This window comes from Acartia tonsa, chromosome 2 (assembly GCF_053477335.1).
Source record: "Acartia tonsa isolate MP-2025a chromosome 2, ASM5347733v1, whole genome shotgun sequence".
Taxonomy (NCBI): Eukaryota; Metazoa; Arthropoda; class Copepoda; order Calanoida; family Acartiidae; genus Acartia; species Acartia tonsa.
The window spans coordinates 24,766,281-24,985,054 of NC_137261.1; the positions used below are offsets into that span (position 1 = coordinate 24,766,281).

The 218,774-nt window shown below is 33.3% G+C and overlaps 10 protein-coding genes and 2 long non-coding RNA genes across 17 annotated transcripts; 9 read left to right on the forward strand and 3 right to left on the reverse strand.

Moving 5' to 3' along the window:
* Positions 1-4,475: 4,475 nt before the first annotated feature.
* On the reverse strand, positions 4,476-72,849 carry LOC145307326 (uncharacterized). The gene is made up of 5 exons (XM_080149708.1): positions 72,710-72,849; positions 32,401-32,504; positions 15,669-15,738; positions 14,691-14,782; positions 4,476-4,794 (listed from the first exon to the last, which is right to left on the reverse strand). Exons 2-5 carry the CDS (start codon positions 32,502-32,504, stop codon positions 4,713-4,715), a joined length of 348 nt encoding a protein of 115 aa, XP_080005834.1. The 5' UTR covers positions 72,710-72,849; the 3' UTR covers positions 4,476-4,712.
* Positions 41,917-43,902, reverse strand: LOC145307272 (uncharacterized). Of its 2 annotated transcripts, XR_013875379.1 has the most exons (4): positions 43,222-43,902; positions 42,756-42,823; positions 42,459-42,526; positions 41,917-42,027 (listed from the first exon to the last, which is right to left on the reverse strand). It is a non-coding gene; the product is annotated as an uncharacterized LOC145307272 (long non-coding RNA). The 2 variants fall into 2 exon arrangements; XR_013875376.1 differs by having other exon boundaries at positions 42,756-43,902.
* Positions 43,927-46,455, forward strand: LOC145307284 (uncharacterized). 2 transcript variants are annotated; one of them, XM_080149655.1, is made up of 3 exons: positions 43,927-44,550; positions 44,901-45,227; positions 45,482-46,455. In XM_080149655.1, exons 1-2 carry the CDS (start codon positions 44,396-44,398, stop codon positions 45,205-45,207), a joined length of 462 nt encoding a protein of 153 aa, XP_080005781.1. In that variant the 5' UTR covers positions 43,927-44,395; the 3' UTR covers positions 45,208-45,227; positions 45,482-46,455. The 2 variants fall into 2 exon arrangements, with proteins under 2 accessions (XP_080005781.1, XP_080005776.1); XM_080149650.1 differs by having other exon boundaries at positions 44,901-46,455.
* Positions 46,306-51,703, forward strand: LOC145312480 (uncharacterized). Its single transcript, XM_080151738.1, has 10 exons — positions 46,306-46,333; positions 46,873-46,988; positions 47,253-47,427; positions 48,030-48,333; positions 48,667-48,822; positions 49,243-49,760; positions 50,039-50,205; positions 50,434-50,750; positions 50,976-51,199; positions 51,414-51,703. The coding sequence occupies exons 1-10, from the start codon at positions 46,306-46,308 to the stop codon at positions 51,554-51,556; spliced, it is 2,148 nt and encodes a 715-aa protein (XP_080007864.1). The 3' UTR covers positions 51,557-51,703.
* Positions 51,760-54,539, forward strand: LOC145307310 (uncharacterized). 2 transcript variants are annotated; one of them, XM_080149688.1, is made up of 3 exons: positions 51,760-52,560; positions 52,872-53,069; positions 53,480-54,539. In XM_080149688.1, exons 2-3 carry the CDS (start codon positions 52,899-52,901, stop codon positions 54,104-54,106), a joined length of 798 nt encoding a protein of 265 aa, XP_080005814.1. In that variant the 5' UTR covers positions 51,760-52,560; positions 52,872-52,898; the 3' UTR covers positions 54,107-54,539. The 2 variants fall into 2 exon arrangements, with proteins under 2 accessions (XP_080005814.1, XP_080005803.1); XM_080149677.1 differs by having other exon boundaries at positions 51,760-53,069; positions 53,480-54,538.
* On the forward strand, positions 54,651-57,693 carry LOC145307301 (uncharacterized). The gene is made up of 3 exons (XM_080149665.1): positions 54,651-56,103; positions 56,436-56,522; positions 57,005-57,693. Exons 1-3 carry the CDS (start codon positions 54,864-54,866, stop codon positions 57,367-57,369), a joined length of 1,692 nt encoding a protein of 563 aa, XP_080005791.1. The 5' UTR covers positions 54,651-54,863; the 3' UTR covers positions 57,370-57,693.
* On the forward strand, positions 58,496-60,998 carry LOC145307315 (uncharacterized). Its single transcript, XM_080149700.1, has 4 exons — positions 58,496-59,583; positions 59,809-59,940; positions 60,445-60,555; positions 60,751-60,998. The coding sequence occupies exons 1-4, from the start codon at positions 59,501-59,503 to the stop codon at positions 60,833-60,835; spliced, it is 411 nt and encodes a 136-aa protein (XP_080005826.1). The 5' UTR covers positions 58,496-59,500; the 3' UTR covers positions 60,836-60,998.
* Positions 62,941-65,196, forward strand: LOC145312757 (uncharacterized). Its single transcript, XM_080152002.1, has 3 exons — positions 62,941-63,263; positions 63,496-63,563; positions 63,909-65,196. The coding sequence occupies exons 1-3, from the start codon at positions 63,247-63,249 to the stop codon at positions 64,154-64,156; spliced, it is 333 nt and encodes a 110-aa protein (XP_080008128.1). The 5' UTR covers positions 62,941-63,246; the 3' UTR covers positions 64,157-65,196.
* Positions 72,850-91,182: 18,333 nt separating the features above from the next.
* Positions 91,183-120,940, forward strand: LOC145312758 (uncharacterized). The gene is made up of 8 exons (XM_080152003.1): positions 91,183-91,256; positions 94,221-94,321; positions 100,909-101,018; positions 112,327-112,370; positions 115,263-115,366; positions 115,552-115,625; positions 119,504-119,610; positions 120,091-120,940. The coding sequence occupies exons 1-8, from the start codon at positions 91,220-91,222 to the stop codon at positions 120,150-120,152; spliced, it is 639 nt and encodes a 212-aa protein (XP_080008129.1). The 5' UTR covers positions 91,183-91,219; the 3' UTR covers positions 120,153-120,940.
* A 10,546-nt stretch (positions 120,941-131,486) lies between these two features.
* On the forward strand, positions 131,487-160,305 carry LOC145312481 (uncharacterized). The gene is made up of 14 exons (XM_080151739.1): positions 131,487-132,174; positions 133,030-133,129; positions 133,758-133,908; positions 134,261-134,358; positions 135,712-135,792; positions 136,364-136,420; positions 136,670-136,763; positions 137,673-137,773; positions 156,475-156,604; positions 157,070-157,115; positions 157,526-157,604; positions 157,917-158,030; positions 158,639-158,731; positions 159,072-160,305. The coding sequence occupies exons 1-14, from the start codon at positions 131,620-131,622 to the stop codon at positions 159,311-159,313; spliced, it is 1,941 nt and encodes a 646-aa protein (XP_080007865.1). The 5' UTR covers positions 131,487-131,619; the 3' UTR covers positions 159,314-160,305.
* LOC145312759 (uncharacterized) lies at positions 151,019-151,754 on the reverse strand. Its single transcript, XR_013877108.1, has 2 exons — positions 151,602-151,754; positions 151,019-151,362 (listed from the first exon to the last, which is right to left on the reverse strand). It is a non-coding gene; the product is annotated as an uncharacterized LOC145312759 (long non-coding RNA).
* Positions 160,306-178,981: 18,676 nt separating the features above from the next.
* On the forward strand, positions 178,982-211,693 carry LOC145307378 (uncharacterized). Of its 3 annotated transcripts, XM_080149796.1 has the most exons (16): positions 178,982-179,285; positions 179,469-179,559; positions 181,731-182,141; positions 183,169-183,379; positions 188,172-188,270; positions 190,471-190,529; positions 191,136-191,224; positions 194,255-194,402; positions 200,326-200,404; positions 201,377-203,173; positions 203,518-203,607; positions 203,756-203,835; positions 204,046-204,142; positions 204,559-204,613; positions 205,035-205,190; positions 210,186-211,693. In XM_080149796.1, exons 3-15 carry the CDS (start codon positions 181,881-181,883, stop codon positions 205,174-205,176), a joined length of 3,207 nt encoding a protein of 1,068 aa, XP_080005922.1. In that variant the 5' UTR covers positions 178,982-179,285; positions 179,469-179,559; positions 181,731-181,880; the 3' UTR covers positions 205,177-205,190; positions 210,186-211,693. The 3 variants fall into 3 exon arrangements, with proteins under 3 accessions (XP_080005922.1, XP_080005934.1, XP_080005930.1); XM_080149808.1 differs by lacking the exons at positions 178,982-179,285; positions 179,469-179,559; positions 181,731-182,141; positions 183,169-183,379; positions 188,172-188,270 and adding an exon at positions 188,443-188,474; XM_080149804.1 differs by lacking the exons at positions 178,982-179,285; positions 179,469-179,559; positions 181,731-182,141; positions 183,169-183,379; positions 188,172-188,270 and adding an exon at positions 188,745-188,780.
* The last annotated feature ends 7,081 nt before the right edge of the window (positions 211,694-218,774 follow it).

Below are 218,774 nucleotides of genomic sequence, written 5' to 3' on the forward strand. Positions count from 1 at the left end.
TTAAATTAAAAGAACAGATGGGACAAGGGTTAACTGTATGTTCACATATTGGGGTCCCTGTGCCGACTTTCAAATTGGTCTTTATCAGCCAACAGCGTCAGAAATATTAACGCAGCCAAGTTGCTACAAAAGAGTAGAAAGCAATTTGATAGCAGACGAAGTTTGTTCCCACCACTGGAACCAGGTAATTGCCTGGTTTATATATTTTTATTATAAATTTATTTAGCTTCTTCTAAATGTTATCATACTTGTTTTCAATTTATTTGAAATATAAGGGAAGTGGTAGTTTCTGTGCTTGGTAGGTACTTTGAGGAATAGCCCCGGTAAGGTCAATAAAATAAATAAAGAACGTTATTATAAAAAGTTTGATGATATTGGGAGAAGATGGTAGAAGGATATTCCAGAAGTTTTGACACAAAAAGAACTAATTTCAATGTCTGTGCTTTTATCAGAATATTTATTCTAAATAACAGTTTTAGCAGTTAATTTTTTTTCCAGTATGGTTTCAAAACCGATTAATATCCGGTTCAAATCCACACTTAAAAATCATCTATTGTTTCGTATTATATCCAGTTTTCAATGAATATAAAAATATAATAATATTAAAACCATTAATTAATTTTATAATTGGGGTCATCTCAAAAAACGCCTATCTCGAAAACGCCTATCTCAAAAAACGCCTATCTCAAAAAACGCCCATCTAAGAAAACCCCTATCTCAAAAAACGACTTTTTCATAAAATGCCCACTACATTTTTAAAAATAAAGCCTAATTTATTAATAGTATTCAAAAGAATAATACAATACTTGTCATTCATGATCTCTTATTTAAAACACAAATAAATAGTTACCAAATCAACCATTTTATAAACTCATTGAAGGAAAGAGTTTAATTATTGAAGCTCATTTAAAAGTACATCATTTTTTTAATCTGGTCAGAATAAGAAGGAATATAGGGATAAGACATTAAAATAACCTCACCCTATTTTTTCCTCAAAATTCATCAACTATGGAAAGTAGAATCTAAAAAAAATGTTAAATTGCTTTATATTTATAATAATTAGGTATTCTAAACTATTTTTTTTTATTTAGGAACAGCTATCTAATTCTGATAAGTTTAAAGCTTATCATACTCAAAAAATATTTTGTATATTATTTGTGTATTTTAATAATTATATAACATGAATTTAAATTTCTTTCAAGCATAATAAAATCTAGAACATGATTTTGTGTTTTCCAAACTATTTATCCCTTCCTTACACCCTACCCAAATTTCACCACCCCGTTTTGAAATTTACCCAACCAAAATTCCACAACATCTTTATAATTATCTCTTAACAAATTTACTAGGTTTAGTCATATTTACAACATTTCAACCTGATATTCTGTTAATTCAAGATATTAGGTCAAATAATAAAGAAAATAAATATAATTGTACATTATTTTATCCGCAGAAAGCTGTTTATAATGCGATGCGATAATAGTTATTTCTTGCATTATAAACGGCTTTCCGCGGATATAGAATGTACAGTTATAAGATTAAAACTCTTTTTTAGTCCCTAGGTGCCAAAGGAATACGAGAAAAAACTATTAAGCGTTAAATTTTTCATTGTATCACTTATATACCTAAAAATCTTATATGATGATAATATATTTTGTGATATTAGTTTTATGTTTGCGATTTTGATTTGGCTAAATTTACATTGATCTATTGATCTACCATGTGTATGTTAGCTTTTATATCTCCTTCTCCTTGTGCCTGATTTTACATTTAAACACAATTGATGTATTTGAATTTGCTGTTGCAAGACTTATCACACACAAATAATAATATTACTGGTAGAAAAATCGATAGAAAATGTTAGTTTTATAGGAAAATAGACGTAATATGGGAAAATTTTAATTAGAAGAATTTTCCTAATGTTTTCCTATTTTCTTTCCAAGATTATTCTCCCTATCTAATGAAATGAAGCCTCAAACTTTTCTAATAAATATGGAATTGTTCTTTATTAATAACAAGGACCCTATTATCCAAAAGGAAACTAATGAACACATAAATGGAAATGGTTTCATAATTTCAAATTCAAACCAATATTATGTATATACTTTAGGTGAATATTGTATTATTTACACAACTATTCTACAATTAATTAAGTATCGTTGCTACTCACCTTACATCTAGGGACTCTTTATTCGAAGGAATATGAATGGGCAGAAAAATAGTCTAGATCTATCTCAGAACCTATATATCGGTTCAGAGGTTTGCGAGAACCTTCGCTACAGACGAACAAAGATTACTATTTCAAATTTTAGGATAAAAAGTTTTCATAAGGTCTCGGAAGCCTCTGTAAGTCTCAAGGAAATCATTTTTATAATTTTCAAAATAAGTTAGTAGTACAACCTGACCCAAAGTAACTAAACGGTTTTAGATTTAAGGCTTTGTCGAGGCTGATGCGCGGCTTCCGAGCTTCAGTTTTTAATATGACGAAATATCCACAGCTGGCTTTAAAAATAGTGGAAATCACTTGGTTGCGATTTTTCTTTAGATTTGTATGAAATATTAAGTTGTTATGATAGAATAGTCCAACAGAATGCAGAATATTTTATGCTTGAAAACACAAGTGTTTATACTCAGATATCTAGCGACAGAGATATATAGTCTAAAAATTAAATAGTAGTAAAATTCGCACTCATATAATTTAATCTAAAAGAAAGGAAATTAAAGATAATCTTTACTGAAAACTCATTCAGCAGTATTTAGATTTTCCAAATAAATTGAAATGTTTTTAATCTTCAGAAAATTTTTCAATTTCTGAGTATATTGATCTGTAAAGAAAACAACAATATTATGAATATTCTTCAAATATTATTCATAATAAATCATCAATATCTTAAATTTTAACAAAATATAAAAATTCAAATTATTTTTACATTAAAATTTTCATACATGTAATTTTATTCTCACAAAATATTATCGATATTTCTTAAATTCATTATTCATAATTTTTAAGAATAGTTTTATGCATTATTTTTGACAACGTATATACCAAACATTAAACTAATTATAAAAAAATATAAATGGACTTCCGAAAAAAAATAAAGTATTTAGCAGTGTCATAAAAAACAATAAACAATTAAATTAATTCACCTACTATAATTAAATCTAGGAATCGATATAGCACCTCAAATTATTCAATCCCTAATAATTTCAATATTCCTGTCTATCTTGAATAGGAGCCGAAAAACGTTACGGACTGACTGACCGACCGACAGACCGAAAAAGTGAATTATAGAGTAGCATCGTTACTAAACGGATATTTAAAATATTTAAATATAGATATAGGGAGAAATATAAATAGAAAGATAGATATGTTGCAAGATAGGAAAATTTGTGCCAAGCCTAGTGCTTTGGCCTTGAAAGCAGTTATTCTGATTTCTGATGATATCAAACAATATCTGATATATCAATATGTTTGTATGCTACACACATCTACAATTTAGAATCAACATTTTAATTCTTTGTAGATACTCCTTTTGATAGTTAAGTTAAATATGACAGTGATTAACAAATTCACTTATTTTCATATTGTTTTAAGTGCATTTTTACTGCAACTTTATAAGGAGCCAAACTACTCGAATTAATCGTCAGATTTGCGCTGAATTTTAATTGTCTAGATGTACATTTTCTACTCTATTTTCAGTCCAAATTACCTACGTACGTAGAAATAAATTGATTTGCAATTATAAATCATAAAATTTTAGATTTTTGCATGGATTGAACTAAAGTTGTATTCCAATTACCCATGAAAACATTCTATACCTACGATAACTAAACTTATAAATTAATAATTCAACCTGTAGAAATGATAATTTTGACTATCAGCATTGAGGTTGTACACTAATTTATCTTCCTTTGTCTTATTCCTAAAGATTCCTGGATTTTTTAAAGAACCTGGAAAAGTTTGCTTATTAATTCATCAAACGCCTGCCTAAAGTCAAACTAACAATAATTAAGGATATAGGCTTCAAGATGCACTTGAATTTCTTGACATAAATATTCTAAAAAATCAAAACATAAAATAGGAGAATTGAAATACTGTTAGATGATTGGATTTATCTTCTAATTTTGATTAACTTACTGGTAGTCGAAAATTATTTAAATGATTAATGGCCAAGGCATTGTCCATTTGATTCAATTTTTTTACACACAACACATCCATCTCTAATCTTGCTTTAAGTAGTTTTAAAAATCACGTTAAGAAACTGCATTCAATGTCAAAATGTTAAAAATGAGGTGAAAAATACTTAATTGTAAATTGTCAAATATTTTTGTTGCTGGTAATTTTCTTTATTTCACCAGTTTACCCGAAACTTAAAAATATATAATGTTTTGGATAAAAAATTATAGTTAATTAAATAGTTATAGATACAGTTTCAGAGAAACTACCCAATGCTGTTTTAAAACCAAGACAAAAATCATTTTAATAATTTATTTCGTAATCGTAAATGTTCGTTAGTATTAAATATATTGATGTTTTAACAATAAATAGATTTTTAGTAAACTATTAAGAATGGAAATTTCATAGAAATTATTGTTTAAATTTTTGAAAGTATTTTTTTATTTAAAATAAATAGACTTGAACAAAATTGTTGCAACATTATTCTCTAAAATTACAATAGGTGTTAATAATTAAAAATATAAATAGAAAGATATTAGACTCGTTTAAAATCTGTAAAGAAGCAAAGACGACCTACAGGATCTGAGTAGTACATTCCTCCTGCACCCTTGCAAGACCTGAAAAAAAGGAATCATTTTTAATAAGCTAAAATATCTTTTCTTAGTGACCGTGATTGACCTTCTGTCTACTTTTCTGTTTTCACTTTTAACCTTCTCATACCAGATTTAATTTTTATCTCGATAAATACAAAAAGTAACATGCTGTTTGTATGTTTGTGTGTACTAAAATATATCGCTAACCACTTGGTCTATATTGCTGCCCTATATAGCGAAGCCTCTCATATGTAATAAGATTGTTTTCAGTAATTATAAGATTGGGGTTACCAACCACCCCAAGAAAAAATCAATAAGAATACTCTTACAAAAAGATTTTTTCTGTTTAAAACCTAAATACATATAAGGCGTTTTGTGAATATTACCACCTCTTCAAAACATCCCAAGAAGCAACTGTGGGTGAAGCCGCTAATAAATTTGTAAACAAATATTTCTCTACAAAATCTCAAACTAAACGAATATTGTTGCTATTTTTTCACTGAAGCTACTTTTCCCATATTGTGGAAAATATTATCAATGCTAAATATTTTGCTACTAAAATTTGTATTTGATATTAAAAAAAGAAGTAAAAAATCTTATATATTTTGTACATTATTTGTTTACAATGAATATTTGATGAAATATGTTGTATTTATTTATTTAGTAAATTAATTTTCAAGAAAAAAACAAGAAGGCCTGACAATTATTAGCATTTTTGTTATTGTTTTCAAGATAAAAAGAAAATTAGTGAAAAGCATTGTTGACAGTATTATTTGTTAAAGATTATTTTTAGAATAGGATTAGGTTTACTATTTGCCAAATAGGATAACTCATACAATACCAGGAATAGGTTTACTTGCTTTGAATTTAATTTTACTCTAATGTTGATTTTATAGAAACTTGTATGCAGATACGTAGATGAAAAGTCATATGGTGACATGCAGGGATCTAGAGGGATAAGACAATGGCCGATAGATTGATGTGCATCCGGAATAATAATACACAAAATTACCCCTTCTGTAGAATACAATTAGTGGTTGAAACGTTTGGGCACTCAACTTAATGAACCAACCAATTAAAATTCAAAGAAAGTTTCCAAAGTTATGAAGGCAACGAATAAGAAATCCTCATTGTAAAACTTTGGGGACTAGTGTAATAAGCAGTCCAATGTCTCCTCCATCCTTAGGTGACGTGTTATATGAGTGTATGAACTGCTAATAATATAGGTATATAATTTATAAGGCTCTATTGCTTATTCATTCATCCGTGAAAAACACAAACGTCAGTAAAAAAGGAGTTGAAATGAAAACAATTAGCGCTAAAGATAACATTTGCTTTCTATAAATGTTTAAAGACATCTGTAAAGGCATAAACAAAATTTGATGAGCTTTTCTTTAAAAAGAACAGTGACATTTTGTTGCTTTAGTAGCTGAGCAACATTAAGGATGAACAAAACTCAATAAAAAATAATAGAGTAAATACTAATAGTATAGAAAGTTTGATATATTTAAGCAATAAGTCAAAAGAAAATTTTACTGCAGCTTATTTGTGAGTTAATATGTTGGTTTATGTTTGTGAGTTTACTGGGTTCTGTTTGGAAAAATAAAAAAATCTTCTCAAAAACAGTATCCTACCAATCATTGAATGTAGGATGACGGACCAGACCTTGTCAAAGAGTAGCTCAGCTACTAAATAATGAGTTTCTATTTTTAAATTCTTTATCAATTGTTGTTTCAGTTTGACATATAATGTAACTTCTATACACAAATTATAAAGGAGTAGCAACTTATCTATAATACAAAGTAGCTTGATGTCTGTCCGTCTGTCCCTTAAGATCTCGGTAACCACTGAACCGATCGAATTCTACTCTTCAGGGTATATACCTGGCTCTGTGGTGGTTTTAACCCCCACAAAAATAAAAAAATCCCCCCCCCCCAATTTTTTTTAATTAGGTATTTAAAATTAGTAGTGGAGTGGGAGCTTCTCCACAGGTACTTAATTTTTTTTAATTATTTAAAATTAGTGATGGAGTGGGGGCATCTCTAGAGGTACTTAATTTTTTTTCATTAATTACCTCTTAGGGCAAAGCCCCTTGAGGCTAAGGGCGAAGCCGCTAGTAGATTATTTTTCTCTATCGTCTAAAAATATGACTAAAATAATCTTACTTAAGTAGCCAATATTGGCATATTACTGAAACGCTGCATTTTGTGTAATAATTAATTCGGCATTATGAACAACCATAAGCCGCATTTAAGCCTCAGGAAAAATTTAAAAAGCAGGTGGAAGTCTAAACCTGGCCAAAATAAGGCAATCTTTCTTTTCCAAAAAAAATAGAAGTGTCCAAACCGGTTTAAATTTAAGGATTAATCGCGGCTGTCGCGCGGCTGCCAAGCCCTGTGAACAACATTCACTGTTTCTACTTGGTACCAACATATACTTGCTCTTATTTATACTGAGCAGTTTGGGCCTACTAAACTTTTAGAGCATCTTTGCAACTTAACAAGGATGACAACATCCATAAAAGCGAAGCACTGAAACGGTAGGACAAACGGACATTAACACTATAGTGTCAGAACTGAATAATCAGAAATTAAATGTATAAGAGTCGAAGCAAAATTGTAAGTAAATTTGTTAAAAAACTGCTTAATACAGGATAATGTGTAAGGACATACTTACAATTTTAGGACTTGATTATAGAGTTGCTTCGCTTATAACATTATACTTTGTTGTCCCAGGAATCAATCAGATGATTAGATCACATAAAAAATTGTTGTTAAAAAAGTAAAAAAAATCGACATGTTTAAAATGGACGTACGGACACTCTTGTAATGATTATAGAGTTGCTACGCCTTCTGAATCGTACCTAACTACTAAAGAAATCACCATGCAAAGTTTGAAATCGATAGGACAATTCTAACATGCCTAAATGAACGGAAAAAGCTATCCGTTTGTGACGGACGGACGGACCGACCATAATTATAGAAAAGCTTTGCTTTTAAAAATAATGTAAGTTTAGCAATATTTGAAGTGAAAAGAAATTGAAAATTCAGCATTATCTTTAGCATTATTTAAAATACATTTTTCAAAAGTTTTTATCTGAATATAAAATAATTTTTGTCGGAAAATAATCATTATTTATATTAAATTTTTTTTTCCTGTCAATAGAAGATATAAAAAAATGTAAAACGCTGTTTATTCTGTTAGAAAGGGTATAGTCCATTTTGTTGCAACGCCTCTTAAAGGGCGTTTCGTCGTATTTTCACATTAGCCTTTCTTCCATTTCTAGACCCTGCGGGGCCAATTACTTAACCCAAAATTAGCACATTTTTTCGGATAAATATTCCATTCCTTCTTTATTTTTAGTTAGGTCCTAGGAGAAAAAAAACAGGACATTTATTTGGAAGAGTAAAAATGCACTTTACATAAAGCAAACGATGCTTGAAATTTAAATATTTTTATGCAGTGATAATACTTGAAAAGTCTTGTTTAGTGGTCTGTTGGTCCATAATTTACTTTTAACTTACCAATAGGCGTCACACAAATATTACATCTACAAGGATGACAACATCCATAAAAGAGAAGCTCTGAAACGTTAGGACAAACGAACATAAACACTAGTAGAGTGTCAGAACTGAGTAAGCAGAATATTAAGTCTAAACCAAATTGTAAGTAAATTTGTTGGAAAACTTTCTTTTACAGAATACTGTTTGAGGACATGTGTTTGGAACATTCCTCATTGTAGGAAAGAATACCATGATAATTTCTATAACATTATAGTCTTTGTTCTACAAATTTGTCCTTTTTGCCAGCAAACACTATGTATAGTAAGATTAGCTTCTTGTGGACTTAATTTTTAAATACACTAACATTCATATTTGCAATTTTAAACAAGGATGAAAACATCAATTGTAATAGTCAATTTTAACATTTTATCAGTTAGGTACATTGAAGGTTTGAATTTTTGCAGTCTGACAAAACCTATTGACCGAGTATGCATTTTTTTCGCATAAGATGAAATATTATGATCTAACTTCTGAAAAAATTAGATAGGGCGTTTTGAGAAATACATTGAAATTAAAAAAAAGTTTTTAAGGTGTCAAACAGAAAATAGGATAGGTAAAGCAAAACAATAAAAATTTTGACATATGATTCTACCCGCGAGAAATGAATTTTGACACTAACAAATCATATAGAAACAGGGGTTTAAAGAGATAAGTTTTCGACAAATACTGATTTAATTAATATTTAAGTTTTGTTTGCCCGACCCTTCGGCTTCTCGGGGATAACAAAACTGGTTTTAATCATATAATTTTTCATTAATCTTTCTTTATAATACGACCCGATAAATAACTGTTCGGGCACTTTATCCCTTGTCATAATTTGAAAATGTAAAATTAAATATTTTGTCGAAAAATGAGAAAATGAACATTTTAACAACATTAAACTAACATTAACCATACATAATATTAAAATTAAAAATTTACAATTCAGTAGCAACGTTTTACGTCAATTAACAGGTACGCCTCCAGAGGCCTCTAGTGGCCCTTGAAGGGAGAGGGGAGGGGGAGGTCGACCCACTCCACTTTAAATTTTAGTTTTAATAGAAAGTAAAACCTTTTTCCAGGGAGTCATTTTTTCTAGAGTCGATTTTTCTTTGGAATGTGCACATTTGGTGGTACTCAACACACAAAAAACCTTACCCCTGTAAGTCGGTATTTTCTGAACGAAGCCATCCATCTTTACATTCGTCAATTATTGAAAATGGGTTTTGATGTATAAGAATTATGCAATATATGCAACTTTTCTTAATATGCCTTAAGAATTTTTAGATGTATTATTGCTGAAATAAATTCAAGTATCAAATTGTTCTTACGTCTGCATCATTGCCTGGATCTCTGACTGTCTGTTTGTTTGTTTGTTTGTCTGTATAATATAAACCGCCGCCTAGCGGAGTTTTTGGTAAACAGCTGATCTTACCATATATTGAAAAGAAAACATTTTATGTGCCCCTTAGGCCTCTAGGGGCATAGCCGCTGGTATAGTAAATAATACACTAATTGTTTTTACCCCATTTCTATTTAACATTCCGTACATGAGAAAACAGAAAATTTGAATTACCTTTATAAATTTGACCTTAAAATCTTTACAGATATGCATTTGTTTTGGGGAAATTCTATACAAAATGGATGGGGATAAATTATATGAAAAACAGAAGTCTGTTATTTTTCATGCTTTCTTAATTAAGACAGATCTTTTAAAGATTTAAAAAGATTATAAATTAATATATATTAATCTATCTGGGGAGGTGGATAGGAGCATTGAACGCCCTACTCCTATTATCTCAACTTCTGATAGGGTTAGAGGTCTAAAAATCGGTGTGTAGATTCCTTTTGTGGTTAACATAGTTATGGTAATTTTTTGCTTCCTTCAACAATTTAATTGAGCAAACTTTGTTTAATTCCTTTTTGCTTCAAAATTTTATTTCTTAATGGAAGAATCAACGGACCAACCAAAAATATCACTTTTAGAGTTGATACACACAGATCTTCTAATTTCTTATGCAACCACTCATTTCAACTACAATCGTTTATATTACTTTGTTTGTTTGAATGCATATTCCACTCAAATATATATTTAAATGAAATTTGTGTAAATTTTAGCAGCTTTTAAATACCCAAATATTTACCCTTCTATTACTGTCTTTAGCCCTGAAATAAAATTAAAGGTTAAAAACTTGTTTGCTTTGGGAAAAGAAGATTATACTTTCGCTTTCCTTTACTAAACTGGCCCTATACTACCTTATTTATTACGCCACTTTTTTCAAATTTTACTCATTCCTTTAGTAAATACTAGCGGTTACGCCCCCTAAAGGCCTCTAGTGGCACTTTAAATATTTTTTAAAAAAATAATACGATACCTATCTATGTTGCTTTCAAGTCTCTAAGATACCTTGCTATGTTGCACTCAAGTCTCTATAGGTAAAATGAAATTTCGAATTTTTGGTTATTTCGCTTGGAAGAACACAGTAATAGTGTCTGACTGATTATGAAGTAACAAAAAAAATAGCCAATGAGAGGCCACTATAAATTTTACCATTGCTCAATAACGGCCTCTCATGGGCAAATTTTTTTTGTTACGTCATAATCAGTCAGACACTATTACTGTGTTCCGCTTGGAAGGGTGTTGGTTTCCTCCCCCAAAATAGTTATGAACCTTCGTCGGACCTATGAGAAGCTACCCTGTTAAGGAGAACCCGATCTGTTCAGCGGTTACCGAGATCCTTCGGTACAAACAAACAGACACACAGACAAACACATATCCTGTTATAAGGACTTTAGAAATAAAAACCCACATACATTAAATTAACTAAGCGACGTCTTTAAATGAATTTTTATAATGTTTAAGACAAAATAGTTTATCTTCTTGTGCAATATTTCCCACTTAATTCGACTTGTTTGTTGTTTTGGAAAAATAGTTTTTTTTACAGGTAAAATTTGTGAAAAGGAAAAAAGTTTTGTAATTATGTCAAAACAAATGCATGTAAAATTTTAAATTACACAGTACAACACAAAATGAACAAGATCGGTTGTGTTCAAATTAAACGAAGCTGTACTGAATAATATGAAGAAAAAAAATATCGGTGTCTTCACATAAGGTACCTTGTTGAGCACCGAAAACCCGGCCCTCTTACTTTTAAAATAAATTGAAAATAAGGAAGTAGGGTGTTTTTATTTGTTTTTTTATTACTTTAGGTCATTCAGGTTAAGTTAGGTTATATTTGGTACTTGGTAGCCTCGCAGGGTTAGGGCCCTCAGCAGGACCTAGGCATGGAAAAAACAACCCTCGCCCTTTTTTTATTTATCTCGAAATAAGATGCACAAAAGGGCTCTTTGTGTGAAAGGACCAAATTGTTTTAGAATCTTTTTTTTCGTTGATTTAACCATCAGAGCTAATTACATTTGAAACAAACATACATGGACATAAGAGGGCTTCCTGGGGGTTATTATTACAAAAGGTAAGGCTATAGACGTTTTTAGAAAACCCAGCAGGGCTAAAAAAATACTCTATCAAATTACCTGTAATATATTTCTTAGACAGATATAATTTATTTTGTTTACAAATTTTCCAAATAAGACAGAAGAATTTTCTTTATCAGATTAGGGAAATAATTACAAGAGAAGATATGTCTGAGGAAATGTATTCTGATAAACAATATTTTAAACAAAGTCGACAAAGATTAAGGAGTAAATTGAAAACAACTAAATGATATTATCTTGAGAAAACTTGTTTTAATAACATTTTCTTTGTTGCATGATTTTGTGGTTCGAATATTTTGGCATTGTTGAAAACTAATGAAGTTTTTCAAATTTATCATTAAGCTTTGCCCTGTGAATGGTAATGATTGTGCCTGTTATAGAATCAATGGTTACATTTTTAAGCACCGGAGGAGTTAAAAACTAACTAGCAAATGCATTAAAAAATACACTTAAACTGTAATTGATACAAGATGTTTATCCGAATATTAGTCTCTGTCCAAGTAGGACGCAATATGTCTGATGCTATTTCAAGGTATACAAAGCTATTTTTAATTAAGTATGAAACTAATACAAGGAAAATTATGTTTATAAATTGCACAGAAGCAATTTTAAAAAGTAACCAGCAAACCCCTAAAAGTTTGTTTTAAAAATTAAAAAAGGTAACCCCATAAGAATAACTCTCATTGTAGTTTTTTTTTGTTCGGAGGGGGAGGGCCCCGGGTGGGGATTTCGGGTGCAAATAAGATTAAAAGCATCTTAATTTTAAATATGCAAAAAGGTAAAATATTAAATTTCCTAACCAAACAAAGAGTGACGAAGTTTCAGGCAGATAGACTGTAATTATAAAGTAGATTCGCTAGCTAATAAGGAAAATACTCGGTGATATAGACAAATGTTTCTTAATGGTTGATTTAAAACCTAGATATTTTAATAGAGAGCATGACAACGCGATTTTTCAATTTAGTTAAGCCAAATAATGAAGTAATATAATTTTATTTGTAAAGAATAACCTTAATTTCATATTGTAAAATTCAGGGAGGAGGTGACATTGGGCTGTTTATCACACTAGTCCACACAGTTTTATAATGGCGTTGTCATATTTATTGGCTTGACAACTTTAATGACTACTCTACAGAAGGGGTCATTTTGTATATAGTCATTGGGGATATACATTAATTTATCGGCCAATGTCTTATCTCTTGAGATCCCTGGTAAAATCATAATTTTAAACTTTTAAACTTTACAGGTTGAAATGACAGAAATACTTACAAAGTTTGGAAGCGTTAGGACAAACAAACATTAACACGTCTAGAGCGTAGTGTAACATGTGATCGGACGGACCTATTCTAATTAAAGAAAAGCTTCGCTTTTAAAAATGTAAAACATTACACATTTTTCACACGGAAATAGTATATTGGATAGTTATGAAATATGAATTTGATAGACAATTTGAATATTGTAAAAAGCTCATGAATACGTAATTCAACGCAAAGGGCGTGTTACAGGGGAGTGTGGGGGGTGTAAATTTAACACCCCTTGCCACAAATTATAGGAGTACAAAATCCCCTGACAGAAACCCTCCAAATTATGTCAGTAAGGGGCGTACAAAAATTGTTATGTGCTTTGCGCACCCTTTTGCTTAATCCTAGCCACGCACAAAATTGAACAAACTATATTCTATTCTTAAGAAAAGTTATTTTTCGCATATTTTGTTTCAATTGAGAAATTTATTTTGGAACGTTTTTTTCCAATAACAAATCCAAATAATACATGCAGGAAAATATAATTATTTACAACGTTTTTTTGCTTTTTAAAATTCGTTAGTAAAAATGTTTTTTTTCAAAAGGAATTTTAATCTGATCCATTTCAGCTTAATCAAATCCAGTTTTGAGCCATACTGAATTTCTTCTGGAGTGAACCATGTACGGTATTATTTTATAGAAGTTTCAAGAAAACGTTAATATGATTAATCCCATTCTTGTTTGACCGGTCTTTTGGACCCTAGGAGATAACAAATAAGGATTCCATTACCAAAGAACTATGATACAAGGTACTTTTTTTGATAAAGGAATAAAATATTTGCAAAAATAACTTCTTGTTTTAGTTTTATATGTATGATAAAAATGCATATTAAATTGGAAAATCATTTATATTATTATCGGGCCTATCTCAAACTGCAAAACACTATGTAAGTATGCTTGATTTTTTTATAATTTCACTTAATTTGTAAATAACTCTCCGTTTGTCTGTATGTTTATAGGAACGACTGTAGGAACGACTGTTCAGGCTTAGCTTAATTACAAAGCACACTTTTATCTATACGTATTTTTAAAAACGAGGTTTTTCTATAATTAGGGTCGGTCCGTCTGTCCATCCGTCAGTCCGTAACCGTTAGCTCTTTTCATTAGTTTAGGCATGTTAGAATCGTCCATCGATTTTAAACTTTGCATGGTGATTCCTACAGTAGTTAGGTAGGATTTAGAAAGTGTAGCAACTCTATAATCGCTACCAAAATGTCTGCAAGTCCATTTTTAACATGTTGATTTTTAACCTTTTTAACAGCAATTTTTTATGTGTTAAAATTATTCAATTGATCAGATTTTTGGCATACTGATTCCTAGGAGAACAAAGTACATTGTTATAAGCGAAGCATCCCTATAATCAAGTCCTAAAAAGTTAAGTATGTCCTTAAATATTATCCTGTACTTAAGCAGTTTTTCAACAAATTTACCTAAAATTTTGTTACGACTTTTATACATTTATAATCTGATTATTTAGTTCTGAAACTCTACAAAAGTGTTTGTTCGTTTTTCATTCCTACTGATTTTAGAGCTTCGCTTTTATGGATATTGTCATCCTTGTTTTCTAATATTTTAACTTTACCTGGTTCCAACTGGAGATTTGTAGAAAGAAGTTTTAATCACTTTATCATCGAGAACACTTTTAGCCCTCTGTCTGTCAATATCACGGCGGACCTGACAATTTTATATTTAGTTGGGTAGTTGAATATTGTTTGTCTCACTTAAAAGGTATTAGATATTTCAATACATTCTTTCAAACATGTAAAATATCATCTAAAATGATATAATTTTTTATTTAACCAATTTGGCTTATTTCTCTTTTTGGGTATTGTCAGTTTCGTGACATCCCCTCTTAAGGGGCGTTTTGTCGTATTTTCACAGAAGCTTTTCTCCTGTGTGAGGCTAATTGTCTAACCCTGAAAGGCAATCATTAACATTTTCCAAACCTAAATTAAAATCGAAAGCTACTGTGAAAATACGACGATACGCCATTCATGAGGCGATGCCACGAAACTGACAAAACCCCTCTTTTCTAATGGTGATTTCTTTACAAATAAAAATTGCAAATTAACAGACTTAAAATGAACAGCTTTTCTTTTGAAAACAAATTTCATAGTTCAAAGAATTTGTTATTAAAAGTTCTATTACTTCTCAATAATGCTTATATTTACTTTTTTAAGAGAGAAAAAATCGGTTCAACCTTTAAACTGCATGTTTAATATAAACAATAAACATGTTTGTCTAGAAATCAAAGAATTTAAATAATTTTTAGGGTCAAAGGAAAAATATTTTTATATTCTACTAAAAATTTAATTGTGAAACAACTTTTGTTAAGGAAAAAGAGCGTTAAAGCATATAAGGTAAGAAAATAGAAAATTTTTAAACTCGCATAAGTTTTCATTTTAGATGAAATAGTTATAAACTCTACCTGGACATATGAAAAGCCGCATTGTAAAGGAGAACCACTTTGGTTTAGCGGCTAGCAAGATCCTTCGGTGATACAAACAAATATCCATCCTGTTACTTTATATAAGGATTATGAATATGAATGGATAATAACCTGTGATAATTCTGTGCTGAGCTCTTTGTAACCCTTGATGTTCTTGCTTAATTCTCTGCTTACACTTAGCCTAGAAAAAGAAATTTCGGTATTATCCTCATAGAAATTTTTTTCTTCAATTTTTTAAATTTGAGTACCCCCCCCCCACCCCTCGACAGCGAACTATGAACTCTGGCCGCAGCGCTCGGCTCCCTAGCCTGACTAGCCGCAGCGCTCGGCCTTCTTGCCTGCCTAGCCGCAGCGCTCGACCCCCTTGCCTGCCTAGCCGCAGCGCTCGGCTCCCTAGCCTAAAACCTAACCTAAAATAGTTGTTGTCGTTGTTGGGGGGGGGGGGGGGGTGGGAGGGGCTTACTCAAATTTTCAAAATTGAAAAAAAAATTTCGAAGAGGATAACGCCGATATTTCTTGATTAACTAAATATTAAAAGATATAATTAAGCATAACCGATTTTCTTTTGCTTTACAGAAAATTTTTATTGACTTTTGTATTTAGGTAATTTAAGAATGTTATTAAGTGTCCTATGGACTTCGACCTTTGCATTATGGTTCCTGTAACAGTTAGGTACGATCAAGAAAGCGATAATTTTATCTTATTCTGATTTTGGAATTTTGATTCCTAGAACAACAAGGTAAAATATAAACTAAAAATGCAAGTACGTCCTTGTGTGGTAAGCCGAAGCGTTTCAGCTCACCGGTTGCGAGTTCAAATCCAACGAGCGAAGGCGATGGCAGGCAAGTGTGGCTCCCAGTTGTTGTCATCTCTATCCAGGAACTGCCGCATGCCTGTGTTGAGCGTCCGATGGAACCTCTCCACCCGGTTGGACTGCGGGTTGTAGGGCGGTGGATGTGTCAGGCCAATCTCAAGCTTGGAGGCCAGTTCCTTGAATACCTGGCCAGTGAACTCCATCCCATTGTCAGAGTGGATCTTCAGGGGACATCCGAACGTGGCCAGGTGGCGGTGCAGTAGGGTTTCAGCCACCGTGAGAGTGCGCTTGTTGGGGATGGCGTAGAGGCTGTCAAACCGGCTGAACCCATCCTGACAGGTGAGGATGTAGCGGTTCCCGGCTGGCGTCTCTGGTAGGGGCCCCACCAGGTCAATGAACAGGACTTGCTGTGGATACCCCTGTCGGGAGGGCACGTGTATTCCTAACTTCAGCCTCTCCTTGATGACCTTCTGTACACACTCAGGGCAAGTCTGAACCATCAGGCGGATGTCACAGGACAGGTTGGGCCACCAGAAATGCATGGCGACGTGGGCAATAGTGGCGTCCATCCCAAAGTGCCCAGCCATGGGGGCTCCATGGGCCAGGAAAAACGCGTCCTGCTGGAGGGCCGAAGGCAGCAGGTATCTTGTCCTCTCCCCTGTCAGGGTCTGGTCGGTGGTGGTGAGGCAGTCATGCTCGTTGAGTCCCTGGGCTGCGAAGCGGCTGGCATACTGCTGCTCGTTCCGGTCCTTGCCTCGTAGCTCAGCCTTGGTTGGGGCCTTTCCGTCAGCCACCCACTGGCGGACACGGAGCAGGAGGGGATCCTGGGTCTGTGCTTCTAAGACTCGGGCCGGATCCAGCCGTGCTGCGGAGGGTCTGCCAGCTGCGGGCTCCCCTAGCTGGCAAAGGGTGTGGAGGTATTCAGCCTGTTCTGCTAATTCTTCGGCGGTGGCTGTCGGCATATTATCATCCTCCCGGCGGCTGAGGGCGTCAGCATTGGTGTTCTGGGTGCCAGGACGATGGCAGACAGTGAAATCTAGGGCCGCTAGCTCCTCCTGCCAGCGGGCCACCATCCCTGTGGATGTGTTCAGTGACTTCATCTGTAGCAAGGCTGAGGAATCAGTGTTGATCTGGAAACTACGGTAGGACAAGATGCCGTGAAATTTCCGAATTCCATACATGATGGCGGCCATCTCTCCCTTCCAGGACGGGTAGCGAGTCTCGGGGTTGGTTGTCTTGCGCCCCACGGCGGCAATGAGCCTCTCCTTGCCGTCCTGGCATTGGCTGAGTATGGCAGAGATGGCACGGCTGCTGAAGTCTGTGGTGAGCTGGAACACGGCTGGTAAGTCAAACCTGGGTGGCGCTCGGATGGGGGCTTGGCGAAACTTGTCCTTGAGCTGTACCAGCTGGGCTTCCATCTCGGCTGTCCAGGTCAGTGTCTTGGCCGTTTTCTGCCGATTCATCTCGTAGGTGAGGTTGGCATACTCGGGGATGAACAAGCGGTAGTAGCCAAAGAACCCCAGGAGCGCCAGCAGGTCCTTGGGGGTGATGGGGGCCGGCCAGTCAAGGATGCGGTCAATATAATCCTCTTGCATGGCTATCCCCTCACGGCTGAGTGTGTGGCCCAGATAGTCGGGCTTTACCAGCTCCCCAGCCACGGGGAGGCCGGCGTTCAGCAGGAGAGGCATCTCCCCCTCATTTACCACCAGCACTCGGAACACGCTGGCGGAGCCAGGCCTGTGCGCATACAGGCCTTCTGGTATGACAAGATACTCCCCAAACCTCTGTTCTGGGGCAGATAGCTGGATGGCATCCTTGGTGCGGTGTCCCACTAGCTCAACAGGGACAGCCATGACACCGCGGCCAGGCAAGACCACCCTCTTGGCCGTACGGAGTTGGGGTGGTTGGCCATTGGTTGGAGTGACAGCACTTAGCCTGTAAGTGGCTGGCACTGGGTCAGCTTCGGCTCCGGGAGCCACCGGCCGCGATTTGACGGGCTCGGCGCCGGGAGGGGCTGAGGTGTCAGAGCCATGCGTGGCTCCGAGGGCGCTCGGCCACAATTTGACGGGCTTGGCGCTAGGAGAGGCCGGGTTGCCGGGGCCAGCCTTGGCTCCGTGGGCGTTCGGCCGCGACTTGACGGGCTCGGTGCCGGGAGAGGCTGAGGCATCGGAGCCATGCGTGGCTCCGAGGGCGTCCGGCCATGACTTGACGGGCACGGCGCCGGGAGAGGCTGATTCCTGGGGGCTGGGCGCTGCTCCGAGTGCATCAGACCGCGACTTGACGGGCCTGGGCTTGGACTTGGCCGGTTGGAGGTAGAGGGGGCCAGGTGGACACGGCTGGCCGTTGATAAAGGTGTCGGCGGAGAAGATAGGCTCTGGAGGGCTGGAAATCTCGGGAAACGTCGTTGGCAGGCTCTCCAGAGGCACCTTGGGTACTGGGGGCAATCCCATGGCTAGCAGGTTGGTCCCCCTGTGGGCGTTCAGCGTAGCATCCACCCAGTGCGTGCCTTTCTTGACTACACGCGGCTGCTCTGGCAGTGGGCCTGGCAGAGGCCCCTCGTAACTCAACTCTCTCTCGGCTGTCTCCCGGTCTATGGGGACGCCACGGAGTGGGATAAACTCCCCACGCACCCACAAGCAGGGGGGTTGCATGTCGAAACAGAGCCTAGTTCCGAACTCCTTGAGAAAGTACCCTCCTAGGTTCAGAGGGTGTGAGAGATTCCGTACCACAGTCACGTGGTACAGATGGAGTATAAGAGTGTGTGAGACTGCCATATATAATTCATATAATTTTCCAATTACCTGAAGGGGTTGCCCTTCCTCATTAGCAGTCAGGATTTGGGTGTTGTCTGGAACCAACATCCGCTGCACGCCCATTGCGTGCATGAGGTGTTCAGAAATGACAGCAGACCCTGGTACACGGTTGCCAGAATCTACCATGGCATCAACCTGTACGTGCTGGGCAGGGTCAGGAGTAGGGAACCTCACCCTGATGTGGCAGGGGAAGTGGAGGTCCTGCCCTTGAGACAAGGGGGCCTCCCGCTCGGCTGGGGTCGGCAGAAACTTCGGCGGTGGCCGAACCGCAGCTATGGTAGTATCGCTTACCATGGTGTGTGTAGACCGCTGGTGGTGGCTTATACTGTAGCTTCGAATCACTAGAGCTTATCAATTATCACTGGGTCAACAATTTTATATTTCTTTTTATCACTTGGTTGACATTTATAAACACTTATGTGTAGTTATCACTAGGAGCTCTAGGTGTGATTCTGGAAGCAATGGCAGCAGGGAATGTCCGTCCTGCAAGGGTCGATGGATGGCAGCGGCAGGGAATGTCCCGTCCTGCAGCGCCGCTGGTTCGAATCCCGAAAGATGGCGGCAGGGAATGGCCCTTCCTGCAGCGCCTCAGGTTCGAATCCTGGGAGGTAACGGCAGGGAATGTCCCGTCCTGCCGTGCCTTTGGCTCAAATTCTGCTATCCGTCGCAGTGGTAGGCCTTACTTGTGTGCTGAAGCTTCGCAGCCACACATTGCCTTCTCAGGGAGACCAGCACTTAGCTGTCCGTCTCGTAGGTTTGGCCTGGGTGTCCTGGGGCTTGTCCCAGCTACACTTGCCAATTTAGACTCAGTTCTGTAGCCGTCTGAGCTAAATTATCCGATTACCGTGGCTGCGCACCTAGCGCTACTCCTACACGGTACGGAAAAACGCCTTAAACTGGCGCTTTTAGCAGGCTAAATCTGCTTGCCGTAGGCCAGAGGCCTACATAATGCGTTCAAAATGATGGAAAATCGACCTAAAAGGCCGTCTCGCGGGTCAGTTGGCTTCTCAGTTGGCAGCTGACTGTCCCCTTACTTGCAAAAGGGTCCAATCAGAGGTAGAATTGGCTAGTTTCTGCAGGGCTCGATTGAAACACGCTGACACCAAGTTGTGGTAAGCCGAAGCGTTTCAGCTCACCGGTTGCGAGTTCGAATCCAACGAGCCCCTAGCCTTGAAGTATTCTACCAAAACAAACTAGCAGGATTTACTCATACAGAAATTATATTTAACTGAATACATTTACAATGGGTGGTTACTATATATATACAAAATAGATTATAACAATAAGTTAGGTTTGAAGGGGGTGTGGGAGACAAGGGCGTAGCCCGCGGCGGCAGACATCTGTGGGGTAAGCTGTAGTAAAAGGGAAGGCACCATCTCCCGGTTGTATAGTTGCCTGAGGGGCGCGGGGTTGCTAAGTGTCCGTGCCCCTCCCCTATTTAGCCAGTCCAATCTGACCGCTGCGCGACGGGGTCATCTGCGGTCATGAGGTGAATGGTGATATAATAGGATTAGTGCAGAAGGCTTGACTTGATAAGCCACTGCGTAGCAACTCTGTAAACTACCCGTCCGTCTGCTGCCGTATTACCACACTTGAACAGTATCCTGTTTATGTAATTTAAGTTCTGGCATTCTAAAAGTGTTTATGTTCGTTTGTCATGCCGTCTAATTTTAGAGCTTTGCTTTTATGGATTTTGTCATCCTTGTTAGAGAGATTCGTAAGGTATTCGAATCTTCTTTATATCAGTTTTTTAATGACCAAGTCATACAAAAGAATTGTCTAAAGAGTAGAAAAATTTTTAAGAACCTTTTTTTTAATGATTTCCTTAAAGGACGCCTGCAAGAAATAACACGCTTTAACTGCTGAAAGACTGCCACAAGAAGACCCAATACCCCAAATTTAAAGCCTTCAGCTTCAATAACAAAAAAGTTCTAGGCATTTCAAAATAACATTTTATGTACAATGGATTTTTTGAAAGATTTCCAATGCTCATAAAAGAAAAAACAATATTAAATTACGTTGCCTAGACACAAAATTATAACTTTATCTTTGTCATAAACTTAGATTGCCTGTAACGGATTACATTTTTACAATAAAAACACCACATTTCATAGTCAAAATCTATGAAAAAAATTCGATTTAAATTGCATTTTTAAACGAAAATCATAGCGGAAACAAAGGGGTAAACTAATACAAGCTTTGCTGTGATTGGATGTTAAGCTGATTCAGCCTTCTGATTGGCTACAGTACATTCGGTACAACGCAAGTAAAACTTAATTTTTTTTAATGATTTTGACTATAAAAATGGGTATTTTTATTGTAAAAATATAATTAGTTACTGGAAACCTAAATTTATGACAAAAATAAGCTTATAATTTTGTTTCTAGGCCACGTAGTTTAATTTCAAAGTTTTCAACATGAGCATTGCAATTCTTTCAAAATTTTCATTGTACATAAAATGTCATTTTAAAATGCTTAGAACTTTTTTGTTATAGAAGCAGAAGGCTTCAAATTTGGGGTATTTGGTCTACTTGTGGCAGTCTTTCTGTCTGGCTGTTCGTCTGTCTGGCTGTCCGTCAGTCTGTCCGTCCGTCCGTCCGTCCCTTAAGATCTCGGTAACTATTGAACCGATCGGATTCTACTCTTCAGGGAATATACCTACTGGTCTTGTGGTGGTTTAAGGCTATTTTCTTGGGGGGTGGGACACCCCCAACCCCCCCAAAAACAAAAAATCCCCCCCATTTTTTTATATTTTTTGCAGGGGATTTCCTTCGTCCTTTTATGTATTTCGCCCAATTTTTTTTTATCACCGTTAGTTTTCAAATAAGGTAATAAAAATTCATGAATTGACTATTTAAGTACGAACAACATTGATATTTTAATCTAGACATCTAACAATTAAAAATTTAAATACTTTGAAATTAAATCTAGACATCTGGCTAATAAAGTGTGTTACCTTTTTTTATGTTTTATTATTATTTGGCCACAACTTGGTCAAAAATGCTCACAAATCAGACCTTTTTAGACCAAAGATGCTCAAATGGTTCCTTTACAAGCCCAATCACTTAGTTTTAAGATATCTTTATATTTTAAGGAAAATTTATGAAAATACTAAAAAACAGCAAATTTGGGTGTTACCTTTTATATGCACAGATACCATAAAATCAACAGAAAAAAATACTTATTTTTACTTTTCTGTCATTTTTAAAGTTTGATTCTGTTAAATTGGCTATTCTTGAAGGGATTTATGCATTGAAATATACTGAAACATAATATTGGACAGAAATTAATGTATTTTAAAGAAAGAAAATTTGGAAAATTAAAAATTTGACCTCTATCACTTTTGAGGACAGCTGCGAACCTACAGTTGAGAGGATGTACTTAAATACTTGTTGGCAATAATAATTAGCCCAAAAAGTAAAAAAAAAATTTTTTTAATATGGCAAAAAAATGATAATCTAAATCTTAATTTTGGGGATGATGATCTTAAAGACGATCTTGCTGTTGGTGATGATGACCCAGATGGTATCCAAATACATGAGCATTATGACAACTTATCTATTAAACTATGGTCCGATTTTTGTATTTGTAGCATTCTCCAATCAAGAGAAATCCCAAAACATACAATCATGGTTTTTAAATTCTCCAATTCATAAGGAAAATATAGTAGTTTTTAAAAGATGGTTATATTTCTTGTTACAATTTTTAATTGGAGGCTGCTACAAATACAAAAATTGGACCATAGTTCAATAGATGAGTTGTCATAATGCTCATGTACTTGGATACGATCTGGGTCATCATCACCACCAGTAAGAGCGTCCTTCAGATCATCATCCCCAAAATTAAGATTTAGATTATCATTTTTTTACCATATTAAAAAACTTTTTGTTTTACTTTTTGGGCTAATTATTATTGCTAACAAGTATTAAATTATATCCTGTCAACTGGAGGTTGGCAGCTGTCCTCAAAAGTGATAGAGGTAGAATTTCTTATTTTTAAAATTTTCTTTCTTTGAAATACATTAATTTCTGACCAATATTATGTTTCAGTATATTTCAATGCATAAATCCCTTCAAGAATAGCCAATTTAACAGAATCAAACTTTAAAAATGACAGAAAAGTAAAAATAAGTATTTTTTTCTGTTGATTTTATGGTATCTGTGCATATAAAAGGTAACACCCAAATTTGCTGTTTTTTAGTATTTTCATAAATTTTTCTTGAAATATAAAGATATCTTGAAACTGATTGATTGGGCTTGTAAAGGAACCATTTGAGTATTTTTGGTCGAAAAAGGTCTGATTTGTGAACATTTTTGACCAAGTTGTGGCCAAATAATAATAAAACATAAAATAAAGTAACACACTTTATGTATCTGAGATAAACTAAATTTTTCTAATAATCAAATAGATTTAAGCTGACGAGAAGAATAAACAAGGATGACAACGTTCATTAAAGCGGGGTTCCAAATCCGACGTAAGGACAAACGAACAATAACACTTGATAAACGAGATATGAAAATATAAGTATAAAACAAAAAATGTACATACATATATAAATTTGTAGCAAAATCGCTTAATTACAAGAATAAGATATTGTTTAAGTACATGCTCATATTTTTATTTAGTTGAATATGATAATTTATAAAATACAAAAATAGGATTCTTACACTTTCCAAACTGTAACTAACTGTTACGGGAATTATCATGCAAAGTTTTAAATCGTTGGACAATTCTAACGCGCCTACATTGATGTTAGGAGCTATCCGATATGTATGGCTGTACGGACGGATCAACTCTAGTTCTAGAAAAGCTTCACTTTGGTAAATTATATGAAAGTGTAACCCTTTTATTCTACATATAATTTTTCTTCACAATTAGCTTTTAAATAGTTTAATCATTTTTAAAATTATTTTATTTTTAAGAAACCTCGTCTTTAGCCGAAGCCTATAAATTTCCAACAGACATAAACTTTTTTACAATTGTTACTATTAAGCAAAATAGGAATTTTAATTTGCCCTGATTTCTATCTTCTTTTTCTTTTTGTTAAAATACATTTCTAAAATACAAGACAGTCTGTCCCACAATAATTTGCAGCCATTTAAAGTTTTATATATATCGATGACTTAAACCTTAATTAGACATTACAAGTTTTTTCTTACTTATTAATATATTCAATAATCAATATATTATTAATTAGATGTTGCACCAGATTTTTATGTACTCAAATTGACGACAAATTTTCCCTCACGTTTATTCTAGACCTTAGAGATTGCATAACTTTAATCGTGTATAGTCCCTTTCGTGGCAACGCCCCTTCAGGGGCGATTCGTCGTATTTTCGAAATGGCTTTTAGTTATTTTAGGTTAGGTTATATTGGGTTAAGTGATTGTCCCACAGGGTTAGGCAATTGGCCCCGCAGGGGCTAGAAATAAGAGAAAAGCTACTCTGAAAATACGAAGAAACGCCCCTTAAAGGGCGTTGCCACGAAAGGGACTATAACCCTTTAATCATATCATTGACGCCTTCCTATGTATTACCGTCAACCTTGTATTTTATGTGAATACTTTTCAAGGAAATTCTGGGTTTATTTGGGCCGAGGAATGTTTTTGTAAAAACAAAATTTACTCAAATATTTGATATTTAGGGCCAAATTTTTGCTAATATAGGAAATAATTCTCAATTGTTGTGTCTAAACTTAATTTTGTACACTTGAGAGGCTGATCTTCGATTTTCTTGTTGGAATTGTTCTTTAGATTTTCAACTTTGAATGATAATTTCTTTTAAAAACTTAGTTAAAATTTAGAAAGCGTAACAACTCTATAATCAATACTAGAAGGTCAGTACTTTCATGTTAAATATATTGATTTTGATTTTTTTTCTATATAATATTTTATACGATGTGATCATCCTAGTCACCTTAATATTGGAATATGGATTTTTAAATAAGTAAAGAGTTTTAAGCGAAGCATCTCTATAATTCAATATTAAGAATGTCCATATTAAACATATTTTAAAAAAATAGATTTATTAGTTTTGTTCAAACCTCTAAACAATGTTGAATATCAAATGCGTTATTATTCTATATTTCTTAATGTTTGTTTGTCTTACTGTTGTTAAACTTCGCATTTATGGATGTTTTCATCCTTATTTATCATTTTCTTCATTTAATAGTGCCTGTCTGTTAGAAACGAATAGGTCTTATATTAAAGTTTGCCAAAATGATTTACAAATCTAAGCCAAATAAATAAAGCCAAAATTTTCTTGATATCAAGAACTGAAGATGAAAATTCTATGTAAAGTGCCTATGCATTCACTCAAGCGCCGCTCTAATTTAGGTCTAAATTTTTGCTAATATTTAAGTAATGTTGTTGATCGATATATGAATATTTGCACGGTAACAAGAATTTTTTAAAATAATGTAATATATTAAAAGTACCCTGACCATTTTTTGGTGCAAATATTTGAAGTTCACTTAATTTTCTATAATGTCTTAGGATAGAGTTGTATAGAGTTGTATTTATCATTAGTTCTAAAGTAAACTTTTCGAAACCGATCAATAACCGCTGGATTAGCACCGGTTTTCAGTCATACTGAAAAATCATGTTTAGCATCGTATTTTTGACAATTTTCCACGAATATGAAAATATAAACAATAAAATTTTTAGCAGTCCCTCGGGGCTAGCTTGTTTTAATCTTATAATTTTTCATTTTAATACAATAACTATTAGAGTTTATTTGGCAAAAATATTTTTTTTTACAAATATTGTTTGACTCTAAGAATTAAATCTTAAAAGCGTAGCTGCTCCAAAACTAATACTTTTTATTATAGAAATATTGTTATTTGTTGCTTATCTACATGCACACATTTATAATAATCACTTTTAACCATTCTTCAACATTAAAATAATAGTTATTTCTCGCATCGTTTATAAACAACTTTCCTCGGATAAAATGTAAAATTATAAGATTAAAACAAGTTTTTTTAGCCCCGAGATGCCGAAGGCACAGGCTAAAAAAACTGGTTTCAATCTTATGATTTTATGTATATTTTTATATTCGTAGAAAACTGGATACAATGCGATGCTAGACATAGTTTTTTTTCGTATTATTGAGAACCGGTTCTAATCCACCGGTTTGGATGAATACAAGAAATACTTATATTAAATCCTTAAAGAATATTAAACTTTTTATAAAACACTTAAAAAGGAAAAAAATCTAAACGAAACATAAAAAGAATTGATTTTATCTATTTTTACATGATAGAAGGAATGAATGACATACTTTCAATTTTTCTGCACTGCACACAGATTAGGCAGCAGTCAAGAAGATTCCTTTTATTTACCAATGGACACCCTTAACCACAATTTTGAAGATGATTAAAATCCCTCCACAGATTATGACCTCATACGATATAATAACTTATGAGAGGCCAGCACAAATTTTACCATGCATTGGTCAATTACAGTGTATACTGGCCTATCAATGGCTATTCTATCGTATGACGTCATAATCTGTGGATGGACTTTAATCATCTTCCACTTTTTTTCGTCGGAATGTACTTAATTTGAATTTTAACCCAAACAACGTAATAAGTAAATGGAAGGAAAGCTTTGGCATTTAGGACTTCTACACAAAAATGGTACATTCAAAAGATTGGTTGTCTGTAGGCTTATTTGCTACATGATCGTATGTTTAATTCAGCACGTTCTAATATAGGTAGACTATAATAAAACATTCTGATTTACTAGTCCTCTGTGGGCTATGGTTATCATCTTGATTTGATTACTCTTTGCTTATAGGTAAAACTAATTCAAATCTATACAAGCCCCATAGAAGTTAAGGCCTGTCAAATTAGAGCTCACAGGGCCTTTCAATGTATTTTTTAAAAGAAAAATGATAGGTAGGGTGGGGGACGGGGGTTGATATTACGTCGTCTCGCCACTTGACTAATTTTATCTTGATTCAATAAATGTGACAGATTTTTACATTTTTGGATAGAAAGTAGGATAAACTTTAACATTTGTATTTTTTATACATTTAAGTAATAGTGTGGATGATAACTTTTATAAAAGCGTAGCATAATAGATTTTGAGGAAATGATAAGATTGTCATGAAAAATATTAAAATAATCTAAATATAAATAAATAAACGAATTGAAAGTTCTTTATTATGAGATATCTATTTTTTTTATATCCTATTATATAAAGTAGTAAGGTTTTTTGTCTGAAGCTTAAGATTTTAAAGAACACTGAACTGATTAACTTCTTATTTTAAGAAGCTCAACATTGGTCCTGGGATGGTTTAAGGCTATTTTAATGCCCTTACCTACCCATTTTAATACATAGCCCTTAAATGATAGGGGCGCAAGCGCTAGTATTATTATTAAGTACAACAATAGCATTCCGAAAAAAAGACCCCCATCCTTCCCCTTAAAAAATCTCTTGGTATGAATTAATAATGTTTATTTTTGATTTAGGGTAAAAGACGTTCAAGTAGTGAAGGGGAGGGGGTGCTGAGTACCACCAATGCCCCAGAACAACAAAATAATTAGAAATAAAGTAAGAAAATTCATTCATTTAAACAAATTACATAATTTTGAAGTTAATTTTTTTACTAAAAAGATTATAAAAAGCAACAGAAAAAGAGCTTAAAGCCGATAGAACAATGATATCATGACTTATTTAAGTAGTTTAATGTAGTAAAATAACAAAAAGAAGCGCCAAGAAAAATGAATCATTATGTGCCACCCAAATATTTAATACACGTCAATAGGTGAAAAAATTTAGCTAGACGTAACAACGCTAAAAAAAAAGTATAGGATTAAATTGGAAACAGTTTCAAGTCATGTTTGCTACATGGAAAAAGTTATACAATTTTAAACAATAATTTATAAACTTTTCCATAAGTTGTGATATTTTTATGTTATTATATTAAATAAATTATGTTCGTTTGTCCGTTAAGATCTAAATAACCGTTGGACTAATTGAGATTTGGGATGTCTCTAAGCGATATTATTGTCTTCCTTCCACTAGATGATTGGGGCGCCGCCGCTAATAAACTATAAATTATTGAGAAATAAAGGATAGAATGATTTATCTTGTGTCAACCCTATGGTCAAATGACTAGATGTATTTTCTTGCAGAGCTTAGAATAGATATTACTATAAAAATTTACTTGAAAGTAGTAGTATTTGCAGAGTAAGAGGGGACCATGGGCTGTCTATTCACTAATCCTCAAAGTTTTTATAATAACATTTTCTTATTCGTTGACTTAACAACTTTGGAACTTTTCTGAATTTTGATTGGTTGATTTATCAAGTTGAGTATTCAAACATTTCAACCACTAATTTTAATCTACAGAAGTGGTAATTTTGTGCATCATTGGGGATGTGCAACAATTTATCTGCCATTGTCTCAACAAAGAAAAAAAACACCATTTTCAGAGAATTGAGAGATTGAAGGTAAACCTTTCCATAATAAAGAGTTGCATAGTCAAATATAAAATATGTTCATGGTTATACTGAGATATCTCGATATCTTTTGTATAAGGCTTATCTGAACCAATTTAGCCTTTTATCAATACTTGTCCTATTTCTTTTTTGGTGCATTTTCTACTATTTAACATTTTTACACATATTTCAAAAGAGTTTTAGCAGACAGTATTGATAGATAGATTAATAGTACTAAAGTGATAGATAGATAACACAATTCCTAGTAATTTTTGCTTAGTAACAAAGCAATCCAAAAAGTATCCGTTTTCTCTTTTTAAAGAGGATATGTGTTAATATGCTTTAATATGACTAAACAGATTGGATTGCGCTTTACCTAATCTTGTGCATGTTTTATGCTATTTTCAGGCAGTGTTAGTCGACCAAACACTCTTCTCTCAATCCTACCTTTGAGATGTTTTCTTTATAAATAGACTGTTTGCACGAATTTAAAAATGATGTAGATATTTAATGTTAATGTGTAGGTTTTTGCAGGGAGGGAAACGACATTCGGCTGTTTATTATTCTAGTCCCCAAAGTTTTAACGTTTTCTTATTCGTTGGCTCAATAACTTTGGGGACTCTTTATGAATTTTGATTGGTTTCTTTATTAAGTTAAGTGTTCGAACGTTTTAACCACTTATTGTAATCTTTAGAAGGGGTAATTTTGTGTAATATCATTATGGATGTAAATCTATTTATCAGTAATTGTGTTATGTAGTAGTAGTAGTAGTAGCCAATTCATCTCATCCGTGATCATCAGGTTCTGGTTCAGGTTCAGTTGGAAGTCCAAGAAATCTGGCACACGCAGTTGGGTCTGTCCAAAGGAAGGTGGGATTTAGTTGCGTGGGTTTGGTTGGGCATTTAAATAGATGTTCTGTTGTGTGTTTAGATCTGTTGCAGTCTGGGCAGATATTCGAAAATTGATCTGGTTTAATTTTAGCTTTGTAAGTATTAAGAAAGATGCTGTATCCAGATCTGAGTTGGGATAAAGTGCTTCGTGTTGATCTTGGTAATGACTTTTCAGCGGCATTTATTTCAGGGGGGGCACGGCCAAGGACTTTATTGACATTTCTTGAGTTTATGGTGTCTCTGACTGAGTTTGTATGTATGGTTTTTAGATGTTTTTTATATTCTTGTTCAGAGATAGGTCGTTCTGGTACAAGTCTTTTAATTTCTCGTCCAAATCTGTATTTTAGTGTTTTTTCATGATTCTCGATGGAAGTCTGCTGTCAAGATTAATTGGTGTTGGATGGTCAGATTTTTGAGTTGCCAAAAGAAATTGTTTTGATAACATATTGCAGTGGTCATGAACGGGCATTATTTTTGCTTCAGCATGGAGATAGTCTTCACTCGTAATTCTATGGCAACCCAGGGCTGATCTTAGAGCATTATTCTGAGCTGTTTGAAGTTTATCCCAGTGCAGTGTGAATCTGCCAGGTTAGGTGTCCAGATTGGGCAGCAATAGTTTATTTGAGATTGTCCTATTGCTTTGTATGTGTCTAATAGAATCTTTTTATCTTTTCCTCATGTGGAACCTGAAAGTGCCTTTAATATGTTGTTCTTTTGAATCAGCTTGGTCTTAAGATTATCTGTGTGATGGCTAAAGTTAAAAAGACAGTCAAAAGTTATTCCAAGGAACTTAGGTTTTGATTATGTGGGAACAGGCTCATTATTGATCTTGATGGGAAGTTGAGTCCTGACTTCGCCTGGGGCTGTGGTAAAGAGGGTTGCTGATGATTTGGCTGGCGAGATAAAAACATTTCTTTTCTTGAACCATTCATTCAGAGTATTAAGATAGGTGTTAAGTTCCTTACAGATAGGTTCAATATGAGGGCCAGAATTTAGTACATTAGAATCATTTGCATAACTAACAAGCTTTATTGTACCTGGTGGTGCTGGCATCTTAGACATATATAGATTAAATAAGATAGGTGAAAGAACCCCCCCTTGTGGTACCCCTTGTTTCATCTTTCTGTAGCTTGACTTTACACCTCTAAATTCTACATATGTACTGCGACCTCTGATGTATGCACATAAAAATCTTTTTATGTGATCATTAAGCTGTAGATCTTCGATGTCTTTGAGTAGCTGGGTATGGTCGACACTAATTTAGATTCCTGAGGTTTTCGCATTTTTTTTTAATTCGTTCCCTTAAATTTCATATAGAAGCAATATTTTATTTTACAAAAATCTATACAACGCAAAAATATTGTTTATGAAATTAAATTAAAATTCAAAGAATGTAATTCATTTTTTTAACAATAAAAAATCGCAAATTTGTTTTATCAAAAGGTATTGTTAAATTGATAAAGGGATGTTTAAATTTTTCTATTCTAATATAATATTATATAACAAACAAAATGAGGAAAATATTTTCTCGTATTCATTCGAATCCGGTGGATAGGAACCGGTTCTCATCCATACGAAAAAACTATGTCTAGCATCGTATTATATCCAGTTTTCTACGAATATAGAAATGTACAATCATAAGATTTTTTTAGCCTGTGCCTTCGGCATCTCGGGGCTAAAAAAATAGTTTTAATCTTATAATTGTACATTCTATATCCGCGGAAAGCCGTTTATAATACGATGAAAGAAATAACTATTCTCTAAACGAGAATGATTGCTTTAATAAATTAGAAGCTGCAGTTTATAAATTCATATTAATGTTGTATAATGTCAAAGTATCACTTGTTTTGATAGGTTGGTTAATTAAGTAGGCGTTTAAATGTTTTAACAACTAATTGTAATCTACAGAAGGAGTAATTTTGTTAATCATCATTTTATCGGCCATTGTCTTATCCCTTTAGATCCTTGGTTTAAACTTATATTGCACAGCCTTGGAAAGCATGAGAAAAACAGCACATTTAAATCAAGTTCATATACTTTGCCACTGAAAATTTTAAACTAGTTAGTTCTTTTAATCCTTATACTAAAGTAACAGGATGTTTGTCTGTGTGTCTGTACAGGATCTCGCTAACCGCTGAACTGATCGGGTTCTCCTTAACAGGATAGATTCTCCCTGGAAGATTTATAACTATTTAAGGGGGGGGTACCACCACCCTCCCAAGAGAAATCACAAAAAAATCGAAAAAATTGAAATATTCCCGCCGCATAGTGTCGCTGCGTAGAGACATGAATTTAACAGCTGATTGACCATAGACAAATTATTTCTCAATTTAGATATTTAAAAAAAGAGGCCTCTAGAGGCGTAGCCGCCAGTGCTTTATAATAAAGTAATACTAAAAGAAGACGAGATTCGTTAGTACAAAAATAGACTAGAGATAAAAAAAATCAGAAATCCATAATTTTGAAGTCAATGTATGTAACCCTTTATCTTACTAGTTTAGGTCAGCTCTTGCGACAACAGACATATAATTAAGCTGAAAGTGTTTGACATTTTAAAATTGATTTCTGCATCACATATTCAGTTTTCCTTAACAAACTGCAAACTAGCTAATGCGCCCCAAGCATCTAGGTGCTCTGAATTCAAAGAAGTAGGAATGGAGCAAAAAGTACCCTAAAAATTGACTTAAAACTTAAGCTCTAGATGGTAACTAGACTAAGTGTCTAAATAAATCAGCCTTGTGATGTCATAAAAATGAGTGATTTTCTTTCCCACTTCTCCTCTAATCTCCCTCATTTTTATGACGTCACATGGCTAATTTTTTAGACACTTTGTCCAGCTACTCCAGATGTTTTAGAGATCTTATAGTAAATGTGTTACCTTTGTCCGGGCTCAAAAGGTCTGGTCTCAACAAATCCATGCCTGTGATACTTCATGGCTGTCAGAGAACAGTTGGGCACCCAAGTAAATCCAGAAAATGACATCTAAACAAAAATATAGATTATTCCATTACATTTAATTATTTTATTTGATTTTTCAAAGTATTAGAACTATGAAGTTATGCTTTTCATGACTTTTATGGCTATTAAACCTAAATAGATTTAGCTATTACAATTTATAGGCTATGGGCACAATAGCTAGTTACTTGAAATACAGTTTGTAAAGCTCATAGAATAATTAAAAGCCTTTTTGACCCTTAACTTTATTTAATTACTATTACTGCTGCAAAGATTTTTGAAAATTCAAAGTAGGTGTAGCGTGAGGTAAGAAAATTGTGAGTTTCGTCGTTTTACCCTTTCTCCACACCCCTTTAGGCTTTATGAAAAAGTGAAAAAAAAGTACTGTAGTATTGTTTTTTTTCTATTTTATTTATATGTACATAAATCTATTTTAGTCTGTTTAGCTTATTATAAATTCATGAAGCTCAAACTTTCAACACAGACACAAGAACAAATATTTTGGAATACAAGATTTAAGAAAATGGGAAAATTCAGTTTATTTGCAGTGATCTAAAGGGATGAGAAAATGGCCAATTACTTAATGTAAATACCCAATCATTATAGACAAAATTACCCCTTCTATGGATTTCAATTAGTACTTGAAACGTGTTGACATTCAAGTTAATGAACCAACCAATTGAAATTCAATAATAGTGCCAAAAGTTGCTAAGCCAACGAATAGAAAATGGCATTAAAAAACTTTGGAGACTACTGTCTTAAACCAATTTTCCCTCCCTCCCTGGTTTATATCTCTGTCTGTTTGTCTCAAAATTTGTAAATAGCCAACCCATAGTTTGATTCAGTTATACTTCTTTAGAATCTTTATATAGGTCAAAGTTAGAGGGCACAAAAATGGATGCTGTGGGCTAAGCAACTTGTCACAATTAAAGCTGTATATCAATTTCAGAATTAAGGAAATATACTAATTAAACAAATCGACGCATTTTTCTAGCTCAAGTAACTTAGAAGTCAAATTTACTGAAATATTTGACCAAGTTTTTTTTTATTTTGTTAGAGATTCATACTGTATAGGTAATATGTTTTAAAGACTTGCTTTTAGGAATGTTGTTATCATTTTTCTTCAGATTTGGTTTCTAAGTGATTCTTGAAAATATTATGCATTCCATATTTAGTATTTTACTTAAAACATGTATTTTAATATTTAAACTATTTTGAAAGGTTTCTGTACACTTTAAGAGGATGTATCTTGCTCTATGAAAATTTCATAAAGATAAAAATCTAACATTAGACTGATAAAAAATCTTTCCCTAAATTTTATATAATAATTTTGCTATTGGTATATTGTCAACTAGCGGCTTCGCCCCTAGATGTGGTGGTGAATTGAATTTGCCCCCCCCCCCCAGTTTTAGTGTCAAAAAGAAGTACAACCCCCCATATTTTTTTTCTTGGGAAGGGGGGGGGGTTACACCCTAAAAATAGGTATAAACCTTCCAGGGAACTATGAGAAGCTACCCTGTAAAGGAAAAACATATCGGTTAAGTGGTTAGGGAGATCCTTTGGTACAAAAAAACACCTTGTTACTTTATTATAAGGATGATGGCGGTAAGAAAGGCGTGTAGATTATTTTAACCTCCATTTTCCCGATGTTTACAAGAATATGTACTTTGAAATGAGCACAGCTCTATTTGATTTCTATAAATTTTAATTCTAAACATTCTAAATAATTCAATAGCAGAATATTATGTATTGAAGAAAATGCAATCACAACAAAAGTATTTGTGTGTGTATGTGTGTGTGTAAGTGTGTGTGTGTATGTGTGTGTGTGTGTGTGTGTAGGTGTGGGTGTGAGGGAATGTGTGCTAGTGAAAAGAGTTTTAAATGACTGCCTAAATTTAAGATTTGTTCACACTCAACTTTATTTAGTAGGGGCTGTAATGGTAACTCCTTTATTTTTAAAATCAGCAGTTGTCGAGTAATTTGCTTCTAAAGAACTATTGAAAGGCTATTTATTAGGGTTGGGCCGGATATCCGGTGTGGCCGGATATCCGGCCATCTTCAATATCCGGCCGGAAACCGGATATTAAAACTATCCTGCCGGATATCCGGCTCTATAATTTTTTATACTTTAAACCAAAAATCTCTGCTTTTTAAAATCTTAAATGGCTATAATTTTCTTATTATTGAAGCTAGAAGAACATTTTTTATGAATAAGTTTAACTTTATGTAAATTTATATAAGATTTCTGAAGAAATTTTTTTTTACTACTTTAATATCTGGTAATTTGGCCGGTTATCCGGCCGGATATCCGGTAATTTGGCCAGATAACCGGATAATTGCCGGATATTCGGCGTTGGCCGGATATCCGGCGTTTGAAATCAGCCGGATATCCGGTATCCGGTATCCGGCCAAAAAAGTATCCGGCCCAACCCTACAGTATTTATTATTTCATATATTGCTGATGATTGATGTTTAGCCGCTATTCGCAATGGAAATGAACAAAAGCATATGCCTTCGCCCTTCGACTGCCTCTTAAAATGTAGGAAACATACATGAATTCATAAAAAAAGTATACAATTTTCTTAATCTATTAATATTTTTTAGAAAACAACTCCCCACTTTGCTCTGATTTAATTGTTTGATAAAATTCTTCCAATCGTAAGTGAAGCAACTAAGTGTTTTCTGAAAGCATAAAATGTTCTTTTAGGCTGAGTAAAAACAAGAACATGAGATTCCCACAGGATTAAGGTCTTGCAGTGTTAAAGATATTAAAAGGGTCTATAGATACGTTTTTAAAACAAATGTAAGACATAAAATTCATGTACATCAACAATGATGATAAACATGATTACCCCTTCTGTATCTTAAAATTATTGATTGGAAAGTTTGGACACAACTAGTTTGGAACTAACCTATATAATTAGAAAATAGTGCTCAAAGTTTTTAATCCAACGACTAAGATAGTGTTATTATAGAAGTTTAGGTGCCAGTTTAATTTACAGTCCAATGTCCTCTCAATCATTGAGGAAGAAGGTGGGGGGTTCACTGTTTAGAAATAGGGCGTTTACCAATTGTTTGTATTGTTGATGTATTGACATTATTTCCTATTCTAACATCAGGAAACCTTTCAATACCTGACACTTTACTCTGGTCCCAGCTACAAACCTGCACAGATGGATGCAAGTACATACATTCAATCAACCAATACACACTCACACACACACACATACTCATACAATACACACACACACACACACACACACACAAGCAAAGTTAATAAGAGTGTAAATATTAAATAAATGGAGTTCAATTTAAATCAAAATAATATACAAGCCTTTGTTTTAAACAACTGTCAAACACATCTTGGAAATACAACACTATGAAGGGTTTTACTTTTTTTTATAAACTAGCGGCTACGCCCCTAGAAGCCTCTAGGGGCAGTTAAGGTAGGAGGGGAAAAAGTCGACCTCATCCCATTTTAAATTTGAGTTTCAAAAGAGTAAAAAAATATTATTTTTTGGAGAGGGGGGTTAAGAAATCCTCCCAAAAACCTTCCCAGAATCTTCAATGTAAAGGAAAACAATATTGGTTCAGCGGTTAGCGAGATCCTTCGGGACAAACAAAAAACGCTTACTACTTAATATAATGGCTGTAGTAAAAATGAAACATAGATAATTGATCAGCTTAATCAGCATTTTCCTTGTTGTGATAAGAATGAGCACTGGTAGTTTAAACAAACTAATGAAGATTTAAAAGAACTTTCATAACTTATGAATGAGAAAACCTGCTCATAAAAGTCTGTGTAATATTTACAGGCAAGTGCTCCTCACTCCACAATATTTTACTCAGTTGACAAATCTGATGACTTAATTTTTTTATCGACAAACAAATAAATGTCTTGTGATGAAAAGCGTAATAAAATACCTAAGAGACACACAATCAAATATGCTACGCATTTCAAAATAAATGTAATGTAATGCTCAATATGTTTTTTATAAGTTGCAAGATCTAAACGGAGGAATGAAAATCTTTACTACTTGGTATAATAGAATATTAGTTTATGGTTTCGTTTTGACTTATTAAGTTTAAATCTATTCTAAAGAAATTGCTTATAAATAAAAAAATCATTATGGTATTATAAAACCTTTAGCTTTAACTATTTACGTTTAACAGTACATCCAACATTATTTGATAATCCTAAAATCTATATATAAAACCGTATCTAAATATCATTCAACAAATTATGACAAACAAACTTACATGTTAGGCTTGTAGAAAATCGGTTTATTTTTTAAATTAGCAACAGTGAAAGTGAAACGCATTTGTTCAATATTTATAATCGAACAAATTACAAAGAATCCGAAACTGCACAAAATAACAAAGACAATTTTTCCATATGTTCAAAGATCACAATCCATAAAATATATGTAGGATTAATATAAGGTAGACAAAAACTCTCAATAAATCTTTGAAATAAACCTAAAATAATTTTTAACGACAAAAAAATCGAGTTATATTATAGCAATATAATTTGTGCACCAGTGTGGTTTAAGTGTGAAATCGAGAAAAGAGTAGAGGGGTGGTAGGGGTGGGCCTGGGGGGATAGAAAAGTGTGTGTGTTTGTACTTAGGTTATCAGAATCGGCTTACCAAATGTATTTTCTGCTTATAGACTCGACAATCATGAAGTGACTGTCTCACGTCCGTACTCTAGCTATAGAGTAGCCGCGCTACTAAAAAACTCACATAAGAATCAAGTTTTTCTTGTCACCGCATAAAAAGAACAGAATTTAGAATTTTAAATGCATAACTTCTATATAATTAACACCTTGCTATATAACTCAATAATTGATAGAAATCTCTTGTTGCATATGACTTGATTTTTAATGTCTTTTTTTAAAGAAAATATACAAATAATCTATGATTATTTAAATATACATAAAAACATGAAAAAAGCTTCTCTATAACCTAACAAAGGCAAATTTTAATTGACGTTTTATTATTAATGTATCTTAGACTATATCAAAGCATTTGATTACATATGTAATGAATTGTTGTTTACCTCTATACTTCACTGTCTTTTTAATTCAGAATTGTAATTTTTAATATTTAATAAATCTTTAATCCTATACATCTAAAAATTAGCTTTTTTTATAATATCAGGTAAAAAATGTTGTTTTGTCACGTTCTAATAAAAAATCTTTGAATGTCTTTTTTCCTTGTTTTCCTTAAAAGTTTTGCCTGAAAGCATTTGCAGATTTGACAGCGATGAGAGAGACAATTAAAATGTAGATAAAGGAACAAAAAAAGATAATGAAAAAGAAAATAACATATAAAAATCAGGGAAAGGTATTAGGTAACAAAGAATGTTGTATTGGCACTTTCCCTCAAAGAACCTTGTCGATCATTTAACTCAACTCTCCTTATTTATGAAATTTTGTTTGTTTGTTATTTTAGGTCAGGTAATGATGAGCTATATTGTAGCCCCGCCGGATTAGGACACAATAGGATTAGGGCTTCTGTAGGGGTTAGGCAAATAGTCATAGGAAAAAAACCTCCCACTCATATTTAAATTTGATAAATAAGATAAGGTATTCAGAGCTTGAGGGAAAGCTTCAAATTACATATTTATTTAAAATTTGTTTCCTCTCTATTGAAAAGGATTATAGCATTAAGAACATTTAGTTGCAAGAAAAAATAAATAGTAACTTATCGCATCGTATTATAAACAGCTTTCCACGGATATAGAAATGTACAATTATAAGATCAAAACCAGTTATTAATTGGATTCGAAGCCATACTGGAAAAAAAAAACATTAATTTATATGTGTTATTTCTATTTGTAAAAATGTACATAAAAGAAGTAGATAAGACTTAAAAGCATAAACACGGTGTTAAAGAATTCTAGAGAGAGAAAGGAAGGATAAGAATGGTTGTTAGAATCTTTTTTTATCAAGTGTGTTACCAAGAATCCACACATATTCAATCATAAAATAACGGAAGCTAATAATACACCCCTGTGGATTTCATAAATCTTACTTGACCTAACCTAACTTTAGGCAACAATCCTTATAAAAAAAGGATCTTTTATGTGTGTCTTTGAGTGTATACCGAAGGATCCCGCTAACAACTAAACCGATATGGTTTTCCTTTTTCCTCATAGCTCCTGATAAAGTTTATAGATATTTTGAGGAAGGGAATTACCATCCTCCCAAGAGAAATCACAATAAAACAAACAAAAAAATATTTTTCGATGAAAAATAAATTTTTGGTGAGCAGCTGATCTTAACATTGTTTGAAAAGAAAACATTGTCGTGGCCCTAGGGGCCTCTAGACCTAGGGGCGTAGCCTCTAGTAAATAGCAAAGTTATGGAGTAGGAAAGAGGATATTAGTGGTTCACTAGAAAGCTAATGTATTATTCCTTATGGTTGAGTAAGATTACATTGTCACAGTGAGAGAGGCGCGTCAAAATATTTTAAATTTAAGGAAAACATTTACATTACATTTTGGGTTAAATTCACACATGTACTCTTCAACTCAAATCCTATTAGAATATGTAACCCAGGTTCTACGAAATACCAGAAAAAAAACTCGTTTTACCAGAAAAGTGGTAAAGCTGGTCAACCTGGTATAATATACCAGTTTCGTGGTAAATTTTACCAGCAAAAATTTTAGCCAAAAAATTAGTCAAATTTTACCATTTTTTTTGTAAAATTTGACGAAACAAAAAAACCCGTTTTTTGTGTTTTAAATAAAAAACAGCTCTTCATAATCAGTTGTAGTACTTTAAAATAATGACTTTTATACAATGAAGCCTAAATTTAAATTTTTTTTTTTTTTTTCAATTTTACCACTTTTGGAAGTTTTACCAAAAATGTGGTCAATTTTACAACTCTATTTTTCAGGTTAAGTCCGAATTTTCGGACTTAGACAAAAAAACACAATTTGGTCAATTTTTACCAAAAAGTTGGTAAAATTTGACAAGGTATTTTTTTAGGCTAAGTCCAGATTTTTGGACTTTGCCAAAAAAAATGAACTTGGTAAAATTTGACCAACTTTTTGGTAAAAATTGACAAGGTAAATTTTTAGGCTAAGTCCAAATTTTTGGACTTTGCCAAAAAAAAAAACTTGGTAAAATTTGACCAACTTTTTGGTAAAAATTGACAAGGTAAATTTTTAGGCTAAGTCCAAATTTTTGGACTTTGCCAAAAAAAAAAACTTGGTAAAATTTGACCAACTTTTTGGTAAAAATTGACAAGGTAAATTTTTAGGCTAAGTCCAGATTTTTGGACTCTGCCAAAAAAAAAAACTTGGTAAAATTTGACCAACTTTTTGGTAAAAATTGACAAGGTAAATTTTTTGGCTAAGTCCAGATTTTTCCAAACAAACATCCTTCTACTTAATGATAAACATCGCAAATAAAATATAATGAGGAAATATTCAGACCTAATACTTTCCAAACAAAGCATCCTTTTACTCAGCACTATTTGCTTTCGTTATATGGAATATGAAATTAATAAAATATGATGATAATGATTTTATTTAGAATTTATTTCATATTATAACATAACAGGTCATATAGATATTATCCAGGTCAATACTGAAACTACAAAAGATTGGCATCCAAGATAACAACAGTCTACTACTGATGCCTAAATGTCGATTGATAACAGTGCCACCTGGAGAGGTAAATTGTAATGCTGCTTTTATGGAGATTAATGTACTGAAGAACAATCAGGCAAGTCTCCTACCTGGAGGTACTCTGACTATTTGGCTGGAAGTTATAAAACCTGGACCTGAAAGTGCAGTATCCTGTCTCTCTGGTGACCTGGAGAATTGTTTTGAGGATCCAGAGTTTACTGATTGTTTGATAGAAACTAGTACCTCCAAATTAAAAGTGCACAAGTTTATACTTGCCTCAAGATCTCCAGTATTTAAGGTAGGTTTTTCCATTCTTACTTGTTAATTAAATTCTTGTCAATATTTTTAGGTAAATTTTTAGGCTAAGTCCAGATTTTTCCAAACAAACATCCTTCTACTTAATGATAAAAATCGCAAATAAAATATAATGATGATAATGATTTTATTTAGAATTTATTTCATATTATAACATAACAGGTCATATAGATATTATCCAGGTCAATACTGAAACTACAAAACTTACTAGTATCGTTTCTGTAAATAACATTTTTTAGAATTTTAGCTTGTGGAATGTTTGGAGCTCTCGAGTAGAACTTAATTAATAAACACCGATTGGGCGGATTGTAATCAATACGCTTTATATGTTAAAGTCAATATTTTTTAGAATTTTAGCTGTGGAATGTTAGGTGTCAACATTGTCGTCATAATAAACACTGATTGTAATCAATACGCTTTATTTAAGTTAATTTTAACTGACTAACAGAATATTCTCTGTTCAACATTGATCGTCATAATAAAACTTATTAGTATCGTTCTGTAAATTATTTGTTAATTTTAACTGACTAACATATTTTAACATATTTTCTCGGTTCAACATTGTCGTTATAATAAATAATGAAATTTTTTGTATAATCTGTGACTGTTACATGTTGAGATGGAACTCTCGTTGTTCTCCATGGAACTGCAAAGCTCCACGTACTTCAAAACTGGTTCAACTCCAAAATCCTGAAAAAGAATATTCATTTTTAAATTAAGCAATTAAAGGATTAACAAATCAAAAAGGCCTTACAAAAAGGAAAGTTAACGGTTTTGGGAAAATTTCATGGAGAAAGTAGATACAGCTTGTGTATGTGCCTGCTTATTAGAGAAAGTTTAATTCAGTTATCAATACATAACCAGACTGAGAGAAACTAAGAATGTCTTATAACGGGAATTTGGAGTTATGGTATGAATTAAATAGTCGTATGTTAGTACTAAGAGAGAGTCTAGAGATTAGAGCCAGAACTGACAATGTCGAGATCCAGAGGGAGGTTTGTAAGAGGTTATATCAACATGGATGGATTACTACACATCTTAATCGCTGCCGTCCTTCCCCTCTGCTGCCCGCCGCTGCCCAGGCTGCCGAACTGGCAGCTGTTCTTCACGAAGTAAACATGCACGAGGATGAATGTAATGCTGTTTAGATTTTAATAATATCCTGAATGTACTGTTTCAATAATATAAAGTAGTAAAATCTAATTTTAAATAGCTACCTATCTAGTACATTATTTTTATGTATTAACTTTTGTCTAACCAGTTTAATATCTATCTAATAAATTTAATAATAGCTTAATTGTTAATATAATTTAGTATACAGTTTCATAAAGGTAGTTCGATGTGTGTCTGTGTATATTAACTTCATATTTGTTATGCTTGTATACATGGAAACTACCTTTTGGGGCCGAGGTGTTGCCGTAGTTGCGTGTAGGATTATTCCAACTATCTTTTATTACAAATAATTAAACACTTACTTTTAACAGATGAATTTCTGATGGCAACAGCTTCATGTTGGTGCTTAAGAAATGTTCCACGGTCGAATTGCGGTCAGCTTATAATCAGAGAATACACCCAGCTGTGTGCGAAGCTAAACCTGAAAAAGAATATTAATTGAAATATAATTTATATATATTTTTAATATTATTTTACATAAAACACATCTTATAATATCTTTCTATTAAGGGTATAAAACTTCGTTACGCTTAAAACAATCATAAACCTTAAAGGGCGAATATAGGTTGGATATAATATGAGCTTATTTCAAAGGTGCTATTATATAAATTATAATAAATAATTTAAAGATAATGACATATCTAATTGTATTAGTCTGTTTACAGCTTATAAAACCTGTCTAACTCAAGATAATATTATGTAATTAGTGTGGTTCCCTAAGAACTCAAACACTCTACCGGTATCACACAAGGCTTCGTAGCAAGGTTGAATTAAAAAGGTTTCGTTAAAGGATAGTCTTAATAACATGGCCTAAAATATCCATGTTCTTATTAAAATTATTTTAACACTTACTTCTATGTAAACCATTCACTAATTGCAGCGCCCATATATTTTCTCACGAATCTGATTCCTGGTTAAGTCTGAAAAACAATATTAATTGAAATATAATTTGTTAATATTTCTATTATTATTTATATATATTAATAGTAGAATACTTTAAATATTAAGAATAGGATAAAAAGTCGTTCTTATATCATATATCAAAAAGGTTTAAAAAATTATAAAACAAACAGTTTATCGAAGTAGCTTAAAACCATGCGTAAGGTCCTAAATTATATTGATTTTTTTATTACATTATTTAAAACTTACTACTAAGTGAGCCCTTCTTTAATTGCAGCGCCCAAATAGTTATTTCTGATGAATCAGTGTTGCTGAACCTGAAAAACAATATTCAATTTAAATATAATTTATTAATATTTCTTACATTCATATATATTAAACCCGGATTATTTAATATTAAGAATAGGATAAAAAGTGTTTCTTAGATCAAATCAAAAAGGTTTAAAAAAGGCTTAAAACAATTATCCTATTATATATATTAATATTGTTCTCTTTTACAACGAAGCTTTTTATTTATTTTAATCTATAGCTGAAACTCAAATTAAAAATAGGATGAGGCCTCGACTTTTCTCTTCCTACTTTAAGTGCCCCTAGAGGCTTCTAAGGGGCATAGCCGCTAGTAAAACTTAAACCGTTAATCGAAGGCAGCCTAAAACCGTACGCTCAAGGTCCTATATTATTAATGTTTTTATATTAAAATTATTTAAACACTTACTTTTACGCAAACCACTCTTTGATTGCAGGGTCCATATACTAACAGCCAAGACTGAAGGTGGACACGTACTTTTTTAAACATCTGACTATCATCTCTTTGATTGCAGGGTCCATATATCAACACTAACAGCCAAGACTGGTAGACAAGTACTTTTTTAAACTTCTGAATATATAGCTCTCTAGGAGTTCTTAACTGACATTCATATAAATCTTGTGACATGGACCATCTCCTGTCAATCATACTTGGATATAACACGTATTTTCTCTAAGAGACTTGAACTATAACACTCATTGTTTACAATAGTTTTCAATCGGTATAGCGGCATTCATGCACATGCTCTGTACAGGTATACAACTTTATATTGAAAAATATTTCTTTTATATCCATTGCAATATATTTTTTTATATTTTATCGATGATATTTCATTTAAGTCATTGCCAAAAATATATTACATTCACATTAAAAAAAATTTACATTTATTTAACTTTCGTAACCCTGTTTTCAGATGATAAAATCAACGTGCTGGACAAAGTTGCCAAACTTTAAAAAACACCTTATGTATATAATATCATTTTAATATTTTACCGGTTAATTAATTAAAACTGCATAACTTATATAATTCATGAAATGTTATTATTCGTTGCAATTTTACGATTAAAAATATAACTGTCTTGCAAAGTGTTTTGCCACCTATACAATCTGTATGTTGGCAACCGTAACTTTCCATCGGCGCAATAATTCAACTGGACTATATGACTACGGTGCATTTTTGTATTTTAGTAATCATTTTTAGTGAAATTACAGTGAATTAAGACGTTAATATGTATCATTCTGTTTTATAATTCAAATTTTATCATTAATTATTGAAAATTCTTTCTAAAATATTCTTCGTATTCGTTTTTTCTCCCATTTTTGGGACTCTTTTTAGCTTACGTAATATACAGGACTTTTTTAAATGTAAAATTAATAAATATATGTCTTGCACCGTAGTATAAACGGATTGTCGCAAATATAGGAGTACAATTATAAGAATGAAACTACTTTTTTGGCCCAGAGGTGCCGGAGGCACTGGCTAAAAATAACTGTTTTTAATCTTATGCTTTTAGATTTTTATATTCGTAGAAAACCATGCATATAATACGATATGCTAGTTACCTAGTTTTTTGGCGTATGAATGAGAACACCTGTTCCTATCCACCGGATTCGAATGAATACGAGCTATTTTTATTTTGTAATTTTTTATTTCTTAAATATTCTACCTTTTCAGATAGTTCTGAATAACAGGCTATTCAAGTTAATCACCTGGGTACGCGTACATCATAATAACAGGTATGGGTGTATATTAGCTGTATAAGATTTATTTTTTTTCTCCTGCTACAAAATTTGTTCTAAATAAATAGGGGGGGGGGGGGGAAGTTTTGACACATTTGCGTAAACAGGGAGTATAGGCTTTATCTTTGGACTGAGAGTATAGGTTATTAGGGATAAAATCATTCTTATATGATGAATTTTCCCAAGTTTTAATATTTTTTGGATAGGCCTCCAGGTTCCGGAGCTCCAGGCCTTCTCCCCCCCCCCCCTTGTTTAAGGACAAATAAAATACCGGAAAGTTAAAAAACATTAATCACACCCCTCCCAAAAATAAACAAGACAAACAAAATAATCATTCCTCAAATTAGGATGGATCCATACCAATACCACGAGCTGCATGACAGATGGGACGCCCTCATGGTTAGGATGTTGAGACTCTTCTCCAAGCTAAATATTCGAGTTCAAGAAGAATCATGTGGCATTGATGACGCTGTTGAAATAGTAAAACTCTTATACCATCACGGTTGGGTAGAGACACACTTAAAGAAGATTGAACCTATGCCCGAGAATCTCTACGAGAACGAGAGACCCCGCCTGGATGATACCGAGAGACGTGTCATTGACCATGAAGCCGACTGTGCACCTTTCCTCACCAACGTCAGCCCTTTTTTCTAAATAAAACCCAGAGTAACAAGGTAAAAACTACGAAATTATTGCAGGGGTGTATATTCTGCTCCGGGGGGGGGGGGGGAGGGGAGGGGGAAAAAAGAAATAAGTGGATCAATGATGGAAGTTGCTTCAAATCACATGCTCTTGTTCATGGCTAGTTGTCTTTTGTAGCAGGGGAAAAAATTGTTTTTAACCAAAAAATGTTTCAGAATTCTTTGAGTTTCTTCATTAAAAAACGCTTTAGTTTTCTCATTTTTAATTCAATGTTCTTTCCTTTCAGGGAAGAGAAAGGAGAAGCTAGGAGAAGCCGAGCTCGCCGCCGGCGATTTCATCCAGCCTCCGGATATCCATGCTGAAAGCGAATTTTAATTGTAATTTGTGGCGTTATCCTCTTAGAAAATTTTGTTTGTATTATTTAACTCCCCATCCCCCCCCCCCCCCCCCAAACTAAATTGCTGGGTTAGGTTAGGCTAGGTTAAGTTATACGGCTAGGTAGAGGCCAGGGGCCGTTTTTCTAGGGGGGGGGGGTATTTCCTAAGAGGATAACATCAATTTGTTCTTTCAGAACATTTACGTTAACCTCTCTTTGATTGCAGCGCCCATATATTTTATAATTAAGTACCCATGGTGACAGTGATCGAGCCCCACTGGTCGTGCAGATATATAATTTCCTGCATATAAACATTAATAAACATTATTTACCCCTAAAGCCGACGATTACGTATGCACGTGTACAGTTTTTTAAGCTTCTGGCTATAGCTCTCTAGGAGATCTTAATTGATATGTTTTATTTTTGTTTTTGTTTTTTGATATTTTTGTTATGTTGTTTTTTATTATTTATTATTATTTATTTTATAGCAAATTAACAAATTTTCTGGGTTCAACATTGTTGTTATAATAAAACTCCATGCAACTGCAGAATTCTGCAAAAGTCACGACCAGTGGGGCTCGATTATATATGCGTTCGTCGGCTTTTCAGGGAAGGCAGGAAATTTATATAGGTATTATCCAGGTCAGGACTGGAACAAACAAAATTTTATGTATATATTGTATATAGTTATTTTTTTCAAAGTAAAAAAATGTCAGACCAACGCTGGATGACGTATGTATAATTGGATCACAATTTTGATAGGTAAGTTTAATTAATTTTATAGACAATCAAAGAATAAATAAGGGTATTTTCTTGTTTGTAACTCTAACTCTTTATTTTGTGAGTTCCTTTGACATTTAATTTTGGTTTCAAAAAGTGTCACTCCCCCCCCCCCCCTTTTTTACTTTCTCCTTCTTTCGTTATATGTAAACAAGTAATAACCTTATTATTATAACCAGGGGTGTATATTCTGCACAAGATTTATTTTTTTTCCCCTGCTACAAATTTTTTTATTTTTTTTCCCCCCTAGATTTTTCTGAAAAAGTAAGGGGGGAAATAGAAAAATATTTAAAGAACTCTATACTTCATTTATTTTATCCCTCCTACCACACATTTCTTTAGTTTTTTTTCACCAAGGAGGGGGGGGGGGGGAAATGGAAAAAATGTTTTCAGTTTTCTTAATTTTTACATTTTTTTTTCCTCCAACCACTTATTTTTTATTTCCACCCCCCCCCCCCCCTGAGCAGGGGATCCCATGCAGAATATACATCCCTGATTATAACATATACTTCTTATTTCAGGAGTTACCTATACACCCCTGTTAGACGTTATTGCAATGGGAGACAATTTGATTGGTACACTCTCTAAAGCTCTACTGAAGCGTATAAGAAGTGGAGATAAGACGAAAAATGTACAGGTGACTTTTTACAACTAATTATTTCTACATATTTAAGATGAGACCTTACTTTTCATTACTGTACTTAAAGTATAATCTATGCTCGACTTTAATTTCTATTTTTCACTTGCAGTCAGCGCACTATAAACATGCTTGCTCTTACACCAGTATAGTCATATTTACTGTAATCAATTGACACGTGTAGCTTGCCCAAATAACGATCCATAACAACTCCCCTATATTATTTTAAATAAGTAATTCACTAATTATGTAATCTTTTTCCAGTTGCAGCATAAACTGAGGTCCATAAGAAAACTCTTCTGTAATGCAACGAGAGCCAGAAGTAAATACTGGCGCAAGAAACATCAACAAAGTGAAGACAGTCAGCCATTACTAGAAGAAGAACAGCAGGAGGATTTGATGGATGTGGAATATGAGAACCAAACTGCATCGTCAAAAGGTAACCTACAATATCTGTAATATAAAGTAGAACGATGTCGGTCTGTCTGTTTGTTGTTTGTTTGTCCAAATTCCCACAAACATTGTCTCCCAATTTTTGTTTTTTATTTTCCTTTCAATCTAAATTTCAAACAATTGGTTTGATCAAACGTTAGTTAAGTTTGTCTCAAGATATCCTTGTTCCAGGGGTGTATATTCTACATGGGATCCCTTAACCTAACCCACCTTCACCCACTCTCTACATTTATCTACTTTTTCTGGAATTTTTAATTTTTTAACTTTCTAATTTGACTAGTTTTTCTTTACGGCATTATCCTTATACTAAAGTAACAGGATGTCTGTGTGTCTGTTCAAAAGGATCTTGCTAACCGCTGAACCGATTGGGTTCTCCTTTACAGGGTACCTTCACATAGGTCCCGGGAAGGATTATAACTATAAAACACCATGTTTAACATCGTATTTTTTTAGGTAAAGTTTGTACAGGCTGCAATACCAACTTCACAAAGGAAACCGAAAGTATATGTTATCAATGCTACGCAAACCAAGTTTTGGAGCGATTAAATAACAATCCTGAAGAAACAAACTACATTAATATTGTTGTAGACAATATTAACAACAATAATACCAACGATAATAATGATGCAGACAATGACAGCATTCAAGATGCCGAGGACTGGGAACACGTCGAATTGTTTGATATACCTGAAGATGATTTTGACCCAGATGATGACGATGACCCTGATGACGAACCTGATGGCGAACCTGATGGCGATCATGACGGGGATCCCTTCAAACATCTTACAGAACTTGAGAAAGAAATTGTTAATGATTTCAGAAGCGTTTGTGTTCTAGACAACCCCATCTCTCACAACAAAGTTAGAATCATCCTGGCAATTCTGAAACGCTCGTGTATTTTCAAATTTCCGTCATATAATACATTATTCAAACCCAAATACAAAGTTGAAATCAAAGAAAACAAATATAATCCTACAAATGCTCCTGGTTCACTGATTGAGTGCAGGTATGTTTATATACGATTTAGAAAGCGTAGCATTTCTATAATCATTACCAGAATTTCCGTACGTCCATTTTAAACATGTCGATTTTTCTCCTTTTTTAACAACAAACTTTCAAGTGTTCTAATTATCAGTTTGATCATTCTTTGGTATATTGCTTCCTGCGACAACTTGAGAACAATATTATAAGCTATTATTAGTTAAAAATATATTTCTTTTTCCAGATTCCCTACCTATGAGATCCTCCAAGACGCCATCACAGACTTTAAACGGTTGAATGGACAACAGGCCGTTGATGATCATATAACTTTTGACATCTCGGGCGACGGAGTGAAAGCAGCTCAGGGATCTCATATCTCCTATTATACTGTCTGGATTAGGTAAGTAATTAATATATTGTGGATTTGAAAGGGTTGGGTTGGGATAAAGTTCTTTTCATATACAGCATGACCCTCGAAAAAATATTTTTTAGGATTGGCACCCTATATTTCAAAGGATATCAAAATATTTGTTTTACATCAATTGACAGCCCAGATTTTTAAAGCAAAAGTTTAGGAAACCATTCAATAAAGAAATAAGAAAGAAAACTAAGTTTACAATTGATACTTTTTTCTATTGCATACATATATAAAAATCTGTCTTACTGTATACCAGGACTTAATTAATACCATAAGTAAACCTAGTTTTTACCACTTTTACGGTAAAATTTTACCAGCCTTTACGTTTTATAAATCAGTAACTACAATTTTAAGTCTAAGGTATTAAATGCTATTATTATTAATTCTTCTTTATTATTTCAGGTTATTCTTCAACAAGGATTTCAGTGTTATATTGCCAGTCAGCATATTTGAGAAGACGAGGAGGCGTCCCTACAGTTACAACTTTCTGGATAATGTTACCCGATTCATCAACAAACTAATTCAAGAAGGATTACCTGGACATACCTTTCAATGTAGAACCATCATCCACGATGCCGTTGCGAGAGCCGATGTATTCGGCATTCTTGGCCATGGATCAAAAAATGGATGCCCACACTGTGACCTTCCAGGGATGGCTTTTTCACAGACTTATCTCCGTCAAAAGAACTTGGTATTGTTCGAATCAATGAATGTATTTTACCCCAGTGACAGTCAAAATATGGGTACGCCGAGGTCTGACGAGAAATTCCGCAAGTTAGAGGAAAATAATCAGAACATGAAAACCAGTTTTTCTGAGCTTGACCCGAGCTTGGATTTAATACAAGATACCCCCAGTGATCCGATGCACGCGTTGCACCTGGGCTATGTAAAGAAAGTGATGACGTACCTGAAGAAAGGACGTAATAGTTATCCAGAATTGGAAGAAGAAGACTTAGTTCAAATGGAGAGAATTACAGGGATGTACTGCATTTGACTAAAGAAATGACGCGTAAAATAGGTGTTTTCTTCGCGCATTTCTCGGCACTGCGATAAAATTCTGCATTTTTAGATTTATGTCTATTACACATTATTTGTACGCCTTGTTATGCCGCTTAAAAGAGTGTTAGTTTGAAAAGTTTAAAGAACTTAAATTTTGAAAATTTTCTCCTTATCACCCATATTTTACCATGAACTGCAGTAACTCCAATTATAGATGAAATCAACGATCAATTGAAGCTTGTTGGCGATTTTGATCGCGTTCCCCGTACGTCCATCATGCGCCTGACAGAGAAGAAGCTAGCCCTCAATTTGAAAAGTTCTGAATTCAAAGTACTGGGCTTTTACCATATGATATTTTATGCAGAGGTAGGTTTTTACCATATTATAATCTTTTTAGAATTTAAAGCTTATTTCAGTTTCATTATATTGTATAGCAATAACATTCTTTTTAAATTTGCGCACGTGTGCTATATTATATATATATTTCTATTGAGGAGGGTGGACTTCCAATAAGTATATAGGGCGAAGCCCCTAGAGGCTAGGGGCGAAAGAGCTAGTTTTCCCTTAAATTATTACAATGTTTTTTGTTTCCAGTTGGCAAATCTTAAAGATGAACAACGTCTGATATGCAAGTTTTTATTCCACATATTGCGCTGTCTCGAAGAGCATATAACAACTGAACGTGTGGCTGAGCTCAAGACCATGATAATGGTCCTGAACTCAAAATTGGCGGAGATGTACGGCGAATCGTGCTTGAGTTACAATACTCACATGCTTTACCATATGCCGGAACATGTCCGCCGATTTGGACCATCCATGGCGTTCAGTTGTTATGCTTTCGAAAGTGCCAATCATGTGATTGCAACTTACATCCGAGGATATAATTTTGGCCTTAAAGAGGTTTCAAACAGGTAATACTATTTTTTTTTAGTTGAGTTCCTTTGACTTTTAGTTTTGGTTTCAAGAAGTGTCACTTCTCCCCCCCCCCCACTCTTTACAAATTTTAATGTAATTTTTAAAAATGTAACATAACTTTCTTTCCGTGTATTGCTGATCAAACACTTAAGCTATAACGATTTCACCAGCAACATACCTTTCCGTTTAACAGCCATTAATGACATAAATGACATATTTAGATTGTTGATATTTCACACAGTGAAACCGTACATAAATGAAAAGCTGGCTGTCAGGGGAAAAAGGAATGCCAACAAACGAAAGTTCGAAAGAAATCAATTCTATACAGACTGCCAAGACCTCTACTTTGTCCCAGACTGCCGTCGTGATAAAACAGTATGGTTGGTCCACAAAGTGAGGACATTTTTTCCGGCATACACCTTTCCTGAAGATTCCAGAAGAATAGGTAGGGGTGTATATTTTGCACATGATTAATTGTTGTATAGAAATATTTCATGAACTATACATTTCATCTAATTCCTTTTTAACCTACCACAATTTATTTGTAATTCTCTTATCATGCCAGGAGGAGAGTGTGGTAAAGGGGGGAGGGGGGGTCTAGGAAATATGAATTAAGTTTTATGGTTTTAAACACTGAAAATATACACCCCTGGTATTAGGAGTAGGCAAGACTGACGATCCCGAAGACTATAGCCATCCTCCAACACAACTAGCCTCCAACCTACTGAAGTACAGAGTAGCACATATCTCCGTACACCTGTTGCATCAAGATGTCTCCATCGTAATTCCTATCGGAATTTAATTTTGTACATTGAAAGCAGAGAAAGGGGGGGGGGGGGAAATGACACTTTTTGAAACCAAAACTAAAAGTTCCATATTGTACCCTTATAAAACAACTGCCATGCAAAATGACAGATCTGTAACTGTTTCTTTAGTTCAGTTCCTTTGACTTTTAGTTTTGGTTTCAAAAAGTGTCACTTCCCCCCCCCCCCCCCCCCTTTTGTTATAATATGTATGTAAAATGTTGTAAAATTCAACTGAAGGCCCTTCCCTCTTTATTTGGAATTTATGTGAAATGTACTTTAAAATATTTTTTTCATTAAAATTATTTTTTATAGCTAATTTTAAAAAAGGCATTTCAACTAAATTTAGCAAAACCCTACCTTTTTGGCCATCGATGGGTATGAAGTTAAAGTGTTATAAGTCTAGTCTGTAATTTGAAAGAGTACATGTTTGCAATTTAATTTAATTTTACATAAAATTTTAATTTCTGTCTACACATTTCAGATTTAAAACTATGCAAATTGCCCATGCCAACGACCTGGATCCAACAGCGTAATTTCGACTGGCAATTGATCAAGCTAGATCCCAAAATGACGAGGACTGGAAAGAGTGCTAGTTCTGTAAAGGTAAAAATTATATTTAAGGCCTAATTTACTATTGTACAAATTGCTGCTACCCTTCGCTCAAAAAACTTATAAATTCGCATGTTACCGGATCGAAAGGAAAACCTTATCGGTTCATGCTTAACAGACCACAAAAGATTATTGACCAAGTATAATTATTTATTAATTTTCCACAGTGTGTTTAACATTTGATATTAGTAATTAAAATTCTAGGGGCGTAGCCACTGCTATCTAATATCTTTTTATGCATTGTAAATACAACAATTATTTCTTGTTTTAGAACAACAAGCCTACTGGAGGTGGCAAACCTAATGGTGCCAGAGGTGGAAGTGCCAAAGCTCCAAGTGCCAAAACTGGAAGCAACAAATCTACTGGAGGTGGCAAAGGTACAACAGCAAAGGTAGGGTTTTAAGTTTTATTGTTATCGGTTTTTGGTTTGTTGGTGTTTTGTTGTTAAACTAAACTTACTAACATGATGTCTGTTTGTGGGTTTGTACCAACAAATCTCGTTAACCGTTGAACAAATTGGGTCCCTCTAACCATATAACTTAACCTAGCCTAACCTAACACAGTCATTTTGTCGGGAGAGGGGGGGGGGGGAGGGTAAAGTTTTAAAAAATAGAAGAAAAAAATTAGGATAATGCCGGTGTTGTTTAAAACTATAATCCTCGGTAAGTAATGCTTTACAATAATTATCTATATTATTTTTAGAACACAACTAGAACCACAACATCTCCAATGAGGCCAATAAATATTACCCCACCTCCATCTCCACGGGCACGGCACCACTCCGCGAGTCAACGGACCGCGAGAGTTGTAGTTCCTCCTGCAACATCATCACGATCCCAGTCCCAGTCATCACGACCCCAGGGATCATCTGGCCCTTCTGGTGAGATGGAAGAAAGCGAGGTATTATTTTTATTTCATTTTGTCATCCAGAGGATACAAATTACAATTATTTAGGATATATATCGACTTAGCCTGGAAAAAATAACTTGTAAGATTTGACTAAATTTTTGGTAAACATTGACCAATAAAAATTTACCTTGTAAATTTTTACAAACAAGTTGGTCAAATTTTACCAAGTTGATTTTTTGGTCAAAGTCCAAAAATCTGGACTTAGCCTAAAAATTTACCTTGTCAATTTTTACCAAAAAGTTGGTCAAATTTTACCAAGTTTTTTTGTTTGTCAAAGTCCAAAAATGATGGAAGATGCTTAGGATCACTTGCTCTTGTTTGTGGATAGTCTTCTTTTCTACCACGTAGTTTTTAAAATACCAAGACTTGAAAATATGTGGTTTAATATGTTTCATTTTAAGGATTTGTTCACCGGGGCCGTTATGAACCAAATTCAGAACCAATTTCAGCAGCTACGTACTTTCTTGACCTCACAAATGAAAAATCAACTAGAGCCCATTAATGCGTCCATCAGAAACTTGGTAAACAAAACGTCCACAAACCATGAGTTAGTGAAGAATGAAATCAAAGACCTGCAAGACAGTGTATCAAGAGATATGGCTGAAAATACTAAAACCCTGAAAACAGAAATGAAGAAAACCGGCCAAATTGTGGAAACCTTGGTGACTGATCTAAGAAGACTGACCAATGTGGATGAGCTTGATGAGGAGGAGGCGAATAAAGGGCCTAGTGAGAATCAGGATGTTGTCGTGGACCAGATTTTCTCACCAGATTTTTACAGAGAAAGAATAAAGAACCATGACCCCTTGGAAAAAGATGGTTATATGAGAAGAGAAGAAATTATCTTTTTCATCCAAAATTTCGAAGACTCACGGAAAGTGGATATAGGCTGGCAAACCTTACTGAAAGTATGCCGAGACATCATAACCTTCACGTATGTCGTGTTCGAGCAGTTCACCTTTGACGCCCGCATCACAGCTGCCTTTTGGACTGCTCCGGAAGTTATTGATGACGAAACTGGTAAGTAAATATTATTTTGTAAATTTGACATGATGAGAAAACGTTTAAAACAGGGAGAAGGGAGGTGGGGGCAAGGGAAATAAACCGAATAAAAGGGGCATTCCTATTCTTGCTAGCAGGTGACCATGTACAATAATCTTTTTATATATATATTTTATTTGTGAAAATAAATCTTGTGCAGAATATACACCCCTGGTACAATAATAAACATGTACCTATGCAGAGTTAATTGAAAATTTCATTATTATTTCAGTGGAACGTTTCTTGGATCATTGTAAGTTAGTGCTTAACGAGACGTACCTACATGAAGCTATCCCACCAAATTTGTGGAGAACAGGAACCTATGTGTCTTCAAGCGACCTTTTTCTAGTGAGGAACCACATACAAGCTTGTAGGTAATTCAATTATTTATCGCATCTATTCCGCGTCTATTAAATGTGAAAGTGGTAGTTTTACAAAATGCATTTCAATGTTCTTCAGTTAAAAAAGTAGTTTCACGAAATGTTAACTGCATATTGTATTCTTGTTAAATTGTTAAACTACATTTCTATGGCATATGTTTCAAAGAATTTCAATTTTGTACCATGTATTTTTTTATGTGGCAAGACTTTTAGTTCATCTTTTCTTGATATATGTTATATGTTATATATTGAGACTGTTTTGATATAAACCCTTTTTTTATCTAGGTTCTTGCGCAATTTCGAACACACTTTTAAAGAGGACGCGACTGGTTTTTGTGAAAATAAGAAGAGGGCCGAAGATTATATGCTTGCTAATGAGGATCCTGTCTGCTGGAGGCTATTTCGAGGGCTGGTAACGCGAAAACAAGAACGCGCATTGTCAACCCCAAACTACACGTATGAACAGGTTTTTGAAATCAAGCCAAGGAAGGAGACAAGCAATAAGAAAGGCAAGAAAGACAAGAAAGACAAGAAAGACAAGAAAGACAAGAAGGAAAAGGCACAGAAACGATCAGCCTTACAGATGTGTGAATTTTATCTGGCCCCTGCAGAGATACAAAGAATTAAGCGGCGTATTAAACCGAAGACAATCACAACTTCAACACCAGGTGTTACAGCCGAAGACAAGAAATTTTACCACATGTTAGGTGCCCACTCAATGGGTTGCTTACCCCACGAAGTTCAAGGAAAGAACCCGATTTACTTGAGAATAAACAATGACAGGTCGAGAAATTCATTTCAGATCAAAAATTATGCAGACATGGCAAAGAACCCCAAGCAATTTTTCAAGACAGTCCATAGTAATAAGAAGGTTATACAAAGAGCTGTAATGTATTATTCGTACGCCACAACCAATTTGAAACCAGAAATGAGTGAAGAACAGACAAAGATTCACAATGCCAGTGAGAAAGCAACTAGAATTTCAAGAAATAGAAAGATGAATGCTGCTGATGAATCCACTGCTGATGATTGCACTGCTGATGATTCCACTGCTGATGATTCCACTGCTGATGATTCCACTGCTGATGTATCCACTGATGGTGAAGACAATGCTGTTGAAGACAATGAAGCTGAAGGCAATGCTGTTGAAGAAAATGGTATGGAAAACATTGCTGATGAAGAAAGCAACAATGGTGAGGAGCTTGTAATTGATGACGGAGGCGACGACGTTGAAATGAATTCAAATGATGATCAGATTGGGAATGACTTACGCATACCACCCGCGGAGAATCCAGCAGTAACTCCAGAACCAGTAAAGCACCCAGTAAAGCCACGTAGGTTATATGAAGATCCAATTGTCAACAGCCAGTCCAATAATAAACCCAAAGTAAATGTATTTAAAAACATCACAAGCTCCAAAAGGAAGAAGCATGGAAAGGGCTCGAAAAAGTCGAAGAAGATAATTATTTCTGAAACAGACGATGAGGGCCAAAATGTGGGAAATCTTGATGATACAGTCCCAATGCAAGATGATGAACAACCACCAAACTTTCCACCACTGCAAAGACAGAAAGAATTTTATGGACGAAATAATTCAATCACAGGTACATATTTGTTGAACATTAATTATTATTTATAAGTTTTATCTTTCCTCGTATTGTGTATATACTGCACAAGATTTTTTTTCCTCTGCTACTAATTTTTTTTAAATTTTTCTTCCCCCCCCCCCCTAGTTTTTTTTCACCAAGTAGGGGGAAAATTGAAAAATATTTAAAGAACTCTATGATTTATTTATTCTATCCCTCCTACAACACATTTCCTTTTAAAATTTTTTTTTCAACCAAGTAGGGGGGGTGGGGGGGTGGAAAAAATGTTTTCAGTACTTGCTTTTTGTTTGGAAACGTATAAAATTAATGTATAAATTAATTATTTACAGGCAACAGTAACGAGAGACAGGTGACTGGAAAGGCAACAAGTGTCGTGGAGGAAAGCAGCAGTGATGAGAATGATGAGGATGCCGAAGGTATTGTTATTTATAGTTTGAAAAACGTAGGAACTGTATCACCTAAATTTAAGTTTATTAATATTTTAGTTGAGAAGTAGTCTTAGATAAAAACCCTGTGGATTAATTTTGTTTTAAGGGAAACTTCGTACAGGCCCTGACAGGGTTTTAGGCTAAAATTTGTATGGGCGCAGCCGCTATCTATAATACTAAGTAGCTTAATGTCTGTCCGGCCGTCAGAAGCTTAAGATCTCAGTAACCACTGAATCGATCGAGGTTACGGTAAAATTTTACCACCTTTTAAATCGTATAGGCTGGTAAAATTTTACCATAAAAGTGGTAAAAACTAGGTTTTTTATGGTATTAATTGTATCCTGGAGATCGGATTCTACTCTTCTGTGTATTGGTCCTGCGGTGATTTTAAGCTATTTCCTTGGAGGGGGGGGGGGGGGGGTTGGGTAACATTTATACTATTTGAAATAATGACTATAATAATTATTTAGATGATGTGGCGATCATTCCAAAGAACCGGGAGCGAAGGCAAACCGCATTGGAAGCCGAAGCAAAAACCAAGAAAAGTTTACAGCTGGACAATGAACCATCATTCGAGGTGGATAACGAAGATGACGGAAACCAGAGTGACGAAATTGTGGAGGTTGAGGACAATGAGGGCAAGAATGACGGCAATGCAAGTAAGGAAATTCGGATACATCCATGTGGAATAATATTACCCAAACTTGCCATTATAATTCACAACCACACGGGTCATTATGAGGTTGTTGCAGTAGGCTCAAATGTTTCTATATACAACCAAATGGAAATTTTAGAACTCATCAACATTGACGGTAAGTTACAGGTCTTAATGTAATAAATGGGGGGGGGGGGGGTGGGCGAAAGTGACACTTTTTTGGGGCTTTTATTGGCGGTTCTCGGCGGTGGCGACGCCGTTTCTTCACAGTTCCATATTGTACCCCTATAAAGCAACTGCCAATGCAAAATTCCCCCTTTTATCTTTGATTGGCATATTAATATAGGGTAAAAAATATTGCTTGTTTTCATTTGAATCTGATTAATAGTAACTAATGTTCATATAGGTATGGAAATAATATTGAAGCTACAATTATGTACATTTGCTTTAACATTTTTTATTTCTTTGTAGGAGAAAAAGCAAAGTGGAAAAAAGATGGAGAAGAAGGTGAATTAGTTTCTGACATCAAAGAAGAAGCACCAGAGAGTGATGATACAGATGAAGGTCATCAATCAGACCCAGACACTGGAACTGGCAGTAGTAGTAGTAGTGAAGAAGAAGAAGAAGAACGCAGGCCAAAAGCAAAAGTGGCCCAAAAGCCAAAGCCTACCAAAGAAGCTCCTAAACGTCCCAGAAAACAAACAACATTTCCATCAACGAATCAAATTGATGCGGTGTTGTACAGAAACCAGAGCAGAGCAAGCACGAGCAGAGCACAAATTAATTCAAGCCGGGAATATGCTGAAAGCGCAGGCACATCAAATCCTGATGAAGACGTAAACCCAGAACCAGGTTGTAGTTATAGTCAACTCAGTCCAGAGCAAGGTTGTAGTAATAGTCAACTCAGTGAGCAACCTAACCAAATTAAGCTGCAGCAAATGTTGAACAGAACAAATACACATTTGCCCGATTTCGGCCAGCGTGGTGAGGCTCGGACAAGAAGAGATGCCAACAAACGAGTAAAGGACAACATGAAGAAGCAAAGATTGTGGGAACAGGGACACAGGCCTGAAGATGATGAGTTAGAGAAGAAGAAAAGATCAAGCTCCAGACCACCACAGAGAGCAAGTTCTCAACAATGTTCTCAAAACATAAACAATTACGGTATCTTTGGCAGCTACATTACAGCTGATTCGGGAAAGGGGTGTATATTCTGCACAAGAAATATTGTTTGTCCACGGCTAAAAATTTTTAAAATTTACAAATGTTTTCAGTTTTCTTAATTATTACCTTTTTTTCTTACCTCCATCTATTTATATTTAATGAAATATAATATACATCCCTGAGCAGACTTGGAAAAAATATTATACATCCGATCCATGTAGAATATACATCCCTGGCAGAATGGAGACAAGTATTATCCGTCGGAACTTTCGTCTGAAAACGAAGAACAAGACGAAGAACAAGACGAAGAACAAGACGAAGAACAAGACGAAGAACAAGACGAAGACCTGATTATAGGTCGCAGTCAATCCCAATAATTCCAGGACTTTACGTATATATATATTTATATGTAATTTTTTTTGATTTCATAAGTTTCATCTTCAATTTTTTTTTATAATATCTAGAAAGGAGTCTTTTCCCAAAATGCATTTGAAGTTAATTTAGTGAACCGTATATTTGAACCTGTTTAAATGTGTTTAAACTCTATTTATATGGCATAAATTTGAAGAAAGTTAAATTTTCTACCACGTACTTTTACCATCTTAACAAAGAAAAATATGCAATTCACAAAATTAAGTTCAAATGCATTTTGTGAAACTACCCCTTTCCACCAATTAAGTTTAATGAGCTTAAAGTTAAGAGCTTAAACTGAAAATTTTTTGTTGTATAATCTGTCGCATTTTTTGTAATTCAGTATATAGCAGTTGTAGTTTACCCCCTAAACTAAGGAAAAAAAGTATTCAGAACTAGCTTTTGTTAATTTTATATATTTGTTTAATTTTGTATAAAAATATTATATATATGACAGTTATCGTAGGGAATGTTTTAATTAATACGGTGGTAGATTTCCATGGTAAAATGCGTAATGTTTATGTGCTGTAATTAAAAAAGAGAACGTTTCAAATTTGTATAAACTTTTTGTAAATGTTAAATTTGTCTATATACTTGTTTACAATATAAGATATACCAATATGTGATCTTGCTGGCCACCCTATTATATTAAAATTCCCTACGTCAGTTTTTTGGACATTTATTAATGAAAATTTAATACCAGTGATAATTTGTTTCTTTTCAAATTTAATATAGAATGTCCGACATGACAGCCACAGCAGCAGCCGACTTAGAGAGAGACGAACAGCACGAAGAACAGAAGCCGGAAACCACAAGTGGGTGAGTAATATTTTAATATGTATAAAACGAAGTAGAATGATGTCTGTCTGTCTGTCTGTCCGTCCGTCCGTCCCTAGCTATATTTTGGTAACCATTCATCGAATCGGATTCGACAATCCATCACAACATAATTACATAAATACATATTACATATTTTTTGGTAATTACTTCTTTGGGCAAAGGTCCGATTACCTGGGATATATAATATATATTTATATATTTCAGTGATAGCGAAAAACAGAAGAACGAAATGAGTGTGTCTGAGCCTGAGCTGCCTGCTAAGCTGGATGACCTGCCTGATACCCCTCCTAAATCGTCTGATACAGAAGATTTGAACCTAACTTTGGATTGCACTACGTAAGTTTATTTATTTTTGTTACCATTCTATTTCTGTTCAGAAGGTGGTAGTAGCCGGATTGAAAAGAGTAGGATAAACATTATTGTTATGGCGAATAATTATAGTTTCATTCAGGGGTGTACATTACGCACAAGATTTATTTTGTTCCCGTGGTACAAAATTTTGTATTTTTTTCCCACCTATTTTTATCTCACCAAGTAGGGACGGAAATGGAGAAATATTGAAAGAACTAAAATTTTTGGTCCTACCACACATATTTTAGTTATTTTCCCCCCACCACCTGAACAGGGGATCCCATATAGGATATACACCCCTGATATTTCAAATTAGCAGCTACGCTAAACCCTCTAATATGAAGTATATCTCTTAAAGTTTCTTTTGCCACTCCCTTCCCTTGCCGGTACCTATGAGAAGAACCCGATCTGTTCAGTGGTTATCGAGATCCTTCGGTACATAAACACGGACATCCTGTTACTTTAGTATTATTTTTTTTTATTTTTCAGGGACGACGATGGATGGGAGACAATGCAGAAAATAAAACAAGACCTTAGGGCAGCAAAGCAAAAAATTGCTTCTTTGGAAGAGGAGATCGCTTGTTTGGAAACACAAACAAAGTAAGAAATTTTTTTCACTTCTTTTTTTGGTATTTAATCCGGGCGACTGTGTTGTAAATGATTTTTCGGTACAGACAAATTCACCTTTATATATTACAAAACTAGCAAGTATGCCTCTAGGGGTAAGGTGGGAGGGGTAAATGTGGACCAAAAAAAAAGTTTACTATTTAATTATAATATGATTGCTTAATTCAGGGAGCAATCCAAGAGATGTCCGGCGGCACAAAAGGATGACCAGAAGGTCGGACAAGCCTCTGTTATGGAAGGAGAAGCAAAGTAAGATATCCTATTATATAAAGTAGTAAGCGTTTTTTGTTTGTCCCGAAGGATAACCGCTAAACCGATATTGTTCTCCTTTAAAGTGAAGCTTCTTATAGGTCCTGGAAAGGTTTTAAACTATTTTTGTGCAGGGTGTCTTCACCCCCTTCCCCAAAAAATATTTTTACTCTTCTGAAACTGAAATTGAAAATGGGAAGATGTTGATTTTTCCCCTTCCAACCTTAAGTGCCCCTAGAGGTTTCTAGGGGCGTAGCCACTAGTTTCTTTTAATAATCTTTTTTCATACTTTATCCGGGCGACTGTGTTGTAAATGATTTTTCGGTACAGACAAATTCACCTTTATATATTACAAAACTATAGCAAGTATGCCTCTAGGGGTAAGGTGGGAGTGGTAAATGTGGACCATAAAAAGTTTACTATTTAATAATAATATGATTGCTTAATTCAGGGAGCAATCCGAGAAATGTCCGGCGGCACAAAAGGATGACCAGAAGGTCGGACAAGCCTCTGTTATGGAAGGAGAAGCAAAGTAAGATATCCTGTTATATAAAGTAGTAAGCGTTTTTTGTCTGTCCCGAAGGATAACCGCTAAACCGATATTGTTCTCCTTTAAAGTGAAGCTTCTTATAGGTCCTGGAAAGGTTTTAAACTATTTTTGTGCAGGGTGTCTTCACCCCCTTCCCCAAAAAATATTTTTACTCTTCTGAAACTGAAATTGAAAATGGGAAGATGTTGATTTTTCCCCTTCCAACCTTAAGTGCCCCTAGAGGTTTCTAGGGGCGTAGCCACTAGTTTCTTTTAATAATCTTTTTTCATACTTTATCCGGGCGACTGTGTTGTAAATGATTTTTCGGTACAGACAAATTCACCTTTATATATTACAAAACTATAGCAAGTATGCCTCTAGGGGTAAGGTGGGAGTGGTAAATGTGGACCATAAAAAGTTTACTATTTAATAATAATATAATTGCTTAATTCAGGGAGCAATCCGAGAAATGTCCGGCGGCACAAAAGGATGACCAGAAGGTCGGACAAGCCTCTGTTATGGAAGGAGAAGCAAAGTAAGATATCCTGTTATATAAAGTAGTAAGCGTTTTTTGTCTGTCCCGAAGGATAACCGCTAAACCGATATTGTTCTCCTTTAAAGTGAAGCTTCTTATAGGTCCTGGAAAGGTTTTAAACTATTTTTGTGCAGGGTGTCTTCACCCCCTTCCCCAAAAAATATTTTTACTCTTCTGAAACTGAAATTGAAAATGGGAAGATGTTGATTTTTCCCCTTCCAACCTTAAGTGCCCCTAGAGGTTTCTAGGGGCGTAGCCACTAGTTTCTTTTAATAATCTTTTTTCATACTTTATCCGGGCGACTGTGTTGTAAATGATTTTTCGGTACAGACAAATTCACCTTTATATATTACAAAACTATAGCAAGTATGCCTCTAGGGGTAAGGTGGGAGTGGTAAATGTGGACCATAAAAAGTTTACTATTTAATAATAATATAATTGCTTAATTCAGGGAGCAATCCGAGAAATGTCCGGCGGCACAAAATGATGATCAGAAGGTCGGACAAGCCTCTGTTATGGAAGGAGAAGCAAAGTAAGATATCCTATTATATAAAGTAGTAAGCGTTTTTTGTCTGTCCCGAAGGATAACCGCTAAACCGATATTGTTCTCCTTTAAAGTGAAGCTTCTTATAGGTCCTGGAAAGGTTTTAAACTATTTTTGTGCAGGGTGTCTTCACCCCCTCCCCCAAAAAATATTTTTACTCTTCTGAAACTGAAATTGAAAATGGGAAGATGTTGATTTTTCCCCTTCCAACCTTAAGTGCCCCTAGAGGTTTCTAGGGGCGTAGCCACTAGTTTCTTTTAATAATCTTTTTTCATACTTTATCCGGGCGACTGTGTTGTAAATGATTTTTCGGTACAGACAAATTCACCTTTATATATTACAAAACTATAGCAAGTATGCCTCTAGGGGTAAGGTGGGAGTGGTAAATGTGGACCATAAAAAGTTTACTATTTAATAATAATATGATTGCTTAATTCAGGGAGCAATCCGAGAAATGTCCGGCGGCACAAAAGGATGACCAGAAGGTCGGACAAGCCTCTGTTATGGAAGGAGAAGCAAAGTAAGATATTTCTTTTAATATTATTTTTTCATACTTTATCCGGGCGACAGTGTTGTAAATGATTTTTCTGTAAAGACAAATTCAACGTGTTCCTTTATTTATTAAAAGCGAGTACTAGCAAGTACGCCTCTAGCTGGGTAAGGTGGAAGGGGTAAATGTGGAACCAAAAAGTTTACTACTTAATTTAAATAGATTATTATATATATATTGTTTAATTCAGGAACAAAACAGCTGCAGCTGGCTCTCCAGAAAATTCGGATGAGAACGAGGTTAAGGAAGTCACTGTTATGGAAACACCAGCAAAGTAAGATTTTTTAAAATTGTTTTTACTACTTTATCCTGGCGACTGTGTTGTAAATGATTTTTCTGTACGCTAAACCCTCTAATATGAAGTATATCCTTAAAGTTTCTTTTGCCACTCCCTTCCCTTGCCGGTACCTATGAGAAGAACCCGATCGGTTCAGCGGTTAACAAGATCCTTCGCTACATACAAACAAAAATCGTTTTACTTTGTAGTATAGATTGTTTAATTTCAGGATGAAAGACCAACCGGATTTTGATATAATTTATGAGAACATAAAGAATCCAGGACCAAAAAGCCCAGGTATAGTACAATATTTATACTAGCGACTGTGCCCAAAGCATATAGTGAAACATTTCTGTACTACATTGTATTATTACACTAGGTTAGGTTAGGTTAGGTTAGGTTAGGTTAGGTTAGGTTAGGTTAGGTTAGGTTAGAATAGGCTAGGCTAGGCTAGGCTAGGCTAGGCTAGGCTAGGCTAGGCTAGGCTAGGCTAGGCTAGGCTAGGCTAGGCTAGGTTAAAACTAGAAATATTACTCTTTCTATTAATACACTAGGTTAGGTTAGGCTAGAAAAAAAAACTATTGTAAAATTGAAGTATTTTTTTGTAAAAAAAAGTAATTTTAAAAAATATTTTAATTTCAGTGTATGGGGTGTCAGATGATGAGCAGGAGATGTTTGAACCACCCCCTCCTACAATCACGCCAGCATCAAAACTGAGTAGGCGCAAAAGAAGTGCAACACCGGGGAAAATCAAGACCTGCGCCCATGGACGCAGTCCCCGAAGCGAGCTGCCATTGAACACGAGACTCATCGAATGCACCTATATGTGCCCAGACTGCCGCGTCTTCTTTCACAAGAGGCAAAAACAAAGAAAAGAAGGACAAAAGTAAGCTGATGTATAATAGTCCTTCCAGTCAGATCATATATAAACTATTTGTGATAAAAAAGTGATATATATCAAGATATCTTGAGTCAAAAATATGTTTAACCACCTTTAATTTGTACGTACATTAATCTATATGACAGTTTGACAGTTTTGTTCTGACGATGAAAATATTCATATAATATTATATTTGAAACCGCTATTCCTATATAGCAAAATTTTTGAAAATTTAATAATGGAAAGTAACTTCGTAATATATTTTTCTTGTATAAAAATGTTCTAGTATAAAGTACAATTAGAATCCAGATCTCAGCAATTAAAACCTATGTATATTTGTGTTAATTTCTCAGCTTAAACCGATTAAACATGCAGTTATATTATCTGTAAAACTATGTAATATTTGGTCATTTAAACCACGTCTAGAATTATAGACTAATTAAGAAAATTTCTGTGAATATATACCTATATAGTATCGCGCTATCGTACCTATGTAAATCATTATGTAAAAAAATATGTTTAAGTGTTTCAATCAATAAAGTTAATAATGAAAACAATTTTTTTTTTATTTTTGCGTTTTGTGTACAAGCGAGGTTTTTCTATAATTAAGGTCGTTTTTTACCACTTTCTCGTGATTTTTACCACCCGTTTTTACCACAATTATTGGTAAATTTTTACCATATTTACCCTATTTCTGGTAAAATTTTACCAGTTTAGGGCAAAAATATTACCAGGTGTTGAACAGTTTTACCACTTTTTTGGTAAAATTTACCGCAAATTTCTGGTAAATTTTACCAAAAAAGTGGTAAAAATTGGTCAAAATCTGGTATAAATTTGCGTCCTAAAATGGTAATATTTTACCGGAAATCTGGTAAAATTTTACCGATAATTGTGGTAAAAATCGATGGTAAAAAGCGTGAGAAAGTACCACTAAAAGTGTTTTTACCACGATTACGGTAAAATTTTACCACCTTTTAAATCGTATAGGCTGGTAAAATTTTACCGTAAAAGTGGTAAAAACTAGGTTTTTTTATGGTATTAATTCCGTCCTGGGAAAATCGTGATTTTCTCACCAAATTCAAATATAGTGGGTTTAAGTTATATTTTATTATGTCTTACATTCTCATACTGAAAAATAATAAAAAATATTTTGTGAGAGAAAAAATAAAGAAAAAGGTTTTAAAAATTTGTCTATTGTTAAATTTAATTTAATTCTAATACAAATATGAGAGCTTTCTAAAGTGATATCTTTTATATTGATAAAATAACATAGATCAAAATATAATTTTTTTGGTTTAATATATATTATTCTTAATAATTAGAAAATGAAATGATTATTTTTAAGATAAAAAATGGAATTTTTTATTGTATATGGTACAGTTCAGTTATAAATATAATAAAAGCGTTTACATGTATTTGGGATGGCAATGTAAGTTTATTACTTAATTTTGTGGAAAATATGGGGGCCTATTTAAGTATAATAAGCTTGGAAAACATGCATACAAGTATGGTTAGAGAAGGGTGTAGTATACACAATACAAACTATACAGCCTTGCCCATATAAATCTGGTGTATATACATACATTGTAAATATACATATATTCATACAATACATGTACATACATAGAACCACCATCATCCTTCCTTCCAGCCCAAGTATAAGCTCTTTGTTTGCATTGCATATTAATGCACTTTCCATATCTCTCTTACATGGAGCGAAGATAAGTTAGGGTTCAGATTGAATCTTTGATTAGGTGGTTCACATATTTTTAAAAGTAATCTAAGAAAAACAAGCATAGGGAATGTCTTTCAAAAATTGGTAATAGAATTTTTCACAATGACCCTTAAAGTATTTGAGATACCTAGATTTTTTTTTTTGAAAAAGCCTTAATCAAAAAACGTCATTAATTTCATATTAATGCACCCTTTAATTGATATTGTAAATACTTTATTAAGGTGTTAAACAAAAGATTTCACGCATAGCTTAAATGATATGGAACTTCTTTACAGTTTATCTTCCTCAGGATGATTTCTAATATCTGTTTCGGAGAAAGCTACCTTACACAAACGGGTAAATTGACCAAAAACAAATATTTTTGGTTGGTCGGCCTACTACCCTTTTCCGAAAATTAAAAAAGCATCTAGAGGCCTCTATAGGAATATCTGCTAATTTAAAGACCCATAGGCCCACCCCAGGACCCCTATCACACATGTTGAGCATATATTCTCTTCTATATGGACAATTTACTTTCATCAAAATTACATTAGAAAGAAAATGCATATTTCTGCACAAAAACCAAGAAATTATGACCTTACATTTTAGGATTAAGTTGTCAAAATGAATTAATGTAAATTATTTTGTCTTTAATTTTCCTTAATAACATTTAAACTATGAATTTTTAAATATTTGTACAAAAGGATATAAAATAAAAAATTAGAAACTAGGTTAATTATTGTAATAAGCGAAGCTTTTTATAGTCCTAAAAATGCTGGCGTACCATTGGTCCATTAAAACGTATACTGTTCGGCCATAGCATTGGTATTTTAGTCTGTGTAACGGCCTATTATTGGTCAATTGTATTGTATGACCTTATGTTTATACAGGCACTATCAAGAGCTTGTAATAAGCCAACAATATATCTAAGAAAAAGTAAAGTTAATTGTAATACAGTTTACATGAAAAAGCACAGGAAAATTCAATTTAAATTGATGTAGATAACTCTCTAAAAATTGACGAAAGAACGGTCCAGCCGTTTGCGATGTTTTAGTAGACTTACACAAACACACACACACAACTTTATAATATAGAATAAGGGTTGTAGACACGATAATGTGAAGAATCCTCATTGTTTACTTATGCTAAAGTTGTATATGGTTTAATTTCAAGATGAAAGGTATTCCCTAACCCCCCTTCCCCCCTAAAGAAAATAAATAAGTTTACACATATATTCAAATACTCAAGTTTCACTGACAACTTTCATTTACTTATATTAACTGTGTCCCAGTTTATTTTTTTTTTCATGACTGTGTTTGAATCTGTTCAAGCTATATATAAAAGTAACAGGATCTGTGTCTGTCTCTGTGTACCGAAGGATTTCGCTAATCGACGAACCGTCATGGTTATTCTTTGAATCTTTATAGTGTAGCTTTTTTAGGCCCAGGTAAAATTTATAACTATGTTTTGGAGGGAACCACCACCTGCCATAGAGATATTGCCCATAGAAAAAATAAATTTAAACAATTTTTCTCTTTTTAGAAGTGGGAGGCGTTTAATCATAATTCATACTGCTGTTATGTAAGAAGCGGGACAACAAACTATTAATTAAGTGTTTATAAAAACCCTTGGCTCGAAAACAGGCAAAACTCGTTTCCATGCACAGGGTATTTAAAAAGTCTTATACGTTTTACTTTTTATAAATGCAGACTTTCATAATTAATTATTCAATAGTTTTGATTCTGACAACAGTCTAAATATATAAATCCACAAAATTACACACAAACACATTCGAATAGGGTGACCGTTAAATAGTTATTTTTAACAAGATTCTTTAATCATATAATTTGAGTTAATGCATTTTAGACATTAACAATGCGTTTAACTCAAAATGTAAAATATTACTATAAAATTATTGTCCACTCTGTTTAAATTACACCTCTAGAGAATCTATACTTTGGTGGCCATCCTGTTTTAATTACACCTCTACATAATCTAGACTTTGGTGACCACCATGTTTAAATTACACTGCTAGAGAATCTAGACTTTGGTGACCACCCTGTTTAAATTACACCTCTAGAGAATCTATACTTTGGTGGCCATCCTGTTTTAATTACACCTCTACATAATCTAGACTTTGGTGACCACCATGTTTAAATTACACCTCTAGAGAATCTAGACTTTGGTGACCACCCTGTTTAAATTACAACTTTAGAGAATCTAGACTTTGGTAACCACCCTGTTTAAATTACACCTCTAGATAATCTAGACTTTGGTGACCACCCTGTTTAAATTACACCCCTAGAGAATCTAGACTTTAGTGACCACCCTGTCACCCTGTTTAAATTACACCTTTAGAGAATCTAGACTTTAATGACCACCCTGTTTAAATTACACCTCTAGAGAATCTAGACTTTGGTGACCACCCTGTTTGAATTACACCTCTAGAGAATCTAGACTTTGATGAATACCAGGAAATAATTAGATTACTTCCATACTAGGCATACAACAGGGATCTAAAGGGATAAGACAATGGCCGATAACTTGATGTACATGATTATACACAAAATTACTCCTTCTGTTGATTACAATTAGTGGTTGAAACGTTTTGGCACTCAACTTGAACCAATCTACCAAAATTCAAAAAAAGACCACAAGGTTGTTAATCCAACGAATAAGAAAACTTTATTATAAAACTTTGGGGACTAGTGTAAACAGTACATTGTCCCCTCCCTACCTGCATACCAGGTCTATACATTACAGGGGCATGTCATATGAAGAAAAGTTAGTTTGTATTTATATCTTTGCAAGTAAAAACCTATAATTATTTTCACATGTCCTATTATACTTAGGAAGCAAACCTAACTTTAAAAAAAATATTTAAGAAAAACTTTAATAAAAAACTTAAAAATATCTATTGTTAAATCATTTATGATATGTTCAGTTCATATTAAGGTACTGATAGTTATGATGCATTACAACCATTCTTTGTTTTACATTTTTTTGTTATTGCAAAAAGTTTGTTTTTGAAATAATTTTATATATTTATATTAGCTAAGAATTGTTTAAAGTCCTTCAAACTAATTTTGCCAAGAACTCACTTATAACAAAAACAGCTAAAGTAAAGTCAATTTTACTGAACAAAACTATCCAATAAAATTTGAGAAAACAAACATAAATAAAAAGAGAATGAATAGACTTTCAACAGTAAATTTGTAGTATACAAATAAGAAGATGTATAACCAACACACACATAAAAAGAAAAAAAATATTTGGGGGTGAGATAAAAAGGTATTTATTACTAACTAGGCCTCTAGTGGCACTTTTAATGTTTGTTTTTTGGTTCAAGTCTCTATGATACCTATCTATGTTTTTCGATTTTTGTGATTTCTCTTGGAAGGTGGTGGTAACCTTCCCAAAAAATAGTTATAAACCTTCCCGGGACATATGAGAAGCTACCCTGTTGAAAAGAACCCAATCGGTTTAGCGGTTTTCAAGATCATTCGTTAAAAACAAACAGACAGACAAACACACATCCTATTAATTTATCATATGGATAATACAAACTTACAAATATAGCTTAAATAATGGAACTTAAAAAAATATAGAATTTAGTTGTTGGTTACATCTTCTAGTTAATAAACCTGTTTATTCTGTAAATATGAACACTTACATTTTTTCTGGTCTATTTGTTTTTCTGTTTATTAGTCTCTGAAACTCTAGCAGTATAAAACCTAGTAGAGTGTTTTACTATAAGAAAAGTATTGAGAAATTTTGGTCTAAAGTTCTAAGAAACATAAGTATTACAGAATGTTTTGTCTCTGGTATAGATAGCTAAAGTAAAATCATAGTTCAGAATAAGGATTTGGGAAACAGCCTTAAAGCTTGTAGGAAAACAAACAACGTTAAAGTATTTGGGCAAGCACATTTTATCAAATAAAGAAATTTATACCTAAACAATTTGTCTTAGTATATATTTAAGTTTCATAGTTAATACAAATACGATTTTTAATCATTACTACTACTAAAATTCTGTTTAAAAATACCAGTTCTTAGACATTTTCCATTAAAAAAGAGCCATTTTAAGCAGGGTAGGTCGAGAAGCGTTTAACCACAAGCTATATATTTACCTAATTGGGGCGGGATTGGTTGAGTAACATCCAATAGACAACCAACCCTTTGATTGCACAAACTTTGCCTGAAGCCCTAGCTGCGTCTGGTTAAGATATGTACCTATTTTTGAGCCAAGGCATTCCCTACTCTAACTATTTTTGTTGCTCATCTGACATAAATGTTTATCAAGCTGACCTGTACTGAATTAGCCAACTGACCTTCGTGCTATTATAATTAGAAGGCCACATAATGTTTTGACTTTGTTTTTTTTAAGGCACAAGAATAAATTGGTCCAAAACAATTAAACAAAGAACAATAATTTAGATTTAAAACAGACAGTATACAACAAACATTAGTGAAATAATTTTCTATTTTATCTATAATACAAAGTAGAACGATGTCTGTCCGTCTATCTGTCCGTCCGTCCGTCCCTTAAGATCTCGGTAACCACTGAACCAATCGGATTCTACTCTTCAGGGAATATACCTACTGGTCCTGTGGTGGTTTTAGGCTATTTTCTTTGGGGGGGGGGGGAGGTGGGACACCCAAAACCCCCCCAAAAAACAAAAAATCCCCCCCCCCATTTTTTTGTAGAAGATTTCCTTGGTCCTTTTACGTATTTCGCCAAAAAAAAATTATTACCCCCCTTTAGGGGCAAATCCCCTAGAGGCTAGGGGCGAAGCCGCTAGTGAATAAAACTATAGAAATATAAGTTGAGATTCTATTAATACTAATATACTCAAATACTTAATAGTATAATAGAATATCTCTACTGCAAGTGTATTTCAGTATTACAAAAAATGCGCGAGCAAAATAAAAACGCGTTAAAGCTGTAATTTTTTCAGACGTTTTAAAATACCCTTGCTGTATGTAGATTAGTCTCGCCACAAACAGTAAAAAGAGTTGAAAATATTATGTTTAGATAAGGTACATGAACCTAAGTATCTATTTCAAATCACCCATTACAAACTAAACAATAAGCTAAATATAAGCAGGTAGACAAAGCAAAAAATTCTAAAACATATTGTATTTCATTTCAAGGACAACACCTTCCATTATAAGCAAACGCTAACAAACAATGATTTCTGGTGCATATAACGATAAACAATTATAGAGTAATTTGTCTTATGTAATGTGATAATAATTAATGGCAAGTTCTTGAATTCGTATCGAAATAGGTCTTTAAGATACAAAAAAAAACAATTCTAACGTAAAAGTCATAAAAATAATAGTTCAAATGTATTAAATGCTATTTGAATAAAGTTCTAAACGTATATTGAATAAAGTTTTAGTAAAGCTTATGCCAGCCTCGTGCTGCCCTGATTAGTAAAGAAATCCAGGAAACCAAAGTTTTGGGACAAATTTCCTAAAACTATCTTATGCGAATATGTAGTCTTTATGTTTCTGTATGGTTACATAACGTTGATGCTTAAAATACTTTTAAATTTTAAGCAAATATTTTTTTGTGTAGCGCAGCTGCTTCATACTTAGATCATATTCCTTCGTCTGACTAAGATTCTAGCGGAGTGATTCCTTTAGTAAGGTAACACGGACAAAAACAGCTCACATAATAAATTATATACCCTATCAATGCTATTTGATTTGAAATTTTATAAAAAGGGGGTAACTTAACCCAAGAAAAGGTGATGATTTCTCATATAGATTTTAATCAAGAAGCAGGAAAAAGTTAAAATACTACTACAAGTCAAATAAGATAAAATTTCCAAATAGGATACTTCTGGTGGAAAAAAATATGTCTAAAATATCTAAAATACAGACAAAATTGAAAGTTTAATTGCAAACAGACAGAAAAAGTTATTCTAAACAAAGATGACAACATCCATAAGTAGCCATGCCCCAAAAAATAATTTATTGGTAAAAGTGATAAATTATAGAACAGATGTTCAGATGTCATAAAAAAGAACAATAAAGAGGGAAAGAGAAAAAATGTGGAGAGATCGAGAGCATATCCGCGAAAAAAATCATGGAAATCGTGAAACCTATATAAAAAATAATTTATGTATTTTGCAGTATGAACGATAGATCGACCGACCTAGTAAATTTTAAACAAGATTCTAATTGGTATAGGGAATCTTCACAAAAAATTCAGCTGCTCCATTTTTTACACCGATGGCTATACAAACGGACATACAGACAGGCTGATTGAAAAAGTAAAATTTAGAATTGATACGCTATTAGAAACTAAAGAGTAGAACAAATTAATCTTGAAAGTATTGAAATTTTTACCCAGTATATTAAACGGTTCAAAAAAGATTCAAATTGTTGAACTATAAAAAAATAATTAATCTGTTATTTTTTTGTCACTGAATAATAGTTTTGAATTTCCTTCAGGATTTAACTCTGTACGTACTTCAGCATTGCAAAAATTTGTAAGTATTAAAACTAAATATATAAGAAAAATAAAGGCAAAAAGAAGACATAGATAAGATTTTAGATTTAAATTATAACAGTAGAATATCTCAAATAGGCATACCTATTAATGGGATTAATTTTTCTTTGTTTATGGATATATCTAACTTTTGTTTCATTCCATTGCAATTAAAAAACGAAACTTCTTATAATGCTTATATAAATATCGTTAAATTGGTCAATTATAATGTTTACTGGACTGTCATTGGTAATTAACCTTTATATCGGACTTTCATTGGTCATTTGTATTGTATGACGTCATTTTTAAAGGCACTATATACATACAGCTTCATTAAAAAATCATACCTTTTTTGTTGATAACAAGCACTAAAATTATAATCTTATGAGTGTTATTTTTTCGTATGTGTCTGATTTTAGTACAGAAAGACACACTTTTGGGATCCGGTTCGCGTTCGCTTCTCTTGTCGACTAAAAACAAACATTGTAAAACTTTGAGTGCGTGTGTTATTTTTTATTGTGTGTAAAAATTGAGTTTCGTAGATTTTTCTGTCAATGATTTACAGCAATTTTTCAGCTTATGTAATGCTCACACTGTTGTGTGATACACTGGGAAAAAGGGTCTTTAGTAATATTCAATTGTGAGGGCGTGTGTTGACCAGGGCGGCTATTACGATGTTTCTACAATCCAGTCAAAAAGCATAAAATAAAAAAAATTATTTGAAATCTGCAGTGCAGTGGGGAGGGGGCATTAGGCTATTGTACGCTAGTCCTCAAAGTTTTATAATAACATTTTCTTATTCGTTGACTAAACAACTTTGGTGACTTTTATAAAGTGTAATTGGTTGGTTAATTAAGTGAAGCGTCCAAACGTTTCAACCACTCATTGTAATATATAGAAGGGGTAATTTGGTGTTTAATCATGGGGGATACATTAAATTATCGGCCATTGTCTTAACATTTTAAGTTTAAGCCCCTAGCCTCTAAGGGCTTTGCCCCACGAGGTAATTTAAAAAAAAATCAAGTATTTCTGGTTCTGCCACTTATTTTGAAATAATTGCCTCAAAAAAATTGTTGGGGGGATTTTTTGTTTTTTTGGGGGGGTTGTAGGTGTCGCACCCCTCAAGAAAATAGCCTAAAACCACCACAGGACCAGTAGGTATATTCCCTGAAGAGTAGAATCCGATCGGTTCAGTGGTTACCGAGATCTTAAGGGACAGACAGACGGACGGACAGACAGACATTGTTCTACTTTGTATTATAGACTAGCGGCTACGCCCCTAGAAGCCTCTAGGGGTACTTAAGGTGGGAGGGGGAAAAGTCGACCTCATCCCATTTTAATATTAAGTTTTGAAAGAGTAAAAAAAGAATATTTTGGCGGGGGAAGTTTAAAACCTTCCCAGGACCTATAAGAAGCTTTACTGTAAAAGAGAACAATACCGGTTCAGCGGTTAGCGAGATCCTTCGGGACATACAAAAACGCTTACTACTTTATATAATAGGATGGTCAAGAAAACTTGACAATTTTAAACTTTTAATATAATCAAATGCTCTTAATGTTTTTATTATTTTTTGTATGAACACTAAAATATAAAGCACATATGCTTAACAATGAACAATATCTTTTTTTACCCAATTAATTTTATTTTGCCAATATTACTAGGCAAAATAATAACACAAAATTTTTTTTCAGTATTGCTCCGAATCGGGTAGATTAATACAGATTCTGAATCATACTGAAAAAATTTTTCACAATTTTCTCTAAAAAAAATCCTATTTTGTTGGCCCTTTTGGATCTTTATATTCTACACTCTTCTCAATATTTAGATTTTTTTCTTTTTATGATAATAAATTAAAATTCAAAATTATTTTTATTTTAGGTAATTTCGCCTAGAAACATGTATGTACATATATGACAACTATGAAAATTGTTTGTCTTTTGATCTTGAAGCATTTTATCTATTTTTATTTCAAATTAATGCATGGTTTATATCGACTACTGTTGTATATATTTTCATAATTTTCAAGGTTTCATTATTCTATTAAATGGCTTTATTTGTTTCATTGAAAAAGTGACCTTGGAGCGGACATATATCAAAATGGGGATATTCTTTTGGCATTAAGACTGACTTCAACATACTTATGTTGCTATAATAAATGCATAAAATTTAGATTGGGACTCGCATTAACTTCTCAATTTTTGAAAGGTTTTGTGATTTTTTTTACTTTTAAGTATATTTGATCTGTAATAAAATTATAGATCGTTATAAATATTATAAATTATTCTGGCCTCGATAGCTGATAATCAATTTGGAAAGAGTAAGAGATGTGATTAATAAATAAATTACTTACTACTTGGATGTTACACCAGATTTTCATGTTATTACTAATGTGAAATTTGCAACGGGCTAAAAGAACCCTTTACCCTATCCTCTCCCCTCCTACAAACTGATCAATAACTGAGTTCCATGTTAGCAACCTAAATTTACGACAATTATCTCATGTCATAATATCCATAATATCCACGTATATTATATATCTACTAGCGGCTTCGCCCCTAGCCTCTAGGGGCTTTGCCCCAAGAGGTCATCATCAGGCGCATCTCTCTTTTTGACTGTTAAGTCCAGAGAATACGGACACCTTGTTCCTCCATGAATTCCTTTTTTTGGCAAGTGCTTCAGCTTCTCCCCATGTTAATTCCAAATTAAAGAGGTCCTTTTCAGTGCTCCGCCTCCAGGTCATTTTTGGTTGTCCCCGTTTACGCTTACCAGTGGTGGGGTTCCACTTTAAGCACTTTTTTGGAATCCTATTTTGTTCCATTCTGAGCACATGTCCTAGCCACCTTAGTCTTTTATATTTCACTTCTGCTTCAATACTATTGCACTTGGTCTTAGCATACAGCTCAATGTTTGATATTTTGTTTGGCCAAAATATTTTGCAAATTCTTCTTAGGCAGCTATTGTGAAATGCATTAAGTTGATTTGTTTCAGTTTTCACAGTTCTCCAGCATTCAGCTCCATAAAGAAGAACTGATTTCACATTACTGTTGTAAAGTCTGATTTTTGTTTTTAGAGCAAGTTTCTTTGAATTCCAAACGTTGTGTAGACTGTTGAAAGCAACCCTAGCCTTATCAATCCTGGTCTTAATATCAGCTTTTGAGCCATTTTCGCTGCTGATAACACTCCCCAGATAGGTGAATTTGTTGCTTTGTTTCAATTGTTCACCATTTATTGTTATATTTTGATCAGGGTTTGTAGGTATATTCATAATTTCGGTCTTCTTGACATTAACAAAGAGCCCGACTTGTCCTGCATATTTGACTAGTCTATCTGTTTTAGCTTGTAGATGTTTGATTGTTTCTGAAATCAGTGCCAGGTCATCAGCAAAGTCCAGATCCTCTAGGTGTCCTAGTATGCCCAGCTGGAGACCACGTTTTTTGTCCTCTGTGGTTTTCTTCATCACCCAGTCAATGACCAATATAAATAGAATAGGTGATAAAATGCATCCCTGTCTAACTCCAGTGCTTATTCTAAAGAAATCAGATGTCTTATTGTTTCCAACTGAAACACAGGCTTGGAAGTTGTCATAGAATTTAGTTATCATAATTATCATCTTTTCAGGTATACCATAACTTCTTAGTATTTTCCAGAGTGTTTGTCTGTGTATGGAGTCAAAGGCCTTAGAGAAATCAACAAAATTTACATGGAGTGGCTTGTTAAATTCAACACATTGTTCAATAACCGTCCTAAGGGTGAAAATTTGGTCAACACAGCCCCTTCCAGCACGGAATCCAGCTTGTTCTTCTCTTAGTTTATTGTCAATTTTCTCATCAATTCTGTTTAAAATAATTTTACATAGGACCTTGCTTGGGATAGAAAGCAGCATAATTCCTCTCCAATTATCACAATTGTTCAAATCTCCCTTCTTAGGAAGTTTTATGATTATACCTTTAGACCAGTCCGTTGGTATCTTTTCTTGCCTCCAAATTTTATCAAAGAGATCAGTTAGAGTCCTAGCAGAAAGATCTATGTCTGCCTTAAGCATTTCGGCAGTTATTAAGTCAGGTCCAGGTGCTTTGTCATTCTTTAGACTATGTATAGCAGCTTTAACTTCTTGAAAACTTTACTTTAACTTTTACTTACTACTTGGATGTTACACCAGATTTTCATGTTATTACTAATGTGAAATTTGCAACGGGCTAAAAGAACCCTTTACCCTATCCTCTCCCCTCCTACAAACTGATCAATAACTGAGTTCCATGTTAGCAACCTAAATTTACGACAATTATCTCATGTCATAATATCCATAATATCCACGTATATTATATATCTACTAGCGGCTTCGCCCCTAGCCTCTAGGGGCTTTGCCCAAAGAGGTAATTAACGAGAAAAAAAATTAAGTACCTCTGGAGATGCCCCCACTCTACCAATAATTTTAAATAATTAAAAAAAATTAAGTACCTGTTGAGAAGCTCCCACTCCACCACTAATTTTAAATAATTAAAAAAAGAATTGGGGGGGGGGGATTTTCATTTTTGGGGGGGTTGGGGGTATCACACCCCCCAAGAAAATAGCTTAAAACCACCACAGGTCCAATAGGTATATACCCTGAAGAGTAGAATCCGATCGGTTCAGTGTTTACCGAGATCTTAAGGGACAGACGGACAGAAAGACAGACATCAAGCTACTTTGTATTATAGATTGATCAAACCAGTATTTATATATTCATTTTACAGAGTGCAACCATAATTTTCATACAATAACGTTTTCCAATTGATTTTCTTTGGATTGGTTCACCAGTATTTCCCCCAAATGCTGTTTTTGAAATCTTGTGCTCCGTAGGTGCTGATTAATACAAAATTAAAAGTTGAAACTTGTAACCAAAAGATACATCTACATTTCATATTATAGTAAAATCATCCCAAATGATTAATTAAGCTGCTTTTCTGAAAATTCGGAATTGCTTATTTATTTTGGTTCGCAGTGTAGTTTTAAAATCTAACGAATATGAATTGTTTGAAATTAGAAGTGACAAATTTGAAATAATTTAGTCAAAATGTTTTACACCTGTGCTCTATTAATTTCCATGTGCATTTGTTTAATCACTGCTCATAATTACGCTCATTTCTTTCTTTAAATTAACTTTTTTCATTAAATGAATATGGTAAGCTTATAGCTTGAATCCACTAATATTGCGTAGGTATATTTTTCTTCCAAGACCATATTTATTTAAAATGATTTCTATTCATACATAATTCATTTATTTATTATAAATTTTCAAATGACAAAAATATACCTAGCTATGTATGTTGTGTATTGTAAAATTTATAAATATGCAGATAATCACGTTGGGGATTTTTACAGATGCACTTTAGAAAACTTCCTTGCAATAGGACAGGGAGCGATATCCTGAAGAAAATAACATACATACTAACTTGCCAATTTTATAGAGAAGCCTTGCTTTCAAGAATTCAAATAACAAACACTTCAAATAATGGGCAAAGATATACTAAAGAGAATTAATGTTACAAAATATAACCAATTTATATTTATGTCGGGTTAAGTAGGGTCTCACTACACTTCTAAAATTTGATGTACAGATACAGCATAACAAAAATATTATCTGTACTAATATGTGAGTAAGTGTAGCTACTCTATAAGTCGGTCTATCCAACTACAGATATACCATTTTATTGTAAGTACTTATGCAAAAAGTCAAGATTCTAACTATGTTAACCTGATATATTACATTGATATATTTATATAATAAAGAGTATTAACACTGGGTTTTTTCTTTACAATATTTTCTATCTGCATGCATAGGCTCTGAAAGTTTTGTATTGTAAATGTCCAATCAGATTGTAAACAACTACAAGCATAACAGACTCTTAAGCTGTGCAGAGATGAAAGAAACAAGAGGGTGAAACATGAAAATTAAGCAATTGGTCATTGTTGTTGTATTTGATTGGTTTCTACACTTGTCTCTTGTTGAAATTTTGACAATTATCCATAAAATTTTATTAACTCGGCACGATTAAAAATTCACTTCTTGCAGTGTTTGTTAAAATTTGATATTCTATGACAGAAAGATGTATTCTAAAAAAACGTTTATCAATTCAATACAGTTTTGTTTCCTTTACTTCAAGATAAAAAGATTCATTACAAATCGATGAAGTTGTCTTCTAACAATTTTTTTTTACATCATATCGTATTGTAACAGCTTTCTGCGGATATAAAAATGTACAATAACAAGATCAAACCTTTAATCTTATGATTGTACATTTTTATATTTGTTGAAAATTGGATATGATACGATGCTATACATAATTTTTCAGTATGGTTGAGAACCGGATTTAATCCACCATATATTAATTAGTTTCAAAGCAATACTGGAAAATACTTTCTTTCTGTTCTACCCTGAAAGAGTTTCTTGTTTTTTTTTATTTGAAAAAACATTCTTAATTGGTAAAATTGTTGTAAGGTAATATGTTTAGTTTTGACAAAGAAAGTTGCAAAATTTTCCACTAAAAGGGTATTTTATTTCAAAGAAAATAGAATTACAGCTTCAAGACTATTACACATTAACGCAAATAGCACTTTATATTAATCAAAAACACCATACAAGAAAAAATATATAAATTATCTTACCCAAAAAACAGAAACACTCTCTATATAGTAATTAATTTCCTAAATCAAACTGGATTAATGTTCACTTTTTGCTTTCGAGTTTGCTGATTTAACTGAACCTTTAAACGGATATAAAGCTATATATTGATAATATTTAAATTTAAATTGAAAGTGATTATTTATAATTTCTTATTGTACAACCACTCCATAAACAGGTTCTGATAATTTTTTACATCGTAGAATATTTTTTGTGTCTTAAACTATTATCCAATATACAAATATACAAATTTTTCACATTTTTTCACATAATATAAAGAGAATTAAGGATGTCAACATCCAAAACAATGAAACTTAACAAATAAGACTATGAAACAAAAGAACATCTAGGATAGCAGCAGTTTTAAGTTTAATGAACCAGAATATTTCTAAAAATATTTTACAAAATGCTTAAAATGGTAAACTAATATGAGAAATGCTGTTTTTTTAATACAAAGCACCTTCATAATTGCTAATTAAATAATAAACAAATGGGATATTTTTTTTTATAAAAATATCTTTAAAAATCTACTTTTTTCAAATGTAAGCTAACTTTTTGTAATCTTTTCAAAGGTTGGAACTTATCAAGACATTTTAACTATGGAATAGAATTATTTTTAAAAATATTGAATGCAACAAATACACACTAGGTGCTATCTAAATTAAAAAGTTTATCAGTTTTGCTCTAAATATATTTCTCTTTGACTGGTGTGTAATAAATCTTTTTATAGAAAATATCCAGGAGTAAAAACGTCTCAATATGATACATATTCTACTCAGGTAGGGGAAAGTTATTCTTAAAAACAATAAGAAAATAAAAATTTATGAAACATTTTATTAAATAGCCAAAACATGTTTAACATCATGTATATATTTTGAAGTCGGCATACTAAATGGCTGAACAACTAATTACTAATCTGGAGCAGGTTTTAGACTATTTGACTTGGAGGTTTGAAATCCTTAATTAAACACAGACTGAAGATAAAAAATTTCTTATTTTCAAAACAAAATAAAAAATTATCAGGGGAAAACTCTTAGAGCTCTCTTCAAGGGCAATGCCCCTAGAGGCTAAGGTTAATTCTAGATATAAGAGAAGTAAAGCTGTATTTGAGCTTATTGGCTTGTTTAGATAATTTTCACAAGAATGGCCAAATTGTTCTGACTATAACTATCCATACCTGTTTGTTCTTTTTCCATACTTTGTACAGTATACTCAACATACTAACTTTTTACTTGCAAACTAAATATTATATTTTCAGCTTATTGAATATAATGAAAAAAAATATTTCAGTTTGCTAGAAAATAAAATTACCTTTCGGAATTTTTTTAAAAATATTCTGTAATACAAAATAAACTTTGTTATCAGTCTTCCAAATCCTTAAGAAATCAACTAGTGGCCTCACTCCTAGCCAGAAGGAGGCTTCGCCCGAAGAAGTAATGGGAAGTCCCCCCTCATATTCAAAATCATGAAAAATATTTTAAGCCAAGGCTCCAAAATTAATAAATTTTTAAAAATTTGAACTGCAAGCTCCAAAAAATATTTTTTTCCCTAACATATCTATTATAATCTTATTTTTACATCTTGAGGTATGACTTAAACTACCAAGTAAGGAGCATACTTTTTTTAAAATGAATTTGCAGACTTTTTTGCATTAATTAACATGCTATTTTTGGAAGACATGTGTTAGTTCAAAATGTATGCAAAGTTTTGTTTGTGTTTGTTTTTAAACGTTTTTGACCTTAGGCACATAAATACAAAATTCACTTGAAATAATATATTAGAAAATACCCAGCTCAAGTATTACTTATCCAAGGGACAAATACAATTTTCATTTGTTATGTAACTCATTCAATAAGATAAATACTAATATATATATCCTTACTAGTTGTTTTTCCTAGGGACTTCTTTTGAAGAGGTATAGGGGCCTAAATATAAATCCTTCCTAAATAAGAATTTTAAAAATGGAGGGCGGATAATTTTTCTTATGGGAGCTTCGCAATATCGTATGTTTGGGGTTACTAACCCCCCTTATTTATTTTACTAATGAAAAAATATTAGAGATAGGATCAGTACCTATTCCCTCAAAAGTAAAGCCCAATCGGTTCAGCGGTTACTGAGATCTCAAGTTTAAAAGAGACAGGCAAACATCGTCTTCTTTGTATTATATGTTATAGATATATAGTTATAGTCATTTGGCATCAAGACCCTTTGTGGTACAAAATAACAACGCGAATATCAAGTAGTGTAATGTTTTCTGACAAACCTTTATCACTTTCGTTGAATTCCTAATATCTGTCATGGGTTTAAATTCAATCATGTAAAATTGGCCTTTTAAAAGAGTTGAAGTAATCTCACAAAATAGTCATAAACCTGCCAAGGGCCTATGTAAAGTTTTCCTTAAAATTATAAGGGGCAGAAGATACCTTTACTATGTGCAGTCAGCTACAGATTTGCATAAATCATATTTAACAACTTGAAAACTTTTTCATATCTCTGTTATTTTAGTTATATTATTTGACAATTCTTTCTAATCAATAATATTTATTTTTTAGAAATATAAAAAAAAAACTAAAAGAAAACTTTAAAAAAATATCAACTCATTATTTCAGTTAGTCTATGAAAAAATTAGAAATGCAAAGATGACAACATCCATGAAAGCAAAGAATAAAAAAATAAAAGGTTTTACAAAGGAACATCCTTGTGTTTGTGTGTTTGTTTGTACCGAAGGATCTCGCTAACCGCTGAACCGATCGGGTTCTCCTTAACAGGGTAGATTCTCATAGGTCCCGGGAAGGTTTATAACTATTTTGGGGGAGGGTACCACCACTCTCCCAAGAGAAATCACAAAAAATCAAATTTTCTCGATATAACAAAGAGAGTTCAACGAAACATAAACGTCAAACGCAAAATAGACTTATTTAAATATAAAAAAAACATTTAAAGTGCCACTAGAGGCCTGTAGGGTCGTAGCCGTTAGTTGAAAAATAAAGTGTAACAGTGCAGTGCTTTTGATCAGAAAAAGGTAAAGCCAGCAAGCAAAAAAATCTAATATAATACTTGAGGAGCAGATAAAAGGTCCTCAATTCATCTATGTGTTGCCTCCCAACATCGCGTATAGGTTTCGTGATTTTTTTCGAATTAATTTCGTTGTTGGTTTAAAATGGCTTTTGATCTTAAAATTATATAAAAAACGCTCAGATCACACTTTTTGTGACGTTTTATCTCACAGGTTTTTTTTATATCTTTACCCAATAGTTCATCAGCAAAATGAAGTAATTGATCTTTATATCAAGAGGTAAATGTAAGTAGATGAATGAATGTGTGTCTGCGGGGGGGGGGGGTGTATGAGTGTATGTGTGTGTGTGGGAGGGGGGGGGGGAGTGTATGTGCGTATGTGTGTGAGTTTTCTATAAGAAAAGTATAAAATGCATTTAGGTTTCTGCATAACATGTGCAAATAATCAGATATAGTCAGGGATAAAGGGGGGCTATTTTTTGCAAAAAAAAAATATTAAAATTCTATTACTCATTAACAAGAGAATGTTAGTTAAGTAATGAGAATTAGTTCGCCCGTAAAGTGGGATGAGCAAAATTTAATTTTTGTTGCTTAAATTAAAGTATCTTTACTAAACTCTGCATGGGACAAGCTTGCTTTTACCTTATCATTATTGTTTTAATTGAGGGGTAACAAAACTATCTTTCGCCATCTAAAATTGAAAAAATTTCAGTAAACATTCCAGAAGAGCTCACTTTAGCTCCTTTTTTTATCTAAAAACTAATGGAAATAATTGTCCTTGCAACAAAGACAGACTTAAAAACTTAGATTTATTAGGTTAGGTTGGTTTATAGTAGTCTTGTCTTATTAGCCCATATAGGTTAGGCCTTCAGCAAAGTAGGTGCTCTTTGATGTAATGAGGGAAGCTTTTAAAAAGTACCTATAATAATTGACGTCATACTGGCCTACCATTGGTCAATTAAAATGTATACTGACTTGCTTTTGGTAATATAATGACGTTATTTTTGTATGTTTAGGCGATATAAACAGCTTCATTAAAACATCTTACCTTTTATGTTGATAAGTAAAAGAAAAATTTTTAGGGGGTTAATTTTTTCTAGGGACTATTTCCCCCAAAGCAGTTATAAACCTTCCCAGGACTAAAAAGAAGCTAACAAGTAAAGAAGAACATTTTTTTTAGCAGTTTTGGATTTTGGTACAGAAAGAGATCCTGTTACTTTATTATGAGGATAGAAACACCAAATGTACTGAACATTTATTTATCCCTATCTCCCCTACTATTGAATGCAAGGACCAAAAATGTTTTCTTCTTCTTGCTTTCACGTTTGGAGTGAAAGATATTATTGTCATACAACAGTTTTAAAGAGTTGCAGTGCAGGGGAGAGGATTAGGAGCATGGCAGAGCATTACAGGATATAAAAATGGAATAGAGAGCCTAGAGGAGCAGGAATAAAGACATAAGTACCTAAACTAATTTCCTTATAGAGCACAGAAACATCCCCATTACCAATTACCTCATATGAGCAAAGATGCTGTCCATGACACTCTAACTCAACAACCCGGGATAACTAAGGGGAGCCAAATCACTCCTTCTCTGTCCAAACAACCAGGGTATAGGGTTAACTAACACTCATTAGACAACCAACTCTTTGATTGCACGACATTTGCCTGGAAGTCCTAACTGTGCATGGTAATGAGTTGAGCCTGTTTTGAGCAATGGATTCCCCTACTCTAACTATTATTGTCGTGCACGTAACATAGAAGCAGTAGAAACCATATTTAACGTCTTAAGTTATGATGCGATGTAAGGCCGAGATTCGAACCTATCACCTCCCTGACGACGAGCGGATGCACTACGAGTTGAGCCACGATCTCGGTAAAAAAACTATATTGAAAATAAATTAATGTATGTTTCATAAAGCTTTACTATTTTAGTGAACATCGTCGAGGAGGTGATAGGTTCGAATGCAGAGTATGTTCAACGTGACGTTGAGAGAACTTGTAACCGAAGCGTCACCAATCCGGTCACTAGAAATCATAGTGAACATATTTGTCCTTACTTTCTATTTACCTATCCATATAAAGGATGTGACATAAAAAGATGTTGGAGCACAAATATTTCTAAATATTTTTTTTGCATTAAATCCATATCGTAATAGAGGTTGTTGGTAATCTCTGTTTACAATATTTGGTTCTAATACTTTCCAGAGCTGATTTAAAATCTTGTTTGTTAGTTGGTCAACAAGTAAGCAGTTTCAACATGCCATCGGTTGAAATATAATAGCACATAAGTACCAAAAAATAAAAATAAAATCGAATATAGTTCCTTTCGTCGTGATTTCAAAATGGCTTTTGATAGGTTAGTTTAGGTTAGGTTAGTTTATAATGTGATTGCCCCGCAGGATTAGAGCCCCCCGCAGGTTCTAGAAATAGAAGAAAAGCTACTGTGAAAATACGAAGAAACGCCCCTTAAGGGGAGTTGCCACGAAAGGGACTATACCCAAATATACCGTATATAAAAGAGTTATTGGCTTCACCTATATCCTCCAAAGGCAAATCGCCATTTCCCATTAATTATTTTTTTTAATACTTTAGGTATTTTCAGGTGTCCTATGACCTAAAATAATTACCCCACCACAAAAAATAACCAGTGGATGTCGTTACCACCTAGATAACCTAGAACCTTTCCTTGGCCAATACAAAGCTTCCCTGATACATATTGGACGATCAGTAAATTCGACCGTGAGATATTTCTCAGGGATCTAAAGGGATAAGACAGTTGATAAACTGATGTACATCCCCAATGATGATACACATAATTACCCCTTCTGTAGATTACTAGAATTGGTTAAAACTTTTGGACACTCAAGGTAATGAACCAACCATTAAAAATTCAATAGAAGTACCAAAAGTTGTAAAGACAAAGACAAAGAAAACGTTATTTTAAAACATTGGGCACTTGTGTTATGAACAGCCCTCCCTTCCTTAATATTTTTAGAGATCTGGAAATACAAACTTAAAACCCTAATCAGTATAAAAGATAAAAAACATATTCTAATATTTAAACATTAATATTCTAATATTAAATGTGTTGTTATGTATGTATAGGCAGTCTTTGGTTTAAAAGGAAAAACCTTTTTTCTTAAATTTCTTTTCTTGTTAATTGATTTTTAAAAGAAAAGGTTAATGTATCTAATGCAAACTGGTAAATTACCTATCTTTGCAAAAATGAAAACATAAATCAAAATGAACAAAACAATTATAGCTACACTAACTTCATGCAGTTTTAATCTAAATATATAAACCTTATCATTATTGAGCTGTAAAGAAGCTACACTTACGTTTTAACAAAAAAATAGAACTCCATTTAATTTCGATGAAATATATTTTTACTGCTTCACTACTGCATTAAAATCCATACCACAAATTAAACAAATAGGTAAAACATCATTTAACTTATAGATTAGCATTGCTACATGAACTATCGAAGTTTTCTCTTTGACAATTTTTTCGAGTTTTAAAAAATAGATTCAATTGCATTCCACGAAAAAAATGAGAAAATAAAAAATAGGTTTTGTTCAGGGATCGGAAGCCTCACGTAAGCCGCGTGTAAGCCTCAGTGAAATCGTGATTTTATCACTATAAAATTCAGCTGGATGTATAAAACGGCTCTTTAGCAGACAATCCTTCTTTCTTAAATTTTTTTTTTCTGCTCACAAGCAGGTTTAAAACTGAGGCTTATGCGCGGCTTACGTGAGGCTTCCGATCCCTGGACTTTTGTTTCTAACTATAGTATATTTTGTGGTACATACTGACATACGGACCCTTACTTATTGGGTAATAAACTTTTAATGTCTTAATAGGTCATTACATAGCTGCTATGTTTAACAGATAAACTTAAATCACTGACAGTCCCTTTAATCTCGCTGTATTGCAGCCATCTGGAACCATCCAAATTTACCGACGACTTCCGTTCCTAAAATTCATTCTACTATGAAATCACAATAATAATTTGCTGGATCAAGTCTCATATTGATGTGTGTTACTACAGAAAATCAGGGACAATAGGAACCATCCGGTAAAATTGAGAGGAGAAACAGCGAGGGTATCTGTCAGTTCATAATTTTCTCTCATGTGGTCGACATATTACATATACACACATATAGACATGTGGCATTTCAGTGAATTACTCTTTACTTGTGCGAACATTTTGATATTAACTTTTGATTTTATATCTTTTGTAATTGAGGCTTTTACGAAAATACGGCCGTAATCAAAATAAATTTAAAATAATGGTTATAAAAAGAGTTGCTCATTTCTAAAATTAATTATCATAAAACTAATATTGAATAATTTTATATTTGCCAGGAAGGGATATAACACTGGACTGTAAAATATGTTGGTATCCAAATTTATATAAATAAATTATCTCATTCATTTGCTTAAAAACTTAGAGTACCTTGTTGAACCTTTTAGAATTTAAATTTTTTTATTTCCACTAGTGGTAAATAAGTTTATCATCGTTTAGGGGATGAACATACATTTATCGACCATTGGTTTATCTCTTCAACCTTCCTAAGAGAAATAACCAGTAGAAAACAATGAACCACCCTCAAAAAATCGTCAGTTAGCTTAAAAAAACTGAACTCTACTCCAACTCCCCACTACATAGTTGCTTAATACCAATTTTAGTAGTTTAGTGAAGAAGTTCATCATTTCATGTGAATTTTAAAGAACATAGACTTTTATTCTAAAAACATTAAAAGGAAGGAGTAGGTTGCGCTAAAAATCCGTGAGTTTTAAGTTAAAAACAGTAGTAGAACGACAAAAATTTAAATTAACTTTTTTTAAAAATTTTGTCTGTAGCTCTTTTCAGTAAGAAATACACATATTTATTGAATATTACCGTTCTACTACTATTTTTAAGCCTAAAAACTCACACCTTTACGGATTTCACCTACTCCTCCCTTTAATAAAAATTGTTTACACAAATTAACAATAGCTATAATTGATCGTTCGTACCGTAGGATATCGCTAAACACTAAACAGATTTAGTTCTCCTTTACAACGTAGCTTCTCATATGTCCTGGTAAGGTTTATAACTATTTTGGGGAGGGTACAACATTTTCTTTTTAAAACTAGAATAAAAAACTAGGGGTGGGGGGTACCTCAAGTGCCCCTCAAACTAAAACTGACTATTAAAATTGTATTATGATTCACCAAGTAAATATTACGAATGTTTATCTCTATATGTCCGTGTGTGAATTAATAATTGATATTCTCATAAAACTGTCTATCACATCAAATATCACAGGACTAACAGGGAAAATTTTGACGCCATGTTAAGCATGGGCATTGTCTTATATCAATAAATTAACTCTTGTTATAGCTGTATATAATGTAATAGGAAGCTCTTTGAGTCTTTATAGTGCCTATAAAACAATGACGTCATACAATACAAATGTCAAATGATGGGCCAATGCACAGACTAAATTACAAATGGTAGGCCAGAATACCTTTTAAATGGCCAATAGTAGGCCAGTATGACGTCAGTTTTAGAGGCATTGTAAACAGCTTCATAGTCATGTAGAATTTTATAAAGTTCCTAATAGCCAACAAAACAAACATTATAAGAATTTTTATTAACCAGAAAATTTATTTTATTCGAATACAAAATCCCTTTCGATCAATTATATATATTTCATGTGTAAACCCTAATTTAGATGTTAAACTAAAATTGGAAAGTATGGCACTAGATATTATTTTGCTTCTTGTAAAATTGAATACAAATTAAACAAGGAGGTTAATATCTATAAAATCCAGACTCTTTTATCATTAATTTGTTTTTTTTGGGGGGGGGGGATTATACCACTCCCTCACTCCTTCTGGAATTTTCATTAAATTTATATTAAAATAATATACACCTTCTGTATTTAGTAAAGTACATAAATGACATGTACTTAATGCAACAAAAAGCATGAATAAAAAATAAAGTTAAACTTATTTACAAACTTTAAAATGAATTAGAATACATAAAGTGTGCATTTGGCAATAAAAGAAAAGAGAAAATAATATATTATTCTTAAAATTCTTGTTATTGACAGAAACCAAAAAACAGGAACGAGTATTTTACTAAATAATCGAAGAATAAACGCCAAAGTTTAACGTTTTTTTCGCAATATCATTTAAATAGATATTTATCGCAAAGTATTATCGACAGATTTCCACGGATATGAAAATGATAAGTTTAAAACTATCCATAATATTTTTAAGATTGAGAACCGGTTCTAATCCAGAGTATATTTATCGTTTTTGAAGCCATACTGGAAATAGTTATTTCTCGCATCGTATTATAAACGGCTTTCCGCGGATATAGAATGTACAATTATGTACAACTGGTTTTAATCTTATGATTGTACATTTTTATATTCGTAGAAAGCTGGATATAATACGATGCTAGACATAGTTTTTTCGTATGGATGAGAACCGGTTCCTATCCACCGGATTCGAATGAATACGAGAAATAATTTTCTAAAACTTTTCTTCAATAGCTGCAATTTCTATGTGTTGAAAAATTGGCATAAACGCTGTTTGCTAAAATAAAACAACATGCCAGTTGCATATTAATGGTGCAGCAAACCGCCACAATTGTTGGTAACATCCAGGGATCTTAAGGCATAAGACAATGGATGATAGATTGGTGTAAACAACCATTAAGATCAACAAAATTACCCCATCTGTATATAGAATAAAAAGTTTGGACATTGAAAAATTTACCAAAGAATTATTATGAATTGATGAATTTTTAAGTCAACCAATGAGTGAACATTTTGAAACAAAATTTTGGGTAATATCCTCTTAGAAAATTTTAGAAAGAGGATAATGCCAAATTTTGAAACCTTTATGGTTTTTAATCCAATGTCCACTCCCTTCCTGGTAAGATATCAACCTTAAAAAATATAAAAATAAAACCTTTATTTATCTATAATACAAAGTAGAACGATGTCTGTCTGTCCGTCTGTCCGTCTGTCCGTCTGTCTGTCCGTCTGAAGCTTAAGATCTCAGTGACCACTGAACCGATTGGGCTTTACTCTTCAGGGAATATACCTACTGGTCCTGTGATGGTTTTAAGCTATTTTCATGGGGGGGTGGAACACCCCCAACCCCCCCAAAAAATGAAAAATAATCCCCACCCCCAAAGAAAAAAATTTTTTTTTACTTTTTCTTTTTAAATCTAAAATACGAAAAATTAGGTTGATCAAACCTCTTGGGCAAAAGCCCCTAGAGGCTAGGAGCGAAGCCGCTAGTATCTATAATACAAAGTAGAACGATGTTTGTTTGTCTTGTCTGTTTGTTTGTAGCGAAGGATCTCGCTAACCACTAAACCGATCGGGTTCTCCTTTACATGGTAGCTTCTCATAGGTCCCAGGAAGGTTTGTAACTATTTTCTTGGGGGGTGGGACACCCACAACTCCCCCCCCCCAAAAAAAAAAAAAATTTTAAACAAAAATTAAAATAGTGGGGCGACTAACCCCCCCCCCTCAAAAAAAACCTCTTGGGACAAAGCCCCTAGAGGCTAGGAGAGAAGCCGCTAGTATAAATATAAGAAGGTTAAAATTATTGTAAATAGAAATATTTATCTTTTCCTAAATTTCTGTGTATCTAATTCGATTATATAAGAAATTGAAATTCTAATGAAAGAAAATTAAAACAAATGCAAGTATGTAAATCAAACTAATTCTAAAATATATATGCATCTCGTTTTTAAAAGAATTAACTTTAATCGCCCCCATATTTCAGCTTTTTAGTAGCGAAGCCACTTTATATCTGCAGGAATCTAAAGGGATAAGACAATGGCCGATAAAGTGTTACACATTCCTAATGATGACACACAGAATTACCCATTCTGTAAATTACAATTAGTGGTTGAAATGTTTATACATTCAACTTAATAAACCAACCAATCATAATTCATTAAAAGTTTCCAAAGGTGTTGAGCCAACAAATAACATTGTACAGATCATATTTCCGACGCTATTCTCTGATTTCAAAGACTCAATATAAAATCGGAACAGGGTCACCACCCTGTTGGCGGAGTTACGTATAGCTCATGCCTCCTCTATTCTTATACTTTAATCTATTGGCAATTTATAATTCTTTAATGACTGTCATTTTATAAGATTTGGTCACAACAAGTTTTAACATGACCAGTGTTAGGTGATGATAATAGAATGAAATATGTATCTATGCTCCCAAAAAGTTTTCTAAATAGTAACGCTACTCTAATTATGGTTATTTTTTAACTTGTTTATTTGTATAAATATATCACTATTGCGAAATGAGCTTATCGTTGCATCTAACAATAAATTTATCTACAAAACATCAGGGAAACAGAGATTGTACAATACCCCCTCCTCTTCTTTTGAAATTTAATTTGTGCCTTAGTACAGAAATTTTGGTTATTGTTCGCTAAGAAAAGAGTTTTGAACACAGTAATAGTGTCTGACTGATTATGACGTAACAAAAAAAATTATCCAATGAGAGGCCGCTATTGACCAATGGTAAAATTTATAGTGGCCTCTCATTGACTAATTTTTTTTGTTACGTCATAATCAGTCAGACACTACTGTGTTCAAGAGTTTTAGACAATTGACCAATATAATAAAGGTAGATTAAGGGGTAAGAAAATAGATTTATTGTTAACTGTCCTAATCCTTTATTTATGACAGTTTTTTTGTGCTTAACTGCCAAAAAAGTACCACAATACACTTTGATAAAGTTTTTATATTTTATTTATTTTTCCTGTACTGTATTTTACAAAAATAAGAAGTTTTTATACAATTTGACTCTGCTCTCGCGTTAACTATTACGAATCAATCAGTGAGCTAGCAGTCTGCAGTCGAACAGATATTGTATAATCTGAAGCTGCCGCTGCGAAACACGGCCGCTGAAAGCAACAATAAAGTTTTTGTTCAGCTGCAGGGGAACCGCTTTAAAAACAATGTTTTCAATTTTAAATGTTACTTTGTGATTAGAGAAAAAAAAGGTACCTGGATTTAGGATGACTCCTGTGGCCGCTAGAATTATGGTTAAAAAACACACAATAGGATTAAATGCCAATTTGAGATAAACTTTTTATTTTCAGAATCATTGAATATTATTTGACATAATAAAATTACAATGTCACGGATATGGCTAGCATCAATGCTTTGGATAGGTAAGTTATTTGCATAGAATCATTGCAAAGATCTTGTAGTGCCAATAAAAAATATGACGTCATACAATACAAATGACGAATGATAGGTCAATACAATTACACAGACTAAATTACCAATGGCAGGCCAGTATGACGTAATTTTTTATTGGCACTATAAAAAGTGTTAAGCAAAGCTAATACACAAGTCATTTTATTATTTTGTAAGTCTGTGACGTCTTCAAGGGTTAATTTTATTTTATTTCTCTCTAAAGCGATTGGAAAGGAACACTAGTATATTTTCTCCTCTGAGTTTTCTTTTTAAAATTTTTTTTACGTTCTTTAAAGGTTAGGTACTTTCTAGATATCGTTCTTTATTTATACACAGAATATACATAGAAAAATATATTTAACACAATCAATTTATTTACATGTTAATTTAAATTTGCATGCTGTAAGAAATAGTTTTTTTCAAACAAAAAATGTAATTACAAGTTAAAGTTATTTATAAAGATCTCTTAATCAAGGACAAATATGTTCATATTTAGCGAAGCAAAGAGATTGAATAGCACAAAACAGTTAAATGTAATAAAGTATTGTCTATAAACCTTAAAGTTAAATCAAGTATTCTAGAACATTAAAAAGTATAGCAATGCTTTTTAAAAGCGAAGCTTTTCTATAATTAGGGTCGAACCATCCGTGACGGATAGCTTTTTTCGTTAATTTAGGCATGTTGGAATTGTCCTATCAATTTCAAACTTTGCATGGCGATTCCTGTAGTAGTTAGCTACGATTTATTATGCGTAGCAACTCTAAAATCATTACCAGAATGTCCGTACGTCCATTTTAAACATGTTGATTTTTTTTACTTTTTTAACAACACATTTTTATGTGATCTTATTATCCAATTGATCTGATTTTTGGTATACTGATTCCTGTGACATCAAAGTACAACATTATAAGCGAAGCAACTCTATAATCAAGTCCTGTAAATGTAAGTATATCCATAAACATTATTCTGTATCAAGCTGTTTTTCAACAAATTTACTTAAAATTTTGCTTCGACTCTTATACATTCTGATTATTCAGTTCTGACACTATACAAGTGTTAATTGATTGACATTAAAAAATTTCAAAACTTTTGTGTCAATTTTGTATAATATCTATAGATGCAAGGTTTAATCAAGGAGAGTGTTCATACTTTACCCATATTAAAATTTTTACAAAAGATATTAAGCAAATAAAAGATAGTAAAGTGGAGTGAAAATTGTGCATTACAGACTTACAAATCATAAGAGCTTGTATACCATCTTTATAAAAAAAACATTTGAGATTGTTCTTTTGTAATATACATAATACATATTTATAAACCAAAAGCAAAAATTTAAGATAGCCTAAAAAAAGTTAAATATCTAGAATTATTAGCAAATTAAACATAGTTGATTATGGAATACCATCACAATTTAGACAGGCTAATACTTGTAGAGAACTTGTTTCCTGGCCTGCCATCAATAGCAGGAACGTAAGCTAACATATGATGGTGGAATATGTAGAATCCTAATCCCTTCAGAGCTCAATTTTTAAAAATAAATCGGCATTCTTTTAAAACCGAAAATTGTTAATTGACGGAAGTTTAACGTCTCGTAAACGCATTGTAATAGTTTAGAAAAAATGACATTTTCGCACCCTCCCCGCCCCCCCCCCCCCCCCCCTCCTGTCGGACGGATTAAGAACTCCATCCCGTTTTACTACATATTTTCCTATTATATAATATTTTTAAGTATTGACCTAAGATTCTTGAACATGAGCAAATGCATCCACAAACCAAATCTCACCACAATTAAAGGAACTATGTGTTGTATACTAGCCTGGTACAGAATATGTGTTGTATAGTAGCCTGGTACAGAATATGTGTGTATACTAGCCTGGTACAGAATATGTGTGTATACTAGCCTGGTAGAGAATATGTGTTGTATACTAGCCTGGTACAGAATATGTGTGTATACTAGCCTGGTACAGAATATGTGTGTATACTAGCCTGGTACAGAATATGTGTTGTATAGTAGCCCGGTACAGAATATGTGTATACTAGCCTGGTACAGAATATATGTTGTTTCCTATTTTATCTAATAGGATGTATAATAACTTGGACTGTAAATTAGGGTTTTAAAAGATTTTATAAGACTTTGTTTATCTAAATTTTGGGAAGGGCTGGTGAATATATAAGTGTTTGAGTGTCTGTGTATTTGAGTCTTTATCTGCATTTAGGTATTTGTGTGTAATAAATGTGTTTGTTTGTGTGAGTGTGTGTGTGCGTATGTGTTTGTGGGTGTGCGAATATGTGTGTGTGTGTTTTAGGTTTCTGATTGGAATTAGCATTAAGGCAAGAAGGGAAATATTTTGAAGATTATTGAATTTATTATTTTGCAACACCTTGAAATTATATTTTTGATTGTTTGTTGCAAGTTCTTGCTGATCAAAAAGTGCGTTTTAACCCAGAAAATCATATGATATACACCCTTGATCGAAAAAAAAACTATTAATAAGCTGCTATTCTTTGTTAAAACGAGAAAAAATAAGCATTGTTGTATATAAAGGTTAGGAGATTCTATTGACGTAAAAACGCATGAAGAACTAAATACTTAACAGGATGTCTGTCTATCAGTACGAAGGGTCTCGCTAGCTACTGGACCTATATGGTCCTCCTTTACAGGGTAGCTTCTCATAGGTCATGTCTAGGTTTATAACTATTTTATGGGAAGGTACCACCAATCTCAAAAGATAAATTGCCATTAGAAAAAAATAACCCCTCAACCCCCCCAAAAAATTCTTACTTTTGGTAAAATCTAAAATAAAAAATTGGGTTATCGAATTCAACTCATCCTTCCTCAAGTTCCCCTAGAGGCCTCAAGGGACGTAACCGCTAGAAAATAAAAAAAGATTAACCCTTTTCTCTTGTTTTTTTTCTTGATCAAAATCTATTTGCAGGTATGGTATCCAGCAGCCTGGCCTGTTTATCCTTGATGAACCTGCGGACACCTGTGGAGGGATTTGCTAGCAGGATTGGCAGACTTGGAAGAGCCACTCTGGTAAGTTCAATTTCATACATACCTCCTCCAAATAGCCTAGAACCTACCCTATAATAACATAAGGGGCGATTCGTCGTATTTTTAAAATGGCTTTTTAAAGGTTATTTTAGTTTAGGTTAGGTTATATTGGGTTAGGTGATTGCCCTACAGGGTTAGGTAATTGGCCCCGCAGGGGCTAGAAATAGGAGAAAAGCTACTGTGAAAAATACGAAAAATCGCCCCATAAGGTGCGATGTTACGAAAGGGACTATACCCCACTAAGCTTATTGTAAACCGATCGGTCCAGTCATTTAAAGAACCCTAATTGACAAACATACCTACTCCATACATAAAAAAAATTCTGCATTTTTTTTACATATATGTATATTTTCTTCACATAATTTAAAATTCTCTTAAAATAGGCCATTTTGTTTTTATTCTCATTAAGAATTAAAAGTTTTAAAAATGGTTGAAGTAAAAGGAATTTGTGCTAGTTTGCGTTTGTGAAAGAATTTTCCACAATTAATGACTGTATGTCTGATGGAATGGGGCTGTCCTATTTCAATAAGTGAAATAATTCTTCGAATTTTTTAATATTCTTTCCGTGGAAAACCATCTATTTTATAGATCTAATTTTAAGCCTATATTGATTTTTCTTAGTTTGATTATGTTACTTTTGTTTATGATTATAAGTTTTAAGTTTATTTGTGTATATATGATTTCTAGAATTAATAATACTTATACTTAACTAACAGGATGTTTGTCTGTGTGTCTGTGTGTCTGTACCGAAGGATCTCGCTAACCGCTGAACCGATCGGGTTCTCCTTAACAGGGTAGCTTCTCATAAGTCCCGAGAAGGTTTATAACTATTTTCTTAGGGGGTGGGACACTCCCAACCCCCCCAAAAATGAAAAATACCCCTCCCCCCCAAAAAAAATTTTTTTTTTGTTTTTTAACTAAAATTAAAGATGATGATGGGGGCACCCCCCCTCCAAAAAAAAAAAATTTCAACCCCCCAAAATATTTTTTAAAAATTTTCTTTTAAAATCCAAAATAAGAAATTGTGTTATCAAATTCGACTCCCCCCTCCTCAAGTGCCCCCTAGAGGCCTCTAGGGGCGTAGCCGCTAGTACTATATATAATACTAAAATAAATCACAGTGCAATCACAGGACAAATGATTAACTTTATTCTTGCTTTAATTATGAATAAATGTGATTAAATGTGTATTAAAAATTATCATGTTATTTCCTAACTCCTCCCCCTTTAATCTCATAATCCCTTTTGATTTAAACATGACATATTAACTCATAACAAGTAATTAAAGAACAGCCTTTTAATCTAAAATTTTAAATCAAGATAACTTGCTTCTTTTTAAAGATATTGAAATGAAATAAAAAGTTTCTTGTTTTATTCTTTAATAAGCACAGTATTATAAGATATATATTCATTACTAAAAATTACTTTTCCATAGAGAAATAGAAAAAACTAAATTCTGAAGAACCTAAAAAGCTCTTTGCATGTAGTCAAAAAAAGAAAATATGAAAAAATCTTAAATGGGGACATTGATTTAACCTTTTATTATTTTAATATTGTACTTTTCAACACATATGTTGCAAAATAAATGAGTTATTTGATTATAATTGTTATCCATCAGGCATTTTTACCCTACATGTACCTATCAGTACAGCCGCATTTTTAGAGATATCGAAAAATACCTTAAGTAAATGTTATGTACAATACATTTTTACAGAGAATATGGACCTATAATTTTCATGCTTCTTCTGGTTGATTCCCAAAACTGGAAAACGCAGTTTTTTTTAAACACCTTGTATGTAATAACTATGCGCTACTTTGCATGTTCTGAATCAACCTAAACTTTTTAAAACCAAAATACCATAGTGGAGTGTTTGTATGCCCCTGATACGAGTATTTGTCTTTGCAAACAAACTTTCTTGCAAATTGAATATTTTCTTGTGCAAAAAAATTGCGAACTTGTTCATCGGAGCAAACTAGGTTTAAATATTAGTCAGATTATCAAAATATACATGTGTGTATGTGTGTGTGGAAAAGCATAGAAACAAAAACTACATCAAATAAATTTTAAATTGATTTGATTGAAGACGAAGAAAGTCCCTCAATGACACCATAAAAATGAGCGATGAGGAGAGGAGGTGTGAGAAAGAAAAATCCTAAAAAAGAGATGAATATTCCCTCGTTTTTATGACGTAACATGCTGATTTTTTCAAGGACTTTCTTCGTCTTCATTTGATTTCATATTACCCTGTTAAACCACGAGCCTTTGTTGACATTCAAATATGATGTCAAGGATAGAAAATAGGTGATGGGTAAGGTAAAGCCTCTTTTAATGAATACACATGATTTTTGTATATAATATATTGTGTATGATTTTTGTGATATAACAGAGGTTTTGATAAATACATGAAAAGGCATTGGCTACAAAGTGAAAATGGGATAAAACCATTTAATTACTAAAAATGGTTCTTTTAAAAGCACACCTTAAAATGTATATGTGTTAACAGACATCCTGCCTATTTTTCAAGTAAAAGATATAATTAAAAAAGCAGAACATAGCATCTGACAGAAAATAAAACAATAAATATAGATTTAAGATAAATTGTTAGAAATTCTTTAAATTTTTAAATAGAATGTTACCTAGGACGACTATTTCCACTAGATGTGAAACTTTTTGATAAAAAGTATCAAAATAAAGGAAACTAAGATTCATACATGATTTCATAATCAAAGTATGTCTCCAATGCTAAAATTACAATCAAAAAGCTAGAAATTTAAAAATGTTACAAAATTTATTAAAGCTGCACAACTATTGATTATTGTTATTCTTGTTATAATAGTGTTTGAGCGTTGTGCTGCCCATTTAATTTGCCTACCATATGCTTCACATTCCAGTTAACAGAAACTCCGCAAGTTTAGCTTTTATACATTAAAAAAAATATTTCAAGACTAAATTCATAATGTTCCATAATATTTTCTTTGTTGGTATCTATTATAGCATTCCTCAGTATACAGAAAAACAATTTAGAAATATAAATATAATTTTCTATTTTTTCAATCATCCAACAAAATAGGCTTAAACCATTGGAAGACCAGTATCTATATTCCTTGTATAGTAGAGCCCAATTGGTTCAGCGGTTACTGAAATCATATAAGCATCAGACGGACGGAAAGACATCGTTCTACTTTGTATTATAGATTACAAAACTGTCGTGCCTTTTAAGAAAAATAAATAGCAAGGTCTTGGCCAGTACAATTAAAAAACTATAAAATTATAGACAATAATCATTTGTAAGATTTATACAGTTTTTTATAAAGGTTTTTACAAATTTGATTGTTTATATTAAAGGGGTAGTTTCACGAAATGCATTTGAACTTAATTTAGTGAACCGCATATTTTATCCTGGTTAAATGGTTAAACTACATTTATATGGCATATATTTGTAAGAATTTTAATTTTATACCACGTAGTTTTTAAAATATCAAGACTTGAAAATCGTCTTTTTAAATTGCATACATCACAAAAAGACAATTTTCAAGTCTTGATATTTTAAAAACTGCGTGGTAGAAAATTGAATTTATTTCAAATATATGCTATAAAAATGTAGTTTAACCCATTTACTAGGAAAAAATATGCGGTTCACTAAATTAAGTTCAAATGCATTTCGTGAAACTACCCCTTTACTTTAAAATATAATTGGTTTAGAAAGTTTGAAGGCCCTAGTGTTAATTTAAAAACTACCAAATTATATTTGGATAAGATCTATATTGCATTGCAATTGGTGACTCGCGTCTGACAAAGCAGTTATTTTGGATCATGGAAAGAAAACAAAGTAGCAGGTCTTGTCGTATTTTCACAGTAGCTTTTGATAGTTTATTTTAGGTTGGGTTAGGTAAATGTAAATGATTGCCCCGCAGAGTTAGAACTTCACGAAGGGGCTAGAAATAGTAGAAAATCTACTGTAAAAATATGACGAAACCCGCTACCTCGTTTTCTTTCCATGATCCATTATTTTTTATGTTAAGGCAAATTTTTATATATATCTGTACAAATCCTAACAAAACTTTTGTCTGCCAACATTGAAAACAACATGAGATTTCATTTTCTAGGAAACGAACTTAATACCTTCTGCTTCTTTTGGGACAGGGAATATTAGTCGAAATTTTAACTTGAAGAACATGGCAGACAGAAATTTAAGTAACCCACCCCTAGTTCTTTTTTGATGGTTATAATGATTTTTAACACTTAAGAATTTAATTCATAGAAAATAAGTTTTAGTTTTAACTTTCTTGCTATTCTATTACAACTGAAAATTAATTTCAACCTAATTTTTAATTCAATTCACGGGTATAGTCCCTTTCGTGGCAACGCCCATTTTCGCCTATTTCTAGCCCCTGCGTGGAGCTCTGACCCTGAGTGGCCAATTGCCTAACCCTGCGGGACAATCACCTTACCGATTTTAACCTAACCTACCATAAAATAACCTATTAAAAGCCTTTTAAAAATACGACGACTCGCCCCTTAAGGGGCGTTGCCACGAAAGGGACTATATCCCAATTTACTTTTATAAATTTACACAAATGAATAAAAACATTTTGTCTAAATAAAGAGAAAATAATACTTGCTTGATTCAAGAATCAATATGCCATTTACATTTTATATTCTAGACTTCTTTAATATCACAAATTTTGTTACAGGTTACTTATACAAATCCTTGTAATTGTCTAGGAGAAAAATACAAAATTTACTTTGAAATTTAATTTCTATCCTTTATTTCTTGAACTTGGCCCTTTGATATTAGACTATCCTGTCTTTAGGTTTGAATATTTAATATTTAACCAGGATGATAAGATTCATAATTAGAATAAACAAAGGGAGTTATGTGATTATTTAATAGTTATAAATCACTAGCTCTAAATTAAATAAATTTGTCTTTTATAACATGGCACCGACGGACTGAGAAAATTATTAAATGAATGCCCTAGGGTATGGTTTATCTTCACAAAGAAATAGCTGTCTATCCTAAATAACATTAAATAAAATTAAATATTTTTCCCCATAATGATACTGACTGTCGGACGGATAGATAGACAAAGATACATTATAAAAACTTGAATCAGATTATTATTTTATTACTTTAACCTTTTAATTAAATTAGCAACAAAATTAAGTATTTAATCAACATAATATTAGAGTTTAAAACCACAATTTGGTTGAAAATTTTTATTCATGTTTTATTAGATCAATAATTTTAACTTGGATTGGTTGAGGTATTCTGATATAAAATCTTCCATACGTGCAGTTTCAATATCTGTATTATATACAATATGCATTTAAAATATAGTTTCAAAACAAAAAGGAATATCATTCAGAAAAAAATGTTTTGATTTTAAACCAGAGGTGGATTCTTAAAAAAATAAATCATCGCTGAATCGGCTATGGTCAATAAATCACCAATAATATTTTGTTTATTAAGTAATAGCACTTCTATGATTTTAGAACACTTTTCGTCAATTGTTTATAAAAAAAAAATAAGTGATCTTGGCTACTATTTCTGCGACCCTTGTTTTTAAGAATCCACCTCTGATGACATTATAGTTTTATTTTTGAAAAAAATAAATTGTAATTTTGTATTCTGAAACCCTGTCCTCGGTTTCTTGTTTCCTTGTAATAAAATCTTATAAATTTAATGTTGATTTTCAGATAATGAAAGTTTTATTAAGTTTAACTTTTAGCCAAATTTATATGACTATCATTTAATTAGCAAAGTTACTCTAAAATTACCTTGTCTTTCAGTCAGTCTAAATAAGAAGTATTTTCGGCTGCTATAAAGTATATGGACTATTTCAACATACAGAGAGGCTTGTCTAGACTAAAGGCCAGTACCATTCAGAGGAAAAGGTTTCAACTTATAATTAGTCATTTTATTTGTATTACAGCCTAATTTCTCGCTCTTGCTATACGCCATATACAGTCGAGAAGCTATAAATACATTTGAGTTAATTATATATGTAAGGAGATAGGGGGCATTATACTTTAAAAACCATGATTGGATAATTTATTCTAACAATTCTTTCGACAAAGTATAAAAAGGGTTAAAGGGTAATTTTTTACTATCATTGGGATTTACATCAATTTATCGTTGATTTTAAGATCTATGCTATTGAGATAATTATTAATCTTTATCTATAATACAAAGTAGAACGATGTCTGTCTGTTTGTTTGTTTGTTTGTCTGTCTGTCTGTTTGTAGCGAAGGATCTCGCTAACCACTGAACCGATCGGGTTCTCCTTAACAGGGTAGATTCTCAAATGTCCCTGGAAGGTTTATAACTATTTTGGGGGAGGGTACCACCACCCTCCCTAGAGAAATTAAATTTTTTTTAAAATTTCTCATTTTTAGAAAGAGAGTTCAACGAAAAACAAACATCAAACGTAAATTTTTTTTACTTTTTCTTTTAAAATCTAAAATAAGAAATTGAATTACTAAATTCGACTCTCTCCTCCTCAAGTGCCCCTAGAGGCCTCTAGGGGCGTAGCCGCTAGTTATCTTATATTTCATTTATTTTGCAGGGAAGAAGATCTGACAAGACGGTGGAGGTGCCTATGATCAATGTACCTGGACAAAGATTTACTGCAACCCATGGCATCAAACTCAAGCAGGGAGACTTCAAACTTTTCATGTAAGTTACATTTTAGTGGCACAAGTACATTGTAGGTATATCAGTTTTAATTTGCTTAATTTGTGTGAAAAATTTTTAGTTTTTAAGAGTTTCTTTGAATCATGGAAAGAAAACGATGTAGCGGATTTCGTCGTAATTTCACAGAAGTTTTTAATAGGTTTTTTAGGTTAGGTAAATGTTACTGATTGCTACACAGTGTTAAAAAAAAATTGGCCCCGCAGGGTCAGAGCCGCTCGGAATGGCTAGAAATATGAAAAAGCTACTGTGCCTACAAGTAAGATACAAGCAAAGATATCAACAACTTTATATGTATGATTAAATAAAGTTTTGCTTATAAATTTATTATTCTCTGCAATCTCCTTCTTAAATGTTGAATCTTTAACCATTAATTTACATTAGATAGATGTGGTGTCCAAAAATGTGCATTATCATAAACTATTCTTTTTTTCAAGTTGATTGTGTTGTTGCTTTTCTTTCTATATAACTATACCATCTTATTATTGCAACAACTCTGCATACGCAATGGAAATAATTGTCCTTGTTTTATTTGAAACCAGATTAAGGAACTCGTGAGTCTTATATTCTTCCTCGTACATTGCCTTCATAACATAGATTATAGAATTCAGAATTCAAAGATTACAAATGCAATAACACGGACAATTGTGAACAATGCCAATAGGGAGCAAAACCAATTTCTGAAAACTGTTTTACATTAATTTTACATCTGTAAAAAAAAACAGAATAGACTATTAGAACTATTTTTAACTTTAACCACCCTCCCCCCCCTTCCTTGGTTATGTAGGGAGTGTAGCAGGGGATATATTGTAGTGAAAAGGGGTGTTGACCAAATTGGTGTTTTGACACCCCTCTTCCGCATTAAGGCGCAATAGTACCTGATTAAATTCTATTTTATTTATTGTCTATGAAACCCACAAATGGATGCAAACATCTCTATTAGATTACCAGAAAATTAGCAAGAGAGAATTAAGAATAGATAAAATAGATAGATAGATAGATAGATACAGGGAGGAAGGTGACATTGGACTGTAAATTATAATTGTCCCTTAAGTTTTAAAAACATATTCTATTTTTGTTTGTCTAAAACTATGAAAACTTTTATTAAGTCTTGATTGGGTTATTCATTACAGGAAATGGTAAAACTTTGCTACGAGTGGTTTTGTTATACAAAATTGGGGGCTCACAAAAATTTATTGCCCATTGTCTTATCCCCGAGATCCCTGTAATAGATGGGAAGTTACCAATCCATTCATACATATGCATTCAAAACAGGGATAGGGACTGGTATGCAGTAAAAAAAAAATTCTTTCATAAGCTACCCTAGATTCATGTAAAAATAGGAAAAAAAACAAGAAACTGACTATAAGGAAGGGTATTTTTATAGCCATAATTATTTCTAATTATAATACTTCAAATTTTACATAATTTCATCGCAATATCTGACTAATGTCGCTTTTAAAAAGTGTTAGATTTTACGCTTAACTGACGCCAAAATGACGTATGACTACGCAAAAGTAACGCGCATCGTTGGTTAACAAGAATATAAACGTTCATTTTTAAAAAAAATATTTAAGTAGAAAATCAAAAGACTTGTTACTTATTTGAATATAAAAATTTATAGGGAATGACATTTTTTCAAAACTTTAGCTGCGGGAAAAAAATATTTAGGTTCAAAATCAAATCTTGTCAATGAATTAGGATTAAATCAGTCGAACAAGCATACGCTTTTAATTAAATATATTTGTGTTTTGTATATTTGAAGGTTATAGAACATCATTGCGGGTGGAAATTTGTAGGCTTATTAATCATGTAGGTAATTGTAATAGGATTAGAAGGTAATAAGTTTCACCAGTTTACAAATTAGTTTTAGTTTTAATAGTGCATCATTTTATTTATTTACCACTAGGTTACGCCCCTAGAAGCCTCTAGGGCCACTAATGTGGGGGGAGAGGACTCGACAAGCCCACTCCCCCACTATTTAATTTGATTTCTTTTAAGTTTGTATTTTTTAAGAGGGATACTTTTTTTCTATGGGTGATTTCTCTTGGGAGGGTCAAGATATCCTTCCCCATGTCCTGTAAAAAGCTTCACTATAAAGAAGAACCATTTTGGTTCCGTGGTTAGCGACATTCTTTGCTACAGACAAAAAAAGCTTACTATTTTATATAAAAGGACTAGCGGCTTCGCCCCTAGCCTCTAGGGGCTTTGCCCCAAGAGGTATAATTACATCTTCTATTACTTACCCAGCAGAACGAATCGCAAATTTTCACACCTACCCAGCAGGAAAACATTTTCTCGATTAAATAACAAATTCGCAAAATTCGTAAAAAAATAGTCTAATGAACACAGTAATAGTGTCTGACTGATTATGACGTAACAAAAAAAATTAGCCAATGAGAGGCCACTATAAATTTTACCTTTGGTCAATAACGGCCTCTCATTGGCTAATTTTTGATACGTCATAATCAGTCAGACACTATTACTGTGTTCTAGTCTAATGTGTTCTCAAGAAAATTACTACTGGTGCTGCTCATAGTCTAATGTGTTCTCTAGAAGAAAAAAATTTTTGGGGGGGTAAATTTTCATTTTTGGGGGTGTCCCAACCCCCAAAAAAATACCTTAAAACCACCACAGGACCGATAGGTAGATACCCTGAAGAGTAGAATCTGATCGGTTCAGTGGTTACCGAGATCTTAAGGGACAGACAGACAGACGGACAGACATCGTTCTACTTTGTATTATAGATAGGCATGGTTAAATACTTGGGTTTACCAAGTAAACTCTACAAGCATAGTTCCACTAGTAGGAATAGGACCCGCCTGGTTAAAGCCCCCGCAAGAGCTTAAAACATGTTTTAATATAATGAAAATACGAGGAATGTTTGTTTGTATTTATATACAATTAAATTGAGTAATTTTATTCAACAGAAGTTTTTTTTATAAAATTTTCATTCTAAATGTAATCAATTTAGTTTATTTTTGGCATCTAAAGAATGTACATATCTGTGCATGAAAAAATTTGTAATGCAAAATAAAATGCAATTTTATAAATGTACTATAAATGTGAGTTTTTTAATACAATAGATATATATATATTTATACATTGTATTACCTTTCTTAATGTATTTTAAGTACAAATCTATACAGAAGGCAAAAGTAGATTTTGAAATTTAAAATTTTGCATAAAAACAAAAGAAAACTTTTTTTTGCAACTTTGTTTATAAAGTTAAAAAATAAGTTAATTTTGAAACTTGTTAAAAACTTGATAACGCAGCTTCTCTTCATCTAGTAAAGTTATATCAGTACGTCTATATGCAAAATATACTATTTTAAAAAAAACATTTGAAAGATTTTTTAACAATAATTTTGGTTACACAATTTTTTTTGTCCCACCTTAGATATTACAAACACATTTTTTCTTTTTTTTTGTATTCGGGAAGTGTGAATATGCTCTTTTCCCAGCCATCTGACATTTTTTAGAAAACCAATATTCAATTAAAATAATCTAATTAGATATAAATTAATATAATAATACGTTTACAAAATTTAGATTATGCACACACAGGCGAATTCCTTGTGTTGTTTTGTGATTTTTTTATAATTATTTTTTTTTACTATGTATTGCCACAGTGTTAGTAATATATGTAATACTATTTTTAAAAATAGCGGCTAGGCCTCTTTTTGCCTCTGCGGGCACTTGTGGTGGTGGGAGTTTGAAATCGACCTTCTATTTTATATTTTTAGTTTTAACAAAAAATTCTAGGAGCGATTTCTCCAATGGGGTGGTGGTACACTCCCCCATGACCTATGATAAGCTACACTGTAAAGGAGGACTGGATCGGTTTAACTGTTGGCGAGATATTTCGGTACACACACTGAGATTCTGTTTTTGACATTAAACATTAACATTTTTATCCTAGACAAATTTTATTGTTCGATTCAAACTAGCTTTTTTCAATCAATAATTTTCATCTTCAAATGGTGTAATTTTGTTTATCTCATGATCGGTATGAGAAACAATTAATCGTCCATTGTCTTATCACGCAAGATCCGTGAAAAAACACATGACAGCAGATCTTTGGTTTCTTAGCCAAAAAAATGGTCCCCAAACCAGTGTTTTGGAGCCGGAGCCGGGAGCCGTGGAGCCGCCATATTTTGTTGGAGCCGGAGCCGTAATTTTCGTTCAAAAACGGCTCCAGATCCGGACTAGATAAATAAAGAGATTTTTATAAATTATAATTTAGTAACTCTGTTTTGTCATGTGCAAATGTGCTTTTTAAGTTTTTCAAATCCATTTTTATTAAAAATTGAACTTTTAAAACCTTCAAAAGTAAAAAATAAAAGATATTTTTTTATGGGGAAAAAATATGTCGGGTTTTTCTTGATTTTAGGTCGGAGCCGGAGCCGCACCAAAATCAAACGGCTCCGAAACGCTGTCCTTAACAAATTTTGTGTTTATAAGTGCTTTTGTTAATCTAATAAGCAAAACTTTACTTTTCCATTTCTTTTTAAGTATTCTTGTTACTATAGAATACAATCATTCTTGTTGATGAATCAACCTATCATGATACATATTATCCAATAAAATTTATGTGACCAAAAAAAAACTCTAATTATCCTAAGATAAATGGATAAAAAGTATGATTCAAGCAATTATAACCCACATCAAGGCCGGATAGTTAGTAAAGCGTGAAAGGATTGTGATTTTGTTTTCATAATAATTTATATAATTCATGTCATTTTGTTCAGTACCCTGTTAGAATTGGTGCTATTGTTATGTCAACATGAGGCAGAAATATTCAAAGCATTATTAGAATAGCGGTACATAGTAGATGTAGGTTTCAGAATAGAGGACATAATATCACTGTAAATATCAAGTAAAGTCTCTTTTAGACTGTGTGTGTTGCTTAAGTCTGTTGATGAGTAATGATTATTCCAACATAATATATTATTATGAAGTTGGGTATTTTTGTAGTCTTTTCTTTCCTTTTTTAAAGTTTCATTTTTTAAACTGCCGAACACGTGCATATCAGACAGAAATATGGACCACAAAGATGTTTGAATCAATATATTTTTTAATCATAATGATTTAAAAGGAAATGACATAAGAAATATGTTTATACTAGCGGCTGCGCTCTTATCATTTTGGGGCCCTGCATTCACAAGGGTAAGAAATAGCCTCGAACAACCTCAGTAAAATTAGGTAGCCTAAAACCATACTGGGACTTTTTTTAACCATATTAAAATTTAAATCTTCAGAGTCAGACCAAATAATTAATAAACGTACTCCTTTATATAATTGAATTAGCGGCTTCACCCCTAGCCTCTAGAGGCCTTTTCCAATTTCCTTCTAACACATTTTTTAACAATCATGTCTTAGTATATAAATGCCTTTATATACTTTATTAAGAAACTAGATGCTACGCCCCTAGAGGCCTCTAGGGGGCACTTGAGGAGGAGAGAGTAAAAATTAATAACCCAATTTCTTATTTTAAATTTTAAAAGAAAAAGTAAGTTTTGAGGGGGGCGAATTTTTTTTTTTATTTTAAAAAAATTTTCATTTTTTTGGAGGGGTGGATTTTTCATTTTTTGGGGGGTTGGGAGTGTCCCACCCCCCAAAAAAATAGTTATAAACCTTCCCGGGACCTATGAGAAGCTACCCTGTTAAGGAGAACCCGATCGGTTCAGCGGTTAGCGAGATCCTTCGGTACAGACACACAGATACACAGACACACACACAGACAAACAAACATCCTGTTACTTTAGTATAAGGATTATATGTTTGTCTTGAAGTAAAGTTTGTTGTATTTGATAAAATACTTCGGCCAGCCAACAGGAAAATTGCAACTTTGCAAATATTTCCACATGCAAACTTTACTTTTTTGTAACTAAATATAATATATGATGAGTTAGAACTTTTTCTCATCATTAAAAATCATGTACAGGGTGGGGCACATAAATCCGGACTTTTTCAAATTTTTAAACAAATGAACATAAAATCTTCAATTTTAAAGATTTTATTGAATTTTAAAAACTGGCAAGCAAAATAGGTGTATGACTATTAGATTATTTAAAAAAATGGCCGCCAGTCTCATTCACCGCCTCTACCCGCCTCCTCAACCGCCAGCATGCCCAGGTCAAAATGTACCTGTCCAATCTGGCGAAGTTCTCCTTGAAAGTGGCTATGAGGGAGGTCTTTGTTATATGGGCACGTCTATTGGTGCATGCTTCAAAGTAGCACCAGGCCCAAAAGTCCATTGAATTAAGATCAGGCTGCTGGGAGGCCACATTTCCTTAGGATCGTGAGTAACCGCAGGATCCAAATTAACCCAACTTTCAAGCTACCCTTTGACCACAGTTGAGCTAGAACAACGTTCTTTACCTTTTTGGAAATGGCATGACAATTCAGCTACGATTGTCAACACAATCTATAGTCTAAAATGAGTTTTGAAGTTCCATATGGGTCGCTGAAATCGAGAACCGAGAAATTTTCACAATTTTTCACGATTTTTGACGTTTTTAACATCTCAAAATCTGCCATGTTTCACTTTGCTGGAGTACTACGGCCAAGCAATTTCAGATAGAGAGCTCTAGTCTTTTCTAGTGTCTTACTTATGTAACTAAGAGTATCTCCAGCAAGTTTTGTAACCGTACCACACCTACAGATAGGCTGAGGTCAGATTAAGTGGGACCTAGTCGAGAATCAAGATTAAACCACAGCGCGTATTTCAAATCTGCCTTGTTGAACATATTCGCGGCCAGCTTGGAGTATATGTCCCCAATCGTCCAAATATTTTTTTGTGCTGAAAGGTCATTACCTAAGGTTTTTATAGTAGGGTTAAACGTCCTGATTGGTCAAGTAGTTTTGACGCTATGGCCGTTTTATAAAAGTCCGGATTTATGTGCCCCACCCTGTATATCATCGCATTACTGACAATTTTCCACGAATATTGTAATAAGAATCCTAAAACTAATACCAATTTTGTTAGTCTGGGACTTCGGTCACTCGGGACTAACAAAACTGGTATTATTCTTATGCTTTTTCATTTAAGTATCCTCGGAAAGCTGTCTATGATACGATGCAATAAATAACAGTTCAAAATTTCAAATGCATATTATATATTTAAAGATGATATTGTTATTATGAGTAATTTGTATAAAATCATACATTTTAGATGTGTCATACATGTTATACCTGTTCGATTGTAAAACATGAATCATAACTAGAAGCTTTTTAGATTTAATCAAATATAGCCTTCGATCATTCATGAAATAATTGCCAGCAAAAATTTTGCTTTGACAAAATTGGTGTAAAGGGAAGTTGAATATGAAGGGGATAAAATCGTACAGTCCAGGTTAGTAAACTGTTTATGTAATCATAAAATGTTGCAATGTTTTCCTTCTATGAGAGATGGAAAAGTTCACTTTAGCAGATAGTAGACAAAAAAGTTTTTGAAAAATTCTTATTTTTGAAGCTTATTGTAGTTTAGTTTAAGAAATGGTTAGAAGAATCATTTACCCTCAGAAATGGGGGGGGGGAGGGGGTTCTGATCCACTCGTTGGTGCCAGGTATGATACCGAAAAGTTATAGAAATTTATGATTGTACTAATAATGTATTATAATATATATTAATATCATATATTATATCATATTGTATGTATTTCTATCCATCACTTAATCAACCCCCAACCCTACCCCCCCCCCCCAAAAAAAAAATACATCGGAAACTCACCTTATGCATTGGTACCATGGTTCATACACCAATATCTAGATAACCTCCTCCTCATCCTCCCCCAGTAAAAATAATATTTAACCCAGGGGCAAAAAATATAAGGGGTTGGAGGATTTTTCTTAAATATCACCCCAACCACCTAATACAAATTATCAAAAAGGACTTGACTTCCTTGTATTAAAATATTCATTGAATCTTAAATATTTTGTCCATTTATTGAAAATAGGTGAATTTGTTGAAAAGAAACTAATTAGAAGTTTCGAATGGCTTTTTAGTTATTAAATTAGTAGACAAATTTCGTCATCAATTATCAAAATATTTTCAATTCCCAAGAAAAATTGGTGTAGTGTGACAAATAATCAACTTTTTACTTGCAGAGCTACTCTTTTAATTGAAAAGAATTCCATCTCGCAATATAAAAATAAATCATAATGTAATAATGATAATATGCATATACGTGTTTCATATAAACTTATCATGATTATGTATAATTTTTTTTGGTAAGATGAATAAATCATTTTAAACACATTTTATTTTGTAAAGGCAAAGACATGTACTTAATTTAGCAGTAAATAATATAAGCTTTATTCACTTTGTTCGCCCGTCTTGTTAGAACCTTAATATTTTTATATAAACATCGCTACGTTTGGAGTTTTACAACCTTGTTAATCATTCCACGCAACTTTTAATTCGATTCGGTTTACATCGGTTCACTGATTATAAAAAGGCCATTCCTTAGATCTTTTTGTCTCTTAGAATAACATCACTGAAACGTTCTTTTTTCTGCAAGTAGAACAGTAATAACAAGATAACAGTTTGTTTTACATATAATGAGCCAAATTATTGAAGAATGAAAATGTGATAAAATGCCAGAAATTCCAAATCACTTATATTTAGATAGATGTGTAATAAATCCCTAAATATTACATTGTTACATTTTTAAAAGCGAAGCTTTTCTATTATTAGGGTCGGTCCGTCCGTACGTCCGTCCGTAACGGATAGCTTTTTCCGTTAATTTAGGCATGTTAGAATTGTCCTATCGATTTCAAATTTTGCATGGTGATTCCTTTAGTAGTTAGGTACGATTTAGAAAGCGTAGCAACTCTATAATCATTACCAAAATGTCCGTACGTCCATTTTAAACATGTTGATTTTTTTACTTTTTTAACAACAAATTTTTATGTGATCAAATCATCGGATTGATCTGATTTTTTGAAAATTGATTCCTGGGACAACAAAGTATAATGTAATAAGCGAAGCAACTCTATAATCAAGCCCTAAAAATGTAAGTGTGTTTTAAATGATTTATTCTTCTTATTAGACAAATCATAGACAAATTAAATATGATAATATTACATATTATAAACATATTTATATATATACATGTTAAAACATAATGTTATATTTTGATTTAAAAATATCATATTATTTTTTTTTTAACAATGGAGATCAGACGTTATCTAACAGCTAAAATACTTTGTATTGTCCTTATATCCTAAAACAAAATCTATAAAATTAGTTACTAAACTGTAATTTAATCCGATGGAATTAAGTAGTTTTATGGTAAATTGTGCTAACAGTAAAGTTTGTGAGAAAAAGTTATCCTCATTCCATCTTATAATACATTCTTCCTTGCTTGCTTTTAAAGCCCTATCTTTTGCTATCAGTATAAGTAAAGTTATTTGTGTGAAGTCATCCCCTTTAAAACATTCATAATAAATATTAAATAAATAAAAATTTTCTTTTAGAAAGATAAATTCAGGACATTCATTATTATATATTTTATCCAAAAATGTGGCCATACAGTGAGCAAAATATTTTGCAAACTTGCATTCAAAAATTGCATGCTCACTGTCATTTATAACTTTGCATGATTTGCATAAATTGCTTTCAATAATATTCCATTTAAAAAGTTTGTTAGAGCTAACTAATGTACGAGTAAATTGTTCAAAAAGAAAACTCTTAAAATACATAGTTATGGGCAAGTTAAGTATTATATTAAAACTATATTTAAAACTTTCCATGTCTGGGAACCATTTTTTGTCAATTTTTCGTGAATTCAAAGAAGGATGTGCTGACCAAATCTTTTTCTTGTGCATTTGCTTAAAATAAAGGGCAAAAATGGAAGGAGAGTTAAATGACATTGTCATAATAGTTTTATTTGAATTTTTGCTTTGTTTTGAAGAAATACATTCTAAAGTATTAAACTCAAATTCATTTGATATATTTTTAACTATTTTTGCTATTTTCTCATATAATTGGTTATGTCCAGACAAGGTTTGCTTTAAATTTTCGTTTATAATAGGAAGATAGAGAAATTTATGTTTAATTGGCATGCATTTAATAATTGATGCCAATGTAACAATATTAGAGTTAGTGAGTATTCTATTTTCTGCGTTAGTAAATTTAATATCTTTAGACCAATAAGATGTTGAGATAGTTGAGTTAAGAAATGTTAAAGGCTTCTTTTCCAATTCTTCCATAAAAACACATAGTTTTCTGAAGTTTTTTTTATCCTGCATTGGATATAGCAAAACGAATTTAGTTCTGTACTTTCTAATAGTCTTAGAGCCAAAATTTTTAGTTATGGAAGAAATTGGAACATGCTTGTTTGCAAGAATTATAGCTAGATTTGATTTTGGGTACTTTTCTGCATGTTTTAATACATTAAAAAAACTAGTTAACCAGATTGAAAAGCTCTGTTGTTCTGGTAACAGCATATTAAGTCCCCCATCAATAAAATCTAACTCTATTTTATTTTTTTCATGTTTGAATAGCAATCTGATATCTCATTTAATGCTAAAAATAAACAAGCAAAATCTTCCAGCAATATTTTTCGCAGATGATGGTTTCAAAGGTCTCAAATTAAAGTCAGAAAATGATGTTCACACCATTTCTAATGTTCTTAAAAAATTAAAATCAACAGTAAATATAGAAGTCAATTTTAAAAAGACAAAAATACTCGTTTATGGAAATAGCCCTGCAAACCTTAATATTTTGGGTGCACCCTGTAGCCATGTAAAACATTTAGGCGTATATCTTTCCTTTGACTTTAAAAATGTAAGTATGTCCATAAAAATTATCCTGTATCAAGCAGTTTTACAACAAATTTACTTACAATTTTGCTTTGACTCTTATAAATTTATATTATAATAATTAAGTTCTAACACTATTCAAGTGTTAATGTCCGTTTGTCCTACCGTTTCAGTGCTTCGCTTTTATGGATGTTGTCATCCTTGTTAAGATTGTAATTAGCTTATTTTTATTAAGTTACCAGGCGAGAGTTGAGAACGGACAGACAGATTGAAACTAAATATAGACGAGCAAAAGTTGTAATTTACTGTAATGATAATGTATAAAACAACTATAGAAACCTCTTATATATTAAATAGATCATTTGTATGTGTTTAAAAAGAAATTAAGGTCAAAAGCTGGTCTAATTAAGCTAGCAAATAAATTATTTTCAAATTTTTTTTTAAATATCGAAAAATTTAATTCCTCATTACTTTAGCAAATTAAAACTGATACTCTTGATTTTGATTATTTCTTTTTGTTTAGATTTACTGTGGACAGTGATGATGCAAACTACGCCGCTCTTTCAGGTTAATTATGTTCTTGTTTATACTATTACACCAATAGCAAAATGTATACTGGTCTATCATTGGTATTTTGTATTTTATGATTTATATTAGGCAAAATAAGCTGCTTCCTTCTTTACAAACAGATTTACTTGTCTCGTTATATCTTTTGAATAGGATGTCAAATGAAGTCGACATTTAATGAATACATAATAAAAATATGCTGAATAAAGCTGTAAGATCCTTGTTACTCTTTATCTTTAAATGTATCCTTTAAGATCTCGTAAATGCTAGATAGTTACCTAATTTTCAGGAGACCTCACTATTTAGTATAGTAGGTTCTGTCAGTCTCTCCATCCCCCCACACCCCCATGGCAAAAGCCCTCGTGATGTCGTTATGTTTTAAAATATAAAGATTTTTTTTAATTAAAGTAACAAAAAAGTTACATGTTTCAAATTAAATTTTCAAATATTTAATTTAATTTTAAATAGTTAGGCGTAAGTTCAAATTATATTTCGTTAAACAGCACATTGATTCTAAGTTTATACTCTTAAAATTAATCTAAGGATGACTTGTCTTTATAAAATAGTTAACATTGATCCAAAGGACCTGCATTAGCAGATAAAACATATGGGATGACTAAATTGTGAAAGATCCACGATTCGCAACAAAAGAAATTAATGTTCATATCATATGGAATTTAAAATGCAGACATGGTCCCTTATTTCACAGTGAACACCTGTTCGTCCCCCAATTTTTTTTATGATGTTAAGTAGGCTTTATTTTAGTCTTGGACATTCTTGCAATCTAGTTTAAGCCATTGATCTGACGCTTGTTGATCTATTGATATGCTTTTTGATTTTACAATGTTGATTAGAAGTACTAGCTGTGCACTATTATGGGTTGTCTCTTGTTAAATATTATTTAATTTTGTGCATTTTACTAAGCGGCAGTAGGGGCTCGAAATTAACATACGTAAGACGCGTTAACATTTGACAATTATAAGTAGGGGGGGGGGGGGGGAGGGGAGTTTCGATAGATAATCCAAAAGGAAAATAAGAGAATCTAACTAAGCACAGGGGAGAAGTATGTTCTTTGAAATTAAATATTCCTAGAACAATTTTATAATTCTATAAAACTAAATTTTACATTCAACCTTGCCGACTTTAGTCTTTAATTTTAGTAAGTAATAGTTTTTTCAAAGAAGGCGTCTTACTTTTTAAATTTTTATTTTAAATAGCTAGTCGGTGTTTTAAGTAAGTAGTAAATTAAATTTTCCATAAAATTTAGATATGCAATCGGTTTTTTGTAGACCTCTTATTTTTTAAGTAATTTAAGTTTTTTTTAAAAATGATTAAGTCGGTTTTAAGGTACTAAAACACAATAAAAAAGAAGAAAATTGCCATTATGAACAAAAATACTTTAATTTAAAGATCTTTAATTTGACATCTTACTTTTTGAATTCTGTTAGGTAATTATTAAAAAAAAACGATTTTTTAAAACCTCGGTTAAATCAAAACTTTTAACATGAATATATCCTAAAACAGGCATAAAAAATATGAGTTCATATATACCTTTATAATCAGAAAAATATTACGAATCCATTGTAAGCAAAATTGAAAAAAGTAAAAAAAAATTAATTTTAAAAAAATGGCCTAACATATTATGTTAAACAGGCAACACTTACTTTACCCACCTCTTTACCCCCTTCCAATTTTTATTCTCAAAACAACATTTAAGATGGTTGCCTGTATAATAGTTTCATATAATTTCTTTTATTGTAGTTTATTTACTATTTTGTAAACTTTTTATTTCAATTTTGCTTACAATGGATTTGTAATATTTTTCTCATTCTAAAAGTATATATAAACACATATTTCTTATGTCTGTGTAATGATATATTTATATTCTCGTTTATTCTCGTGGGTTCAAAAAATCGATTTTTTCAATAATTACTTAACAGAATTGAAAAAGTAAAGTGTCAAATTAAAAATCTTACTATTTTTGTTCATAATGGCAATTTTCTTTTTCTTTTTTGTTGCGTTCTAGTACCTTAAAACCCACTTGATTATCTTTTTTTTTAAATCTTAAATTATTTTAAAAATAAGAGGCCTACAAAAAAAACGGTTGCATATCTAAATTCTATGGAAAATTTTACATCTACTACTTACTAAAAACACCGACTACCTATTTAAAATAAAAATTTTAAAAGTTAAGACGCCTTCTTTGGTCTAATTTAAAATAACCTTTGCTGAATAATGTAATTAAATTCTTAAAAGCGAAGCTTTACTATAATTAGAGTTGATCCGTCCGTCCGTACTTCCAGAACGGATACCTTTTTTCGTTAATTTAGGCATGTTAGAATTGTCCTATCGATTTCAAACTTTGCATGGTGATTCCTGTAGTAGTTAGATACGATTTAGAAAGCGCAGCAACTACTCTATAATCGTTACCAGAATGTTGAATTTTCAGCATGTCAATTCTAACTATTTCAATAACAAATTTTTATGTGATTTAATTATCTCTATAATCAAGTCTTAAAAATGTAATACTAAGCTCCTCTGAAATAATGAGCTCCACCTACTTTATTAATAAATATAATATTAAAAGAAATGCATATGGGTGGACCTGCTCTATGGGTGGACCTGAGAAGTATAATATGTACCTGAAATTTAGAGCTCCACCCACTTTACTAATAAAAATAATATTATAGGAAATATAGCATATGCGAGCTCTATGGGTGGACCTGAGAAGTATAATATGTACCTGAAATATAGAGCTCCACCCACTTTACTAATAAAAATAATATTATAGGAAATATAGCATATTCTAGCTCTATGGGTGGACCTGAGAAGTATAATATGTACCTGAAATATAGAGCTCCACCCACTTTACTAATAAAAATAATATTATAGGAAATATAGCATATGCTAGCTCTATGGGTGGACCTGAGAAGTATAATATGTACCTGAAATATGGAGCTCCACCCACAACAAGAACATATGATTACAAAGCAACGGTAGGTTTCATTTTTTGATAATATTTCCAATTTATGCCGTTTTTTTCATTTGATTAAGTTAGCATTTTTGAGCAGTATGTCTCGTATAAACATGCTTTTGATGTTAAAGGTCTTTTCCCCCTATAAGTTCAAAAGTAACTTAATAGCTTATTAAAATTTAAAACATTAATATTTGTCTTTTTTAGGTTGCTGCCTTTGATAGCTATGTTGGAAGTAAGCTATACAGCAGAGATATTAGAATTCAGAGGCCTAGGCCAGGGTAAGTTAATATTTAGATACATTATCTGTTAATATTCTACACTATAATCAATATAGTTATAGTATAGCAACACTTACAATAAGACAGAAAAGTACTTGATATCAAGCAGCTACGCTTTACAAAACGGTTATAAGAATTGTTAAAGAGAAACTGTCGAAAGGAAAATTTGATATGAATTTTTACAGGCTACTTAGAAATATAATGCATTTATTATTAGCGCAGTGTCTCTATAATTATAATATGTCCCTCACTCATGTTATACAATTGGATCCAAACTGTCCTTCACATATGGTTTTTGATTCCCACAATGTAGCTGTCGGTTACTGAAACATCTCCTCCTTATTTATTCAATATATTGAAAATAAGGGAGGGGAGTTTTCCCCAACTTTTTTAGACCTATTCCTATGGTTCCCTAACCCTGCGGAGCTACCCAGTACTGAACTTAGTCTAACCTAACCTGACCAAAAGAAAAATACAAAAGAAAATTCATACCATCCCCTCCCCCTCAACCTTATATAACAAAAAAAATGTTCAACAGGACATTTTGTATTTTTTTATTTATGCCTATTATACATAATTTTTCATCTTGACAAAAAAGTTTTTTTCCATATAAAAAAATGCTGCTGGTTTCTTTAAAATGCTGTAAGTTGATTTATGCTGTGCTGCATATGGATAATAACTCTCCTTTTGATTATTTGTCATAGTGTCATCTGTCAATTCTATGTTAACAAAATTTAAGAATTACGCATAATAACATTTATGAAAAGAAATTAGTGAATAAAAGGGAGAAAGGAGTTGCTTTAATGCTTGTAATTAGCATAAAAGGAGAACATTTTCATAATAAATAAATCATACATAAATGATAAATAAATTACATAAAATGTAAGAAACTTTTAATTAAAATTTCTTTAATCAAGTCCTAAAATGGAGGTATGCTTAATAATGCTTTGACATTATCCTAAATTTAAGCAGTTGTTCAACAACGTTACTTACAATTTTGTTTGGACTTTTATACCTATATATTCTGATTATTATTTAGTCCTGACACGCAACAAGTGTTAATGTTAAAAAAAAAGATTTATATAACATTATGTCAATTGTATTGATCTGGTGGTTTGTTATATCACTTAAATAGTTTAATTTTATTAATAAAAGATTTTTTATTTACTGGCTTATAAATCAACTTTTCTTAGTTGTTTTGTCATTAGAATTGAGGCAGATTTTATTTAGAGGAGATTCATAAAATTTTCAGGGATATAAAGGGATAAGACAATGGCTGATAAATGGATGTACATCCCCACACAAAATTATTCCTTCTGTAGATTACAATTAATGGTTGAAACGTTTAGACTAAATAATGAAAGTTCCCAAGTTTGTTAAGGCAACGAATACGAAAACGTTATTATAAGACTTTAGGGACCAGTGTAATAAACTGCCCGATTTTAACTCCTCTCCTGAATATTTCTCTATACTTTTATGTCCCTACATCCTTGAATCTGCATGGTCACAAAGAGAAATCTGTCCCTACATCCCTGTATCTGCATGGTCACAAATCAAAGATAAATCTGTTCCTACATCCCTGCATCTGTATGGTCACATATCAAAGAGAAATCTGTCCCTACATCCCTGTATCTGCATGGTTACAAAGCAAAGAGAAATCTGTCTGGTTAGATGAAGCTCAGATTCTCTATAATTAACTTTTTCTGTCCGTAATTTTTTAAGTTGCAAGGGTCAAATATAATAGTTATTTATTTATTGGATCGTATTATAAAAGCTTTCCGCGGACATAAAACTGTTTTTAATCTTATGATTCTACACTTTTTGAAATATACAATCTTAAGAGAAACGAAAATAGACATTATATAGATGTACTCCCCCAATCAGGAAATTTTAGTGTCTATAATACAAAGTAGAACGATGTCTATCTGTCCGTCTGAAGCTTAAGATCTCGGTAACCACTGAACCGATAGAATTCTACTCTTCAGGGAATAAAACTTATTGATTCTGTGGTGGTTTTAAGCTATTTTCTTGGGGGGGGACACCCCAAACCCCCCAAAAAATGAAAATTCCAAATCTCCCCCCCCCCCACAAAAAAAATTAATTTTAGGCAGTTACTTCAAATAAATTGGCAGCATCAGAAATTTTTTTTTATTACCTCTTGGGGCAAAGCCCCTAGAAGCTAGGGGCGAAGCTGCTAGTAATATACAAACTAATAACCCTTTTCTTTTATAATGTGCAAAAATCATTTATCTATTAAAACCGAACACTGTGAAAATTAAGGGAAACTACAAAAATGATGCAATTTTTACAATGCGAATAAAAACTTTCATCATTTGTCACATCATAATTTCTACTCGCATTTAAATTGCAATGATTTATTAGTTTTGTTAAGTATCATTGCAAATAAATGATTTAATCACATACACATGATTTATTATACTAGAACGTTTAATCCATTTATGTAAATAAAATAATTAGGACAGGTTAGGTTAAAGAAGAGTTAAGATAGCAGGTTTTTAGCTACTTTACGGGACTAGATACAAGTTTTTGTTTTGAAAATGGGCCGCTGATAGAGGGTTAATTATATGTTTACACTTTATTACCAATATTCCTAGATGAGCTGAATTTGAATTTCCGAATGTGTACACAGCTTCCTCGGTGTTTCCTCGTCCTATCTCAATATTTACTACTTGCTAAAAAAGCTTCAAACTTCAAAAAAAATCTAAATTTGAAAAATTAAAATTTTGAATGTATAATGTATAAATTGTTAATACATTCAAATTTTGATTTTTAAAAAAGTTTTTAAGTTTTTTAGTTAGTAGTAAATAGTGAGATAGGGTGAGAAAACACCGAGGAAACTGTGTACACATTCGGAAATTCAAATTCAGCTCATCTGTTCCTTGTCTATGTTATTATTGGTCTAATTAAGGGTATTGGAAAAAGTTACAGCTTAATATTGTTAACTAATTATTGTCAAATATTATACGGCAAAGACTATATCTTAATGGCGGAAAATTCAAGTCAAAAGGTTTTCCATTTTGTCAATTTAGAAAATTAGTTAAATGTGGTTTAATTTTTATATTTTTAATGACTTTAAATTATATAATGACTTGATGATTAATTGTATGTTATTAGACTTAATTACATACTTGTGGTCTATTGATATATGTAATTTTATATTTAAAGTACACTATTTCATTTTGTTTTATTTGCAATATTTCTTTATATCAGTGTTTAGCGGCAGATATTTATTTTATTACAGTTAGTTTAGATTAGCCCCATACAATAGTTTAATTACCGCAAAGTTTTAAATTTTGGAAGGTATTGTTTATAAATCACTAGATATAGTGATGAGTATAAAAAAAACACTTTTTAAAACGCATAAATAATATTTTTAAGTGTTAAGTGTTAAGACAAATAAGAACAAGGATGACACCATCCACAAAAGTAAAGCTCTGAAACGTTAAGACAAACGAACTGAAAAAGCAGAAGTTAAATGTATAAGTATAATCAAAATTGTTAGAAAATTTATTGAAAAACTGCATAAATACAGAATGCTGTTTAAATAGAGATGCTTCGCTTATAAAATTGTGTCTTGTTGTAAAAGAAATCAGTTTTTAAAAAATATCAGATGAATAGATTATTTATAACATACAAACATTTGTTGTAATAAAAAGTAAAAATCAGCTTGTTTTAAATGGACGCACGGACTTTCTGTTAACGATTGTGGAGTTGCTGCGGTTTAATACCCCATTTAGATATCCTCTTACCCCATGCTATTGATCTATTGTATACCTTATTTAAAAGTATGATTTTACAGGTTTTTTCTCTATCTAAAATCATTTATGTACGTCGTGTTTAATTATTTTTATTTTCAGTCAATACTACCTGTTGATTGAAGCTGTGGAGAGCTTCAGTGAGCTGCTGATAACCGCTATCGTGGATTATCCTCCAGATCATAATGAAATTCCTGGTACCGTAACAGGTAAATTTTATAAACTATCCCTCAAATCACAGAAGGACAAACAGACATATATAAACAATTGTAGAGTAGCTTTGCTTTAACTTCTATTGTGGGCAATATCTAAATACTATATTAAAAATTTAATTTTACGAGACTATAAACTAAACAAACCGCTATCATGAATCATAGTAAAGCAATTATAGGAATATCCTTTCATATCAGAGGTATGATGTTCGTCTGTCTATTTGTGCCAAAAGATCACAATAACCATTGGACTTATAAGTTTACTCTTAACATTGTAAGCTTCTTATAGGTCCTTTATTTTATAGGAGGATATCAAAAGAATTCACTCCTTAAAAAAATTATATCAACAAAAGTAGAATGAACCTCTCACTTCACCTTTTACTTTTAAAGACACCTCTAGGGGCGCTGTTGTTATCCTTAACTAAACTAAACAAAATTAGAATCTTTATAATGAATTTTAAAAATTCCAAATTGTAGGACCATCAACCAAGCAAACAAGAGATCCAGGGTTTACTATCCAAAGAATGGGAAAGTTGTAAAACAAAATATTTCAATAATTTTTTTTCATGATGTTACTCTAAGCTTTTCTTGATTATTAACAAAATGTTTTTTTAAGCTGTTTATAGTGCCTATAAAAAATGACGCAATGTGATGAAAATTACCAATGATAGGCTATACACAGACTAAATTACCAATGGCAGGTAAGTATACATTTCAATTGACCAATGGTAGGCCAGTTTGACGTCATTTTTATATGCACTATAAAAAGCTTCTGTTTTTTTTATTTTTTCACAATTAATTATACCTGGTTAATAAGACGATTCAAATTACCATTTTTTTAAATAATAAATCACCAACAAAATTTTTAGGGTGATTCTAAATTTAAATTAGCTATATGAAAATTAAATTTTTTAACAAGGTAAATAATCATCTGATCTCGAACTATTATTATTTATTTATTCTATTTAATTAATAATGCCTAGATATTGTTAATAGTCTTTTTTTAATTGTTATAGCTGGAACCTCATTCATATATAGGAATACCTATTTCCACAAAATATACATCCAAAATAATACCTTTCAAGTAGATCCATAATTATATTTGCCAGTTTTATGTAAAATAAATATTTGTTGCCCAATGAAAATTCCAAAACAGTATTCTTTTTAAGTAAAAAGTTTCAATTAAAAAAATATTTTCTCTTACTTTTTTCATTTTTTCTGTAAAAATAAATTTCATACATTGTAAAAGTCGTCATCCGATGCCTTATTGTTAATTTTTTTTGTTATTTTTTTGTGTTTCTTATTTTTAATATATTGTATATATAAATTTTCTGTTTTCTTTTTTAGCTTTAATTATTATTTTGTTCATAGGTCCCTTAAGTCTACTTTAATCTGTATCTACCGGCCCTACTTTATAATTTATCTTTAAATCAGGTATAAACAATAAACATACAGGCAAACAACAGAAATATTTTGGTGGAAGTAATTCTACTTTACAACCCAGTATGACCCATAAAAAGTGTATAATACCATAGCTATTCAGCCTATATTACTTAAAATGATATAAAAAAAAACTCTCCAATAGCTTATAATTGATTAACTGTTTACACCAAAAAAGGGTCAGTAGACAAATACTGTTGCTTATTTTTCAATTTAAGCTTTTGCAAATGATATTGAAAAATCCAAAGTGTTGTAAACTGCCAGTATTCGCTTGGTTAGACTCAAATTAATATTTCAAATATCTTAGCTAATTGCAAAAAGGAATGATTCATCTTTAAAAAAATATTTTGCCACTAACTTTTAAAGGTAAAAATGGTGTCCTCTTATATTTAAAGATTTGTCAAAATCTTGATTGCAAATTTTTTTCTTAAGTAAATTCAATCCCATTATGCAAAGTCTTCTATTACACTTTATGTCCGTAGTTTGTTAAACAGACAAGAACTTCATTGAAAAAAAGATGAATTCAAAATTATAAATATTACAAATTATTGCAATCAAATCATGAGTTGCATTTTAGGAAATTGAATAAATAGCCTTTTATAATATTATTAAAAGAAAACATCATATAGTAATCATTTTGTAATTTTTATATCTAAACCAAATTAAGGAAAAGGATATTAGAAATATTTGGATAAGCTAATTAATAGGTTCATAATTGCCTTCTTTTTAATCTTTTTTTACTATCAAAATTTGCTTTTAGAATTCACAATTTAGGACCTTGAAAAAAATGTATTTTCTAAAAATTATATCATACAGTTGAAATAAAAAAATGAACCATTTAAAATCATTGATATGCGACAATATATTAAACCAAGGAAATATTTGTACATATAAAGCTCAGCAACATCAAACTAACACATATTTAGGTTAAAAAAGGACATCTAAGCTGCAAACTAAGAAGTAGTATAACAATTTAGGTGTCTTAACCTCTTTTCGAGGAAGCTTTGTGTTTATCAAGATCGAAATTAATTTCCTTATTCTATAATTCCAATCCAGAAAAAATGTCGTCTTTGTTTAACTTAAGTACATGACGGACATACGTAAATGCTCTACTTTCACAATAGCTTTGCTACTTCTGTTTATGGTTTAACTGAATAAAATTTCACCAAAAGCAAACAATATTTCATGAAAACCGCCTTAATATTCAAATGTTATTGAGAGGGTAAATGGTGTTCATATGCATTAAGAATATTTTAGGGATAGCGGATAGTGTCATGTGTAATGTCATAAAAATACTTCTAAAAAGGAAGGAAATCCCTAAAAAAGTTATTTATATTTAACGTATTTTTATGACGTCACACTTTACGCTGTTTTTAAGATTTTAAAGTAAATTACTGTTTAGCCCAACATTTTCTAAATAAAATTGTAAATAATGACTTTGATATTCTTAGCGCAACAATAACAAATTTAAATATTAAATATTTTATATTTCAATCTAACTTTCTAGAAATATGTAATGACTTTTGTCAAATAATGAAGGCATTAAACAAAGAATTATCATGTGTGTATTTGTGGAAACACTATTAAGGTTATGCAATAATTTTCCCCTGTCTTCGTTTCCCCCCTTAAATTTGATATAATATGAATTACTAGGTGTTTTATAGCTTCCACCTAATTGTTAACTACGCAAATTGATATTAGAAAAAAAATCATAAAGGCATATAAGAAAAAAAAACTTTTGCATAAGAATTGATAAAATCATCATAATATTAATGCAAAAAAGAAGGTTACTATCCCAAACGAAATTATAATATATATCAAATTTCACCATATTATTTGGCTATTATGAATCATTTCTATACAATACTATTAGCATTCTGTTTGTTAGCTTATATTGTTTAGTTTCAGTAGAAAATGTTATTTGGATATTGGGGTTTTAGACGATATCCTTCTTAAAGCTTAACTCTTTTCTTTTATGGGTTAGCTAAACTTCCCTAAAATTATGCAGCGATCGGTTCAGCTGTGAACGAGATCCTTTGGAACATGAACACACACACATAATACATCTCACTACTTTATACAATACCCCTTGAGGCCTCTAGTGGTAATTGAGGTGATGATGGCTTGATTACGACCTCTCCTCCATTTTTTATTTTAGTTTCAAAAAGAAAAACAAAAAAAAGGGGAGGAGGAGATGGTAACCTTCCTTAAAATATCTATAAACCTTCCCTGGACCTGTGAGAAGCTAACTTGTAAAGGAAAACCGTATAGTTTCAGTGGTTATAGCGATCCTTTGCTAAAGACAAAAAACACCTTATTATCTACTTTATATCATATGGGTCATTTTTTGCAAATGGATCTCGAAGTCTTTACCATTTGTGATAGTGATGGGACATACCAAATAAAAATTGTGATCAATACATGTGTGTGTGTGTGTGTGTGTGTGTGTGTGTGTGTGTGTGTGTGTGTGTGTGTGTGTGTGTGTGTGTGTGTGTGTGTAGTAGTAGTAGAGGAGTAGTAATTGATTCCAATTTCATTTTAATTTTATAATTTTCCACTTGACAGAGCAGATACAAATTAGCCCCTTACCTACCAAAACAGAGATAGGTATTATCATAAACAAGTTAAATTTTGTCCTGCTGTTTCAATTTTTATGTCAATTACTTGACGTTTAACAAAAGTGTTAATTAATTATATTAATAAAATTACTATTTTCTTTAAATAAATTGACAGCATTTCTCTCTGTGTGTTTTTACAGAAGGATCTTGCTAACCGATGAACCGATATGGTTCTCATTTTCAATTAGGCTTTTCGGAGGTCCTATGAGGTTTTATAATTATTTTGTTATAGTTTTCTTCTAACCTTCTAAGAGAATTACCACGTCACCCCACCCCCCACCCCTATCAAGTTCTCGTAGAGGTCTCTAGGGGCATAGCTGCTAGGAATAGTGAAACCTACTTCAAATAATATACCATTCTTCGATGTAACGCTATTCTGCAAAATGATATCAGTGGTGGATTTTTGTAAATAAAACAAAAGCAACAGATTTTAATAGAAGAGGTATTCTAGAAATAAAAATATACTTCAAATTCTTTTTATAAGAATCTAATTCCTTATCCGAGAAAACCGTATTTTTGGCAAGTCTATCAACTAATATGAGAGAGATGATTTAGAGAGGGAAATTTTTAGTGAAAGTTTTATTTTTTTAAATGTTATTATATAATATATTTTATTGCATTTCATCGGGATTTTTGATTTTTTAATGCATGATAGAAATTTGATATTATGATATAAAAACATTTGTTTATCCTTATTCTATTATATAAAATAGTAAGATCTTTATGTATGAAGCTTAAGATTTCAATAACTACAAATCAAAAATGGCTATAGAGTCTTTTTTAATGTTGTAAGTTAATATAATATTTTAACCCTCAACAGTCGGAGGGCAGGCTTTGAACGATATCTTCGACTATTGAGGGTAAAAAAAACATCAGTGATTTTTTATTACGATATTTTATTCGATTAGGAACATTTTTGTCACTTTTTAATTTGCCTAGCAACGATGTACAGATGAAACAAGAATAATTGCGTTCTATATTAGCATAGCTGTTTGAAAGAACAAACTAGACATAATACATCAAAAGATAGGTAGATAGACATAGAAAGAGAGAGATAGTAAGAAAAGGAGGATTTAGAAAAGCGAGACACAAAATATTGACATTATGTAGAAGCAAAAAAGCAAGAAAAACTTTGCATTACAGAAAGCCAAACATACACACAAACGAAGTACGAACACTTATATAGTAGCTTTGCAGCTCATAAAAAAGTAGGTAGACATGCGTACCAAATATTTGAAATCAAATTAATTATGGTTCTGCTCGCTTTGTGTTATCATATGCACGAGACTCAATTTGCGTCATTTGGTTAAGAAAGAAATTAATCACTTTTCTACAATTACGGTGTGTCTGTCAATAATCAAGAATATATATTTAGTTATCTATTGTTCCTTAGAATATTAAATAACTTAGAGTAGAGATATCTGTAACAATTAGGTAAAATTAAGAGTTAATTATAATTATACAACATATGTATGATTATTCTAAACTTAATTATATTCTTTCTTAATTGTACATAAAATGATGATCTTTACAGACTGTTTCAGAGATAAAAATTTCTATATTGAAATAATTTCCAATCTGGCATGGTTGTCAAAAACTGAAAGCACTAATTTTCGGATATTGGAAGGTGGGAAATCAACCCCTAAAACAAAATATGAGTAAAGACAGCTTTTTCATTATTTTACCTCCTCACGGTTTCACATTCTCTCTGGTGGATCGCTGTGAAACCTCTGACTAGAAGTCTATTCCATGTTAAGCTTCGTTTTTTTTGGAAGCTGTTATCCTTGTTCATCTAAAATTACACAATTTTAATCACTGCCCATAAATGATTTGATTTCCAATCTCCTTTTTCATTGCCTAAAAACTGTAATCTAATTCTCTTATCGTCAGGATAAATTGATATAATAAAACTGCAAAACAGTGTTAAAGATTTTGGGCTGGAATTATTTCATATCGTTTGTTTTAAAATTCAAATTGAACATGCAGAAATGACAATTTGGTTCATAAGTAGCTCAGCTTCAGCATAAGCAATTGGGCCAATTGGTAAGCAATGGAGGTGCAATCCGACCATATTTATGAATGTACAAATATTAGTACGGAGGACAGTTATTTTTAAGCTTGACGGCTTATTGTGTCTGATAGCCCATCTAGGATTATATCTCTATCATTTTAGGTATCTCGCTCCAGTACAAACTGTATAATGTTGCGTCAGTCCTGGAATTTATGTTTCACGTTTCAAAATACAGTTTGAGCATTGAATTATTAATGCAGTCTGACATAGATGTTCTTTTTATTTTCTCGTTTTTGATTACAACAAGGAAGAAAACATTCTTATTAGCGCAGTTAAAGAACGAATATTTTAAAAGAGATAATGCCAAGAAAAAAAAATTTAGGTGCAAAAATTATAGTTTTTAAATCCCCCCCTTCCCCCCTACGCGAACCAAAAAAATGATTAAATGAGCTGATATTCCATTACTTAAAATGAATACCCCCAATGAATCATTATCATCCCCCAAAAAGGCTTACAGTTAGGGAGTTGAATCCATTTTTATAGAAGCAGAAATATAATCTATGATTATGGTTTGGACCCTCTAAAACTGTAATCTACCTTTCCACTTTCCCCTCTCTTGGTGAAGATATCTTCAACGCCAATACGATTTTTGAAATGTAAGATTCTGCTTTCCCTTCTCTTGGTGAAGATATCTTCAACGCCGATACGATTTTTGAAATGTAAGATTCCACTTTCCCCTCTCTTGGTGAAGATATCTTCAACGCCGATACGAGTTTTGAAATTTAAGATTCCACTTTTGCCTCTCTTGGTGAAGATATCTTCAACAAGAGAGACAAAAGTGGAATCTTATATTTCAAAAATCGTATTGGCGTTGAAGATATCTTCACCAAGAGAGGGGAAAGTGGAAGGGTAGATTATAGTTTTAGAGGGTCCAAACCATAATCATAGATTATATTTCTGCTTCTTTTAGAAGCCATATAGTCTGATATTTATGTTTACATTAAGTAGGAGCATAGAAACCTGCTTAACTCTATTCTAATCAATACTTTAACCTGAAAATAGCCATATATATTTTAAAGTTTTACCTATTTAAATAAAATAATTAGATAAACAAGGAAATTTTGAATTACATATTGGCTACACTTCCGAAAGTCAAAAAACGCAAAAAAAAAGTATCACATGATAGACAAACTTTCTTGCGTCTTAACTTTTATAATTTAATTTTTCATCACATAGTTCAATGAATTTCTAATCATTTTGTATTTATATTTATCAAGATAAATTAAAGCATAAATTAACCCTTACAAAAAAATCTTAATGATATTGTTCAATTTTCTAGTTTTGACTCTGAAATTTTTATGTTTTCGAACAAGAATACCTAACTCTTATAGCACTTTTGAAAAGAGAATGGGGGGGGGGGTCGATCCTAAACTTTCAATTTTAGTTTTAAAAAGAAAAAGGTGAAATGAAATTGTTTTTTTTTTTTTTTTTTAAAGTTCTCTATAGGGTCTAAAGGTACCTATAAGAAGTTTCACTGTCAAGGAGAACCATATCAGTTTTGACAGAAAGACACCCTGTTACTTTACTTATAAATTTAAAAGTATAAACAGAAAACTTCAATGAAAAAAAAACTAATTCTAATATTTTTCATGATTTCTTTTCCTAAAAGATTTCAATGCAATTTAGTTAAAATAATTTAACATGGTTTTGTTAATGAAAGATATAAATTTGACAGTTAATGTGTGTGTTTTTAGAAAACAGTACTTTTACAGATCATAGCTACTCTCATAAATATTTTGTCTTCACATAGATACATAAGATTATTTACTGTAGCTGCATAATATGAGCAAAAAGTTTTAGTGATTTTATCATTTTAACTTAAATTTTGTTGAAGAACGAAGAAAATTTTTTTGAGAAGAAAGGGCTGTTTTAAAAAAGGGTGGGTGAGTATTTTTTACCAATACTTCAAAATAGATTAAAACAGGTTAAAATTATGGGTTTGTCAGTTGTATGTATGTATGTAGCCTTGATTCTCTGAAGTTAGGATTCAGATGCACGAGGAGATTGGAGGTAAGAATCCTTTAACCAATCCTAGATTGGTAAGCTTCGAGCACAACTGAGTGTATTCTATGTTATATTACAAGCTGACCTGCAATTCTTGTGGAAGCTACTCAATTATTACATCACCCTGGCCTGGAGTTTTGGCAGGTGTTCCATATTTTTAGCAACTCTAATTAATGGCACTCTCATATGAATGAGGAGCATGGACGAGAGAAAGTACGATTACAGTTGCTTGATAGGTAGGATCCTAACCTCCTACAAATCTCCCTCCTTACAACCTAAGGGCATCACAGGGAAGGTTGCGTGATTATATTCTGACAAATTGCAACAGCATTTGTCAACCAAGTGCAATATCTATGAGGAGACTTGAAATCGGATTTTTCCAACACAGCGTAGTGCGCTGACAACTACTCTATGGGACACCCTCAAAGTTGTCAGTTAAACTGTTTTCGAGATTTAATTAACCATACATGAATACATTTATACAAATTTATTATAATTCTAAACAACTTGTAAACCAATGGAAAAATTCATTCTTGTGTTTTTTTCTCCAACTTTCACTGTTACTGATGTGTGGATTATGATGGTTCAACAAATCAGCAAGACTCGAAATTAATTATTTATCGCATCGTATTATAGACAGCTAAGTATAAGATTAAAAACAGATTTGTTAAACCCAAGAGACAAATGCCCAAGCTAAAACTTTTGGTATTAATTTTACGATTTTCTTTTAATCTTCGTAGAATATCTGTAATTCGATGCTATACATGATTTTTCATTATGGCTAAGAGCTGGTTTTAATCCACCGGATATTAATCGGATTAGAACCACACTGGAAACGATATTTTAAACTATCCTAAACCATATTACCACTATGCTATTTTGAGATAATTTGCGTGGAAACATATGAACACCACAGTGTATATTATCCAATAGTTTAGATAAATTGGATTGTCTACACGTTTCTACTACTAATTGTAGTCTACATAAGGGGTAATTTTGTGTGTCATCATTGAAGATGAACATCAATTGTCGTATCCCTTCAGATCCCTGATTATATTACTACTATGCTATTTTAATAAAACTTGCGTGGAAACATATGAACACCACAGTGTATATTATCCAATAGTTTAGATAAATTGGATTCTGATTTGCCCACGAGTTAATGGACAATGTATCGAAACAAAAATTGATAACCCTGTTCTATGATGTTAACAATTGAGATGACTTGAGTTTTGAGCTAAAAAGCCTAACTTTAAATATCCGTCTTTGTTATTTGATACAATAAGTGCAGAATTATAGACTAACAAGGCGCTTAACTGAGATTGGGTCCAGATGCATGCAAAAAAGCATCCACCCACCTAAAACTCCCTGCATCCCTCTACACCCCCTACATCTTTTGCCTGTGAGACGATAGAACCTTGATGGAGACCCAAATTTTGTTGTTGCCAGAGGTTTTTTTTATAACAACGCCCAAACAGACTCTGATCTTCGCTGATTTATTCAAAATACGTCTACTAGTGCATATGCATCATTATATGCCTTTATCCGTGGTGATTTTAGACGACTACTTTTCACTCACTCTGTCTCTGTCCCTTATGATTAGCCCAGCAATAAAGGGATAAGAAATTCTCATCCAGTATGCTTGACCATGTAATTTGTTTTATACAAAGGATTGTAATTAAATTTTACGAGGTTGATACGGAAAGTGTCATGTGTGATGTCATAATAATACGTCTACAAAGGATTTAGACGTATTTTTATAACGTCACATATGACACTTTCCGTATCTCCTTTTGCGAGGTATGCATTACAAACTATAACTTTAAAGAAAATCTTTTTTAATGACAGAAAAATTTACAGATATTTTTCGTTTGTTGAAATATCCATAAGCCCCTGTATTGATTTCTACTTGTCGGTTTTGTGGTTTATTGCGCTAATGCTTCAATACTAAACAAATTTAACACACGTACTTACAAATTCTATATAATTATTACCCTACAGGTTTTAAGTATCTGTTGATCTGTTACTTATAGATCTAAACTGGATAAGACAATAGCCGATAAATCCATGTAAATCCCTTTATCTATATAACAATCAAAATTGGATAAAAGTGCCAAAAGTTGTTAAGACAAAGCCCAGTTCACAAAAGAGTGTTAGAGGACGACCTATTTTTTCTGCAAGTCAACCCAAATAAGTACAACCAATTAATACCTTTCTAAAAATGGCCAACCTAAAACTTTTAAAGATCAACCTAAAGTCTCCGGAGGTCGATCTATGTTTTTTTGTGAACTAGGCTTATAAAAACGTTAGTATAAAACACTGGGGGACTAGTGGAATAAACAATGTCCCCTCCCACCATGGTTCTTTAGTAACGCTCGGAATTATTCCTGTTTTGGGGCTAAGGAATTTTCTCAAACTCTTACTCGCACCACACATTCTAGTTATAGGTATTATGCTTAAACTCTATAGTGTGACGTGGTGCAATAAAGACCTTTTAGTAAGTCGTTTCATATATCACAATTTCAACAAATATACACTGCAGATATTAAAATATTATCATAGAAATGTTATTAGAAAAAAATTATCATTTTTGAATGTCTGTATAATTGTAAATAAATATAAATTTGTTAATTTTCTGGCGAAAATGCGGGTAAGCTAATATAACTTAAATTTTTCCAATATTAAAAATCACAAAACCTCTGCAACATAATGTAGAAAAGTTTTTATTGTAAGTGTGTAAGACTTTTAAGATATCGTAGACCGTTTGTAACATTTTTCCATTTTCAGGATGTCTAATATTGGTCTACGGCAGGTTTGAGGCTATTTTTGGGGGGATTAGTTATTCCCCCTAAAAGAAAAGACCCGTAGGGCTTTTATTCCTTCCGACAAAAAAAAATAAATGTTGTGGTGTAATAGGAAAGGGGTGAGGCTATCAGAATTATACATGGGTAAAATAAAGTTTTTAAATAAACGCAAGTCAGAATAATTCTCTATTTTCTAAAATATCTTAAGCTGTAATGTGCTGTAATGTATTGTTGAGCTTAATTGGTTACGTCGCCTCTTCAGATATTGCTCTCAGAGACATAATAGAGAGGGGGGGGGGGAGGAATAGGCTTAAAGAGGAGTGGAGGGGGGTGTTATCGGAGAAATGAATAGGGAAACAATGTGAGGGGGAATTTTGTACATGCAACCTTTCTTCATAACATGGAAATATTTATACGCCAGCAATAGAGACGAGTATTTGGATAATAAATGGTATATCTAAAGGCTACTGAACAGAGTCCAAACAAGGATGACAACATTCGTAAAAGCAAAGCTCTGAAATGGTAGGACAAACGAACAATAACACTTCTAGAGTGTCAGAAGTGAATAATCGAAATATAAATTATAAAAGTCAAAACAAAATTGTTAGTTAATTTGTTGAAAAACTGCTTAAGTACAGGATAATGTTTAAGGACATACTTACATATTTAAGACTTGATTATAGAGATGCTATGCTCATAGCTTTATACTTTGTTGTCTTAGAAATCAGTATTCTACAAGTCAGAATGGAATTTTTGTTTTCATTCTAAATTTGATTTTTTTCTGTATAATTTTTCCTGTATCTGTGATTATGGGTGCGTTTATGTGGGTATATGTCAAGCATTCATACATGTATGTGTGTATGTGTGTGTGTTTGTGTGAGTGTGTGTGTTTGTTGAAAAAAATGTATATGTTGTAAGGGCTATGATTGGGACAAGTGGGCTCCAATTAGCCACCACTCGCGGCCTCACAAGCTTCTACACAATTCTCTCAATTGGAGTTAATCAGACAATTTTCATAATACAAGCAATTTTTATTCAACACAAATTATTGAGAATTTCGTGTGTGGTGATGGAGACTGGGGGGAAAGATCAGTCAATTTGTGACCCTAGGTTCAACCAGTCTTCACCAATACAGGCTAATAAATCATTGTTGTCATTAGAGGCATCAACTAGCCTTGATGATAATAAAGGTAAATATGGAAGTGAATCATTCAACTGCAAATTGTACCAGGCAGCCTCCAGCCCCTTTATTATATCCGATAGTTCCAATGCAAACTCTAATGGTTCTCAGTCAATTGAGTCGAGAATCCACAGCTCATCTGACTCTGTGGTTGAGATAACAATATCTCCCACAAGCTCCGGCTGTTTGACAGGTATAGGACCGCCGCCTGAGCTTATTTACAGTCCTGGTGGCAGCCTCAGTGTGCCCGGCCAGCTGCCAATACGTGGCAATCATGATTATGTGACCCTAAGATCCGCCGATGGCAGTGGGATACTAAGACAAGTGAATTTAAGTGGTGGCGGTCATTTGCTGGGAGGTGGTCATGATCAGCACTCGCTGGACCGGTCATGCCAGGAGGACGGGCAACATCAGTCTTTACCAGAGTTACCAGATCTTTTACAGGTAAAACAGTTTTATTCAAACAGAGCCCTAGACAAAAAGATATATATTTGCAGAACGAAGCCCAATATGTACTACTTTTGTACCACTATTGATTCCTGTGACGTCATAAAAATGAGGGATTCTCCATCTCTTTTTCCGGGGTTTTCTTTCCCACTTCTCCTCTCAGCTCCCTCATTTGTATGACGTTACAGGAATCAAAAGTGGTACGAACGTGGTATGGCTTGGGCTTCGTCTATTTGCAGAATATAGGGATAGAAAAATGATAGAATAATAATTATCCTCTATTCTTATTTGCCTTTCAAATCCTAATTATTGGTTGAAAGAAAGGGTTAAAAATGGTTTATCTTTTTAATCCTGAATATCTTTAATAAATAAAAAGTGAAAACGCTTTGTTAATATCAAAGTGCTTATTAATTACCTTCTTATTACTCTTCTTTTTTCCCGTCAAATCAATAATAATCAATTTTTTGTTTGATTCCTATCTCGACTCAGATAATTGCAAATGTTCAAAAATGATGGTTCGATGATGGAACATTACGGAAAGTTGTCTTGTTACGGTTGTGAATTATTAAGATTTAGTTGCTAAAGAAATCAATACGATATATTTTTGATGCTGTGAGTATTGGTGCAAAAAATATGACGTAACAAAAAAAATTAGCTAATGAGAGGCCACTATAAATTTTACCATTGGTCAATAACGGCCTCTCATTGGCTAATTTTTTTTGTTACGTCATATTTTTTGCACCAATACTCACAGCATCTATATTTTTTCTTTTATTAAATACTAGCGAGGCCAATTAAGTCTACGAATACAATATCTCTTTAAATAAATTTAGCTATTTTAAAATTTTTAAGATTCACCAGCCTGGAATGTTTGTGTCCAACACTGGGATATCAAGTTTGAGTCCCGACGTTACAGTTTATTCAAGAAGTACTTCCACCCCACACTCTATTGGTAAATACAATTTTTATAAGAGATGCAACTAGTTGCTTCGCCCCTAGTTTCTAGGGAAGGGCGAGGGAGTTCAGGAAAATAACCACCAAAATATATTTATAAAGCTTCCCTGAAAAGAACAATCAAGCAGTTTCCGAGATCTTTAGCTACCAACAAAAAAACTTACTACTTTATATTATAGGATATGTGTCGGTCTGTGGGAATATTGTCTGCCTTTTTTATCAATCCTTCTACGTTGACTATCAGTCTACTGATTCTAGTTCTCAAGTTTGTCTGTTTTTGTCTATTCTAGTTTATCATAGCAAAGCTACTATGATTAATTTTGTCTGTCCGTCCTATAGTCAGTCCATCCGTCAGTCCGTTAGGCATTGAAGTTTTCTTTTCTGGTACTGAAGATAGACAGCTAAAATGTTTAGTAAAGATTCCCTGTACAAATGATTTACTCTGTGTGTTGGTACTAATTAAAAAGTCATAAATACTTTTTTTCATAAAGATTTTGTGAATTTCTATGATTTTATTATATTCTTTTTATTTCTTTTTCGTTTATATAACAATTAAACGTTTGCACTATAAGTCCTTTTGTCCGTCCATGATATTATCATCCTTGTTTCTTGAATATTTTTTTCAGAGACTAAATGCAGTGCATCCCTACCACTTCACCTTCAATCAGACCTTGTTTACTCCAATGTTGGCCTACCCACAGCATTCCCTACCGACCATACAGACCATCATCACACACACTCACATCATCAACCCTTCCTTCTGAAATACAGTCCTAGGTATTCAATCGCTTCCACAAAAATGACAATCAGCAACTTATGAGAAATCTCTATAGGTATTAAACTCCTAAAAATGATAGTATTTACTTTTACTGCATCCTGTATTTACGAAATAATTTTATGCAATATTTTGTTTAGACTTACAAATTAGTGTTCTGATATTAAAATCGGAAACTCTACCAGATTTATAGTTCGTTTGTCCCTCCTTCTGATATCAAAGCTTCGCTTTTATGGATGTAAAGTTTCAGATTAGGTTTAAAGTTAGATTTAAAAGGTGGCATTGAAGAGTTTTATATTGTATTTTAATAATATAAAAAGTAAGACTTTGATCGATTGATTACCCTGGACCTAGTGAGTCTGATACTGGTGGCCTGCATGTGCTAGAGTGTGGCCAGGAGGATTGTAAACAGGATCCAACTGGAGGCTGTTCCAATGATTCACCCCTTCCAGGTAAGGTTTTACATTTTTAATCATCCTAATAATAAAGTAAAAGGATCTCTGTGTGTGTGTCTTTACCGAAGTATCTCGGATTTAGAGGCCTCTAGTGGCGTAACCGCTAGATTTTATAAAGTAGATGGTAAGTTTTTTTCGTTTTCACTTTCTGAATTCGTTAACCACTGACTTATGTTTTTTTTACAGCCATCCCTCCCGTTTATGGTAGGGGCAGAGCCGATGGTCCATAATATAAAGATCTTTTGTTTAAAGCAAAGATCTTTGAACATACTGGGTGGGTTAGATTGTGCTATTCAGGGTAACTTAGGGCTTTAGAGGCTAGGGACGCAACTGCTTGTAAATTTGAAAAATAAACAATCAATATAAATATAATTGTTAAAAATAATACAGAAACTTTTGAAAGTTTTCTCAAATTATTTTTCCTTGACCAAAATATTATTTTTTTTCCCACACAATATTTGGGGAATCTAAGATTTGATGAAGTGATAGTGAAATATATGCGGGTAATAAGCATTTTATAATACATATTTACTAATGTGTGGAAATTCTTTTATATAAGTTAATTTAAAGTTTAAAATTTTCATATTTTAGTAGCTTTTATTATCAAATTAGGAAGGCCTAAATATATTTAGGAAAAATGGCCTCTTACTAAAAAAAGAAATTTAGCGAGTTTACGTACGTCCGTAAGTCCCCATTCCCCTCATCTTATAGGATCTTGGACAAAGTAGCTTCGGACAAAGTAGCTTCAGGACAAAGTAGCTTCGGGACATTTACTTAAGAAAAGTAGCTTCCTAAGAAAAAAAGTCTCCAATATGGCCGCAGCGCTCGGCCCCCTTGCCTGCCTAGCCGCGGGCGCTCGGCTCCCTAGCCTATAACCTAACCTAACCTAACCTATGTTAGCCTCAGAACATTTATTTAAGAAAAATATCATCAACTGATAATACATAGTTGGTTTAGAATTTCGAGGATTTTGCAAAAAGTGGTTGATAGATTTTTACAATTTTTAATATTGTTTTTACAAGTTTTAATAATGTTTTTACAATTTTTTGGTTAGGTTAGGTTATAGGCTAGGGGGCCGAGCGCCCGCGGTTAGGCCGGCCATGGCCTTTATTAACAGTGGAGGCTACTTTCCTTAGGAAGCTACTTTGTCCGGAAGCTACTTTGTCCTGAAGCTACTTTGTCCTGAAGCTACTTTGTCCTGAAGCTACTTTGTCCGAAGCTACTTTGTCCAAGATCCATCTTATACACTAGTCGATTTTAGTTTAATGAGAGGTGACAAAACGCTGTGCCTTCCACTGGTCCGTTTGACCGTATGTCTGATTTGTGGTTTTCATCTTTGTTTTTCTGTAGGAATAGAAACTTTCTGTTCCAGTGTAGATGAAAGATTATTGTCCAGCTCTCCTGATTATTCTTATGCAACAGCCGTCTCAGGTAAAAAAAAACATTTTTAAATTTTCAGAATTAAGTCAGTACTTTTTTTACATCCCTCTACCTGTCTAGTTCAAACATTTTTGCTCAAAATCATTAAGCGGGAAGCACTATAACCGAAGCGATAATAAATCGATGAATACAGATGTATAACCAGACAACTACCTGGATCCCCCTGTTGGGGACCTTTTTATTGCTTTCTGATAATTTGTAGCGACTTGGCTGTGATAATATTCCTTACGCTATTGGTTGAATTTCACAGACCCAATTGAGAGTCGGCACATGGTCATCGGGCAGTGACATCAATTTATTCAACCCCTTCCCCGGACCTTCTAGAGTTTTTCTCTATTGAGGCTATAAAGATCCAGTTGCTTATTGGATTTATAAAAATTGGATTAGACGAGTCAAATTTCTTTCTTTCTCAAACTCTTATTATGCTATATTCTACATGTAACACATAAGTTCTAATCATATAATATCCTTTTCTTTTTTCTCTGTTTTCCTTAATCATTTCCTCTTTATGTTGACCGTACATTTCCTGCATTTGGATGTGACAGTCCTTGTTTAATTTTAGGATGTTATCTTAGTTCAAGTTGGACAAACGACCCTGGACCACCGCCTCCTATTTTACAGGGAAAATAAACATCTTTTTTTCAAATTAATTTAAATATCTTGCTCTTAACGTGATTATAAAAAACAAATGAGTTATTTTAATATTGGTAACTGCTGATAACCAGTTGTAATATTTGGGGCATTATAACTTTTTCTTTCTATAGGTACAATATCCTTACTCACGCTTTAATTGGGGGAGAGCAGATGGAAATTATTTTCTTCCATTTAACTATCACTGTATCATTGTAAAAATATTTTTTTTTTCTCAAGACCTTACAACCAATAAAACCAGAATTACTACCTGAACTTTCATCATTGAGTAGCACCACTCCTAGACACATTTCTTCATCTAATTATACAAGGTAATACTTTCATTATTGAGCAGCACCACTCCTAGACACATTTCTTCATCTAATTATACAAGGTAATACTTTTATTATTGAGTAGCACCACTCCTAGACACATTTCTTCATCTAATTATACAAGGTAATACTTTTATTATTGAGTAGCACCACTCCTAGACACATTTCTTCATCTAATTATACAAGGTAATACTTTCATTATTGAGTAGCACCACTCCTAGACACATTTCTTCATCTAATTATACAAGGTAATACCTTCATTATTAAGTAGCACCACTCCTAGACACATTTCTTCATCTAATTATACAAGGTAATACTTTCATTATTGAGTAGTTACCAGAGAGAGAAAGAGGACAATAGGATGTTTATTACACTAGTCCCCAAAGTTTTCTATTGACATTTTCTTAATCGTTCACTTGACAACTTTGGAAACTTTGGTGAATTTTAAATTGATTGGTTTATTGAGTTGAGTGTTCAAACGTTTTAACCACTAAGTTTATTCTATAGAAAAGGTAATTTTGTGTATCATCATTTGGGTTGAACATCAATTTATCGGCATTGTCTTATCCCTTTAGATCCATGAATAGTTGCCGTGTTACTTATGGATATGACTATTGAATTTTATCGACACATTACAATCTTTCCCGATTTTGTATTACTTTTGCGGAACATGATTCCAGTTACGTCAAATTTTTCTTTCCCGAAAAAGGGCAGGGGGGAAGAAAAAAAAGAGATGGGAGAAAAGGGGGTTTTCCCCATCTATTTTGAAGAGATTTTCTTCCCCCCTTCCCTTTTTCGGGAAAGAAAAATATGACGTAACTGGAATCATGTTCCGCAAAAGTAATACAAAATCGGGAAAGATTGTAATGTGTTAATTTTATCATAATTTAATTTTCTTCATAATTTTAGACCACTTGGGTTGGAAGGGAGCGTGGCTAATCGTGAATTACACTTACCAGACATATCCAAAGCTTCACTTAACAACACTGTTACGTCGACAACTAAATCAGGTTAGTAATTAAGTAAGATGGAAGACAATTTGATGATCCTCCTATTGTTTTATAGACTAATATACTGTATTTTAGAAGATATTTTGAATTTGTATAAGAACAATGATTGATTTATAACATTGGACTGTAAATTACAATGGTATTCAAAGTTTTACAATCACGTTATCTCATTTGTTGGCTAAAAAATTTTTGATCTTCAGATGGGGTTTAATTCTGTTAAACTTAATTAGGGATGTATACTGTATAGTATATCAACATATTATCCAATGTCTAGTTCTGGTAAGCCGAGCGTACTCGGCCCACGGGGTAACGAGTTCGGATTCAACGGGCCCTAGCCTTTAAGTATTCTACCAAACAAACAAGCAGGATTCAATCATACAGAATTATATATTTAAACTGAATAATATTTACAAGTTATGTTTACTATATATATACAACAAAAATATGACAATAGTTAGGTTTGAAGGGGGTGTGGGGCGCTAGGGCTTAGCGCCCGACGGTAGACAGGCTGTGGGGGCAGCGGTGGTAAAAGGGGAGGCAGTGCCTCCCGATTATATAAGTGCATGATGGACTCGTGATAGTTGCATGTTCAAGTCCCCTCCCCACATTTAGGCAGGCTTAGTTTGACCGCCGGGTGCGGGGTTAACAGCGGTCATGAGATGGATAGTGATATAATAGGATTAGTGCGGGGGGTTTGTTATCATAAGTCACAGCGAAGCAACTCTGTATTCGGCCTGTCCGTATGGGCGTCGTATTACCACAACCTCCCCTTCAAGGGTTGCGTGGCTCCTGAGCCACCAGGCCTTGAACCTGGGGATACGACAGCCGGCTCATGCGCCGGACAGGCAGTTCCTGGGGCACAGCTCGATGGAGGACAGCTCGGGCTACACAGGCTCCTCGGGACACTCGTTGCTCGGTCTGACTGTGGTTGGTGATCAGCATTGTCAGCTCCTGGTTGGCTTCTAGGCGTGGGTTGGCCACGGCCAGGCCTCGCCGCTGGAAATTTTGCCTCGTCTGCAGGATCAGTTCTGTCTCGGCTGGTAACTGGACATGGAGGCCTAGGCAGATTCTGGTGGTTCCTAAGGGTGGAATGGTGATGGCAAAGGGCGCATAGAATTCCATGGGGGCGCCTGCTTGATTCAGGTTGCTTGGCCTCCTAGCTCCTACCCGGATGGGGATGGCTGTCATCAGCAGGGGGCACATGGCTTCTTCTTCTTCTTCTGGGGCGGCTTCTTCCATCGCAGTGGCTGGCTCTTCTCCTACAGGTCCGCTGCTGGCTGGCAGGTTCTCCATGTCTGCGTCAGGGTTCCAGATGGCATCTCTGAGTGGCTCTGGAGCGGGCGGCGGCGGCGGTGGTTCGTTGGGTTGCTCCTGCAGGTTTTCCTCCACTGGGTCACGATCTTGGCCGCTAGGCTGTGGGGCGGCTGCGGCTGGCTGGTGCACTGGGAACTCTCCTGGGTTGCTAGCTGCGGGCGCCGCCGCTCCAACTGGCAGCTCGGTGGCATCCTCGTCGCCGTCCACGTCAACTTGGATGTCGTCTGGGATCTGGTGGGCAGTCACATCTCCAGTGTAGTTGCGCAGTCGGCCTACATGCGCGGTAACTTCTGAGATCCTGGCTACTGGAGAGGCAGGTTTGATGACATAATGGACTTCTGTAGCTTTCCTCACTACCTTCCAGGGGCCAGTCCATCTCTTGGTAATCTTGGCTGCCTTTCCTGGCACCAGGCGAGGGGCCAGGTACCAGACCAAGTCTCCAACCTCATACTTGGCCGTGCCTTCGTAAGCTGCCGCGCTCCTCCTGATGGCTCCCTCCTCCTTCTGCTGGATGGCATCATAAACTGCATAGTAGCGCTGCAACAGAGCTTGGACGTTGGCTGGAACTGAAGCATACTCGGTCTCTGGCAGCCGTAGCACCATGTCCACCGGAAGTTTGGCCTCTCTCCCAAAGAAGGCCAGGAACGGGGTCACACCAGTGGATCTACAGGCCTTGGTGTTGTAGGCAAAGGCGATGGCAGGCAGGTGGGGCTCCCAGTTGTTATCGTCTCTATCCAGGAACAGGCGCATGCCTGTGTTGAGCGTCCTATGAAACCTCTCCACTCGGTTGGACTGCGGATTGTAGGGTGGTGGATGTGTCAGGCCAATCTCGAGCCGGGAGGCCAGTTCCTGGAATACCTGGCCGGTAAATTCCATTCCATTGTCGGAATGGATCTTCAGGGGGCATCCGAACGTGGCCAGGTGGCGGTGCAACAGGGCTTCAGCCACCGTGAGGGTGCGCTTGTTGGGGATGGCGTAGAGGCTGACAAACCGGCTAAATCCATCTTGGCAGGTGAGGATGTAGCGGTTCCCAGCTGGGGTCTCTGGCAGTGGCCCCACCAGGTCGATGAATAGGACTTGCTGTGGATACCCCTGGCGGGAGGGCACGTGGATCCCCTGCTTCAGCCTCTCCTTGGTAACTTTCTGGACACACTCAGGGCAGGTTTGTACCATCAGGCGGACGTCACGGGCCAGGTTGGGCCACCAGAAGTGCATGGCAACGCGGGCGATAGTTGCGTCCATCCCAAAGTGCCCAGCCATGGGGGTCCCATGGGCTAGAAAGAACGCATCCTGCTGGAGGGCCGAAGGCAGCAGGTATCTTGTCCTCTCTCCTGTCAGAGTCTGGTCAGTGGTGGTGAGGCAGCCATGCTCGTCAAGCCCCAGGGCTGAGAAGCGGCTGGCGTACTGTTGCTCGTCTCGTTCCTTGCCACGCAGCTCAGCCTTGGTTGGGGCCTTGCCATCAGCCACCCATTGGCGGACACGGAGCAGGAGGGGGTCCTGTGTCTGGGCTTCCAATACTCTAGCTGAATCCAGTCGGGCGGCAGGAGGCCGGCTAGCTGCGGGCTCCCCTAGCTGGGCCAGGTTGTGGATATACTCAGCCTGCTCTGCTAATTCTTCGGCGCTAGCCGTTGGCATGTTGGCATCTTCCCGGCGGCTGAGGGCGTCGGCGTTGGTATTCTGGGTGCCAGGCCTGTGGCAGACGGTAAAGTCTAAGGCCGCTAGCTCCTCCTGCCAGCGGGCCACCATCCCTGTGGATGTGTTCAGTGATTTCATCTGTAGCAGGGCAGAGGAATCAGTGTTGATCTGGAAGCTGCGGTAGGACAAGATGCCGTGGAATTTTCGGATCCCATAGATAATGGCGGCCATCTCTCCCTTCCAGGACGGGTAGCGCGTCTCAGGGTCGGTTGTCTTGCGCCCCACGGCGGCAATCAGCCTCTCCTTGCCCTCCTGGCATTGACTCAGTATGGCAGAGATGGCGCGGCTGCTGAAATCTGTGGTGAGCTGGAACACTGCTGGTAAATCAAACCTGGGCGGCGCTCGGATGGGGGCCTGTCGGAACTTGTCCTTGAGTTGCAGCAGCTGGGCTTCCATCTCAGGCGTCCAGGTTAGGGCCTTGGCCGTCTTCTGCCGATTCATCTCGTAGGTGAGGTCTGCATACTCTGGGATGAACAGGCGGTAGTATCCAAAGAAGCCCAGCAACGCCAGCAAATCCTTGGGGGTGCTAGGGGCTGGCCAGTCCAAGATGCGGTCAATATAGTCCTCTTGCATGGCTATCCCCTCTCGGCTGAGGGTGTGACCCAGATAATCCACCTTGGACCGGAACAACTTGGTCTTGGCTGGCTTGAGGCGGATCCCTCCCCTGCGGTGGGCTTCCAAGACCTCTCGGAGCCTGGCCAGGTGGGCCCAGGTATCCTGGTGGAAGGTCAGGACGTCGTCAAGGTATGACTGGAGGTTGGCTGTGCCTAGTGGGTTTAGGACCCCTGCAATAAACCTGGAATAGACAGACGGTGCCGTAGCCAGGCCAAAGGGCATCCGTTTCCATTGATACAAGCCCCTGGGGGTGGTGAAGGCGGTGCAGGGCCGGCTATCCTCAGACACACGGATGGTGTAGTATGCGGCCACCGCGTCTAGAGCACTGTAGACACGGTGCCCGCCAGCTCGTTCCACCAATTGCTGGATCCTAGGCAGGGGGTAGCTGTCCAGCTCCAGACACTTGTTGAGGGCCCTGTAGTCGACGGCCCAGCGGGTGCTCCCGTCCTTCTTCTTGATGGGCACCAGGGGGCTGCTCCAGGCGGAGTCCGACGGCTCTATGACTCCTTCCTGCAGCCAAGTGTCCAGTTGTTTCTCCAGTTCAGCCTCTTGCCGCGGGTTCAGATCCCTAAATCTCTGGCGGATCGGCTGGGTCCCTGGCTTGAGGCGCAGCTGCAATTCAACCACATCTGTGCAGCCGGGGGTAGAATTGGAGAAGACGTCCCTGTACTCTGACAACGTAGTCCAGACCTCCTTCTTGAGCAAGGGGTCCTTGCGTAGGAACTCATTGTCTTCCATCTCCAAGGCCTCCCACAACTCTTGCATGTCTATAGGCTCAGCAGGTTCTTGGACCGAGTGGAGACGCGGGGGAGGCGTATCAGAGACCTCCAGAATGTCAGGTTTGACCAGCTCCCCTGCCACTGGGAGGCCAGCATCCAGCAAGAGGGGCACCTCCCCCTCATTGACCACCAGTACTCTAAACACAGTGGCAGAGCCAGGCCTGTGGGCATACAGGCCCTCTGGAATAACAAGGTCCTCCCCAAACCTCTGTTCTGGGGCAGCTAGTTGAATGGCATCCTTGGTGCGATGGCCTACTAGCTCAACAGGGACTGCCATAACCCCGCGGCCAGGCAGGACCACCCGCTTGGCTGTGCGGAGCTGGGGTGGTTGACCGTCAGTTGGAGTGACAGCGCTCAGCCTATACGTGGCTGGTGAGGGGTCAGCCTTGGCTCCGGGACCCACCGGCCGCGACTTGACGGGCTCGGCTTCTGGAGAGGCTGACGTGTCGGAGCCAGGCTTGGCTCCGGGGGCGTCCGGCCACGATTTGACGGGCTCGGCGCTGGGAGAGGCCAAAATGCTGGGTCCAGCTTTGGCTCCGTGGGCGTCCGGCCGCGACTTGACGGGCACGGCGCCGGGAGAGGCTGGGGCCTGAGAGTTGAGTGTGGCTCCGGGTACATCAGACCGCGACTTGACGGGTCTGGACTCGGGCTTGGCTGGTGGACTGGCTGGGGGTCCCAGGTAGAGGGGGCCAGGTGGACACGGCTGGCCGTTGATAAAAATGTCGGAGGAGAAGATGGGTTCTGGAGGGCTGGCAATCTCAGGAAACGTTGTTGGCAGGCTCTCCCTTGGCACCTTGGGCACTGGGGGCAACCCCATGGCTAGCAGGTTAGCTCCCTTGTGTGCGTTGAGCTCAGCGTCCACCCAGTGTGTGCCTTTCTCAACCACACGCGGCTGCTCAGGCAGGGGGCCTGGCAGAGGCCCCTCATAGCTTAGCTCTCTCTCGGCTGTCTCCCGGTCAATGGGGACGCCACGGAGTGGGATAAACTCCCCACGCGCCCACAAGCAAGGTGGTTGCATGTCGAAACAGAGCCTAGTTCCGAACTCCTTGAGAAAATACCCTCCTAAGTTCAGAGGGTGGGAGAGATTTCGGACCACAGTCACGTGGTATAGATGGAGTATAAGAGTGTGTGAAACTGCCATATATAACTCTTTTAATTTTCCAATTACCTGGAGAGGCTGGCCTTCCTCATTAGCAGTCAGGATCTGGGTGTTGTCCGGTATCAACATGCGTTGCACGCCCATCGCGTGCATGAGGTGCTCAGAAATTACAGCAGACCCTGGTACACGGTTGCCAGAATCAACCATGGCATCAACCTGTACATGCTGGGCAGGGTCAGGAGTAGGAAACCTCACCCTGATATGGCAGGGGAAGTGGAGGTCCTGCCCTTGAGACAAGGGGGCCTCTCGTTCGGCTGGGGTTGGCAGAAACTTTGGTGGTGGCCGCACCGCAGCTATGGTGGTATCGCTTACCATGGTGGCTTAGACTGTAGCTTCGAATCACTAGAGCTTATTAATTATCACTTGGTCAACAATTTTATATTTATTTTTATCACTTGGTTGACATTTTATACACAATGATGTGTTGTTATCACTAGGAGCTCTAGGTGTGATTCTGGAAGCACTGGCAGCAGGGAATGTCCGTCCTGCAAGGTTCAGAGGGGTGACGGCGGTAGGGAATGACCCGTCCTACAGCGCCGCTGGTTCGAATCCCGACAAATGGCGGCAGGGAATGGCCCGTCCTGCAGCGCCTCGGGTTCGAATCCTGGGAGGCAGCGGCAGGGAATGTCCCGTCCTGCCGTGCCTGTGGCTCAAAATCTGCTATCCGTCGCAGTGGTAGGGCTTACTTGTGTGCTGAAGCTTCGCAGCCACACATTGCCTTCTTAAGGAGACCAGCACACAGCTGTCTGTCTCGTAGGTTTGGCCTGGGTGTCCTGGGGCTTGTCCCAGCTACACTTGCCAATTTAGACTCAGTTTTGTAGCCGTCTGAGCTAAATTATCCGGTTGCCGTGGCTGCGCACCTAGCGCTACTCCTACACAACACGGAAAAAGCGTCTTAACTGGCGCTTTTAGCAGGCTAAATCTGCTTGCCGTAGGCCAGAGGCCCACATATTGCGTTCAAAATGATGGAAATTCGACCTAAAAAGGCCGTCTCACAGGTCAGTTGGCGGCTGATTGTCCCCTTACTTGCCAAAGGGTCCAATCAGAGGTAGAATAGGCTAGTTTCTGTAAGGCTCGATTGAAACACGCTGACACCAAGTTCTGGTAAGCCGAGCGTACTCGGCCCACGGGGTAACGAGTTCGGATTCAACGGGCCCTAGCCTTTAAGTATTCTACCAAACAAACAAGCAGGATTCAATCATACAGAATTATATATTTAAACTGAATAATATTTACAAGTTATGTTTACTATATATATACAACAAAAATATGACAATAGTTAGGTTTGAAGGGGGTGTGGGGCGCTAGGGCTTAGCGCCCGACGGTAGACAGGCTGTGGGGGCAGCGGTGGTAAAAGGGGAGGCAGTGCCTCCCGATTATATAAGTGCATGATGGACTCGTGATAGTTGCATGTTCAAGTCCCCTCCCCACATTTAGGCAGGCTTAGTTTGACCGCCGGGTGCGGGGTTAACAGCGGTCATGAGATGGATAGTGATATAATAGGATTAGTGCGGGGGGTTTGTTATCATAAGTCACAGCGAAGCAACTCTGTATTCGGCCTGTCCGTATGGGCGTCGTATTACCACATTATCCCTTAAGATCCTTATCTGTCAGTTTTACTAGGGCACAGCTACTCTACAACTTTTTAACTTTATGAAATACAGCCTTACAGGATTCTTTTCAAATGTCTACAGTCTTTTTATGATTTTTGTGATTATGTAATACATTGAAAATCTTCGTGATTTAATCAGAAATTTTTATGTTAAATAGGATCATCCTTTTTTAAATAAATGTTAAAACCAGAAAACTTCTGAATTTGTTGAGTTTTGTGATCATGTTAATACATGTTACATGTAAAACTCTTGATGATCTAAGCCCTGTTTTTTTGTTTGTTTACAGGGTCCATCTTAAATCTTAAAAGTTTAATAAATATCATGAATTAAATATGAAGTTCTCAAAAAATATTACCCAAAACAACCTTTTATATTTTTTTTTGTATTTTGTTTTGGATTATGTAGCATGTAGAAATCTCGGATGTAAGCCAAATCATGACTTTTAAGTTATATGTCTAGATGAAAATCCACAAATTGTTATTTTTTTCTAAATTCGTTAAAATTGTGATTATGAAATTTATATAAAATAAACTCTTGGTGATCTAAGCCCAACTATCATGTTTTACAGGGTCAATCTTGAAAAAAAATCTATGAAAAGGTTTTAAGCAATCTTTTCAAGTGTATGTGCTATTTTCTATAAATACGGCCTTTTTCCTTTTTACTGTTATAGAAAACACATTTCAGTATGGCTAAGAATCGGTTCTAACTAATTCTACGAATATTTTTTCAGTTTATAATCCATTCTAAGAGGACCCGATCGGTTCAGCGGCCAACGAGATCCTTTGGTACAAACAGACTTGTACTACTTTGTATTATAGATATGCTTACAAACATATTTCAGGTTCCAGGCAATCCTGCAGGTTGTCCTCGGAACATAAAAAACATCCAAATTGCTCACTAAGTCATTACGTGTTTGTCCCCCCCCCCCCAAACAAAGTTTTATTTTTTTTTGTCCCAATATCTGTTCTTTTAGCATAAAATATAAGATTCTTAGCAACTCTATAACTATAAATGGATATAGAATATGTGGATATATTGACAGGGGAAAATTTGGCGTCAATTTAGCTTTTTTGATAAGGATCTCATTTATTAGGCAGTTCGTTCATCCATTAGAGGGATAGGATAAAGAGGGTGGATGGGGGGTAACGTATTTTAGCCAGTCACGAGCATCAGAGTACATGGAAATCTGGTGCAACATCCAAGTAATAATATATCGATTAATATATTTACATAGCCACTCTTACTTTCTTGATACTTGGCTTGTTAATCTTCATTTTCTACTGGTGTAGCGAGTTGAAGATGTTGGTACTGATAATTTTGTTATCTTTTGCTAATTCATATATTTTTTCAATTTTGATCTAAAGCTGGCCACTGATGTGGCATGTTTGATATCACTTGGTAAACTATTCCATGGGTCGACAATTCTGAAGGAAAAGAAGTTTAGTCTGATGTCAGAATTAGCCCTTCCTTTCTTTAGGTTAAGAATATCAGAGGTTTGTCTTGTTGTGACTCTGTTTTGAGAAACATTTACAGTTTCAAGTCCACATTTAACATTTCCAATGTTATGAAGAATTTTGTAGCACTGGACAAGATCAGCAAAATTTCTCCTTTTTTCAAGAGTCCATAAATCAAGCTCTTTTAAACGTTCATGGTAATCTTGTGATTTCAGACCAGAGACCATTTTAACTGCTTTGATTTGGACAGCTTCGATGTTTTTAATGTCTGTAAGGTTCCAGGGGTTCCAGACAGATGAAGAAAACTCCAGATGTGGTCTCACATATTGATTGTACAGCCTTATAAAAACATGTTTATCTCTGTAGTGAAATGACCTTGATATTTGGTTTAAAACAGCTTTAGCTTTGTTGACAATTTCATTACAGTGGCTTGATGGCTTAAGGTTGAAAGTTATTCTTATTCCAATATCTCGTTCAGAATCAACTGTTCCAAGTTTAATATTATCCATGTAATATTCATTTTTTGGGTTATTCCTGCCACAATGGAGACTTTTGCATTTGTCAATATTAAATAACATTCCCCAAGTTTTGCTCCAATCAAGAAGCTTATTTAATGAAACTTGGAATGAGTCTGCATCTGCTTGGTTTCTTATCTTGTTTGCTTGCTTGGTATCATCAGCAAACTTTCTTAATATGTCAATTATGATATCATCATCAAGGTCATTGATATATATTACAAAGAGAACTGGCCCAAGTATACTACCTTGTGGGACACCTGACCTGACCTTACCTGGCCTTGACTTCGCTCCTTGTATTTCAACCCACTGAGTTCTGTCTTTAAGCCAAGATTTTATCCATTCTTGTACAGATCCAGTTATTCCATGTGCTTCCAGTTTCTGTATTAGCTTGTTGTGTGGAACTTTGTCAAAGGCGCGACTAAAGTCCAGATACACAATATCAACAGAGTTTCCTTCATCAATCATTTCAAAATTTTGTCTAAAAATTCCAATAGATTTGTTTGACAGGATCTCTTGGGCATAAATCCATGTTGAGAGGGTTTGATTAGGTTGTTAATTATAAGGTGATCTATCATGTGGTCACGAATAATAGATTCATTAAGTTTGCATACCTGGCTGGTGAGAGATATCTGTCTATAATTGCCTGGCTTCCCTCGTGATCCTTTTTTAAATACAGCAGCTACTTTTGCATCTTTCCATTGTTGTGGAACTTTGCCTGTACTTATTGAAGCCTGAAAAAGTTTTTGCAATGGTCGGGCGATATGATTCTTAGTTTTCTTTAAGAATTCTGCAGATATCTTGTCAGGACCTGGGGCTTTGCCAGTTTTAAGTTCGTCAATTTTTGATATAACATCTTGTAATCTAACATTTATATGAGATAATTCACTATTCATGTTTCGTTTTGGTATGTTTGGTCCATTGTCATTGTCATCATTAAAGGAACTACAAAAATGATCATTTAGAGTTTGGGCCATTTCAGCATTATCTGTGATAATCTTATCATCTTGGACAAGAGGGCCAACACTTGGTTTACAGGACATTTTATTTTTCACATAACTATTGAATTTTCTTAGACCACTGTTTCCACTAATTTTTGATATTTTTACTTCAAGCTTTTTTTTAGCACTTTTAATCTTTTTTTTACATTCTTTGGAAAGTTGGGTAAAGCGTTCTTTGTCACTAGGATTTTTGGTTCTTTTCCATTTCTTGTATGCCCGATCTTTTTTTCTGCCAAGTGTTATAATTTCTTTGGTCATCCATCTTGGTTTGTTGGTTTTAATGGTTTTGTTTGGGACATATTTACAAATTAATTCATCAATCACCTTGGTTAGTTGTCTCCAGCTCATTTCTACATCATTAGATACAATCCTGTCCCAGTCAATTTTCTCTAAATCTTCATTAATTCTTTGGTAGTCAGCTTTTCCCCAATCTAGGATTTCTTGTTGTGTGTTTTCTGGTAAAATAGAATGGTCTGTAACAATTTTAATACAGGTATGATCACTATTACAAAGAGAGCCTAAATCACTTACTTCAAGTATAGAATCATCATTAGAAAGAACCAAGTCAAGAACATTGTTTTTTACATGTGTTGGGAAGGTCACAAATTGGTTAAAATTGTTCTCGTTACAAGTGTCCAGAAATTTCTGGCTTGCAGTGTCGGCAGCAATATTTTCACTCCAGTTGATTTTTGGGTAGTTGAAGTCACCAATAACAATTGAATTATCTGGCATAGATGAGATTAATTCTGTTAGTTTATCATTATTATAGTTACTACAGTTTGGGGATTTATATACAAGAAAAATGTTGGTGGTTTCATTATTTGTTTTCACACTAAGATGTAGATATTGGTTAAAGTCAATTGTGCAGTCATGGGATAAAACCGTGTGTCCTTTTTTTATGTACACTAATAATCCACCTCCAATTCCTTCTCTTGTATCACCACGATCTTTTCTTAGTTCTGGTATTATTTCATAGTTTTTGATATTTAATACACTATTCACTATGTTTTCATTGCACCAGGTTTCAGTTAGAAGTATAATATCAGGTTTTTGTTCATGTGTAAGTAACTCAAGTGCAGAAAGTTTACTTATTATACTCCTTGCATTGGTGTATATTATGTTGAGTTTACAGGGGGCAGACTCTTTGTTTCCCTTCCCTTTTTGTTGCCTACCCCCATCACTATTTATTCTCTGTTCTCCTCCTCCTCTGTCATTGATGGTCGTGTTCGTTTGTCTGTTGTTATCATTTCTGGAGTCCTCTGTCTCTTGGATCCTCCTCCCCTCCTGGTCCATGTTGTGCTGTTTCTCCTTCCCCACCTTTCTGTTTGATCTGTGGATTTTTTCGCCCAAATCAGTCTTTTTTGGCCTTTGGGTCCTACCACCTTCCATTCGGAGTTTAAAGCCTGTTCTTCAGTTAGCTCAGAGTTACGCTTATGCATTTTAAGAATGAGGTTGTCCTCCTCTTTCCTTTGCTGGTGGGTAAGGTCAGGTACAAGGTAGACCCCATCCCAGAATTCATTGTCAGCAAGAGATCTGCAGTTTTTCATAATTTCAGATTTGGTATCAGTGTTGTGAAATCCAACTTGCAATGGTCTTATGCTGTCAACTTTTTTTTCACCAAGGCGTCTAATAAACTTGATATCTTTATTAGGGTTTATCGTAACTTCTAGGGTGTCAGCCACCAGTCCAGTCCAATGAATATCAAGTTCTTTCTTTTTTAACCCTGGCCAGGAATCATCAGTAACTTCAGGAATACCATGAATTATCAAATTATTTTTCTTCTCTCTGTCTCTTAATTCTTGAAAGACATTTTTTTCAACATTAGATTTTAACTGTTCTTGTTTGTTATCATTCTCGTTACAGCGTGTTTCTAGTTTGCTTACTCTAGTATTTGTATCATCTTTGTCTTTTTGAAGCTGGCTAATATCATTTTTTATATCTTGGATATCCTTGAACATGGCAGCTACCTTATTTGATAGGAGTTCACTAGCCACACTACATGCTTCACAACACCAATTAATGGAGAAACCTTGTCTATTTTCCTTGACAAGATATTTGTAAAGCTCTGGTGCAATTTTGGAACATTCAGTATGGGTCCATCTTTGGCATACATGGCACATGTCACATGCTTGCGTTTTGGTGATTTTAATTGTGCAGACTAAGCAGGGTGGGCTTTTGGCATTAAGTCCTGTACTCATCTTGACAGCAATTTTTTTGGTATCTTATTTCTTTTTTTTTGTATCTTTTCTTTAGTATTTTTTTGGTGTCTTTTTTTTGGTATCTTTTTTTGGTATCTTTTTTTGGTATCTTTTTTTGGTATCTTTTTTTGGTATTTTTTGATATTTTTTCTGGTATTTTTTGGGTTTTTTTGGTATTTTTTTTGGATTTTTTTGGTATCTTTCCTTGGTATCTTTTTGGTAACTGTTTGGTATCTTTTTGGTATCTTTTTGGTGTCTCTTTGGTATCTTTTTGGTGTCTCTTTGGTATCTTTTAGGTATCTTTTTGGTATCTTTTTTTGGTATTTATTCTTAGTATCTTTTTGGTATAGTCACTCGACACAGCTAGTTTTGCTTTATACACTTCAACAAGCAAACTTCACAACTTCCAACTGTTTCTCCAAATCTCAATCAATTCTCGACATTTTTTTCCGGCAGCCGCCGGGGAAGACATTTTTATCTCTTGTAGAAGTGAATCAAGCAACACTAGCCCGGTCGTTTAAGACGATGGATTAGAACCGGTTCTCAGCCATACTCTTGTAGAAGTGAATCAAGCAATACTAGCCCGGTCGTTTTAGACTATGTTATATCTTTTAGGAATCTTAAGGGATAAGACAATAGAGACAATCTACTTTTCCAATGATGATACACAAAATCAACCCTTCTTTAGATTATTAGTTGAAAAGTTTGGACACAACTATTTTTTTAAACGACCCAACATGATAATCTATCTACCTATCTATCTATCTATCTATCTATCTATCTATAGATACAAATAATTTTCTCTCTAATTAAGAATAGGAACGTCATTCAGACGTTACCAAATGTACCATATTTAAGCTAAATTGTTGGTTAGACTATGAAATAATACTATATATAATACATTTCAATATAGATATTTATTAAATAAATGATTTACAAATTATATTTTAGGTATATTAATAGGAAAACCCTACAATGACATATTTAGTAGAACCCCTATATTGTATAAATAATTTAATCTATTAAAATACTTTTTAATTTGCAGTTTTGATTGTATTGCTTAGTTTTTTTATTGCAGATTGTATGCTCTAGAATTTAGCAAAATGCACCTAGAGTTTCATGTTTTTTCATGTTATTGAATTTCCATGGATTTAATGGCAAATGGTATGGGGGTCCAAGAAATCTTTCTCTCTTTGCCAGTTGTGAGCGCCAGTCTTGGGTTCGAGTCTCATTCATCGGGCTGTTTCTAAACAAAACAAGGATGACAACATCCATAAAAGTAAAGCTCTGAAATGGAAGGAAAAACGAACATTAACGCTTGTATAGTGTCAGAACTGAATAGTCAGAATATAAATGTATCAAAGCTAAATTGTAAGTAAAATAGAAGTATCAAAGGTTTATAAACCAACTAATAAAATAGTTATGTACCAGTTTAATTTACCGTCCAATGTCCCTTTCCTCCATGCTGCATGCATAAGAACTCACCCGCTATTCTGATTCAATTTTCCACCACCAGTTGCAGCAGAAAATATTCCATTGATGAGAAACAAAATAACCGCCAGCAGAGCCAATAACTTCATGTTGATGTTTCAATTGTAAAAAAACACTTATGTAAGTTTCAAGATTAGGTCTGTTTATATAGGAATTGTTTAGGGTAGACCCTTCCCTTTTAATTGCCAAATACATTTTATAAAAACTTTCTTATCTAAATCCCTGTCTCCGCCCCCCTCCCCCCCCCCCTACTTCTTAATACTAACAACGTTTACTATGCAAGTTTCAAGATTAAATCTATTTTATATAGGAATTATTTAAGCTAGACCCTTCCCTTTTAATTGTCTAATATATTTTATAACAAGGATGACAACATCCATAAAAGCGAAGCTCTGAAACGGTTTGACAGACGGATATCAACCTTTATAAAGTGTCAGAACTAAACTGAAAAAAAATAAAAGTTTTGACAAAATTATACATATTGTAATAGGAATCAGTACTCTAAAAATCTAAAGATTGTTGTTAAAAAAGTTAAAAATCTAAATCGTAACTAACTACTGCAAAGTTTGAAATCGATAGGACAATTCTAACTTGCCTAAATTAACGAAAAAAGCTATCCTTTACGTTCGGACGTACAGACTGACCCTAATTATAGAAAAGATTTGCTTTTAAAAACTTTATTATTAAACTCCCTGCCCCCCTCCCCCCCTCCTCACTTCTTGATACTAACAACGTTTGTTAATCCCCTATAAATAAGTCTCAGAATCTCCACCTATTTTCAGTAGCGAAGCTGTCTATAATTAGGGTCGGTCCGTCCGTTCGTCCCTACGTCCCTACGTAACGGATATATCTTTTAGTTAATTCAGGCATGCTAGAATTGCCCTATCGATTTTAAACTTTACATAGTGATTTCTGCATTAGTTAGGTATGATTTAGAAAGCATAGCAACTCTATCATTGTTACCAGAATATCCGTGCGTCCATTTTGAACATGTCGCTTTTTTAACTTTTTTAACGACAGTTTTTATATGATATAATTATCCGATTGATCTGATTTTTAGAGTAATGATTCCTATTACAATAATGTACAATTTATGAGCAAACCAAGTCCTAAAAATGTCAGTACGTCCTTAAACAGTATTCTGTATTTAAGAAGTTTTGCAACAAATTTACGTATAATTTTGTCAAAACTTGTATATTTATATTTTGTATATTCTTTTTTGATACTTTACAATTGTTAACGTTCGTTTGTCCTACTGTTTCAGAGATTCGCTTTATGGATGTTGTCATCCTTGTATAACTTACTTATCACTTGTAGGTTATAACCCCTTTTTTTTCCTTGCTTGACAAACCTAACACACAGCTTTTCATGTAATAATCCCCTTTTTTCAATTTCACTTAGGATTTATTACACCCCCTCCCCACCCGGGTCCACAATAAGTTTATGAGTTTCCGCCTCTAGAAAGGTCATTGGGCTCCACCCCTTTCACATTACAAAACCGGTTTCTTGGAAATCCTCCTGGTTTACCTTTTGGATGTACAAAAATGGGAAAGGGATCGGATCTCGCTAACCACTGAACCGATATGGTTCTCTTTACAATATAGCATCTCTTAGGTCCTGGAAAGGTTTATAATTATTTTAGGCGATGGTACCATCACCCTACCAAGAGAAAGTTTTAAAACCACGTTAGAACAAAATTTTGGGTACCCATTACCTAATTTTGATTATTTGTTTAGACCAAGAGCCCCCCCTCTATCTCGGCTCCTGGTACAGATAAAGACGTAAAATTTCTGGTGGTTCATGTGTATTTTTAGAGAAAATTACTTTTTCTAGTCATAGCGGTCAGACCGCTCCCTAGCCGCTTTTTAGAGGCCAGCCGCTAAATTTTAAAACAGCTGTAGAGCGGCCAATTTTGCAGCTAGGATGACCAAATTTTAGGACGAACTTTTATTTTTCATAACAATAAAATTACTTTTTCTGATCATCGCCGAAAAACGGCAAATAACGGAAACCGCCATTTTCGGCGGTTACGGCGGTAAAACGGCGGTTGGCGGCGAAAATTAATATTTTTATCTGTTTATTATTGCTCAAGAATTTACCAAAAAAAAATTTAGGTCTCTAGCTGTAATAGAAGCCACGATATTCATGATATATGTCTGTAGTAAAAGCCGGACAAAAATCGGTCATAAATCGGTCAGGGAGCGGCCAAACGTTCATAACACCACTTTTCTCAGAAGGTTTATTGATGCATAAGTATTCACCAAAAAAAATTTAGGTTTCTACCTTATACACAAAAGTCATACAGACCAGATATCCTAATAAAATCAACTCTTGCCGATGTATAATTACTAAACTTAAAAAGTCATGAAGTTACAGCTCTCCATCTTACCTACAAAAAAAAATGAGATTGAAAAAACTAGAGGGGGGGGGCTCTAGGAGCCCTCCCCCCCCCCCCCCGATCTGTAAGGGTTAAATTAAAGCAACAATACTTAGCTTAAAGCACATTTAACGCCCTGTAAAAGTATAGCATATTATGCATTTAGCATCACCCCAAAATTCTATCCAAATCCACAATATAAATTTCTAAGATTTGTAATTGTTTAACTCAAAAAGACACAAAATGTATACAACCTGCGTATAAAAAGTTCCTGGTATTGAAACTCTATAAACTGTAAATGCTGGTAGGTGCCAAACGTTTATATTATGTTCCTACAAATAATCTGGAAAAGTCTTTAGTAGAGCTTTCCATGTGCATCGTGGTATCTTAGCTAATGCTATTCCAGATTATTTGTAGGCATTCTTATACTGATTATAACGATATGATTTTTAAAAAATGTACGTTTAGCGGTTAGCAGCCATTAAAGTTTTTTTGGAGATAATTTATACCAGGATTATTCCAAATTATTGTAAAGTATTATAATTTTTTAGTACTTAAAAAGATTTATGAATTTGGTATAATCATTTTTGATTTTTTACCAGATATGAATTTTTTTGCCTTTGAAGTAGCTATAATGTAAGTACAAAAGATATATAGTACAAATCCTCGAGAAATATATAGTTACAATGCTATGTAAGCTTTTGCCTACTAGATAGATGTGAGTGGCTTAATTGAATAATTGGTCTATGTGTCCTGTATGTCAAGCACAAGTCAGTTAACTTTACAGGGAGGGAGAGGACATTGGGCTGTTTATTGAACTGGTCCCAAAAGTTTTATAATAATGTTTTCTTATTCGTTGGCTTGTTTTTTTTTGGAATTTCAAAATATTTTGATTGGTTGATTCATTTAGTTGAGTGTCCAAATGTTTCAACCACAAATTGTAATCAACAGAAGAAGTAATTTTGTGTATCCTCATTGTATCTTAATCCCTGATAACTTCATGTGTTAATAGAGTTCATTCAAAATAACAAACAAATATTTGTAATAGCAAAGTTTTCATATTATTTTTAAAATTTTCAAGTTAGAATCCAAGTTATGCCATCGATCTACATATAATGCCTATAAAACAAGGATGACAACATCCATAAAAGCGAAGCACTGAAACGGTAGGACAAACGGACATTAACACTTGTATAGTATCTGAACTGAAAAATCAGAACATAAATGTATAAATGTCGAATCAAAATTGTAGGTAAATTTGTTGAAAAACTGCTTAAATACAGGATAATGTTTATGGACATACTTACATTTTTAGACTTGATTATAGAGTTGCTTCGCTTATAATATTGTTCTTTGTTGTCCCAGGAATCAATATACCAAAAATCAGATCAAACGGATAATTAAAACACTTGAAAATTTGATGTTAAAAAAGTAGAAAAATCAACATGTTTAAAATGGACGTACGGACATTCTGGTAATGATTATAGAGTTGCTACGCTTTTTAAATCGTATCCAACTACTACAGGAATCATCATGCAAAGTTTGAAATCGATAGGACAATTCTAACATGCCTAAATTAACGAATAAAAGCTATCTATCTCGGACGGACGGACGTACGGACGGACGGACGGACCGACCCTAATTATAGAAAAGCTTCGCTTTTAAAAAGAAATTTTGAACTTTTCAAGTTCGATACAAAGTTAGTTAGAATCCATGTAAATCCATGGGTCGATATTCTTTATAGGGCCTATACTAAATGGGGATAAACTTTAAAACTTTGGTCAAAGTATACTGAATGACACCATATTAAGTCCATTATTCTATTATGACGTTATTCGGGATACTTCGGCACTATAAAAAAAGCTTCCAATTAATCAAACTTTAAACAATAAAATATGAAGCACTTATAAAATTTGGAATCAAAGCTTACTTTACAATATTCATTTTTAAAATACTTTATATATCGACATAAAGACAGACTAAGGAAGCCAATTTATGAAACACAATTAATAAACATTTCCAATATTCAACAAAAAATTTCTTAAACTTTGTATTTCCTGAAGAATAGAAACACTATTTGACATAGACAACACAGCGACAATCTGTAAGGAGGGGGGAGGGTTGAAGGGGCTATTGCACATCATAAATATAAACTTTAAAAATGATTCATTCAAATATGACAAATTCATTTTAATACTACTCCATTTTCTTTTTTCATTTGTCTTTTTTTCAATTTATTTATCTTAAATAGCTTAGAAAAGATTTAATTTAAATTTAGATCAATATCCGGTGGATTAGAACCGGTTAATCCATAATGAAAAATTATGTATACCATCGTATTATAAGCATTTTTCTACGAATATAAAAATGTAAAATCATGAGATTAAAACCAGTTTTTTTAGCCCCGAGATGCTTATAATTGTACATTTTCATATTCGCGAAAAGTTGTTTATAATACGATGCGAGAAATGACTATTACTTTATTTACAGTAAAGCCACGTAAAGATAAGAAGAAGGATGGCCCAAAGAAGAAGAAAACCCGGACCACATTCACAGCATACCAACTTGAGGAGCTGGAGAGGGCCTTTGAACGGGCACCCTACCCGGATGTATTTGCCAGGTATACATTTGTAGTAAGAATGAAACTTCTGGTATGGTTTCGAAACCGGTTAATATTCTCTGGATTAGAACCGGTTCTCAGTTATACTGAAAAATCATATCATATTATAGACAATTTTCTACGAGTAGTAAAATTAAAAATCATAAGATTAATACTAGTTTTGTTAGTCTGGGCCTTCGGCCCCTAGGGGCTAAAAAATCCTATGATTCTAATCTTTTAGACATTATCTGGTATGTCCTTGTATTTTTTAGATATATCAAAAGGTTGGTCATTATTAGGTATGAGGGAAGGTTTTAGGCTATTTATCAGGTAATATTTTGATATTTAAATATAAAATTTGCAGCCCAAGATATTAATTTTAGTGCTATGTCTTCTAGGTTCACCCAGACATTCTAGGGAATTTAATGGACAAATAAAGCATAACTCAAACATGCATCTGATTTTAAAATCTATTTATTTTTTAAGGGAAGAATTGGCTTGCAAGTTATCACTTAGTGAAGCAAGAGTACAGGTACTACAACATTTTAAATAAGAATTTTTTTTTTTTTACATTTTTTATTATGCAATTTTTCTTTCTTGTTTTTTATTTGATCCTGTCATTGAAAGGGCCTTTAGTGCACTAATAGCTCCCGACCCTCTTAATTTTTAAATGAATTTAAAATAAGGGAAGAATTTTTTTTCTATTCCTAACTGCTGTGGGAGGGGATTATCCTCCAGCGACCTAACCTTGTGGGGCTACACAGTACCTTCTATAATCCAACCTAACATAACCTAAAGTTATTTATTAAGGCATTATTAATATTTTATTATATCAAAGTCTAAACTTATCAACGTCTTTTAGGGGATATACAAATTATTGCTATGCAAAAGTATCAATGTTAATCTAAAAAATTTTTTTTTCTATAATATTTATTGACTCAGGTTTGGTTTCAAAATAGAAGAGCAAAGTGGAGGAAAAGGGAACCGCCGAGAAAAGGGGGCATTTATTTTGGTTCTGCATGTAAGTTAATGTTTTAGATCTAAATTTTATATTACAATATGACAAATTTTACTTTTACTTTGTTTATTCATCAGACAAAACTAGGGGAATGCCTTGGCCCAAAGCAGGCGAAACCTATTACCATGCACTGTTAGGACTTCTAAGACAAAGGTCGTGCAATCAAAGAGTTGGTTGTCTACAGGGTGAATGGAAGCTTTACACCGCAATTAAGACGAAGAGTAGGTTTCAATGTGCTTTATGAGGTCTAGAACCGGAAGCGACACCAAGCCCCCTAGTAGAGGTCATTATAAGACAAAACTATTAATTTTTCAGTGTACTCTGCGGGGCCACCATTTCTACCTAACCAGTCTCCACGATTTGGCGGAGAGCCTACCGAGGTCTGGTTCCAGCCGCAGTCGGGTCAACCTGGAGGTCCTTCCAGTCTAGGCATAGATACTATTCAGTACAAACACAACTCTGAAGCAGCTTATAGTGCCTATTAAAAATGATCCCATGCAGTACAAATGACCAATGATAGTCTAGTATACATTTTACCATAGGTTAACTAAAATGTATACGGTCTATCATTGGTCATTCGTATTGTATGACGTCATTTTTATAGACACTAAAAGCTGCCTAGCATTAATGAGTTTTAAAGAATTTAAAAACTACTTTAAAGTTAGTTTTGTAGGTCTTTTTATTGACTACTTATTCTATATTTGATTGATTCCTCCACTAAGCTTTGCTGCCATTGAACATAATTATCACTGTTTAAGAAAAAGAAGACAGATTAAGCTACTTGTCTAGCGTAACAAGGCAAGCTGCGGATCACGACTGATCTACAGAAATAGGATGGGTTAAATGAGATAATTATAGATTCCTTCCCTTTATATATTTTGGGGGAAGGAATTAACAACACAATAGATATAAAAGTTATAATCATGATTTACCCTTATATATTTACAAACAAATTATTATTATGGGGAGCGCAGCTACTCTGCGACTCTGTCAGTCCGCTACACTTGATCTATTGTTTATAGTTATCTATGGTGTAGGATATACAGAGTTGTACTATCCTGCCCCCCAATATCCCCCACCCCATAGTTTTGGGGACCACCAACACCAACAAACATTTATGCAAGTTACAGGTAAAACCCCAAATAAACTGGAGGCATTGTGGTGACGTAGAGTTTTAGTTGCTCATTTAGACTATGCCATTAAAACCTTGTTTTAAAAAAATTAATAAACCATGGAGATAATTTTCATCTAAAGAAAGACTATTTTGTCCCCAATAAATTTCTACTTTACATTGAAACTTTTTATAGGTCCAGTGAACTGGTTTATAGCCCTTCCCTTTAAAAAAATATTTTATTTAACTTTTTCCATTTAAAACTAAAATTGAAAGTAGAGGGTTTAATTTGTCGCAGGTGCCAGATATTTTTTAAAAAGACTTTTATATCAGAAAATTTATTTTTGTACTTTGTGTAGGAGGCGGTCCGTCCCCAGGTCATAGCGTGTTGGACGGCTCCTCACCTGTCACAGTTACCAGCCTCGACCAGGCTAGATGTCCACCAGGACCTTTGGAGCTGGAACAATCCAGGTGTCCGCCAGGCAGTCTTGGCCTTGATAGCCAGCAGAATGTTGAGGAGGAAGGACTGGGTGGATCAGATGATCAGTGCCAGCTCACCAGGCTTCAGAATGTTAGTCTTCAATATTATGATACAAACTAAAATTTTTTTTTGTAGCTGCAGAATTTTGACAAGAGCAACACTTTATCTAGTTAAGTTTTGATAACTACAGAACCAATTAGGTTCTCAATTTTAGGGAAGCTTCACAATTTCAGTCTTAAGATGGTTTTAGTCTATTTTATTTCTAAATAGAAATCTTAAACAGAATCCCTAGATGTAAGGGCACGGACGCTAGTTTTTACTAGAATTGTTTGCTTTTTTGAAAAAAAGTTTGAAATAAATTTCATTCTTTACAAATCTTTAAGATCAAATCTAAGTATACCTTTCTTTCGATGGGTCGACTTAATAGATTTAAAATTCAGCAAGGAGTTAATGTTTTTTTTAAGCTTTAATTAGTTCTTAAAATCTACGTGAAATTTAGAAAACTGCTAGGCTAGCCTAAAATTTTTATTAATTTCACTTTGATTCTAAATAGTAGTTAACATGCCGTTATTAAAGAGTAGCTGCGCTACTACTAGTTTTAAATGTCAAACATTATCATATGATTTTATATTGTTTTTATATTGCCATGGAACTTAATTGATAACTATCAATGCAAAATTGGTACTTCAGTCAAACTTCAATTTTTTATTGTAAAGCAATTTAATTAATCTTTTTTTAAATTTTGAGCTTATACTATTTTGTTTTAATCCAAATAAGAATATTCATTTTTAAAAATTTGTTGAAGATATATAAAAGATCCTTAAAAGATAAAAGATAATCGGCTATTTTAACCACTTTACCTTTTAAGTAAATTTAGGAGTCATAAAAATGTATCCTTTAGATTGAAATGAGCAAAATACAGAAAATCTTATTATTGCAAAGGTTACATTGCTGAATAACCTTTTATGTGTTCTAAATAAAAATATTAAAACGTTGGTGCTAATAATGATAAATTGTAAAAAAAATGCCTTTAATTTGTAATTTTGAATATTTTGAAAATGTTATAACAATGCACAATAAATGTATGAAACGTTTTTTTCTTTCTTCTAAAAACTTGTGGTTTTCCTTATATCGCATATGGACCACGACAAAAATTTTCAAGGTTAGGTAAGGTTATGAGCAGTTACGTGCACAGTGATTCAAAATGGGGTGTGAAACCACTAAGGAATGAAAGGGGGAAAGCAGGCTATCCCAATATCTTAATTAAGGGTGGTGTTAACACCCTCCTGAATGCCATTGGTTTTGATTATAAGGGTGAGGAAAAGGCTAAAAATATCTATTTACAAAAATTTAGAATTAGAGGAGGAAAAACATTTTTTTAAAGCGATGCTTTTCTATAATTAGGGTCGGTCCGTCCGTACATGTCATTGTCTATACGATGTAAACAATAATTTAAATTATGAGTATGACAAAAGTTAACATTTTATAAATCGTCTTCTTTTAGTTAACAATGAAAAGTAAGAGCTATAAAAAGGTCTAAATATACTTACAACAATAGTTTTATCTCTTAACATGAGATGCATACCTATTTGGGGATGGGACAATCGCTGATAAATTGGTGTAAATATCACATGATAATACACTAAATTAACCTTTCTAAAGATTACAATTAGTGGTTAAAACGTTATGACACTTAAGTAAATGAACCAACCAATCGAATTCAATAAATGTCCCCAAGGTTGTTTAGCCGAAAAAGAAAACGTGATTACAAGACTTTGGGGACAATGGTAAAAAACAGCCCATTCTCCTCCCTCCCTGATAGTGGCGTGCTCAGCTATACTAAAGTTGGGTTTCAAACATTAAGGAGGTGAAAAACATGTGAAAAGAGTGTTGACAGCCCCCACAATCTATTCCACATGCCCTTGACTACAAAACTAAACGAACTTTTCTGTTTGATAGTCGATAACTATATTGTGTTATTCTTTAAATACAAATTGAATGTTATTTATTTTCTTGATTAAATTAGGCATCAATTTGCATCTATTAATCTATGAGGTTTTTAGGTCAAAAATTGATCAAAGAAAATCAAGCAAATCGGAATTTTTAGAAGATCTATCTTAAATTTCAAACTTTAAGGTCTAATTGATAAAGTTAAATACTAATTAAATTTACAGATAATACTAAAAATATACATATTTGTATAATATATGTATAATTTGTATATTTGTATAATATATAATTTTTTTGTATAAAACATTTTATGGATAAAAAATAAATTATGAAAATTAATAGTAAATTTTTATTAAAATGAAATATTTGTTAATTAAACTTTAACATAGCATTTAATATTTTTGGTATACTAAAATTTGGTTTACATTAGATTTTTTGCATCATGGAAAGAAAAAAAAGCATCGGGTATCGTCGTATGTATTTATTATTTTACTATTTCTAACCCTGCGGGGCAATCATTACCCTTTACCTAACCTAAAATACCCCATCAAAAACTACTGTATAAAAATACTTCGTTTTCTTTCTATGATCCGCTTTTTCTAAATCCTTCAGTTTTAGGAAACATTCCATGATTGTATTAAGATTTTTTCTCAATTAAAATATTAATTTATTTCCTAGATATTATTCATTTGCAGATAAATATACAAAATAAATATATTTATAAAATAGAATATTTCCTCTTGAAATGTTGAAACGATACATCATTTATTTTGTATCCCTTTAATTCCCAGATGCCGAAGTATATCTTGGCTTTCAATGGTTAATGATCAAATTCCCAATAGGCCAGAGCTATCAGAGATTAGGATATAATTGATAAAAAAAAATATTTATCGTATCATATCATAGACAGCTTTCCGCGTAAATTAAAATGAAAAATTAAAACCTGTTTTGTTAGACTTGAGAGGCAAAAACATTAAGAAAAAAATCTTCCGATGAAAACATCGAATAATGCTTATTCAATCTTTCTAGTTCTCCGTCCCCAAAGTTTTAGAGCCAACTAATGTTAGAAGTAAAAGTAATATTTTGGGTACTTTAGTTCCACTTCCTTCCAATGTTTTTCAGAGTACTCATCTCTTCCCCTGTTCCCTAGCATTCTAAGAGGAAGGGTGAAACGTTAATGGAGATACTCGAGAAAAAAAGAGAAGCATTTGAATTCTATAATGTTTGGTGTGGTTAATGTAAATAATAAATTATTTTTCTAAAACAAACTGAAACTTCGTCAAAGGAGAAATATCAAAGGATATTTTGAATTTTTGATGAATCCTTCATTTAAAAGATTATTTTAACCCATTGAATATTATTTCATATGCTGAAAAATTGCCACAACTGTTTGTCGAATTAAAAAGCAGGATGCCACTCTTTCTCCCTCTTTCTTCGTCTCTTCCTCTCTCTCGCACTATGTTCCACGGGTGACAAAAAATCGTTTTTTACATTTTGGAAAATACACTTTTAAACAATTGTTTAGTAATATACACAAGTTTTTGGAAATAAAGCCGAAAGAATTAGCTCTTTACTATGAAAAATAAGAATTTTATGTGTAATTATAACAGAGGTATGGAATTAAGTTCCTTTTCATCATTGTAAACAACTATTTTTAAGGTCAACTAAACTACATTTCAAATCATCGTGGACCCTATATTTTTAAAGCTATTTTTAAGTATTATATATTTTTGGAATCAGTATGTAATAATTTATACGTTTAGCCTTGAAAAGAAGTCAAATCTCTTTTTTTTGTTGTAATTGTAGATGGTTTTCTTAGCATACCCGATTTCTGTAAAATAGACAATTTTCTTCTAATGAAAATTTTACGTTTGGTTCCAGATCTTTTAAGACCAAAAAAGTCCAAGCAAATCCTCTTACATGGTGATATTAGATGTATGTATAATATCAGAGAACTTTACCCTGTGTATGCGAAGTTTGTTTTTTTAAGCCCTAAAGATACTGGGTCTATCAAAAAATAACAATTTTTTTAAGATATAAAAGTTATTTATTTTTCTATTTATTTCAAACACATATTCAATAAAACTAAAAGTAAAGAAAAGTTTTAAAAACAAATAAAAGATTATCCATTTATGTCTAAGGTCTTATCTGAACTATTATACCTTTTATTGGGGGGGGGGGGGGGGGGGGGCTCGATTTATGTCAATCTTGGATCCCATTAAAGCTAAAAGTCTAAAAATTTGTATGTGGTTTCCTTAATCAACAAAAAATATTCTGGTTTTATATGTTTAACATTATCTACTCCCTTTACCCTTTTATTGAGCAACCTTTCACAAAAGGTTCTTTCATATTAACAAAGAAGAGTAGAGCTTATGTTGATTAAGATAGAAAATGTTTCCTTTAAAATAAATGAAAATAAAAATTAGAGTCTTACATATCTATGATCTAAAGGGATAAGACAATGGCCGGTAAATTAATGTACATCCCCAATGGTAATAAACAAAATTGCCCCTTCTATAAATTACAATTAGTTGTTGAAATGTTTGGACACTCAACTAATAAACCAACCAATCAAATTCAAAAGTCCCAAAAGTTGTTATGCCTACAAATAAGAAAAAACTATTATAAAACTTTGTGGACTAGTATAATAAACAGTCCATTGTTACCTTCCTCCCTGCTTAAATATACACACAGAAAATGAGTAAGAAATTTACTCATCTGTATGTATTAGAAATCTCAAAATATAAATTTCAGCGACGGCAGTCGGCAGGAAAATAGCGGCAGATTTTAATGAAATTTTAGTTGGTCGTGTATAGTTGTTAGAATAGCTTAAGTTTAAAATTTGAGGTCTCTAAGTAAAAAATTGAGGTAAAAGGAGTTAATTAAAGATTTCTGGAGACCTGCAGGATCATACCTGGAACCGGAAATTGACTTGAACACCTGTATGTAGTAATATAGGATATTTTAGTATTTTGGTAAGATGAAATGTTAAGTTTAAGTCATAAAAAAAAATATTTTTGCTCTTTACCTGTATGATCCTGCCAGGTATCCTGGCATCCTGTGCCCACCAGGATGGAGATATTCAACTCTCAGTTATGTGTCGTACCCATTTTAAACAAGTCACTCAGTTATAGCTCTCTATCTTTCACACAAAGAAAATGAGATAGAAAATACTAAAAGGGGGGAGGGTCGCCTCCCCCCCCCCCCCCCGACTATTAAGGGTTAACAAACATTGTTAGTTGGGTTGTGTAATATCTTTTGATATGATTCCCGTCAATGTTGCTTAGAAACAAAGTAAGTTCTGAAATGTGCTTATTAGACTAGCTTTACACCCCCCCCCCCTTTAAGCTCCTTGTGTAAAACCCTTATTATAAGTATTTTCACCATTATTTTAAAAGATATATGTATACTTATTGCTATTTAAATAAAATTTCATCCAAATTTTCAAATATACACTCTCTATGATTTTTTGTCATTTTTCGGGATTTCTGGAATTTAGTGTCTCGCTCTCTCTCTATATATATATATATTTATATCTCACTCTCTATATATATCTCTCTCTCACTCTATCTCTCTCTCTATCTCTATCTCTATCTCTCTCTCTCTCTCTCTCTCTCTCTCTCTCTCTCTCTCTCTCTCTCTCTCTCTCTCTCTCTCTCTCTCTCTCTCTCTCACTCCCTCTTCTCTACCAAGGGAAAGAAAACCATTGGGAATAGATAATAGATTTATTATAGCACATGGAAACTTTATTATTACCACTTTATTGAATAAATTAGAGTTTTTATGGTATGTTATGATTATTCTTGTTATTTTATTACTATTTAAGAGACTAGCGGTTCCATCACTAACATCTAGGGGCTCAATATTCAAGCGGATAAGAAAGTAGCAAACAAATAGCTTGAAACCATCCCAAGAGCCAAAAATAAAAATAAGATAGCCTGAATCTATACTAAAATTTATGTGAAGTTTGCTTAAAAAATATAACTAATCAGTTATCAATTATTGAAATCTGAAGCCTGAGATCTTACAAGACAAACAACAATGCCCCTAATTGATCTTGTATGCTAGTATGTCTATTATATTAAAAAGTATTGAATCCTAATGGAAACAAATCTATTTAATTAACTCAACCTGAAATATAGATCACTAAGGATACAAAATCTTATATTTACCAGGAATTAGGGAACCATTAAAGAATATATCTTTTTAAATAAAGAAACATTCATATATAGTACAGTGATTTTTAGTGCGGATAGTAAAAAAAAGAATTAAACAAGTATTAAATTTGTGAGAAAAAAAATCAAATTTGAATCCAGTATGGATGCCGAGCCCTTATTAAAATGGGCACTTTTCAAATTAATGGCTTTTTTAGCTATACCAAATATTTGTTAATATATTTATGAACTCTGTTTGCTATATTAATTATGTAGAATGCATCACTGCTAGCACTAATCAAGATTAAATATCAAAGCATTAGATTTGTTTGAAGGTTACATTTGAGATGTTATAAAAAAAAATTTAAAAAGTGCATTTGAGAAATTGAGTGATAAATTATTATCTAATATTTCTATTACATACGTGCATTTAACACTGTAATACTTAGCAATTGGTTGATATTCTGATACTAACGATTCCTTTAACGACAGGGCATAAAGTTGGTTTATATATTAAAGTAAAAGAATAGAAGAGACATGTTGTTATATGTAACTATATCCACAGGGTGGAGACTCTGTCCCGATATTATATTGTGTCCTTGAAACCATTTGATGGCGTCTGAAACATAAAAACAGACAAGTCCCTACAAAAGAACAGAAAGCTATTTGCTAGCAGACAAAAAGGTACTCGACCCTTTGTTGTCTGAATTATACACCTATACTTATACATTTATTGTATATAAAATAATGGGGTAAATTACACACACAAATAAAAGTTTCATATTTTCTCAGAAACAATAACAGCGAAGAAATTTTTATAGTTTTAACTTGTGTATAAATTTACAGCAAATTAGTTGTTTATCGCATCGTATTATACACAGTTTTCCGCTTGTATTAAAACGAAAGATTATTCGTTTAAAACCAGTTTTGTTAGCCCCGATGTAAATCGATGTTATTCAGCATGACTGAGAATCGGCTCTAATCCAACGGATATTAATCGGTTTAGAATCCAAACTGAAAAATGTATTAAATATACTGGTTCCTGAAGAGCGTCATTGTGCACACTTTTTTAATTCATGACATTCTGTACAGAAATACTATAAAAATATTCATATTTTGACCACCTATCATTTGCAATAAAATCAACAAACAAAAAAAATCAGAAAGGGATTTATATCCTATAAAATATTTAAACAAAAATTAAAACTCTACTTTTTCTATTTATTTTTTATTTAAAAGACATCGTTGTTTTCAGCTTTTCTTTTTAATTTAACTTATATTAATGTATATTAGGTTTACAAATTGTTTTCAGATTATGTTTCCCTGTCCCCTATTTACATTAGTTATGACAGCAGTAATTATTTTTGCAGTCAGCAGAAATTATATTAGTGCTAGTTTTACCTGCTTATTTTTTCAGGGTTTCAAACAAAAATTTCAAGCAGATAATTTTACTTAAAAATCAACAATTAGTGCTTTTTATTACAAAAAGTTTTATAATCCCATTATCTTATTGTTTCCTAAATAAAACTTTTGGTGCTTTTATAGAATTTTGATTGGTTGGTTCCAAACTATTGTTTCTAAACTTTTGACGAAAAATTTTTATTAACAGAAGGGATAATTTTTTATTATGATTGGCGATGTTCATTGATTGTCCCTACTCTAAATGACAATGTCACGCGTCTGGTAATGCAAAAAATACATACCACAGTTTTAATTAATACGTTTTGTGCACCATTTTAAACAATTAAAATAATATCCAAGAAACATAACAGAAGATTTTTCTAAATTTGAAAATGGAAACCGTGTTCATATCTAATTGATCTAAAATAATTTGTGAAATTTAATGGCCAGACTTTTCCTGAAAATTTGTACATTTTCACCTTTTTTGTTGTTGTCATTAAAATGTATTTTCCTCCTTCTTATCAAAACAGATTGCCCTATTAAAACATTTTTTCTTCTTTTTTTGAAATTTCATCTTTTAAAAATAAATTAAAGCTAATATTAAATGTTAAAGTTAAAGAAGAAATTATCTGTATTTTATTTAGTTTTTGCAGGCACTATTTTATTCCCTTTGTAATTCAGTTGTGAAATTATAAATTTTTTAATCATTATATTTATACTAGCGGCTACGCCGCTAAAAGCCTTTAGTGGTACAGAATGTGGAATGGGGAAAAATTGTTACTCCCCCCCCCCTTTTTCAATTTTTTTTTAAAGTAAAAAAATTCTTTGAGGGGCCGGATCACTTTTATTGGGAGGGTACAGATACCCTCCTCTATAATACTTAAAAACCTTCCCTCGACCTTTGCGAAGCTTCACTGCAAAGTGGTTAGCAAGATACTTCGTTTTAGACAAAAAAAAGCTTACGTCTGTTTACCCTGAAACCACTACTTCTGTCATTTTTTTCATTGATTTTATTATTGTGAAAGGGATCTTAGGGAATAAGACAATATGGTACAATTGATGTACATTGCACACCTCTAATTATAATAAACAAAAGTAGTCCACATGTATAATATTGGTTGAAAAGTTTGGATAATTCCAGTTTGTACAGAAAAATCAAGATTTTATATAGACTTCAAAGTTAATAACCCAACGAAAGAGAGAAAGGGTTTATGAAACTTACGAGTACAGTAAAAGTAACGGTCAATTACCCCCCCCCCCCCCCCACCCCACCCCACCCCTGCATTTTTGTAAAAATATTTATCAGTGACATAAGGGTTATAAGAGTTCATATTACATCTAGCTACAGACACAAAAATATTCAAAATAGTAATTATATGTCGACATTAAATTCATATTTGATCAATCAGAAAAAAAATGGATTTAGAGTATACATGGATATTATGACAGGGGAAAAATGTCGTCAATTTATGTTGCTAACATGTAACTCATTTATTGGTCAGTTCGTTTATCCAGTTGATGGGAGAAGATGGGGTAAAGGGGATGATGGGTATTCTTATTTTAGCCCGCTATGAGTTTCACTTTAAACATGAAAAGCTGGTGTAAGATTCAAGTAATAACATATCAATTATCAAAAATAGAGTTTAAGAATTTTTTCTCCTTTTTTCGTAATCGTTTTTTTATCTGTAACATACGTAAACATTTTTCATACACGTCAAAGTCGATAATCTAATAAAAATCAGGAGGTACGGAAAATGAACATTTATTACAACAAGGACGAAAATGTTCCTTAATAATTAGATCGATTAGATACTACTGTCCCCACAAAGTTGATAAAACAAGGATGACAACATCAATAAAGCGAAGCTCTGAATTCAAATGGTAGGAAAAACGAACACTAACACTTGTAGAGTATCAGAACTAAAAACAGAATGATAAATTAAAAATCTAAACAAAATTGTATATACTTTTTTGCAAAACTGCTTGAATACGGGATTTATGAAAAATCTTAAAAGAAAATTAGCAATCTTATAGTTGCTTCTCATAACAAAATCTAATTTTAAAAATTCCTGAAATAACACGTGAAGATATTTTATTTTTAATTTTGTACTACAGCAATAATTTTATGATGCAATAGAAATTTGAGTATTATTTCTAAAACTCTGGGAACTTTTTATTAAAGAAGTTGTATCAACTTTTTTTTTATAGCTAGTCGGTCCTTTTAGTAAGTAGTAGATGTAAAATTTTTCATAGAATTCAGATATGCAATCGGTTTTTTTGTAGACCTCTTATTTTTTAAGTAATTTAAGTTTTTTTTAAAAAAAATTAAGTCGATTTTAAGGTACTAAAATGCAACAAAAAAAAGAAAGAAAATGGCCATTATGAACAAAAATAGTAAGATCTTTAATTTGACACCTTACTTTTTCAATTCTGTCAGGTAATTATTGAAAAAATCGATTTTTTTTAAACCCACGAGAATAAAAACTTTGAACTCAATTTTATCATTTCACAAGTAAAAAAATATGGGTTCATATATACCTTTAGAATCAGAAAAATATTACGAATCCATTGTAAGCAAAATTGAAAAAAAAAGTTTACAATATAGTATATAAACTACAATAAAAGGAATTATATGAAAATATCATATTATATTGTACAGGCAACGTCTTAACTCTTCAATTGAGTATGAAAATGGGAAGGGGGTATAGAGGGGGTAAAGAGGGGGTAAAAAAGGGAAGATGATAGTGTTGCCAGAACAAAAAATACAATTGGCTATTTTTTTATTTTTTTACTTTTTTTCAATTTTGCTTACAATGGATTAGTAATATTTTTCTGATTCTAAAGGTATATATGAACCCATGTTTTTTATGTCTGTTTGAGAAAATATTTAGGTCTAAAGTTTTTATCAAACCGAGGTTAAAAAAATAGATTTTTTTCAATAATTACTCAACAGAATTTTAAAAGTAAGGTGTCAAATTAAAGATCTTACTATTTTTGTTCTTACTGGCCATTTTCTTCTTTTATTTTGTTGCGTTTTAGTACCTTAAAACCGACTTAATTATCTTTTTAAAAAACTTAAATTACTTAAAAAAAAAACAAAAAAACCGATTGCATATCTGAATTCTATGAAAAATTTTACATCTACTACTTACTAAAAGAACCGGCTAGCTATAAAAAAAAAGTTGATACACCTTCTTTTTATTAATTTGTTCTGAGCTAGAAGTGTCCAAAATTTTCAATCAATTTTTCAATTTTGTTCTACTGAAGTTACGATTCTTTATCATCATCTTTAGGGTTTGGCCGGATATCCGGCTATTTTTAATATTACGGCTGGATCCCGGATATTGATATATCCGGTCGGTGATAAACGGCAGCCGATTTTTAAGAAGAAAATTTTGTTGCTACTTAAATATCCGGTTATCCGGCATTAGAAATCAGCCGGATATCCGGTATATGGCCAAGTAAGTATCCGGCCCAACCCTAATCATCTTTCCAAGTTTTGTGTCCTTTCATAAATCGCAACCATTTTTAAAAATTAAGCTGCTAAATTAGTTATGATAATAAACACAGTTATGGCCGGTTAGTCTTCCTCTAAAATTATTTTTATTCTTTTCAGCAAGTCATGCGTATTTATTTTAATTGAAATTCCTTTGTCTGGAGGTTTTATTATTTACAATTATAATTAGTACTTTTCTAGAGTCAATATCTCGATTATAACTGGAATTTGAGTGGAATAATCAGGATAGTAGAATTTATTTACTGTTATCACCCATCCCTCTCTCATCTTCTACTCTCGGGGGATATATCTTTGATTCACTTTAATATTTACTAGTTGCTTCACCCCTAGCGTCTAGGGAAAGGCAGGGGAAGGTAAGGGAAATAGCCTAAAACCATCACAGGATTTATAAAGCTTCTCTCAAAAGTACGTCCAATTCCGAGATCTGTACCTTTAGACAAAAAGCCTTACTACTCTATAACATAGGATAACCCTAACTAAAATAAAAAGGGGGGGGGGGCATATGCGGTTTTTAATTACTGATATTATGAGAGATTTTTGTCAATTTCCATGCCTCAGACAATCTAAATTCTTGTAAATACTACGCAAATGGAAAGGACATTTTTTATAAAAAAAAATGACAATAATATTGGCATTACCAGGAATTAAAACTGTTTACTAAAACTAAAGAGTATAAGTTGGGATAAACTAGGCATGATGCCGTCAAGCTGTATTTTTGTATCAAAACAAAATTAACATATTGTTATATTTTTCATAGATGTGAACCAATTTAGATATATTTCTAATATTTTTTATCTTTATCCCTCTCATTGTGAAATATTTTAAGAGGCAAATTTTTCCAGACTTAACCCCTATTTCCTAATCTGCCCTTCAATAACACGAATGAAACTATTTGCAAGTTTCCAATCATGTGAGCGTGGGAGTATTTCCAGCCCTCTCAAATATAAAGTAACATAGACTCTTTCCATTGAGAAATCACCCATAGAAAATAAAGTATGACTTCATTTTATGCAAGGATGTCGAAGTTTATTTTTTTTTTAAACTATAATTTTAAGTGGAAGGTGACCTTCCCCCAAAGGGCCCCAGAGGCCTCTAGGGATGTAGCCGCTAGTTTCTAAGAAAAAAATCAACTATATTTCAAAATTTTCGTGTTGAATACTCTCAAAAAAAATCTCTTCGTTCAAGTGCAAATATTTTGTGAATTTCTTTTATCAACTAGCAATAAATTTTCTAGGACAAGTGAATTACTTAATGTACGTTCATTAATTATTCAAACATTCAGTTGTAAAATAATCTTACAACTGTTTTCTAGAAATAGGTATAATAAAGGTACAAGAGTGTTTAATTTGGAATTATCAGTTATGGAGGTCCTAATTGCATAGTTATGGTTCAGATCAAATTTTAACTTTTTCATTGTCAAAAATAAGGTAAGTCATCAATCATATTGTACAAAAGTTTGACTAAAAATTGTATATCAACAAGGATGACAACATCCATAAAAGCGAAGCACTTAAACAGTAGGACAAACGGACATTAACACTTATATAGTGTCAGAACTGAATAATCATAATATAAATGTATAAGAGTCAAAGCAAAAATGTAAGTAAAATGTGTTGAAAAACTGCTTGATTCAGGATAATGTTTATGGACATACTTACATTTCTAGGACTTGATTATAGAGTTGCTTCGCTTATTACATTATACTTTGTTGTCCCAGGAATCAATATACCAAAAATCAGATCAATCGGATGATTAGATCACATAAAAATTTGTTGTTAAAAAAGTAAAAAAATCAACATGTTTAAAATGGACGTACGGACATTTTGGTGATGATTATAGAGTTGCTACGCTTTCTAAATCGTACCTAACTATTAAAGGAATCACCATGCAAAATTTGAAATCGATAGGACAATTCTAACATGCCTAAATTAACGAAAAAAGCTATCCGTTACGGACGTACGGACGTACGGACGGACCGACCCTAATTATAGAAAAGCTTCGCTTTTAATAACTAGCGGCTATGCCCTTAGAGGCCTTAAAGGCAGGGGAAAAGGGAGAAGAACCATTCCACTTTGAATTTTAAATTTAAAAAGTAAAAAAAAATGTGGTGGGGATCATTTTTTGCTTGTGACTATTTCGCTTGGGGAGGGAGGTTGTACACTACCCAAAATAATTATATACCTTCCAGGGACCTATTAGAAGCTACTCTGTAATGGAAAACCATATAGGTTCGCTACATATGAAAAAAACCTTACTACTTTAAATAAGAGTATTATGAAATTTAGGATTATTTTTTTTACCTTCCATAAGCAGCATTTGCCTTTGCATAAAATTACACATACGCAAAGGCCACTTGGACTGAAAGAAACATATTAGTAACAAGGATGATAGCATTCATAAAAGTCGAAACAAAATTGTAAGTTAATTTGATGCAAAGTTTCTTAAATACAGGATACTGTTTAGGGACATACTTACATTTTTAGGACTTTATTATAGAGATGCTTCGCATATAACATTATACCTTGTGTTAATAGGAAGCAGTAATGATTAAAGAGTTGCTATGTTTCTTTAATCGTACATCATTGTTATAGAAACAATCATGCAAAGTTTGAAATGTATAGGACAATTTTAACCTGTTTAACTAACTGTCGTTTAATGGCAATTTTACCACAAATAATAACATTTTTCTAAATCCATATCAGCGACAAAAAAAAGTTGGAGACTGATGTTCAGAGGTCGATTATATTGCAGACAACCAACCCTTTAATCTTACAACCTTTGTCTAATTTGTTCATTATTTGGACACGGTTTTGGTCTGGATTCAAACCCATCACCACACCAATGAAGTTAAATTAATTGCACTTTCTTCCAAGTCCCTACAAAAGTACGGACAGTCAGAGATTTTGAATTGTAGATTAGCTATGCTACTAATAATGTGTCATTTTATGATGTAAAGTGCTCAAAAACTACATTTACTTTCACAAAGTAAAGAGTTTAAAATAAATTTCCTAAACTTGAGCGGCTTAAATATGAATTTAAAAATCCCTCTAAAAGTATAAAGCATAAAGAACGTGCAAAAAAAAGATGTTTAGGATAAAAATCATATGCCCCATAAACTCATTATACGCTTCTAAACCCCAGAGAGATAGGAAAAAAATGGGCTGTTTATTAAACTAGTCCCCAAAGTTTTATAATAACGTTTTCCTATTCGTTGGCATATCAACTTTGGGGATTTAAGTGAATTTTGATTGGTTGATTCTTATCCCTTTAATCCCCAGCCTAAAACCCCATTTTTTCAAATGCAAAATCCTGTGCACGCGCCTACTTACAAGTAAAGAGTAGCTCATTTAAATTCCTCACTGTAGAAATACTTTGCATAAGTAAAGAATAATATATTTTCAAGCATATTTAGAGTCAAGTCTGGAAAATTTTCATTTACATTGTCTGACGTAATATTAAGCTTTTATATGGTCAAACAAATATACCTACTAAAGAATCTGTTTTCTTATTATATAACTAGCGGCTTTTTTTTTGGGGGGGGGGGGGGATAGTCAACCCCATTATTTTAATTTTAGTTTTAAAAAGAAAATAATATTTTTTGGAGGGAGGTATTTTTCATTTTTGGGGGGTTGAGGATGTCCCACCCCCCAAGAAAATAGTTATAAACCTTCCTGGGACCTATGAGAAGCTACACTGTAAAGGAGAACCCGATCGGTTCAGCGGTTAGCTAGATCCTTTGCTACAAACAAACAGACAGGTATCGTTCTACTTTACAGAATTACGTATTTCCAGAAGGATATATATGTACTAGCGGCTTCGCCCCTAGCCTCTAGGGGCTTTGCCCCAAGAGGTTTGATCAACCTAATTTTTTGTATTTTAGATTTAAAAAGAAAAAGTAAAAAAAATTTTTTTTTTGGGGGGGTATTTTTCATTTTTTTGGGGGGTTGGGGGTGTCCCACCCCCCAAGAAAATAGCTTAAAACCATCACAGGACCAGTAGGTATATTCCCTGAAGAGTAGAGCCCAATCGGTTCAGTGGTTACTGAGATCTTAAGCTTCAGACGGACAGACAGACGGACAGACGGACAGACGGACAGACAGACGGACAGACATCGTTCTACTTTGTATTATAGATTAACACTAATAAAATTGCAATGCTTAAAGATAAATAGCCATTGTTCATCTTTATAAATTTAAGAAACATTACCCTTCCGAATGTCTTGCGTCTCAGCTAATGAATAAACGTGTGTTATTTGATTAAAAACCATGCCTTTAATTTAGGCAATTCAACAACATTTTTTTTTTAGTACAAAGTGTGGATATAGAATAATCAACTATAGCATCGTATTATACAGGGACCGAGGACCCTGGCTAAGAAAACTGGGATCAATATTATGATTTTTCATTTTCAGAGCTATCTGTTACGGACGGACGTACCGACCGTGTTTATAGAAAAGTTAGCTTTTAAAACGTACTGCTTTTTTCTCTGTTGTATTGTTTTTTTTAAGATTAAGGAATTTAGGGACAGGGTAACCTTAAAGTTTTCAACAATTCCTAGTTCTTTAATATAAAATTATTATAAATCCATTTGTTCCCCATACAATTAAATTCGGATTCTAACCTTCTAAACCTGACATCTACGTTGACATGACTTTTTAACCCGCATAAAAAAATACATATAAAAAATCCTTTAAAAAGTATTATATAAACTTTTTTCAGCAAATTAAGAAAGCGTGCCAAAATTTAGTTTGCACATATAATTATTCTAACGAATTTGCCTCGCAACAGTTCATATGATTTTCCTCAATATTTCAAAATATTGTCTCAATATCCGTCAACTTTTTAAATATTATTACAGGGGCGTGTAGAGGGGGTAAGCGGGACCTAAATTTGTTAAAACCCTGCCGGAATCCCTCCCTGGGAGGGTCGGTCCGTACGTCCATCCTATCTGGGACAGTTAGCTCTTTTAGTTAATTTAATCAGGTTAGAATTGTCCTATCGTTTTCAAACTTTTCTTAATGATTCCTATTACAGTTAAGGCATATGTATTAATCACCTAAATGTTATAAATTTCTTTTATAATGTTTTTCTTGCTTTTGTACTGGTAAAAGGCCACAAAAACTATAAAAGAAGTTAAAAAACTAGCCTACCTAAAAAAACTACCTGACTAAAGTAACAGATAGTAAACCCATTAATGTGGTGATAAATGATATTTTGTCAATATATTTTATTTTCCAGTCATATTCCATTAGCAATATTTATTAACTCTTCACCTACACAGAGAGTGACAAGTATTCAAAAGGAAGACGAAGAAAGTCGCTCAACGTTATAAAAATGAGGGATTATCCATCTCTGTTTTAGGAGTTTTCTTTTCCACTCCTTCTCTCCTCAGCCCTCATTTTTATGAAGTCAGAATTTTTTTGAGCGACTTTCATTGTCTCCAATGAAAAGACCAAAGATATTTATATTTTACCTCTTTCCCTTTCAGGGGTAGAGAAATCAGTTACAGAGAAAAAAGTCAATTATATCCAAGAATAGAAAACAAAATTTAACAATAACAAGGATGACAACATCCATAAGTAGCGAAGCACAAAAAATCGTCGATGGGAATACGTACATGTAGATTTAAAAGGTTTTTACTAAAATCAAGAATATATTTATTGGATAAAATAGACATGAAACCTTGTTTTATTTTGCATGATGACGATGGTCAAAGTAAATTATATTAAAGATGCTCATAACAATGGGAAAAATTATTTTGATACTGATATCCCATAAAAGTTTGAAAATTGCATCAAAATAAACAAAGATATGGGAAAATATGTAAAACATATAAAAATAGCCAAAAACCTGATAAAAGGCAGTCTGGCCGTCATGCTTGTTTTATTAAAACGACAAAAAATTTAATTTTTAAATCCTTAACTTAAAAATTTGGAAAATCGGACCATATACACTGAAGATATGGAAAAAAGTGTTAAATATATAAAAATAGCCTAAAACCTGCCAAAAAGGCAGTCTGGCCGTCATGGTTATTTTGTTTAAAAGACCAGAAATTTAATTTTGATATCTATAACTGAAAAATTTTGAAAATCGGACTATAAAACAGCCTAAAACCTGCTAAAAAGGCAGTCTGGCCGTCATGATTGTTATCTATACCTGAAAAATTTTTGAAAATCGGCCCATAAACACTGAAGATATGAAGAAAAATGTGAAAAAAAAAAAAAAATAGCCTAAAACTTGCTAAAAAGGTAGTCTGGCCTTCATGGTTGTTCCTTTAAACGACGGGAAATTTAATTTTGATATCTGTAACTGAAAAAATTTTGAAAATCGGACCATAAACACTGAAGATATGGAGAAAAATGTGAAAAATATAAAAATAGCCTAAAACCTGCTAAAAATCGGTCCGAACGCCAATGATGTTTTATAGTCAATTGTGCTCTTTAATGATGGGAATGTTGTCAAAAAAATTCAGCATTCTATCTTTTATAGGAGCTGAGTAAATCCCATTTCCCCCATAGCGTTACGGACGGACTGACTGACGGACGGACGGACGGATTTATTATGTGACATACATAATAAATAGGATCTTTTTAGGTATTACATTCATAAAAAATAACAGAGATGGATTCTTTAAAAACAATAACAAAACAGGTTTAACAGCAAATGTATGAAAAAGTACATATAGTTATACACATAAAATTGTGGATGAAATTTTATATTATATCATAACGCCATACCCAACAAAGTAGCCGAAGATTTGAAATCATTATGATAACTTAAAAGTTTAACACAAAAAATCAGTTTTCCCGAATGCTTGTCTCAAAGTCTATTTTAATTTAATATTTTCCTGATCACATGATTTTAATTCTTTCATCAAATAAATCATAAATATGTCTTGGAATTTTTTAGTAAAGCTCTATAAAGCTAACCTATATACCTATCTGATTGTCGGTTTGTCAATTTAGAAAACTACATTTGATTTTGAAGAGAAAATTAGGGGAGGGGGTGGAGGGGCTATTTTCAAAAAGAGGATTTAGCTTTTAACCTACAACCCCCCACCAGAAAAAAAGATAGAAATCCTCTTTAGTTCTATATGAAGATTTTCTAAAAGGAGAAATTATATGCAGATTCTGAAATTGGCAAGACCTTTTGGTATAAATATATTCACTAAATCACAGATATACAGACAAACATATTGACTTCCTATTTCGTGTATTGCTTCATATAATAAAGCATTTGCTCCTATCTTTTAGATCTGTTATCGAAGGGGGGAAAAGGTAAGAAAATTATTTCTTATTTCTTATTGATTTTAATTGACCCTGCACATATTGTTGTTTGGTATGGGATGGGTAAGCGGTTTTCCTAAAATTGCATATGGAACTTTCAGAGACAAGTTACATATTTCGATTCTTATTTTAGATCAAGTAAAGTTTCCATAGAAGGACTGGGACACCACAGGGGGTGAAGCCTCCTGCGTGGCCTAGAAATTTTTTTCTGCAAAAAGGGCTGTGTAGTTTCGGTGGTTAACAATTTGTTTGAATGAAAGCACCAACGGGTTAAACGGACACATAGATTTGAATCCAAAAATAACCTGTGTTTTATTATTCCTTTAAAAAAAAAATTTCAGAGACTTTTATAAGATTTTGATACTCATATTTTTACACAAACAACTTTTTACTTACAATTTTGTACATTGTTTTATTGCTTCTTATCAAGGAGGAAGGGACATTGGACTGTTTGCTTAAAAACCTTAGGTTCTTTTTTTTAAATATTGAGGAGTTCAAACTAGAAGGATCTATTCAACAATTTTAATCTAAAAAAGAAACAAATTTGTTTATGAGCATTGGGGATGTACATCAATTTAAAGTCCATGGTCTTATCCCTTAAGATCCCTGACTTCTTATAATTGTTCTGTTTAAATCTATTTTAGTACAAAAAACCTGCACTACCCTGCCATCCTTCTGTGCTGTTATTACATCAACACAAGAAGACTGAAGTCATACATACTGGTAGATAATTATTAGAATATTAACAACATCAATATAGGTTTTTAGCGGTAATGAAAATGTAAAAATTCGTTTTTTTCAAGGGGCAAATAGACTATAGTCCCTTAAGGGGCGTTTCTTCGTATTTTCACAGTAGATTTTCTCCTATTTCTTGCCTCTGCAGGGGGCACTGACCCTGCGGGGCCTATTTCTTAACTCTACGGGGCAATCACCTAACCTAAACGAAAATAATCTATCAAAAGCCATTTTGAAAATACGACGAATCGCCCCTTAAAATGTGTTGCCACGAAAGGAATTATTACCGTTGTAAGTCTTCTCTGGACCATTGAGTAGCTTCACTGTAGAGGAGAATCATATCGGTTTAGCGGTTATCGAGATCCTTCACTGATAGTGTCGACGTGAATATAATGAAATTGCATGTACAAATAAGGTCAATAAGAGTAACTTTTCGCTAAAATGTCATGCCAATACAAAGCTTCAAGTTTAAGTTAAGTTCAAAGTACATTTCTATACTAAAGCATACCTTAGAATATTGTGTTAATTCCTTTTTTATATTTTTTACAATAAAAAGTAACTAAATATATTAAAATTATCAGTCTGGGTTAAAAATAATCTAAATATCATTGAAGTTTTCAATTTTGTATCTACATATGAAGCATAACAATTGTTGTCTAGTGCAAGAAACACATTTCTGAACTCTGCCTGAGATGTCGAGGTGCAAGAATATTCCGGCCTCTGCTTGTTGACCGGAACAAGGTTGTGAGTGAGGTGAGGTCAGCTTTTCTACCCGTTCCACAGTTTATGCACGACCGCTGTGTCAAACACACGCACATATAAAAGTGTCCGCTAGGGTTTTAGTGAGGAAAATTTAGTGACATATAAAATTTTATTATTGTTATGCTTTGTTGGTGTTAGGGGCTTTTGACTCCTCTACACGCGCCTATACTCTTATGAATTTCTATATTCATTCGTATAACTATCTGGTGTGGTACTCCAAGTGGTCTCTGTTTAGCCTCTCGGGGCAGTTGCACCCGTGAGGAACACAACATAAAAAGTTTTTTTTAGGCAAGAAATAGTTGAATTTTTTTGTGTGCGCGCGCGTGTCTGTGTGTGCGTGTTTTTGTGTATGTGTGTCTCTATGTACTTTTTACTTTAATTTTCCAGGTTTAACCCTTTTAAGCCAAATAAAAAACTAACATATTTTGATAAATTTGTATCATTTAATTCAACTATTTCTAATTTGATCAGGAAGTTTATGTTTGAAATTGTTGAATTTAGTTTTAATCATGACTTCAGCCCTCATGCCTGATTAAGTTCTAAAACAATATTAATTTAACAGGTAAAACTAGTCTTTTTTTGTAGCAAAGCAACTCTATAGTAATTCATTTGGTCAGTTCGTCTTTAATTGGGTTAGTTTAATTCTTTACATGAAGCAATAACCAATTTTTCTAATTGTTTTTAATATGTCATTAAACAATTAATAGTTTCAGGAAAAATTCAAATAATTTAAATTTGAATTTGCAGTGATTTTCTAATCTAGTTAGTAATACAAAATTGCACAATTAAATTACAATATAGAAAAAAAAATAACTTAACTTTGAAGGATGAATTGACATTAATTTTTTTGTTACATTTCTGTTTTGAATTTGGCGCTAAAATGAACTTATCATGGGTCCCCTTATCAAAATACCAGCGTATTATTAGTTGTCTTTTGACAGAGAGACTCGTGATTGGTTTATTTCGGTAGCATTGATAATTTTTAAAAATCAATATAGTACCAGAGAGATTTTCGTTTAAATTACGAAGATGATTCTTTATTTAAATATAGTAGCTACGCCCCTAGAGGCATTTGAAAAAAAGGTTGGCGATGACCCTTAGTTTCACTTGAAACTTTAATTTTAGAAAGGAAATCAATGAGGAGGTTTTTTTTTCTCCCCACAATATTTATAAACTTTCCCAGGAACAATGAGGAGCTTTATTGAAAAATAGAACCATATCGGTTCGACAGTTTGCGAGATCCTTCGGGACAAGAAAGCATCACTTAAGGTTAAAGGATTTAAATTAGGTCAAAACAAAATTTTGATGGAAAAAACCGGGAAGGATAGGGTTAACAATTTCAGGTCTTTGTAAAAATCTATAGACACACAAACATCTATACTATTTAGAACTAATACGGGCTACAAACATTTTACAGTTAGGTCCACAAATATATTACGCTTTTCAACAAGAGCTAATGTACTATCTTTAAAAAATAAATATTCCAGAAAAGAACCTTTAAAGTTATAAATAACAATATCTCCCTGTTATTTAATTAAAAAATTTCCAAGTTAAAATCTACAAAAATACCATAAAATTGTCTCTAATGAAAACCAATAAAAAACAGTTCTTACCTATATATTTTTTTTTTTAAATTATCATAGTTATTCATCACATCGTATTATAGACAGCTTTTCGTGGAAAACAAAAAAATATTAGATTTAAACCAGTTTTGTTAGACTAGAGGGGCTGAAGGCCCGTGCTTACAAAACTTGATGTTAATTTTATGATTTTTATTTGAATATTAATGGAAAGTTGTCTGTGGTACAATATTATATATGATTCTATATATATTCTGTATGGCTGCAAACCGGTTCTAATCCATCGGATATTAATCTGTTTCGAAACAATACTGGAATAGTTATTTCTCGTATCGTATTATAAACGGCTTTCCGCGGATATAGAATGTACAATTATAAGATTAAAACTAGTTTTTTTTAGCCCCGAGGTGCCGGAGGCACCAGCTAAAAAAACTGGTTTTAATCTTATGATTTTACATTTCTATGTTCGTAAAAAACTGGATATAATACGATGCTAGACATAGTTTTTTCGTATTGATGAGAACCGGTTCCTATCCACCGGATTCGAATGAATACGGAAAGCGGTTTATAATACGATGAAAGAAATAACTATTATTTTTTAATAGCGACGTTTTGAAAATCCTATAATTTTATGTAAAGCAAAGATATATGTAAAAGCTTATAGTACTTTTTTTCTTTCAGTAATCAATAATTAGTTCGTGGCACTAGCTGTAATACGGGCCACAAACAATTTAGGAATATTATATCACTTGACAAAATCATTTAACCTAACACAAAAAGTTGCTGCTAGGAGAAGTAGCTATAGTACTAAATCTTAGGGAGAGAGGGGACATTGGGATGTTTATTACACTAGTCCCCAAAGTTTTGTAATAACTTTTTCTCATTTATTGGCTCAACAACTTTGGGGACTTTTGTTAAAGTTTGATTGGTTGATTCATTAAGTTAAGTATTCAAACGTTTCAACCACTAATGTTATCTACGTAATATTGTACATAATCATTGGGGATGTATATAGATTTATCGGCCATTGTCTTATCCCTTTAGAACCCTGACAAAATCTATATACGCATTCACTTAATCTAGAAAAATTAGAAAAGATAGGAAAGCATTAAGTTGAACTATGTTGCATAATTTAATGTTCTTTTTTTTTCAGGAAGATATTTTACAGAAGAACTGCACATTAAATACAAGACTTAAATTCAACAAAAAGTGGTCAAAAAATTTCAATTGTTGACATTAGTGAATTCAAAAAAATATCTAATTCGAAGTGTTGGGAAAAAAATTTATTGAAGAAGAAAAAATCATGGCACCCGGTAGATTTGCCAAGTCTGACAGACGGCGTGATGTTACGCCATACCGTGAGGAGCCAGCGCCAGCATCAATAGTGCCTATGCGGCCCACCACGCCGCACCCTGACCGCCAGGGCTCGGTGGACCGTGAAATCTACGATCGTCCGGTAACCCCAGCCCCGGCTGAGTGGAGCTCAGTGGATGCGCCCATTAATTTTACCTGGGTTATTCCAGATGAACTCTGTGGTATGGGTTGGCCTAAATCTAGAGACCAGGTAAGTTTTCCGATGCGCTTTCTGGTGCTTATAAAAAAAATGATGTTATATATTACAAATAACCAATGTTAACAAAATTACCAATGTCATGCCATTTCATTTTTAACTGACCAATGGTAGGCCTGCATGACGTAATTTTTATATAGGAACTATAAAAGGTTTTTAATCTATGTGATAGTTATATGGAGATTTATTTTTCTTAAATTTTATCCAGGTATGGAGGGTATATTGGACTGTAAATTATACTGGCCCCAAAGGTTTCTCATTACTGAAATTCATTAGCTTTAAAACTTAATGATTTTTTATCAAATCATTAAAATGGTTGTTGAATCTCTAAAGGATGTTTAAACTTTTTCACCGCTAATCAATCTACTTAATGGTTAATTAAATCTTTCATAATTTAGGCTGTACATTAATTTATAGTCCAATGATCCGGACTAATAAAGGAAGCTTTATTTTAGTCAAAAAACAAAATGGGACATAAGAAAAAGGAATACTAGCTTGAGCAATAACAAACCCTAGATGTAAATCAATATATAAAGAAAAAGTTAATATGATAAACGTCAATAGAATAATTTCCAAAAACTAAATGATTTTTAATAGATTAATTAATTGGTTACTTTCCCTAGAGATATAAGATTATATGTTCTAGTGATTTAACCTTTTAATGAAAACAATTAAATGTAATATTGTTTTTACTTATTAAGTTACTAGTCCTCCATCCGACAGGGACTTTATAGACAAGAACTCCACTTTCATTTTTACTTTTAAAAAAAAATAAAAAAAGACAAAAATTTAAGGGGAGATGGATATTTTTTGGGAGCGATTTGTGAGGGTGGAGGCAACTCCAAAAAAAGTTTTAGATCATTGGACCTATCAAAAGCTTCACTGTGAAGGAGAATCATATCGGTCTTTCAGTTAGCGAGATCCTTTGTTACAAACAGACAAGAAATACTTGCAGCCGCTAAGTAGTAAATTTAAAAAGAAGAAAAATGTATTGTATAGCATTCAAAACTTTATATTTCAGGTGAGATTCCTAACCGAGCAGGGAATCGAACACTTGGTGACCCTCTCCCCCGAGAAGATCCCGCCGCACTACGCATTCCCCGACCTTCAGCACACCCTGATCCCCGTTGAGGATTTCACCGGTCCCACCATTGCCGAGATACAGAAGTTTATTGAGATAACTGACGAGGCTAGAAAAGAGGGCATGGCTGTCGGTGTACATTGCGCTGAAGGTAATAACTTTTTCGAATATTCTAATTTATAAAATTAAAACGCAATCCCCAATAATAATACACAGATTAACCCCTTCTGTAGATAACAATTAGTGGTTGATACATTTGCACACTCAACTTTTTGACCAAACCAATCAAATTTAATGCACATCCCCAAAGTTGTCAAACATATGAATAAGAAACTAAAGTTTTAGCAAAGTTATTGTCACGTTGACTTTAGGATAACATTTGAAAGTAGTTTTAAGGAAAAAGTTAATCTGAATTTTAATCTTTTTTTTAACGCAAAAACTTTCTTATACTAAAGTTATGCTTGCCATGATAATTTAAATTGCGTAATTTCCTTTTAAACCTGCATAATTTTAATAATTGACAAACTAGAAATGATTTAAAATAAATTTATCTTTTAGATAGATAGTATAAGTCCATTTTGAAGTAAAATTTATGGCGAAAGCATCGCTAATTTTTAACATCAAGCAAAAACAAAGGTTGACAATCTCATAGTTATTTTTAGTGTGGCTTCTAAACCGATTATTATCCGGTGGGTTAGAACCGGTTCTTAGCCATACTAAAATTATGTGTATAGCATCGAATTACACACAATTTCCACAAATATTTAGATAAAAATCCTAAAATTAATACCAATCGTGTTAGCCTAGACCTTCGACCTTTCGGGACCAACAAAACTTTTTTAACCCTATAATTTTTTATTTTAATATCCACAGAAAGTTGTCTATGATAAGGTGCTATAAATAACTATTATAAATTTTATTTTAATAAAAAAGGATTTTATTTAGGTTATCTGAAATATAACTTATACATCACAAGTTGATAATAAAGTTGCAATCTATTAAAAACATATTAACTAATCATTAAGATATATAAGTTGGAAAGAATTTTAATGTTCGAGGGAGATTTGAAATCTGCATCAAATTTTAAGGATTTTTTATATAAAATTCGTTATTTGTATAATTCTTTATCTAACAGCGCAATTTAAGCTAATTAATTTTGACATTCATGATAGGTGGATTGACCTGCGCTCTAATTAGTTGCATGATGTACGACACTTAAGCTTCTCCAATCAGAGCACAGATAGTTTTCAAACGACCAATCACAGATGTCAAAATTATTTTACTTAAATTGTATTTCCGCTTTTAGATAAAGAATTATACAAAAAACGAATTTTATAAAAAAAAATCTTAAAATTTAATGCAGATTTCAAATCTCCCTCTAACATTAAAATCCTTTCCAACCTTTATATCTTACTAATCATAGAAAAGCTATGCTGCTGTTTAAAAGTTAAAGAAGTTTGCAAAATTTTGTGTCATTAAGCGGAAAATTTTGTTTCCTGGTCATAAGACTACACGGTAAAAAAATAGGGGAACTTTTTATTAGTCTTGCTTTATTTTGATGAAAGTAAACCCTTTAATGGGGGCGTCCGGGGGCCGGGGAGCGTTAAACACCCCCACTTATATATCGAAAACTATAAGAGATATCAAGCTACACTTAAGAGCAAGGATGTTCATTTTTAAAATTTTATCGCCGTAGCACCGTTCTTTGTCGTTAAAAACGGCGATAACGGTTGTACAACTGAAAGTAAAATAGATGTATGATTAGATTTGCTTGAATTTCTCAATTAACCAGATTTATAGTAGTTTTTAACATACCTTTAAATTGCAATGTCAAAAACAGCGGTTGGTCACAACCAACGGCGATAAATCGGCAGTAAAAATATCTATTATACGGTTATAGTCTTAAATAATACAAAGCTGAGCTTAAAAAAAGGCATTTCAATGTAGACTTTCCGCGGACTGGACTTGATCAATAAATTTTAAAACACTTAAAGTGACAAAATATGTCAACTAAAGACGTGAATTTTAGCTTAAATGGTGTACATAACACTTTACTTACAAATCCATATAAAGCGTATTTTTTGAATTTACGTCATGGAAAATTTTCTTATATATTCAATTTCTTATTGCAAAAAACTAAATATTACATCTGAAGGGTTCTATGAACATTTTGCATTATTATATTAAAAGTCAATCATAGAAGAAAAAGAAATTTCTGGAAAATTGTTGAAATAAAAAAAGTAAATTTCATAACTTGTACATAATTCATCCACTTTTTATCCATCGAGTCCCAATTTATGTTTTATCTTGCATAGTATTTGAACTGTGGCGGATTTTAAGAATTATTATGTAAGTAAAACATGTTTGGCCTAATTTTTTATTTCCTTTTATTTGCTAGGAATATTTTGCGATCTTGTTTAAATATAACTGCTATTCTTATATTAAAGTAGAAGAATGTTTTTCTGTCTGTGATTAGCAAAGGTTCTCGCTAATCGCTGAAACTATGCGGTTCTATTTTACAGTGAAGTTTCTTATAGCTTTATGAGAAGGTTTATATGTAACTATTTTGGGTTATCATTTACGTAAGTGCACCTTGAGACCTCTAGGGGCATACCCGCCAGTAGCAACGTATGAATATCTACCTTAAAAGGAACACCTTTACAAAGTAGTATTATATTTGTCATAATGTAGACTTGATGTAAGGAAAATTAGCTTTCAAAACTGCATATGTCTAGTTACAACAGGTTTATTCTTATCAGCTCTTTCAACTCTGTATACATAAAATACTGCGTCCCTAGCATCTAGAGACTCCATATTCGATGGGTAAAATAGCCTGAAACCATGCTTGGGCTTATGAGAATCTTCGCTACAATAAAGAATTCAGTAGATAAAAAAAAACAAAAAAAAAGTATTATTTTGTTTTATTTTATTGCTAAACTTGAAAAGACCACATAAAATTTGCAAGGCTAAATCTTTAACAACACTTCTGGAATTCAAATTGGAAAACAATGAATGTAAATTTTCTTCAAATATTTACCCCCAATGCCCTCTTATCAAGTAATTACCCCCCAAATGCCCCCTATTCAAAGGCAGCCTTGATTTTTATGTGATTTCTAATCAATGATGTTCAATCAGGGCGAATTCTTACAAAAAAAAACTTTCAAGGCCTGATTCTTAATTGTTGCAATGAATTTGTAAAAAATATATTAAGTATTGTGAAATTATTTAGATACATGCAAAAAGGAAAAATATTCTGAAAAACAATGTACTAAAAATATAGGAAAGGTATATATAAATTGGACTATTGAAATATGAACTTAATTAATTTAATTTAATCAATAATATTTATCTTAATGCTAGCGCCTAGAGACATCTAGGGTTACTCGAGGTAAGGAGGGGGGGGGGGGGGGAAGTTTTGATTTTTTTGGTGGGGGTCATTTTCTCTAGGGGCGATTTATCTTGGGAAAGTGGTCGTAACCTAACATAAAATAGTTAAAAACTTTCCCTGGAACCATGAGAACCTTGGATAGAAGGAAGGAAAATCATATCGGTTTTGCAAATAGCGAAATCCTTCGGTACACACAAGACAGTCACAGATCCTGTTACTTTTATATCATGATTAATATTTTAAATGATAGATACATCTTTTTATGTAAAGTATTTCTTTGTGTACTAAGATTTAGAAGAACATTTATTCTCAAAAATGAAAATAATGTAAATTTTTGGATGCATTAAAATCGACTTTGGGTTAGGAGATCCCCCATAGGGTTAAGAATTAAGGGAGAATTCTCTTAAGATTAAATCGACCAATCTCCGCAATTATAATATATTACAATTATTTTTTTAGAATCTATGTCATTGTCTTAAGATGACAAATGTACTTGAGTAAATGTTATAAAACCTGTCTTTATCTTGCTGATTGACAACTAGTTTTGCGCATTTAGTCATTGCATACCAACTCTATAAATATATAAACCTTCTCATGATCTATAAGAAGCTACATTTGTAAAGAAAATCAGAACCATATGGGTTCAGCAATTAGTGTTATCCTTCGGTGCAGATAGACACAAACACACACACAAAGAGAATTCCTGTTACTTTTTTATAAGGATTTATTTATAAATATTTTTTAGAAGTTTACTACATTTATTTTTCTCGCTGAGCTATCTAATTGAAGTTTCATCCTTGTTAATTTATGAAAGCATATATATTTTGTAAATGTTCATTTGACATTTTAGTGTTTGGTTGTCAATCAAAACTTTACTTAAAATTACGCTTTCATTGCGTTGCCCAGATTAAACTCAATGAAATTTTGGGAAATAACGTAAAATTAAAGGATGTTTTCAAAAGTTGAAATTTTAATGTTAAAGCAATAAATAACCTATAATATTGTGAAAATAATATAGCTTTTGATTTAAAACCGTAATTATAGTGTAGCAATATCTTGGATATTACTCCAGAATTATAAATTGTATGCTTCCACATACATCTTTAATGATAGGTAAGACATTTTCTTTCGACAAAATAGCCCTATTTTAGTTTAACTGGTAAAATCATGTAATTTTACTATTTGCTACATGAAATATTAATAAATCCTCCAACTTTACAAACACTAACTATAAAGTTATGAGTAGTGACGCAGCTAATATGTATCGGTCAGTCAGGCAGCCAGCTAGACTAATTAAATCTTGTCTGTGCACAAATGAGCAGGGAAATTAGTCTCAACAAAAATTGACCTTCGATTATTCTGTCAATTTTAAAGTATCTAATTTTTAAATTAAAAATTTGAATTCAAAATTTAAAACTTTTCCAATTACATTCATGTACAATATGAATTTTCCCTGAAAAAGAAGCCGCATCAGATTAGTCAACTGTATGGCTTCGAAAACACTTGGACATACTACTGCATGTATATGATAAACTAATTCATAACTTGATTTCAGGACGTGGTCGTACAGGTGTCATGTGTGCCTGCTATCTTATCTACTATTATGACATGGAACCATGGGATGCCATCAGGATCATGCGCAGACAGCGTCCAGGTTAGTTTTAATCCCTCCAGGTACAGATATTACAGGTATACATCTTATAATATGTTATTGAACCATGGAATGGCACCAGGAACATGTGCACACATCGTCCAGGTTAGTTGCAATCCTTCCAGGTACAGAAACTACAGGTAGACATCTTATAATATGTTATTGAACAATGGGATGCCATCAGGATCATGCGCAGACAACGTCCAGGTTAGTTTCAATCCTTCCAGATACAGATATTACAGTCATACATCTAGTAATAAGTTATTAAACCATGGGGTGCCATCAGGATCATGCGCAGACAGCGTCAAGGGTAGTTACATTCCCTCCAATTATAAATATAACAGTGATATATCTACTATTATGTTATTGAACCATGGGATGCCATAAGGGTCATGCGCAGACATCGTCCAGGTTAGTTTCATTTCTTCCAGGTACAGATATTACAGTTATACATCTACTAATAAGTTATTAAACCATGGGATGCCATTAGGATCATGCGCAGACAGCGTCCAGGTTAGTTACATTCTTTAATGGTACAGATATAACAGGTATACATCTGCTATTATAACATGGAACCATGCGGTGATTTCAGGATCTTGCGCAGACAACGTCCAGAGGTGGATTCTTAAAAAACTTTTTTGCTCACTGCCTCACTAAATTAGTAAGGCTCGCTAAAAATATTTTTTTTGTGAAAAATCTTCCAAAATCGCATAAAAGATCTACAAAAATTGAATTAAATCATAGAAGTGTTATTAACATAAGATTTTGTTTGAATTTTGTAGATTTTCAATGCAATTTGGAAGATTTTAGTTAGGCAGTGAGCCAAAAAGTTTTTTTAAGAATCCACCTCAGGTTAGTTACATTACGTCCAGTTACAGGTATTACATACCTATGGAGCCCTATAAGGAAAGTCATTTAAAAAAGTAATGAACACTTAAACAGTAAATAATACTTTACTAAAAACCTTTTCTACTTTTTAGAAATACAAACAACGTTCAAATTGTTATACACGCATTTTTAGCTTATGAACATATTCATACTATTTACAGATGATTATGAATTACTTCACTCTGCAGTCAATTAATTTCTTTTAACAAACCTTGTCTTTATGTAGTATATTTTAATGGGGAATTTGAAAGGACAAATGTTAATTTATGTGAATTATTTTTTTATTAGTAGATTATACACAAGATATAAATCTAAATTATGACAAAAATTCTTCCTTTAATAAGGCATAAAAATTAAGAAGTATGTTCTAAGATCTCAGATTAATAAATGAGAAAAATGAAAACAGTAAAAGTGTCTGACTATGACGTCAGAAAAAATTAACAATTAACCAATGAGAGGCCGCTATATATTTTACCATTGTGAATACTGGCTTCTCATTGGTTAATTGTTAATTTTTTCGGACGTCATAGTCAGACACTTTTACTGTTTTCAGAAAAATAGATAAGCCACACAACCTAACTGACGTCGATTCAAACTCCACACTGCATTTGTTTTATTGTTTCAACTATGTTTATTTGTTTGTCTGTCCTGACCTTGGAAAAGTTTAAGTATGAGGAGAGGGGGAATAAATGTATGTATTTATGTAATGTGCTTCTATACGACAATTCAAATATTTAGAAAATTCCGTCTAAAATGACTAGAGGGAGATAAGAGAATTAAAGTTAATTTCTATATACTTTTAGTTAGAATAGTTTAGAGTATATATGCTTTACAGTAATTATTTTAAAATTTGACCTGCTATCATTTTTTAATTAGAAAATAATTTACCTAAAATTCAATTTTAAGCTTGAATTGAAATTATTCGTACTATATTTATACCTAGTACATTCAAACATAGTACAAATTAAATTTTTTAACTGAACTTGGAAAATTCTGTGAACGGAACAAAGTAAGAAATTAATTTAAAGAAATAGTTTTATAACAACAAAAAAACAGTAAAATTGTAAAAATAAGCAAAGCATCTCTATAATCAAGTCATAAAAATGTAAGTATGTCCTTAAATAGTATTATGTACTAAAGCAGTTTAATCAAATTCAATTCCAATTTTGTTAAGACTTATGCAATAATATTCTGTTAATTCAGTTTTGACACTCTTATGGATGTTGTCATCCATGTTATTTTACATTATCAACTTTCATCAAGAAAAACTTGTAAAAATAATTATTCTTGTTTATTGACTATTTTAATATTTTAGGAAGTGTGGAGAGAAAAGTTCAGGAAGAAACTGTTGTTAGATTTTATAATCTTCTTCAGGTACAGTTCACAATTTTAACATTTGATAACAAACAAAGAAAACTTAGTTCGTTTTACTTTGTACGATGACTTATAGCGTCGCCCCTAGGTGCTTTGTATTGAAAGGGTAGAAAAGAGCAAAAAATAGCCTAAAACACCCCGGTACCTATGTGAAGGTTTTTTTAAGCAGAGAAACAAATCGGTTCTGTGGTAAGTGAGATCTTAAGTTGCAGACAAAAAAACTCCTACTACATAATATTAAAATATTAGGTGCTTCTCCCCAAGAGGGAAGGTGGCAACCCCTCCCCCCCCTCTATATTGTTGGTTATAAACAATTGTATATTATCAGTGTAGGGTGTGTCAGACCACCCAGAAAAATATCAACCTTGGTTACCAAGATATTAAGCAACGGACAGACGGACGAATAGATACTTACTTTGTGTTTAAGAAGTATGAACCCCCTGTACTTCAACAACAAAGAATATTTAATATGATAAATACTTATTTTCCTACGACATTTCTACTTGACTTCCATACAAAAAAAAGACTTCTTTTTGAATAATTAGAAACAGTTTGACTAAAACAATGCGTTTAAAATACTATATCAAGTTTTTAATATTATATTAGGATTATGGTAAGAGCAGTGTTGAAAAGCTTGAGGAGAGAGAAAAGCAACTCATTGAGTTACAGAAAAGACAACAAGCTGAATTGATAAGGTGATGAATTATTTATAACTCATAGTGTTAATCTAAAATCAAAATAATTTGGCTTATTTTTCATATAATTTATGGTGGACATTAAAAAGCCCAAATTAGGTATCATTTTGTTCTTGAATTACATTTTTTCTGCAATTAGTCATTTTCTCACTTCAATTTACTACTACGATCCCAAAGCTGTTAATTAGGTTAAAAAATGCGAACATGATTGTTGCAATAAAATTGTCCTAAATTCTGATTTTGCACTAGCAGCCATGACATGAAACAACCTGGGTACCAGCCTCCTTACCTTTACATAGACTTATTGCAATTTTTCGACGATTTTGCAAAAATTTCGCGCGAATAAAAAAAAGTCGTTGCAAAGTAATGAGTTTAAGGTCATATGACTAAAGAATAATTGAATGAATATTGAAACTTTGAAAATAAATGGGGTTTAATTTTGAAAAATCAGGTTAAGCACACTTATTTGTAAGGCAAAAATTATATAAAATTATAAATGCCTAACTAATAAATCAAAGAAAGTTACTAATACATGCATTTCATATAGTTCTAGCTTTTATTTTTGTATAAGAGGATATACTTTTACTTTAATTTTAATTAAAGTTGCTACTCCCATAGCATCTAGGGACACTAAGAATTTAATTGATAGATAAAAACCATAATTTGACCTATTAGGGGCATCGCTTGAAGAACAAAATTGGTTCAGAGGTTAATAAGATTTTCATTGACAAACAAAACTAATTTTTGGCTTAGGTCCTAGCATTTAATTACCCAATATTCTAAGGGAAGGGGGAGTAAAGGAAGAATAATAGACTAAAACCATTGAATGTGAAGCTTGAACACAGTAATAGTGTCTGACTGATTATGACGTAACAAAAAAAAATTAGCCATTGGCTAATTTTTTTTGTTACGTCATAATCAGTCAGACACTATCACTGTGTTCGTGAAGCTTCCCTAAGATTAAGAACAAAATCGACAATCTGAGATACCTTAACAAACAAATATACAAAAACCTTACTACTTTTTATAATGAAGTGGTTTACTTTATTTTTAGACATAGAGAAACTTTTCTTAAAAGTAAAAGATTAATATTGTATGGATAGGTTGTGAAAAATTTTTCATTTAAGTTGGCTAACTCTCATTTACCTCTAGATTAGATAAATTTTCAGTAAAATTTTTAACTTTTGAAACAAAAACGCTTGATTTAGTTTCAAAATGTATCCAAAAATATACGTCTATATATTTGTTTAAGAAAATGAAAAGAGTTATCTGAAAGATATATTCCCTTGGACTTTCAATTTATAGATTGTTTCATACTTAAAAATGTGCCAAGAATGTGTTACGTCTTTCTTTACTATAATATTCAACTTTTCTAATTTCTTGTGATGGCTGGAGTAAAAATATACACAGACTAGTTTTCTAAAAAAGGTGTTATTCTATTTTAAGAAGTAGTAAGTTTTAAATATGTTTGAGCACAATATATCCCAAAAGATCTCGTCAACGGCTAGATCGATCGTTTAATTGAATTTTTTAAAGGATGGATTTAGGCTTTCGGCGTCGGTTACGATTCATCTCAAAGAAAAATACCCCTCCACCTCCCCCCCCCCCCAAAAAAAATCAACACAAATGAAATGTGGGGAGGCTCTCCCCCCCCCCTACCTTGAATAATGAGGCCCTTAATGGCTTGGGGGAATTACGAAAGGGGTAATTTGCTGATTTGTCAAAATTTTGGTTTATGTCAAAAAGGGGTGCAAAGATTATTTAACGAAATATAAGGTCCAAAACCTCTTTTTCCACTATTACGATAAAATAACATCTTTTTAATAGTTATATAATTCCTAGAGTATGAACGCGTGTTTATAAATGTGTTTATATTCTTCTGAAATCATTACTGAATATAAATACATTTAAATAACAAGGATTGCAACGTCCATAAAAAGAAGATTATCTTAATAGAAAAAGATATAAAAGTCAGTTTTAAAAGGCTTTAAATATAGATAAATATTTGAATATTCTTTTTTGCTTTTGAATTGATAACTTTTTTAGAAAAATTTTATTGATTATGAAATAAATAAAAAGAGAACAAAAAATATTTATAAGAAATAATTGCTTTCGGGATATTTTTGTGTATCTGTTTGTCCATTTAAAGGAAAATATTCTACCTTTTCCACATTTTACAATCTCTAAATGACATAAATTGTTATTCGTATGGGCAGAGTTACTTTGTAGTAGAGGGGATTATGGGTTAAAATATCAAAACTTAAATTTTAGGACAAAATACAAAGGAATTTTACTAAAAATAAGAAAGCTTTTACAACTATTGTCCTTCTTTATCTCTGTTATATATGAGTGCTATTTATTGTTTCAGCTTGGTGACAATTTTAAATATTGTTTCCTTTTCTTCAACGCAATTTAAACTTTACAAAAATTTAATTAACAGCAATTTTTTCTTTGGTGTGTTAACTTGTAAATCAAGAAACAAATGTACACCTCTATTGTAATGGAAAATAACTCAGAAATCAGAAATGGGATAAGACAATGGACGAAAAATTGAAGTATACCGCCCCCAATTATGATTAATAAACTTACCCCTTAATACTATTGGTGGAAAATTTTGGCCATTAATAGTTGGAAACAATTAATCGAATTCCCAAAAGTTTTTCAGTAAACGAATAAGAAAATATTGGATACCAATATAATTTACAGCCCAATGTCCCCTTCCTTTCTGGGAAAACTACTTATGATTTGTCGAATGCTTTGTTTCAGTCAAACTGTCATTAAATACAACAACAACAAATTTCCGTTAACCAGTCGTTTTGATTCACGACTTTTGACCAGAGAGGTCCTAGCAATGCATGGCATTGAATTGTGCTTGTTTATTGGTAAAGGCACTCTCCCCAATCTTTAATATTGTCAAGACTATGATAAGATAACAAATTTAATGTCTTTATGTATAATTCAAACAATCACCTTTCTTACAACTAGCAGAATACTTTAATTTAGCTAAAATGATATATTTTTTATGTTTAGGAATGATGATTTTGCAGCTAAGCAGGCCACGATGAACCTGCTGAGCCACATGCACTCTTTCCACACGAGGCAGACCAACGAGGCGAAGCAGGAGAGGGTATCGCGCATGCGCAGGGCCAGGTCTGTCCCTAAGATGGAGGATGAAGAGGTAATACTTGTCAGTCGCGAGAGTTAAGAAGCTCTTTATAGTGCCTATAAAAAAAGAACGTCATACAATACAAATAAACAATGATAGGCCAATACACAGACTAAATTAACAATGACAGGCCAGTATGGTTTATAAAGTGACCGTTTGGGTTGCATGAATATTTTTAAATTCTTGGACTTGTTTAGTTTTGTTTATCTATTTATTAAAATGGAATTGCTTCGCCCCTAGCATCAAAGAATCCCAAATAATAGAATATATGATAATTCAAAGGGTTAAGGCCATCATCATTTGTTAAAATAGATTTTAAGACAATTTTTAACATAACAAACACATTCATGCTCTATTTCTCATGAAAAAGTTAATTTATCCTAATTGATGGGAGCAAAGGTCCTCTATAAGACAAAGCCCAATCTGTATCACTTTTCATTCCTGTGACGTCAAAAAACTTCTCCTCTCTCTCCCTCATTTTTACGACGTCACAGGAATCAAAAGGGGTGCAGATTGGGCTTCGTCCTCTTTAAGAATGATATACATTCGTAAGTACCTAATAAAGTTTCTACAGTACGAATTTAGTTTTATGTTATTGATTTATGTCACAATATCTTTTTTATTTTTAATATATTTTGTAACTTTAGGCTTCTAGGGGTACTTGAGGGGGGGAAAGCTGAATTTGGTAACCCATTTGATATGTGGGGAGAGGGTGGTAATTTTTTCTAGGGACGATTTATCTTGGGAGGGTGATGGTACCCTTCCCCAGAATAGTTAAAAACATTGCCTGAAACCTATAAAGAAGCTTCACTGAAATGAGAACCATATCGGTTCAGCGGTTAGTGAGATCTTTAGGTACATAGAGAGACACCCTGTTACTTTATGATAGGGATATTTATAAAATGAAGTTAGGCTGCAATTTTAAGAACATAATTGTCCTATTATAGTGAGTATAATTACTTATCTCTCATTAATGAATCTTTCTTAGTTAATTTTCTCTCAAGGTCTAATGTTTCACCTCTCATACAGAAAGATAGATTCTTAAAAATAAACAAAAATGTAACAAAATTATATTATTGTACAAATATTCAAAATAAGAGGTTATTTTTAAATTACAATGCTAAGATCTTTAAGACTCTTTATAAAAATGATTTTCCTGGTATTTACATCAACATTATTTCAAAACTTAAACATTAATAATTAAAATTTAGGGTATAGTAACTTTCGTGACAACGCCTCTTAAGGCGTTTTCTCCTATTTCTAGCCCCTGCGGGGCAATCACCTAACCTAGCATAACATAACATAAACTAAAATAACCTATCAAAAGCTACTTTGAAAGTATGACGAAACGCCCCTTACGTTTGTGTTGATCAAAGACGTCTAAATGTGGTGGTAATCTTTGAAACCATTCATTTTACCCCAATTAAAATTTTTCAAATGCACTATTTAACCCCTCCCCCCCCCCCCCCCCCACTAAAACATTTAATTTTCCTAATTTTCCAAACTTAAAATAAAAAGCCTGGACGTCTCTGTTCTAACAATTGTTAACTACATATTTTTAATATTTTTGTTTAATGTTTGTCTGTGTGGCAACCCTGTAGACTCCATACAAGAATCTGCCACTTATCTAATCTTTTCAAATATTTTAGTAACATTGATAGTTACTTGTACTAAACATAGCGACAGCGCCCGTCCCTCTAGTAGCATAAGCATATAAAGAGGGGGGGGGGGATAATGAACTTATCCTTCAAAACAAAGCAATTCACAAAACAACCTAGGAATAATAAAATATGAAAAAAAGAATAACTTGATTGGTCAGTCTGCCTAATAGCTATTTAAATAAATTTTGATAAATACTCACTAATAGGCAGAAATACATCCAACTATTTTTAGAATTTAGTTTTTTCTCCAAAAAATAGTTTTTTAATTTTTGGCCTTTGTCTATTAAAATCTAACTTCTTGTGACTTTTCAAGATTAATGTGCAGATTAGGATACAGAAAAATATTCTGAAATAAATTTTTACAAGAAGATTGGAATATAGGACTCAATAATTCCTTTTTTTCTGAATCAAAGTTAAATTTACTCTTAGTTATTGTATATTGTTCTTCCTTAACATGTTGCTTTCATTAAGATTCAGAAAAGCTATGTTTTTTTAATAATTTACATTGACTAACTTTCCAAATTTATAACCTAAAAGAAACATAATATGGAGATGAGGGGATAGATTAATTTATCGTTTTAATATTTCTCTCTGTATAAAAGCGTCGTAGATTTACTTGTCGTTATGGCACTAATAAATGCTTTTAACAGAGAAAAGAATATGTATTATCAAATTAAATTAATTAATTTTATATCATAAAGTAAAAATATGTTTTCGAGTAGGGCTTTGAATCCAATAAATATCCGCTGGATTAGAACCGGTTCTAAGCCATAACAAAACCATGTATCGCATTGTATTATAGTAAGTTTTCTACTTATTGCAAAATGAAAAATCATAATATTAAAACCAGTTTTGTAGGCCCGTGTTTTCGGCCCCTCGTGGCTAACAAAACAAGAATCAATCTTATAAATATTAATTTTACTATCCGCGGAATGCTGTCTATGATACTTATGGATAAATAACTATTCCTGTCTCTGTTTGTGGCGGTCATCCTTTCCTTGTTGAAAATTATATCAAAACATTTTTAGGCGCAAAGCTATAAATTTAGAAAAACTAAGCACGATATTGTTCATCAGTGGCGCAGCAATAACACGATAGTAACATTTTAAATAACGAAAATATAAAATTCATATAACGGAGGAAAGGATCATAGACTTCCAAGTGTGAAGGTTAAGGGTTGTTTAATGTTTATCCCCCTCAAACTTTGAACCCCCTTTTTTATCTCCATCAAAATTTTTAGAAATACATAAGATAACCAATTTCAAATCTTAGAACTCCTCATTTTACCCCCCTCAAAATAAAAAGCTTGGTCGTCCTAATTTGTAGATAAATGTTTTTTTTCTAAGTAAAATCAGGATTTACAAGGCAAATGAACTTGGAAGACATACGGACAGATAGACTCTAATAGAGTAGCTGCGGACTGAAGAAAGTTAAAAATAATATGAACGTAATAGTAAATGCATTCAATAGTTTGGTCTGCGTCACAATATTTCAAATCACAACACTTAGTACAGCTGGAAAGTTTTACTTTTTTTTTTACAAAAGATCATAAAATATTTTTGCGCATGGCACTTTTGTAAGCAAAGTATATTTAATTGTTTATTACAAAGAGAGGTGATTACTTATTCAAAAAATTTGGGTTAAAAAATTAAACTCTGCCGTATGTGGAATTACCCCTAGGTATTTTTTTTTTTAAACAAAAAATAATTTTCCATACTGAAGTCATTAAAGGTTATTTGGTTATACTTCTTATATGAATTCAAAATACCTTTAACTTTTTGTTGCTGCGCTACTTATTGTCGTTGTTATTGCTTTTTAAAAATGTATAAAAATGCAGTATGTGCAAAGGGTGTCAACTCCATATAAATCTGCAATCAATTTTCATTTAGACATCTTCAGAATATTTTATACATAATTATGCCATTTTGTTAGGAAAAATAGCTTTTTTTTCATACAAGAATGAGATCACTTCAGAGAGAGGGGGGGGGATAGGTTGTTTATTATCGTATTCTTATTCGTTAGCCCAACAACTTTTGGGACTTTTGTGAATTTTGATTGGTTGATTCATTAAGTTGAGTGTTCAATCATTGCAACGACTAACTTTAATCTGCAGTAGGGGTAATTTTGTGTATCATCATTGGGTATGTAAATCAATTTATCGGCCAATTTCCCATCTTTTTAGATCACTTAGTTTAATAAAAAAAAACAGATAAGATATAAAATTCACTATAAAAATTGTTCTTAAATAAAATTAAATATTTTCCAAAAACTGATTATTGAGACTTTATTGATGCAAGTATAGATTGACAGGTACACACGTACACAACACTATACATAATCAGAAGATGGAACATGTCTTTCACGCCATTTCAAAAATTTAAAGGATTTTTGGCCTTTTATATGGCTTATATTTCATACTTTCATCAATATTGGCTCAATAAGATCTCTAAACGGGTAGATATTTGGCAGGGAGTAAGGGTAAGATTGGTTAAAATATAGATATAATCCGTATAATCAAGTAACAGGATCTCAAAGTATCTCGCTAGCCGCTGAACCGATATTTTTTTCGATGTCCCCCCTTCCAAAAAAATTACGTTTACGTTTTCTTAAAAAGAGAGAAAAATTATGAGGATTGTGAATATATGAATGGGTTAACAATTAGTAATTATTCATAAACAAAAAATAACTAAAATCGCAAATTGTAAATGTCTATTCCCTTCATTCCATAGATAAGATAAAAAACACACTGCTTTGAACTTTGTAAGGTCAAGTTAGCAAGGAGAAGGCTAGTCTAGGGGTCAGCCTAGGTACGTATTCAGAGATACAGGTTTAGTTAATAACAATTTTCAAAAGTAGTTTCTTTGATACATTACACAATAAAATCAAGTTTAGTTGTTTATCGCTTTGTATTATAGACACCTTTTATAAAATATTAAAATGAAAAATTTTAAACCAGTTTTTTTAATTCCCGAAGGTTCGGGCTAAGAAAACTGGTATTAATTTTTATTTTTATATTCGACTTAAATTGTATGTAATACGATGCTATACATGACTTTCAGTATGGATGAGAACCGGTTCTAATACGGAAGATACTAATTGGTTTCGAAGCCATACTGGAAAAATTATTTTATTTGTTTTAAGTATTTCAAACATACTAAAATAGAATTTCTACTATTAGTTTGAAATATCGAATATTTTACAATTTAAGATAGGTATACCTTTACATATTCAGATTATATCAATTTTAATAGAATTAGAAATATACCCAACCCTAAATCCAAAAATATCCATGATGCGTTTGAAGGGAACATGTGGGGGAATATTAATGTAAGGGGTTTAATCTTAAAGTTATTTAAATGTGTCTAGCCTCGAATCTTGTTAGAAGCGCAGCTACTCTAAAACTAAGGTGTCTCTTTATGTCAATAATATATTAAGAAAATCATAATTATTTGGTACTTGCTTACATGTGGTAGACTGGAGCACCGAAAACCCCCCCCCCCCCCGCTTAGTTTTGCCAAAAATTAAAAATAAGGGGGGGGTAGTTTTTTAATGTCTGGAAAACGGCAAGGAGGAAAAAAGCTCAGCAAGGCAAAATTAAAACCTTTTACTAAAATCAGTCAATAAATAAGGAAATTATGCCCCAAAACATGAATATCCCTGTAATAAGGTTTCCCCTCTGGTATACTGGATTTACTTGATTTACCTCACTCAACTTTCTGGCGTGTTGTACAGTGAAAAAACTACCCCCCCCTTATTTTTGATTTTCTTCATAATTAAGGGGGGGGTTAAAAACTACCCCCCCCCTTATTTTTGATTTTTGTCAAAACTAAGCGGGGGGTTAAAAAACTACCCCCCCCCCTTATTTTTGATTTTTGTCAAAACTAAGCGGGGGGGGGGGGGGTTTTCGGTGCTCCGGTCTTCACATGTAAGCAAGCACCAATTATTTTATGTAAAGTAAAAATAAAATTGAACATTTTGATAAAATTCTGTGTAATCGCCCTTAAAAATTTTGAATTAATGATTCCTTTTTAGCTATTTCATGGCAATTCTTACGAATATAAATGTTCTTGTATTTTTTTGTAAATGTACATAAATTTATTACATATGTAGTACAGAGAAAAATACGTTGGGTTTTAGTTTCTAAGCAGCAAAATTTTTAATTCAGCGTGTGTCCAATTTGACAGTGTGTGTCCATAACAATATTGGAAACGGCTTGATAATTTAATGAAAGCTTCAATTTGATTTTAGCCAGGTTTTAAGCTATTCTATTTTAGGAGATGAATGCAGTAAAATTGAAGAGCCATATTCAAGCATTGTTACAGGGTGACAGACAAAAAAGATCAAGATCACAACACAGGAAACTTTAGTAACTCTCAAATAATTGATCATTTACAAAAATATAAAAAAAAATTTTGCTCAAGTATTAGAATTATTAGAAATGTCAACTGGAAAATTATTTTAACAGACTAAGATCACTAAAATTTAGTTAAAAACATTTTCTTTCTTATATTTTTTTTTCTAAAATTCAATAAAATTTGTCACCCTCACCACCCCCAGAGGTGGAAATTTTCTAGATTATTATAGTTTTTGAAAACAATTGAGCTAGAATTCTACCAAAAATCATTTTTTATACCTTCCTCCAAGAAAGAAACAAAATTAGTTTGTGTAAAAATGTAATAAACTTGATAAACTAGGCAAAATTTACATTGATATTCCCTTTAAAATCATCAGTAATAAAATATCTATCATTAGATAAAATATTTAAATGAATTCAAAGAGTGGCTAAACTATTTAAAAATCAAGTAACTAGTTCAAATACAAACTTTAAAGAAATATTTTTAAGTAAAAAAATTCAGAGGCAAATGCATTTTTAAATTGTATCAATCTTTTTTATCCAGTTTAATCAAGATTTCATTGCAACAAAAGTGGATAAAGGCTAATCTAATATACTGAAAGTTGCCAGGTTTTTTTTTATAGGATTTAAGGTATTCTTATATATTCTAATTATTTCAAGGAATATAAAGTATTCTAAAAAAAAATAACTTTTATTGAACTTGTTTGCGGGAGGCTTATCAATTAGATAGATATATAGAAACAATGAAGATACTTATATAAATTCTAAATGAGATTATAGTTTTTCTGAAATCAAAGAAGTACCTTATAGTGTCTATAAGAAATGACGTCATACTGGCCTATCATTAGTCAATTAAAATGTATGCCTCCTATCATTGGTCATTTGTAGTGTATGACGTCTTTCTTCATAGGCAATACAAACTGCTTTAAAAAGAAATATTGAAAAGAATTGAAAGTTATTGAAGTATTGCAACAGAAGGAACACAGAAGAAGAGGAGAGTGACAATGACCGCATGTCACGTGCCACCACACCAGGCAGATCTCTCCTGGAGGTCAACCTGAAACCTGTCAAGGACAGGCCCACCACTCTGCCCAGCCAGGCCAAGGAGGAAGAAAAATGTGAACTTAAAAATCATTTCCGCGATTTCATGAATTCCCCTCTGAAAAGGGGAAGATCTTTCTCTCAACCACGTGATAAGGAGCAGGGCGGTGGAACCCCCACCAGTCTGTCAAGAAAAGAATCTTTTGAGCAGAAATATGTGCAGGATAGTATGGAGCAAGAAAAGGGTGAACTGGCTAATCATACCAAAAGATTCTTGAAGCGCAAATCTATGATCAATCCTAATAAGAACTCGGACGAGTCTGATAATGACGTTAAGGACAAGCCCAGTACTCCAGACAACAAAGAAGGATCTGAAAATGAGGAAGAAGGAGTTACTAAAATTGCTGCAAAGCCACCTCCATTCAAGTCCCTAAATGAACTTAAAACTCAAAGAAGATTGCAAAGGAACACTGCTGAGAGAAGAAACAGATCAAAATCAGATGTAACAGTGCCTAAGATATATGACATGTTTGAGGATAAGAAACCAGAACAGCACGAAGATACTCCTGACCAGGAGCTTGAAATAGCTGATGAGAAACCTGGTGAAGTAAACGGTGAAACTGATACTGTAACAACAACTAAAAGTGATAACAAAACAGAAAATGATGCAGTTGATACTAACAATGTGGATAGCAATGTTAATGCTGAAGTTGACAATGTAACAGATAAAGTTAATAACTTGTCAGTCACTACAGTCAAAGATGAAACAGTAGATGAGCCCGAAAAATCTGATGTTGTTAAGGTAATCAGCAGAGAAGATGAGTTAGAATTATCAAAAATGGGCTACTCCTTGGGAGCTATTGAAGATTTAGTTGTTGAAAAGGAAGAACCAAAAGAGGTCAAAGAGCCTGAGATTGCTTATTCTGAACCTAAAATTCAACAAGAACCATCAGTTCCAAGAATTAGAAAGTTAAACTCTGACAATTCAAATGATTATTGCTATGTCTCTGCCAAGTTAACAGTGACAAATGCCAAGCCAAAGCCATTTGTTGCCTCGCCAATTGATGAAAAAGATCCTCCTGTTTATTACAGAAGATTTTCCAAGGAATCAACAACTTCAGAAGTATCTACTCCATCAACAAATGTTTACCAATCTTCTGTGCCAGAAGTATCCAAGCAACCAAATGATGATCACAAAAACTCCTATAACTACTGCACTAATGACAATGACAGTGAAACAAAATATTCATACAGTAATGATAACCAAGCTGAAATTAACAATGATTATAATTCTTACAACATAACCACCAATGGAGTTGATGATAATAAAAATGAATACACTCATGAAAGAAAGAAATCAGATGGTAATTCAGAAAGAAGAAGATCCCATGAAAACCGAGACAAAAGATCAATTGATAAAGAGAACAAGGACAAGAAGAATAGTGACACCAGCCGCAGAGTGAGAGAAAATAAATATTATGACAACAATGACACAAACTACATCCGCAGAAGATCAACAATCCATACTGATAATATTGACACAGACAGAAAGACAAGTCTTGATTACACAAGCAAGTATAACTATAATGAGACTCCCAGCAGAAAGACAAGCCTGGATCAATCCTCTTCGTCTGGATATTATTCCAGCAGCCGGAAGTCCAGCTTGGATCACCAGGTGGGAGACCAACAGGAACAGATGGCCAGGAGAAAGGCTAGCTTGGATCAAGGTGATTTTTTAAATCTAATGATAAACTAATACTTATAGAAAAGTTAATATGAAAATGGTTTAAAAGTAATTATTTTAGTTCGTTTTTCACAGTAGGGTCTATAACCAAAAAAAAATTTTTTTTTTTTTTAGCTGATTTTTTCATCCTATTATATAAATTAGTAAGGATTTTTTCTGAAGCCTAAGATCTCAATAACTACTGAACCAATTGAGTTCTCCATTTTAGGGAAGATTCATTTAGGTAACAAGGTAATTTTGGGCTATTTTACTTTTAGATTTGTGTTTTTTTAACATTTTAACACGCTTTTTATTATCAGTCAACAAATGAATGTTTTTTAATTACAGGATTGGATAACAAACAGTATCAAAGTTATGATACAGACAGACAAGAGAATGGATCATCCTATTACTCCAGCTCTACTTCTGAAATGATGAAGGAATAAATATATCAAATTCTTAAGCAGCACAAGCTTTTTAATTTTCCAAAACTAAAATTTTTCGCAATAAAATTTCAATTTAGTTGTTTGAATTGTCATTTTAAATATTTCTTTACTGAAAAAAACTTTGACATATTTATTGACTCAGGCATGTAAGAGTGGACTAAGACGTCTCACTTATAGGAAGACTTATGCCAGAACAAAATCCAATACTGATCTAGAACAGGTTGATTTTCTTTTTATCAAGGATATTTAGCTTAAGAAAATTTGTGATTTATAGAGAAAATGCTCAAAGAGCAATATTTTTAAGTGCAAAATAATAAAATAAGATAAAAAAAAATAACTCTAGAATACAAGGTATTAATAGGAAAAAGAATAGAATGTGTATAGATTTAAATACAGTATTTAGATGAATATTTAAAAATGTTTTATTCAGTTATCTTCCCAAGACAAGAACAATAATTCTACAAGTGAGGTGAACAGTCAGAAATATGATTGTGCCAGAGGGGTCACATACACAAGAATGGCTTCAGGTATGAAAAATATTATAGATTGATTGCGTCTTTTAAAACTATCAAAAATTTTACCTGAAAGGAATAACTTAATCATAACAGCTATTTTGGAGATCTTTTGTTTTACAAAAGTTTACCACCTTATATCTAGACAATAAGAAAAGAATGTTATGTCTAAATAAACAAAACTTCCAATGTATGATTTGAAAATAAAGAAATCCAACATACTTAATAATAATTAAGATAGTTATTTTATTATGTTTATTTGCAATTTCATTTTTTTTATAAATCCTCTAAATCTTATTGAAAAAATCCGTGAATGCATGAAACATGATGTTTTACAAAAAAAATATTTTGTTATTCATTGTATGTGACTAAGTATATACTTAATAATTAGCTACCTGATATGCAATCTATAATGTTACATATTTGAACAGGAAATGTGCTGCCAAACAGACCAACAACTCCAGGCCCTTACCTCAATAATGAAAGGTGGGCATTTGATTTTTTGGTCATTTCATAATGAACTTTTTACTCATTTTCTACAGCGTATAGAGTCCAATAAAAAATGACGTCATACAATACAAAAGACTAATGATAGGCCAGTATACATTGTAATTGACCGATGTTAAATTGTATACTAGCCTAAAATTGGTCATTTGTCTTGTATGACGTTATTTTAAGCTGTTTCCTCCACAGGTATTTCAATCGTGTTCAAACTTTTCAACCAATAATCTAATCTAGAGTGAAGAAGGGGTAATTTTGTTTTCATAATTGGGGATGTACATCAATATATCGTATATTTCATAATCCTTAAGATCTCTGAAACAGCAAGTCTGCATATTTATCTCACATTTGCATGCCCCAACAAAAAAATCATTCAATCGTTTAATCTAATAAAATACTAATTTAGAAATTTAACAGCTGGTCTGTATACGCCTATGAAGAGGCCCACCACCCCTGGACCTTTCTCTAGAGATAGTTGGAAGAGAACAAACCAAAAGTTTAACTATGCCAAGATTCTAAACTGCTCTGGAAAAGAAACATTCGTCTAAATTTGAATATTAAGGTAATGATTATTATTTATTTTATCCCCGAAAACGATTTAATAGATTTTTCTGAAAACATTTTAGATCGTAATTAAAGATTAGCTAATACTTCATTCTACATATACTTTTAAAAAACAAATACTTCAGCGAACACAGTAATAGTGTCTGACTGATTATGACGTAACAAAAAAAATTAGCCAATGAGAGGCCACTATAAATTTTACCATTGGTCAATAAAGGCCTCTCATTGGCTAATTTTTTTTTGTTACGTCATAATCAGTCAGACACTATTACTGTGTTCTACTTCAGCTGTTTTATAATATCTTATCATTTTTTTGTTGTTAAATTGCAAAATTGACAATAAGCTAAATAAAAATTCTTATAAAAAACTTATTACATAACATTCTAGTTCTTGAAGACTTTATTTTAAAATTTAATGGATATTTCAAAGCATCTCTAACATTTAAATGTTTTCACCTAAACAAATAAAGACGCTTTTATGCACTTTAAATGAAAGTGAGAATATTTTTTGATAAGATTTGCAAAAAGAGTATTTTTTAACATTTTGTGAAAATGAAAACAATGTTTCGGAAACGACTAGAAATTAGACAAATAGTCTCTATAACAAACAGGCAAAAGATTTTAAAAAACAAATTCATTTTCAAATCTTTAGTGCTATTATTAGTAAGTCACAGGCCGTAGCTGCATCTTAATCTAATGCTAAAAGTTTGACATTACTCAATGCTTTAAAAGGGTTCTGTAAACTTTTTTCTAAAATATTAAAATATTTTGTTTCTTCTTTATTTTAATGTCAGTTCATATCTGATTTTTTTTTTAATGTACTAGCCCTCTAGCATATTGGGGAGGAAGGGCAGAAATATCCTAAAACTATCCACATACTTTTAAAAACTTTTCCTAAAATGGAGAACTCAATCGGTTCTCTAGTTTACGATATAATAACGTATACGGAAAAAAAAACTTTACAACGCCCCTATCATTTTGATGAGGCAGGGCAAGCCTATAACCTTCCTTTGTAACGTAGACTTTATGATATGATTTCCACATACATATATGTTCATGTTTATGGGTAAAATTAAACAGCTTTCTAGAATAATGCAGTTTCTTTGTATTAATTGTATTTTAACTATTCAGCTCGTACTATGGAATAAAACGCCTACCCCCTCTCCATTTTTTGTTCTTTGCCTCTGGGGGGAAGGGGTGACACATCTTGCAAAAAATAGTCTTAAACCTGCCCTGAACCGAATCACGTACACATACAATTACACACAAACTATCAATTTTAATATAGGATAATTATTGTAACAGATTTTGTGTATTTTTTTCAACTGTGTTTCATATGTAAGTGTAATGTGATGAAAATTGAAAAGAATGCATTCACATTTCACACACACACACACAAACAGTCCTTACACTACTTAATAAACTATAATCTTCTTCCCATATTTCTAAGCTAAAAGTTCTGAGCTTTATTAGAAGAATATTGTCAAACATTTTATAATGAAAAATGTTAAATTTAAGTAAAAAAGGGGCTTGTTTTTTATAAAGTAAAATAAAAATAATACTGAAACTAAAACCATTTTGTTATTTGATTGTTTTTCCGGATACTGTTTCCTTTCCATGTACAAAATATCACCATTTTCCTCTTGCACTTTATTACTCAAATAGATACTCTATGACTCATTTTATAGTCGTTTTTACAATTCTTTAATTTGGCTTAATTTGTTTTTATAAGAATTAATTTTTTTCGGTTTCCAACTTAAACAATTTCAAATCGGGATGGGTCAATTGCATAATTTATCAGGAATAAGGTATAACCAACAAGCAAAATAAATCTAAAATAAAATTTTAGGGACAGATATAAAGGTCGTCTTTTTACTATACTTTGCCCCCAAATACAGCTGTTTTTCATTGTTGATATACCCTTATAATTCATATGTTTCAGTGGCCATGTGACATCTAAATTGTTTTTTTTTTTTACATTGCGGCTATCGAACCATTATTACCCCGTACTGTTTATACTATGCATAAAAAGGTGAGAATTTTACCGTAATAGAATATTTAGCTAGAACAGGTAGCTTGTTACATAATAATAGACAGGAAATACAAACAATACAATTCAAATATTTACCTTTCAATTAGAAGTAAAATGTTGGATTAATTTGTACTATGCAAAATCTACAGGAAAATCAAGCATATTTATGCAAAAACGTTGTTTTTTTCACTAGACTTTATGTCTTTTGATTTTAGTGATTTTAAATTTTTATGTTAGTTGTAGGCCAATCAATCCAAAAAAAAATTATTAGATCATACAAATACACATATACGTCTTAATATCCGGATGAAGCATTAAATATCGCAAACGGACAGACCTAATATCTTCCTTTTTAAAGATCAATAATCTTAGATAGTTTTTAACGATAAATATCCTCCCCTCAAAGAAAAAACAATGCCCCTTCCAAAAATTCATATTTTTGAATTGAAAATTATCTTTCCAAAAAAATATTTAAAACCCAAATTAAAAGTGAGAATCCCTCTTGGGACAAAACCGCTAGTATTCAATAAAATAATAATAAATAAAATTTTTAAAAAATGATACAAACCTCCAAACTAAGTTAGATACATTTATTTAGGGAGTCGTTTACGTTTGATTGTATCAATTTAGTCCTAACAGGGATCTAAGGGATAAGACAATTGCCGATAAATTAAAGTACATCCCTAATAATGATACACAATTATCCCTTCTGTAGATTACAATTAGACAATAAGTGGTACGAAACTCAATGAACTAAACAATCAAAATTCTATGTAAATCCCCAAAGTTGTTATACCAACTAAAAGAAAACGTTATTATAACACTTTGGGGACTAGTGTTCCCATTCTTTATAAATCCTAAGGTGTTTAATCAAAAACAAACAAAAAATTTGGCTGATACAAGTTTTAACCTGGAAAATTAATGATTTTAACAATCCTTTCCACTAAAATGATTCTTTCAGAATAGAAATTTCCATAGAAAGATTTGTTTTGTGTATTGTATAATGAGATATATGTTTTACTTCGTTCACACACGCAAGCAAGCAAACGGAACACACACACACGCAAGCACACACACACAAGTACAGCTGCTGAATTGAAAGAGGCAAATATTTCATATGCTTCTTTGCAGTATTTTCACAGTAAAGCAAAGAATCAATGTTAGTTCTTTATATAAGTAAAAAATCAAATTAAAATTAGATTTCAATCAACTCAGATATTTAAGGGAAAAAAGGCATAATTTTTGGATGGATATAGACATACTGATTTTAATATTGTATAAAAAAGATACACAAAAAATGTTAAGTTAATTTGTATAAACACCGAGTGTAGAAAGCTTTTGAATTGTTGTTGTCTATGACCGCTAAGCAGCTGTCCAATGCTGTCAAGCTGTTGTGATGATTTCAGGGTTATAGTGATAGGACAATGGGGATATAATTTTATACTTGCGTTTCCTTATTCAATATAGAAAAACAGGAAGACATTTGATATCCTTATATAAAATTAACAGGATCTCTACTATCTGTTTGTGTGTCGCTAACCGCTGATCCGATATGGTTCTCCTTTACAGGTAGCTTCTCATAGGTCCTAGGAAGGTTTATATATCTTGGGGGAGGGTACCAACACCCATCCCAGAGAAATCGCGCATAGAAAAAATTCGAAACAAAATAACAGTGTTGTCCTATCCCTGTACCCCTGGCTGCTGCTATGCTGTTGAGCTGTTTTGTACTATCCCTTTATCCCTGGCTGCTGCTATGCTGTTGAGCTGTTTTGTACTATCCCTTTATCCCTGGCTGCTGCTATGCTGTTGAGCTGTTTTGTACTATCCCTTTATCCCTGGCTGCTGCTATGCTGTTGAGCTGTTTTGTACTATCCCTTTATCCCTGGCTGCTGCTATGCTGTTGAGCTGTTTTGTACTATCCCTTTATCCCTGGCTGCTGCTATGCTGTTGAGCTGTTTTGTACTATCCCTTTATCCCTGGCTGCTGCTATGCTGTTGAGCTGTTTTGTACTATCCCTTTATCCCTGGCTGCTGCTATGCTGTTGAGCTGTTTTGTACTATCCCTTTATCCCTGGCTGCTGCTATGCTGTTGAGCTGTTTTGTACTATCCCTTTATCCCTGACTGCTGTTATGCTGTTGAGCTGTGGCTGTCTAAGGAAAAATTGTCAGCATCAGCTCTCAGTCGTAATTTCACACATTTTTGTAAAAAACAGTTTTTCCTATTATTTTTCTTAATTTGTAAAGAGGTCACATTAATTAAAGTCTTGGGATTATTTCTAATCCTTTTTAAAAAGTAACAGGATGTTTGTCTGTCTTTCTGTGTTCACCGAAGGATCTTAAAACCACAAAACCGACTTTGTCCCCTTTTTCGTGAAACTTCTCATAGGTCTAGGGATGGTTAAACTATTTTGGGGAGGATTAAGCCGCACTCCCGAGATAAATCACCCCTTGAAAAAATAGCCGATGATTTCGTTTTTCTTTTAAAATAAACTTCATTTGTGGAGAGTTATCAAACAAAAGGAGAGGGGTACTGGCAACGGAAAATACCCCCAAAAATTGCTTTTATTTTTAAAACAGGAGTTTAAGGTGGTGACGTGACCCTCCCCTTCTAATTTCCTTAAGAGTTCTATTATTCTTAATTTCTATTATCTAACATTACAGATTTATTTTAAAAACTCTTTAGTTGAAATTTAAATTTTATAATAATTCTTTTCCTTTACAAAAAAAAAATAAAAAGATGACTTAATCCCAAATATCGTCGATTTTTACATTTATAGTTAAATTTTCCACTTAAAAAGTATAAAGCACACACACATACACCCAAATTCACACACACACACACACACACACACACACACACACACATACACAAATATAAAACTATACAAAATACCTTACGCCAGCTGTGAAGAAAAAAAACCTTTGAAATAGAAATGCTAATTAACACTTTTTCCTTATTTCAGGTCTCGATGAAAGCTGAACAAAATAACAGAAAATTCAATTCCAGAACGATTATACAATCTAAACATTTTTTAAAAAGTTAAATGCTTACAATGATTCCATGTATGGACGTGATTAGTTCAAAAGTGATAAAAATAACTAAAATAACCATCAATTTGAATTTAAATGGTTAATTCTAATAAAAATCAAAGTATGTTATGCTATAAACGAAAGGTCATGAATCATGTGAGAATCTTCAAATTGAATGTGAAAATTTTGGATGATTTTTTATAGCCACAAAAAAATAAACATGAAAAATATTATACTTTTAAAAACCATAATGTGATTTAAAGGTGGGCATAAAAGATCTCAGAAAGATTAGGGGATATGCTCAATCTTACTCTTTTTATTTAGATTATTTTGGATTAAGTCGGATATGCAAAAGAAGAATTATAGGCTGCTAGCGGATTTTTGTGCATTGGGCGTATCTTATTTAGGGTGTCCAATCAGCCGTTTTGCCGTTAGCAGCCTCTAAAGTTATTAAATATTACCTTCCTTTGCGTTTCCGATGATATCCAAATATTCATTTTATATATTGTAAAAGTAATGTATTTTATCTAACTGTAAAAAAGTATATTTCTATCAGAACAATCTGTTGAGAGCCTAGAGGCCTTATAAGTTTCAAAGATATATTAGTAGATATACTATAGGTAGTTACAAAGAAACTTGATAGTTTACATAATTTAAAAATAAGAAATTTACTTTTTTTGCAAGCTAGTTTATTAACAATTTTATTGACACGTATATTTTATAGTTTTATCAATTGTTAAACAGATCATGAATTTGAGTTAGTCAAAAAAAAAGAAATTTATTTTTACATAGAAATTGATTTAGAGGGTTAAGTTTTATTTTGATTAAAATCATAACACTGAACTTGTTTTATTAACAATTAAATTTATTTCGCATTATATTTTTAAAATTATATTTACTATGTGGTGCAAAATTAGTAGACAATCTAAAAACAATATTTTGTTTAGGAGTTTTTATTTTAATTTCACTTTTTGCTTCGTAATGATATAAAATGATATAATTTGAAAACTTATATGAATTTATGGCAATATTTCTTGAGTTTGTTGAAAATCATGATTTAAATATGCTTGTGAAAATTAAGAATTTATTACAAATTTAAAACTAAAATACTTTGGTTGAGAAATAAGTTCATTTACAAGTATTGCTTCATATTGAAGTAATCCATGATTTTTAAATAAAATTTTTGTTATTTTCTTATAAAAATGTATTTAAGTAATATTAATAATATTTAAAATTATTGTTGGACAGTTTAGATAAAATGATGTAGAACTTACTAACCCTAGGGTTAATTTTATTTTAATTTTAAAAAAATTAATAATATATGATTAGACTTATGAAAAAATTAGTCCGTCAGTCTGTCTAAAATGTTGTAATAGAAAAGTTACTAATCATGAATTTTTTATAAATGTGTAAATTAGAAAAATATAATCTGTGATAGAAATATTTTTTGTGCTTTATTTCAGTTTAAAATTATTTTTTCCATAAGGAAAATAACAGTATAATAAACCAGTGGCGTTAAGAGGTTTTTGCATCCGACATAGGCCTTTCGATGTTTTACATCCCCCCTTTAATTAACCAAAGTCGAGAAGGATGTAGGGGGGTGTTTTGTTTACAGCAAGAGGGGTTTAATTTGTGTGTCGGGGGGTTGAATACACCCCTCTAGGTGTCCACAAATCACTCAAATTCTAACAAGCATCCAATATCACAAAATGCCATATGATATCATTTATATTCTGAAATTAAGAACAATAGTTCTTAGATTTGGGCAGCAGCACATTTTTTGGGCAAATTAGCTGCGGCTAGATAACATACTTGCGGCTTGGGCGTCTGTGGTAAAAACAATTACCAGCCTGTATTTTTATTGTAAAATCTATATTTTAAAAATCAATCAGATGCAGAAAGACTATAAAACATTTTGTCCCAAATATTCATTTATGACAAACTTCTAAACAGGGATCTAAAGGGACAAGATAATGGCCGATAAATTGATGTACATCCCCAATAATGATACACAAAAAAATACGCCTTCTGTAGATTACAATTATTGGTTGAAACATTTGGACACTCAACTAAGTAAACCAACCAATCAAAATTGTTGAGTTGTTGAGCCAACGAAAAAGAAAACGTTAATATAAAACTTTGATAATTAGTTTAATAAACAGCCTAATGTCCCCTCCCTCCTTGCAAAGTTAAAGTCTTGCGGAGAGAACATTACCCTCTTACAAATACTTTCCAGGAAACAAAAGACTTTTCTTGGATTTTATCTACTTTACCTTTTCATAACTATTCTTTCCAATAAAATTTTCACATCAAATAAAAGTTCTCAATGAATGGCAATTAAATTCTATAGTATTAATAACTTATATCTGTGTGTCTGTCAATCTGAGTTAGAGCAATAGATCTATAATATAGATGTATATTCAGACAACTACCTCCCTTTCTTTTTCAAAGACCTTTTTTGTCTGCTTCTAAATTATTTTCTGCTACTTGGCTGGGATAATGTAAGCGACACCATTGGTTGATTTTTAATGACCTAATAGAAGGGCTGCACAAGGTGGTTGCGATTAGAAGATACAGTTATTTAACCCTTTCTCCCTCTAGTATTTTACTCTAATGTTAGAGCTGAATGGTTCTAATTTTATAGTAAAGCTTCTCATGGGTCCATGACATCTTCTAAGGAGGCACCACTCGACTCTACGGCTTCGCTTCTTAACAAGGAAAACATATGATATATTCGAATTCTATCATTTTGAACATATATCTGGTACAACCAATCAAAACCTTTTTTGGACGACCAAATTCTTTCCTTGTTTATTAGCTACAAAAAAATATAATTCTAGCCCATGCGGGGGACCAATACCCTGCGTGGCCTTATCCCGACGAGGTTATTTTCTCTACGTAACTCTGTTAACCTTCAACTGACCTAACTTAATCCCTAAATATACGGGAAGGGAGGGGGGGGGGGTCATTAGTTTGTGGTTCATATTCAATTTAAAGGGAAACTGCTGTTTATTTTGTTGTGTAAATTTCCATAAATAACCAGAGGATTGTATTTCTATTTGTAGATTTTCCTATAGTTTAATTTGAATTTATAAGTTGGAACATATTTAAAACTGTGATAGAAAGGTCCCATGGGGGTTAAACCTTTCACAGAGACAAATATTCTAAACTATAATTTTCAGGACCAGGGATAAGGGATGGGAAACGTAAGAAAATATTATTCCAGGCCTATTTTCCAACTAGGCCTAAAAAACTAGTTTCGGGATGACGCAGTAGTTAGATTTGAAAACTATGAAAGATGATGAAATAGCTATTATATGAATGCAAAGAAAAAAAGTATATTATATAATTCAGGTAGTTGATTTCACCTATCATAAAATATAATAAAAACTTTTCAAAGAACCAATATGTTAGTGGCTTTAAGTAGAATCCCGTTATTACTTCGCCAACCCCCCCCCCCCCCCCGATTTAAAAAAAAAAAATTTTTGAGATGGTTAAATCTGATTTATTTTCAAACATTTTAGGGGGGGATCTACTTCACCCCAAAATTTTTATATAGAAATAAACACCGCTTTAGCTCCCCAGCTTTAATAAATAAATTAAGTAGAATTGAATAAGTACATGGGTAACATTCTATCAACTAATTGTTCCATAGCAAACATATAAATTAAGAATTTAAAAAAAAAATTATTTTACGTTAAATATTAACAGAAAAGTTCAATTAAGTGTGCAATAATTTTTACCAAAATTAATGAATTTTTTTTTTTAACAAAACACAGTACACTTTTATTTACATATTGAACTAGTTTTGTATTTGTGATCATTTAGATGGGTTATCAATTCCACATGAAATGTAACTTTTAAATTGTCTAATGACATAAGTTTTTCACATTGTTCTAAAGTATAAAATGTTGAATCCTACTCAGTCTTCAAAAAACGATCTCTCAATTTATGTTTTGCTATATGGACATTTATTAATGTGTTAATTTAATAATAAGTTGATGTGATTGAATGTCATATATATTGTTGTCATTCTAATAGCAGAAAGTTTCCATTGTTGTCTTTCTAATAGCAGAAAGAACCACGTACATCTTAGTTTTGAAAAATAAATTTTCTCTTAAAAGCATAGAATAGTTAATATTATAGGTTTTTTTGTATTTAATTTTTGTGTAGATTTGATATTTCAAACCAGATTAAATAGAGGATTTGTAGTTTTTGAGATATTTGACCTATTAAGAAGCCCCTTAATAAAAAAATATCAGATTTACAGTAAAATATAAGTCTAATAACAGTTCATCAGTACAAAACTTTTTGAGAAAACAGCATAAGTCATCCCTTTTTTCTTGAATCTCCAATATTCCTATTGATCTCCTCTCTTTCTCCTTCTACACCATATACAAAAAAAAGGCATACCTTGCCTATGACTAAATATGGAAAGGATGTTGAAGATTAAAGTCATCCCAAGTATTTAAAGGGCAAAGCTTCTATCCTTTAAGGGTAGACCTTGACCTAACAATCAGCCTCAAATTGTATAATAAACTCCTATTTTGTGAGTTTGCATGGCCTCATAGATGCAATACAGACTTGACTTGTGCCACTTTTCGGGTATAGTCCTTTCCATGACATCGCTCCATATGGGGCGATGATTTTAATTGATCGCCTCTTATGACAAGGGGCGATGTAATGGCTCCTTGAAAGGGGCGATTTAATAGCCCCATATAACAAGAGGCGATGTTATGACTCCTTGAAAGGAGCGATTTAATAGCCCCTTGCCCTAAGAGGCGATTAAATGATCCTTTATCGCTCCTTTATCGCCCCTTCTAAAGAGGAGATGATATGTCCTCTTATCCCAAGGGGCTATTTAATAAAATATCGCCTCTTCATGGCCCCTTCACGATTTTATATATCTTAGTCCCTTGATGGCCCCTACATCGCTCCTACATCGCCCCTTCATCGCTCCTCCATCGCTCCTTCTCCAAATTTATATTACATTGTACTTTGATGGCCCCTACATCGCCCCTCCATCGCTCCTACATCGCCCCTTCATCGCTCCTTCTTCAAATTTATATTACATTGTACTTTGATGGCCCCTACATCGCCCCTCCATCGCTCCTACATCGCCCCTCCATCGCTCCTACATTGCCCCTTCATCGCTCCTTCTTCAAATTTATATTACATTGTACTGTGATGGCCCCTACATCGCTCCTACATCGCTCCTTCATCGCTCCTACATCGCTCCTTCATCGCTCCTTCTCCAAATTTATATTAAATTGTACTGTGATGGCCCCTACATCGCTCCTACATCGCCCCTACATCGCTCCTACATCGCCCCTTCATTGCTCCTTCTACAAATTTATATTACATTGCAACTTGATGGCCCCTACATCGCTGCTACATCGCTCCTTCATCGCTCCTACATCGCCCCTTCATCGCTCCTTCTCCAAATTTATATTAAATTGTACTGTGATGGCCCCTACATCGCTCCTACATCGCTCCTTCATCGCTCCTACATCGCCCCTTCATTGCTCCTTCTCCAAATTTATATTACATTGCAACTTGATGGCCCCTACATCGCTCCTACATCGCTCCTCCATCGCCCCTTCATCGCTCCTTCTCCAAATTTATATTACATTGCAACTTGATGACCCCTACATCGCTCCTACATCGCTCCTACATCGCTCCTACATCACCCCTTCATCGCTCCTTCTCCAAATTTATATAACATTGCAACTTGATGGCCCCTACATCGCTGCTACATCGCTCCTCCATCGCTCCTACATCGCCCCTTCATCGCTCCTTCCACAAATTTATATTACATTGTACTTTGATGGCCCCTACATCTCTCCTCCATCGCTCCTCCATCGCCCCATCGCCCCTTAATAGCCCCTTACCTTAATTTATATAAAAAAAGCCCCTACATAGCCTCTCCATCGCCCCTTAATAGCTCCTTACCTTAATTTATATAACATAGCCCCTACATAGCCTCTCCATCGCCCCTTAATAGCCCCTTACCTTAATTTATATAAAAAAGCCCCTACATAGCCTCTCCATCGCCCCTAATAGCCCCTTACCTTTATTTATATAACAAAGCTCCTACATAGCCTCTCCATCTCCCCTTAATAGTCCCTTACCTTAATTTATATAACATAGCCCCTACATAGCCTCTCCATCGCCCCTTAAAAGCCCATTACCTTAATTTATATAACATAGCCCCTACATAGCCTCTCCATCGCCCCTTACCTTAATTTATATAACATAGCCCCTACATAGCCTCTCCATCGCCCCTTAATAGCTCCTTACCTTAATTTATATAACATAGCCCCTACTTAGCCTCTCCATCGCCCCTTAATAGCCCCTTACCTTAATTTATATAACATAGCCTCTCCATCGCCCCTTAATAGCCCCTTACCTTAATTTATATAACATAGCCCTACATAGCCTCTCCATCGCCCCTTAATAGCCCCTTACCTTAATTTATATAGCATAGCCCCTACATAGCCTCTCCATCGCCCCTTAATAGCCCCTTACCTTAATTTATATAACATAGCCCTACATAGCCTCTCCATCGCCCCTTAATAGCCCCTTACCTTAATTTATATAGCATAGCCCCTACATAGCCTCTCCATCGCCCCTTAAAAGCCCATTACCTTAATTTATATAACATAGCCCCTACATAGCCTCTCCATCGCCCCTTACCTTAATTTATATAACATAGCCCCTACATAGCCTCTCCATCGCCCCTTAATAGCTCCTTACCTTAATTTATATAACATAGCCCCTACATAGCCTCTCCATCGCCCCTTAATAGCCCCTTACCTTAATTTATATAAAAAAGCCCCTACATAGCCTCTCCATCGCCCCTAATAGCCCCTTACCTTTATTTATATAACAAAGCTCCTACATAGCCTCTCCATCTCCCCTTAATAGTCCCTTACCTTAATTTATATAACATTGCCCCTACATAGCCTCTCCATCGCCCCTTAAAAGCCCATTACCTTAATTTATATAACATAGCCCCTACATAGCCTCTCCATCGCCCCTTACCTTAATTTATATAACATAGCCCCTACGTAGCCTCTCCATCGCCCCTTAATAGCTCCTTACCTTAATTTATATAACATAGCCCCTACTTAGCCTCTCCATCGCCCCTTAATAGCCCCTTACCTTAATTTATATAACATAGCCCTACATAGCCTCTCCATCGCCCCTTAATAGCCCCTTACCTTAATTTATATAGCATATCCCCTACATAGCCTCTCCATCGCCCCTTAATAGCCCCTTACCTTAATTTATATAACATAGCCCTACATAGCCACTCCATCGCCCCTTAATAGCCCCTTACCTTAATTTATCTAGCATAGCCCCTACATAGCCTCTCCATCGCCCCTTAAAAGCCCATTACCTTAATTTATATAACATAGCCCCTACATAGCCTCTCCATCGCCCCTTACCTTAATTTATATAACATAGCCCCTACATAGCCTCTCCATCGCCCCTTAATAGCTCCTTACCTTAATTTATATAACATAGCCCCTACATAGCCTCTCCATCGCCCCTTAATAGCCCCTTACCTTAATTTATATAACATAGCCCCTACATAGCCTCTCCATCGCCCCTTAATAGCCCCTTACCTTAATTTATATAACATAGCCCTACATAGCCTCTCCATCGCCCCTTAATAGCCCCTTACCTTAATTTATATAGCATAGCCCCTACATAGCCTCTCCATCGCCCCTTACCTTAATTTATATAACATAGCCCCTACATAGCCTCTCCATCGCCCCTTAATAGCTCCTTACCTTAATTTATATAACTTAGCCCCTACATAGCCCCTCCATCGCCCCTTAATAGCCCCTTACCTTAATTTATATAACATAGCCTCTACATAGCCTCTCCATCGCCCCTTAATAGCCCCTTACCTTAATTTATATAACATAGCCCTACATAGCCTCTCCATCGCCCCTTAATAGCCCCTTACCTTAATTTATATAGCATAGCCCCTACATAGCCTCTCCATCGCCCCTTAATAGCCTCTTACCTTAATTTATATAATCCTTACCTTAATATATATAACATAGCCCCTACATAGCCTCTCCATCGCCCCTTAATAGCCCCTTACCCTAATTTATATAACATAGCCCCTACATAGCCTCTCCATCGCCCCTTAATAGCCTCTTACCTTAATTTATATAACATAGGCCCTACAAAGCATCTCCATCGCCCCTTAATAGCCCCTTACCTTAATTATATAACATATCCCCTACATAGCCTCTCCATCGCCCCTTAATAGCCTCTTACCTTAATTTATATAACATAGCCCCTTCATAGCCTCTTCATCGCCCCTTACCTTAATTTATATAACATAGGCCCTTTATGGCTCCTGTACAGCCTCTGTAATTGCATTGCTCCTTCATTATAGAAGGTAGGGCATTAAGGTAAGGAAGGAATGTGACCCTCTACAGTTTTAAATTTAAGTTTTAAAAGGATGACAAGGATGACAACATTTATAAAAGCAAAGCTCT

Coding starts and splice junctions, on each gene's coding strand:
- LOC145307284 (XM_080149650.1), top strand. CDS start 44,396: ATGAGAACACCTGTTCCTATCCACCGGATTCGAATGAATACGAGCTAT. Junction 44,551..44,900: donor CGCGTACATCATAATAACAG/GTATGGGTGTAT, acceptor TCCTCAAATTAG/GATGGATCCATACCAATACC.
- LOC145307301 (XM_080149665.1), top strand. CDS start 54,864: ATGCTTGCTAATGAGGATCCTGTCTGCTGGAGGCTATTTCGAGGGCTG. Junction 56,104..56,435: donor ACGAAATAATTCAATCACAG/GTACATATTTGT, acceptor AATTATTTACAG/GCAACAGTAACGAGAGACAG. Junction 56,523..57,004: donor GAATGATGAGGATGCCGAAG/GTATTGTTATTT, acceptor ATAATTATTTAG/ATGATGTGGCGATCATTCCA.
- LOC145307310 (XM_080149688.1), top strand. CDS start 52,899: ATGAGGCCAATAAATATTACCCCACCTCCATCTCCACGGGCACGGCAC. Junction 53,070..53,479: donor GTGAGATGGAAGAAAGCGAG/GTATTATTTTTA, acceptor TTTCATTTTAAG/GATTTGTTCACCGGGGCCGT.
- LOC145312758 (XM_080152003.1), top strand. CDS start 91,220: ATGTCACGGATATGGCTAGCATCAATGCTTTGGATAG. Junction 115,367..115,551: donor CATATGATTACAAAGCAACG/GTAGGTTTCATT, acceptor TGTCTTTTTTAG/GTTGCTGCCTTTGATAGCTA. Junction 119,611..120,090: donor AATTCCTGGTACCGTAACAG/GTAAATTTTATA, acceptor TCCAAATTGTAG/GACCATCAACCAAGCAAACA.
- LOC145307315 (XM_080149700.1), top strand. CDS start 59,501: ATGTCCGACATGACAGCCACAGCAGCAGCCGACTTAGAGAGAGACGAA. Junction 59,584..59,808: donor AAGCCGGAAACCACAAGTGG/GTGAGTAATATT, acceptor TATATATTTCAG/TGATAGCGAAAAACAGAAGA. Junction 60,556..60,750: donor TGTTTGGAAACACAAACAAA/GTAAGAAATTTT, acceptor TGCTTAATTCAG/GGAGCAATCCAAGAGATGTC.
- LOC145312481 (XM_080151739.1), top strand. CDS start 131,620: ATGGAGACTGGGGGGAAAGATCAGTCAATTTGTGACCCTAGGTTCAAC. Junction 158,031..158,638: donor TGGAGGTCCTTCCAGTCTAG/GCATAGATACTA, acceptor TCTATGGTGTAG/GATATACAGAGTTGTACTAT. Junction 158,732..159,071: donor AACATTTATGCAAGTTACAG/GTAAAACCCCAA, acceptor TACTTTGTGTAG/GAGGCGGTCCGTCCCCAGGT.
- LOC145307326 (XM_080149708.1), bottom strand. CDS start 32,504: ATGTCATTTTCTGGATTTACTTGGGTGCCCAACTGTTCTCTGACAGCC. Junction 15,739..32,400: donor CCTTTTGAGCCCGGACAAAG/GTAACACATTTA, acceptor TTCTTTTTCTAG/GCTAAGTGTAAGCAGAGAAT. Junction 4,795..14,690: donor AAATCTCCAGTTGGAACCAG/GTAAAGTTAAAA, acceptor CCTTTTTTTCAG/GTCTTGCAAGGGTGCAGGAG.
- LOC145312480 (XM_080151738.1), top strand. CDS start 46,306: ATGTATAATTGGATCACAATTTTGATAG. Junction 46,334..46,872: donor TTGGATCACAATTTTGATAG/GTAAGTTTAATT, acceptor TTCTTATTTCAG/GAGTTACCTATACACCCCTG. Junction 48,823..49,242: donor TATTATACTGTCTGGATTAG/GTAAGTAATTAA, acceptor TTATTATTTCAG/GTTATTCTTCAACAAGGATT.
- LOC145312757 (XM_080152002.1), top strand. Junction 63,564..63,908: donor TCCAGGACCAAAAAGCCCAG/GTATAGTACAAT, acceptor TTTTAATTTCAG/TGTATGGGGTGTCAGATGAT.
- LOC145307378 (XM_080149796.1), top strand. CDS start 181,881: ATGGCACCCGGTAGATTTGCCAAGTCTGACAGACGGCGTGATGTTACG. Junction 200,405..201,376: donor AAAAAGATCAAGATCACAAC/ACAGGAAACTTT, acceptor TGAAGTATTGCA/ACAGAAGGAACACAGAAGAA. Junction 204,614..205,034: donor CCTTACCTCAATAATGAAAG/GTGGGCATTTGA, acceptor ATACTAATTTAG/AAATTTAACAGCTGGTCTGT.